At 51.3% G+C, this 218,268-nt stretch overlaps 4 protein-coding genes and 1 long non-coding RNA gene across 8 annotated transcripts; 4 read left to right on the plus strand and 1 right to left on the minus strand.

The window, feature by feature from the left end:
- Nucleotides 1–894: 894 nt before the first annotated feature.
- Nucleotides 895–117,126, plus strand: LOC112981583 (uncharacterized). Its single transcript, XM_064524070.1, has 6 exons — nt 895–1,094; nt 3,434–3,562; nt 64,448–64,603; nt 71,185–71,357; nt 111,897–113,897; nt 114,312–117,126. The coding sequence occupies exons 1-5, from the start codon at nt 895–897 to the stop codon at nt 111,989–111,991; spliced, it is 753 nt and encodes a 250-aa protein (XP_064380140.1). The 3' UTR covers nt 111,992–113,897; nt 114,312–117,126.
- Nucleotides 117,127–117,220: 94 nt separating this feature from the next.
- ADAMTS15 (ADAM metallopeptidase with thrombospondin type 1 motif 15) lies at nt 117,221–133,747 on the minus strand. Its single transcript, XM_026097291.2, has 8 exons — nt 132,623–133,747; nt 125,133–125,265; nt 124,641–124,808; nt 123,621–123,904; nt 123,139–123,316; nt 122,195–122,376; nt 121,243–121,418; nt 117,221–120,599 (listed from the first exon to the last, which is right to left on the minus strand). Exons 1-8 carry the CDS (start codon nt 133,565–133,567, stop codon nt 119,819–119,821), a joined length of 2,847 nt encoding a protein of 948 aa, XP_025953076.2. The 5' UTR covers nt 133,568–133,747; the 3' UTR covers nt 117,221–119,818.
- Nucleotides 133,748–143,116: 9,369 nt separating this feature from the next.
- On the plus strand, nt 143,117–156,446 carry ADAMTS8 (ADAM metallopeptidase with thrombospondin type 1 motif 8). The gene is made up of 9 exons (XM_064524310.1): nt 143,117–143,765; nt 148,723–148,962; nt 149,347–149,479; nt 149,904–150,071; nt 150,235–150,533; nt 150,767–150,950; nt 151,152–151,324; nt 151,428–151,603; nt 153,135–156,446. Exons 1-9 carry the CDS (start codon nt 143,160–143,162, stop codon nt 153,865–153,867), a joined length of 2,712 nt encoding a protein of 903 aa, XP_064380380.1. The 5' UTR covers nt 143,117–143,159; the 3' UTR covers nt 153,868–156,446.
- A 1,455-nt stretch (nt 156,447–157,901) lies between these two features.
- On the plus strand, nt 157,902–200,986 carry ZBTB44 (zinc finger and BTB domain containing 44). Of its 4 annotated transcripts, none has more exons than XM_064524311.1 (6): nt 157,902–158,298; nt 178,298–179,367; nt 183,809–183,893; nt 189,742–189,905; nt 192,237–192,537; nt 194,709–200,986. In XM_064524311.1, exons 2-6 carry the CDS (start codon nt 178,317–178,319, stop codon nt 194,989–194,991), a joined length of 1,884 nt encoding a protein of 627 aa, XP_064380381.1. In that variant the 5' UTR covers nt 157,902–158,298; nt 178,298–178,316; the 3' UTR covers nt 194,992–200,986. The 4 variants fall into 4 exon arrangements, with proteins under 4 accessions (XP_064380381.1, XP_064380382.1, XP_064380383.1 ...); XM_064524312.1 differs by having other exon boundaries at nt 189,793–189,905; XM_064524313.1 differs by having other exon boundaries at nt 189,796–189,905.
- Nucleotides 165,966–171,537, plus strand: LOC135330502 (uncharacterized). Its single transcript, XR_010392512.1, has 2 exons — nt 165,966–169,516; nt 170,427–171,537. It is a non-coding gene; the product is annotated as an uncharacterized LOC135330502 (long non-coding RNA).
- Nucleotides 200,987–218,268: the final 17,282 nt, after the last annotated feature.

Raw genomic sequence — 218,268 nt, forward strand, 5'->3', positions numbered from 1 at the left:
GTTATTTGATTAAGGTTATGACTGCTAATAAACACTGAGTCTATTCTCCTTCCCCACCACTTTTAATTCAGGATAACTCTGTTGCCGGCGTGGGATTACACCTTTTTATACAGGTGCAAGGGACTGGAGTGCCGATTGTACTCCGCTTTCATCAGTTTATCAGTGTGCTGCTCGTTTCAGGAAAGTTTGTTCTGACGTATTCCAGCTTTATAATGTAAGAGAAAAGAGAAATGGGAGGAGTGCCAGGGGTGATTCTGGCACAATAACCGCTTTACTTCCCTTTCCTTCACTCTGCCGTTTACAATCGCAAATTCTTCTATAAAACAGCTATGAGAAGAGCAGATATTGCATAGGAGTAAGAAAACTCCAGGCTGCAGAATCGAACCAGCCAACAAACAAAACCCTGTTTGCAGTGTAGGAGAGAGAAGCAGGTTCTGTTCAGAAAGATGGGAGGAAGGAAGGAGAGAGGTGAAAATAGGACGGACCAAAGAGCAATAATGTCAGGCTGGGACCGCAGAGGACTCTGCTCTACCTGTCATCTAGAGAACGAGTGTGTTTCTCAGAATGATTAGTCTTTTCCTGTGTAAGAAACTATTATTTTAAAATATTCATAACTTTTCAGGAAGCAAAACAGAAGAAGTGATATAGACATGCCACCTACGCAGCATCACTACAGTTGCAGCACGGCATCTTAGCCAGTACTCAGAGAAGGCTGGTAAGTGAATCATAGTTAAAAGCAGTGACCCGTGGATTAAGGAAAGAGGTGGACAGGCTGATCCAGGGATGTATAGATTATCTGGAGAAAAAGAAGCAGAGACTTAGAGACTCCCTGTGGTCATCAATGTCTAAAAAATGATAAATATGCAAAGTGTAATGAAGGGCAAATCTGCTTGCATGTACCCAGAATCCAAACTCCATGCAAATGAAAACTCAGTTGCACTGAAAAAGCACACGGAAAAGTACATGTCAGTTGGCCTAAGAACAGCATTTAGCCCTCCCTACAGCCATGGCATACCTGAACGCACAACAGAATACGGCTTCGCGGGTGCATATATCCATCTGCACACACTGCACATCCACCTCCGAGAGCTCAGGTACCACCGTACCGGTGACGGAGTCTCTGATGCACTTGTCTCTTATGGCCATTAAGGATTCATAAGAGCACAGGGAGCTCCCTATCTGCACCAAGTGCTTCTGTGGCCCTTGGGGGCCTTGATGCTGTTTTCCCGGACGGAAAGCGCAGTCTCTCCACAACAGTCATCATAAGTCTTTTGCTGTGTGGTGCACTAATGAAAAGCTGTGTGGGCCAGTCCCTAATTATGACCATCAATTAAGCTGTCAGAGGGAGCTCCCAGCCTTAGTTGTTTCATTATTAGACTTTGGGCCTTGATGAGCTGCAATCAGGCATGACAAGTGCGACCTGAGCAGAGCCAGGGAGGTCTCCACTCCCCTGCCGAGCTCTGGGGCTTTTGTACTAGACCTTGCTTCTCAGGTCCGGGGCTTTACCTCCTGCACTGCAGGGAGGGAGTTGGGAGCACAGAGGAAAAGGAGGAGGAGGAGGAGAGCGCCACGTGGCATGGTGCCACGATCGCCTTGGACACAACTGGCCATCTTTGCACACTCCTACGTTTGCTGGTTCTTCTGGGTTTGTTGGCTTTGTTGTTTTGAAGGCAAGAGGCTGTTGTTGTAACTCAGCACCTTTAACTTAGGCTTCCTGTGTAAGAGCTATAGGACATTAAGCCATATGTGTTTATTTTCAATACAAATGTTAGACAGGGATGCATCCAAGTCACAGTGTCTTTTAGCCACGTCTGTCTTTTGAAGTGCTGCGAAGGATGGTGCTTGGGGACTGTTCTTCCACTCAGTGGTCCCTTTAAAATTCACACTGGGTCCAGTGGAAAAGAGACACGCAGATGGTGGGGTCTGATGACAACAGCACTACCAGTTTATTTGAACTAGGGCCTTTATGGGGAGATGTGTTTGTTTTCTCAGACCGCACATTATTAACTAATCCCTAGACTTTATTTTTATAGTAGCATTGTGAGCAACTTCCTACTTTTCCCCCCTTTCCTCTGTCAGAACGTCTTTGGCTCTGCGGTTGCGTCCTAGGCTGCTGCTGCTTGGGCCGGGTTTCCATTCGCGGTCCCGCCGCAGCTGCCGCTCTCCTTTCGAGCTGAGAAAGAAACCGTTCTTCCAGTCAGAGCCCTGGACTGGGAATTTCTTTGTGCTCTTTGGAAGTCGTCAGCTGTGACCACTATGCATCCCCTGTTCCCTGATAGTACGAGGGGGTGATAATCCTTCTTTTGTCGTCCTGGAGTATCCGTACCATTCTTGTCCCAGTACCTTTGTCCATCTCCTTTCCCCAGCTTCTCCTCTTTCAGGAATACTGTCATTTGCCACATGTCTGTACTAAGTGGAGGAGAGCCCATTTCCAAAAGGCCTGAGGTTTGTTTGAAAAAGGACCCCAAATCCAAACACTTGCAAGAGCCTTTTCTGAAATAAAGCATAAATGCCGTAAGAACAGGCTTTACTGTAAGCTTTTTGATATGGCCTATTTCTTCGTGGACTCAAGAAACCTTGAGATAAGCCATGTCATTTCTGCAGCTGTGGAACAACGGGGAAGGGACAGGCTTTTGGGCAGTGGCTTCTCCTAGCCAAGTTTCCCACCTGTGACTTCTGCAAAGAGTCTCTTCCGATCACTTCCAGCCTCTGCCTGACAAACAGAAATCTGAAATGAAACAGCCTGTTCTGGAGGGATCATGGGTGCGGGGGTCTCCGTTGCATAGCCCCACACAGCTGTTAATCACCAAAATATCTCTGGCTCCCAGCAGCTGTCTGGTGTTTATCTTAGCCTGGATATCTACTGGGCCAAGCCCAGAGAGAGCAGGCTGTTCAGCCAAGCCAAATACAAGAGGAAGATAGATAATTTGCACACAGTGGTGTGCACGTGTATTTTGTGTTTGTGTGCGTTTGTATACATGGGTGTATGCATGCAGGCTGTGTTTGTATCCTACTGCTGTGCCTGGAAGTGCACGTCAGTGATTTTTGTTTGAAATAAATGCGTGATTTTGTGAATGTGTCGGTGCATACAAGAACTGGCATTCTGTGGACCCAGTGTAGGTGCGTTGTGCATATGGGTTAGCTGTATGTCCCGGTTTGTGTTTCCAGGTGTGTGACTGGGAGTCAGGTACGATTTCTTATGCAATAGTTGCCTGTGCTTTCTCTAAGCTTTATGAAGCGTTTAAAACAAAGAGTCGACACACAGGGCTTCCTACTGTCTTCCAGTATCAGTCAGCCCAGTGACATCAGTTCGTCTGAAAGACAGTTCCCTGGGACATCTGTGTCTCTTCTGGAAACAAGGAGGAGGGAGAGGGTTAAGCAAGTGAACTCTCCTGTATGGGGAAGAGAAGGTCAACCTTGTGACTCCAATTAGCGAGTCCTCTCAGGGCTGTGGGGGAGATGGAGTTGATATAACCAGGCTCAGCTGGGGCTCAGGCCTCAGACTCTGGAAGGTGTGGGTGAACGAAGGGACTCTTCTGGGGTGTCTGGAGTCCTCTTTGCGGTAAGAGGCTTGTGGGGGCGGAGGGGAATAAGAGATTTGAGGAGCAGTAAGGTGGATGTGAGCATGTTTTGCCCTGACTTTTTTTTCTGGGTTGATTTAAAACTTTATTTCTCCCTGTTTCCCAGGTTGTTTCAGTAATGGTCAGATCATCCTAAGCTACAAAGACCTGGGTTTCTGTTTGTATGCTTGTGTGACGGGGTAGGATTTGGTGAACCTGTTGGATGGTAAGAACAGATCCAACTTCTTTCATAATAAAGAAGTGAGTTTATTTAAGTTTTTGAGCTCTTCCTAACACGGCTGTGTATGAAGCAGTTTAACCATGGTAGTGTTGTTTTAATGCATGATGTTATCAATGCCAAGTGTCTAGCTAGCCATGAGCTTGGGTCATCTAATGCTGTGAAGCTTCAAACTAACAGGCTTATAGTTCTAACAACTTACCTAGCAGTTGGTTGTGTTTTTAGATCTTGTTCTGGAGGGAATGCTGGGTCCTTATGGTAACTGAGCCTCCCCTGAGTTTTAAAGGCCACCAAGGACTGCATGAGTTAAGAGCTGGTTTTCCAGGCTGTTATATGCCTTTGACCTTTCTAAGTCTTGGGGAAAGCTGAAGTCTTGCCTCTTAAACGGAGTTCTCCAGTGGTACTTGCATAGAAAAAGCTGCAGTGTTGGCTTTGGGAGGCTGGGATTTTTGGTAGATGGGAGGCTGAAGGCCTCTGCGGAGCCGTGTTTTGGGCTGAATGGTGCCGAGTGAGGGGGCGTGTTCCCTTGTCCTCTGTTTACCTCTTGCTGTCGGAGTACAGCGAGTGTCTTGCCTAGAGATTGTGCAACGAACGCCAGGGCTTCTTCCAAAGCAGTTAGGCTTTTTTGGCTGTGAATGCCTGGATTTCTTTTAGGCCCAACTCTGGTATTTATCAATTAGTTTGCTCTAAATCACAGGAACAGCCACAGCTGTCCTTCCCCTGCAGCTTGGAGCACCCATTTCTTTCTGCCTTAGCTCATCCAGCAATTAGTGACCCACAGGGCATCCTGGGCTGCAGCAGCCTCTACATCTGTCCTGTCTTCTGTGCACACAGCAAAGCCTGAGAGGATAAGAGAAGAGAAAGAAACTGTTGCCCAGGAGGCCTGTTTAGGGAGAAATATGCCTGCACTGTGCACCTGCAAACAGTGAGGCCGAGCCTGTGGTTTGGGAGGGAGTAAGAGGTAGAGGGGAACTGGGGTTTGAATTATGCCAGTGGGCTTTTGAGGACAAGTCTGAAGGTTTGGTGGTGATGAAGAGTGACAATGTCAGCAGAGTATTTGTTAAGACTCCCGTTCTCACCAAAAATGACAATCCTTTGTGCTCTCTAACCTAAGCTTTCTGCGGTAGGTGAGAGACCTGCCTGTGCAGAGGAAGAGACTGGTTTTCTGGAGGGTGGGAAGAAGGGGGAAGGCAGGAATTCATCTGGACCAGACTTTCTCACAGCTGGTCGGCTGTTTCTTAATCTGCTAAAAGCATGCTGGAACCCATGGGGTTGCTGAAATACCTGTAGAATGAATGTTATCTTTGAAGAACTGAGAGTCCTCTAAATGGCAGAGGTGAAGATCCTCTCCTCTGTGAAACTTAACTTGGAGCTGGGAGGGCATTTTTGGATGGACATGTGGGATAGGAATAGTAATGTCCTGAAGAGGAGAGTAAAAGCAGTCTCTCCTTTCAGTGAGGAGTTCAGTGCTGGAGAGGCTCTGCGTGGAGCTTGCCACTGTGCATTAGGGAGATGATGGTGGAAACAGCTCAGGAGGCATATTGGTGACAGGCACATCCCAGAACTGTCTGCTCTGTTTCTTCTTTTGCAGCCTTGTTTCTAGCCTTGTAATGGGGAGTGTAACCTCTGGCTTTGCTTCATTGGAGGTGCCTGCAGCAAAGCTAAGTGGAGCTGATAGGTTGGGGCTCCTTTTCTGGAGCTAGTCCAGCTCAAAGGTGGTCTGGGGACAAGTCTAAGAGTCCTGGTGCTCAGGATGTGCCTGGGCAGCTGTAGGGCTGGAGATGGTGGTGCAGACTGAGTGGCATGCTCTCCTGGACCCCCCCTCACTACCAGAGGCAAAGAAGCACCTCAAGTCTTGAGGGAAATCCCCAAACTCTTCCTTTTTGGTTTGGGGCCCCAGCAGGCAGTGGGATGTTGAGGGAGAGTGGCCCAGCACTGCCACTGAAGCAGCCCCTGCCAGCCAGGAAGCAGAGGGCAGGTGGAGCAATCACATCAGCCCCCTGTGATGGCTTTAAATTGAAGTCAGCTGCAAGGCCCCATCTTGCCTGGGGCATTCAGCTGAAAACAGAGCGGGTGGAAGGACCTGCCTTGAAGGCTGTGGAGAAAGGTGATATGCTGAGAAAAGTAAGTTTGGAACTGGCTGAGTGTTGCTTTTTGCACATTTTTGGTTGGCTACCCCCTTGGTTTTGAGACTGAGAACAAGCCAGAGTTGCGCTGCAGCAGCCCAAGCTGGTAGCAGCAGGGTTCCTGTGGGTATTTGCAGCTTGAGATGCCATCTGTGTGGGGATGCAAGGCAATGAGGAAAGGCCACCCTGAGCAGTAAGCCAAAGGACCTATAATGCAGCTAGTGCACCCGGCGTGGCAGGCAGGGATCTTGGCTTGTAACCACAACCTCTTGCGCAAGGGCTCTGTTTGAATTCCTCTCCTTCCCTTCCTGTGTTCCTCCCTTTATGCTCTTGCTGGCACTGGTAGCAGCCAGCATTGCCCCTTGCCTGCCTGTTTCCTGATGTGCCTGGCACGCGTGTCTCCTGTCTCCGTGCTGGATGCTGGGAAATGCAGAGAGGGGAAGGAGGAAGCCTAGCATAGGTGTGATCTTCCTGTTTTTCTAGGTGTCCTGTGAACCTGTTGTGCTCAGCTGGGTTGGGGAAGGAGTTGTTTGGCGAGCTCTCTTCTGCTGTGCCTGGCGTTGTCACTGATGTTTGCTTTAATTAGAAGTTTTGTTCGTTAAGTTCTGATCTAGTGCTCTCACTGTTGTATGGGGCATACGTAGGGGGCTTAGTAAACGTATGGGTGATGGGACACGTGCTTTATTTGTTAAATGGAAGGGTGCAAATACCTGAAAGCATAAAACCAGTAATCTAGGTGTTTGGGTTGTGATATTAAAATTGGCCATGACAAATGATATTGGAGTTGATGTCCCCTCACAAAGCGATGGGAGAAATGCCTCTGTGCCTGGAAGGCCTGTGCGTAGGGTATGGAAGAGCAGAAGATGTATGGGGTAGAGTTCTGCATGCTTCCTCATCTCTGCATAGCTCGTGAGCAGCCACCCTGCTCCGTTCTTCAGGTTCTCAATATCTCTTAACTGATGCTTAGTGTCAGTTAAAGGCATTTGGTGGCCCACTGTGCAAGTCACCATGGGGAAAATGACGTGCTTGCACAGAGATGTGGACATTGTTGCTTGCTTTCATGTGCTCCAATTTAAACAAAATGATGTTTTCAAATGAATCCTGTGGTTCTTGTTGGGGGTTGGCGGGAACCAGTGTCTGCCTGAATAGTCAAAAGAAGGTTTTTTGCATGGAGAAGATTGTGGTTTTGAGTTAAGCTAGCAAGACTTCTGCGGCTCGCTTAGTGACGCAACTCTTGCATGCGGAGACCATCTAGAAGTGTGTTTGAGCCCTACTGCATGAGCTGCTTCAGTGGCCAGGCTGTCTTTGCAGGCAGACAGGTCACCTTCGAGCAGTGCCATGAACTTCAGCGAGGCTCTGCCGATGAGTGGGGGGGGGGGGGGGGGGGACTTTGCCCCGGAGCTTGGCACCAGGCCCAGGCAGGATTGAGGTCACTTCTATTGACCTGAGCTGCCTTGAAAACAATCGTCTAGGTGTGAAAAAATCCACTGCCTAGTCCCTGGTCCCTCGGCTCTGTAGTCCCCACCCATTGTATTTTTTAAATATTCTTAACGATCTGTCATTTTGGCCAAGGCTTACTTGGCGATTTAAGGATCCTTGTAACAATGAGACTGCAATGGCCAGACAGAGGAAAAGGAGCAGGGGGGCTTTCTGCTGTGTGGGGGGTGTGTGTGTCTTTTTTTTTTTTCTTTTTTCTAACCCCCTTAGCCTTTGCTTTAGTTGTTTTCAGCCCTGCAGTGATTTCTAACAGCTGGCCCAGCTATCATCCCGATCATGTTGCTCTGTGCTGCGGTGCAGAGTGAGCTGGGGGGACTTGGCAACCAGGCAGCTGTCCTGGAGTCTGAGCCACGAATGAGCTCAGAGGGGGAAGGAGAGAGGCTTGGATGGGAGAAGCTGTATTTTGTTTTTTAAGTGAGAGGCTGCCAGTGCTGACTAGGTCCAGGCACTGAGCAAGCAGGTGCTGCGTGTGCTTTGCCCTTCCCCGCGTGTCCTCCCCTGAGCATGGGGGTGCATGGACCCTCCTTCCCCGCTGCAGCCCTCGGGGTGAAGGAAGGCCATGAAAAACACTTCAGACTCAACCTGTGCCTTATTTCTGCAGTGCTGGGCTGTGGGGGTGGCTCACACCTGACCTCCAGCTCTGCCGGTGTACCTGAGGGCTGGCTCGTGACAGGTCTCAGCTCTTTCCACCCTGAGGCCCTGCACACAGGTGTGGGGGGGTTTTTAGCTGTATTTTCACACAGACCTCAGTTCTGAGCAGCAGTGCAACCTGCTGACTGTCTGCCCTACCAGCTAGACTCTGGATCCTAAATGATAAGGTTGCATCTAAACATGTTCATTTCCACCTAGATCCGCAGCAGCTCTTGCGGCTTCCCTCTCTGTGCCGAGTGCAGCTCTGTCTGTTGGCATCAGGCAGTGTCTAATGCCTGCAGCATCTGGAGGACTCTTGAGCCAGTGTGGTGTGTGGTATTACGAGGGTATATGATGCTGTACCTGAGGCAGGGGTGGGCCCGTATTGCATGCCAGTGTCCTTCAGCGTGCATCCCAAGCTGGTGTGCTGTGCAGGGTGAGCGTTGCCAAGATTTGCTTAAAGTAATGCAGGTAGGCACAGTGCAAGGGCATGATTCTTGTCTTGCAGAGCCGAACACACTCAATAGACATAAGACCCCCCAGTAATGCAGGGTCTGCGAAACAAAACCTCCTGGCCTGTGGAAGCTGCCCGAGTGTTGCTTCTGAAGCAATGTGTTGTGAACTGGGGGCAAACCAGAGAAATGTTGCAGTGTTTTCCTCAAGTGCAAAGAATTTGGCTAAGTACCACAGCCTCCTGCTTTTAAATAGGTTGCTCTTGCTTTCCTAGAGGGTACTGGCAGCTTCACTTTAAATGTGGTCACCGTGGGATTCTTCGGAGATGTTGATGATGTGTTGCAGGATGATCTCCAGTACACGGTGTACAAATGGTAGAAAAGGCTGAAACTGAAACTCTTGTGAGACTTTGAATACTGTAAGTTTTAATACTCACGAAAATGAGGGGCTGTTATTTCCTCTAGATGTGGGCCCTGTCAATGTTGTCCACATAGCTCTGCTCTTCCCCTTTGCTAGCAGGCTTTGACTCCTCCAACTCCTGATCTGAGCTCCTTGCAGTGCTCTGCAGCCCTGGGTGGACGCAGGAGCTGGCTGCTCCACCTCTGTCCTGGCCATCTGTACCCGCAGAATTCCAGGTGGGCCTGGGTGGTACTGGCCAGAGTGACTGGCTCCTGGCCTGCAGCCTTGCCTGTGCTTTCTATGGTGGCACTGTGCTGCTTAGTCTCTTGCTTGCCTGGACCCCCGACTCTGACCTTCTCCTGGACCCCCTCAGTGCTGGTGTGTGCTGGTTGCTGTGGGTTTCTTCTGGGATGATGCTCTCTGCGTCCTCCACTCTGGACCTGGGGCACTTGCTACTCTTTCCCCACAACTGTGCTATAGCACATCTGGCCTGATGTGCTGCACCAGTGCCATATAGTCATGAAAGATCAAGGTTTTGTCTTGCTCTGAACAGGCTGCTTTGCTTTTGGTGGAGGGTAAGATAAAAAGGCCTGGACTAATGCTGTGGTGAAGGGGTGCTGAAGGGGTGGTAGTTTTTGAGCTTCTTGGGGTGGGGGGTTCTTCTGAGCTCTCCCCTCTGGGACAGCTAGATGGCAAACCTCAGTGGGGCAGTGGCAAGCAGCGGGCTGTGGCAGAGCTCAGCCATGTGTTATGAACGAGCGGTCTGCAGCCCTGTGAACAAACAACGCTTTATACGTTAATAGTTATTGCAGATGCCAGGTCTCTACTCATGTCTTTCCAGGCAGCTGCCTAGGCAAATGCTGTGCTCTGGCAAGGAGCAGGGCAGGAACTAGCTCTAGTGCTGGCAAGCAGGCCAATAATAGTATGTGGAAATAACATTTTTCTCCTGGGCTTGTCAAGCTGCAATGCCCTGGTGCTCTCCCGAGTGTGTGTGTGCTACCAAGCAGTTGTTAGAGTAAAGATTTTTTGTTGTCCACCTGCAACTGCCTTCCCCTGCTGCTTGCTTTGGGAGTTGGCAAGACTGGCAGAGGAGAGGCATGTGGTGATTGTATAAGTGCAGTGAATGCGAAGGGGCTGGGGGAAGTGGTCTTAATTCTTCTACATGCTGCAGAATTGCAGTGGTGAGTTGCACACTTAAATTAAGACAGATGAGTGCAGTGTTTGCAATAGAGCCAGGTCTGTGGTCTCTTCTTGGTTGGTGCTATAAATGCCACAGATGCCTTAAGCTGTCTGGCATGCAGCTATTCTTCCTAAGATAAAGAATAGGAATTTTAATGTATGACATTGAACTTTGAAGAAGGCTTTGGCACTGTCACAACTTTCTCCCGCAGTCTAGCGGAAGTAGCTCCGAGCCTCCATGCTTCTCCTCCTAAAAATAAAGCGTGCTTTGCGGTGTACAGCAAAAGAGCACTAAGAAAGCTGAACTCCCTGCAAGCTATTTCCTTTGAGCTCTTGATTACACTACGGTATGATTCAGGATGGATGATGTTCTAGCTGTTCCTTTTGAATACCTCATGGATGTCAGTAACAGCTGTGAGCAATTTATTTTGGGTATAGTCAGTTAATATTTTGGTGAAGTGCTTTGAAGATGTACAGCATCCTCAGATGCTGAGTATTGTTTCATTATTATTACTATTTAACATCTCTAGCTGAACTACTGTCAGACATCCTCACTTAATAACCTATTTGGTGTCTGGATCTCTTCTGTAAAGGCAGATTTTTGGCAAGGAGAATGGTAGAATGATATAATAGAGCTTGCAGTTATATAGTACCTGTCATCTGAGTCTCTCAACATGCTTTACAGGCACTTGTGAATTCTCACCAGTTGGTAAAGCTGTCTGGCTTTCTGTGTCTGTGCAGATGAGGAGAAAAGGAATGACCTTTCTGAGGTCATGCGGGGAAGGCCTGCTCTGAGCCGGAGTCTGGTGTCCCTGCTCTGGTGGCACGGCACCCTTTGGCTGCAGTCGCACTGCTGGCCTCGTAGCAACTTCTCCTGCCCCTTACAAAGGGATCTGGCTAATACCATCTTCTGTGTGCTTATTTTTGTATCGGGAAGCTTCAGACTGGGCTTTTTTTGCCACGCACAGGGCTAGTTTCTGCACAATGCAGGCTGGAGGGATGCAAGACGTACCAGGCAGATGGGAAAGCAGAGAGGGAATGACTTTGGAAATCACAAGTTTAGCGTGAGCTTCCTGTCCCCTGGGTGCCCAAGGTGTGCCTTATAGGCTTTGCTTTTTGTATTTTTGTGTTGCCACCTAAAGAATAGTCCTTGAGTACTTTAAATTGTTTTCTGGCCAGCCGGAGTGTTAGCAGATCTCTCCTAAGAGCTATTTGGGATCGTGTGCGAAACCAGTCTGACCAGAGGCCGCCCATCAATATAAAACACTCCTTAGCAGGAGTGGATTGCCAGGTAGCGTTGGCAATCTGAGCTGGTCCCTCTGTGCCAGGGCAGAGCAGCTTTTCCTCTCCTGTGGCTCTTCAGACAGACTGCTGTCAGTCCTCTGCCCTTCATCAGTAATGAAAGCACTTAAAAATTGGTATCAGGAGTTATAATTGTGTGACTAGCAGGCAGTCCATCATGTCTTGGACGTTAAGATCAAGTATGGAAGACTTGGAAAGCAGTTCATCCCCCAACCTGTCCCAGAGACAACATATAGCATGAAAACAAAAAAATGAACTGGCACTGCTATTCTGACAGATAGAGAGCAACTCTTCATAAAGGACCTCTGTGTTTTTCTTCCTGCCAAGAATCATTTAAACAGCGGTCATTAGTGACTTATCTTTCTGAAAACACTAGCGAAAGCTGACATCTCAGTGAGAGACTCCATCAGTCAATGTGCGCTGGTGGAGAGCAGCTGTCTCCAGCTACAGCTGTTTGCACCGTATGCACATGAATCCTCCTCCCTTAGCCACATGCTGGGGCATGGTATTTACAACTTGATCTTAGGCTTATGTATGTCTAGTACCAAAGCTAGGGGTGACTGACAGTCCAAACAGTGCTCGCAGGGAAAATCTCCTGCTTGCTCAGAGCTTTTGTCCCTGGGCTGCAGAAGGGTTTTCTTCAAGCCCTATTTCAAGCAGTGAGAACTCGGCCTGATAACCAGGCGTTAGGACCAGCCATCAGCTAGGTGAAAGCTTCCCTAAATGGCCATCAGTTGGATTGGGGATTAGGCTGCGTATACTGAGAGCTATAGATGCCACCGTTGGCAGCATATTTATCCTCTGAATGTGCTTGTTGAGGTGGGGATAACGCTGTTTCCTTAAAGGTAAGGAAGAAAGAGCCTGAAGGCTGCTAGCTGCCCTAAAGTCTCTTTGGTCCCTTTGTCTCCCATTAGTGCTTTCCTGGGATCTCTGAATTGCTCTTAAGTGCCCATTTCTCTCCCTTTTACTAGGTGCAGGGACTTGAATGGTGTTTTAGCTGGCTCAATATGGCCCTTAACTTGCCCAGCATGAGAGGGGAGTGCCTGGCAGCAGTGCAGAAATGTAAACCCAGAGTTTCAGATCTTGGCTCCCTAGAAAAGTCTGTGGAAAAGCCAGGCAGGGTTGAATCTACAGATGTGCCAGCCAGGGGTTTTGGAGTTCCTCATCTGTACCAGGGTTGTGCGTTGAGACACCCACTGAGGGTGATGCTCTGCAATCGTGTCTTCTGGTCAGTAAGCTAGAGTTAGAGCACGCAACCTGGTAACTCAAACCATCCTGTCGTTTCTGTGGAACTTTAAAGTCCAATTTATGACTGTTAAGGCCAAACTTGAAACCAGTCTACTCTCTGAACTGTGCTTTTCTTGCCTGTTCAAATCCTGGGAGGTAAGCCAGCTCTGGAAGTGAAGTCACTTTTGAAGATGGCTGCTCTCCCCAGAAGGAGGCTCTGAAAATTCCCATTGTAATTAAAACTGATCACTTTTTTCAAAAAAACATCTTATGAACTTGGCCCTGACTCAGTCCTTCCCAGCTGTCCTCAGATTAAAAAGAAAAAAAGACACTGGCACTGCAAGAACTCTTTTTATGACACAGATTTTATTGCTTAGGATTCAGCACATTGACAGGCTATAAAAGTTTATTGGAAACAGATACAGCCTGTCAATGGGTTGACCAATGCCCCTGGCTGGGATGCGTCCTCGGGCTTCTGGTGGAGGGATGCTGGTTTCCTTTCTCTGCGTTGTTTCTGTATCATCGCTGCGGAGAATTTTGCGTTGTTTCTGTATCATCGCTGCGGAGAATTTCCCGAAGGGGGAATGCCCACGGTGAACCGCCAGCGTTGGCAGATGGAGACGATTCATTCCTGTGCAGAGAGGACGTGGCGCTGACGAGCTTTGTGGGGAACTTCTTGGGACAAAACACATGCCTGGAGTTACACGTGTGAGTAGGTCTGTCTTTGGTGGCCAGCTAGCACTTACATTAAACATATTCCTATTAATTTAAGGATAGCTTCTGCTACCCCCTTGGCATCCTGTATGAAGGGTACAAGCTCCTCTGCACAGGGGAGCATCCATAGCACAAAACCCACCAGATGGGGAGAGAACCTCCCCCTTTCCTAGGACCTTAGAGCAGAATTTGTAGTGTGCTAATTGAAGGAAAGCCTCGCAGTGCCTCCCCCTTGTGCCTTCACAGGGAAATTCCAGCAAAATGCCGTAGCTGGACAATCCTGTTCCAGGATAAGGGTCTGGGACACGTGTTTGAACCACTTTATTCCACGTGTTACTCCACGTAGATAAATAAGGTGAAAGTCTGCCAAGGCTGTTGCTCCTGCCCCTCTCCCAGGTGGTAGGACCTCATGCAGCTTTTAAAAGAAAGCTGTGTATTCTCCTTGAGCTTGGTATGAAGTGAAATAAGCCCCTGACCCTTACTGAATAGATGCATTGTTTTCTCAATGAGAGACCATCTAGAACAACAGAAAAGACTGGCTTGGAAAAGACTGCTAGTAGTCATCTGGTCCAGCCTTCTCTTTGCTACTTGTGTGCTGGTGGTGGTGGGGACATCCCAGGGATCTAGACTCTAATTACCCTGCAGCTGGTTGTCCACTAGAGCCCAAATTTCACAGCCTTGGTGTGCAAGTTTCCTAGGCCCCTGCTCTGGCAGTAGCTAAGCCAAGTTACAAGGCCTGGGCACCCCTTGGACTTAGAGTGAGGTGGTTTGGCCATGGTGGGGAAAGTGCAAGTAAGGACCTCTCTTGGATGTGTTTTGTGGCTGTCTGCGACACAAATGCTGAAGCATGGATGAGTGGCCACTGTCAAAATGGCATGCCAGGGGTCTCATTTTGGTGGTCCAAAAGCAGCATTAATTGGCTTGGAGGCTTTGGTTTCACTGGAAGCCAAGCTGAAGATAATGTGTTTAGTTTCAAGACTTTTTTCATGTTTTCACCTATATTGAAGTATGCAGACTTGATTCTGCTTAGAGTACAATATTGTTTGTACTTGTATGAGCTCATGATACTTGCAAAATCCTTGTCTTGTCCTATGTGGTTTGAATGTAGAGAGGGCAGAGCTAAGGTGATAGGAGCAAACTGAAGGTTGCCTCTTTTAATTCTTGACTTTTTGCTTCTGCAAACTACCTGGTACACCTTTAGCATGTGTTCTTCCTGAACATGTTCAGTAAGTCAAGAAAGGGTTTGAGGGCACCAGGAATTGCCCCAGAAAATGGTGCTAGCCCATTCCTATGGGGCTTTGTAGTTTACCCTGCAAGCAGCTCTTGCTGATGATTTCGGTCAATGTGCCATATTGTGAACAGCAAGGAGGGATGGCTTACATCAACATCTGCTGCCCCTGTTAAAAAGGCAGCTTCATGTTGAACTCCTTCAACTAACTCTGTTTGAGTCTGAGCCTTGAAAGTGATACGGTGTTCGCAGATCTGTGAGCTTGAATAACTCTATGCATTTGAATTGTTTAGGAGACGCTAGCCAAAAAGCTCCGTATCCAGTCACCAGACCCCTCACCTGGTTGGCCCATGCCAACGTAGATGGGCTGTCAGAAGTGGTTTGCTAGTGGAGTAGCATTAGGTAAGAACCCTGTTTTTTGTATCCACAACAGTGCTGGATCAAGGTTGCCGCGTGTCATTTCATCACTCTGGCAAACTGAGGGCTGGCAGTATGGAACCTTATTTTTAATAAAGGAAAAATCTTTGCACTTCCATTCTGCATCTGTCAGCGATCTCACTTGGCTGAGCCCTGGAGGAGTTCATCTGGCCCTCGTGTTAAGGAAAACCAACAAATTAGTACAGATGTTTTTCTGAGAGCTATGGGGATCAGGGATCAGTGATTTAATACTGCCTGATATTTGATAGGGGACGCCCAGGGAATATGTGCTGGAAACCAGGAAGTAATATTACATGAAATCAAAATATAAATATGTTCCTAAAGGTTTAGGTAATTTTTTGCAATTTCCCCTTGTATAATCTTAAATGAGGTCCCTCCTCTTCTCCTGTTCTTCATGCACTTGCTTCTGTAGGAGGCTTAGTCCTTTTGAGCTGCCTTCAGAATCCACTGGAGTAAAATGGAGGCTTTTCATGTGTTTTTGTGGGCTTTGGCTCAGCTGAGGAGCCTGCTGAGGAAACCCAAGAAGGTTTTTGAAAAGAGGAAGGAAGAAACTCGGAGGTGAGGGAGGAAGTAGCCATAACCATGGGTGCCGGTTTGCCTTTGGGAAGGGTTCAGGCTCTGGGGTACTTCATTCGCTGTGCCCTCCCTGTGTTTTCCGACCCCGAGAATTCACGAGGATTTGCATTGGTGAAAATACGTGCAGCTAGAATGGCAGATGTGAGGATGAGTTGAATGAAACCTGAGACCAAAGCCAGCTTTGTTTCCTAGTGCTCTGGTTAGTGTGGCCTAACATGCAGTACTAGCTTTTAGCTGCTTTACAGTCCAAGCAGGCAACCTGAGCAACATCAGTGAAATAAGGCTCTGAGGGCCTAGCTGTAAGTCCTTCTGAGCTGTGCTCAACTTTCAGTGACCATTTGACCAAATGATGCTTAAATTTAAAAACCCTGCTGGGTTTTCCTTTGGAAAGGAGGCAGCATGGAAATCACTGTGACCTAGCTTTTCTTACTCATATACCAACAAGCTGCTTATCTAAAGGTTTCTGGCGATTACTAGATTCTTGGTGGTCTGAAAGGGCCCGAGTCTGTCTTCTCTGGGTTTTTGGTGTTTTGTACTTGTTCAGGTGTATGAGATATGAAACCAAACTTAGGAAAGGAAAGTAAGTTCATGTTTCAGAAGTTCTGGATTTTAGACATGTCTGAGTAGTCCTGTGATGAACATGAGAGCTCTCTGCAGTTCTTGACTGTTCTGGCTTGACATTTGAGACCTCAAGATGCCTCATAACTGAATCTTTGCCTGCCACATCTCCACTGTGGCCCTTCTCCATTGCTCAATGGCTTCACCACTGCAGGGCTGGGTTTACTGATACCTAAATAAGTCACAGCAAGAGAATTCATTCACACCCTCCAAAAACCACAAGATATGGAAAGTTGATGTTATTCTTGACTCTCAAAACATAGCAGTAACAGAGATGAAGTCATATAGGCTCAGCAATGACTGTCGAGGGGATTTTGAAATTGTTCACAGACCCTCTGCCTGTCCATCGCAGAGATGCCCAGGGTAGGCCAGCTGTTTGGCAGAATGGGGGTGATATCTGATGCATTTAGCTGTGTGCTAATGACTCTTACAGTGAAGAATGACTTTCCTCCCACGCCTGCCACTGTTCCACCTGGAACTGGTGGGGACTCCCCAAAGCAGGCATAAATCAAGAAGGTGGCAGGGTTGTGGTTAAAAACTCCTGAGTCCAGTATTACAGAACTGGCCTTTTAGTAAAGGTTGCACCATGGCTGACCTCCCAGGAAGGGGCAAGGGAGGAGGGCTGCTGTTAAGCCTCAGGCAGGGCAGAGATGCAGCTGGAGAGGAAATGCATCCTTTGTGTAATATAGGACTCGAAAGCATTAGGTGGTCTGGCTGTTGGTTACCCATTGCTTCATACCGGAAAATCACGTGGACGGCAACATTTTGGCCACTTCAACTCGCCCTCCTCCCCATTTCTTTTTCTTACCCTTGGGCGAGGGCCCAAAGACATCACAACATGTAATGTACTTACTAGTCCCTTACCATCCATATAGGATAACGGTTTGTTCTGGCTGTCGTTGCCACTTCTGCGTGTCGGAGGCACCTCTTTGGTGTGTACTTGGAGGTGTTGTCGGTATTCTTGCTTGGACTTAAGTTTGCGCGGGTTGGAGTTTTAACTAAATGAAGCTTTTGTCAATGTCATGTAGATGTTGCACTGAAGATGAAACTAATTAGAGGGAAACATGCTTCTCGGTTGTGGAAGTGTTGAGCCAAGGAAATCCAGAGCAGGGAGTGAGAATGTTCTGCACTTAACACGGGGGAAATTCCAGGGATGGCTGCTCCTTTTCCTTTGCTCATTCTGTTGTGGCTTTCCACAGCATGTGGTGACTCAGGGATCGCTTGCCCATCTTACCCCAGAGTTTCCTGGCTTGCGTCAGGGCTTTTGTAACTGTTTTGATAGACCTTCCGCAGGGATAGGAAGGTTGAGATTTTTGTAAGGCCTCGGTTGGCTTTAAACTGTGAAAACTTTGTACTCTTTTTACATCTAGCCTGCAAGTTTAAGGAACTTATTCAACTCTGAAAAAAATTTCTCAGCTTAGTTTGACAAATCTGCTTCCTGTAAACCCAAGCTGTTGGCATTTGCTGTTACCCTCCTTTAATGCTTTATTAATGAAGTTCTTTTACAGCTGTTCCATTATTTCACCTGGGATGGGAGTCAGGGTCACAGGTGGATAATTATGTGGGTCATCCTGTTTCTATCCTCTTAAAACTCTGGCATAGCATTAGCTTTCATCCAGCCCTCAGTGTTCCAAAGACTTATTAAAAACCAACATTAATGATCCGGAGCACTCTTTGGCCAGGCCTTTTAAATCTCCGATGCAAGTTCTCTGGTAATGCTGATTTCAAAATACCTCATTTACTAGCTGTGGTTTGACATCTTTCTTAGTTACTGTTGGATTAGAAACTATTTCATCATCACATGATACAAAAAAATTCCCATGGCTTTCTTCCAAACAGAGAATGGCTGCTGTTATTGTTGCAAGACCTTGGAGCTGTGGACATAGCCCTCTTCTGCTTGGCTAATTGCAGCTGTATGTATTGCAATGAGCCGATACTCCTAGGGGGGTTTGTCCCTTTGAGTTACTTGATGTGCCTGTCCCAAAGAGAAAAATGCAGGAGCTGCCCTGTTTCTGGGCTGGTAGACCCTCACCATGTAATGAGGTACACAGCCCAGAGCGTGGGTCTGGGGTCTGGGAGGTCTTGCTGCAGTGGCAGTGCCCCTTAGCTAACTCATCCTGCAGATCTGCAACTGCAGCAGGGCTCACGTATCCTTTTTCTGTTCATTCTAGCTGTCCTGGTCTACGCAGCTGAGCAGGAAGGACAAAAATATCATTTAGGGCAGGTCTAGCTAGGTGTGGTGCTGCCTGCGTACCATAACAGAGCAGGCAGCATCTCCTGCAGCCCTGTATGATGCAGTGAAGTCTCTCTCCTGCAATGGAAAGGAAAAGGGGGAGGAAGCCTTTTTGCAGTGACGACTACTGCCGAGTGAGAGGGTGGAGAGCCTTCTCCTCACCAGACTCAGGGAATCTCCTTGCAGTTTTAGATGTGGGTCCTGGCTGCCTGAATGGGACTGTTGGTTCATAACACGACAACGATCAGGTGGTGGTATTATGTGGCAGGAGGCCTGTTAGAGGAGTAGGAGATGCATTATGTGCACCACGTTCAGAAAAGGCTAACTGGGATGCCACTGAGACGAAAAGCATGCATTACTGGCAGAAGATGTGTTTTCACATGGAAGGGGAGCCAAGGAGCTGGCCAGTCTAACCAAGAATACTCCAGGAATTTTAATGGAAGGAAGGTGGTCTGTGGAGAGACGATGCTAACACTGAAACATGAGGGTAAAAAGGGGAACAAAGGAACAGTGAGTTAGCAGAACGCAAGGAAGCAACAGCAAACCTGACAAAGGCAGAAGAGAAGACATCCTTTAATTGCTAGCACAGGAATGTGAAGCGCTTGGCTAATGCATGGAGGAACTGGCACTGCACATCTGAGTATGGACTTGACCTAACTGTTACTGAAGTGTGGTGGGAAGAAGTGGAATACAGAACACTGTTGGCCACAGGCAGGGTGTGGGAGTGAGTGGGCAAAATGGTACTACGTGGGTGTTCACGGCTCTCCAGTCACAGGAAACTTAGTGAATCCTATGTGAAATTGCGGGTGGGATATTAGCGTGGTGGCGTCTGATACCACCAGACTGTTCCAACTGGCGAGCAGGGTGACTGCTCTGTACGTACTCTAGATGCTGGTTTAAAGACAAACATTGCTTTGGAAAACTCACTTAGAGAAACATCTGCTGGATCACTTCTGTTGCTAGTTCTTATGCTTTGATTTAGCTCAGTTATTTCTGATTCACTTTAAATTGAGTGTTGTATCCAGCGTGGGAACCTTCCTGCCTGTCTTGGTAGGTGAAAAGCAACCGTGTAGAGAATGAGAGCTCAATAATTGCTCAGATAAAAGTGATGGTGACAGTTAGTCCCTTAGTAACGTATGCTTTATCAGGCTTTTCACCCAGCTGTGTTGCAGTATATTCACATGTGCACATTTGGATCTGTAGGAGCTCACTTGACCAAAGTGAAGGCAGCAAAGCCAAGTATGCTGGAAGAGGAAGTTCAGATGAAGATGTGAGAATAGAGAGTTTATAGCTGTTCTAGTGCTGCCTCTCAAAAGCCAGGTCCCCCAGCTGACAGTTGAGCAGAACCTGCTGCGATGGTGGCTGCATCTGCTGACCTGGTGGCAGAGTGAGAGCTAGCTCATGTCCCAGCAGTTAGGGCTCAGCCTTGGGTAACCACCTGGGCAGGAAGTGTAGGGGGATCCCAGGTTGCCATAATGGGTTTTTTCTGCTTCAGGCAATAGGTTTAAAAATAGCCTGAGTGCAAATTGCTTTCCTCTTAGTGCAGACCTACCCGGAGACTGAGCTTCACAGTGGGACAGTTGAACTGCTTGTGTCTGGGAGCAGTGAAGGGACCTTAGCTTCCATGCGTGCTTCTATGTTAGTTTTTGCACCTCCGTGTTAACTGAATGCCCACTGCCCTGGGTTTCAGCCCCTTTACCGGATCCAGAATTGGAGATATTTGAGAAGCTAAACACAAACCGAGTGCAATTCAGATAAACTCACCCTGTGACCATCCTGCAAATAAACACGCAGCAGTATGATACAAAGGAGCTCTACGCCTGTGGTTTGCTCGCGATGACTCCAGACGTCCTTCTGAAATGGCATGTTTGAATTATGCAGTTGTTTGCCTGATATTTACTTGAATAACTACTTGCTGTGACCTGGAAGAAAACAAGTAAATGTCAAGGAATAATAGCTATTACTCATGACTGATTCTCAACAAATTAATTGCCTTTCCTGATTGGGTAATCAGATACGGGGCTAGGGAAGAGGTCAACTTGTGCATCTCTAAGATTGTTGGCATTGTATTGTGGACCTTTAACTTGGGAAACATGGTCTAGAGGCTGCTGCTAAAAGGTAGATGTAAGCAGGAGAAAACCAGACATGGAACAGTTGTTAACGGTTTGCTGCCAAAACACAAAGCTTTATTAAGTGAGATTTTGCCAGGCCTGAAAAAAATGCTGAGACCCGAAGTGTTTCATAATCCCTGAGGTTCTGGATGATGGAACGGGGAATATGCGTGTCAGTGCTGCCAGCTGGGGAGGTACCGCGAGCGCACTCGAAGACGAGATCAGCATTTGAAGTGAGTGAGGTGAGGAGAAACACCCACCCTTCTGGGTGGGGAACAGACCCCGGATATAATGTGTCATGGGCAAGGCTTATGTTTGCTAAATCACCAGGTGCCTAAATAGAGAATGGAGAATAACTGGCTAGCTAACAGCTGTGCAGGGGAGGATTTGGAGTTGACCTAGGCCTGACCATGAGCTGTTTGTGGTCTTCTATTTTTTTTTAAAAAAAAGTGCCAAGTGTTGTGCTGGGATTTATGGAAATAGCTGCAATCCTTCTTCAAACTGAGCATTTGCATGCTCTCAGCTGTCACTCATAGGAGCTGTGATTTTAGGCTGGGATGGCGAGGTGGGGGGAGGCATGTCTTAGTTACAGTATATGTACACGTATACCTACTTCCTTCTGTTAGGTGCTGAAGTGAGGAGCATGTTCATCTTAGGTTCCCTGTAGACTTGGAAGCCCCTTCAGGGAGTGATAGGGAGGATTGAAGGTGTGCAGTGCCTGGTGGCAATGTACCCCTCTCCGTTGACCCCCTTTAGGGAGCTTTTAACTGGTGAAGTTTCTGCATTTGGATCTAGTCATCAGGCTTTTGAATAAAAGCCACCCACATGTAGCAAACTTGTTTTCACTGCTTTAAGCCCTGGAGCAGCTCTAACAGTTTAATAGGGAACAACCTTCACTGGAAACCACCCTCTGTTTAAGACCACCAGGAGAAAATGATTCTGCTTAACAGTAAGAGCAGCTTTTAAGTGAAGGTATGGTTGTGTGGGATTTGAACTTGGACAAGCCCCTAGCAATGAAGGTACCCGGTATCACCCAAAGCATCGGGACTAGCACGTACCAGTTCCCTCCATACCTTGTTGGAGAGCGGACGACTTCTACTGCATGGTGGAGGTGGGATCTAACCCACCTCCCTCGCTTTGCAGATCTGGTGCCTGTGGCAGGTCTCAAACCACTGATAGATGGAAAGCTAGAATACGCATCTCCTCCGTGCCACCTAGTCAGCATTACTCATGTAGAGAGAATTTGGCAATAGATCCACAGTGGGAATATAATACCCAAACATTGTGGAATAGGTCACTTTATGTTGCAGAGGATTTGCTATGTATGTCTAAGGAAAACATCTTTAAGATTTCCTGGAAGGCATTAGGTCTCTCAGTTTCAGTGTGATGGTTTTAGGATTCCCATGGGATTTTAACGATGTGCTACAGGAGAATTTGCAGTATCCCATGTGCGGAAGTTAATAGATGTGAGCTGGGAGTCGTAAACCAGGTTTGGATGTCAAGTTTGTTTCGGGTATTTATGAAACTCTTTGGAGGATTTGATAGTAACTTAAGTGGCAGCAGGACTCTTCCTTGTAAAAGATAGCTTTAGTCTCCGAAACTAGCTGGTCCTGCTAGAGGGGAAGGTGGATGCTCTGGAAGGATGGATGTGGGAATGAGGATGCAGAGTTCATTCCCGGCACTGCTGTAGTCTGTGTGCGACTTCTGGGCAAGTCGATCTGAGTCACAGAAACTAGTGATAATGATAATCCTTCTCTCCAGTCGTCTGGCTGGCTGTTAAGGCTGTGGACTTTCTGGGAGGGAACGTGCTCTTTTTATTAGGGCTGTTAGCATAATTGTGGTGCCATCTAGGGGGCCCAGTCTAAGCCCTGAGCACATACTCATGTGTTTTGCTGAACCGCAGTGAAGCGGCCCAGTTCTCGGTGATGTGCAGCTCTAATGAGGATGGTTGGGAGCTCAGCCTTGCTGGAAACGAGACGCAGGCGTTTGTTGTGCTTGGAGACAACCGGTCCCTGGCTCTTCCCAAGCATTTCTACGAGCGTCTGACTGCAAAACTTGACAGAGTATGCCTGTTTGCCTGCAAGTCTGGATGGGTGAAAACTGGCAGTGCCCAGGGAATCGGCAGGGATCTAGGCACTGCTTTAAGGGCTGAAGTGTGGCTTGTGCAAGCTCCACGAACCTGACTTTGTCACCGCTCTCTGGCCCTAAATCTGCGATCAAGCTTATCCATAGGTGTTCCCAAATGTTTTGGAAGGACATGAATGCCCGGTGGTGGTCTGAGGCGGGAATGCAAGCGGGAAGTGACTCAGCATGCTCTAAAGCACACAAAAGAAATGTTTCCCTGAAGTGAGGGGGATCAGTTAATGTCGCTGCGTGGAAATGAGAATAAATGAAAAGCTCACCAAGGAGAGAGCTTGCTTTGCAGGGTGCCAAGATCTCTCTGTTCGTTATCAAAAAATGTAAGCAAACAACAAATTAAAACAAATTACATTTGCTTCCCAGGCCTCTGTCTATACAGGGGATTAAGTCTGGCTTTGCTGTCGATGACTGGCAAGCAGGGCTGCTGTATCACTGCAGCCCTCTGCAAAGTGCGGTTCTCACCAGAATTAAAGATCTGCTCCGCAGCAGGGCTGGCACTGCTGGCTGGAGGAGGATCAATGTCAACTGGTGTGCTGCAGAAAGAGCTAGTGAAGTAGGAGCTGTGCAGGAGTGTGCGGGGGTGTCTGCATGCTCTTGGCTCATTTGAAAACTGGGGTTCGTGTACTACCAGTCACTTAGAGCTAGGCAGGCAGTCGAGGCCAAAGAGGCCTCCTGGCATCGCTGGCTGCTGGCAGCTAATGAGCCTCCCAAGCGGTGAGGGAGACCTTGACCCTCGTGGTCAGGTAGCGGGTAGGACCATGCAGGAGGTACAACTGTCCTCCTGGGCTGTGCTAGACTTCCAGGCCTATTTGCTATCTAGGATGCCAGCAAAATTTTGGTATGCTGAAAAGGTCACGTCTAAGATCTGAACGGTAAAGGTGGGCTTTGCAAATGTCAGTGCTGTCTACTGAGATAAAGCATGAAATTTCCAAACCACCCCTCTTAATTGCAAGACTGACTTCAAGCACGAAATGCTGTTTCAAATGCTAGAATTATTTTCTTGCTTAGGAAAGGAAAAAAAGCTCCTTGGTGAAATACGTATTTTCCTGATAACTTCCCCAAAGTAAGAATTTCCCACGGTAGCAGCATGATGCGAGGGGAGGGGAAACACACTGGAAAATCACTAGAAACGGAAATTTTGGGCCAAGAGGGAGCAAAGGGAAGGGGACATACTGTGATTTTCTGCAAGAGTTAAATCTATTTGCCTTAAATGCACTTGCTTGAAAACAAAAAAATCTCAAGAAATACTGCCTTTAAAAACAAGCTAGTCAACCTGGGAAATGCTTTTTGGAGGCTGATATTGAAGCAAATGCCAAGTTTCCCTCAGTGCTGTCAGTCCAAATGCCTTGTTTAATTTAACAGATCTTCCTAAGCACTGGGGAGAAGAGGAGGGAGCTGTTGCGAGCATCTTCTCCCGAGCGCCCGGATGGCGTGTTCCTAAAAGTAGCTGGCATGCTAATGCTGAGCTATATATTACTATCCCAGGCAATCAAGAGCTTTTTATCTCTTAGTGCTGAATTATGTAAGCAGCACCAGCTCACAGCATGTAGTTACAAAAATATTTGCAAATTGCTGTTCTATTTGGATCGTTTGTAGTCGAAGCCAATCTGTTAGTCCAGTGTGCTGATCAGAGAAATGGTCTTTCTGTGGTAGGACCCACTGGAGGGATCCAGCTAGCAGTGTTGCCTGTTGCGAGAGGATGTGCTAGCAGGAGGTGGGTTTTGGGGGGGTACCATAAGCTTGGTTCAGGGCCCGTGCCTTCTTCCTTTATAGCTAGGCCTAAATGGAGATGCTGTTGGATGTGGAGATAATACAGCATCAAGCTGGCATCATGCTCTGAAACGTGCTACCTGACTTTGTTGCCGGTGGGACCTTTCTGGTTACCTGGCTCATATCAGGCTGCTTTGCCTGCTGAGTGCTGCTCCCATTTTTTTGCATCAGTGCGTTGGTCTGTTTAGTCCTCTTGCCCTCTCCTGCATCTTTGTCATGTTGTCAGAAACATAAACCCATTTTCCAGCAAAAGGATTTGTTGGTGCGGAGAAAGGGATCCCATGGCCTCTTGGGGAGCTGGGGTTAAGCTGTTATGTCCTCGAACCACCTGTACTTCAACGCTGGGGCTTTGCTGAAGGAATCGCCTGCTGTTTTGCTGCTTCTCCTTGTCCCCCTCCTCCTCCCATGCATTGGTCGCGGCATTTAATTCCCCTTTATTACCTTTGGCTCCGCTGCAATGGGCGGTGCAGTATTTTTGTTCTTCACTTAATAATCTTTTGGCGGCTGTTGGACATCATTTCTCATTGTATTGGTGGAGGATTAGCTGAGATGATGGGAGATATTTCCTGTCTTAGCCAGAGGGACAGGCTTTGCAGGGCTTGTGCCTTCTTTTCACATAGTGTAATGCTTTGTTTGGGAATGTGCAGAGGCAGCTAATCTATGGGAAGAGAGTGCAGCCCTGAAGCACGATCACTTTTACTTGTGGTGAGAAGCCACGGGGAAGGCAAGATGACTGGTATTCCCAGACGAGATGGACCGCTGGGCTAGGAGTTGGGGTCCCTGTTGCTAACCTGCATTGCAGCATGGGGGGAAGTAGCTTCCCTCTGTTCACCCCAGCTTTGCATTCAGTCATGGTCTTGCCTTGCTGTGTTTTGGTAAACCTTCCTGGCACTTGCACTCGTGGTGGTTAGAGAAGCAAAATGATGCTGCAGGATTGTGTTCCGGATGCCCCTAAATGGCTGTGACTGGCAAAGGAGCGGAGAGCGTACAGACTGCCGGTGCGGAGACCCAGCTGTATTGCCCCAAGCTAGCTGCAGGGCCCTGGTAAGCAAGCTCTTCTGCAGAAAATAAGCAGTGCCCAGAAAAGGGGAGAGGTTCATCTTCAGGGGAAGCAATTGGTGAGGGCAAGGTCTAACTCCTGGTGACAGTATAGGGCTGTTATCTAGCAGAGTTAATAACTACAGCCCCTCTTGAGTTACTCTTTATTGGCCCAGGTGGTATCTCCAAGGGGAAGAGATGGATTTGCTTGCAATAGCTCTTCAGCGCTAACCACGGAGCCTGGTTTGCGCTCTCATCCAGCTGTAAGTTTTCACTGACTCATGAAAATCCCTAAGGCACTTTCTTCCTTCTGCTGTGTCTTATCACAGCGCAAGGTAGCCTCCCTGCCCCGCGGAGCCCAAGTCTGGATCCCGTATTCCTGTCTGCAGACGCTTCCGCGGCCCTGGCGGGACGCTTCTCCAGCGCTCGGCTGCCGCGGCCGGCTCGTGAGCTCAGCCGCCCGGCGGGGCTAGCGTTACCGGAGACGGAGGTTTAACGTTACGCTGCAGATTGTAAGCGGAGACAATCTTAAGATGAAAAAAATGGCTTTGCTGGTTCCAAGGCGATTCAGTTTTCTTGTAATAATAACTGATAGGTGGGGGGGGGATTAGCTGTGACATGATCCCTTTGCAATGCTTCACGAAGACATGAGCTACAGACTTTAGTATCCCTGCCAATTTGGAGTATGGGATATGGTACCAAATACCGAAAATCCAGACAGTCCAAGGGTAGAGGAAGGAAGTTAATGGTTGCTGGAAGAAGTTGAAGATAAAAATGTGCCGCATTCCTGGTTGTGTGTCTTTGTGCTGATCTGCTCCCTGCAGAGTAACTGTCTGAGATCAATTGCTGTAGAAATATGTGCTGGGGCTTTGCTGAAGCACAGTGCTTTGGAGTTGGCATCAGAACTGTACCGATAACAAGAAAAGCAAGGTTTTGACTGTTGAGCAACAAACGCCACTAATTGTATCTTGTAAGCAGCTTTGTTTTTCCTCTGCCTGTACCTTGTTTGCTTTCTCCAGTGAATAAATAAAGGGAGGAGGAGCCCCCTGCCAAGTTAGTCTGGGAAAAAATCCCAGCAGACATGGGAATTTTTGTTCCTTAAATTGTGAGACTAGTTAACGCTTGTCAACAACCTTTTCTTATACCTGTCACTTAAACTGAGAAATGTTACAGCACTTAATGAGGCAGACCTCTGGTCTGGTAGTGTGCTGCTCGTTTTCAGAGGGATTGGGTGGAGGATCTCCTAATGCCTGCAGTGTGAACACCTCATCCCTTCCTAACTGCCTTAAATACTTAAAATCCCAGAAAAATGTGACTTGCTGGCTCGTTAGGAGTGACCTGGTGGAAGAGGGAGGCCTGGAAAAGGTAATTCCTGCTGCGGAAGGGGCAGGGTCTGCTGGGCGTTGCACGAGTCGGCTTTGAAGGGGTCAGCAGCAGACCTCTCCCGGCCCGCCCCGGAGTTGATGGGGTCTTTTGTAGCCCTGCAGCAAAACCAAAAGAGGGAAAGAAACAGGGGGATGGTTTAAGGAGACGAGTTGCTGCTGCCAGCCAGACTGCAGCGGGCAGCCCCCACTGCTTCCCTTAGGAGAGGACTCGGATGTCCGTCGGGTTTTGGACACAGCACAGCTGAGCGGTTTGGAGTCGGTGTTTATAGCTGAGCAAAGGCAGCGATGCTGAGGAGAAGGTAGCTGAGGAAGCAAAGTGGTCAAGCCAGAGTCCACTGCAAAGTTGGGTAGATCAGGCTTAAAGCATACAGCGAACTGCAGAGGCAGACACCTACAAGAGCTTTCTCATCTGAGCAGGACTAGTCTCCCCGCTCCACTGAGAATGATGGTAAAGGAGGTAGCGTGGGGAGGAGAACGGGAGCTAAACCAGACTCCAAAGCTCCTACTGACATGTTTCATCTGTGCTGCTGTGTCTCTCTCTCTCATTGACAGTTTTCTGCAGCTACTAATCACTGTTCATGCTGGTCCTAAAATCAGCTATATTAGAAGCTAGATTTACCAGCACTCTTCCAGAAGAAGCTTGCTTTTATTATATTCCCAGCCTAATACTGGAAACCAAAGAGATTCAGAATAGACCTGGCTAGAACTCCAGCATTTCCCCCGAAAGCAAGTTAGTTATGGGAAAAATCCCTTTTTTGACAGCCTTCCACAAAAAAAATTCTAGTTTTCCCACAGGAAACTTGCAAGTTGTGGGTAAGTGGGTTTTTCCTCACTTCCACGCTGTCTCTAACTTTTTCCAGCTCTAGCCTGACATTTCCAAGTGTTAAGCTCGTTCTGAGCTGGCAGAAGTTGGACAACAGCACTGATGGGTGAGTCTTTTCCTCCCTGGCGCAGAGAACCATCCGGACGTAGGCAGCAGTCCACCGCTGGAAAGTACGTGTTTGCAAAACAGTGTTTTCTGCAGTGATTACTTTCCTGAGGTTTGAAGGTGAGACTTTGCCCCTCGAAGGGTGGGACAGCCCGCCCTTAGGCTGCTGGCACTGGCTGTGCGGGTGCCTGCAGGGACCCTTGGTTTGCTCGGTTAGGTCTGCTCTGTAGCGCAGTTGCTGCAGCAACCCTGTGCATGAGGTTTCTGGGGAATGGGGGCTGTTGTATGGCCTGCATCTGTGATGGGAGCTTGCAGGTGCCCCAAAAGCAAAAGCAATAGTGCTGGCAGTCAGCTTGGCTTTGCTGTTGAGCTGAGTTTAAGCTCTGAGGGAACTATGGCTCCATCTGCATGCTGGCATCAGGCGCTCTTCCAGCAGAAAGGACGCATCCACAAAGATAAGGTGCTACCAGGGAGACCTAACCCTCTGTGCTGCTCCTGCAGGCATTTGACTTTGCAGGCTGTCTTGTTTGTTTGGGTAGGAGTACTGAAGCAAATAAAGCTGCTCTGTTATGTACGAAGTCTCACTATTAGATGAAGAAAAGACAATAAAGAACAGGGGTCCCAATATCACTCAGTGGCAGACAAAAGAATTGAGGATTCCTTGCATATATAATGTTAACAATGTTTTAATTTATGTGGGTTTTTTACTATTGTTATTTTAGCTGCCAAGATTTCCTTGCCAGCTTTCTCTATTTGGGTTATTTTTAATCCTTGCTTATTTGCTCTCTTTATCCCGGCCTTTTCAAGCTTTTATGGCTGTAATGCTAACCCCTCATGCCCTGCAAACACATGCTCGATAACTTTGCTCACGTGAGTTGTCTTTGATGTTGAAACCAAGTTAAGTATGTGCTTTAGTGTTTATAAGATTGGGTCCTTAGTTTCTTAACCCTTGCCCAATAAGTTTAGTTTACCATAGTTTTGGCAATAAATCCTTGTCTGGTTCATTTTGGAGAACAGCTATATGTTTTCTCCCCCCGTCTGTCGAGAGACGCTGCAGATGTGTGATACTTGGCACTCTGGTCTCTTTTGCCCTTTGTTTGTGCTTATGACTCTGTCTCTAGTATCATGTTTTCCCTCCTATATGGCTCTGAATAATCAATTTGGAAAGCCAGGAAATAAATCAAAGCATCAGATAGTAATGTAGAAAGAACGAAGGGAAAAGCAGACATATGGATTTCATCACCAATGGAGAATAACATGTATAACAATAACAGTGTAAATGAGCATATGTACTCACTGGGGGCTCTTCCAAAATAATTGTTTTTGTACATGACTGGGGAAGTTATTTTGTGGTTTGAGCTCTTTGGAACGATTGCATCCTGGCACCACCTAAGCTGTTTTCCAGCAGTGTTATTTGCAACGCAGCTTTTGCTGGGTGATGCTCAAGCTTCGGTGCAGCTGGCTGCATGCTGGAGAAGGGTTCAGCAGTTCTGGGGAATTTGCTGAAGACTAATTCCTAGCAGCATTCGCGTGCTCGGCAATGACAGTTTCCATCCACGTGTCCTGTCAAGGCGCGATGGCCTGGATTTCTCTGCTGCTTCCCTAAACAAAATTAATCAAAAGCGCAAGTTCTTTACTGGCCAAGATAAATGATGGAGAGAACATTGTCTGACGGTGTAAACCAACCCCGGCTTTGTGTTTTTGCTTTGAAACCATAGCTCCCTGGCACTTGGTGTGTGCCCGTGTGTTGACAAACACGATGGGTGTTGAAGAACAGACCGCAGAGCCCCTGCAGCAGGGATGCTTTCCCGACTTGCAGAACTTGTGAAAGCCCCAAAGGACATATCTGTTTTCTTTCCCATAGAGCAGGATTCCTTTTTATGTGCTCTTTTGCATCCCTAATGGAAAAGTGGGTTAAAACTTACTTGTGTATACTCTTCTTAGAAAAGAGCTCTTAGCTGAAGCTGCTGTTGCAGCCTCTTAGGCTGAAGTCAGATATGCTTTAGCTAAAGGGCAGGTGGGTTGGATCATCGCCTTCCCTGCCGCTGTCGATGCAGAAGTGCTTGCTCCCTCTTTCCCGTTTCACCTAGATGATTTACCTGAGGTGATGCCCTTTTACTAGTAGGGTGGTGGGGGTGGCTAAATCCAGAGCATTTTGACTTAGCAGCTTATAGGACAGTGCCACAAGCAATTACACTATCAGAGGTGAGAAGACAACCTAAGTCAAGGGTTGGTACCCCCTACACAGTGGTTTTATCTCCAGATATAAAATGAAGATGTTCCCCCTGAGGCTAGCTTACTGGGCTGGTTTCTAGCCTCCTTCAGAAAGCTCTTGGCTGAATACTTCTGAGAAACATCCCCAAAACTTCCTGTAGATAGAAATGAGAAATTTTCTGCTCAGTGCTGGGGGAAAAGTATGAACACAGTCAGCCCATCCTGGTGGTCTTTACATCAGATATTCCAGTTTTCAGTCAGAAGTTGATTTTTAGTTTTGGTATTAAAGCTCAATGTAAAATCCTTTAAAGAGGAATAAGCAAACTGTGAATTCTGGTTCCTGTGCTGTGGATGTTAAGAAATTCTGGATCCTGGAAAATGTTGTCAGATAGGAAAACAGGTTCTCTGCAGTTCATTTCACAATAGTGCGCTTCCTTTGCAAGTGCAAATCCAGCACCTTTCACCAGCAATAGAAGTCGCACGTTTTTCTGGTTTGGTTTTGTGTTTTTAAAAAAAAAAAACTTCTTCCTAGCAGAATCCAACAGTTGTCCTGTAATTGCATTTCATTGTGAAACAGCTTTTCCTAATCAGAGCTTGTGCCCTGCATGCCACTGTTGGCTGCAGCTGACTGCGTAGGTGCCAAAGCGTGATCTCGGATGGGCTCTGGACAGAATCAAAGCTCTGGGATTGTATGAGCACTGTCCATGGCAGAAGGAGGGGGGCACCAAATTAAGAAGGGTCAAAATGAGAAACACATGACAAAGTGAAGGTGGCAAGAACCTCCTGAATTTGGACTACAGTCCTGTTCAGCTGGAGAAGCTGCCTTGTTTTGGCTCGTGTTTGGTCTGGAGTGATGCAACTGGAAGGCTGGAGCTATGCTGGGGCCTTCATTTGGCATTTAGCTGTTTCAGGGGACCGTGGGGTGGACTGTGGTTAGCGTCCAGCAGATAACTAATGGCTGAACTGAAGATGATAAAATAACGCAGTGACGTTGCTGTAGCAAATGTGACTGGAGAGCCTGCTTCAGTAGAGCATTTGAGGATGTACTCATTGCCCACTGAGCAGGTGCTTGTTTTGTGAAGGTCTTAGAGTATTATGTTGAAACAAAGACTCTATTTCTCACTTTTTTTTTTCCCCCCTAGGATGCTGATATTCCAGGCACTGTAAGGGAAACTGGCTTAAGAGTGAAGCAGAAGCTTTGGCTACCTTTTAGCGATGGACAATCTTATATTACTTAGACCCAAGCAGCAGGTATCTCTTCTGCTTGATCGTAATGCTGTGATGTGAATAATATCAGGAAGCAATTGCAGAGGCAGCTCTGTGAAGTAGGCCCAACCTGTCGTACTTAAATCTCCCCAGGTCTCTGTCCAGCCCTCAAGGTTTTGAGCGTGATGCTGAGGTTTTGAAACAGCGTGGAGTCATCTATTCATAATTTGAGTGCCCGTTTTTTCCCTTGCAGATCCTCCAGCTTCCCCAAAGGCAGTGAGTGTGCTGCCAAGTCTGCTCTCCGTGGCCTGTCCAGGGTGTAGATGAAGTTTGCAATAGGTAATCTGGTTTTTAAAGAAACAACCCTCTGGGCTATGCTGCTCTCTTGTAGCCACAGTCTCTTCCTGAAGTTGCGGAGGTTCCAGGGGTGCGAGCAGAGAGCGGGGTTTGCTGTCTGATACTGTTAATCATAAGCTTCTCCCACTTGGGGAAGAGTCTTAAGAAGGTGTTGGATTACAGGCCAGTGCCAGAAAGCATGTTTTGTTAGACAGTTTGGGTTAGGAGACTCCTTGTGCTTCTGATACACCTGAATTAAGAAGGGTGCATCTTCAGCTTAAGCAGAAGCAGCTGTGTTTAGGTTCAGTTTTGTGTTTAAACACCAGTCAACACTTCTGTTTGCACTGAGCTCTGAACTCGCTTGCCATAAATCACAGTGGGGCTCTGTGGGGGTCATGGGCTCATGCCTCCGTTTCCCCACTTATTGAATGGCAATAATAGGTGCTCAAAGCTAATTAATCAGAGCTGAGTATGACGATTGTCATAGCAAGGGCATCTTAAGTTTTGTAACCGCTTTTGCTGCAGGCATCACCAGTTGAATATTGCCAGAAGCTCTTCTATCAATCTGTTCTCGATCTTCAGGAAATCCTCTCGGACCTCTGTGCCTCCCTTTTCCCACCTGTAAATGAAATAAAGGCATTTGTTTGAGCAAAGGGTGTTGTGTGAGGCAGGCGGCTGTTGTTCTGTTACCGTGCGGACCGTGGAGCCGATGGTTTCGTGGTGACGGCGCCAGGCAGCCGAGACCCTCGTGGGCTTTTCCCAAGTTGCGCTGGTGTGATGCTGCTCGCAGGAGTAAAAACATGTGTTTGTGTTTCTGCTCGGTGAGTGGAGTGGATGTGACTCACCAGAAACATGTGGGGCAGATGTCGGTGGTGATGAGGTGTCACTTTTATACAGTTACTTTTCTGAATCCAGCCATCTTTTTAAGGCTACTTTGCATACCTGAGGAGTAGTTGTGCTGAGGCTGGGAGACGTTCTCGGACTGTAGTACCCTGGAGCAAAGCTTTCGGAAACGCTGTGTGCCTTGGGAGCTCATATCTTCATTTCAGCAGAGCTTTAGGAACTGAGCAGCAGATGCTTTGACGGCAGGCGGTGGCTGTTAGGTTACAGATACTCAGGTATTTTGAAGATGATACCTCTGGTTCCATGTGATCTATTTAGATATGCAAAGTACTTATATAAGTTATTTAATATCCTAGAGCTTATGCACATATCTCAATAACGAAGCACTGAAAAAGTTTTAAAAAACCACCCTTTAAGGAGTTCAGAGCCCAAGTTCCAGAGGTGCTTCTGACTGTCTTGCCAATGCAATGTGTTTCATGGTCCTTCTAAAATGTGGGTAGCATAACTGAGGTCTGTATGTTTTTGTTAGGAATACGGCTAGTGAATTCACCGTTACAGCAAGGTCTGTGTCAACCTTTCCCTGTGAATGATGTGTCTAAAGTGTCTGTCACCTTCCTGTGCTCCTTTGAGATTCCCATGAGCAGTCTGTGAGTAACACTCCTTGTCTAGGGCCCAGATCAGACCCTTCTGAAAACCCCTGCTGTGACTTAATCGTGGCTCCAGGTGATGGCTTGGGAGTGTGGCTGTGGTTCTCCTTTAAACTCCTTTAAGCCCCCTTGGCGAGGGGAGAGAGAGCAAACGATATCCTCGAGTGGTGGAAGTGGGCAGCACAGTTCTATCTTCCATTTCTGTAGACAGGTTTGGGGGAAAGACCAAAAATCTTTTCATCTCCACAGCAGATCCAGTTATTCGCTAAAGCACGAAGACCGAAAAGCCACGTTATGTTTCTGCTAGCTAGCATAGTAATGCTGAAATAACGCATATATACCCAAGCTTGGCAAATTACAAATCCTGGGTTCTAGTCTTAATTCTGATGTTTCTTATACATCCTTATTTTACAAAGTGGCCACCGCAATGTGGTGTGTGAGCTCTTAGTGGCTTTTTTCCCCCTCCCTCCACCCCAAACTGGTTTTGGAGGACACTGATCACTGCAGTCTGAGCTGTCACCTCTGTGAAATGCCAGGCGCTTAATCCAGCGGGGAGGTCGGGCCTCCTATGACTTCACTTTTTTAGCATCCAAACACCAAGGCCTCCAAATGTGCAGGGTGACTTTTGAAAATCTGGACTGGAAAAACACCTCTCTCTCTGCCTTGGCCTCTCCTGTAGAGAAGGAGGGAGTCATACCTACCTCGTAGAAGAGCTGTGGTCGATAATGTTCACAAAGTGCTTTTTAATCCCCTGCTGAAAGGTTCTGTGCAAGTGTGAGTTATAATTATTACGTAAACCTGTCTCATATTTTCCCCCACAAGCCTTTGGCTTGCCGCAGAGATGTTTTCCCAGTCTTTATGGGGATGCTGTTGGTTTTGTAGCCTCCCGGCTTGTCCTAAGCAGCTGTAGTAAGGCACAGATCTCAGAGAGAGAGAGAGAGAGAGAGAGAGAGAGAGAATTAGTCTTTTCATCAGTTTTGGAAGCCAAACCAAACCCAAAACCACTTTCAGGAAATCTTTCTCAGAGGAAAATTGATTATAGATCAACAGGGAAGAGATGCAACTTCATTAAGGATGTGAGCGTGGCTCTGACTCCTGCACACAGGTGTCCATCTCGGGACCAGAGGTTTAGACCACAGATCAGTCTGGTCTCCTGGAGGGGCCGTGGACAGCTGAGAAAACATGTGCTCTTCATCACATCAGATCATCTGGCTAAAGTAAACCATGAGGTCATGCTGGCATGGCTGTGTCACCCTGCAATAATTAAGACCACTGCCTGGTTACTTTGCAGCCCCCAGCCCCAGCTTGCATACAGGTGTGTTGTTATTGAGCAGCTGGTATAACAAGTCTGTGCCAGTGCAAAGTATGAAGCAGCTCAGGACCTGTCCAAGACTAACACAGCCGGGCCTCGAAATGTCGTCCGGGGGGTGCAGTTCTCCCTCTTGGAGATGAAAACAAATCGTAAAGGTTAAAAGGCAGGAATCGGGCCTGCTGCCTTCTGCAAACGAAGAGGAATCTCTGCGCATCGTCCCGGGAGAAAAAGGAGTTAATAGGTAGCCAAGGCCAAGGTTTAAAAATAGAGCTCTACACATAGCTCTTTGGTGATGTCTGTCACATTGGCTGGTGTTTGGTGCTACAAATCCCAGTGTGTTCCCAGCAGGTTTTTAATGTTGGGTGTTTGCCTTTTTTTATGGTAGGGTGGTGAATGGGGAAAAAGGGCTTTGGAAAAACTGACTTTGGAGGTGTTGGGATCCAGGTAACGGGCTGAATTTTGTCCTCGGTCTCGTTGGCACGGTCCCATTGGAATTAACAAGGTGGTTTTGAAACTGGGAAAATAGTTCATGGAGCCCAAGGTATCCTGAGAAAGTGATGTGTGTCCCAAGAAGTTCTCCTTCCCTTAGTGCATGAGCAATGAGAGACTGGCAAAGGGCTAGGAATGCTATTAGAGGAGGACATGGCTCACACAGTCAAGATGCATGTGATTTTTATTTATTTATCTTTTTTTCCGATCGTTCGAGACGTGCTGACTGATGGCTTCCAAGATGTGGCCGCAGAGTCACTGCCAGGAACCGAGGTCCCCAGAAGAGCCTGTTGCTCTGAAACAAAGTTCTCTTAAGGGTGTGGACAGTCGAGATGAGCCGTTCCTGCAATTATGTCACTGCACTGATAGGAATTACTGCGTCTTAAACAGAGGTTCAGGCAGAGGGTTAGGGTCGCCAGTAAATGAGAAAGCTGAAATTTAGTTTGTTAGTCTTCTCACATATCTGTAGGTGCTGTGGTTTTCATTAGTATATGCCTCCCTATTTCGTAGTGCCCAAATGTGGCAAATTGCCTGTCTTTGCCAATTTGAGGATGCACTGGATAAGTCTTAAAACATCATGTTTTCTTATATGTAAGATGCTCCAACAAAATGCCAAACCCCTCACTTCCAAGGAAGCTTTGCTGTATCACTTTTCAGACACATTTGCTAAAGGATTGCTATAAACGTTTTATAATGTCTTTTTATTTACTTAGAGCGCATCTCTTTCTATGAGAGCCTGTTAGAAGATGCACTAGGGAGATACAGGATTAGATAGGAAACTGGATTAGCCCCTTAGGATTTCAACAATGTGCTTTTGGTTTAATAGGGAAGATTTTGTTCAATATGCTCTTAGAAAAATGCAACGTTGCATAGCTGAGGTCTCATTTTCCCACTCTATTTTCTCCACAGTCCCATTGCCTTGACATTTTCCCAGTACAGTGATCTATAAATACAGAGCAGGTGCAGCGAGCTCTCCAGGTTCACAGCCTGATGCTGAGCTGACAGTTCCTCCCTCCCAAAGGGAGAGTCGTTTGCACGCGGAGCCTCCTCCAGCTGTGGGAAGAGCTAGATTTCAGCTCCCACTTCCCAGAGGTCTGTGGTGTCCCTTTGCCAGAGTGGCTGTGTTGTACACAAGTCTCGGTTTGCTGCTGTGAGCTTTACTAACCGGACCACAGGGCTGATGTGACTTTTTTTTCTTCCCCTTCTCCTCCATTGGAAAACATGAAGCTTTCCTTGCTTCCCCTCTCCCCACCCCCAGTGAAATTTTAAACTAGAGATTTGCTCTCTAAATGCAACTCTTCCTTGATGTGTTCTGTTCTGTTTTATTTTGGGGAGAGGCTGTTTTCTGTGCCAGCTGTGTTGCTGCTGACACCAAGCCACCATCTTCCTGAGAGCATGTCTTTGAGGTGAGTTTTGGTAGTTGAGCTGTCAACACACAGATTGGTTATAGGAGCATGAGGAAAACTCAGCGTCCAACCTTTCTCTTCCCATAAAGAAAACTACTCAGTTGAAAGTCCTCTGTGGAGCAGCACCGTCTTTCTGCTGTCTTCCTCGATAGGCAGGTGTCCAAATTCAAATCAGGACTCTGACTCTCAGCCCCCTTCAGACTCTCTGCAGCTTGGTCCTAATCCCATCAGAGGAAGGATCTGCTAGAAAGAGGGCACTCTGTTACCTGAGACAAGATCTCATGCTGAATTAACGCTCTCCTTGTGCATCCTGCTGTCTGACATTGCATAAAGGAGGCAAAGGTCTTGGCCTGTTTGTAGAGAAATGCTTAATACTACTAAACTGGAGCTGTCAATCTGAGAGGGGTGATGGGGCAATGCTAGATGACAGTGTAGACTCCAGGCTTGTCAAGGGGAATTAAGATCCTCGCACGCAGGAGTTTGTTACCATTAAGCTAATAAGGCCCAGAAGGATTCAGATGGCTATTCCTTCGTGTCCCTCTGTCAATGAGCCCTTATTAGATGTTGGACACGATCCTAGAAGCACAACTTGTGCAACGGGGGCAAGCGACACGGTGATGGTCGCAGTGCCAGTGGAAAAGAAACAGCTTCCACGTGCAGTGAGAAAGAGGCTTCAAGCACAAGATGGGCCAGTGGCCCCTCCAGTTCTGCCAAGCTGCTGCTTTGCTACAGCTGCCCGTAATCCAGGCTGTGCTTGACAGCGAAGATGGTGCTGGGCTGAGATGAGAACCAGCTGTTCTCCACGATCCCGTACCGAGACAGCACATTCGGAGGCTGGATGCATCAGGCGAGTGAGGAGGCTCTCCCCTAGCTGACATGATTTATGGTGGTACCAGCAGCCTTCCATAGCCTTGCTGCTCTGTGTAGTACAGTTGAGTGTCATTTATTTTGATCTGCATAATATGTGGCTCTTTGTTTTCATCTCCTGTCTGGCCAGCAGGGAAGAGTGTTTCATAATTCATGGCTGTGATGTCACCTGTCTGCAATGAAATTATGAGGCACAGAGCAGCAAGAGTGGAAACGAGTGAGTGCCTTTAAAAGGCAGGAAGAGACCAGGCTGAGCTAGGAGTTTTGTCAGCTGACTTTCCCCCTGGCAGCCAAGACTCGGCTGCCAAAAAAATGTCGCCACGGATGAGGAGAGGGAGATGTGTATGCAGCGACTGGAGACCAGGGATGGGGGTTCGGTGGAAAAGAACAGGGAGCATGAACCATCCTGCAAAATGGCTTTTTTGTTATGCTCATAAATTGGATGCGATTTGGAATTTGGCAGGCTTTTGACTCTGTACCCAGGATTAGAAGGTCTAAATTCCCTCAAAACCCAAATTTGGGGTTGGAGAGGGTCAGGCCAGGTACTAAGAATTTCCCAAGCTGTTGGCTGTTCAGATCCAGCAGTTTGGGTTGGGGTTCTCTGTACAACTAGCTAAAATTCAGATCCCTCCATTACAGAATCAGTACTGATGTGAGGATATGGCTCGGGACACAATGTAGGTGTGTATTGCGGAATTGCCTCGTTATCAGTGAATAGGGTGGGACGAGTTAACCATACGTGCCAAAACTGCAGTATCATTTCAGATAGGCAGCGTTGAAAAACTTTCTCCACTGAAAGAAAGAGAAGGGATTTTGGGCAGCCAGAGCACTGTGGTTACGTTTGGAAAAGAAAGATCCAATTTACATTATCCTGCTATTTTGAATGGCTGCAGGTGGTCGGGGCATGGGGATTGTATGTGGGCAGTGTGCTATAGACAGGCTGTAGGTTAAGAGGAGATAAAGGTTCTTGATGCCTCTGAAGTCCAAGGTGGACAGTGATTATTCAAGTCAGCACAAAAGTTGAAGTATAACAGAGCAAAGAAAGATGTAGCTTTTGGGGGAAAAGCCCTACTAGGAAGGTCTCCCAAACAGTGATGTAGTTTCCCGTGATGCTCCCTGAGCCTCTGTCACTTGACAGTTAAACCAGGAGCTGGTGGAGCAGAAATTGGGCAAGAGCAAGGTGAACACAGAGGATCAGTTTTCTTCACGTGGCACCAGAGAAGCTTCAGGCCCTGGGGCTCTTGGGGAGATGCTGGTTTCTCCTACCGGAGCCAAGTTCGGCTTCTGCTATTTGGCTTCCTCAACAGGATTTTTCTACAACAGAACTACAAGTGTCACCTGTGCTTTCCAGAAATCCTGCTCTGAGGGTGCTTTCTTGAGCCCCTCCAGCTTCAAACTACTTGGGCCTGGTTTTCTTCTCCCTGATGATTCCCCTAATAGGAGTGCCCTGAAACTAGCACCGGACAGACTAACGGTCTCCTGACTTTTGGGCCCCGTGCATTGCCTTGGAGGAAGGTGCTCTCTTCAAAACTGAGATAAATGGCTTGCAATGTAAATGGAGTTTGTGCTGCAAACACCAAAACTCTTGCTTTGGGACAAGAGTTTGGCATGCTTCCTGCTGACTGTCGGGTGGGACTGTATTCCTTGCCCCACCAATTTGGGGTCTGGTCTTTCTAGGTTGGATTTATTGTTGGTGCCTGGCCTTTGCTGTTGACTGGATGATTTCTGCTCTGATCTCGGAGGATAACTCTCTTCTAGACTGGTCTCTGAGGGAACTTGCATTCCTTTCTTATCTCCCACCAGCATGAGTTATACTCTCAAAAATTAGTCCTTATTTATTAGGGCAGCCCAGCCAAAAGCAGTCTCTGTATTTTCAGTTAAATTTGTAAAAAATTGCACCTCCCTTTTCTTGCTTCCCTGGAGAGCTTCATTAGGAATAACCTCGCCTTCCTGGGAATCAGATGTTGCCTCAAGGATGTTGACTTCTATGAGGGTTTGGAGACAGTTTCCCAAAGAAACACGGAGCATAGTTTATTCAGCTCATCTCTGTTTTCACTTAATGTAGCACTGTAAGAGCCCCTGGAGAGCTGTGAAATAAACACAAGGGCCCTTATTTCTCCCCGAAGGTCTAAACTGAGGCACGGAAGCTGGGATCCCAGTTACTCTGCTCTTTTTCTTCGGATGGAAAACAATCTGGAGAAATTTATAACCTGGTCCCGTTTGCGGTGCTGCTTGAGGGGAGGCGCGTGGAGCCTGACCGCAGCCCCATGGCAAAGCATCTGCCTCATCCACGGGAGCAAGACGGATGTGGAACTATAATAAAACTAATGGAAGACCCAGCTGGACAAGGACAATTTTGGCTTTGGTTTAAAGTCAGCGGAGGCCTCAGCGCTGCCGATGCACAGAGGTAAAGAATTACAAAGGCGATGGGAGGGACCGCAGTCGGCAGGAAAAGGATGGAAAGGCACCGAGGAGAGTCAGATACATCATGCTATCAAATAGCCTGGGAGAGACGGAGTATCAGCAGCTCCAGAAGCTGCCGGAGACCAAGAAATTGCCAGAAAGAGAAACATCAGTGTGGAGCAGTTACTGCAATTAGTAAAACCTGACAAAGCCCAGTTTGTTGCTGAGGTGCAAGCAAGCAAAGCTCAGCTCTGGCAGAGCTAACTTAGAGGATCAGCAGCAATATCTGAAGATATGGCAAAACAGTGGCGGCTGGAAAATCGATCCCGGGGCAGGTGTGGGTATCCTCACCTGTGGCTTCTGCTGCATCCGAGGGGGGCTCGGGGCCCGGAGGTGGTGGGCAACATCGGGGTGTCTACCGGGGGGCTCAGCTTACTTGAGAGGAGAGAGAAAGCAATCAACGTCTCTGCCCTTAGTTAAGGGAGAAAGCAACTGCAAAGGGAAAGAAAAAACAAACTCTGTGTTGCCAACAACTGTAAAATACAGATTATTTGACCTGCGCTTCACAGACGAGACATTTTTGACTCCGGTGCAAAGAAATATGGGCAAGACATCAAGTTACAAGCCAGAAATATCATGTAAGCAGTAATGGCCCTTTATTGACATAGGAAGTGGGATGGTTTTGATAAAAATGAGAGCCCACACAAATGATTTTCTGTGCATATAATTCATAAGGCAACTCTTTGAGGATTTTTTTGAAGGAATGTGGTTATTTTTTTTCCCCCGTGTTCCTTTTGCCTGTTCTGATTTTAGACAGACAAGTTGATGGCAGGAGGAGATGGAGCACTCCCCTTCAGCTAGGGAGGCCATCCGTTGCCTGTGCCCCACTGGTTTCCCCTTAAACTGTCCGGTGGGAGCCTGGGAGAGCGGTCAATGATCTAGCTTATTGTACAGCAGAAATCTCCTGCTCAAACCTAAGGGGAAGAACAGGAATGGGAATTTTAGTGTTGCAGGAGCGTTTGAAGACTCATCGTGCGTTTTGTCTCTGAGGCCAGAAATGGCACAGGTGGCCGTGTTTTGCCTTGGGTATGTAGCTCTGGAGAAGGCGTTTTCTGAAAGGAGGAGCCTAAGTTTGGGTGTTCACTTCCCTCCTGCATTCACGCATCTCAAAGCAAGCTGGTGTCTCTCCCCAAAAGGCCCTTGTGCCGTTGGGAAGTGAGGGAAAGCTCCTTCAGCCTCGCTGACCGCTTGCTGACGCGCCGGCGTCTTCTGTGTATCTTTAACTCCTTTGCAAGAGCACCTAGAAGCCATGATGTGAATAGTGTAAATGCAGTGTTATTGCTTGCCTTCTGCCTTCGGGTCACTTTCGAGGGGAGATTGGGGTTTGGATTTGGATCTAGAGTCTTTTGGGATCTCTGCAGTTTTCAGCCCAGGCTTCTCTCCAGCAAAAAAGAAATCCCACTTGTCATTAAATGAGCCTTCAGCACAGCACAGTGTCTTCAGGCCTTTTCTGTCCATGTGAGAGTGGAAACTTGGTCCTGAACAACCTTCCTCACCTCACTGCTTCCTCTTCCTTTCTCAGGTCTTTGCTTTTGCACCACACCTTTCCCTCTCCTTTCTGTTTAGTAGTTGCTAGAGATTTCTTCCATCTCAAACCCATGTCCCCTCAGGCTGCCAGTGTTCTGCACCACGTGAGGAAATATCAACCTGACATCCATCGTCCGTAGGTTTACACTGGACACAGTAGTCCCATTTTTGTGGTGTATTCATTGTTGCCAGTTTTCTTCACCCATTTTGAAATCAAATGGTTCACGAAGACCTAAATTAATTTTTCTGGGAAAGTAAAGTATCATTGAATATGATTAATCTCTTGCTGTTTCTAGTCCCACAGTGATTTCTGGAGTGTTATGGCTGGATTGGTAGGTTGAATCCCAGAATTTCCTGCAGTCTGCAGCCAGACCAGCATCTTGCTAACAACATGGTTTGTGCTCTGTTTCTTTGGTTTGCTTTTTTGTTCTTGCTTTTGAGAAGGAGGACGCTCAAGTAAGAGAAATACGGGGGGGAAGGTAAAAGCTCTGTACTACTTTGTGCTTCCTGATTGTTTGGATGTGTGATGTTAGGAAGAAGTAAACTTTGGGAGTATCTTTATCTTAGTTTACAAATACAAATAAAAGTCCTACATAGAAGCTTAGTGCGTGATGAAAGATTCAAGTATACATAAGGAGAGTGTTTATTTGAATGGTCTCTCGGTTTCTCTCTTCGTGTTTTGCAGTGGCTGTTTCATTGTAGGAGGTCCAAAAAGTTAATTCACCAAAAGAAGTGCAGTTTTGGAAACAGCAGGGAAGGGACTGAGACTATTTGTGCATCTGTTTTTTTGGTTTCTTTATTAATTTTTGGAAAAAGTTTATTTTGGCTTGAGCTAAACCAAGCTTTTCCCGAGATCTTCACTTACCCAGCTCTGATGCAAACCATAAACCAGGCCAAGCTCAGTGATCTTCTGAGACTTTCTTTCCAGAGCCATTTTCCTTTCTGCAGAGCTCCTGATGTGCCTGTGCCGCAGAGCGGGGTCTGAGCCGCGGACAGGTTTCCCTGCAACTCTGCTGGGTTTGCAGACTGTGTCTTCAGGTCTCCTGTATCTGCTGGAAACCCTTCTCCCTTGCTTAAACCTCTGCTGTGTGTAAGGGCAGAGGCCTTAAAGATTATGGTGAGCTTTCACAGATGGACTAGGAAGAGCTGATGCCTGAAAGTTAAATCCAAAACAATTAAAATTAGGAATAGTTGTCTCCAGGTCTGAATGGTAAAACATTATGGAAGCTGTATATGATAAGTTATATACCAGTAAGCATCCTGGCCCGAATGCCTTCATGGGGCAGCGCGTGGTGGGCAGGAGCGCTAGCAACGTTGCTGTTAGCATTGGGCTGCCAACCAAGGCTGAGGAAAGGTCCCAAGATGCCCCCCACCCTGCCCTGGCCCCAGCGCTGCCGCCCGGCTGTCCCGTCTCCTCCGCTCCCTGTCTGCACGGGTCCCCCGCTGCCGGGGAGCGTGACGCTTCCCGTTTCGGTTGCTCTTGGCTGCCTCGAGCATGGCATCTCTTGCACTGATGTTCAAGACAGGCTGCCTGCAGCCTGTAAATTGCCAGGGCTGCTACCTTCTTGACAAGCTAATACTTCTACTGCTTTCCCTTGCTTGGTTCTTTGCCCTCAAAGCTTTTCACACCCCAAAAGCATCAGGATTTAAGACCAGCTTCAGGAGACACCTTTAGTTTTTCTTCCTTTGGCCCTAGAGATGGTTTTGTCTGGGGAGAGCAGAGGACTGGGGTGTGCGTGTGACCCTGCAAGGCACCTGTGGGGGAGAGCACCGGAGGCTATAGACTGCTATAGACCCGTAGATGAAAGGCAGTGAGGGACGAGTGCCAAACTGGTTGTGTCACTTCTGCAAGAGCCGGGGCCAGGAGCGGGGCTTAGCGGCCCAAGTCTTTCCATTGCTGGTGACTCACTTGCTGACACGCTTTGGCCGCCCTCCTGGGCTGGAAGGGCTGCTCCTGGCCCGGAGGGGACGGGGCTGGGGAGAGGGGCGTTGCGCGGGAACTGCCCTTCGCTGCCCGGCTGGAAGGTCTCGAGCCGGGACTAGGGCTCCTGCCTGCTCTCGTTACTGGCTGTCTTAACTTTGGATCTGGGAAAAAGATGAAAGCTTAGTTGCTTGTTCCTTATGAGAAACAGGGAATGGTCAAAGCGATGTGTTCTCTAGGAAAAAATTGAAAGGTATTTCAAAACATCAAGTAGCTCATGAAATTGGAAGTTTCTGCAGTAATTTCCATTTTAAGTATTACAATGCCTCTTTCCTATCTATTTCTCAAGTTGCCGTGAATGACGGCTGTCTGTGTTTTCCCTTTTCTCCATCGCAGCTGCTGTGCTATCTCAGACTTCACTGGCATAGCATTGAGTACGGCACGCAAAAATTGGCTTTTAACTCCCAGTGCTGATTGCGTTTGCATATGCAGAAAGGGAAATCGTTTCCGCTAGCCAGATTCCAGCGGAATTTATTTAAGACCATCTGAGATGGTTAAATGCAGCTTTACGCAAAGTGCTTTTTACCACTGGGCCGGTCCGCCTGACTCCTGAGATGGTATCTTCGCATCGGGGGGGTCCCTGGTTTTATATGTTCTGCCTTTGGTACCTGCAGAGCATCGTTATCAGAGGGTAACGAAATAGGGAGCGTTTTCTGGGTCACTCTTAAAATGTACTATAAAAGTTTATCTTCATTTTGGTTTGGCTGTTCAGATTTGGGAGTGAGGAGTCGAATGAGCTGAACTAAACCACTGCTTGTGTTTTGGTGCAAAATACCAGATTGTGTTTTTCAGCAGATGCATTTTTAGGTTTGGTTTTGCTGAAGGGAAGGAATTTTCCCTTTTTAAAAGTGTTTTTCCAACTTGTTTTCCACTCAGGAAAGTAGGAGAAAAGTAGGAAAAAGCAATTCAGTGAAACTTGCAGAAGTACTATTTCTGTAGGGGGAAAAAACACAGAATTGTGACTGAACTGAAAAAATAGAAGGGGGAGCTCTTCAGCAGCCTCTGGCAAGGCAGCAGTGCTGTGCTCTTCAGGTCATGGCTCCCAGTAACTGCTCCCTGTACCATCTCGCATCATTTTCCCTGCTGACATCTGGTCCCCAGCCTCTGAACTCAACAGAAGTCTTGCCATTAATTTTTGAGGGTTTCAAATACTGTTCTGTGTGCATGCGAACGAATGTGCTCGTTATAGATCCTGTTAAGTTTGCTTTGCTTTTCCCATCAAATGTGTTATTTAAATACCGTAATTAGAAGAAGTCCTTTCATTTTAGATGATGTTTAGATGAGGCATATAATTGCCTGGAGAGCACAGCCAGCCAGCTGGCAGAGAGATTATGAAAGATGTAAAAGCCTTTAATAAAAACAAGACCCTCCTCGGATCTGGACTCGGAAGTGGAGGTGGAAGGTCAGTGAGCTGCGGCATTGCGTGTGGTTAGAAACAGCCACGGGCCTCGTGGAGCTGTCGGGGATGCTCGGGTGGCAGAAATCCGTCTCGGAGCTCTTCTGCCTCCACTCCCGGCTTGTTGCGTTGCCTGAAGCGTGGGCTAGCGAGATGCGGGGGGCTGCTCTTGCTTTAGGAGGGCACCTTGGTGCAGGGTGACCTGGGGATGGGCGTGATGGGAAGGCTTGGAGAAAGGGAGGGGTTCATGGGGAGATGGGTTTGCAAGCAGCTGGGCGAGGGTCCCCTTTGCTCTGCCAGGCTTCCTGCTGCCTCTGCCCAGCTGCCGGTGGGGTGGCTGCCCGCAGGTGCCTGTCCCACTGCCCTGCTCTCTTGGCCTGCGGCGGCTCCTTCTCACCTCCGTCCCCTCCAACGTGTTCCTCTGCGGAGCAGCGGGCGCGAGGAGCGGCTCCCGCTGTCAGGCAGGAGTGTCCCTGGGCAGGGGCCAGCTCCGTGTGTGTAAATATTTCCATTAACTCAAGGAGCGAAACGCCTGGGCCGGGGCCCGGGCCGCTCGGCAGAGGCAGCGTAGCTGCGGTGCCGGTGCTCGTACGTCACCCAGCTTGGCGAGCGGCCGGGCGGTGGCGAGACCCCAACGCCGCGGCTCACACCCGCTCCCATAGCCGTGGTGTCCCCGGGCTGCGTCCGGAGCTCATCGGGGCCGCGGGCGTTACGAAATGTGCTCTGAGTAATGCTGAGCAGTGCCAGCTTCCTGGCACGGCGGGGACAGGCACCTGCCACCATGGGCGTCCCTTCCTCGTGCCGCTTCGCGCCGAGGGCTGCTGAGGGTAGGCAAGGCAGGGAGGCGACCTCAGCTCGCTGCGTGGCTCGAATGAGCTGAGACTTCTTCCTGGCGTACGGAGAGGCCACATCTGCTCAGCAGGGACATGCGTTTTGGAGACCCTTTTCGGCACAGTGAGGCCATCCCGAATCCTTCTCCCTGGAGACTTTTGGCCAGAGCGGATGTGTCGGCGCAGCAACAGAACAAATCCTCCCTTTTTATCCTGGTCCAAGCCAGAAAGCACTTGGTGTTTCCAATGAGATTTTTTTCGAAGGGTTCGGGCCAGGATCTGCGGGGACTGTGGCCGTCTCCCCACCTCCGCTGCACACTGGGCACCCTGGGGAGCGGTGGGAGCTCTCACTGGGGACCAGGGACAAGTGCCAGCCAGAGCAAGTGGGATCCCACCCATTAACCCCACTGAGGCCTGCCCCACTCCCGTGGATAAGTCAGATCCCCCCGACCCGGCACGGGACTCCCTTTGCGTGCTCCTGCCCCATCCCAGGACCCGGAGCACCCACGGAGGGCTGCTCCTTTTGTACATCTTGACCTTGCAGATGCGGGCGATTTTTGGACCCCCACCCCGGTGCACATGCTCTACGAAAATGATCCGAGTATAACCCCCCCGCGCTGTCACTTCCACTTACAGCTCTTGAGCGTGACGTCGCCGTGGTGGCAAGCGGCGGGTTTTTGGCTGTGGCTGGGCTCCGCTCTGGGCAATTTTCATCCAGAAGAGGGACTTCTCCTGTTGCAGGAGAGCATGGTGGAGCCCGCTGGGCAAAGGACTGCGGAGATGACATTGCTCCCTCGCTGCCTTTGCGCAGGCCTGGGTGGTTTTATTTTCCTCCTGCCCTGTCTCTCCTGCAGCACAAAAGGACATTCTTGTACCAAAGTATTTTTTCTGCATACTTGCAGCGTGAGCAAAGCAGGAGGAGTGGGGGGCAAGGTTTGGGAAAAAATCTCATGCTGGGCTTAGTTTACAAGGGACAGCTGAGTGTATAAACCCAGGCTCCAGAGAGGGTTGTTAGGAGCTTTTCTGGCAGCGTTTCCCCTGCTCATGGCCCCCCCGCCTCTGGCTAAGCCCCCTTGAAGGAAAACAGAAAGAAGAAAAGAGAGGGGAGCGTATCTGCGTGCTCCAAAAATTGGATCTCTGAAATTCTTTTGACTTCCCCAGCTCTGAAAGATGCAAGCGGCCCCATTAAGCTGAGCAAATAAATGTGGGCTGAGTGGGCTGCACGGCTCTGGGGAGATGGACAGAGTGTTATGGATGATGGTCACCCCCTTGGCTCTCTGAGGTGGTGTTATTTGGCAGGGCTGCAGTTGAATGAGGTGATGGTCCTGAAGATAGACAAATGTCTTTTTCCCACGGTGAGCTGGAGGGTGGCCTGGGCGGTAGGATCCCAAGGTGTTCAGCAGGCTCTTGTGCACAAAATACCTGTAAAAATGCAGTGTTTAACCCCATCCCAAGATGTTCTCTGGTGTTGTGGAGCGAATCCCTTTGGTGGTTCAAGACGCAACCCTTGCATGGTGCTTCAGCTATGTTAGAGGAGCAGCGCAGGTGCCAACATAAGGTGCTGTTCCCTGCAGGTTGGTTAAAACCCCAGTTCCCTCCTCTTCTTCATGTACTACTTGGAGTTATGTCCAAGAATCTTGATATTGAAATAACTGGCGTTATAGTACTGAATTCTGCTGCCCTAGTAGCAAATATAGGGCAAAAGGTGACTTGATAGGTGTAACGCTGTAGCATGTTTTCATCCTGTTGCAAAGCAACTGCTAGTGCTGTCGAAGCAAAGTGTAAGTCTGCGTTTCATTTCCATCTCACTGTGCGCGTATGCCCATATGCACAGGTATGCGTGCACTACCTCAGCTGAGAAACAAGTGCTTATTAGAAACATATTTGCTGCCAATTAACAGCCCCATACACATGTATCTCCCATTAACTGCTGTGGGGTGGAGGTAGGGATTGTAGCCTCAGGCTCTCTGTGAGATCTCTCAGCACCATATGCAATAAATATGTTTTTAATAAGCAGCCATTAATGACCGGACAATAACAGCTTTATTAAGCTTAAATTAAATGCATACTTGGGAACCTTAATCTGAGACTATATTGTGTAATGGAATATACTGGAATTTAGGGTTTTCTGTTGTTGCTGGGGTTTTTTGACTTCTTCCAGGCCAGGATTTGTAAGCCACTGTGGGAAAAGGATGCATTCCCCGAAGGCCAGATCCTGTTCTGTGATCCCTTCACGTTTGTCTGTGTGGAGCTTATTTCAGGCTGGGGTACTTGAGCTTGCTTTGGTGGAGGGATGCAATGGAAATACAGCAGCTCTTTTATAGTAACCATAGCTGATGCAGCAAGAAAACTGGCTGAGATTGCTCTGACTTTGTCTGGGGCTTGTTTGCTCCAAGGCGATGCATCTTGGAGCGGGGGAAAGGATGCTGTAGGCTACTCCTGCCCTCCAAATGAAGCGCTCGTAGCCTGTTTCCCTCTATTCCCCCCACGGCTTCCGAAGGGGAGAGGTTTCCTCTGCTCTGCCTGCCAGTAACAGTCGTGCAGCATCGTGCTGTGATGTCCGGCCCTGGCCCCGCAGTCGCACCTCCGTGGGTGGCCCTCGCGCTCCCGCAGCCGCCCTCTTCCCTGCTGCCCAAATTCACCGTAGGGGCTGCAGCTTGAATACTCGGCTAAAGGCCGTAGCAATTAGAGGGTGGTTCTGCTTAACCCATCTGCTGAAGCGCCCGGGGTGGCTGGTGTGCCTGAAATTTTCCTTTTTTTTTTTTTTTTTTTTTTTTGCGGGATTGGGCTCTGGCTCTGCTTTTGGATGCCCTGAGGCCATCCGTCCTTCCAGCAAGCGCCGGGTGTGGAAAGCGGGCCAGGGAGCACGTGTTGCTTGGGGACTGAGGCGAGCAGGCGGGAGCGAAGGATGCCAAAAAGGAATCCCACTCTTTATTAAATGATGATAAAACCATGGTAAAATAACAATAACACCTGGGCACAAATATCCGAAGTACATTAAGTTTAAGGGTTTGCCTGGAAAAATCTCAGGACAACTTACAACAAAATCCCAAGCCATTGGAAAGCTATTACTGCAGCCCTTCCCACCACTGTTTTACCACTGCTGCATCCCCCAGCTGCCCGGTTACTGCTGAGCTCTGCAGTTTGCCTTCTTAAATGGGGTAATTTCCATTTTGTGATGTCTTCCTGAAATGGCTTTCTCTTGCTAAATGGCTTTCAAGCCCATGACAGTCAGCTCCAGCCCTTTTGGGTGTTTTCTGTCTGTAAATGCCATGGGTTTCACCCCTCTTGCTGGGCAGGGCTTTGGTTGTGTCTCTAGGTTGTGTTTACACTGTTGAGGTTGACTTTGGAGATGGTTTCAGGTAGGTTAGCTCCATCCTCTCCTGTATCTGGATTGTACGTGGTGTCCCTGCACTACAGCTATTCTCAGGGTGCTGCTTATTTGCTTCCCTTTGCAGAACAGAGCCTTTCCAGGGATTATCCCACCAGCCATCTGCCTCTGTGGGCTTTTCTCTACTTATAGCAGGCAAGTGAGAAGAGGGAGGCACGCCAACACCAACAGTTGGGAAAGGGGCGTCATGGGATCGCTGCTGAGCGGCCTCTTGTTTCCCCTGTCCACCACCATGCCTTTCTCTTCAGCTTGGTTTTGAGGACCTTAGGTTGACCTGAGGAGTGACTCAATGTCGGTATGAATCAGACCTTCCTCCAGGCCTGAGGCACGGGAGTTGCATCAGCTCTTTTCCCCTAAATCGCCTCATGTGTCCCCTCTGACCCGGACCGTTTGGACTCCCCGTGCTTCTCTCCCAGGGCCTTGCAATCCTCTCGGCCCAGCTGCATCCCCCCGCTGCCACTCCTACCAGCCTCTCCTGCCATCTGGAGTGGCCTGGCCACGTCTTGTTGCTACGTCGGCTCTCCAGCTATTTTCAAATTTACTTTCGAGAACTAACATCATTCCCAGTTCTCCCTTCTTCCACTCTCACAGGGTGGATGACTGTATCTCTCCGATGTCTGAAGCACAGATTGCACTTTAGGATGTAATCCTTAGGAAACACTTTGAGCTGAGTCAGTGTGACATGTTGCATGCAAGTGTGGGGTGCCCTGAGTCTAATCCTGGTTTTGCTGCCTTGGTACTAGCCCAGAGGACTCTTTGAAATCGGAGAAAAGATGCTGTGAGATTCAAAAAGCTGTCTGCGTGCCTTGCCATGTTCTGTCCCATGCTGGACAAGATGAGCCAGAATCCTCCCCGAATTCAGCGATGCTTTGCCAGGGATGAACACGGTCCAGCAGTAAGGATTTTGCTCTGGAACTGGCTCCCTGAATATTCCACTCACGATGAAACGGCTTGTGTACATCTTAACGTCGACTTTTGCTCTGAATTGGCAGGAAAATGTGAGATGTTTCTGCAGAATATTTCAGTGTTCAGTGGAAAAAAATCAGCTGTGACTGTTGTTGTTTTTTTAGGCCTGTGAAAACAAAAAAAATAATAATTTTTGGCTGAAACTATTTGCGTTGCTCCTTTGGAGTGGCCTTTTAGGATATTTTTACTCTTATAGGGAGGTGGAGCTCATCTGCATGACTTCCCCTGAGTGAAATGGGGATAAATTATGCTGCGGTAGTCTAAGGTGTGTTGAGTCTGCATGTTTGCAAATATGCCCCTTCAGCATCAGCTAAAACACAAGTGTTTCTTAAATCCTGCTGTAACCACTAAGGCAGCGTACCTCTGCCCTGGCCTTGTAGACTGCTGTGTACGCTGCGTGCAGAAGGCATTCTGCTTCAAAGCTTTTTCAGCAAGCTAAACAAATTTACCACCTCTGCGTTTTACAAGCTAGGCACTTCAAACACCATAAATATTTGGCTCCGGCAGAAAAGCAGAGCGTGGAATGGCAAGGCAGCTCGAAATAGCAAGCTTAACAGCGTTGCTAAGTAGACGTGGTATTAGCCTCTGATCTCACTACTGCTTTTCTGAGCCATGCATTTCTCCAGAAAAGCAAAGAGATAACAAAATGAATACTTTGTAGAAGAGAATATCCTGATGGGTGGGTTTTTTCCCTTTTGCCTTTATTCTGGGTCAATTACAGTTGTTCAGTGAGGCTCTAAGTTATCAAAGCAAAGCCCCTTGTGCAGGGTGCTGTACAAATACAACAGGTTATCCCTGTACTGGAGAAGGTAAGAGAAAGGGAGGGATTTATAGGCACTTTCTAATTCCACCCCAGGCTGGTTCCCACTGCCCTGGGGTTTGCTCACAGCAGTTTCTCTGAAAATGGCATTTGGCAGCTGGTTTTTCTGAACAGGCCTCCTCCCTGACTGTGTCACCTTCAAACTGAGCAGCTTTCTGCATTTCTGGAGATTTAACCTGATCCGATATGAGACAATTAGAATGGGAGAATGTGTTTATTGGAATAGATGGTAGAAAACTAAAACTTCTAGTCTAAATGCTCCCAAACTGTGGGGATATAAAATCTGAGCTAGGACAGAACCAAACTTTACTGATGAGCCCTGGAAAAAATTTTGGTCTGACCTGCACTGAGGCCAACCAGGAAGGATTTCGGAGAACAAGGCAAGAGGCTGATGGGACTGTGAGGCAGAGAAGCAATGGCATTAGGCTGAAATCAGGAGACTTATCAAATCCTGGCTCTGCAAAACAGGAAGTCTGCTACTTAGCAGGAATCCTTTATAATCCATAAACCAGCCATGGACCGCTTGTCCATGTGAACAACCAGTAGTTTGGAGACTAGGAGCAGAGACTGGAGACATCACCAATTGAATCTGTCTTTAAATACTGTCTGTAGCTGTAGAGTCCTGATTTATATACCGATTCAAGCATGAACAGCCATGTAAAACAACTGCCAAAAGGCAGTACCTCTTACGCTGGGCGGTAGACCTGTAGATCTCATTACAGCTTAATGTAATTGTAGAGAAGAGCTGCTTTTATGTAGTTAGCTGTTTGTCCATATCATAAAGGCAGCTATGCTTAAGAAGCCCAGGAAGAGTTTTGAGAGATGAAAACCCTTGTGACTCCAGAGACATAAACCAACCTCAGATTTGTGCAGCTACAGAAATCTCTGCTTTCCTCCATTGACAAGGTTATTCCATAATTGTCCTTTTCCTAACTGAGATGCCTCAATTCCCATTGCATGTCCTAACTTCCATGTAATTCACAGTGCAGCCCTTGGCTCGGCGGCTGGGACTGCTCGGGGCGCGTCACCGGCTGGCGTTTATCGGAAGCGTTACGCGCTGGAAGCTCGTACGCCTCTGTTTCGCTCCTTTGGATCCGGGCAGCTCTCGCTCGTGTGATTATGACCAGAACAGATGGGGCTGCTGGCCTGAAACCCAGCTGCTCTTGAGCTTCTGGATCGCGTTGGTTGGAAATGAAAGCACACAAACGAAAGCCGGGAAGGAAGTGTTGTGCGTGCGTATAGGGACCGAAGTATATATAGGACAAGGTATAAGGGTGTGTTGTTTATATATGTGTGGGTATATAGGACACAAGTAATGCAAAGGGAGGGTGACTGCTTTGCAAGTGTCTGTGTGTGCACATCTATGCATGCTTGTGTACCTGTGCCTGTAGTGCCATGCTGTCAAGAAAGAAGACTGCTTCTGCTTTAAACATGCTAAATTCACTTGGGTTTTGTTAGTACAGTTGTAAACAGAAATTAATGCATAACACGCACAGAGCAGGTCATGGATAAGGGCTCACTGGTAGAGGGCGGTTAACTGGTAGTTAATTGAGAGCTAGCAAAAAATAGCTCAGCTAATCTCTTTAAAACTCAGCCTTTCTCCTGAGCACAATTATCTTCTTGTAGCAGTTTGCAAAAGCATTTTGCTTGGTATTAATCACTCCATTTCCTCCAGATCTGGGAGTGTTGTGCAAGCCATTGAATCAGCGCTGAGGGCATGGGATATTGGGGTCGGGGCCTACAGAAATACGAAATTAGCAGCCTCTTCCCTGCTGCGGCCCCATTTTAGCAAAGCACATGTAAACATGCTCAAGTGCTTTGCAGAATCTGGACCTGGAGCATAAGGACATCTGTTGGGCAGAAGATGAAGATTATAGACCTCAAAGCCTCGAAACAGTGCAGGGAGAGAGACAATTTGGGGCCAGGCTGCAATTACTTACCTGTCTGTTTGCTCTTATGAAACGTACCCCTGGTGCAGAGCAGAGCTGAAGCTGAAAGCTCGCATCAAAAGGGAACCTCCTAAAGCAAAACAACGTCGTGCTGGATCCTGGTGGGACTCAAACCTTTGGCTCCAGTGTGTCTAGGGACTGCGAAGCTGATGATTAGATAACTGTAAACCATCCTTACTTTACAGCTCATGCTCGCTTTGTTCCGAAGGGGAATGAAGCACACCAGGCTCCTGGGGCGGAGAGCAAAGTGGTTTTGTGATTAAGTCTTGGATTACTGCGGCTGAAGTGCTGGCCCTGCCGCAGGCTGCTTCTCGCCCTGGGCAAGTCTCTGACTTTCTTGGTGCCTCAGTTTCCCCAGCACTGTTTGTTTGCTGATGTAGCTGTTAAACTGTTCCTGGCAAGGCCTGACTCATGCCATGTGTGTGCACAATGCCGGGAATGCTGATCTTGAGCCCAGCTGCGGTATGTGGGTGCCAAGGTAACTTTAAGAGCATCTCACTTAGACCTTGCTCTGGTGGAGTCAGCCAGGACTGGGAGCCTTCAGCGCTTCTGAAACCACCCTCCTCTTGTTCAGATTTTGCATCTGTGCCTGCAAAGGGTTTAGAGAGCTTGCAACCTGCTGTCTCTTGGCTTATATTGCCCAGGAGCGCAGCTGTTTGCGTTGCATGTTGTCAGACCTCCTCGGATGTCATACGATGTTTTGCAGCGCACTGGCCTGGTCGGTTGATGCCTGGCAGGGTGTGGGGTGGCCTTGGTGGACCAGAGAGCATCGCCGCCTGGCAGGGAGGCGGCCGGGGCCTCGGGAGCAGAAACCCGAGCCCGCCGCAGCAGCGGGAGGCAGGGTGGTCCGATGGGCTCAGCCCAGCCGTGGGCGCCAGCAACTCCTAAATCCTAATCCTGGCTCTGGTACTGACTCACTCTGTGGCCGTGGGCCTAAACCTCCATGTGTCTCAGTTTCCCCATCTGCAAACACTTACCCCCCTCTTAGGGCTGCGGGGTGGATTAGGTAGCTCCTGGGATCGCTAGCAGTGAAATAGGATGGTCCTGCGCCTGGAGGTCCGGGCTCCAGCCTTCCTCCTGTCTCGACTGCCCTTTCTGCTAATGCAAAGATTTCAGGTGCTGCCACCCTGCCAGATACGGCCCTTGTGCAGGAATGGGATGGGGTCGGGGGCAGCGGGCGCTGGGCTAGCGAGGGGCCGTGGCTCTGCGCCCGTCGGGGTCCCCAGGACGGTGGCACAGGCCTCGGGCATGCCATGGCTTGCCGCTGAGGCACTGCCGGCTTACGCAGCCCCCGGCGAGGAGAGGCGGGGGGACCGTGGCCTGCGGTGACGGGGCAGGCAATAGTTGGTCAGGAGATGTTGCTTGTCTTCTCTGAGAAAGTCTTCACTTTTCGCAGAAAAATCTGGAGCCGCCAAACCTTTCTCTTTTACCGATTGCAACAGCAGAAGTTAGTGTTTAGCCTGAAAAGCAGAATTGTTTTCTTTTGTGCTATTTTTAGTTTTGGTTCTGGGCTTCAGTAAGAAGCAAAAAATGTAGACTTTTTGAAGTTGGTCAAAAATTCCTCAATCCCATTGGTGTCGGGTATAAATTGTTCATGCGTTTATGCATCAGAGCTGTTTACTGAATTGTTCATGCTTTTCCTCAATACTCAGATCAGTGCTTAGAAATTTCTGCTAATTGACTATAAATGAAGTAGTGGGAGTGAAATCCCCTAGTGCTACGCATGGAGCGCCCATCTGATCCGAGCCTCTTTGATCTCTCCTGGTGCTGATGTCCTTATCGCTAAGAAAGATATTTTTGTTTCCTTGCTAAATATTCAGAAACTCCGTCGTTGTTTGAGGTGCTCTCCAGCCTGGGCTGCTGTGTTTTCTCTGGTTGCTAAGCTTGTCTCATGCATGGTTAATGCCTGATGAGATCATGGTGCCATTTAGCATTTCATGGATAATTCAGGATTATTCATTAACAAAATCAAGAACAAGCAGGTGTATTCATAGGCTGCCTTCATGGGAAAAAGAAAAACAACCACCCTGGGAAACGACATGAATTATTCAGGGGAGACCAAAGTGCTAGTTGAGCTGCAGAGCTTCAGGGGCTGTGGGAGAAATGGAAATTTATTTTCAGAGAACAGCTGACTCTAAAGCTTTATATTCCATTAACCCTGCAAATGTGTTTTTTAATCAATCTTAGTGAAGATAGAGTCCTGGCCTGCAACAGCAGAGTACGAGGAAGGATTTGGAGAAGGACCACGTGTTGATGTTAGGCAGCACAGGGCAGGCTAGTCAATCTGAAAGCCAGGGAGCTGGAGAGTAGCACAGGGTCTGTTGGTGTCCACAGCATCTCTGTGCTTACGGGAGTCGTCATCTCCTTTCCAAGATGCTGCTCTGTTTTCTGTCTGATCTTCTGATAGGAAACATGGAGTAGGCCCAAGAGAGAGCTTCAAAGAAAGCTTAGAGCTGCCTCTTTTGGGGTGGAAGTCTATGCTGTAGTGCTGACACTGGTGGCCACGAACCGGCATCGGACTACGTGTGGTCCCTCCGATTATTATCAGGAAAGGAGATCTCCCCTGCAAAGTGCAGAACCAGAAGTGTGTTCTTACAGGACCGGTTGCATCTCGGTCATGAGAAACGCTATCCTTGTAACGTGCCCTAGTTGGCTTGTAAATATGGCCATGCTCAAGTATTGCATTTTTATTCTGTTTGAAGGCAGTTGAAGACCACAGCCTTTGTCCAGGGAGGCTGTGCGGCCTGGCTCTGGGCTGACGTAGATGCCTGAATGCAAAATTAAGATCCATGTGCTGCCTGTACAGGGAGAACATTAATTTGTGATGTGCTTATGGATGATACAAAATTCAAACCAGTCAGAAAAAACGAAAATGCAGACTGTTGTTGGAACAAAAGTCAGATATTAGTGACCAAAACTTAAGGACGTTCTGCTCAAAATGGGGTTCCTCAGTTTTCAGGTTTTAGCCTTCTCATTTTCCAATAAAACAAGTCAAATGCTCTTGAGGAAATCAGATGCTTTCTGTGAACTTTTTTATTTAATTGAAAACACCATCTTCTGCTAGGAAAAAATGATTTAATGGACATCTTTTAGGCAGACCTACCAGGGAGTTTTGAAGGAGTACTTTAGCCTGCAGCCCCTGGAGGGAGGAAGGTCCATGGGAGAAAGAGAAGGGAAGATGCCTCTTCGCACTCGCTTGTCCAAGGCGCACGCTCTGAGGACGTGCACCAAGAAAGGGAGAGGCTCGTCCGTCCGGCTCAGTGGGTAGCTTGTGGTCAGTGGGACAGACAGAAGATAAATTAATAAAAATTAAGATAAAAGAAATTACTAACTGTGGGGGAGGATTGGTGTTGTCACGCAGGCGCTCCAGGGTGATAGTGGAGCTGTATCCTGCTCAGGCACCTTGGCAAGTCACTTTGGCCTCGCTTCAGCCAGACTAAATCCCATAATCCGAATATTTCCTATAGGCTGGGTACCTCTGAAGGGCTTAACCTGGCCAAGAGGGAAACTTTAGACATGGGGACTTGAAAGGAATGTAGACTGTCTGAATCGTGGTGTTTCTTTGTGTCTCAGGTTGCCTCTGTGGTCAGTGAGGACCCTACGTCGTCCATCCTGGTGAGGGGCTTGCTGCTCCCCTTGTGCCTCCGGCCTCGAGCTCCTTCGCTGCTGCGGTGGGGAGAGGGGCTCGATGGCTGGAGCGAGTGCTGGGCTCGTTCCTCACAGCTGCCCTGAGTTATTTTGACATGACAAGTGCGCAAACGTGTGGTTTATTAACTCTGAAGGCTGGAGATGCTTTGCTTCTCATGCTGTTGGGTGGACCCCTTGCTGTTTTTCACCATTTCCCCCCCCCCCCCCCTTAGTCAGAAGCAAAGACTTTAAAAAACCCTTGTTGCTCCAGTAGCAGGGGCTGTGATTTAGCATTGGACACCTCACGTGCTGGGATGCACCATTTCTTCTTCTAATTTAGCCCGTTGGAAGGTTTTATTTCAGCCAGTTTCTCAAAAATCTGAGTGAGGAGGAAGTCTCTCTAAAGTAGTAGGGTTGCTTGAGGGTGGTGGTGCAGGAAGGGAGGAAAAATATATATCAAGACTCTGCTAACAGCCAGACTGTCTCGCCTTCGAAAGAGGGATCCCAGCACTAGCGTGTTACCGGTGACTTTGTCCCTGAAAAATTGCATTTGCTGTACCACACTGAGGTTGAAGTAAACCTAAAAGCATATCTGCTGGAATACGTTATGGGAATAGCTTTGCTCCATGAGACTCGCTTGCGTTTCTTGACGCCTTGCTGTAGAAAGGCGTATAGCAAGGGAGGGCTCTGGGTTTCTGCTGCATTTTATCTCTGTGCCGCTGTGTTTTGCAGCCAGTTTGTGCAGGGACCGGTGCTGAAAAGAGCAAAGTGGAAGGTGAGGCCCCTCTTCCTAATACCTTTTTTTTTTTTCCTCCAAGTATGTTTACGTGAACTGAATGTGTATTTGTTCTCATTAGAGTCACGTTGACTTTTTTTTTGACGAATAGTAAATTCACTAAAAAATGTGGTGGAGAAATGACTCACAAATACCAGTCTAATTTGGCAAGTAGGTTTTGGCCAGAAAGAGGTCATTTTTTTAATGTAGAAATGTTTTGCTTTGGCATTTTTCAAAATAAGCCCCTTTGACCCTTCTTTCTGTATAGGAATTTTTAAAAAATTGACAGACTAAAAGAATAAAATGTTCTACTAAACTAAAAGAATAAACTACCAAGTCAAAAGAATGAAACAGTGAAATAGATTAGTTTTAAATTGGAAACAATACTCAGCTGGCCCAAAGCAGTTGTTTGCTTTACATCTGTCTTTTTCTGCAAACTCTCCAAAAAGTCGGTGACTTTTGACCCACATGGAAAGTTTCTGCCCCCCCCCCCCCATTTTGACCATGGAGGCTGCAAATCTACTGTATGCTCAGCAATAAGCCCTACTTAAATTATAGGCGTGAGCTCTGTGTTTGCTGCCCTGTTTGTGCAGGGGAAGCCAGCTTGCTCGCACCTATATGCTGTGGTTTCTTTTCTGGTTGGGCAAATGCACTCTGAGGGCAGTAATGGTTTTTAAAAATAAAATAAAATCCCTCCTGGTTAAAGGCACTACCTTTAAGTTAGACGACTGAGAGCTTTGCAGAGCTGGATGCTCCCCAGATATATTGGGGACGAATAGGGAGCCTCGTGGAGCTCACTGCCTGGAGCCAACTGGCTTTTTTGGCTTGCTCTGGGGCTGTTTTGGGAGGCTGCTCTGGTTTTTCAGCTCTGAACTGCTGGGTTGTCATCTCAGGTGGGTTTCCTCAAGGCTATAGCTACTGCATTGGTGCCCAGGCCAGTAGGTCATGGGGATGCCAGTCCTTCAGTGGGTGCCCGTTTGCAGCAAGGGCCACCCAAATTTCCCCATCAGCACCCAGCTGCTCGGGACCAATGCGAGTCAATCTTAGAGCAAACCTTGGCCTGCGCTGTACAGGTTTGTGGCTGTAAGGGAACCACGTCTGCATCTGCAGCTCTTCAGGTTGAGGTTAAAACTGTTGAAAAGTGCCTGGTGACTGTGAGGACCCCATCTGAAAAACCTCGCTTTGACATAGTTTTCAGGAAGTCTTAAATCCTGCGTTCCGCGAGGTTTCCCGGGTCAGGTACACAAAGCCTGACCTGTGTGAATAACTATTTCTGTGGTCTGCTGGCAGTTCCTAAAAGCTTAATAATTGAAGGAGAGTGTTTCTGGTTCAGCCCAAATCATTCTGTTGGTTTTTCTCAGCTAGACCCCCCCCCCCCCCCCCCGCCCCTTATTTCCCCTGGTTTTCAAGTCTCCAAATTGGAGGTGTTTTGCCTGCAACCCAGCCTGGCTACACGGCAAACCCCGTGCGTGCTGGTGCAGAGTGGCTGCACACGGGAATGCCCTATGCGAAACCTTTCTCGGGAGATTTTTGTGGCTTTTCCTGTTTTTTCTGGCTGGCCTGGCAGAAGGACAGTGTTCTGCTGCCGTGGCTGGGAGCTACTGGGAAGATGAAAACAAGGGAAACTTTTACTGGTGGCTCAGAACATCCTGCAAAATATCATTTGTGTAGGGATTTGGAGCCATAGACAGGTTTAGTAACCGGCCTTTCAGTAGTGCCAAGTCCAAAGCGCTTCGCGGCTGAGAGCTTCTCCTTTCCCGATGGCGAAGCGGAGGCACAGAGCGGTGACGTGGCCGAGGAGCAGGGCCGGGACCCTCTTGCCTGGTCTCACTCATCGCTTCCTCTCCTTTCAGCTGTGCTGCTGAAACGGCCTGGAAATGGGTAAATTGGGCCAGATTCCGCTTTGGTCTACGGTGCCGATGCTATGCTGAGGCGTAATAATGTTTATGGTAATAACTGTAATTATTAACATATTGCACAATTAGGTACTGCCCTGCCTTTCTGCTCCAGCTGGGGAGAGGAGGAGAGGACAAGCACGCAACAGATGTCGGCCACGTCGCTTAGTGCTCCTGACGGGCAGCGCGTGGGATCATACGGAGCGTCGAAAGAGAACAGGGAAACCCCAGCGGGTCCCAGATAAATTCCCCAAATACATTTGACCCCCCCCCCTTCTTACAAAGATCCTGATATGCTGCCTTGTATTTAATGGCTCTGGGTCCAGAAGTGCCCACGCAGATGGGAAATCTCCTGCTACCACAGGGAAGGACTGTGATTTACAGGTAGGAGAAGGCTGTTGTGGAGCAAGGCAGGGATTAGCCAGAGTGCAACGAGGAAAGAGCAGGAGGTGTGTGGCTGCGTGTTGCAGGGTAGAAAACAAAATGAAGAGACCCTTGAGAAAGAACTGCCCTCCCCGTGCCTGTTTTCCTTTTGCATGTTGTGGTGCAGACGGCTGCGTGATGTATTTAGTGGTTGCGCCCAGGTGGCTGCAGAAACCTCGGCAGTCGCAGCTGAGCGTGCAGGATTGGTGACCCCGGGTTGAGAAGGTGTCTGTGAAGTGGGCAGAGCTCTTCGGCAGGCAAGTCCCTGCCTAAAAGGAAAGCAGCACAAGCCCAAACCTTGACCGATTCAATGAACCGGAGCCATTATTGCATCTCTCTGGACCTGCTTTTTGGGTTTTTAGCCCCCAAAGGCAGTGCAGTAGTAAAGCCAGGGCTTGACTGGGGACAATAGAGGCCAAGGCACCATTTAGTTGTTTGCACATAGTGGAAAAACTCCAGAAAAGCAGCTGGCGAGAGCTCCTGTGTGGAACAGCTCCTGGGCAGAGTGTTCACCTGCGGGGCGCGAGCCCATGTTCAGGTCTCTGGTCAGGGTGAAGGTCTGAAGCAGGTGACTTCAGCCAACCTTCTGACTTTAGCAACCACTTCATTTTAGCCAAAATTTTAACTGTTATGAATTAGCATCCCTCAACCAGATCATGTAAAATCAACATCCCTGCTAGCCCCACACACAACACTCTAGAAGTCCATTGCGTTCTCCCAGTCAGGATCCTGGCCCTATTTACGGCTTCTGGGATCTACCACCATCAGTTAATAATTACCCTGTCCCTTTGCCAGACACGCAGAGAAGTCCAGGCTGCTGCGTGCCTAGTTTCTGCAGTGGTTACAGAAGGGACTAGAAATAGGGGGACAACGTGGTAGATCTGTGAGTTGGCGCGGATCAATACTCAGCGCGGGATGAGAGTAGCCAAGTGCCTCGAACGAGTGACCTGTGTTGTCATCTTGGTCTGGATCCACTGAAACTAAATCTGCGCCTGGCACAAATGAGGGAATTAATCTGGACTGAGCATACGCTAATCTGGAGGTGGAAACGATTTGCCATTGAAGCAGAGGGAGGGGAAGACGAGGCGAGAGGGGTCCTAGGGAGAAAAAAATGTATTTTCAAATAAAAGTTTTTTTAGAAACGTCCAAACTGGATATTTCTCCTGTTACAGGCTTCTGGCAGATTCTTTTCAAAGGAAACCTGAAAACTTTTAAAGCGAAATATCAAAGGAAACATTTTCTTTTTCACTGACATTTTTCACAGAAACAAAATACATTTCTTGACAGACCAAGCAGTGACCCAGATCGTCAATCCAAATGCAAATTGGCGTTTAGGAGAGCTTATAAACACATCAAAGAGCTCTAAGCCGGGCTTTTTGCTGCTGTTGCTGTTGAGACATGTGAAAATACAGCAGGGAAACTGCATCGCGGTGGGTGTTTCTGGTGTGAAGGTCTCAGAAGATTGGGCTCCTGGTGCTCGTTTGTCCCAATCCCTGTTGCTGGGCCTGAGTATTTGCTGGCTGAAACGAAAGGGCTGCTGGTGGTTCATTCTCTGGCTGGGACTTGTGTTGTTTCTCTTAGGTTCCTTTGAAAAATCGTCTTCCATACAGGTCGTTGTAGAGGATTGACTTATCAGTAGCAAGACTGGGGAAGAAAGGATGTGGGTTTTGCCAGCAGCTCTCCGCAGCATCCCCTGGATCATGGAGCATGTCCTTTCTCCTCTCCAGGCCTCAGTTTTCCAGGACATCAGCAATAACACTGATCTGTCCTGCGTTTGCTGACCAAGGCTGACCGTGGGCATGTGTGTTAGGGATGCAGAAAGGGTTTTTGCGCTGTGCTGAGACCTGAGCACTTGCGGTGGTTGCATCGTGCCACCAAGAGCCATTTCCCCAGCCTGGCGCTGGCCTGGTGAGACCGGAGCAGCACCGGGGCATCCCGGCCCGCGGAGCCGGACGCTGCTGCCGCGTGGCCGGGGAGGTGCCTGCAAGCAGCTGTGGGAGGTTTTGCCGATTTGTGCGAACATCTGTAAAGCGCCAGAGGGGAAATGGGAAGGTGGGGACACTGGAGGAGACCCGTCCATGTGCATAACGCGCTCGTGCGTTTGGTGCCGATTGGAAACATGTGCGGCATCGGGGCAGGCGAGAAACCAATGGGCAGCACGTGAAACCGCGGTGCTCTCAGGAAGGGGGTTTTTCCTTTCCCCCTGGCCTGTTAGCGGGTTCCCCCCGCCCCGCGTTGGTCAGGGGATCCTGTGACTCGTAAATACCCGGAGCAGAGGCTCAGAGCACAGTACGCGCCTTTATTTTCCGAGTCGCTCCGAGCGCACCTGAAGCCGTAACTGGCAGGGTTTATGGCCAATGCTGAGCATAACCGAAAATACAAAGCTCGGCTTTTAGTACCTGGAGTTGGGTTTTCTCCCCCCTCTCTCACTTTCCTTCCCTCTATTTATTTGCTTTTGAGCTGAGTTTCAGATGTGCAATGGCAAGAGGGCGGCGGTAAGCGCGGAGCGAGAGCAGCCAAACCCAGCTAGAAGGGCCCAAAGCCCCTTCGCTTGGCGAGCGCCGTCTGCCCAGGTCCCTGCAGCAGGCCCTGCAGTCCTCCTCCGGGAAGCACGATGGAAAAGCAGGATTGCTGTGCGTGTTGTCGCTAAGAAAAACAAGCCCTTACGCTGCAGCTGGTAGCCTTGCAAGGAGGACATTGGAAGAGATGTGACGTGTGACGGGGCCTGGTTCTTCCAGGGCCTCCTTGCAGGGATGCTGTGAGCATCTCCCTCTGCATTTTAGCTCCCTGCCTGCAAATGAGGAGGGTTAATGTCTATATTTACACCTTTGGGACAGGAGCTGTCCTTTAATGTGCTTATTTGGAGCATCTAACAGAGCAAATTCTTATCTCAGCACAGCTATAGAGAAACCATCAGCATGAAAACAGCCCCATCACCTTGCCGGGTGGTTGACTTCTGCAGTGCCTTAATCTTGGCCATGCTGGTGCCGTTGCAGCCCCGGTGAGAAGCTGGCACCATCGGGAGCGCGGGGCTGCTCGTGCCTCTGCCTCGTACCCCGTGCGCGCAGCCACGTCTAGCTGCACGCGCAGAGATTGAGCAGAGGCTACTTCTCTGTAAACCGTGGAGACAGAGGTTTCAGAGTGCCCCTTTTTATCGGCTTGTTTTTTTATTTTTTTTTCCTCTTCACACCACTGAGGTTACAAAAACCAGAAGGGGGATCTCCCCACGGAAAAAATGCATTGTTAGAAATTTCTGCAAAGCCTTATTTGTTATAATTTGCCTAATCCTTATACTTGATGTTTTTAGGAATTGCTTGAAGGGGAAATGGGTTTAGTGAGCACTTTTTCCAGGAATATAATATCTCCTTCTTTCTGTTTTTTATATATATACATATCTGTAGAGAGAGATGTGCAGGTGGTAGTATGGATATACATAAATTTTATAGTATTGAGTGCAGCATGAGACATCAAACCATGTCATCTGTTTCCCTGCTGACAACGTACCTCTGGAGACCTGAGTGCTTGAGCTCTTCCAGAAATGTAGATGATGTCTGTGCTCTGAATAGATGGATGGAAAGCTTGTTGTTGCCATAGTCTTTCCAGCTCTTTGTTATCCGTAGTGGTGACATTATAGTAGCAATTAGCAACTCACATCAAAGACAGGGGCCTCATAGCGCTGGGACCATCTAGCAAAAGACCGGATCCCTGTTCCCTACAAGGATCAGTGTGCAATAATACTTGGAGGGGAGGGAGAGATGGTCGGTGTTGTCCCTCCTCACTTAAATTGAAGCCAGTTCATGCGCGCACCCTTGCACTGACATGATGTGAGAATCAGTCCCGGGACACGTTTCCAAATTGCTTAAGCAACTAAGCCTCAAATCCCATTAGGATTAAGGGCTCCTATGGCCCTTTGGCACTTAGGAAAGCATTGCGCACTGGCAGCCAGAAAACCCCGGTGTCAGTCTGCATCCTCGAACCTCAGCAAAGGGTTCCCGTTGTAATCGCCGCAGCCGAGCCCCGTCTGCTCCGTACCACGGAGGACATTCCAGTGCTCGGTCTGCCTGTTGCATTTTCTGTATCTAAAGCTGTATCTCCCAGCAATGAGATCCATTACGTGGGAATTAGCCTCCCAAGAGAAGTTCTGGTGCCAGAAAACAAATGTTTTTGGCTTTTCTGTGTTCATTTTTTTTCAACAAAGGTCTGAGGAACTTAAAAGAAGGGGGAAAAAATGTTAATCAAACTTTGCCACAGGAAGAAGACATAATTTCCTGAACAGGCTGGAGTCGGCGTTGGGTCCAGACCTGCCCTTGGACTTTCCCAGATTTCCATGGTGTTCAGAACCGAGATAATAGTTAGGTCCAATCTTACTAATTCTCTTAAATCACTCTGAGCCTTCCTGGATGTTGCAGAGATCTAGCTGGGAATGTTCTTTGGTCTGTGATACCGTTTCAAGCTGACAAATTAGTTTTCACCCCTAACGCATTCCTGCACGTCCTGGTTGAGCCCCCTTCTCCCGTCTCACTCTGCGCCAAGGAAAAGCACCGCTGCTGCTCTGCTGCTTGCCGAGGGGGGGGATTTTCTTTCTTGGGACGGGGTTTGCTTTGCTGGCGTCTTGTTTTGCACGGACGCCCCGTGTGTTTGCATGGGACACGGTCTCGGCACCAAATCCGATCACCACGGCTGCCTCGAGGCCAGTTCTCAGGCTCGGGCTCCCCGGGGAGCGTTCGCTGGAAGTCGGCGCTCCACGTGTCACCTCGGTGGCAGGACGGGGAGATGTGGCTGCGTAAAAAAAAAAAACCTGCCCGGGCTACGCTGAGACGTCGGAGACATGACCAGCAGTCTCCGGGGAGCCTCTTTTCCCAGCCTTGCTGAGCTCTGATGATAACAAGGAGGCTGCTTTTATCTCTGTGGGTATTAGCGCTGCTATAAACTTGATAACGCTGGAGTTCCCATAAAAATTCAAGAGGTGGGACTCCCAGGGAACGGACACTTCTCAGTGTCGGTGCCACATATGGAAATAGTGCAGAGGCTGCATTTTTAGCCGCCACGACTGCAATTTGAAGAGAAAAAGAGAGGTATTCCAACTATTTTGTCTTTAAAAGGAAATAGTGCATAGCTTATGGATAAGACATTAACCCAGGCCTAGACCACTCGTGGTCGTTAAAGAGCCCTCGGCACTATTTGCAGGAGCGGAGGCAGGGGGTGGGGGGTGTTAGTCTTGGACTCCTGCCCAAATTCCAGTTTGAGGAAATACATCCCAACTACCTAAAATTCCACCTGCGCCTTAACTCCCAGGGATCGATCCAGAGATGGAAAGCCTTGGAGACCTCTGCCCATCATCAGCGTTGCCTGCGAGAGCAAGAAGAAAGCTCCTGCTTCAGCGCAGCACCTGGTTCTGCTCTCGGGCTCTGGCGTCGATCCACTTCGGGAAAACGAAGCCCGCACTTTGGGGTAGGATTTACAGGTTTGATCTTAAGCCTTTATCAGTTCATCCTTCACGGGAAAGGCTCGCTCGGGCAGGACAGGACGCCACATTGCACATCTCGTGGTGGAAACCCAGGACTCTGGGTTATCAGAAACGCGGAGAACCAAGGGATGGTGGAGCCGGACCGGATCCGGCACGCGTCTGCTGCGGCATCCCCTTTCCGCCCATGGCAAGTGCTGATTTTCCCAGAAGCCAAGGCCAAGTGCCTGGAGCAAGGGGGCAGGCGGCACGGCCCCCGCGTCAGGCCTCCCCGATCTCTGCCAGTTGGAGCTGGCTTATGGCCTGAACCGCAGGGCTCAGTGTCCCTTCCAGGCGCTTTATGGCCAATAGCTGCTGCACCTCTGGCTCATCGTTTTAGTGGGGCGAATGTCCCATCCCCTTAGCAGGGGCCTGCGCTGCGCAGCCGCTGCTGCATCCCAGCCCAACGGTGGCCATGCTGCAGCCCTAGCAGAAGCGATTGCTGCAAATCCCATTTAAAAAAAAAAAAAAATTCTTCTGGATGAAAGGTGGTGATATTTGGAGTCAGTTATTTTATCTTTTCTTTAACTGTTGTTGGCCTTAAAGTTAACATGTGACCCGCCTGTGAAAGAGGGCATCATTTTTCTTTCTTGGGAGTTATTTATGATCTTAATCCTGCTCCACCCTACAGATTATAGTTTGTGGGGCTTTTCAGTGGAAGTGTTACTGCTTAAAAAGCAGATCAAATCATGTACTCCCCACCCTTTTTTTCACTTCATCTTCTCTGTGCCCCAGAACTGGCACATTTTAACGGCAGAAATCAGCTTGTTCTAGCAACCATTTCCACAAATGCAGTTTGGGGTCCTGAGTGCACAGGGAATTGCAAATTAAAGAGGGAAGGAGAGGCATTTTGTATTTATATATAAATATTTTTCACACTTTGGCAAAACATATATCACCTTGTCTTCATGAGTGACGATGCTCCGTCCTCAGCTCTCCCGGTTTTGCATTTCAAAGTTGTTCCTGAAGGAAGTTTCTCAGGACGCCTCAGCGCTGCCATCCCAGCTCTGCAAACCGCACTTGCGCTGCAAGACTCGGTTATTTAGGTGCAGACAACATGTAGATGGAGGAGCCTGAGAGCGGTGCTGGTTATGGCCCTGACACAGCAGAGCAGGTTTTGGTTGCAAGAACATCCTTTGCTTGATAGGAGCAAGTCTCCAAGGTGGAACTTGAGAGAAAAAGGTGCCGGTGGGCCTGGAACTGAGGGGCAAATTCTTGTCTCCACAGAGGCCTGTGGCAAAACTCGCACTGATTTTAAGGAAGCCAGAACTTCAATTAAAGCTTTTTATGGCATTCCAGGTGAAGGGCTTGGTGGCCGAGCTAAAGGAGTTGCCCCCCAAGAGCCTCCATCTCGGTTCACGCTCTCCCATGTTAGGGTAGCTAAGGGAGGTTTGTCCTTCTTGCTGCTCCATCAGGGCAGCAGCTGCCCCGGACCAAAAGCCCCTTTGTGCCTTGTTTTATTACCAGAACGTCAGCAGTGCCTGCCCAGATTTTCCCAAAACACAGTTATCCCTGAACCCTGCCCACGAAGGGTGTACGGCTGGGCAGGGAGAAACGGTGCTGCCCGGGCCCCACGCAGGATACTGGCTCTGGGGAGGAGGCCAGGGACGGCTGGAGGAAAACCAGCCGTGTCCATGACCCAGACGAGTGGTCCCCTTGGCCCTGGGGTTTTCCCCGTTTTGGAGACGTCCTTACAGCGACTGGATTTTGTACGCAGTTATTCGTGCTTTAATCAATCAGGCGCATGCCGCGGGTTTAGGGGGCCGATGAAGCGATTGACTCCAGATGGGAAGCGTCTGAGTCGGGAGGGCTCCGATGGCCCCGGTGCACGGCAGAGCTCGCAGGGAAGTCCGGGCTGGTGCCGAGGTGGAGCGGGGGGAGTCGATCTTTTCATCGTGTCTTTTTGCAGCCAAGACATCACCCGGCGTTCACGAGACCTCGTGTTTTAATTGCTCGCAGGTCGGGCAGGTCCTTAGGTGTGCGCTCGGGGAGGAAAGCTGCGGATAACGCAGGCGAAACGCGCAGGGTTGGGATTCGCCCTGAGCAAAGCTAAGGGGTGGAATGGCCGGGAATGCGGGTGCTCCTCCAAAGCGCGCCTAAGGGGGGGTTTAAGGAAAGGTAGGACTCGTGATGATTGCTGCAGGAGATGTCCATCCGGGTCCATCCGTGCCCCTGCGCGGTTGCAGGACAGCCCGGTCCCAGCCGGCTGCGCTGCCGTTCAAGGGAGTGGTGGGCTGCGAAGCATTCCCACCTCTGGGAAGGATTGCACCGCATGGAGCAGCGCCGAGCCGGGCCCTGCAAGAGCGGGATGTAACGGTGGCGTAAGGATGGGACAGCTACGGACACGTCAGGCTCTGGACTAGATACCTGGCTTTGAACTCCCAGCGTGTTTAATTCCTGTGTGTTTTGCATGTCCAGATGAGCCGGGAGACATGGGGACTTTTCGGCGACCGAGTGTAGTGTAGACAGGACGCCGTTGGATGGTGTCCGTGCGTTAGCTCGGCTGCGCAGCGTCGGGTCTGGGCCGGAGCACAAAAGCCAGCTTATTTCTAAACTGGGGATTTGCAAACGACCGGCGGCTCCTGGGAGACGGGGGAATAAGCAGTGCGCCTCTGTGCACGCAGCACGTTGGGATTTTGCCCCAATCTCCTGATTTCTCAGTGCGAGAGGGCAGTGCATGGGGTGGGGTGCGTGGGAACGCCCTGCGCATCCTCCCTCGGGCAGGTGCCCGTGGGAGCAGGGGGACGCGCTCACGCGGGACCCGGAGCCGGCGCGCGTCGGGCGGGCAGGGCCGCGGGGACGTCCGGGTGCGGGCTGGCGTTGCTTGAAGAGCAGACTAGATTTACGTTTTCCACCTTCCCGGCGATGACCGAGCAAGGAGATTGTCTCGCTTTTTCATATACATATATCTCGTCTCAGGGTTGCCACGGCAACACTGTATATGTTTGCAGCCTGGAAGGAGCTGGGGATGGAAAATGAAGCCGGGGAGTGGACCGAGGAGAGAAGTCCAGCAGGAATTTTCCTCTGGTCTTTTGCGGCCGATTGCTTAGCACTAATTTAAGCCGGTCTCCTGGGATTAGTCATCAAATCTGAGATTTCCATTTTTATTATTTTAAATCAACCGCAGTTGCTCTTGGGAGGCCGTTCTTCATGTTAGAAATTAACCTCGCCGGGGAGGGGGGGCTGCGGGAGGGGAGCCAGCAGGCAGGGTGATACCATAGAAACACAAACAAGGTACAACATCCCGCGCCGCGGGCCGGGGGAAAGCCGAGCCCCGGGAGAGCAGCAGCGATGTGAGCTTGGTGCAGGGTGCCCGGAGCCGCTCCGTGGTGCCCCAGGGCTGGGTTTTAGGGTGCTCTCCCTCTTCTCCTTCCATTAGCGCGACGGCGAGGAGGTGGCAGGGGCGGCTCCTGGTTGCAAGCGACCGCCCGGGGCGGCACGTGGCAAAGGTGGAGGTTTCTCCGAAACTGCCCAGCCGCCTGGCCCCTGCTCCCCGCGAGCCGCGGCGGGGTGAAAAGGCCCCTTGAGCCCTCGGGAGCCTCTTGGGGGGTTTCCTCGAGAACAAGCGACCTTCTCTCTACCTCTCCTCTCCCCGGCAGGAGCGTTCTCAGCTGCTGGGAAAAAGGCTATAAAATGCGATTCCCACCGCCAGCGGGCCAGGGGGGCTGGGGTAGATCAAATCGGGTATTTTGCCTCTGGCAGCAACCAAAACCTGATGCATCGGAGGATGGTTAAGTCCTCAACTAATCCCCGTGATGGTTGGAAAGCACAGCCAGCGAGGAAATATCTTTCTGATCCCCTTAATCGTTGTTGTGAAGAAAAAGCTTTCGTAACCGTGTCGCGAGCTAGCGGAGCCCCCCCGTCGTTCCCATGATTTGCGGCTCCAGCCCTTCGGCAGCCGCCACTCGCCCCGTCCCCGTCGCACGTGGGAACGGCAGCAGGTCGCTGCCAGGGAACCCGCGGTTGCGGCAGCGTGGGATGCAGGGAGCTGCGGTCCAGCCCGGGCAGGGATGCGGGGCATCGCCGCGCGCTGCTCTGGCATCGGCTGTTGCAGCACCTGGGCGGGGAGGCTTTCGCACCACCTGCCCCTGCCAGGGTTTATCATCCCCGGCGCTTTCCTAAGCAGCGCGTTCGGACGAAGGAAAGGAGGGACGGGCTGTGCAGGAGGGAGGGTGCTGGTGTTGCTGGTGCGGCGCGGCGGCGCGAGGCTGGTGCTCTCGGCAGCTGACGGCGTAAATGCGTTTGCTGGCAGGCAGCGCGCTCGGTATTAAAATTCTTGATGACGATTATTAAAGTGTGTTTATGAAAAGCCTGCGAGCGCTGCTGGGACTCCAACCTGCCTGCTCCAAATGAGATGTTTGGGTGCGGGCTGAGTGCTCGGGGGTTATTAAAACCAGGCTGTTCACCCCTGCCCCCCCCCCCACGCTGCCCTGGCGAAGTGTGCTGCCCCCCCCGCAGCCGGGGACCCCCTCCACGCGGGTCTGGGCCGGGGGGCACCGAGCCAGCGCACAGTCAGCATGGGGCAAGCACAGCCCATGCAGCCCCTAGCCCTTACTGCAAATGCATTTGGGTACGTTGCAGGATTTAGGGAAATACTGACCTCAAGTCACGCTCGGGGCTGGAGCAGGCTGCCGAGGGAAGAGCAGGGTGCTGGTCCCGCGTTGGAGCCCGGCTCTCGGCCCCTCCAGGGGCTACGGGAAGGAAACAGGGATCGAGGCGTAAAACAGCACGCTGTTTGTACTGGCAAAGCTTTTGGGAGACGTTGCTGCACTGAACGTGGAGCCCTCGGATGCCACCCACAGCCAAACATCCCGCCCACGACGCCGGCGTGGAGATAGCTGTGTACCCCCATGCACGCGTTGCATGCATGCATTGCATGCACGGGTTGCATGCACGCCCGGCCCGCACCCGCCGCGCACCAGCACGTGCCCCCCATCCCACGTGCCCCCCATCCCACGTGCCCCTCTGGCCTGGCTCCCTTCTGCACGTGCTTCCTCCCTTCCAGCCTGCGGTAGGATTTTTAAAATGGAAGACCAGGTTGTATATCTAAATATATGTCCTTTACAAAAAAAAAAAAAAAAAAAAAAAAAGCGTTTCCAAGAACAATGGTGGAAGCAGCCCAAAAATGTGCTGAGAAGAAGGACGAATGCAGGAGGGTTGGAGTCCAAGCAAAATATCAGAAGGATGAATCAGAAGGAAAGGCCGAAAAAAAAATATAAACGTATGGAGTTCTGAAAAGTTATTTTTTCCTTTTTTCATGTTAATGGCAGGTTTTCAATTTGAGCTTGAAGCGCTGGGGAAACGTGTCAACTGCGGCTGCCTCCAGCCGCGCTCGGGGGCACCTGGCAGCGCTGTTCGGGTGACACGTGCAGGATGGATTCAGTCCGGCCCCGTTCTGCCCTCGCAGAGCTGCATGTTTGCTGCCGTCGTTATCGTTCGGGCTCGTTTATTGATGCTCTGCCCTTCCTCGGGGCTCGCCTGTGCTTGCGCGGCAGGATCCCCCGGCGGTGCTTGATTAGCTGGGGAATTGGGTGCAGTGCCCGGGGCTGGCTCGCTGCCCGCGCGCCGGCTGCGGCAGGGATGCAACGGGGCCGCGAGGACGCTAGGGATGCTCAACCCGCCTCCCCTTCGGCTCGCTCGTCCGTCCGTCGTGTCCTCTGTCCCTTTGCCTTCTCCGAGCTAGCCGCGGTGCAGATCCCGCTCGCGCGTTATCAGAGATCCCGGATTGGGGAGGGGAACCGGGAAAGCCCATGCAAAAAAGAGTAATGATAAATCTTGGTTTTGATTGCATGGAGCAGGGAGAAAATCCGTTCGCCGGGCCAATCGGGATGGCGCGGCGGCTGCAAGCGGAGGTGGGATGGGAAAGGGGGATCAGGCCCAAATTCCTGCTTACCCCTGGTGCCTGCAACATCCGCCGGGGGAAAGGCAATCTGTATTTCATTAATCATCTGCTATAAACAGAGGGAGACTCGCTGGAACGGAGCGGTGTCGCTGGATGGATGGCCTGGAGCTGGAAAATAAACATTTCAGGCTCTGCCTCAGCGTTTATTTTTGCCGAATACCTTTGCTTCGCCGCAGCGCGTTGCTGGCAGCGGGGTGCCCGTCGCCCCGGGGCCCCGTGCACGGCACCGAGGTCTCTGCCTTCCCGAGCCGCCGGGCTTCCCCGAGCAGCAGGCGTTTTTGCTTCGAGCAGGACTTGTCCGTAGCCGCTCTCTTCCTCTTAGGCCTGTTTTTCCCCCTGTTCCCTTCCACGGAAACCCGCCAGGTGCAGCCTGGAATCCGCACGCACTCAAATATGCCTTTAATTCAGATTTATTAAGATAGTTACTGTATAGATGATTAGAAACATGCTCCTGGAGATTTAACGGCCTCGGAGCAGACAGGCAGCCATTGCGGAGCTGTTAATCCTCTATAAATATGTTTTTAATCATGCCAGTATTTAACATACAATAACTGTCCTATTAAACATAATGTATAGTTGGCAGCCTTGATATAAAAAATTATAAGCTTTTCTTTTTTTTTCTTACAGGCTTATTAACTTCTACGGCTCAGGAGACGTTGCCAAAGCCATGAGCGGACTACCCTCGACTCATCTCGCATGTCCAACCCTTGCACGTCCCACGGGATCCCAGCTGGTGCTGGCACTTGCTGTAGGAGGACCGTCGCCGGGAGGGCGGTCACGGCCCGGTGGGGCCACCGCAGGTGAGTGCCTTCTGCTCGTGCCACGGGCCTGCGACCGGCTGGAGTTTTAGCATCAGTCTGTCCACGTTGTCCCCGTCCCGCCTTTGCCTGTGCTGACTGTGAGAGCCGCGATTCGCTCGGGTTGTGGCAGCATCCAGATTCCTTAGCGTGGCCAGGCTGTTCTCCCTCCCTTCTCTTATTTCTCTGTCCGAACCTCTTCCCTGGCATCTCTCCAACGTTTCCGCTGAGCGGGCCAGCACCGGGACGTGGGGCAGTGGGGACAAAGAATCAAACCCTACAACACCTGGGAACGGCAGCGTTTTGTTTCTACTGAGAATTCACATTCAACCCGTTCTATGGAAAACATTCGTAGTGTTTTTAGCTGAATTTGGGTCAGATCTTTATTTGAGGATGCTTCTCTGTTATTTACTTCTTCTGGTTTAAAGTACTGATGCAAGAGCTGCATCCTGCTGTGGGGAGGACAGAAGATGACTTCTAGCAGGCCTGTCTGCAGGTCCCGTCGGAGAGGTGTACGCGTGCAGAGGCTGCCAGGCTCTTTGCAGACCGCTCTGTGCGCGTTGTCGATGCATGCGTGCTTTGTGCGCACGCGTACGTAGATAGGTGCAAAGCCCTGGGCAGTCCAAAGCTGTGTCACTGCTCACAGCCTCTGTAGCTGGGCGAACTTTGTAGAAATGGAGCCTCTCTAGCTCACAGTGAAACCAGTGTTTCTGTTTGCAAACCAGGAGCGTTGCAGGAGCGCACAAAACGCGTGCACGCTTACTGGCAAATAAGCGCGCTAGCTCGTAACGCAGCACACACCCCCCGCCCGTGTGTCTGCTCTGACATCAGGAAGAGTGAATTCCACCAGCAGCAATATTTTGGGCCTTGCATTTTTGGTGGAGAGAATACAAGAAGCACCCCCCAGCTACGCTCAGTTGGAAAATAAATGACATAACCTGGGCTCGCTTTTCACGCGCCTTCAGACCCGATGTTCCATCAAGCTTGGTTCCCCTCCAGAGGACCAGCCCTTCCCCGAGACCGGCTGGTTACGGGGGAAGGAAGGTTGAGGAGGGAAAGAATTTCCACTAAATTAAATTATTGTAGCTGGAAAAATAAACCCTTGTGACAGCTTGAAGCGAACGCCTGCCCGATGCCCCCCCGGCGGCAGCGAACCCGGGCGCGTGCCCCGAGGGGAGGCAGAGGATGGAGGCGGGAGGCCGCTCCGCTCCCCGGCTGGGCCGTGAGGGTGCCGGGGCCGAGGCAGCCCTGCCCGACCCGCTCCGGCGGGTCCTTTGTCCGCGGGGGTCCGAGGCGGCACTGCCGTCCCCGCCGGGGAGGTGCCCGGGCTGCGGCCGGGGCAGGGACAACGGGGCTATTCACGGAGAACAGCGAGGGGTCTCATAACGTGGGGCCCTGACCCGCCGCCGGTCCCCCGCACCTTCTCGGTCACGTCTGGGCTGTGACATTTGTCGGGACTCGGCTGCTTGGAGGATCCCCAGGGAGCTGCTCTCGCGGGGGGGCGGCGGGGACGGTCGGCGCTCGGTGACGGGGGTGGGCAGCCGGGGAGGTGGCCTCGCCGCTCGCGGAAAGGTCCCGAGCTCTGAGCTCGAGCACAGGACGGTGCACGAGGTGGACGTGGAGGCTCCAGCGCTTCTCCTGGTCCTGGGTCACCAGCATGTTTCTACGGGAGCAGCCTGACTGCAAACCCGGGACAAGATAGGGAGGGCCAAATCCAGCACCATCTGAGATACGCAGCGTCCACAGTGTTATAGTGCTGCCCCAGCTCTTCTTTCGTTGTACCAGATGCTTTTTAGTGCCGTGTGTGTCCATGTCCCTGTCCTGGGATGACCCAGGACTATTGCTGGGGGGAGACTTGGACACGTTCTCCTCTCATTGGGTTCTTCCCATGGAGACATGAGAAGAACATGTCCAAGTCCATGGAGCCCAGGGCTGGGGAGGGAGGGGAGCGCGGTTGGGGGGTTGTAGGGGGAGATATCGCGTGCTGGTCTTCCCCCTGCCCCTTTCCCCGAGCGATGCTGTGTTTGGCAGGTTTTGGGGAAGGGGCTTGGTGGCTGGCAGGGCTGCTGCGGCAGGAGCCACGCGTCGGGCAGGCCCTCGGGGCGTCCCCGGCCCGGCTCCTCCGCCCTGGCTCTCCCTCTCTGCAGGAGCCCTGCGACCAGGAGAAGCCGGAGCAGCGAGGGTTAAGGGACAGAGCGTTTCCAGTCCCCTCTTCCAGCTGCTTTTACTCCTCCGTTTGCAGCATCCGCCTCGCGTGCCGCCGTGCCTCGGTGGCAGCCGCGTGTTTGCTTTGGAAGGAGGCAGGCGTTGTCTGCGGAGCCGCCAGCCGGTTTTCCGCAGCCCACCTTGCAAGCTTTCCCAGCCGCGCCGCGCTCCGGCCCGGCCGTCTCCCTGGGAAAAGCTCCTATCTTCGGAGAGATGATGCTTTGCGTGGAAGTAGCCTTAGCAAAACTGCTCTTTTTCTTCTTTCCCGTTAGAAAAAGCTCTTTTAGGGAGGTTTTCCTGCCGGTCGACTTTTGCACTACAGGAAGGTGCGAGAGGGCTGCTTGTGCTCGGGGGGCCGTCGTCTACGTGCGATGCTCCAGCGCTCAGTTTCCTCTTAAATTCAGAAGTTCAGAATCCCTCTTAAAAGCAAATACTCACAGGAGGAAATATTTCCTTCTGACTTTACAAATAAGACGGGATCTGCGGGGAGAGAAAAGGCACGGTGAAAGGTGCTAACCTTCCCGCAGCGCGCTGCTTTCCTGATCACAAATAGATTTTTTCATCAAATTGAAACAGGCCTGCAAAACACTGGCAAAACTGTATTCAGCTGGAAAAACATTGTCTCGCGCTCACTTCAAGTTATCTCTATAGGCCTCATACAAAGTTTTATTTATTCACTCCCTTTACGGATGAAGGATACTCTCTCCATCTCTAGGCGTTCACAAATCACGAGTCGCCTCTTTAGCATCGGGGCTGGCCGGCAATCATGAAACGCTTTCTCTTTACATCTGCTTTTGTTGCTCCTGTTCCTTCTGGGTTGTGATTCATTCTTGGATCTCTGTGAGCTTTTCACTAAGTCTGAGAGCTAGAAACATGTTTTTTTTCTTTGATGGCTAAGAGGCTAATGGCGTTATTTAGCCCTAGCATGTGAAATCAAAGCAAACGGCATTATTAAGCTCCCAGTGAATTTGTCAGCGCTGCAGCAGGGCTCTCTAAGGGTGGAAGGGTTGTAGGACAGCAACAAGTTGTTACACCAGGACCACGCAGCATGGGAGCTCAGGGCCTGTTGTGGCAGTCTCCTGTACTGTCCTTGGGGCTCTGTGTGCACTGGGAGAGTTTGCATTTCCTTGCGGCTGAGGACTCCCTGATGGCCCATCAGGCTGCGATAGCCGCGGGCACTCTTGTCCCAGCAGGGCTGGGGTGCCAAAAGCCATGGAGCAGCCCCCGAAGCGAAGCTCAGCAGTGGCGCGGTGGGGATTTTGGTGCCTGATCCGTACAGCTCACTGCATCCCACTTGTGGTGCGGGGTGGGAACGGCTCCCGCTCGTATCTGCACCGTCCCACTGCCAAGTCCGTGCTCGAGCAGATCCTGTGCCTCGGATGGATGCGTGGCTATCAAGGCGGGGAGGACAGATGACCTCTCTAGCATCAGACATGGACCACAGAGACCGCAGGAGCTGCTCCTGCTTTTAGCATTAGCCTGAGTTCCCAAGGAAAAATATTCGAAAAATCGGATCATTTCTTTTCCAGAGCTCTGTTTCTGATGGCCAGGGTCACTGCCGCGCTCCCAGTTCAAGGTCCCTCCTGGAAGCTTGGAAAGGGATCGTACAGTCGCAGTGCAGGAGAGCTGCTGTCCCCCTCCAGGCCCTGGGCGACGGGAGGGTCAGTGTGGGACTTCTCTGGTTCGGTCCTTGTCCCCTGTGCTATTTCTGTCCTGCCTGGTGCCGAGGAAAGCAGGGGTCAGGAAAAGCCGTGTCCCCTGCCAGTGGTCCCAGGGGACTTGCCTAGGGATGGAGGCGTGTCTGAGCTTTGCCGGGCTCATCCGAAGCTCCAGGCTGACTTTCTCACGGGAAGGGCTGACTTGGCCCCTCTGGACAGGCCCAGGCCTCCAAACTACCCGTGTTTGTGCATTTGCAACCACCTGGTCATCTCTTGGTTGTGAAGGGAGGCTGCTTGTTGTAGCATTTTAGGTACCGCAGTGAAGGGGTGGCGAGTACCCCAGGGCAGATGCTTAGGCGGGGACGTTACCGTAGTGGGCTGGAGGTTGTATGATCGCGTGTTCCCTTTTCAAGCCTGAGGACAGGCTTCCTTCTCCCCTTTCCTTCTTAAGGATATTTTCCTGGAGAAATGTGCTGAGGCCAGGACCCAGGGCAGATTCCCCTTATGGAGTTGGTTTTCTTTGCAGTTTTGTGCTGGGATAAGCCAAAGTTCAATCCTCCAAAGACCACAGAGCATCGTCACCCATGGGGGCATCAATGTACCGAGAAAGGCCACTGGCAGAGATACTGGGCTCCTTGTGGGGATTTCAGGGAACGAGAAATAATCCAGCCAAGCTGGAAACCCTAGAGCTGTTTTTGATTTACTTAGTGTTTTCCCTACTGACTGAGTCCCCTGCAGTCGCTGAGGAAAGAGGAATATTTCCCATCCAAGCTCAAGTATCTCAGAGCCCACATCTAGGAGATGCTGCAAGCCCTCGACCACCTCCGCCATCCAAGAGGGGCCTTGGTCCCTGCAGCAGGAGACCATTTCCCTCCTCACATTCACTGATTTTGGGGACCAGCTAATGGTTATTTAGAGAATGGGGAAGGATTTCTGTTCAGATCCTAACCCCAGCTTCAAATTGCAGCCTGGAATTGAATCAACGGTCCGGTGAACCCAGCAAACCCCAAGACCAGCCAACAGCTCAGTTGGAAATAGATACGCTTGCCTGCCCTCCCCTGTGTTGTTGTTGGCGGGAGGGCGCGGGAGGCCTCCAGGTTGGGCCTGTCAAGAGCAAAAGGGAATGAAAATTGCTCTCATCTGAATAAACACAATCGACTGTTGCCAGCAGCTCTCATGCCCCAGCTGAGGATCCGTGTGGCCAGCCCTTATCCCTGTCTGGGTATCTGGTTTGACTGGCAGGTCAGGACGGCCTGTCTCTGTTCAGTGGACATCTGCAGAAGGTGTTGTCTGGCTCATCCTTCCTCCAGCTCCTTCCCCCAGCTCCCGGCCAGGTGATGGAGTTTGGCCGCTGCTGGCAGCCGGGGGCATTGCCCTTCCCCAGGGACCACCGCCTGCCTCGGATGCAGCGAAAGTTTCTACAGACTTGGTTGCACGTGGCCAAACGGTGGGAGAAGAGAAACTGAGAGCAGGAGCAGATGGTGGGTGAAAACGCTGCAGCCCGCGAACCCTTTGCCGGTTCAGACTAATTCGCAGCAGTTTGCTGGGCTAACGTCGTGCAGGCAGGTTTGGCGTTGATCGGATTAACCGGGGTCGTCTAACTCTCTGCGGTGGGAGACGTGAGGTTTGTTTGGAGAGGAGAACATCTCGCTGTCTCGGCTGGAAAGCTGCGTGGTGCTCAGCCCACCGGGCCAGCGTCTCCCGCTTAACCGCGGAGGTTTAACCCCCCTCTTCTTGCTGCCGTCTCCCCTAAGACGTTTCCAGTGTCCCACAGAGCTGTTCCAAAGCCCCCCGGCGCGGGAGTCCCGGAGCAGGCACTGGAGGTGTGAAGGGCGTCTGCCCCTTGCCGATGTCTCCGCCACCCTCCTGGTGCCTCCGGGTGCCGGGAGCCGGCGGGGCTGCGCTGATGGAAGCGATGCCCCGCTCCGGAGTGCTTTTTCCTCCTTTTCCCTCCTCCAACAGCAGTGCCCCGCGCCGAAACGGCGTCCGCGTTCCCGTTTCACTGCTCGCTCGCTGTTTGGTGGTTGAGCGGAGGAGGGAGCCGGGGCCACGCCGCGCTGACCCCGGGGGGAGCAGGGGGCTTGTAAAAACTCCAAGTGCTGCAGGAATTACGAGGCAATTAAAGCGCAGGCCAGCGCTGGGACCGCGTCGGGAAAACCGAGAGGAACTGATGTCAGATCCACGCGGGAGGCGAGCTCCGGCGGCCTCTCGCCTCGCCCGCGATTTTGGGCCGCCGAAGCCTTGCACTCCCGCCGGGAACGCCGGGACACGTTTGGTCCCGGGCGGAAACGCGGCTCCTCCTGCCCGGGGAAGAAGAGGTCCCTGCCGCGGGACTGGGGCGCGAGCGATGCCCTGCCCGGGGGTGTTTTGTGAGCGTGAAAAGCAGAGCAGGGGAACGCCGTTCCCGGCCGCGAGAGTCCTGGCACCGAAGCACGAGCCTCCTTGGCTTGCCGCTGCGTCGTAAGGATTAAACGCAGGGAAGCCGCTGTTAATTTAGCTCAAAGCTTAGCTGGAGCTCAGCTTGCGTTTCCTGGCCTGGCAGGAAGGAAAGACCGACCCGTGTGTCGGTGGGAATTAAGATGCAGTGGGTCTCTGTTTCTAACGGGGATGCTGATTTCTTGCGAGCCGGGCTCCTTCCGAGGGCAGGAGCTGTGTCCTCGGCGAGGACGTGGTTCGGGACTGTCAGCTCAGCGCTTGAGTGTTTCCGCGGGGGGTACGTGATTCCTTACGCGACGGGGTGGAAGGCTCTTCCCTGCTCCCTCCTAGCAAAGGCCCGGAGAAATCTCGCCCGGCTCTTGTTGAAAACCTTTGCCGTGTACTCTGGCTGGTTTTAAAGCAGAAGGCGACAAAAAGGGAGAACGTTTTTCGTTTTACTTTCGTTCAGCTCCCGTTCAGCAGGTTTATTTAGCTTTGGCCGTTATGTACTAGCCTGCGCAGCATCGCTGCTGCTGCGGACTGGGCTGTCTGCGATGTGAAATGCCTTCGGTTCCCACTAGTGCGATGAAAGCCGTCAGTGCTCAGCAGCCGAGAGCGGAGCCTTGGTGTTTAAAAGCAGAGCATCCAAAACCAGAGGCAGACTGAGATTTGGACCTGTGAAAGGCTAACAGCTATCACAGTGGGTTATATCGGCTTTTGTAGAGCTTTGTCCGTCGTATACACTATGAAAATACATTTCAATCTGCACTGATTGAAGTTCTGGTCTTCTGCACCTCTCGCCTGGGGTTTGAGACGGGCGGCAAGACAGCTGTATTTCAGGAGAATTTCATGTTTAGATAAAAGTCTTCCCGGGACTCCGCTCAGGCCAGCACAGACTGCCCTCCCGGCAAGAGATCCGCGTCCTCGGGTGATGGATCAGGCAGAGGTCGGGCACGGCTCCAGCTCAGGCAGCTGCACCACGGCCGGGCTGGGAGCCGACCCCGGTTTCCCAGCTCCCGCGGCAGCACCCGAGCCGGCAGCCCACGCCGCCGCTGCCTGTTCCTCGCTTCCCCAGGCTGTCCCGTGGCCTTGCCACTCGCGTTGGAGAAGCAAACCTTTCCCTCCGCTCGTCGGCTCGGCGCGGGTGCAGGGGGCCCTCCTGGGAGCCGGGGTCCCGGCAAGGAGGGGGCCAAGCGCTGAGCTTTATCTGCCCGCCCCGTCTGTCCATCCCGGTGCCGGTCCCGGATCAAACGGGAGGAAGCGAAGGGTCTGGGCTATCGCCGCTCCCCTGGGCAGCCGATAACGAGCTGTGCATCTGCCAACGTTGGCAGCTCGAAAGGCCGCGGATCGGGCGGTAGGAAGGCGCCTGCTTCCCGGGGACAGGCTGGGGACAACGTCCCGGGAGGAGGCAGGTGCCCCCCTTCCCCCTTGAACGCTGGCCTCGGTGGTAGCTCGCGCTGCGGTCTGTCCCCAAGGTAGGACCTCTGTGAGAGCATCCTCTGCTCCCCTGGCTTTGGGAAGAAGCACCGGAAAAGATAGCGGCCTCGCAGATAACCGCACTTGGCTGCCAAAAACGACGAAAGCAGCCCTACCGAGCACGTTCACGCGTCCGCATCACCCTCTCGCAGCACAGCACCCTTTGGGCAGTGGCCGTGCGCAGGTGGCAGGCGGCTGGCGGGGAGGGAAGGGAAGGTTTCCCCCGGTGTCCGTTGCCGTAATGGTTTCTGGCTCGGGGAGGACAGATTACCTGGCTGTTCTCCGCTGAAAGCCCATATGTGATTTTGCCCTTGAGGGAACCTCAGCTTTTTGCCTGTTTCCAAGGACTATATTAAAATAAGACTTTAATGAGTGTCATATATCTGAAGCAAGGAAAACCAGCCGCCCTCCCTTGTTTCGTGAGTGATTTTCATCAGCTGATGGTGTCAGATTGGCCTGTTTTTTTGTGAATGAATGTAAGCCTTTAGCTGGAAGGGAGGTGTCTGCTTGGATGCTTTGGTCCCCGCGTCTTAGCGGTCATTAATAACGCTTGTAGTGCTTTCTGGAAGTGCGAGCCAAAGGTTTTGGATGCGATGGTTTCCTCGCGGAAAAAACGAGCTTCTTCCAAATCAAAAGGTTCTGCAGAAATGACACCTTGTTTCTGATATCTTCTTTTCACTTTACCTCAAATACTTCGTTTTGCTCTGGTAAAAAGCCTGCGAGTGCGTTGTTTCAAGTCATTTGCCTTTGCCTTATTTTAGGTTGGTGTATTGATTTTATAATCAAATACGTATTCATGATCCAAGAGATTCCCACTTTTAGCAAATTGTAGATATCAAAAAGTAGTATTTCTGTCTCGTTAAAAGGAAACAACTGGATACTGCCCAAATGGGACGCTTCAGCTGTTTGTAACTGAAATTTGGGGAATTTTTGCTCTGAGGAAGCGGTGAAATTTCAGATTCTAGTTCTTAACCTGAAGAAGAAAAAAAGGCAAAGGAATTTGCCGTGGTGCAGAACAGCATTTCCAGCTGCAGAGCCCTGTGGCTGGGATGCCAGAGCGGGGCTGTGCCCGCGCGGAGATGGTGCTCCTGGGGCGCTGGGGGTGCCAGGAGAGGGCCCAGGCGACCGAGAGCGACGAGCTCCCCCCGCCTGCTGCACGCACAAGCAGCGGTCCTGCACGTGAACCCCGTGCAGCTGCTTGTCTCTACCTCGTGATGAATCCCAGATGATTTCCCAGCCGGAGCAGTACAGTCACTCTCGTTAGATTATAAACTGGAACTTTTACAGGCTGTATGTGGGGTTTGTGGCTTCCTTTCCCTCTCTCTGTCTCCGAAGTCCATGTTTCTTAATAAATCATCCTCTAGCCTGAGCTGAATCTTGCTGTTTTAAGTTTAACTAGCTTATTTTTTTGCTGATAAGCTGGACTTTGAATTCTTCCCAAGATCACGGGTTGGGGCCAGTAATATCACAAAGGAGAGACTGTTAATCATGATATATCACATGCCAATGGGAACAGCGCACAGCCCTCGCTGCAAGCCGCCTGTTTCCCTTGTATCAGCATTTACAGGCAGAGCACTTGTATCTCGCATGGTTGGTGGGAGGGAGGAGTCAGCTCTCCCACCAGATATAAATTAGGTTGATTATTGGAGCCGACTCAACAGTATCGCCGGGCAGATCTCTAAGTTATGTGCAAAAACTGGACACCGATGGCAGGAAAATGTTGAAGTATGCACCTATTTCTTCACACTGTACTAGTGTTTTTTTAGGTTTTTTAAGGGTTTGATCCTGACCTCTCACCAGATTTCTACTCTGGCGACATCCTCTGTCCAAAGAGACTCAAATCTACCTAACGCTGGACTGAAGGGTGGAACGAAGTGTGCAGAGAAATTACATCTGCTACACCCTCTTGCTGCTTTTTCTCTTATTCTTCTTTGCCACCACGCTGTTAGCAAATAAATTACTTTTCCATGACAGCTCCAGCCAAAGACATTACGCTTTCTGGTCCATCACATTCTGCTCCCTCCTCCTCCCAGCCTGCGACTGAGTTCCTCTCCTGGCATCACCGTTGACTTTGGCCGACTGCTCCCGAGACGGTGCTGCTGCGGGGATGTGTCCATCTGTTCAACCCTCCGCAGCCTCAGAGCCCGGGCCAAATCCCATCGTGTCCCGTGCAGAGACAGAGGTCCCAAAGTCACGTTCCTGTAGAACCTCCTGCAGAGGTAACACGCAGCACAGGTTGTCCTTATCTGAACAAGGACCAACCTAGCTTGAGATAGGGCAGCTCCCTGGGGGATTTGCACCCAGCTAGCTTTACTGGTATGAAGTGGGAGGTGGAGGACTCCTCCTCGAAGCAAGTCTCAGGCGCTAACAGCTTATGGAAAGAATAGATTCGTCAAGATTAAAAGTGGTCTTGACGTGTGCAGCCGGGAGGGCCGGTCTTTCCTCGGCCTCCAGATCGCGGGCACGGCCAGGAGCTGAGATGTGCGCAGGGGTTGTGGTTCCCCGCTCTTGCTCTGCTAATGCCTGGTACTGGGCAGGTCCACCCACATCTGCCTTTGGGATGGCTTTGACCCCGCAGCCTGACTCATCCTCCCAGCCTGGCCAAAAAAAACCCTCTCCCAGTCCCAGCGTCTCTCAGAGATATTTCAAAGCCCCTCGGTGCCTCCGTGTCGGATGGCGACAGCCCGTCTTTTACCTTGTTTGGCCCAGCGGGGCCAAATTCCCGCTGCTTTGCGAAGGGGGCAGGCGAGGCGGGGAGCCAGCCTGGGCCTTGCTTCCCCGCGGCGGGAGCGCCTTGCTCGGTGCCCTTCCGCTCGGGAGGCAGGCGGATCGGCCACTTGGTCACGCCGGAAACTTTTCCTGCTCGCCCGGCTGGGGTCTGGAGCCCAGCCAGGGCCCAGGCAGGCCTCCGTGGGAAGGCGAGATGTGAGGGCAGGGTGAAGATGCGCTCAGGGCCTTGCTCGCCCCGTGGGCATTTGTATCACTTTCCGTTTCCCGTTCTGCGTTTTGGAGGCTGTTTGAAACCAAAAGGACACCTTTTTTGCTTGTCCGAAGTTTTAAAAGGTCAATAGCGATAGTATGGTTGAACATCTAACTTCACCCCTCAGGATAACAGCCAGCAGTAGCCCCTGAGGCTCTGCCACGGGGCCTGGTCGTTAGGGGAGAGGTGCTCAGCAGACACATGCCTGGAGAACGGCCTGTCCGTGTGACTACAAGGCAGCTTGCTCAGGTCTCCGGGGAAAGGGCTCTCCTTGCAGCTCCAGGGCAGTCCCGGCCTGTCTCTCGGTCAGTGGCTGGGAGCTGAGGGCATCTGTCCAGCCCCGGCTGCTTCACTGCAAAAGCTACTAGTACACGGGGCACGAACACCCTCCCCCCGGCAATTTTTACATGGAAAATCGGCGTGGCGGGCGGACGCCTGGACCACCTCGGAGGTGGGCTGTGCGGCTCTGCAATGAATCACGACGGAGGGAAGCTGGCAGCGTGCTCCGCGGCTAGGTGAGGATTTGCAAGGCTGACAGCCGGATCTGGTGGGCGAGCGCTGGCTCCTTTCCTGCCCTATCTCGCTAGAGCCCTTGCTTTGCAATCAGACTCCCAGGGCGCAGGGCTTGAAGAGGGGGAGAGCTTCATCATGTATCTGCTGATGGATGGATGCATATTTACCTTGGCCTCCCCTGCCTTGTGGCTGCGGATAGTTATCTGAGTGATGAATTCATCTGCGCGGGGACCCTTGAATCGCGGGGGCAGAGGGGAAGCATCTATTACAACGGTTTGGCACAGGGGAGAAGTAAAAACAGAGAGGAGCTGGGTGGTGGTTGCACATCAAAGCTGGGGTGCTCACGTCCTGGTCTATCTGCTGGCTCTCATCTGGTCGTGGCAAAGCGGCGGGCGCGAGCGAGGGTCTCTGACTGCGGGCCAGCGGGGAGAGAAGTGAATTTCTGAATTTCAGCCCTTCTGGATGCGTTAGCTTCCTCCTCGCCTGTGCTGCCAGGGCCAGGGTGGAGAGCCCCGCCGAGGTCTCCGAGCGTGCTTCGGCTGCAGGCCGCCGTGCCGCCCTCGGGGCTGCTCGGCACGACGCGAAGGCAGCTTTGCTCAGACTTGCGCAAGTCCGGGCCCGACTCTGCAGGGTCGGAAGCAGCGCCCAGGGAGGGGTGTAGAGCGAGGGCATCCCCGGCGTCCGGAGCCGGCTGCTTTCGGCCCTGGCTCGCCGCGTGGTGCTGCTGAGCTAGCAAAGTCCGGCTGCGGGGAGAGGGGAAGAGCCGCCGAGACCCGCGTTCTCGCCCGCAGCATCGCCTTGGCCCCAGAGTGTGGGGCTGTGCGAGGTGGTCTTGGGGGGCTCGCTCAGCTTCACGAAAGCGGAGGGGCAGGACGCGCAAAGCCTGCGTGCGCAGGTGTCCCCTCCTGCTTCTGCAGGAAGCGCTAAGTGGAAGCGAGCTTCCTGCGAAGGTGCCAGATGTGCACCACAGCCGAGCAAGCGGGGCCCTGATGTACGCTTCCCCTCGACTCGGCAGGTGAACGCGGCTTCCCTCTCTGCCCCACCTCTGATCCAGCGGTTCGAGGGCGGTTTAGGTCCCCAAAATGCAGCTAGAGACGTAGAGCTGCTTGCAAAGGTGTCCAAGAATGAAATGAGCCCCTTTCTGCGTCTGCAAGCCAGAAACCCCAAAGCAGGGACATCCTCGGTGGCCCGGCGGAGGACGCACGGGGGACAACGCGCCTCTTGCCTTGCCCTGCTGCCGCGTGGCGTGATGGGAGAAGAAAGCTAAAAAATGGGTCGCATTTCTTCCTCGCCACATCCTCAGAGCCCTCCAAGGGTTCTCCATGAAAGGGAACTTTGCACCAGCGTTGTGCAATGCTGGCCCTTGTTTTCCTTGAACTTTAGTCATACTTTAATCTGTTCTCTATGCCACAGTAACCTCCGGGGGAAAGAGCATTGCTGAGTCCTGATTTAAGCGAGTATCAAAGCCTTTCGGCTTCGCCTCAGGCCATGCGTCCGGTCAACCCCGCTGCCCCGGGGACGAGGGCAGCCGCATACGCGGGGCGCCTGGTCCTCCGCTCGAGGCAACGCTCGCGGCCAGTCCCAGCAGGCGCTCGGCTGCCAGCAAAGTTATCTCGCAGATGGGCTGTAAAATTAGCATCGTCCCCATCACTTCTCGTCACAGAAAAAGCCATGCTGAGCTTTTAGATATTTGTTTGTTTGCTTATTTTGGCAAGAGGAAAAAGGCCAAATTTAAGATCGGGTACACGCATCCTGCGTCCTTCATCTTTCACTGTGGCTCCAACTGGAAAAGCTGTTCCCCGCTTCCTTCCCTTATCAGTAAATTAGGTGGTTAATCCGAGAAAGACAGTTGGACAGCAAAAGGCAGTCCACGTGTTAAGTATTATTGCTGTTGTTATTAATAGCCTAACTCTTGGGCAATGTTTCTGGGCAACGTTGGATCCAGCAACTGCATTTTTTCGGATTGCATATCTGCTGGCTCTGCTCTTTCTGGGCTGCCGGGCTCGGCGCAGGGGGTCGGACGGTGTAAGGTGGCTTCCACAGGGCTCCCTCTGCTCCTGGCTCTTCGCCGTTTCGTCTCCAGCTCTGTCATTTCAGACGGATGGTATTTAGGGTAGTGACTCCGTTCATATGGGGTGTAAAACCCGAATCGGGGAAGCAGCATGTCGAGCCCTGCTGAGAGGCTGTTTTGTGCATTATATCGGGCTCAGGTGGGACCCTGCCACCCTTCTGGGAGCAGGGGGAGAAAACCGGGGGGGTCCCCGCCGGCAGCGGGGCGTGCAGCCTGCAGGCCGCCAGCTCCCCTCTTTCCAGGAGACCCTTCTCTTGCCCGCGCCCCAGCTTCCCCAGGCTGGATATTACAAGAAACTGTGTAATAAGCTCAGCTGCTGTTTCCTGGAACGGGCCCTCGCCGTCCCTCCCTCGCGCTGCCCTTCCCACCCGGCCGCGCTCCTGCCAGGATCTCCTCCGGCCCCGCCAGCTCTTCCGAGGATCATCTGTTTCGCATGAGGTCTGTCGCTTGGAGCCCAGCGACCGGGTCCACCTCAGCTGGAGCCGGCCGGTTGCTTTAATAGAAGAGGGTGCCATACTGGGCACTGGCACTAGGGTCTGGTTTTTTCTTAATTCCTTTTGCCCTGACCCGGATTTATTAACCGTACGAGGTCAAGCTGTCACTGCACACTCGTGGGTGGCAGCTGCTCCATGTTACACTCTGGGAGCGGTTGAGCCGTGTTTGCATTAGAGTTTGGGAGCTTGGAAGGGGACTTGCAAGACAAGTGCTGTACTGGGAACCTAGATTTAACTGCAGGGGCAGTTGTGGGCGTGGATACAGGATCCCGACCCTGAGAGCAGCCTTGAAGGGGCATTTTCCTGCTCTGTCTCCAAAGCTTGGTCTGGTGGCAGCTGGCACCTGAAATTTTTAAGCTTCTTTAAGCCATCTGCAGACTAGGCAAAGACATCTAAATTAGGCAAAGACATCTAAATTAGGCAAAGCCACTTCCCAAACTTGCCCACGGTTGGTGTCTGAGGCAGATGAGAAGTTGAGAATGGAGAAACCTGGGTTCGTATTACTGGTCTTCAACCTTATAGGCACCCTGGAAGAAATTGGAAGAGAAATTTGATATAAGTCCGTAACGACTAGGTTTTGGTGGACTGACTTATCCGGATTCTGTGTTAACGTGTTACACGTCAACCCAGGGTGTCCATGTCCTGCGGAGACGAGTAGAGGGAATTCCTCCTCCAGCCCGGAGGAAACGCGGCACGCCTGGGAGTGGGAATTACAGGCTGCCACAAAACCCCCTCTGTGTCATCTGCATTAAGGCACATGTCCCCTTCCTCCCTGGCCCGGGAACGACCACACTGCCTCTGTTGTCTGCAAGCGCTCTAGCCGGCGAGGCTCGAGGCACCACGGCCACCCTTGCAGGGCTGGACGCCCACCAGCGCTTGGTACCACTGTCCGGCCTCGCCAGGGGCCCGGCGCGTCCGTTGTGCTGGAGACAACGGGGCAGAGCTCCGGGATGGAAAAGGACCTCTTTTGTTCGCTGCATAATAGTCTCCCTGTGCCTGCAAAAGTTCACAGCTCCTGGGTGAAGGGAGCGCTCCCACCCCAGGCTGTCCTGGCTTTGATCTGCCTGCTTGCTGCCTCGTTTGGCCTTACTGCTCCTGAATTATGTAATGCATTAGAAAAAAGAAAAAAAAAGAGGACGGGGCGGGGGGGAATATTCTTTTACAGCCTCCGTTAGTGGTTGCTCCTCAGGAGTCCCTCATGCCTGCCTGCTTATCAGAGCACAGCACGCAGCGAGGGGAAAGCTCTCTGCTATGGTCAGGCTGTCAGACGAGGCTTGTGCAGCACCGTGCTCGCCCGAAACCGTCTCAGCCCTCGGTTACAACCGCGGGAGCACAAATTCCCCCTGCATGTGTAGACCACAGTGCGTTTTCATGTGCCGCCTTTTGCATTTCGTCAAGAAGCAGAGGATTAATTGGGGAATGCGCATGCATGCGGGGTTCAGTCCTGCCGAACCGAGCGTTACTGTGTGTTGGCCGGAGGTGGTGGCATCCCGGCTTGTGCTATCCCAAAATCAGTGTAGTCTCGCCCCTTCTTGCCCAGCCTGCAAGCGCCGCGTCTGCCTGCGCTGTCTATCACGTTATTCCAGCTGACCCGTGCTGGGGGGAGATACCTGCAGCCCCCAGTTGCTTACTGGGTGCAGTCCGGCTGGCCGGATCGGGCCGCGGAAAGATTTGGAGAAAGTGGGGTGGGGAGGACAAGATTTTTGCATGGCAAAATGTATGAAGTGTCGGACCCCTTTTCTCAGTCTTTCTATTTTTTTTTTCTAAATGCACTTTTGAGGAATGTCCAAAAATGGAAAACTTTAGCCCAAAAGGAATTTTATCCAAAAAATTTATGAGCAACTTAAAAAGAGAAGGCAGTGCGAAGAAACTGAAAGCCAGATGTAACTACAGCATGAGATGGCTTTTTAGTTTAGTTTCAAATTTTGTAGGGGCTGTAATTGGGAACCTTAGGCTTTCTGCAATGTCTGTAATTGGGTATTGAGGCAACCGTGAACTTTTGATCGCGTATTTTGTATTTCCTGGTCTTCTGCCCGTCTCCAGAAGGGAGTGTCTCACCATCTCATTAAACTCCTGCCATTAGAGGCTGGTAGGAGCAAGAGGGCGGGAGTGGTTGGCAGGAACGCGATGAAATCCTGGGCTCAGAAGCTGCAAAACAGCTGCTCCAGGGCAGAGCCCCCCTCCTCCCGAAGGCACACCCCAGGGATGGACTCTGGAAAAAACCTGATTCAAACCAAACAGGTAAAGCGGTGCCTCAGGTGTTGTATTTCAGTGCATAGTCATACTCGGGGCATGAACCCGTCTGGAACACAAGGAAACGTTTGCCTCGCTAAGGGGAGGAAAACCGAGGTAGCTGTGGTTCGGGGGGAGGAAAGGTGCAATGCTCGTAGTGGGGCTAAACCTCGTTTTGCTGTTTCTCTTTATATTGTGAAGGATTTGCCCACTCTAGGTAAAAAAAGAAAGGAAAAAAAAGTGATTTCCAGCATTATATGCCGTTCCCCCAGAGCCCAGCTGCTAGGAGGTGATGCCCCAGAAGGGGCCGACCCCTTTGGAGAAAGCCCGTACCAAAACCAGCTCCCTGAGATTTAGCTTTTTGCTCGTTGTCCCGTTGTTCTGACAACGGAGCCGTAAATCAGGACGGCGGGTAAGGGATCGGACTGCGAGATGCCCAAGGCGTGAGATTTCCCCCTGCAAATAAGGGCTCAGATCTCCTTAAATATTGGGTGCAGTTTCAGGGGTTCAGTGTCGGAGAAGTAGCAGCGCTGCAGTACGGCGCGAGCGGTGGCCGTATCTAGCAAACCTGGGCTAGGTCCGGACGGCAGCTTCCCTGTGAAATGATACGGGATAATTAGGACCAGGAAAGTCATTAGCACCTCCTTGACTTAGCATCTTGGGCTGCCCCGTCGCTTTTGCTTTCAAAGAGCAATAAATAGGAGGCCCCGGCAGCATCGCTGGCTGGTGGGGGGTGTGATGCAGATTTGGGGGGAGAGCAGCCTCTTTCCCTCTCCCTGCCCTGTGCCCCACGCAGCATCGGGGCCTGGGGCTCTGCAGCGCGTTTAACTCTGCTCGGTGTTTTGCCAGAGACTGTTATTAAGAAATAAGGCTCTGCCTTTTTATCATTCCTCTGAGCGTCTGTCTGATGTCATTCTGTCTGGCAACCGAGCGATCAAAAGACGCTCCCTTGGGAGAAATTTCTCAAGCAAACAGCCAGCAAGAAAAAAATAATACCCCATTAAATATAATAAAATGCGAAAACCACAGCGTCTCCCTGGTAAATGAAAAGGCAGCGCAACCTGGGCTCCGCGCAGGAACTTGCCTCGGCCCGTTCCTCGAGGGCCAGCTCACCTCGAGCAGGGATGCAGCGGGCCCTGCGCTCACCTGGGTGGTTACCCTTAAATGAAGGTATTTTGCAGTCCGAGATCACGGGGCTTGAGCCCAGGAGCTCACGGCAGCGCGGTTTGGCTGCCGAGGAAGGTTGGTGCCATCTGATGCAAGATGGGGGATGGAGTCCCCTAAATGCCGAAACGGGTCACGTCATCGTTTGCAAAATGAACGTGACAGCACGGTGGCTTGCGCCTGGCTTTGGCCCGGTTGGACAACAAAAGATAGGAGGTTTTTTAAGAACGTCAGCAAGCAGCGTTTGAAGAGGAGCTGTCGGGGAACGGTGCGTCTGCGCTGCCGAAATCCACCCGTTTGAGCTGGATCCCCGCTGAGTTACCTCGGACCCGTCCTTCACCCCTCGGTGGCCGTGCTCCTCTTCTCCGGGCTGCTTCTCTGTGCAGCACTTTGCAGAGGTCGCTGCTCGCGGGCCGGGGTGGCACGAGGGGATCGCAGCGGTCGGGGGGGCTGAGCACAGCAGCACGCAGGCAGCGCTTCTGTTGTTTCCCGAGGTGGGAAAACTCTGAGGAATCCCTGGGAAATTCCTCTTTTTCCTGCCATTTGAGGGCGGTTTCCTTCCTGGCAGATTGTAGGATCCCCCCTCCCACCCCAGGCAGCAGAAACGGCAACTTTCCAGCGACGGTGCCAAGCTGCCCGTCCTCCGCTTCGCACCTTCTCACGGCAGCTTCGCGCGTGTCCTGCCGCCAGCCGTTCCCTTTGCAAGGAGGGGGAAACTGAGGCACAGAGCGGACCTTTCTCGAGGAACTGCGGTGGAGGCAGAATTTAACAGTTAGGGCCATAAGCAAAACCACTAAATGCTGCTCCAGAGCTGCAGGGTTTGGAGTTTGCAGCACTCCCATTTCATCTAATCCGGTGCGACTTCCCCACCAGCTCGCCTTTGCAAGCCCAACCTGGGCTGCTTTCCCTGGCCGCGCTTCTCGTCGGCAGCGTAGCCGTGCAAGTGCTGGAGGAAGGACCCTGGGAGAAGGAGACCTTCTCTGGACCTCTGCCGGGTCTGTAGAGCTGGGGCAAATGCCCCCACGTGCCACGCGTGGATTTTGCTTCATTTGCATGGTCAGGATCAGGGCAGACTGGTTGCAATCAGAGCAATGAAGAGGTAAATCCTGGAGCTCGAGCCAGACCAGTCCATGCATTTACATGTTCCTTGTGGGAGCAGCGAGTCTGGATAAACGGCAGTCTGGCCACGCTGCTGTTCTGTTTCTAGCCGCTTGTTGTCTGACCCCGTGGGCCAGCTGCTTGCTTTCTCTGTGCCTCAGTTTCCCCTTAAATATCTTGTCTGTCTTCTTCTCCACCATGAGATCCCACACAAAACTCCATTTCCAATCATCTTACAAATGACTTTGACCCCCAAGTCCCACAGCCAAAGCCTTTCGGATCGGGAAGCTCCCTGGCTCTTCCCCACCTCGCTGCCCCTGCGGCATTTGAGGATCCCGTCCTAAAGGGCTGGTATCGCTCACGTTTGGCTCGGCGACCTGCAAGGTTTTTCAATCATCCCCTAATGATAGGAAAGCAACTTTTATTCCTTCTCTCCCCCGGTTTTGGCAGGAAAGGTGGAATGCGGATTGCTCGAGGAGCAGCCACCTTTCAGGCCAACAGCTGCTTTGGGGGAAGGGTTGGATAAATGTGCAGGGTTTCCAATCAGCCCTACACAGCCCGGCCGGAGGACTGTGCCGGCGCGCGGACGCGTAGGGATGGCTGCCTCCGACAGTGCCGCGTTCGTCTCGGCGATCCCAAGGAGCGGGACTAGAGGACTCGGCCTTGCCCGCGCCTCCGGAGGGGACCGCAGCTGGGGCCGTGACGGAGATGGCAGCGAGCAAGCCGGGTCGGCTCGCTTTGGGAAGAGCAGCGACGCCGAGGCAGAGGGATCTGCTCCGAGACATCCCTGCCGCGTCCGGATGCGCGGAGCCGCCGTCGTCGGAGGGCTGTGCCCGCCGGAGGGAGCAGCCCTGGCCGGAGCAGCCGCCGGCCGGCCGAGACCGAGGTGTGTTTTCCTCCCTGCCTTGCAAGGGGGAGCAGCACGGCCGCGCGACGCCGGAGGTGCGTTCGCGGAGCGGAGATGCCGCCGGGGCTCGGGAGGCGCAGCGGTGGGCTCGCTGCGGCCGGCGGCACGCGAGCCGCCTCTCCGGACCGAGGGCTCTGCTCGGCAGCACCGAGCCACCTCCGCGAGCCGTGTCACCGAGTCATCGCTGCTCCCGTCCCCGCGTGGGACGCGGTGTCACCGCTCGGCGGGTGGAAAACCTCCCACGCAGGGATGAGATCCCGCGGAAAGCTCTGAGCTCTTCTCCCTCTCTCCTCTGCCGTCCGCGCCGCTTCCTCCCCGCCACCCACCCGCCGTCGCGTGCAGCGAGGAAGGATCCAGCCCCGACGAAACCTGCCCGGCTGAATTTCCACCTGGGCACGGTGTGACGCGGCCCCAGGCATGGCCAGGCACGCTGGGATCTCCCGCTCGCCAAACCAAAGCAAGGCAAACGCTCGCTCTCCTTTTTCTCTGTTGCCAAGGGCTAGAAAGCCCATCAAGATCCAAAGTGTGTCATTCCAGTGGGAGATTTATACTGGGGGAAGGGGCAGAACTGGTTACTTGATGACTGGGTTTTTTTTAAAGTCCTTAATATCTCCCCTCCTTCACTGTACAGCACAAATCCCCTTTCCAACACATGCACGAGAGCAGAGCTGAACCGTTCGCACAGAAAACAGGTGATAAATCACGGGGCAATTGATTCAAACCATTCCAGGGAATGGGAAACACATGGACGGTCTTTCTAATTAACTGTTTGATATGGCTGCGGTGAGTTTGGGTGTAGTTTCCAATGTTTTGCATTTGGCTTGTCTCAGCCCTCTCCATGGTAACTGCAGTTTACCGGAAAGTGAGAAAATCCTGCATTCGAGAGAGCTGAAGTGACTCGTTACAGTTCAGCTCAACCACAATAAAAAAGCGAAAAAAAGTAAATACGGTGTTTCCTCTGCGGGAACGTTCTCTTCTCTTTCTCTTTCCAGCTGGAAAAACAAAACAAAATAAAAGGTCCTTCTGCTTTATCTGTAAATCTCCAGTACTTATTCTCTGCTGGGTTGCGGAGAACTTGGACCCGTTGCCCTCCAAGACGCACGCTGAGATTTATGGGCGAGTCCAAGGGCCGGCTGAGCGGAGGAAGGAGGCTGGCTCACCTCGCCAGCCCGGCACCCCGGCCCTCCCTTCGCAGCCCCCCGCTCGCTCTCCGTCCCTGCGCAGCTGCCCGCCGAGGTACCCACGCGCCCCCCCCTACACCTCCAAGCCGCCAGGCAAAAAACCCGGCAAGCGTTGGACTGTGGATGTGCTGAGACCTCTTCCCACCCAAAACGCCCAGAACGTCAGTTTGTTTGAGGCTGCGCCTCTCATCCGAAACGCGTCTCCAGGTTTCCCTCGATTTGCAGCCTGGCATTTCGTGCAAAGGTGTCGCCTTCTGCGTCTGGGGCTGCCACGTGCCACCGCGGGCGGGACGCGGGGGCTCTCAGCGCGGTGCCCTGCGCGTGGCCGCCCGATGAGGGCTGCTTCTGCCGCCGGCACCCGCACGCCTTGGGAGGAACCTGAGGCAGGTGCCTCCTGCGATCTGGGGGGGTTTAGCCCCAAGGACTGTCGTGCTGTCGCGTAATCTAGCCCGTTAGTTCGTAGCGAACTCAGGAATCGGGACGGGGACGGGGAGGACAAGGCCACCTGAGTCCGCCTGGACTGGGTTAGCACGATAACCCGGGGACACTCACCCCAAACCTGCTGCTTTCGAGTCCAGCATGTGCTGCCTGCCTCTCCCATTTCCATCAGCTGAGAGTAGCCAGCACATTAAAATGTAATTTTAAAAGGAATAAAGGTTTAATCCATCTGTGTTTGAACACGGTCTTTTCCCATATCCTGCTTTTGGCACGTTCTCCCGGCCGGGGCATTGCACCTCGCTCCATAACCCGGGCACAGCTGCCGCAGCCGGGAGGGAGGCGAGAAGCAGCCCCCGCAACGGGTAACCTGCACGCAAATGAGGCACCAAGCGGCAAATCAAGTTGGGACGTTAATATTTTATTTTTATTGGCTTTTTTTCCCCCCCCCTCCGTTTTACCCTTTCTGCACCGTGACTCCCCGGGGGCCTGGTGTAACATCTGGCCAAGCCACTTCTGGTTCCATTTATTGGCGGATAATTTATGTGCGGATCGGCAGGGAAAAGTGACCCGACCATTTACTGGAGGTATATTGGTTGACCCCTTGGTGATACTGCTCGTGTAAGGGTTAGTTAGGTGTTTAGGGCCTGATCCAGCTCCAAGGAAGTCAAATGGAGCTCTTCCCTTTAAGATCCAGGGCTGTTAGATCTTTGTCCAGAAACACTGGGGGAAATTAGTCAAATAAATGCTGTGTGAAAATTATTGCATATTATTCATACTCTGGGAATATTTTTAAGCATTATTCACTCCTTGTGCATATTATTAAAGCAGCTCCCACTCAAAGAAGGAAATTAAAGTGTTTAAACCAGCCTTGCTCTCTTTTCTGCCCTTTTATCTTTTCTGCTCTCTTTCGCCTTTCCATCCCTCTCTTCAAACCTTTGCTCTCTTTTCACTGCCCTTGGCATCCCTGACTGCGTCTCGGCAGCCCGCAAGCTCCCCGGCCAGGCAGACGGCAGCGGGTCTGGGTCTGGGCTCCTACGGCGCCCGTCGCCGCAAGGGCTGCCCGCGCCGCCGGTCGTGGTCTCCCGCTCGCTCGCTTGTCTTGCAGCAGTGAGCTCAACTCGTTGCCTTTGAAAGGTGTCAACAGGCTAATGCTCGCTTGTCAGCAGACTCTTCTGAGCTCTCTCAAGCCCTTCCAACGGTGATGGAGCCCGTTCAAATTCCGTTCCCCACGTTTGGCAAAAATTACCCAGCTTTCAAAAATATAAATGATTTTTTTCCTTGCACAATCAAAAGCGTGGGCTTATTTTTCTTCAAATCAAAATCCATAGGCATTTTCCGAGGAGGCATTTTGGAAAAAATAATGAAAATTTCACAAATTTTGCAGCCAAAAGCAATTGACCCTTCTCCCCAGAGGGGAATTTCGTTTACTTCTGGCATTGCCACACATACCAGTGGTCAACCCCATTGTACACGTGGCGAATAACAGCGTAGGAAATGTAATAGGATTCTTTGCATTGGCTTGTGGGAACCACAGCTCGGTTCCCGGCTCGCGCGAGCCTGTGCAGCAAGGGCAGCGCGGCATGGCGCGGCACGTGCCCCGCTCGGCGGCCGGGCCCCGGCGTGCCGGGGAGGGGGCAGCGGAAAGGCGACGGTGCGGGAATGCCACCGCTAAGGGGGTGCCGCGGAGGGAGAGGGGGAAAGCAGGAGCGAGTCGGGGAACTAGCGTGGCGCAGGCAGGCTCCACCTTCCCTCTTTAGTTAACTCCTTCGCTCGCCGCGGTCCCCGCTGGGTCAGGATGCTCAGCATCCCCGGGGACCTCGGATGCGAAGAGCCTCTCCGCGCTGGAATTTGCGTCCTCAGGAACCGCACGTCCCTTGGGGGTGGTGGTGGAACTGTTTAGCTATTCCCAGGTCCTTTTTCTCCCAGCTGGAGCATATCCCACTCCTAGGAGCTGTGCTGGATCGGTGGTGGAAGCGCTCTTTCCGAACGTGCCCCGTGCAGATGGGACCTCTCCCAGGGTCTGACTCACGAGGAACAAGTTGAGGGTGAGGGCTTCACGTTCCCCATCTCCCCTGGAGATGCAGGGGGTGGTCATGGGATGTTGGGGCACAGCTGAGCTGTTTGAGACCCTCCTATGAAAGCCGCTGCATGATTTTAGACTGCCTTGGCTGGCTTTCAGCACATGGTGCTAAGGACTTTGGCCTGTGCTCGCTAGATGCTCAAGGACAGCGTGAACTGGCCACCCATTCGGGCTCTGCGGGGGAGATTTTCATCCCACCAGCACAGGCTGAGCGTGACGTCAGATCCATCCCAGCTCTGGGTCTCGTGGGGGATTTTCAGGCATAGTGAGATCAGCCTTTCCTGCCTGTGACCAAATCCAAACAATAAAAAAAAAGAAAGAAATCCAAGCCAAGAACGAAATCACTAAATGCTTTCATAGCTTGGTAGGGCCTCGGGCTGGGTTTCAGCCTTGGTGTCATTTGCCTCTCACTTTCTACAGCGGAGGAACCAGTGGGACCGTGCACTACATAGACTGTTTATGCAAACAAACCGGTTTATCAGACATCCAGCCTCACTGATGGATATTTGTTTGGAAAAGGGGTAGCTCTCAATGATGGCGGATGTTGACTTCTCCAGTTCCTTTGAACTTACTAGCTTGTTGGCCCCATTAAGGACTTACCCGCTTAGAGTTAACATAGTTGGGATATCTGGGCAACCCTGCAGGCCCCGTGGGTTCCTTCCCGGTGGATGCTCTGTGCTGCCTTTCCTGCAAAGAATAGCAGGCACCTGACACAGATTTATAGCTCAGAGATAAAGAAGCTTCTCAGGCTTGGAGGTATTTGCCAAGCAGAGACGGGATTCAGATGGGATGCTTGGCTTCTGCTTTCCACCACTGACTTACCATGCAACCTTGCTCCGGTCATTTCATCTCCCTCATCTTCTCCTTGGCCTGTGAAACACGGGCTGTGATGCTGACGGAGATGCTGAGATCTCCAGCACGACGGCCCTGCAGAAAGCCAAGGGTCAGCGTTATTAAAGACAGTAGCTGCGATGATGTTTTCTTCGCAGAATCTTTCTGGGTTCCCGCAATACTAACTCCTTTGCCCTTTTAGTTTCTTGGGAAAGCATCTGGTTTTCAGCTCCGTGTCTCTCCAGTCTGTCATTTTACACAAATATACAAATATCCTTTTTTGGATGATGGATTGGGGCTGCACTTTGGCTTGGATCACACAGCTGAGACTGGAAGAGGGGCTTTGAAGTAGTGAAAATTTAACATTCCCATATCGCCGGCAGAACAGTGCATGGGAGAGAAATACACGCTGGGAAACACAGACCCTGGCTCATTTACTGGTCCAGCGTCACCCTATATAACGTTACACACTTAGTTAATTCACCCAAAGGGCATCGTTACCCTCAGCTTCCTCTGCAGCGGGAGGGAGCAGGTCGGCTCTCAGGTGGATTTACACGTCCTCCGGAGGACACGCTGCTGGCCTTGGAGGGAGCCCAGGTGACTGCCCCTAATGCAGACACCTTGCTTAAATGCCTATGATGAAAGGATTCACTGCCACTGTGGCTCCACGTGCTGCCAGAGCAATATAATGCAAATTTAAGGCAGGTACAGCAAAAAACACTCCTGCATTCATTTCCTAACATCCCCCACCGCAGGGATTTGTTTTCGGAGACACCGGGGCAGCAAGAGCATCGCCGGCAGGACCTGGGACACGGGGCAGTGAGGACCGGGCAAGACCAGCCTGCGGTTTGCCTGCTGCAGCGAGCGCTAGGGCTGTCTCGTTGCGTCCCAGGGCCTCTCCCCTTGCATGGGAGAGCTCTCCGTTTGCAAAAACGTTAGCAAGGACTCTGATGATTTTCTGCTGATTTACTAGCTGAAGCTGTAAATCAGCACTTGTCAGAGGCTTGAGTTACATGTCTCTGCCGGAGATTGATGGAGCCAGCTGCCAGGACGAATTACCGAGCAGCAAGCCCGAGTCCGAAATCATTGTTTTAGGCCTCAGAGCAAGCTAAAACCATTCAGGTGATTTATACAGGAGGAAATGGCTTTATGTCCTTTTCAACCCGAGTCCTGCATCCTGCCAGCAGAGACTCGCAAGATCTCCTGTTCTAAGCCCTGTTTTTAATCTCGCGCTCGGGAAGGACACAGCCAATTGATGAAAAGCGGCTTTGAAGTCTCACCGTTCGGATTACATTTACGGGGGACACGCTGGCCTCGGGGGAGCCGGTGGGAGTTTGCCCATGTCTTCTGCAGAGCGAGGCTTTACCCCCGCGTAACGCCCCTGGGAGCCGCTTGGCTGCCGGCCGCGGGGCCGGGGGCTGCGGGAGAGAGCAGAGCCCGATGGACCGGGACTACGTGGCGGTTCAGTAAAACCACGCTCGGCCGGCTAGAGGAAGGACATCCCTTGCCGCAGCTACGGCCACGTAGGAGTAAATAGCAAGTTAATAAATGAGGTGCCAGCAGATGGTGCTCAATAATTTGCAGCATCGTCCCTGGGTTTTATAAGCGCAGCAAAAAGCAGTCCATGCCTGGCAACGGGCTCCCTTGGTCCGGTTGTGATGGCTTCTTGGTGTTGCTCAGGAAGAGAATTAAACAGCGGTGGTTGCACCAAAAATGCTGTTGTAAACACAGCAAGCATGGGTAGCGCTTACTGTGCTGGGCTTACTTTATTTCAGACACAGCACAGCATTAATAAGAAAAGCACCTTTTTATTGCAGTGGGGTGCAAGCACTGCTTCTGCAGCTTTTTTGCATCCTTGGAGTTGTGTTTGTTCAGAAAACATAGCGGGGGAAAACTAACGTGAAAAAAGACATTGCGGTTGGATTTCAAAGGCATGTCTCACTGCCCCGGGAAGATAAAATGTCTAATCGTATCGTTTGCTTTATCTCACTTGGACGTTCCACTTCCATCGCTAAACCGCTGTAGCCGTTGCTTCATTCTTTCTCATGCACAAATGGAAAAGTATTAAACACGGTGGCTTTTCTGATGAAGTGGTCTCGGAGGCTGGACGTGGGTTTTTTCTCTTCTGTATGCATTTTTACTGCAGTAACCCATGCTTTGCCAAAATTCGCCTTATCCTCGGGGGAGGGCTTTACTTTGCTGCAGTGCTAGGGTGTCTCTCTGCTCCCAGAAAGGATGCTGGCAGTGGAACGGACTTTGCTCAGGCTGAGAAAATGTGCTTTTTTGGCATTTTTTGCAAGCATCCTGTGAACTCCGGCACATCCTCTGCTGTGCAGACTGTCTGCATCTCACAGCTGCCCCGGGCAGCTTGCAGGTTCGGGCGCTTCCCTGGTTGTCGGCTTTGCTTGGGACAACCGTGCTGCCGTCCCCTGCTCCGCTCGCCTGCCCCCGCCTCGCCTTGAGCCCCGTGACTCGCCGCCCCGTGACTCCTGCAACCCTCTCCTTGCCCACGTGCGCCGAGATTGCCCCAAAACCATGCGGTACCGCCTGTGACATTCGGTTTCTTCACTGCTCTGGCCTCGAGCTGGGGTTTCACAACCCTCGGAGGCTGCGGGAAGGGACCAGCGATAGCAAATTCCTGCGCTTTAGGCTTCCACCAGCCTCTTACGGGCACCATGGAGGAGAGGCTTCTCCTCTCCAGGGTGTCATTGCCACCTCCGGCTGGGGAGGGGTGGCTTGGTTTGGGGACGGGGCGGCAGGAGACCCTCGCACGTACTATGGGGGCTCGGGGCGACACGTAGCAGCTTGCAACAAGCAGTCAAATGATTTTTTTTCTCTTGACTTCAAAGCAAGGCAGCAGCATCCAGACTGTAAGATATCGCCGGTTCAGGCGCTTGGTTCGGATCCCACATCCGCGAGGCCTGCACTGGGCTTGGGTCTCTGCACAGCCCCTCGTCCCGCGCCCTGTGTCCGTGCCGGGTGCTCCCCGCGGTGGCTGTCCACAGCTTTTAAGAGGACGCCACCTCCAAAGGAACCGAAAAGCCGAAACCCCTGAGGTTCGTGGGCAGACAGGGGTTTGTGCAAAGGAGAAGACCCACGTATCTCGCAGGTGGAAGTGAGTTTGGTGGCAGGGTGACTCGGAGCGGTGGAGGAGGTCTCCCGGCGGTGGGACATCGCAGGTGGGGGCACAGCGACCGGAGACCGAGCACGTGGGCGCGCAGCCCTCAAAAGACGCTCCAGCCTGGCGAGGAACCACGAGATAAAAAACTGTGCAAACAGCTCGAGGCAGGAACGCGCTCTTGGCCAGGGCTGGTGCCCGGCCTGCCAGGAAAAACGACATTGTCCCCGGGGAAAAGCCGCGATTCGTGTAATTAGCTCATTTCCCCGCGGGCGCGCGGAGCGGCCAGTTTCGGCGCAAATGAAGTGTGCGGAGCGGGAGCTGCCAAGCAGCCCTGGGCGACACGGTGCCCCGCTCGGCGCAGCCCCCCCGGGGCATCCCGTCACCCCGCGGGCTCCCCGGCGTCCCCCGCTCTCGTGGCCGGCCCGCGGCGCTCGGCACGGCACCGGCGAGCAGGTGCAGGGATGGAGGCAGGAAGCTCTTTCCAGGGCTTAGGAAAAGCTGAGGTTTCTGGCAGAGTCTTGAGACGTTAGGTTTGGCCCTGGGCTCAGCTGTATAAATTGTGGGATTAGAGTCAAACATGAAACCGGAGCAATAGTCCAAGGCAGAGCTGGCAGCTGGCTGGAGGTATTTTTTTCTCCGTGCAAGTATGTCCAAGCCAGGCCCTTGGAAGAGAGGAAGGTGAGGAAGAGGGAAAAGAAAAGAAGGGGAGCCCAGCAAAATGGTGTGGAAATATCAGCGCCCTCTGTCCGAGGGGAGCTCGTCTGCCAGCTCTCCTGGGTTAGAAAGCAGAGCTAGGTCTTGGAATTAGCTCCGGCTCAAGGTCTCAAAGCCACCACCATCCCTCAGCTTGTTTCCCCACCAGCACCGAAGCCCCACGGTGCCAAGCTGTCACCGATGGCGCACAGACCCCCTGGTCTCCTGGACCTTCTTAGGCAGGAGACTGCAAACGGGAAGCGTCCACCGAGCCGGGCGGCCAGGAGGGGCCTCGTGGTGGAGGCGTGCAGAAACCAAAGCCTCCCCGGGGACCGGGCACCTCGTGCCACCAGCTCTGCCGTCCCGGCACCACGTCCCCCGTGAGATCAGGCGCTGACCCGCGGCCCCAGCTCCGCCGCCTCGCGCCCGGGGGATGCTTCTCCGCCGGGGACCGACGGGCGCGGGGATTGTCGCTGCTGTTGTTCGAGAGGCGTTTTTGCTTTTCAAGATCGCGGGCTTGCACTGGGTTGACCTCCTGCGTTTTATTGCCGTTTGGTTTGGATTAGCTGACTCACTGTTTGTGGCGGAGTTTCAGGGCCATTTGGTGGGGCTGAGACAAAAAAATCATCCATGCTGGACACGCAGGGAGATTTTGTCCGTAGAGCATCGATGCACTGTAAGATAGGCAAAAAAGCAGTATTTTACTGGGAGTCTTGGAGAAACCTGTAATTTTTCACAGAGAATTTCCTCCTGGCTGCAGATAGCCCTCAAGACCGAGTGATGAATAGTTTTCCAGTATCAGAAATCTTATTTCCGTCCTCACAAACTTTGTTTTCTCTAACCAGCCCTACCGACGTGCGAGGGATAAAAGTCAGATGTGGTCTGAATAGAAGCATTCGAGCAGGGCAAGTCATGCTCATGTATACAAAGCATGAATTTGGGAGCAGAGCCACTTAATACCAATATTGCATCCGTATTTTTGTGGTTATTAGTAGCAACACCATCCTTCGGTCCAGCGCTCACTGAGCTCGGTGATGAGGGTCTGCTCCGCTATCCCGTAAGGAGAGGCATAAACCTCCGATCTGCTTTTCCGCATCAGGTCGCCCATTTTGCCGTCATCCGTCAGGCAGCTGGGGAAGGGGACCGGGATCTCACCGCCTTCGAAATACAACTGGCAAATGGTGATGAAAGGTCTCGCAGCTTTAGCTGTCGCCTTCCATTTCCCTGGATAATGTTACAGCTGGGATGAGAGGGTGGGGGAAGGCGCTGGGTCACTTGTCGTGACCCTGGAGGGAAGGGAATTAAATTCATTAATTCCGTCGTTTCCTCCGGAGGCTCTCTGCGGGCAAAGCGAAGCGTCAAGCCTCGCTTTTGGTGATGCTGTTGCTTTGGTCAGCTCAGTTTATATCGTCCAGGCTCCTCGTGGTTGCGCCTGCAACGGCAAATGCTCTTCTGGTGCCGTCACGCCCTGGGATCGGGGAGGTTTTCCGTGAAGGAGCCGTGCAGCTCATCCCGCTCCTCGGCTGCTGCCACCGGGACAGCCATGGCTGCGAGAACATTTGGGGCTGGCTTGTCCCTCGCAGAGTACGTGATCGCAGCGGTGGCTACTTAGCGGGGAGGAGATCAGCTCCGTGCTGAGATGTCCGCAGAGATGTCCTCCCTGCAGATTCCTCCCGGTCCCAATCCCAGCCCTGCTGGAGTTAGGGGGAGGTTTTCCATCGGCTTCGCTGTGCTCCAGGTCCCGCTCAGAGAAGACCAGGGCCCCGGCTCCCCCGGGACCTGGGGTTTCTAGCAAATCCTACCCGCGCAGGCCAGGAGGCGTCCGTAAAGGCAGCCGTGGCTTCAGGCTGCAGCAAACCTGCCGCGTCCGGCTCTTCGGCTCCGAGCCGTCGCACCGCTCCCTGGCACCTCGCCACCCCCCCGGCGCAGAGGGATTTTGCAAAGCGCCCAAAAATTCAACAAATGCCGCTGCTGTCACCAGTCACCCTGCAACGGAGCAGCGCGAGGCTCATAAATAACGGAGGCTGTCACCACGCGCGTGCCACCAGGGCTGGGACGTGTTTCGAGGCAGGAGGCTGCTCGGTGGGGAGGCAGAGGATGGACAGGAAAATGGGAGGACAGGGACGCTGGTGGGACCCGAACGGCGATGATGGACTTCCCTGGGGCACGGGGCAAATCCGTGGTCGCAGCCACCATCCTGGGCTGACGTTTCCCACCTCCTTTGCGCTGCTACTCTGCAGTCCTGCTCCCAGGGCTGCCTGGCCACCAGTCTGGGGCTGCTGGTCCAGCCTGGGGCCTTCCTCATCTTCCCCATCCCTTGCAAGGACCTCCATCCTCTCATCCTCCTCCTACGCTAAGCAGAGCTGCTGGTTTTGCCCAAAATCTTGGGGATCCTCCCTAAAAATGCAACCCAAGCAGAGCTGTCCCCAGCTTTCCAGGCCCCAAGGCGGGTTCCAGCCCCTCGGCCGCCCACCCCCGGCTCCCCCTCCTCTGCGTCTACCCGTGCGCGAGCCCGCAACAACAACTGCTAGTGTTCTCCCTGCATGAATACCGACATTTAGCGAGTGCCAGCGCTCGGCGCCGGGGCTGCCGGAGCCCGGACAGCTAGCGAAGGCTCGCGCTGGCGTTTCCATGATCAAACCCACTTTGCAGGGACGGGGTGTAGCTCGCTCAGATACACTTTCGCCTGGCTGAGATTTGGCTTCGGGGGGGTGGGGGGGGGACTTCAGCAGTGCTTTCTCCTTCTGGTCCTGCCTGTGGTTTGACTCCAAAGAGCTGGCAGTAAAAATGGCATCCGTGCGTACCCCTTGGCCGAGATGAAAACTCGCTCCCTTTACAAGCGGGGAGGTTGTTTTTCTAACCTCCCCGGCCTGCAGACTCGGCCCGAGAGCTGGCAGCAGAGCTGGGCTCTTTCGTCCTCTTTCATCACCAGCAACAGCGATTCTGCAAGAGACTTGTAAGGGCTGGGTGTGAGCTGTAAATGTCAGGCGCAAATACCAGGCCAGGCTGCGAAGCTCTCCTAGCTCTGGGGCTGTCTCCCTCCAGGGTTTGGGTTCAGGTCGTGACAGAAACAAGGGCAAAGTGAGAAAATTTGGATCGGACGCATGTTTGGGGGGAACCGCAATGTGTGCTCCGTGTGCTCAGCTACCGCGTGAGGTCTGGCGAGGCTTTGCTGGTCCAGCCGTGCACCCGGCAGCGTGTCGATGCAAGGTGCGCTGGAATTTAAGCGTAACGCAGAGCATCAATAAGCGCGAGCGAAAGCCACTTGGGTCACCTCTACGTCCGTGACCTCGGTGTCCCCGCTGCACGCGCCTGCAAGCCGCCAGACAATACCCCATTGACCGTGCCGGCCGCGGAGGCAGGGGGACGGGGCGGCAGTGACGCTCCGCAGCGTCTCCGCGTGCCGATGCGCCGTGGGAAATGTCTCGCACAATGCGCGGGCTGTGTGCGTCGGCGCGTCGCAGCACCGATCCCGTGTCGCTGGCGGCTGGTGGTCGGCAGCACAAAAAGGGTCTTATGGTGCAGGGCCACAGACGCTCCTTTCTCGGGGCGGTGAATGTCAGTGATTTATGCCCCTCTTTTTTTTTTTTCCACTGGAAACAAAATGTCCTTTAAAAATAAGTCAAAAGGGCCGAGCCGGCCATGCCTTCGGTCTGGATGCTGCTGATCCCCCCACCGCCCCGCTCACCCGGTTGCAGACCCGGAGCGCAGCGTGGCGCGGCTGGAAGGTGCCCGCTCTGCAGACGGTTACGGGGTTACGGGGCAGAGGTTCATCACGGCCGGACGGGGGGAGCGGAGCAGCAGCCCGGCCGCGGTCGGAGGGGCTGCGGGGCGGCACGGCGAGCCCTCGCGCTGCCCGTGGGAGGGAGCCGGGCGATGGGAGCCGAGGAAGGGGCGATTCCAGCACGGGGCAGCCCAGCAGCACCCCATGCGCGTCCCTCTCCGGACGGTGCTCTGCCTTCCCGCATAGGCAGCTTATCCGTGGCATTCTTCATGCTTCAAAATGCACTTAACAAAATCAGTGGCTGACCCGCCTGCTCCCGCTGTGGTATATGCTGTGTCGTGTTGGTTACGCTTACTGGAGGGGAAGGGTCTATCCAAGGACGCCGTCGTTGGTCCGTGGTGGGATTTGCTCTGCGCTCCTTGCACTGATGTAAAAGAAAATAGCAGACACCTTGATCCTGGTTGCAGGATCATGTGGGCAAAGCATCCGTCTCGGCCGTCCTGCCCCTGCCGGCTCCCGGCCCCCTTTGAGGAGGGCGTCAAAGAGAAGAAAACGCTTGGATTTGGCAAACAAGCGTTCCCCTGCCGGCGCGGGCCCCCGGGGCGAGGGGAAGTCGCACTTCATATTTCCAACATGAAAGCCCGGAGCAGGCCCCGGCCGGCCAGCAGCCAGGCCGCTTGTCCGGCTTTGCGGCCTCGCGGCCCCAGGCCCGGCTCTGCCCTTGCCCAAATTCCTCGCTCGGTGCCCGCCGCGCCCCGTGCACCGCGGAGCTCAGGACCCCTTTGCACAGGGAGTCTCCGCACGGTGCTGTTTTGCAGTCGGGCCAGGAGGAAAAGCCCGAAGCCGAAAGCTCCTGGCCGGCGGCACTCGTTGCACGGCGGGGTGGGGACGAGGCCCTGTGAAAGGCGCGGTGAAACGCCGAGGAGAGCTCAAGCAACGACACAAACTCTCCCGGCCACGAAACGCGCGCGGTGGCTCCAAGGACCTGGCTCCTGCCGGGTTCTCCACCGTCCAGCACCATCCCCGGGGTCACGGAGAGGCCTGGTTCTTCCCAGCTGCCTGCGCTCGGAGCAGAGCCGCCTTCCCATCAGGCTCGTGGGGTTTTTTTGGGTTTTTCCTTTAAATCTTTAATACCACGTTATTTTTATGTAAGCCTCGTTCCAAGACAGGACCTATAAAATGTTTGAGCGATAACAAAGCAAACAGACCTCCTGTCCCCTCGGCCTGCCCCTTCTTCCCCGAGTAAATATTTTTAGCTCTCGTAAACACAAGCTATTAAGCACTTGAGAGCGAAACCCAGCGCTCTGCACCGAGGGGGAGGCACCGCTGCGGGGGCCGCGGGGAGGCAGCCCGCGTCGCTCGCTTGCCGGAGCAAAATCCAAAATTGCACCCTCATTTTCTCGCCACCACGTCCGGCTGCATCCCACGGTGGGGGTTCAGCCCCTGCCCTGCCTCCTGCCCGCTGCCCAGCGCCTCGGCCTCCATCGGGGCCGAGAGGGGCCGAAAACGGGGCGTCCGTGCCTCGACGGAGAGAAGAAGATCTCTTCCCCTACCCCGGAGGGCAGGGAGTCGGGACTCCGCATTTGGACCTTCTCAGGCTTTACGCTGAGGACTTTCTCTAACGGGGAACGTCCGGCCTGACCGCTCTCTCCTTCACCGGGAGCCGCGAGGAGGCAAAGCTCTGCAAAGCAGGTGCTAAACTGGGATTTTCAGAGTAAACTGAGGGAACAGGCTGTCCAGATCTCAACGAGCTGGAGTTGGCTATCCCCAAATGTCACATACCTTCGAAAGCCCTCCCCTCCCTCGTTAACGCTCCCAAGCCCTTGGCAAATATTGCGCAGGAGATGCTGTGTGCGGCGATGCTCGTTGCCTCACTGCCTCTTGGATCTCGCAGCGCCCGGGTTATACGCTGATGAAGTGCTGCGTTTCAGTTTAGATAGCAGAGGAAGGACAGAAAAAAGATTTGTAAATCCTCCGTTTCTGCCTGCTCAGCTCCTGCTCTGCAAGGACGAGGGCTCAGCTCGCGGCTCTGCAAAGCCCCCCGCGGAGGAGCACGCGGCTGGGCGGAGGAATCAGCAGCTGGAAACGGAGACCCCGTCGAAGCAGGGTCTCAACCTGGCCGGTGACAAAAATCGACATCCATCGTGTGGACACGCTCGATCCGACGCCCAGCCCTGGAGGACCGCGGTTTCGGCGCACGCATGAGCACCCAGGTGACGCGGGGCGCAGCGAGCCCCCAGTGCCAGCCCCCGAGCTCGAGTGCAAGCAGAGCAGAGGCAGCGTTTGCATCGAAGACAGAAAAACTTCTGCTGCAGCTTGGACCGAGGTCAGAGCAGGCTGGGCAAAACGCTGGCTGCCCTCGGTGCCCAGCTCGCCCAGGCCTCGAGAGCCGGCTGAGCTGTGACGTTGGCTTCAGCACGGGCAACACCAAGCTGCCCGGGTACTTCGCCGGGTGCTTTGCCTGCTCAGGCAGTTATCCCGAGCAAAGTAACATTTCTCCACTGCGTAAGCCTTGCTTTGATCTCACAATGTAACTGGGGTCTTCAGCAAATTTTCCCCAAATTCATGGAAAAATCCATCCTTCTTTCTTCTCTTCCTTTTTCTTTCCTAGTCAAAATATTGACGTTCAGGGAAGGCTGAGCAGCTGCAGCGCTTCTCTGTTCTTTGCTGGAGGCTAGGGCAATGTTTTTATACAAATTACACAACGGACCACAAAGAAGATAAATAACTTGCCCACAAAGATTATCCAGACAACTGAGTAGTGAGGCAAGAAATGCAGTCCAGGAAATGCGAGGTCCCAGGGCTGAACCCAGCTCGCTAGCGGTTAGTGCGAGGGGTGGTATTTAACCCGGCGAAGCCCTGGTGCCTGCCTCCTGCATCTGTGCTGACCCGTGCAAGATGTCCCCGGCAAGGGGACATCCAGAAGTGGCTGGAGAAGGCCACTAGTGCCAGGGAAGGAAATTGGGAAAGGCTTTGATGAGAGCAGATAGGGCATTCGTTGGAGTGCAACAGCCCTTTGAAGAACCAAGGGACCGAGCGCCCGGGCGGAAAGCAGCTTTCTCTGGCCGGCCCAGGCTGCGGGTCTCCGGGGTTGCCGAGCGTCCTCCCGTCCCTCGCGGGAGTCACCCGAGGGACATCTAGAGCTTTCGGCCTGGGGAAGGGGCTTAGTGGCACAGCTTACGCGCAGCAAGCCCGGAGCTGGGCACACGTCCAAAGTTCAGGGCCAGGCATGCCGCCGGCTGCGTTTCCCAAGCTACCCGAGCCCCCTGGGCTCGCGAGCTGTGCGGAGTCTCCTGGGAGCAGATTCCCATGTTGGATTCCCAGCTCTGGAAGCTAGAAAGCTTCCCGAAGGGGCCAGAATACCATCTGCCGAACAGCCTGGTTCTCAGGCTTTTTGGGGTATTTTTATTTCCGAACAAAGAGCAAAACATGGAGGAATTTTTCCCTACTTTGAGGGTCCTATTCTCCTTCCTCCGGGGAGCTCCCTTCCCGCTGCCGTCCCTCCTGCGGTGCTGCAAGTCAGAGGCCACCTCCTCTAACCGCCCCGGCCGGTGCCTCTTCCCACCATTCCCCCTTCCCCAAAAAGCCTCCTGCCCAGTTCAGCTCTGAAAAAATCCCACTGCCATGGGGCACAGTCAGGCGGAAACCCAGTCCCTGCAACCTTTGGTTTCCAGCTGATCCCTTGCGTTGAGATGTCCGGGGACAAGCGGTAGTCGAGGCGCCCGCGCTGTCCGTAGGGATGTGCAGCCTTTGCCGGGCGCCGTCCGGCAGCTGGGCAGGGTTTGCCGGCCTGGGCCCTCGAGGAGCCGCGCGAGCTGCAGCCGCGTAGGCGAGGAGCCGCCGTCCTGCAGTGACGTTATCTTAGCAAAGCGTTTTGTTATGGTGGCCGGATTCCTCGAGGAGCGTTGCTTAATCCAGAAAAGCAACGGTTCCCAAAGCAGCGGAAAGCTCTTCATTATCAGCTTGGAGGAGCTCAGAGATGAGAGATTAGTGGGAAAGGCCCACAAATCCACTTCCTCGCGGAAGAAAAATACGGGATCGCTCTCCAGTAACGCGTGCAAATGCCCTGGAAATGCGCCCTGCGCCCAGACGTGAGCGCGGCTATCGCCTGGTGTCGGCAGGTGAACGGATCGGGGTGCTGAGCAACCGTCTAGCTGACAAAATGTAATGCAGAATACAGCGGGGAATATAACCCTGCACTTTGCATCACTGCAAAATGGAGAAAGGAGGAGCTCCCCACCTGTGACGACGTGGATTCTCTTCATTTCCTCATTTTGCTGCAGTCTTTCCCTTGTTTTTCACAATATTCTGATCAAACCCCAAATATTTCTACTCGGAGAGGCACAGCATTGGCTCACGGGACGCACAGGTGACATGTTGGGTGCTGCAGGTGGCCGGGAGCCCCCAGCCTCCTCCCCGACCGGACGCTGTCTCGCAGTCTGCTCAGAGGCTGTGATCTCCAGGGTGAAAGGCACCGGTTTGGCTTTTTTCTATGACTGTACATTTTCTATGACTATTCCTAACTTTTTTATGTACTGGGATCTTTTTTTTTTTTAAGAGGCATCCACAGAAACTGAAGCTGGCCGGGGAGAAGAGGCAGAGCACAGGCTGGAGGACTAAAGCAGCGAACACGAGAGGTACATGTGTTCCCTGCCGTTTGCAGTCGCTCTTGGCTAGACGCTGATCCAGCAAAGCGCTGTGATTTCTCCCCCTCGCACGCTTGGCTTGTACCGAGACTCGAGAACGCTCCTTTCTACAGTGCAAAATGCCTTGCATATCTCTCGCTGGCTCTTGGCTCACCATCCAGACCAGAGCCCTAAAACCGCCCGGCCGGCCTGGCGTCAGGCCTGCTGCTGCCTGCTGCTAGTCGCTGCTGCAGGGGCACCGAAGGCTCCCGTGCGGGAATCGGGTTGAATTTTGTCCTGCTGCCGCCTCCGCAGCCTGGGTTTGAGCAAGAGCTGCCCATTGCCTCCAGCCTCAGAGGTCACTTGGCACAGCACCACGCAGCACACAGGAGAAAAGGCATATGTGTGGGCGAGCGGCTTTCAAAGTGCAGCATAAACAGAAATAAAAGAGCCGTCCAGGAGACACGGAAAGGTGCCCGGCATAACAGCGTGGAGGAATCGAAATAGCGGCGTGTGGGGAGCTAGGTCCCTTGCGAGGGCTTGTAAGTCACTGAACAGCCCCCCAGAGCAAGGCTGTTTTGCAAGGCAAGGCGGTTTCTCCCCATTACACAGATATGTGCACTGAGGGCATTTTCCCCCCTGGCCGCACGCTCTTGTGATACCTGTGGTAACGTTGCTGCAGGTCCAGTGCCTGTTTTTTCCAATGGAAAAGCAGCAACGACCACTTTAAAGAAGTTCCCCATTACTCCCAGTACTTCCATTGCAAAACCAGTGAGGGAGACACCAAAGCAAGGCCGCAAACCCTGCTCCGACTGCGTGCTGCACACATCCAGAATTTGAAAAAAAAAGCTCCAAGCTCAAAGGAGTAGTTTAATCTCAAAGTGAGCAAACGGAGGCATCACCTCCCGGGCTCGCCACCCTCAGCTCCCTCCAGAGTCAGCGCTTAGACACTTTTTGAAAAGGTCTCCCCAAAATACGTGCCTCCAGGGGGATGGATGGACAGTGGCCTCGGAGCTCCTTTGCTCTCCATGGACTCTGGAAGGAGCCAAGAGCTTGCGTTAGAGTTGGGTTTAGGGTTGGGGTTAGGGTTGAGGTTGGGGTTAGGGTAGGGGTTGGGGCTGGGGTTGGGATTAGGTTTGGGGTTGGGGTTAGGGTTGGGGTTAGGGTTGGGGTTGGGGTTGAGGTTGGGGTTGGGGTTGGGGTTGGGGTTGGGATTGGGGTTGGGGTTGGGATTAGGGTTGGGGTTGGGATTAGGGTTGGGGTTGGAGTTAGGACCAGAGGAAGCAGCAGGATGGAAACAGCAGAGCAGGGGGAACAGTGGGGGAAGAGCTGTGTCCCAGGCCCCAGAATGTCTCACCATCACCCTGTTAAAGATTTATCCCAGAGCAGTCCGGCCCGCTGTCCCAAATGAGTAGGATTTGAGGCCTTTTCCTAGACAGCTGGCGTGCTTGTGTCTCTCCCAGCAACTGTCAGCGAAGCCCCCGGACCCGTCCGTCCCCCCCGTCGTGTTGTTTGGTTTATCGGCCTTTTTGGCCTCTGCGCTCTCTGCCGCGAGGGGAATGTTGTCGGGTTTTTATCTCCTTTCCGCTCCAGGTTTATCAGTTATTTATTTATTTAGGTTTATTGTTTTCCTTGTTCGCTTTGTCGTTCGATTTGCTCAGTCCCCACGGCTGCTGAAACAAGGCACCAAAAAGAAAAAAAAAAGTACAAATTATTGTTATTTGTATGTTCCCTGGAACAAGCCAAGAAAGAGCGTCTCTGGGGAAAGGGTGGGATTCGCCTCTGTTTGTTTCTTCGGAGACAGTATTAAAAAGAAATGTGGAAAGGCTGGTGGAATAGTTAACCCTTGCCAGAGCTGCGTCTTCGACCCGTCGGCGGGAGCGCGTTCCCTTTGGATGGCGCCGGACAAAATTCTGGATTCCCTTTGTTCTGCGACAGCTCGTTGGCGTTGCAACAGAGCTGATTTTGTGCTTTTTCGGCTAAAAGGAAACCAAAACCCTGCCTCGCCCCGAACGTGTGCACGCGACGCAGGGGCTGATGAGCACAGACATTGCTTTTTTGGGGTCTGAATAGGCAGCTCTCCTGCCACGACCTCCACCACGGAAAGCCGCCTCAGCTGTACGTCTTCCAGCAACTTTTCTGCGGCTCCACCATCTCCCCGCCTGAACGAAAAAAGGGCCGGGCTAGCAAACATCCTCTTAGGTTTTTTCCTTCCCCAGACACCTGATGCGGATCGCTGAGGTTCACTGCATCCCAGAGCCGAGGTTTTCCGAAGTGTGCTGGGATGCAGGGCTCCCCTCCTGCCCGCAGCCCAGCCCGAGGTGCTGAGCTGCTTCTCACCGTTACTCCGAAAAGGTGCCCCGGCTTCCAAAAATGCCTGAAAATGTGACCTGGATGCAACCTGGTGCTCGGAGCCCAAGAGGCAAATAAAAAGAAGCCCATGTTTATTATTTGTAAAGAAAACTCATTATTTTTAAGGCCGACCTCAGCATTTTTGGCACCCAGTTTGTGGTTTTAAGTGTTTTGGGCTGGCAATACAGTGGTCTCCCTAGCGAGAAGTACCTGGCTCCGGCACGGCGTTAACCTGCCCCGCTCAGCCAGCCCCGCCGCCGGGGGATTTGGGGGCAAATCACGTCCCGGTGCCCGTTTCCACCCCGAGCAGCAAAGCAAATCGCTGGCGTGACCCCTGCCATGCTGTGGGGACAGCCAGCCCCGCTCCCTGCAAACCCATCGGCAGCGAAAAAGCGACTGGAACAGGTGAAGCAATATCCACTGAGCCCGATAAAGTGCAGGAGACACCGTTAAAAAATCCGTAAAGCCTTTATGGTTGCCTTGGCACTGGAAAGGGGAGGAAGGAAAGGTGCATGGAACGATGCAGTAGCATTTATACGGGAGGTTGTCTTTTTTGTATATATAAAAAAAGGGCTTCAGACAACAACGCCTTAAGATTTTGTGCTTCACGTCTTCATCAGGATTTCAGATCCTTGTTCTTGAGGATCTAGCGATAGTCCTAAGAGCCAGGAGGAGAATTCATCCCTTCTCTTACCTCTTCCCTTTTCCTCCTCACAAGCAGAAAAGTAAGTTCAAAGGGAATGAGCCCAAGATTCCCTTTCCAAAAAGACACATTTCAGGCAGTTTCAGACAACCAAACAAAGAAAAAAGCCAAGGTGCAAGCGACATAAAAGTGTTTTTCCTTGCCTCCCCCGTCCCTTCTTGACAAGCTCTCACGCAGACGTGTTTTGCCCGCACCCCTGGGGACTGTGTCCACAGCAGGCCACAAGCGCAGAGGGTCTCCGGCTGCTCTGCGATGCCCTGGAGACACGGAGAAGCCAAAAATTGGGATTCAGGTGGGATAACAGCTGCTTTGCATTAGCAGCGCTGGGCAGCAGGAGTCCACGAGTGCGTCTCCCTCTCGACGGTTCCCTTTCTTCACTCTTTCACCGTGTTTCCTTTTCCCTCCCCGCACTCCCTTTTTCCTGCCTTTGTGATAGAAAACACAGCCCAGGTTCTCTCGGTCTTTCAGTGCCCGTTTTCCTTTGTGTTTGTTTTTCTGCCTAACATATCCTCACCCGGAGGTAAGGAAACGCTGGAGCCAGGGGGTTAATGGGAAACTTGGGAAAACTGCGATCAAGCCCATCCCTTGCCACGGCCATCCTGCGTGACCTTGAGCAAGAGCCAGCTCTCGTTCCCCCTTAAGTACTTAAGTTAGCTAAAGAGGGAGGAAGATGTGGCCTTTAGTCTCTCTAAGCTCGGTTAATGTGTAGCGTGGGGGTATCGGCACTTCCCGAACTCCCCAGCATACTGCAAGACGCCCAGATGCTCCGACAGACAAGGCCATAGAGGTAGCTTAGGTAGGCTCCTTTCCGTCTGCCCTTTTCGCATCGTCTCGCTCCACCTTTCCCTCCATCCTCGGTCCAGATGTCCTTCCCGTACCTCTCATGCCTGTGTTTGTAAAGCATATGGGGCTGTCTCTGGACAACACATGTCATCGAGAACGTGGAGAGCCTTAATTAGCTCTGTCATGATGATGTGGTCCCTGTAGCGACTCTAATTTTGTTAACATGTGTTTCTGCTATTCAGATCCTGCGTGTTGCACTTTGAAAATATTGCAAACGATATATAGTTGACTAAAGACTGAAGCAGTATATTAACAAGGAAAAAGGTCTGCTGGGTGACGTGGGGAGGGATATATTTAGTATATTCCCAGAGTTCTGCGTACTGCAAAGGCTTTGATTCAAACTCCGTGCAAACTTCAAGCATGTGCTAAGTTGCTTTGCTTAAAGGCTGTGCTGAGCCAGGAGGTGCTGAAGTGCCTGCTCAAAATTAAGAACGTGCTTAAGGGCGAGGAAAAAATGTGCGGCATTTCAGAATTAACAGCAATTAAGCATCAAAACATATCACTAAGTGCCACGGCGGCGAAGGGAGAGAATGTATCGGTGGGCGAAATTTGGGACTAAACAGCTGTGCTGGAGATCAGAGGCTTCGTGTCCAGCCAGTGCCGCCCGGGCCAGCGTTGGCTTTTGCACCTTCTGCTGCGACGCTCGGTCGGACGCGTTAGGGGTGCGCTCCCCCCTCGACTGCTTTATTATCACTTCATAATCCCAATGTGTTTTATTCTCACCCCTCTCCCTTGCAGGAAAGAGACCCGACCCCACCTCGCCGAAGGAGAAGCCCAAGCAATATTGCTCGTGTCCAAAGGCAGAACCAGAAGGGGAACGCGACCTGGCTTAAAATCCCATCTACAGCCAAGCACACCCGTTTCTAAACAGCGCGACCTGGACCCGATGCTCACAGCCACCTGAAAGGATGCAAAATTCTCTGTCTAAACCCTGCAGTCTCTGAGCAATATCTATTTTTTTAATTTAGAGCAAAAAAGCAGCTGTTACTGTCACTGCGGCTTCGCTGCTGCAAATAATTGCCTTTATGCATGGATTACATATATTGTTGTTACCTACAGGACTCGAAAACACTTTTCCTTGAGGGCTTATATTTCCTGAGCTGTCAATCCAGCACCTTTCACCAGTGCTAAAATCATTTACAAGGAAGAAAAAAAAAGGCTTTCAAAAATAAATAATCAAGCCACATTAAATAACCATTTGGGAGACCATCAGCGTCCCAGACTCGCTTGGCTGAACTTGATATTAATTATGCTAAATCCAAAAGCAGCACCTTCCCCAGGAGTCTGCTGGAAAGCTCTCGCTGTTCCCCCCGTGGCGGCAGCTTCCCAGGGCTTTGCCTAATTGGGGGTTATAATCTTTAGCAGCTGCCAGATCCGCTCGGCTTGTTCCCTCACCTTCAGCAGAGATGCCGACGCAGTGGTCGGCGGCGGAGCGCGGTCGCTCTGCTCCTGCCATCGCTCCTTGGAGGAGCAGCCGGCGATGAAGGGCGCGGGCTGCTCCAGAGCCGCGCTGGCGGCTGCCACCGGCGAGCCGGGGCTGAGAGGCCGCTCGCCGAAAATCCAACTCCAGATTGGAGTTGGCCGGATGGTTTTGGCACCGGCTTTGTTGTATAATCGGGCGTCTCTTAAAAAGAAAAAAAAAGAAAAAGAAAGGAAAGAGCTTGTGGGAACGTGTCAGCGCGCTGGCTGGGGCGGATGATGGATCCCCGGGGAAGTTTAGTCTGCGGTGCTCCCCAGCTGACCGCTGCCCGTTTCGGTGGGCTCCCAGCACCGAGTCTCCTGCAGACGCGGGGCTCGGGGTCGCCGTGGGTGGAGCATCGCCAAAGCTGCCTTAGCCGGGAAAAGGTCTGTCCCGGGAATTCAGCGCCGCGGCACTTCTCAGCCCGGCCTGGCCAGGAGACGCGATCGCCCGGAGGGCAGGGGTGCGCGGGGCCGGTGCCGGCCGGGAGAGCCGAAATCGCCCCCGTCCCGCGCTCCCCGACACCTGCGCGCTTCGGCGAGGGGCCGCGGCGGAGCCCGAGCTTGGGGGTCCCTCCTCCAGCGGGGACCAGCTGCCTCTTCCCGGGGTTTTGCAGCCGTTTCCCGCGCCAGCGGGCGATGCCGGGCGCCCGGACACCCACCGCCGCCGGCGGACGCAGCGGCCTCGGCGTCTGCGGAGCTGAGCACTGCTCTGGAGCCACCTAGTGACACCGCGCGCCTTGGTCCTTCCCCGCGCGGGGTGGTGGGCATCCCGCGCCCCCGGGCCACCTCCGCCACCGGCTGCGCCCCCCAACCAGCCCGGCACGCTCGGCGTAGGGAGAAATCGGTTATCCCGCCAGGCAGAGTCCAAGTCTGGGATTTTGTCTCCTCCCCAGCGCCCTGCTCCGCGTTGCCGTTTGGTTGCACGTCGCTGACCTCGCCTGAACATCCGTGTTTTCTTTCTGGGATGCGAGGCAAGGCCAGCGCTCTGCCTTGCCCTTCGCAGTGTGTTCCCCCCGGGAGCCCTGTTCTGCACGGCATGTGTTACCAATTAGGCCCGTTTGTTCAGCCTACGTCTGGTTTTGCTTTTGTCTCCTGGCAAAAAAAATAATAATAATAATAATAACAATAGCAATAATAATGAAAAGGCAGGATCCCAACGTCGGAGACCTGAGCTGCAGCCACTTCTCGCTTGGAACAGGGAACTTGACCAAAGAGAAACCCGAGGTGCGATTCGTGACCTTGCCGGCGCTGGGGTTTCTCCCTGACGTTACACTTCAGGTAACCCCCCCCCCCCTTTTTTTTTTCAAGCTTCTCGCGTTTCAGCTTAGAACAAATTAAAACAAGCAGAATTCCAGGCAGTCCCAGATGCAGGATCAGATTTTAATTTCCAAAAGGCATTTAGTGTGCACTGACCAAGCCATCTTCGATGCTTGGACTCGGCTAGAGATACACCAGGGATATGTTTGGAGCAAAACACTCAGGGGTTTGGCTAGTGAGCACCAGAGGACCCTCATTCTCAGCAAATCCCTTTGCGTGTTAAATCATTTAGAGAGTTCAGCGCTTGTTATGTGTGTCACTGTAAGAGCTTAAGAGGCTAAAGGTCTCTGCGTGCCACATCGTGCATACCAGCCGTGCCTCGTGCTGCTGTGCCATGGGGGTAGCTTCCATTTTCGTGCCATTTTTTCTCCTTAGAAACAGCAGAACGGCTGCGCTGGATCAGCCCCGCGGCCTGGCTAATCCGGCGTCCTTTCTCCAGGAAAGGCCACAGGCAGATGCCAAGGGAAGCAGCTGAGAACAGGGCAAACGTGCGGTGCAAAGAGAGTGGATGGGAGCCTGAAATAACCAGGGGAGCCACGGTGCGCTCGCTCAGGCGAAGGGCTTTGGTGGGTCCTCAGAAGTCACTGTCCTCACCAGATGGGCTTGTTGGGTTCAGGTTTCTTCATCGTCCTTTGTTTTTCCACTCAAAACCCCGCAGCATCCTCCATGTGCCCAAGCCGGAGGACAGAAAATAAAATGCTAACAGGAGCGTTTTAGAAATACGCTCCGTGTGCAAGGCTGGCCCAGCAACCCGTGGTCAGCGCCTGCTTAGGGCGTGTGAACACGGCGCCTGCGGTGTACAGGACTCCCGGCACGATGCAGTGGGCTGCTTTTTTTTTTTTTAATATATATATTTGAACACGCGTCCTGTCCCGCGCTTCGCCGCCCGCTCGCGATGCCGCCGCTATTCCTGCCCGCGGCTCCCCCGGGATCCTTTTCCCAGCCGCCCCCGAGGAGGCGGCAGCCGCACCCATGGCAATTTTTAGCCTCCTTCCCTACGGAAATGAGTCTTACGGCTGTCAATCTGTCAGCCCGTCTGCTTCTCCTCCCTACCGGTAACCTCTGAATCGCTGGCCAGTTTTAACCAAATTTGACAGCAAGGCTAAGGTTTCAGAGTTATGGATTTCCTTCACCATTTGCAGAGCTGGAGGAAGAAGGTGAAGATGTATTTGGGTCCCCCGAAGGGAAAAGTAGCCAGCTCAGCCCTGTATTAGACATCAGGGAATCCACACCCGAGCCAGCACGCGGATGCCAGGCGTCGCCAGCTGTGTGAGGGCTTGTTTTGCTCCCTTGCTCCCGGGCGAGATCGAACGCCCGCCGGGTTCGGTCGAAGCCCAGGAGCCGGCAGGTCGGCTGGAGGCGGCAGGCAGGGAATGACTAACACGGGCTGGAAACGGCCGCACCGTCCTCCGGCCGGGAAGCCGGGAAGCCGGCCCGGCCCTGCCGGGACACCCCGGGACACTGAGTGTGCCCTGGCCACCGCCGTCCCCCAGGGCAGCAGCTCGGGGGGGTTCAGTGTGGATGGGCCGTTGATGAACAGCTGGATGAGCTGGGTTTCAGCATGGATGCACAGCTGGAAACCAGCCGGGGAGCCAGGTCGGCACGGGGTTCCTGCTGGGAAAAGCTGCTCCGTCCCCTGCCTGGGCGTATCATTGCTTTCCCGGTATCATTTAGCCTTTGCCAGGCTCCCATTCTTGCACTTACACCCTGCCACGGTTGTGGCGTGTCACCTGCGTCACTCGCCTCGTGCCAGGTGTCAGCGTTTGTCCCCGACGCATTCGGTCAGTGCTGGCTTTGCCCTGCCAATATTCCCTGAGCAAACAGACCGCGACTTGCCTAAACACGAACCTCCCCTTGAGCAGCCGTCTCTGGCATCGGTGCCCCGTTTCTTCCCGTCTTGCCAAGCAAATTGTTTATTTTACCTGAGTTTTTGTCTCTCTCTGGTTTTCAAGGGTGCACGGTTGAAAGTGGTGGTATCACAGCACTCAAACGACTGTAGTGAGGAGCCCTCAGCTCCTCCGGCTCTGCAAATAAACGTCTCCGCTTTTCCCTGGGTGTCTCTGGGCGCCCGAGGCACGTGGCCCGTGCAGACAGCCCGGCCGGACCTCCGGCCCTGCAAACGCGCACCGGCTCCTCGCTGTCGGGAAAGCTGCCCTTGCACCGGGTGAAATCTCGCTGCCTGTTCCTAATAAAGCCGTGTGCAGCTGGAGCCTTTGCAGCCCGCGGTACATTTGTGCTGCAACTTGGCTTTCTTGCGGGGAGAGGACCGAGCGATCAATCATTTCCCCGTAGGAGCTGGCGAGGGGGAAGGTGGCGGGGCCTGTTCTGCTTGTTTCGTTAGGGGAACGAAAAAGGTGCTGTGCCTTGTGCGGAACGAGCTCGCCGCCCTCCAAACGCTTGGGCCGGCCTTCGGCTTGCCAGCGCGGTACAGCACAGCGATGGAGAAAACCGCGTCTGCCGGCGGAAAGAAAAGAGCAGGCAGCCTGTCCCCGCGGAGGACGGAGGCAGTGACATCAGGCACCTCCGGGCAGACGTGTGCCAGGCGAAGGAAGGGCCTTATCTCGCAGCCGGCCCCGGCGGGGCCGCGGGAGCGGGCTCTGACTCACGAGGGCTGTGCTGGGAATCTTTGCCGGCAGCGCCGGGAACGCACGCTGTTTTCGCGGCACCTAGCAACGTGGCGAGCGTGCCAGAGCGGCTCCCGCTGAAACCACCGTAAAGCTCAAGCCGCTTTTCCTGGACCGTCTGGAGGTGATGTGTAAAGCGCTCCGAACTCTGGGTTTGTCCACATATGGAATGAATGACTCCGGAATAGCGGCTCAGGAGCGGAGCGTCCCGAACAATGGTATGTGCGGACACGGTTGTTCCAGGATGTGCGAGCACCGTTCCAGCTTACGTTCATCCGTTTAACTCTATCCGAGCAGGCGTCGCTGCTGCTCGGACAAAGCGGCATCCATCTCCCACGCGAAAGCGAGCGAGCCTCGTGCCCCGTCGTCGCTGCGGTTAACTTGCAGGTGCAGACAAGCCCTCGGGCTTGCATAAACTCATCCAGCGCCAGGCTCCGTCACGCTGCTTTTGCCGATAACAAATCTTAGAGCAGAAGCGAGGCAAATTGTTGTCGTGTTCAGAATAAACCTGTTAGGCCTGCATAGTTTTTTTTCTTGACCAATTAAGGAGTTAAGGCTTCAAAGGAGCTGCGAACGCAGTCTCTGAGAAACGATGGGCCGTGCTCCGAAGCCACCAACCCGACCGCATAGGCACAAACTCGTATCCCCCAGGGAACCGGGTGGAACTTTAAATACAGTTTTATTTCAGGTTTGCTATTGATGCACAAACAGCAGAGATCGATGTTTAGTATACATGGTATACACAAAGCAGCCAGTACGATCGGCATTTCCGTCCTTCTGCTGGACACTTTGCAAAAGAACCACTCACCAGAAATCCCTCCCACCCCGTCCTTCCCCCCGAACAGGGATGGCAGTTCCTCGGTGGCTTGGAAACCATGTGTTTGACAGAAAGACACAAAACAGGCAGCTCCTCCGAACTCTGTCCCCAAACAAAATCCCCGTAGGCTCAGCAGAAAATAGATGATACGTTCATGGGAACGTAGACCTGGAAGGGATTTCCTAGAACACGAAATCCAGTCCCGGGCTGTGCAAAGCAACCACAACATCTGCTCCTGGCCATATCAAGCATTGTGGAGACCAAAAGCATTACTGCGTTCAGAAAGGCATTGCATAAATTCATGGAGGATGGGTCCACAGACATTATCATCAGGAATTCACTAAGCTAGTGGAAGGGTCTATCAAGAGAAGGGTTGTGCTTCAGCTGTCTGGTTTCCTGAAATCTTTCCCACCGTACTCACTGCTGACCACTGCCAGAGACAGGATAGGGTGCTTGATAAACCTTTGGTCTGAGCCAGCGTGATAGTTCCTCTGTTACTATCTTAAAACTAGGAATGTTGTTGGTTGTTGCTATTTGCATTGGAAAGCGGCCCCGGATCCTGCCAGGGCCCTTTCCCCCACGCATGCACCCCATGCAGCAACGGGGACGTTGGAGGAGAGAAAGAGGGTCAGATTGATGTGACGCTGCATAGTCCAGTGTAGCCACCCCCCGGCTGTGACACACGGGCAACGTGCTGAGTGAGAGACCTTTCGGTGCTGGTTAAAGGGCACAAGGAGTTTCCAGTGACCTTCATCTTTATACACTGGAAGAGCAAAGAGTGGAAGGATCCCTGATGATATGATCTGAACCAGAGACCAGGGGGGAAAAGAACTGTTAAGGGGTCACTGTGCGGGTGTTGCATGAGGTAAGACACAGCCTCTGAACAGAACAGGCACGATGCTACATAACCATTAGAGGTCTGTAATAAACCCTTGCACAAAAGCACCTGGACAGGACCCTGAGGGGAAAAGGCTGGTCATAGATGCTGTGCAGCAGCAACAGGTTCATCCCATGCACCTAAACGCTTCTGGTCCCGTTTCCCCCCCCAGAAGAGGCCAAGGTCCTGAATTCCTCTTCCACTCTTGCCGTTCAAAAGCAATGCCTTGAAAGTTGCCACAGCTCAGGGCAGGGAAGTAGTGGGAGAATTTGCACCCACCTCCGCTAGATTTCAGCTCAGAACGTCTCTAGGGGGTTAATGCAGGGGGAAAAAATAACAACCTGACCCAAAGTTTGGAGGGAAGAGGGCAGCAGGATGCCTGGGCACAGACTCTTGGTCCTCTTGGGCAGCAAGCACCATTTCTAGAGCAAAGTCAAGTAGCAGCAACTTGCCGGGCTATTTCTGGTCCCGTATGCTGGAGCACCATGCTGCGATACTACAGTACAGTTGCTTGTTGCCGTTTGGAATTAAAGCCCAAGTCTCACTTCCATAATGATCCCCTTAAGCCCCAAAGGGCCTTAGGTGGGCAGTTTACACCCTGCCCTGTACTGGGGTGTAAATGAGCATCCGGCTGTGAACTGCGTGCCCAGTTAGCCAAGATAGGTGGTCAGCCCCCAGGCTCCCTACACCCTCTTCCCGAAGCACCGTAGGACAACCCTGGGCTTCTGAGAGGGCCCACCGGGAATAACGCCCTCCCCGCTGCACAAGGTTTACATCCCGGAGGAGCGAGGAGGTCAGAAATACAGAGTTAAGCACCATAAAATCTACATGGTTCAGATCATAAACATGAGGAGAGAACAAAAATAAAGCCACCACCTTGCAGCCCGGTACCGAGATGCTGCTGAGACTCTGGATAGCAGCAACGGTGTGTCCAGGCTGTGAAGTCGCTGCCAGCAAGCCCCGAAGGCGTCAGTTCCCGCGAGCCCCAGCACCTCGTTGCACTGGTAGTTCGACGGTACAGGTTGCCATCATTGCATTGTAGTTCCTTTTGGTCCCATTTAGCGCGAGTGTTCGGGGGGTCGGGGAAGGGAGGAGGAGGAGGGAGGTAGCCTTAGCCCTGGGAAGACCAGCGGGAGGCTTGATCTGTGCAATACAGGGACATCCTCTGCGTGTCCTTGGATCGATCCCGGGCAACGATCTCCAGAGACCGCTCTGGCCCATGTATCCATCTGTCCCCCCGACTCTCCGTGTCCCCTGGTCGGTGGCAGGTTTCCACATAGTTCAGCAGCTTCGAGGTAGATGTTTATTCCCGCTCTGTCTCCGAGCAACCTGGTCTATAAAAACCGCGCCAAGGCCCTCTCACGTGGGCGCGCCGGGTTGCCGTCGCGTGGGCGCGCGCTCTTCCCACGCACAGGCCCCTTGTCCGGTTGATATGTGCTATGTAACAGACCCCTCGCCCTCGGACATCTCCCCCTCTCCCAACCCCTGGCTGCTGTTCCACCTTCAGCCACGCATCTCCGGCCGGAGAGACACCATGCCTCCTTCGGCAACGCTCCCGGCCCGCTCAGCACGGCCGCAAGGTGCAGAAGTCCAGCTCCTGAGGCTTCCTCCTGAAATTGCAACTATCCCGGGGCAGGAGCTGCCCGGCCGGGGCCGTGCATTTCAGCATGCGCCTCTTGAAGCCCCGGCCGCACGTCTTGGAGCAGGGAGCCCAGGGCCCCGCTTCCCACGCGGGGCAGGGGTCTCCGCACAGCCTGACGTCGGCGGGCCGCTGGGCCGCGTCGCACTCGGAGGCCAGCTGGCCGTAGGAGTCGCGGCAGGCCACGGCGCGCTTCTGCAGCCCGTTGCCGCAGGTGACGGAGCAAGCCTCCCAGCCTCCCGCCGCCCACTTGTAGGAGGGACGCTTGTAATTCGGCCTGCCCACGTCCAAGCGGTTGGAGAGGCTCAGGACGCTGTTGTTGAGGTCCGGAGGGCTCTTCCCCTCTTTCTTGTACGAGGACTTGTCCTCCTTGCTCTCCTTGGGCAGGTAGAAAGAGTAACGCACCCGGGGAGGAGTCATCTTCCCCACAGACAGCACCTCCAAAGTCAGGGGCTCCTGGATGGGCTTGAAGGCCTGGAGGCTCTCGACGGCGGTGCCGGTGCCGCTGTACCGCAGCACGCTGCCCTTCACCATGAGGTCCCTCTCCACGGCCGAGACGATGAAGTGCCCGTTGAGCAGGTACTTGCCCTGTCCGTTCTTCAGCGCCAGGTAGTTGTCATCGCTGATGAGCCCCTTGTAGCCCCGCTGCCTGATGTCGATGTTGGAGGCTCCCGCTGGGATGACCACCACGAAGTTATAGCCGTGCCTGGAAGAGAAGAGCAGGCAAGCGGTCAGGCAGGGAGCTGGCGGGACACCCCGTCCCGCTGGGAACGGGCCTTGCAAGCCCTGGCCGCTAGTGCTTGTGGAGCAGAGCTTGTTGCCTTCTCCCCCACACCTCTGCCCCTTGCCACCCCCTTCCAGGCCATGCTGTTTTGCAAAGCACTTCCTTGCACACCTGATATCCCAGCTCTTACCTCACTATAACATCGCCTCAGCCTGAAGCTGTGTAGCTACCGACCTGGGATTTTTCCCACCCCCAAAGCTGTCTCTTTTTTCCAATAAGGGGTGCCGGAAGATCATTTTAAATCTCTTCTCTACGATGAGTTTCATCTAAAGTGACACCTAGGTCACCTAGATATGAGAAGAGACTTCAGCTCCTCTGGCTCAGTAATATAGTTGTACCCAAGATAACTCAGGTGGCAGAAGCAGTACAACCCCTTTAGCACATTAAAGGTATCCTGCTGCTCCTTTGCAGCTAGCTCAGGTCTCTACACAGTGACGGAGGCTGGAGCCTGGATAGTTTGCTCAGGATGGGCTTAGCCCCGTCGCCAGCTCCACAGCCTTCCTTGTGCCATCCCAAAAGGCAGAGCTAGGAGACAGGAAAGCACAGGAGGTCGCCTCACACTTACATGGGTTTGGTGAATAAGCCTGAGACCTTCTTGCAGCTCTTGTTGTCTCCTCCGCACACACTGCATTTGTCGAATTTCTTCTTGGAGCCCAGCTTCCCGTCGCACCCCGCTTTGATGCATTTGCCCTGGACGCACACTGAGGTGGAGTCTGGGGAACAAGGGGTGCCGTCCACAACCTGCATGAGGTACCCCAGGACGAGAGGGTGAGCAAAACAGGGCACTGCATTCCCCTGCGCTCGCCCCGCAGATCCCCAGCACTTGGCCGTCCGCAGCTCAAGCTGAGGCTCCCCAGTTCCAGCACGCTGGTCCTGAGGGGGCATTAGCAGGCACCATAGCACGTTTCCCTCATGCTCCGCTTTGTGGTCAGCCCTTTTTGGGTCTCTGAAAAGATCTATATGGTACTACATCCCTTATCTGCTGCACCTACATCATCTTCTGTCCTTCCTTTGCACTGGTGTGGGGGGAACCCAGGGAACTGGCCTTGAGAAACTGGCTGCTTTGGAAAGGCAGCTCATGCTAGTGCACTCAGGCTGGCCGCCTGCCCGGGCTGGCACGCGAGCGTCACTTCCTCTAGCGCACTGCCTAATTATCCTCCTTTCTTCCAGCTTCTCAGCGGGGGACGTATCCTAGACACTGCTCAACAACCCGGAGTAAGACCAAATCCATCCCTGTAGTAAATAAGCCAATACGAACACATTGATTTATACCAACCCAGGATGTGCTTGGTGGATCCTCCCCAAACCTCCTGTACACTTCCCACTCCAAATACCCAAGCAACGGCCGGTATTTTCCAGGTGCGATAGTGACAGCTTCCTGGACAGAAAATCCAAAATACCAGCTGCCCACCACACAAGGAAAATGTTGCCTCATTCATTTCCAGGTGCACTGGAGTCCTCCAATGGCTCTGATGCTGACCCTGGCTATATGGTCATGGTCTCCCACTCTCACAAACCTTGGGTGCCAGCACGTAGAAGTAGCCCGTGCCGTTGGCCCGGCAGATGAGCTTGCATTTGTCCCGAGGCGAGACTCCAGAGTACTTGGGGACCCAGGAGATGGAGGCGGTGAGGCGGTTGGTGCTGTGGCCGTAGCCGTTGAAAGCCTCACATTGCTCTTCTCGGAAGCTCTTCCCCGGCACTGGAAGAAACAAGGCACGCGGGGGATCAGGAGCAGGGCAGACGCTTCAAGCCAGCACACGCTGCCATGCACGGTGGTACCAGGGGACAGCCTGGCTCTCCAGCATGGATTTATTGGGTTATTGCAGGGTAGCACACGCTGCAGCGGCTGTGCAATCCCCTCTGCCGAGGGTCAGCGCCGGCAGCCTCAGCACAGCGAGGGCAGTAAGTCTGGGGCTTTTTACACCTCGTTGTGCAGCGTGGTTACCCACGGACCCAGAGTGCAATAGTAGTGCAGGTGGCAGGGTCACCTTTGGCATTTTGGGGCATACTTTTGGGCATGTTTCCACCAGCGCACTCTGAAACAGTCAAAGAGTTCGACATTTTGAGAACGGCTTTCCTCCCATCCCACCCGAAAAGGCCGCTGCATTTTTTTGACTTGTCCAAGCTCAGCTCCACTGCGGGGAAATTCAGCTGTCAAATTCAGCCACTCGCTCTGGAGGTGTGAGTGGTGCCTCTGCTCCTAGACTGCTTCCCCGGCTGCTTCTCGCCGTGTCTCAGGGTTGACGTTCACCTCACATTGGCTCTACGGGGCCTCCTGCCTGGCTTCTTGCTGCTTCCCAGAAGTACGCTATCTCCCTCCTAGATAGCTCAGGCAGTTGACGAGCACCCAAAATGCCTTCCCTGAGACCACGCAGGACATTCAGTGCAGGTGACCTGCCCCGTCTTTCAACACTTGCCCTTACAAAGCTGCCCTGGAGCAGGCTGGCCTCCCGCCCCTTACCTGCAGCAGAACAGGGCTCCAGGTTGCAGGAGCGGTACTTGACACGGACGCCCTCGCAGTACTTCCCCCCGTTGGCAGGCACCGGGTCGTTGCACTCCCGCTTGGCCAGCTGAACCCCACCACCGCACGTCCGCGAGCATTGGCCGTAGGGCGCCCACTTCCCCCAGCTGCCGTCCACCTGCGGGGAGACAGCACGGTGAGAAGCAACATCTCCCTCGGCTCTCTCCCAGTAGAGACGCTTCCCCTCCTCCGTTTGTTTTTTCCCCCTCTATCTGCTTTTGCACAGAGCTTGCCGTGTCCCCCATGGGGATGCGACTCGGAGGTCCCTAACGGGAGGAGGCCGGGCACTGCTCAGCTGCCATCCGGGCAAAAGCCGCCGCGAGCTCGGGGCAACGCACGGGGTGTTTCCAGGCTTCCCGGCAGCGCCGTCTTCCCCAGCGCCTGGGACACGGTGGCACGGAGGTGGCACCGCAGGTACTCACCCTGTACTTGCTGACGTTGTGCCTCTCCACGCAGGCGCCCTTCAGGCAGAACCTGCCCTCGCCGCAGCTCGTGCCGTCCGCCCAGGGGAAGTGGCGGGTCTGGCAGACGACCTGGCCGCGGGCCTTGCCCGTGCACCACAGCTTGGCGCAGTACTGCATGTAGGGGCAGGGCTTGGAGCCGACGCCGAAGGCCAGCTCGCACTGCTGGTTCAGGCTGTAGCTGGCTCCCGGCAGGTCCTCGGGCAGCGAGATGGGCTTGGCGGGCTGGTCCAGCAAGCAGTCTCCTGCGGGAGCGGGGAGAGGGATCGCTAAGGAAGGGGGCCTCACGCGGCGGCGAGGATCGTCACGGGGAAACAGGAGCTCGTCTCCCCTTGCACGCCCACACATACAGGCTGCTGGAGACCCAGGACAGGGAGACAAGTCAGCCCAGCGCTCCCCCCTTGCCCTGCCGCCAGGACCTGCTCCCACCCTGCTTGGGGCCTCCCTGCCAGCCTGCTTGTTACGGGTACAAGATTTGTCCAAAAACGACAAAAGAAGAGAGTTCCCGAATGACTCCTCCTCTTGGTGATGCCAGGTAGAGCTGGGCTGGCCGTCACGGAGCAGACGTCACCGCTGGTGACACCCTGGCACGGAGCAAGCCTGGCTGAAGCTGAAACGCTGCCAGAGTCACTGCTCCCTTCAGGTTTTGTTTGGAGAGGAGGAAGAAAAGTTGCCCTGCAGCCCGTGATGGTGACAGCCGTGCTCTGCCAGCAGCCCTGGGACTCCCCCACGTGCGGGAGCAGATCTTGCTCTCCCCGCCCTGCGCCCTAAGCCACGGGGCCAGGGAGGGAGGGGGACGAAGGCAGAAATGGGACAGGCTGTCCCCAGGCAGAGGGTCTCCGGCCTCCCTCGCCACCTTCCTCCCTGCGGGGAAACGCTGCCCCGCGTCTCCTTCGCCTCCCCCTCTGCCCCAGCGGCACCCGCGCGGGGCATGCGGAGCTCCTGCGCGTCCCTTGCCGCCGGGTGCCACCGTGGCCTCACCGTGGCCGCTGTCGAGGAAGTCGGTGATGATGGCAGCGCTGCAGGCAGACCAGGGGTTGGCGCGGTCGATCTGGATGAGGGTGGGCGACATCATGTGGTTGGTCTTCAGCTGGCCGAAGACCTCCTCGCAGGCCTTCACGTTGTCGTGGGGCATGTTGAAGACGTGGCCTAGGGGAGGACGGTGGCATGAGCGACGCGGGCCTGGCACCAGGGCGGGCAGGGCAAGCCCCCGTGGTTTGCAAAGGGGGAAACTGAGGCACAGAGCGGGGGAGTCTCCTGCAGGGATTCATCTTGGAGACCAAGATGCATTTTTCCTCCAAAGAGGGAGCCAGGATGAGGGCTGTTGGCTTGCTTTGACGTGATACATCATAGCTATGTCGTGCCGGTGTACCCGTGCCTCAGTTTCCCCTTTGTGCAGGGGACAGGGCTGCCCAGAGGCACCGGGGACAGACGCGAGGTCCGAGGGAGCCCCAGCCTCCGCCAGCGCCTTACCCAGCTCGTGGGCCGTGGTGAAAGCAGACGGCAGCCCGTCATCCTCGATGACGGAGCAGCTGCGCTTCGGGTCGCACATGGTGCCCACGTCGGCCATGCCCAGCGTGTCGCACGTGGTGGCACCGCACAGGTCCTGCAAGGCAGAGAGGCAAGGACTTAGCACCGGGGTCGGATGTCCCAGCCCCCGTCCCCCCTCGGCCCCGTTCCCCTGGGAAAAAGCTGGAGGAGGCAGAGGGATGGGGAGCGCACGGCCCCGCGGCCAGGCTGCGCCGGCAGGAAACCTCACCCCGGCCCGGCCCCGGCTGAAATGGCACGGTTGCATTTAACTCTGGCACGGGGCTGCTTTTTAAATATAGCATCCTCCAGCGGCCTCGGGGACAGTAACTCCGCTCCGAAGGCTCCTCCGGCCAGGGCGGAGCCCGGTTTGAGCACGGAGGAGTCAGCCTGGCTCCGGTCTTCAGCAAGCTCAAGGGCCAGACCTGGAGCTCTCCAAATTTGATGGAAAGACACCTGGCTTTGGCTCGCAGCTGACTCATTTCTCAACTTCTTCCTCGGAATAAGAAGCCCCTGGACCAAGTCCAGAGGTTATCAAGGTCATGGGAAAGGTTCCTGTGTCTCCAACATGCTTTTCAAGCCCAGCTGAGTTAACTAGGCATTAGCCCAGCCTTTTAGCCCAAGCTCAGCAGAGCCCAGCTTCTCCAGGGCCTGGAGAAGGCATCAGAAGACTTCTCCTGCCTCATCTCCTGCACCATCTGAGCCTCAGAGGCAGCAGGAAATGTCAGATGACAGCAGGCTGCCAAAACCCTTGGGAGAAACCCCACAGTACTGGAATTCTGCCCGAGGAAAACACGGATTATCTGAAGCAGAGCTCGAAGTTTGCAACGGTTCGCTTCCAAAACCAAAGCAAGGACAGTCACAGTCACAAGCCTCTGAGACTGTTACCCCCAAGGCAAACCCAGCATGGAGGCAGACACGCCGTGTGTGAAGAGCAAGGGCCAGAAGAGTCGTGAGTGGGCCTGAAGGGCTTTGGCACGCATGCAGGGAGGCTGAAGACCCTGGGACTACAGGACCCCGAGCAGAGAGGGCAGGAGGGGCTGGGGACGTGGTGTTGGGATGGCTGCAGAGCTGTGGGTAGGCTCTTTGCTTGGGAAACACGTTTGAGCCTGGCACCTGCGTACAGTGGAGCTGCTGAGATGGAGAGACCGCAGGAATGACCAAGCAGGTCAGCATGAGCACGTTTATCCCCAGTGCTGAGGAGAGCAATAAGGTGGTCTCTCTAAACCCACATCAGCCTGTCCCAGGGGAGTCTCCTGGCTTGATGAAGGGCAGCTGAAAGACCCCCAGGTTTCTGTGGGAGGCTAGTGTGGAAACTGTGTGCATGACACGGCTTGGATGCCCCGCTGGCACCTCACAGGAGACTTTTGTCTCCCTGCTAGGAACGTCAGGGGTAACTAATTGCTCTTCATCGGAGCTTCTTCCCCTTCTGCCACCTGCCTGGAGGCATGGACCCAGGCAGACTTCTGGCCCTGTCTTTCCCTCTTGTTCCCCAGGGACTGAACGACTCCCATGAAAGCAGCAATACGACCAGCACCCGGGTCGCAAGGAAGGTCTGCGTCACAGGTCAGGAGAGATGCTTCTGCACAGAGCTATAGAGTCCAGCGGAGCAAGCCCACCAGAGCCCACAGGGGTTTTCCTAGCAGTTTAAGAGGGGACAGGGTCACAGTGGCTGTAAAGCTCCCGAGGATTAAGAGTCTTTGGACTTTTGGGATCAGTTTCTCGGTTTGCACCAGCATGGTTGGTTTCTCTGCATGGCTTTGGGCTTTGGGCAACTCTCCGTAGCCTGACACGGTTTCTTATCTCTAGAGCTGGTCTTTTCTTTCTCTCCTCTCGCCTGTCCTGTCCTTCTTGTCTGGGAGCCCGTCAAAGCCAGGACTTTCTGGCGTATATCTGTGCATATGCCCTTCTCTCCAGATCCAAAGGTGCTGGTGCAAAGGATAAGGGCAGAGGAAAATCACTGCTGGAAGACACGCTGCTGTGGCAGCCTGGGAGCAGCAGCCTTGTCCTCAGATGCCCCCTTCCTTCCGCTCTCCTGAGGACAACACGCCAGCTCTGCTGGCAGCCCTCCCTGCGCTGGGCTCGGTCAGAGCCTGCCCTCGGCCTCCTTTTCTCCCAAGCAAACACCGCTGCACTTGCTTCTCCCTTTGCAATCGCCTCCCTTGCAGATCTCCCCCGGCTCCGCAGGAGCGCGGCGAGATGAAGAGCTCCCCCAGTTTTCCTGCTGGCCTTTCATGGTGGACGGAGCGTCGGTCCCCGTCCCTCACCGCCGTCTCCGGCCAGGCCGCGAGCTGCGTGGGGGGCCGTCCGTGGGGCAGGGAGCCGCCGCGGCTTTCCACATGAAAAGAAACGTATGGGACTCGCCGGGGCGCTCCCCTACTATAAATAAGAGTGATTCATGCTCAGCTCCGGTCCAGCCAAAGCGCCGGGGTTGCTAGAAACCTCACATGAGCCGCTCTGCCAACATTTCCAGCGAGGTTTCCAAGCTGAAGACATTCCCGAGCGCTCAGGTTCGGCTATCGGTAAATAACAGTCCCGACAATCTCGGAGAGCCCTGGCCCGGGCTGAGATGGCTTTAGCAGGAGACCTGTGGCTACAGAGCCAGGAGGCACGGCGGAGACCTTCGCCTACGGAGAGGCAGAGCAAAGAAGCGCCCGGCTCCGGGCTGGGACCAGCCCAGGCTGCTCTCCAGACCCGGCAGCCTCGCAGGCTGCCCCGGGGCGATTCCCCTGCTCTGGTTTGCGGGCTGGCGCGTCTCCCCCCAGCTCCAGGCAGCCCTGGGCTAATCCGCCAAGCCCCGGCGAGCCTGCCCATCTCTGTGCACACCTGCAAGGAGCTGGCTGCTTGTGCAAGCAGTGTTTGCACCCTCTGCCCTCCGAGGAGAGCCAGCCATGCGGCAACGTCTGGAGAGGTTTCAAAGAGCAGATGGTGTCACGAGCCAAGACACCGCCTCCGCTAGCCGCGGTGTCTGCCCTGGTGGAAAACCCTGTGCGTAATTGGGTTCAATTCTCTGCTCTGCAACAAGTTTCCCTTAAAACCGGGGCCTGCCTGTCCCTGCCACTGCGTCCTCGCACTCAGACCCCGTCACGGTGTGCGACAGCCCGACCCACTGCACAAGGAGGGTGGCAGGACCTCAGGTATTAAAGCACAAGGGGCCAAGGGAGAGCCCCGGGGAAACACGGGCTGGGCTGGGTTTGGGAGTCCAGCTGTGGGACTCCGCGTGGGAGCAAGCGCATCGCAGCCCCGTATCCCTGCCCGCGCTGCTGTCACCGGCGGGCGCAGGGCAACTCGGAGTGGGGCAGGTACCTCCAAGCAATGGGCCCTGCTCCGAAATACCCGCAAGAGCCATTGCCAGCTGCACGCAGCAACGCCGAGCTAAGCCCAGGCCCCTCGTGCCCAGGTCCTGTTCGCGGGGGCACCCGCCTGAGCCCACCCACGGCTGTGGGGCTGGGGTGGGAAGCGAGGGGGAAAGCAGCGCCGGGATGCAGGCGAGAGGCCGGCCGCTCGCTGCTCCCTGCTCATTGCTCTTTTAAGAGTTCCCGTTTCCTAGCTGGCGCCGCGAGCTCTTGGCTCGCAGCCCAACACCTGCACTGACACACTGACCCACTTCTTGCTCTGAACCTTGTCTGCTGGCTGCGGGGATGGATTAACGAGCGGCTCCTAATGGGCCCTCGCTAACCCCCGGGCCTGGGTTCAAATCCCGACTGCGGCCTCCCAAGGGCAGCCCGCTTTGAAAGGCCGGGCCGCAGCTCCCCCCTCTAACGAGGGGGCCCTGACCCCCCAAGAACGGCTCTTTCAGCCTTGCCGGCAGTCCAGCCCGCTCGGGGAGGCCGGCGGAGCACGGCGACTGCGCCAGGCGCTGCGGAGAGCAGCCAGGGAAAGCAGAGAGGAGGCTGGGCAGGAGCACGCCGAGGAACGATGCCCAGGAGCGGGGAGAGGGACTGGAGGAACAGAGGGAAGGAGAGAGGAACGCGAGAGGGCTGAGGCGGCAAGGGCAGGGACTGCCTTGCAAAGGGCCCTCTCTGTGCCCTGTGTTCACCGTCACGGATATCCGCTGCTGCCAGCGCAAGTAAGGGGAATAAGGGCTGTCCCTGCTCTGAGCCCTTCTGCAAACTCCCTGACACCCCGGGCCAGGGATGCTCAAGCCCGGGGCCTGGATGCAAAGCACAGTGTGAAGCCCAGGAGAGGTTGCTTAAGAGTCTGTCATTCATGAACATCCAACATTTGGACTCCAGCCGTTTCGCAGACAGGACCTCTGAAGCACGGAGAGGCGAAGGGAGCAGAGAGCCCGACTCCAGGACCGAGCAAGGCCGGGAACCAGGTATCCAGGCACTAACAGCTAACCCGTCCCCTGAGAGGGGATGGCCAAAAATGAAGCCAGAACGAAGATGGAGACACAACTCACAAGGCAACAGCAGAGGCAGTCCCTTTGCCAGCAGGCTCCGTCATCCCTACGACACTCCGCTCTTTCCCTAGCATCGCGCCGCAGGGCTGGAAGCATTGGAGATTTCCTGCGTTGGAGATTTCTCCTGCAAATAGGAGTTTTCTCCTGCCAGGCTTAGCTTCATTATTGGGCACTTTCCAAATGTTTTTCTTCATTGCCTTGCAAACATCTCTCTGTCAGCCGTGGGGAACCTTACATTAGTTTACATATTCAGAGGACAGGTCATCTCTTCTGCACAAACACTCCCACAACTGTTGAGGCTTCCCACTAGCAGCCACGTGCGTCCAAAGCGGCCCCCAAAATCTGAGCTCCCCAGCCTCAAATTACAGAGCGTGGGTTTCCAACCTCCCTCCTGACATCTGCGGCATGGGAGGCCAGAGCAACGTGCTCCTTGGTGCGATGTTCCTTCAGGCTTACGGCAGTCCAAAGGCATTCAGGAGACCTTTGTGTTTATGGCTAGCAGACATGGAGCCAGACAAAGCCACGGAGCATCAGGTTCAGGACGGGGGGGGAAGCACAGCCAAGACGTTAGCCGCAGCCTGGGAAGCTCTTTCCACGCTGCGCAGGTGCTGCACGAGAGGCAAAGGGCTCTGCGCTCCTCCAGCAAGCGCCGGCTGAGGCGGGAAGGTGAAGGTCCCTCGTCCACCGTTGCTGGCAGATCCACGCTGACGAGCTGAGCGGGACCGAGCTCCCCGAAGACAAATCCGCGGTCCAGCAGAACTGACATCACCGGGAGCAGGAGCACCCAGCGCCAGAGCGGGAGGACAGCCCCATTCATCAGCAAGCTGTTGACATAACTGGAAACTGCCTATCAATTGGACTTGAAATGAAATTAAAGTTGGGGGCTTATGTAACAGCTTTTTGGCAGGGAGATAAACTCTGGGGTATCAGGAGACCACAGATGGATGCATTCATGGAAGGCAGATGTCTCCTTGACTGTATGCCTCTGCACTGAGCTTGCCTTGGGATTTCAGGAATGGACGGTTTAGCAATCTGTAAAAAATGTAGCCTAGCCATGATCTGCACTTCAGGATAGAGCGGCTTTCACATCCCTGGGACCAGATTTGTCCCACGTGTAACTCCGGTGACCTCACCAGGTTTCCACCAGAGATGGAGCTGGCTCGTCCCAGCAGTGGTGTCAACAGACTTCCTCTTTTTTGCAAACACCCAACCCAGACAGGACCTGCTCCAGCAGGCCGGGATTCAATCCCTGCCTGTGCTCCAGCAAGATTTATACCCAGCCAGAGGACACAGCCCCTGCCTGCGGTGGGACGGGGAGAGCGGCGGGGCTGAGCTCTCACACATCTTGCGCAGCATCGTTACTGCTCCGGGACCGCGTGCTGAGCAGAAGAACAGAGCTGAACAGAGCTGGAATCAATATCTTCCCCTCCCGTGAGCGCTCAGCTTGGAAAGAAGTTTTGGGAATGGCCTCACCGCTTTCAAAAAGGGAGTTCCCGTCTTGTCCCTAGTCCACCGAGCAAGGACACCTGGGCAGCGACGGCAGAAGGAGAGGATGCAAGTCGTCATTGCTGGCAAAACCTGCTGTGCTTCCTTCTCTGCTCCCATCACTGGTTTCCAGGATAAAGTGTGACCTCTCCCCTTCAAACTGGGCTCTTTCTTCTTCCGTCCCATTCGCAGTTTGTGGATCCAAGTCTGCAATATCCCAGCTCAGCACTACATGGATGTCAGCCCTGAGACAGAACCGGTTCTCCTTCCCAGGGAAAACCCTCCTGATCGGAAGAGGAAAAATACTTCATCTGACCCAGGTGGATGTTGAGGGGAGTGGCAAAAACGCAATCCAAGCTGCTCTGCTTTGGTGTTGCCCAATTATCCTTATCCCGCTGTAGCGATCACACTGTGCCGGACATAACCTGGAGAAGGCTCCAGGGCCCTTGCGAACACACCAGCCAGCAGCAAAAAATGCAAAGGCCACTGCAAAGACCCCAGGTGATGCCTGCTGCCTGACACAGGGTGCGGGGACTGAACCTGCCGGGTGCAGGGCAGAGCGGTATTTCTAGCAAGAAATAGGGAACAGGTTCTCCATGGATTTCTCATCCATCCATGAGGAGCCTGGGTGGGCGCTGAGCAGAAGTCACTCCCCAGGGCTGTGTATGTCCCCAAGAGGAAACGCGTGGGAATGGGTGACAGCTCCCTCAGCCCAGCCTCCTCTGCTCAGCACCCCTTTGCGCTGACGCCTGCACCCCTGCAGGGACGCAGCCAGCCCCGAGCAGTGGGGGATGCTGCTCCCCGGGGCTGCGAGTGCTGGAAAAGCCTCCCCAGCCTTCTTCCAGCACCGACTTCGGTCCACGCGACGCGGCCAGCGCGGATGGGAGCGCTCCAGGTTCCCAGGAGGACCCCGCGCGTGAGTCAGAGGAAGCGGGGAGAGGCTCTTGGCCGGTGGCACTGCAAGCTGCGCTGGGCGAGCTCGTCCCGGCCAAGGGGGAAGCGGGGCCGTGCTCGGCTGGCCACACTCCTCCTCTTCTGGGCTCAGACCCCGCGTTTCTGGGTGGCTGCTGCTTTGTGCCAGAGCTGCTGCCAGCAGGGCGGAGGTGTCTCCCTGCTCCCTGGGGACGCATGGGCTGGTTCCCGCGCGTGGTGACGACCTGGCTCTGCCCACCTCCTGGCCTCACTAAGCCCCCAGCAGGGATTTCTCCGGGCTGCCGGTCAAAGCCTGCCTGGAGAACAGCACTGTGCTGGCTCAGCAGCTCGGTCCGCACCTTGGCTCCCTCCCGCAGCCCGCATCCAAGCCCTCGAGGAGGTCGGACCTGGACAGCACGGGTGGAGGGATCGCTATTCCTTGGGAAACGGGGATCGGGCCAGCGGAGACACACGTCGTGGCACCTCCCCCCGCCACAACATGCACCGGGGATGGGATGCCAGGGGCTGCAGCCAGCGGGACCGGGGCAGCCGGGAGGTACAGCGTGACGCTGGGCTATTGGAGTCGGGGCAGCCCTGCCGGGTCATCCCCCCCCACCCCAGGGTCTGCACCCACCTGCTTGGTGAAGAGGATGGCAGTGTCCCAGTACTCGGGGTGCTTGTCGCTGACTTTGTTCCACTTCTTCTGCCAGGCGCAGAAGTTGCGCAGGGTGAGGGCAGCGTTGCCGCTGACTTTGGGCCCCTTGTCGTCTTGCCCGATGATGAGGAACTTGACGACGGCGATGTTGATGGGGTTGCGGATGCTGGGGTGCTTGTAGAGCCGGGCGGCCGTGGCCATGAGGGTGAGCAGGTAGTGCTGGAGGTCGTCGCCGTGGAACTTCACCATGGACTCGTCGGCCACCACCAAGGTCTCCACGTAGCGGGGCACGGAGACGAAGCGCTTGGCCCGGCCGCCCTTCCCGGGGGGCCTGGCCTCCTCGGGCGGCTCGCGGGCCCGGTACTTGTCCAGCGCCTGGAGGATGCCGGGGTTGAGGCCGGAGCCCACGGCGCAGCGCGACGCGGCGGCCCCGGCGCGGCGACGCTGGAGGCGGTGGGCGCCGTCGGGGCCGCCGCTCGCCAGCGGGCTGATCACGTACTCGGCGCCGCGGTAGCCGAAGGCGCCCCGCAGCCCCCCGCAGAGGCTGAGCGCGGCGAAGGAGTCGCGGTCGCCGTTGACGGCCCCGGAGTAGAAGCAGTGGCGGAGGCCCGGGCGGCGCAGGCGGGCGGCGGGCGCGGCGCCCAGGTGGTGGGCGGCGAAGGCGGGCGCGATGAAGTGGGCGTCGGGGGCGAGGTGCAGGTACAAGTCCTCGCCGAAAGCCGAGAGCTGGAAAACCACGGCCTGGCCGCGGCGCGGCTCGGCGGGGCCGCGCCTGAAGTAGGGCGGCCCGTTGATGTCGGGGTCCAGGCGCCGCGGGGTCACCAGCGCCGTGTCCGCGGGGGCCGGCGGCGGCGGCAGGCTCCGCGCCGAGCCCGGCAGCAGCAGCAGCAGCAGCGGCAGCAGCAGCGGCAGCGGCAGCGGCATGGCCCCGGCAGGCTCAGAGCGGCGGCCGGGCGGGCGCGGGCATGGGGAGAAAGCAGAAGGAAGAGCCCCCCCGCCGCCGCCGCCGCCGCCCCCCGCTCCTCCCTTCCCCAGATCGCTCGGGAGACCGAGAGGGAGCCGAGCGGTGCGAGCGCGCAGCGAGCCGCCTGCCCCGCCGCTACCTGCCTTGTGGGGCGCATCGGGGTTATATACGGCGGGGCCGGCGGGGAGCGGGGCGCGGCTTGGCCCCGCCGCAGCCACTCCGGTGCGGGGGGCCGGGAGCGCCGGGAGCTCCCGGAGCGGGGCCGGAGCAGCGCCGGCAGCGGGGCCGGAGCAAAGCCGGGAGCTCCGGGAGCGGGGCCGGGATCAGGAGCGGGAGCTCTGGGATCAGGGCCGGGAGCTCCGGCAGCGGGGCCGGGATCAGGACCGGGAGCTCTGGGATCAGGGCCGGGAGCTCCGGGAGCGGGACCGGGATCAGGAGCGGGAGCTCCGGGATCAGGACCGGGAGCTCCGGGAGCGGGACCGGCCCCGCCGCGCTCCCCGCTCCGCCCGCCGCCGGCTGCCTCCTCCGCGGCGCTGCGGGGCCGCTGCGCGGGGGATGGAGCAGGGCAGCACGTCGGGGGCCTCCCCCGAGAAGAAAAACCTTCTCCCCTGCTAAAAACCGCCGCAGCAGCAGGGTTGGGAGTCCTCAGCCCCCTCCTGCCCCGCTCCCGGGAGCACGGCCCGGCAGCCCCCGGGGATGCCCCGGTGCCCCCAGCCCCTCGCCCTGACATCCCCCCGGCTGGATCCTGCCCTAAACCCAGGGGCAAGGACGAGGCTCCGTGGCCCCGGGGTGAATCCAGTCTTGCCCACAGAGCTGCTGGTGGTGCCTGGCTCTGGCTGAGGCGGGGGTGCGCAGTGGAGGGGGGGGAAGGGGTCCTCTGCTCTGTGCTGGTACTTGGGCCAGGTCATGTTCGGCACGGTGGGAGCCTGCGGGCTACTCGCTGCCTGAGGACTGTGCTCTTGCACTTGTTCAGGGGGATGTTGGTCTGATTTACACAGCCCAGGTGAGCCTGGCACAGAGGTCCGGACCGTGTCCCACGCCCTGGCAGAGACGTGCCCTCAGACCTGCCTGCCAGCCAGGCGAAACGCTGCCCTGATGGCCCTGGCTTTGTGCCTCCCACTCTCCTCTCCCCAGGGGACCGACTTCTGGCTGCATCGCATCCCTCACCCCCCTTCCCCAGGCCCGTCCGGCTGCTCTCACCAGCGAGCAAAGGGGAGATTTCTGCTCCTCAGAGACAGCTCAGCCTTCACCCCACGGCCACCAAAGGGAGGGCTCGATGTGCCCGGTGTAAAGATCCATCTCGTCCTCTCCCCTGGGACCCCAGGACACGCGGAGGAGCGGATGGGCACAGGGTGTCTCCCCCTCCAGCCCTGTGCCCACCAAACACACCGATCATCAGGGCAGGATTCGGGGCCAGGAGGAGCTGATGCTGCTGGGAGGTAGAAAGAGCACGTCCCGGGCAGGACAGCTCAAAGGCGAAAAATGAAGAGGCCTCAGCAACCGCCTGTGACTAAGGGATGGATCTGTTGGCTGTGATAAGCACACAGGCATCCCAGGCAGCCGCGCTGGAGGCACAGACCAGCCCCGGGTGATTCACGGTGCGCGTGGCAGCGGGTCCCCGGTATGAATTTGTGCATATATGAAATATAAACCGAAAGTGCTGCTTAAGACGCAGAGCCTGCAGCCTGGCCTGTGTCAGTGGCAGCCTGCTCGGTGGCTTGCCACCAGGTTGCTTGATGGTGTGCCTTGAAGCTGAAATCGTGACCCAAGAATTACCCGACTTTACCGGGCTCAGTGAATCAGGGTGGGTTGTCTGCTGGCCAAAATGCAGCATCTCCAGGGCTCTGCGTGGCCTACTGGTAAGACCGCAAAGGTAAAGCTGGCAGCACGGTGAATGGATTCACAAGGGGCTGGACGCGAGTTTCAGCAGCTCAAGCTACCAGAAGGGACGTGTCCTCGGCCCAGCAGTGCAGCTCCCGGAGCCCTGAGGACCCAGGCGCCGCGCTGCCCTCCGGGACACCTCGGGTGGATGCTGGACGCGGCAGAAGCAGCCTGAGCCCCAAATACCAGTGGCTCAGCCAGCACTCGGGGCCCAGGGGAAGGGATGGAGGGAGGCAGCAGTCCATGCGTAACCTTTTCATTAGCTTGGCCTCGTCCCTCTGCTCTGCTTTCCCGCTGCCTGGTCTTGGCTGGCTCCCAAACGCACTTCTCCAGGCAGGGACCGAGGTGCCGGCGACCCTGCAGGCAGAAAGCCCTGCCCGAGCACCTTGGTCCCAAGCGGAGCAAAGCTTTTTTTTTTCTCTTGGACGCGTGCTGGGTTCCTGGGGGGGGGGACGGGGAGGCTGTTTCGCTTCCCCTTCCCTCTGCCTCTGCTCTGTTTGTTCTTTGTGGCTGCATGTTTAAAGACAACCCAACGTCTTTGCCCTCCCACGCGACGCGCAGGCAGCAGTGGTTTCGTGACGGCTCGCTGGGGGCCGGGCAGCGCCTGGCGTGCGGCGCAGGGGGAAGGTCGCGGCACGGCCCCCGCGACCTGGCACGGGCAGCAACCTGCAAGGAGCTCAGGTGGGAAGGAGAATAAAAACATCCCTGCGTGCCCCAGGAGAGCACCTTCCTTCCAGGTATCCGAGCCCGGCAGTCATCGAGCCAGGGTTAATCATCGCTGCCCCCTCCGCCTGTAGATCTTCTCCAGCCGTGGAGAGTGAGTCAAGCCGAACTGGCAGGCCTTTATCTGCAGCTTGGAGAACATCTGATTGCATCCTGATGGGGAGAGACATGCAGACAAGCCGCGTGTTTCAGATCCGCCTGAGCTGAGAGCAGCTGGGTCCCACGGGACGCTGGGCTCGCTCCATCCCGTGAGCTTCACCGTGTAACGGCATCTTTGGGGCAGATCGGTCCCCCGCTCTCTCGCAGCCTCTCCCGTCCTCGCTCCCTCTCCGACGCGGGAGAGCCGCCTGCCCACCGAAGCGAGGGCTTGCTCTGCAAGGCACAGTGCTTGCTGCCTCCTCCTGCCTGCTGCCTGCAGCGAGCTGCAAAGCTGTCAAGCGCACGGAGTATACGGAGCGTGTATTGCCTCCAGGGCTCGGTGCTCGTCCTTCACACAGCTCCGGGGGCTGCTGGCGTGTCTCGGAGCGCTCGAGACAAGAAGGGAGGCGTTACGGAGTCGTATTTTTTTTCCTAGTTGAAGGACATAACGTGATTTTCTCTCACACCCGAGGTGACCCTGACAAAACCCTTGTGCAGTGCCGCTGGGCAGCAGGGCCTGCTCAGGGAGCCTCTCCAGGGCACGCTCCTCTCCAGCCCACAGCGGTCAGAGGGGAAATATCTCTGTTATGTCTCCTCCCGACACGCAGGGCCAGATTACAGAAATCAGCCCAGAAAGAACGGGGCCAAGGCTGAAGGAGCGCGGGCAGGTCCCGGCTTTCCATCCACAGCACGGGACCTCCTCGCAGCTGCAGGTACACCACGGCCCTCTGCGAAGGCATTGCCACCAGATAACAGCTTGGTCCCACTCCCAGGCATTATCTGGTTGCTTTTCACTTCCTGTAGCTTGTCTGGATTTAATGGAAATGGGCTGGATGTAGCTGGCCTCAGGGAGAGCTCCTGGTAATGAAGGAGCAGAGACGGAAGATGCCTTTCGACCCCACGTTGCCTCAGGAACAGCTACTGATACACGGCATCGTTATCACATCTGGATCTGACTCTGGATTTTCCCTAGAACCCACTTTAACGCAAATCCCATCTCAGCCAGGCCTAATCCGTAGCCCACCCTCGTGTGGAAACGTCAGTGTGAGCTGGCTTGTGGTCTGGAGCCAAGGTTGCCTCCTTCTCCACCTTCCTCTCGCATCCTGCCAAGTGCCTCGGGAGCCAATGACAAGTTTGTTGTTGTTGGGGTTTTTTTTTCATCATCTTTCCAATGCCAATTTTGCGAAGTTTGAAACAAAAGGAAGAGCAAAAACCTCACGTATCTCCTGGATGTTCCAGTTCACAAAAGAAATAGTTTAAAATAGACCATCAGAGAGCTCCAAGCCAAAGATAGAGTGGAAAGGTTTTAGCCAGGGAAAAGCTGGCTTTGCTAGCAGTTCACTTGTCTTCAGCTGAAAGGTTGGCAGATCCGAGGCCTGGGCTCTCACCCAAAAGTTCAGGCTGTGCTCTCCCAGCTCCCCACCACATGAGCAGGAAGGAGGATCCTCTCCGGGGATTGAAGATGAGTCAAAGCGAGTTGTTAGGCGACTTTCCAGGAAAGAAAGACTTGGAGAAAATCTGGCTGTGTCTAGATAGGGTCAGTGAGGGAAAGACACTCGAGAAACCTGAGCACGTGGAGGTCTTTGTAACCTAAACCCAGCTCCATCCTCGGTCCAGGAAGACACTGGATTTAACTAGATTTACTCTGGCCCAGATAGTGGTGACTCAGGAGGGGCAGGATGCTTTGCCGTGGGTTTCCCATGCAGCCCTTTCAGTGCTTCTATGAAACAAGGATGACGGCAGCACTTCACCTGCGATGGGGGAGGAGAGGGTCTGTGCTTTAAACATCTTCGGGCACACTAACATTGCACACCACGAGCTTTGCTGCTGGGGCAAGACTGCAGGTGGGTGCAGAGACGGGTTTGGAGAGCAATCCAGTGCACACAGACCAGAAGGGGAAGGTGGGTGTGAATGTCGCAGGCCTGGCATCAGTCCTTTCCCCTCATTAAAACCACGAGCTGATCTGACACTGGAGCGGGATCACCTATTCCCTGTTTCCTTGCGCCAGCTCCTGCCGTGGTCCTGGAGCAGGGAGGCTCATGCCTACAGGCTTGTCATGCGGGCCAGGCACATACGTGTCACCTCTGGCATCTGGCAGAGGCTGGGTATGGAAATACCAAGGAATATTAACAAATCAGCACGCTTGTTTCTGCCGGATTTCCAGCCAGTATTGCAGGTCCAGGGGTTGCTGATAGTTCATTCATCAGATATAAGCATCCAAACTTCCCCTCTGTATTCCCACCCCCTGGGATTCAAGGCTCGCTCCTGTTTAAAGGAAGGGAGATGCTTTCACTGACCATGGAAGAAGCAAGTTTTTCCAGGATGCTGTAAAATAGTAAGGAGAAATTCAGAGGAGATAGAAAATGCTGCAGTTCAGAGGTTTTTTAACTGTATTTGACTTTTGACCTCCCAACAATGCCAGCAGAGTGGGAAACCACTCCTGGGCAAAGCGAAGCCTTATTGCTAATGGACTCGGCTTTCTCAGTCAGGAGTTTTCTCGCTCCTCAGATGTAGTCCCTCAAAGACATTCCCACGTGCCCCCCCAAAACCAGTGTCCCACGTTTATTATCATTCATACACACACCTGACGGGCCTGAGGATTTATGGCCCAGGACTGTGCAGCCCTATATGGCACACACCTGTCCGAGATGGGGTCAATTCCCGATTAACTAGCCGTATGCGAGGTTGCCTCTTGCAGATACACGGGCAGAGCGATGCTCGTGCTATAAATACATAAACCGTATACACATAAACACACCAGGCTCACAAAATTGCCAAGCTACAGATCTGGGAAAGTCCGAAGGGTTGTCTAAATTTCGCACATCTGGAATAAGGCTGGGGTGGTGGTGATGCACAATCCAGCTGCTGAGGATGCTCATCACTCAGGCAAACGATTATGAAGTTCGTTCATTTTCGTCAGCCCATAAACCATGCAGGAGTGGAGTAGGGAGGAGAAGGGCTTCACTGGCTTTTTTTTCTGGAGAAGGATCTTTTCGTTATAACTTGCCATATTTATTTAGCACTAAGGCTGGGCTTCTTTCGTCTGGTTAAAGCGTGGGAGAAGACTGAATACGCTTCTCCATTTTAGAGCTGGGGAGTGGAAATGTGACTTTGAGCGGCTGTGGTTGCCACACGGAGCCAGGAATGGAGACAAGGTCTCCTCTGGGACCTTCACCACCTTTTCTCCCTGCTGCACATCGGTTATTCCACGCCCTTGACCACTACTGCCCTGTTCCCACTGGCGCAGTCGGCCGTGATGGGCTGGTTCAGAGCAAGAGCAGCGCTGGGGCGGGCTTGGAGGTGGCCGCAGCTGCTGGACTCTTTCACCCATCACGACTATGGGGCTCCAGAAGGCTGTGAAATTTGGGGGGTTTTAACCCCAGGTTAGACAGACACCTGTCAAAAACAGCTTTGCAAGACCAGGGGAAGGACCAGGACTCCTCTTGCGGCTGCCCCGGTCTCTGGGGACTTTGCAAGCCAGGACGCGGGGCGCCAGCTCTGCAAGGAGCGCGGGGCTCGGGATGAGGTTGGAGCGCTGCAGATAGGATTTAGCCCTCGGTTTTGGAAAGCCGCAAACCTGTTTCCCCTATAGCACAGCCACCACACCTGCGTGCAAGGGAGGCTTCAGAAACACGCTGCAGCAAGGCTGCCCTCTGGTGACACGGGGTTTTTTTGCTCTGGAAATCAGTGCAACTGTGTGCAAGAAATGAAAATGCAACTGCTCACGAAAAATAAAAATGCAATAAAAATAGAGGTGCCATAAATTGGCTCAGAAATCTGAGGCTGAATCCTTTCCCAGATACCAGCTGCATCGCAGCCATGGCCCGTTTCTCCCCGTGTGCACACCCTATGCTGTGCCTGGAGCACCGCGAGCTTCGGGAGGTGTTGCCAGCCGATAGACCGAGGCCCAGCCTGGCAGGGCTTATATTTGTCATCTGGATACTTAACTCTGGCCTTGGCACACTGAGATGCCGGGTAGCAATTACAGTTCTCCCCGGTGCAGCTCTCACAGCCGCTGGAGCCAACAACCCTTCTCGCACCATCGGGGCACCGTCCCCGGGGAAGGGCTGCTGCAAAGGGGGGGTCAGACACCCCACTAAGGGGACGGGAAAACAGCTTTTTACACTGTCTTGCAGGTTTTGAGGTATTAAACACTAACCGATTAACATCTACAAGCCACGGGAGCCCTCTCGTGGCTGAGTCCATGCAGCTGGGTTTTCCGTAGCGCAGTTAGGAGTTTATATAAGGACAATGTATTTTGCTGCTCAATTCACTCACTCGTTTGCCAAGGCAGCCCTGAACCCTGCTCCAGCTCAAGCCCAGAGCTTTTTCTCATGCAAATTTGCAGCAAGCTAAACACAACACCAAGTTGCAAGCATTTCCCTGAATCTGAGTTTGCAACCTTCGCAGCTAGGCCATTTTCGCTGAACACCCTAGGAGACGGTTTGGCAGGCCACAAGCCCGCTGCCCTGATGCAGAGCCCAGGTGCTTTTCTGGGAGACATTTGTTGCTGCCTGCTGGGCTTGGCTTAAAAGGAAAACTAATCAAACTGAAATACTCGTATACCCAGCCCTGGCTGAGCTTTGCAGCGGGAGGAGGAAACCGGTCCCCGGCGGCATCCGCGGAGCTCGGTTGGGACCTCGTGAACGTTTCCAGCGCCCTTGCGGGAGCAATACCTGCTCCGCAGGAGCGAACCCACGGGGACCCACTTCTTGAGTCGCGCGGCCCAGCGTGAGGCAGCACTGACATCTAGTGGCTATTTTCTTGCTGCTATTTTGTTTGTATCTCAGATATTTCGCTCAAATATTTGCTCTAGGCAGGAGACGGACCGAGGGCAAAGCGAGCAGCACGGTAACAGGATAAACCACGAGCGCGGCCCAGCAGTGCGAGCCCCTCTCCAAAGCGAGCAGGGCACGCCAAAGCACCCCGGAGACGCCCCAAAAATCAAGCAGTCTCAGGGGACTGGCAAATGCAATGCGGGTCTCATCGTGGCGGCCAAAGCTCCCCGGGGAGATGGGTGCTCACGCGCAGGGCTCGGCCCCGGGAGGGCTGGGGCAAGGGGCTGTGCAGCTTTGCAGGAAGGAAGAGGGGAAGAAGTTTGCAAACCGGTTGATCAAAGGGCCTTTAAATCGCAGTGACTGCCGAGCTAATGGCTTTCACATGCTCGGGGAGCCCCGCGGGCGCAGTCAAGGTGAGCTTTGGCATTGCCGTGAAAGCCCCCGGTGTCCCGTGCTGCGGTCCTCTAAGGGGTTAAGAAGCAGATAGAAAAGTCTCCAGTGTGTCCTGTCCTCTGCTGCTTTGCCTGGGGAAAGCCGGTCCCGGTGTGTGTTTTGGGGGGGGGGGGCAGGTGGGGTTTTGCTGTCTCCAACGTGCCTCCGAGCCGGTCGCAATGAGCCCGGCGAGGCTCGTATCAGCTGCCCGAAATTCCAGCTACCGTTTGCAGAGAGCCATTAATGAAAACCAGCGCTGCCTCGGAGCTAGGACGCAGGCACGTCCTCTGAGATCAAAGGCGCAGCTCTGGAAACGGAGAGCCGGGAATAAATTGCATCCCGTTGGAGAGCCGCACGCGGCGGCCCCGCAGCGTTACCTGCCCCGGTTCAGCGCGGGGGCAACGCACGGGCCTGCCCACCCTCTGCACTGCTCCTGCCTCACATCGGCCACGTTCAGGACGGAGAAGAGGGGCAGAGTCGGGGCTCGGGGCTGCTCTCAGGTCCCAGCCCCGATCTGTGGGCTCCCTTTTGCTTTTCTACCCTGCAGATGTGAATACAGCCCCACGTAAAGGGAGAACAGCGTTTAACCCTCCACCTCGCCGCTCGGCCTTGGCCGGGACACTGATTTCCCGGGAAAGCAGGCATCTCCGGACACGAGCTGCCGCTTTATCCGTCCGAGCCTGTGTGCTATTCCCTTGCTCCGCTGCAGCCCCTGTTCCCTGGTGCTAGGCAGCTTCCCAGCGGGGACAGCGAGTTTCTGCCCGCCGCTTCGATGAAGTCGCACCCCACGCTGCCCCCAAAAACGGACAGGAGAAGCTGGCAGGATCGCTTTATTTGCATAGATACTTTCCAGAAGTCTGATGTAGCTCGTGAAGCCCACTGCCTTGTTTCGGCACCAGGAAACCCCCCGCGGACCCAGCCGTTCGCGGAAACCTCCTTGTCTTTGGCCCTGCCGGAGTTTCCCGGGGGCCCAGCGCGCTCCGTGCCCGGCTCGCCAAGGCCGTGGGAACCGCGGGGCAAAGCGTCCCCGGGCACCTCCCGCCCTGCCCGCCGAGATGCCCAGACGGCTTCCCGAGCAGCGGTGAAGTGACACCAGGCTAAATAAGAGCCGCACCGGACCGTGCTGGCGACCCCCGGGGGCATTTCCCGCGGTGTCGGGGCGGGGGGGGAGCGGGCGGAGGCGGGACCCCCCCAGCCCCCCGGCAGGATCGGGCCCGCCCGGGCGGAAGGGGTTAATGCCGGGGGAGTAGCAGGCTGCAGTTGACACTCGGAGGCAGGCGGGGCGCCCGGCTCCTGATTGGCCTCAAATCCCATCCAAAAGTGGGTTTTTTTCTCTCTCTCTCTCTCCTTCTTTTTTTTCTCTCTCTCTCTCTCTTTCACTTCTCCTCCTCCCCCAGCCTCTGGCTGGCAGGGGAGGGGAGTGGGGACCAGCGAGAGATCAAAAATAAACCTCTTATGTCAAAGCCGGGGGAGAAAGTATAAATACAGCGGGCTCCGCAGCCGGCGCCGGCTTCTGCAGCCTCGGGGGCCGCCGCTCCGCGCAGCGCCCCGGCCGGCGCCGAGGCCGAGGCGGAGGCGGAGGCGGAGGCGGGCGGCGGCGATGCCGCTGCCGGTGCCGGTGCCGGGGCGGCGGGCGCCGCTCCACCTGCTGCTGCTGTGCCACGCCTGGGCGCTGCCGCCGCCGCCGCGGGAGGCGCAGCCGCTGCTGCCCGCCCGCCTGCCCGCGCCGCCGGGGCACCTGGCGCTGCGGCTCGCCGCCTTCGGCCGCGCCGTCGTGCTGCGCCTGCGGCCCGACGCCGCCTTCCTGGCCCCCCGCCTCCGCCTCCAGCGCCTGGGCGGCCGCCCGCGCCCGCCGCGCCGCCCCTGCGGCTTCTACGCGGGCGCCGTCGAGGGGCGACCCGACGCGCCCGCCGCCCTCAGCCTCTGCGCCGGCGGCCTGCGCGGCTCCTTCCTCCTCGACGGCCAGGCCTACGCGCTGCAGCCGCTGCGGCCCCCCGCGCCCGGCCCGCCCTGGCGCCGCCCGCACCGCCTCCGGCGCCGCGCCGCCCCGCCGCCGCCGCCGCCGTCGAGCCCCGGCCCCGCGGAGGAGCCGCCGCCGCCCGCCGCGCCCCGCCGCGCCAAGCGCTTCGTGTCCGCGGCGCGCTACGTGGAGACGCTGCTGGTGGCCGACGCCTCCATGGTGCGCTTCTACGGGGAGGACGTGGAGGTAAGGGGCTGCCCCGCCCGGCCCCGCCGCTGCCCCCCTGCCCCCTGCCCTCCGTTTCTCCGCTCCCTCGCTTCTCCGTGCCCTCCGTTTCTCCGCTCCCTCGCTTCTCCGTGCTCCCGGTGCCCTCCGTTTCTCCGCTCCCTCGCTTCTCCGTGCTCCCGGTGCCCTCCGTTTCTCCGCTCCCTCGCTTCTCCGTGCTCCCGGTTCCCTCCGTTTCTCTGCTCCCTCGCTTCTCCGTGCCCTCCGTTTCTCCGCTCCCTCTCTTCTCCGTGCCCTCCGTTTCTCCGCTCCCTCTCTTCTCCGTGCACCCGGCGCCCTCCGTTTCTCCGCTCCCTCGCTTCTCCGTGCCCTCCATTTCTCTGCTCCCTCGCTTCTCCGTGCCCTCGAGCCCTCTGTTCCTCCATCCCTCGCTCCTTCGTGTCCTCATGCCCTGTTCCTCCATCCCTCACTTTCAGTGACCCCCACGCCCTCTGCTCCTCCATCCCTCTCTTCTCCCTGCCTCCGTCCCCCATTCCCTCTTTCTCTGTTCCTTCCTTTCTCCATGCCCCCATTCCCTCTTTCTCCATCCCTTCCATGTCCCCCATCTGTCCGCTCCCCCTGTTTTCTCTATTTCTCCCCCCCCCGATCTCCCCCATTTCCCCCCCACACCCCGGCTCCGTGCCCCCAGCCCGCCCGCCCCTCTGCACGCTGGCACCTCGGCTCCCGGCTGTCCCCAGCGTCCCCGCCGGGTCCGGTGCCCTCTGCCCATCCCGGCCCCGCTGCCGTCCATCCCCGCCTCGTGCCTTGCCCGGGGGCGGCACAGTGGAGCAGCAGAGCCCCGTGTCCCCCCCGCCACACGCACCCCGAGGGCTTCGCGCAGGGCTCGGGGATGCAGCGGGAGCCGAGGAGGGCACCGGGACCGCCTGGGCCGAGCCGGAGGGCTGGGGACGGGGACCCTGGCAGCGTCCCCCCTCCCTGGCCGTGTCGGAGCCGCCAGGCTCTGCGCGGAGGCTGCGAGGTTGCCCCGCGGGTGCAGTCGGTGCCCGGGCAGCCTGGTAGGGAGCCCAGGAGCCTGCGTCGGGGAGGACCGCGATGGCCCGTGCCCCCCTGCCGCAGAGGGGGTTAAGGTCGGTGCGGCGGCGATGGGCTCAGCTCCCCTCCGGGTAGGAGGCCCAGCCGGCACGGGAGGAGCAGCCGGGGCGTCCGTCCCGTCCCGTCCGCAGCCACCTGCCAGCAGCCGAGCGGTGGCTGGTGCTCTCCCTCCTCGCGTGGGTGTTTGGATGCCTCCTCATCCCTCCGTCCGGGGATGCGCTTTTTGCCCGATGCCGCAGCTGGGGAAGGCGGTGGCGCGTGCCTGCCCGGCAGGGATGCTCCTCAGCCCAGTCCCGCACCCTTCCCGCTTGCCCAGGCTGCCGGGCGCTGCGCCGGTGCCGCGGGTCCCCTCTGGGTATGGGCTCGCTGGAGACGCGCTTGCAGGGCTCAGCACGGAGCAGCCGGCAGGCTCAACCCGGGGGCTGCGGCTTGGCAGGGCGGACTCGCCGCTTTTGCCTGCCTTGTCCTTCCCCGGGGGCTCCATCATGCTTCCCGGGGGGGGGGGGAACGGCCGAGGGGAGCTGTGCCGGCGCTGGAGGAGACCCACTGTCCCCCGTGACCGGTGTGCTGGCGGTACGGGACCTCGGGCAGCAGCTAGGAAAGCCCTGGGACAAGCAGGCTGCCAGGAAAGCCGTGCATCCATAGCAGAGGGCTTCCCCATTAGTTTCCAGAGTTTCCAGTCTCCTTCACTCATCTCCCCTCTTACCGACACCTTCTCTGTGTCTCAAAGAGAAATATTTGTGTGTCGCCTCTCAGGGTGCTTCTGGATGGGAAGGAGCAGAAGAGCTCTCCGGGTGAACAGCGCAGCAGCATGTTTAAGTGCTTGGGGGAAAATCTCCAGCAGCTCTAGCAGCTTCTCCAGCTCAGGGTGGTTTTTTTCCAAGAGCAGCAGTATAAAAACACCTGCTCTGTTTCTGCATCTTTTATTCTCAGCAAAAAAAAGACACGGGCAGAATCGCAGTTGTGGGCAGCTCCAGACACCAGATACTCTTCCCACTCCCCCCATGGTAATTAAGCTTGGTGGGCCAAAACCGAGTGATGGCTCACTTATGTTGGTGAGATCCGCGGATCTGGCGGGGAGATGCGCAGGGAGCAGAAACGTTGAGTCAGAAGAAACCGTATTTATATAGTGACTTTTCCTGTAACCACACTCTAATTACCCAGTATTTATTAAAGGTCACAGGCATTGTTTATTGTCCAAGTTATCTTCTTGCATAAGCTGTAGCAGATCAAGCGAAAGATCATCGCCATCCGATGCATTCGAGCATCGCAAATTATAACCAATTTCACGCTGTTATTAGGGAAACTATCAGTGATTTATTTTTAATCGATCCAGGCCATGGATTGAGCCGTTACAGCTCAGCTGTTAACCTGATTTAGGTAACAAGAGCTTCATTCTGCTTCCATTAACTCTCGTGTAAATGAGGAGAAATTAGGGAGTTGGTGAGGGAAGGGAGAGCAGAGCCAGGACTGAAATTTTGGGGGGTTTCGTCGTTTTTTGGGGGCATTAGCAGGGCCGTGTTGAGCGATACAACCTGTGAGAGCCCAGCAGGTCGGGGAGGACTCTGCGGGATGCGACCTGCAGTGACTGCAAAGTGCCCCCGTGCGTAGTGATGGGTGCGAAGCAGATATGCAAGAGTTATTCTTTGTGTTTTTCCTGCAAAGGACCCAAAACACGTCAGAAAGGAGGGTGAGCATCCCTGATACAGCAGAGTGGGTTTCTTGAGCGTGGGAAAGCGAGGCAGGGGGCAATGCTGATTCTCCTGACGTCCCGAAGCACGTGCGTTTGGGCTGAGCACCCGCAGTCCAAGCTGCACTCGAAGAGATTCCCAAAATGCTGAGGGTATATTCAACGAGACGCCTAAAGCAACGGGCGGGTGTAAAAGCTGGCCGTGGCATCCTCTGCCAGCTGGCAGCAGGACCAGATTCCTGCGGTGGCCTTTCCTTTGGGATTTCTCTGGTCTTTTGATAAATAAGGTTTCAAGCCTTCCTCTGCAGGCGATGGCTAGGAGCCCGCCTTTCCCTTCCCCTCCGGGTAATCCCGGACTGCAAGGCCTGGCCTGCGAAGCGGATGCCTGAGACCGCAGCAAACACAGCTCAGGCCGCTAAGCTGGGATTCCTCCCGGGCTGCCGCGGCTTTTCCAGGGAGATGTGTGAGGTTTCGGGAGCGCCGTTGCGAGCCAGTCCCTGTAAAGCCCGCGGGTGGCTACGGCACGGGGCCGAGCTCCAGAAATCTCAGCGCTTGTTTTCCCCCTGCAGAAGTGCTGGCTTCGCGGGAGAAAGCAAAATAATTAATAAGAATAAAAAAAACACAGCAAAGAAGCCCAGCTAGCAAACCTGCAGTCCTAGGGCTGGTGGAGCCAAGCAGCTCCCCAGTCGCTAACCTCTGCGGGCGTTTTCCCGCTGCCCCTCCGCGAGCGCGGGGAGAGCCGGTCGCTCCGGGTGCTGCGCAGCTCCCTGCCACCCTTCTGCCGTGGGTGGATCCCGAGGACCAGCCCGACGACATAAGGTCACTGTCTGCATACCACAATAATAATTAGTGTCTGTCGTTGCAATTTCTCTCTCGTTGCGAAAAAGAAAGGGAAAAAACCCAACAGCTTGGGGCTCTGTGCTGAGTTCAGCTTCCAAGCGCTTCCCATGAAGAAGAATGCAAGCGGAGATTTTGCAAGAGTCTTTAGCAGACGGTGAAGTCCTTCAACACTGTCGCGTTGAAGGTTATCCCTGTAGTTCTCCGTGCTCCGTCCCTGCCCTTGCAAACCCTCCTTGCCGTGTGCTGTTTGCTACCCGCGGTCTCGCGAGCATCAGGCCGCTGCGTGGTTGGAGGAGGTGGTGTCTCCCCCAGGAATAAGTCCCGGAGCAGATGAAGATAAAGAGTTTTCTCCTCGCAAAGCCCCAGAGCAGGGCTTCCTCCTCCTCCTCCCCAAGCAGAGGGCTAGGAGCAGGGCTGGCGATACCTGGATATTTGTGGCACGCCTCACTTAGGGACCTCCCCGGTGCTTGGTAAGGACCCGGGATGCCATGGTAGGAGAGAAGTTTGGGGGCTGTGCAACGAGGGATCCGAGCTGCTGTGAAGACAGGGGTCTCGGGGCAGAAGGCATCCTGTATCCTGGGTGTGGAAACCTTGGAGGCTGCTGCGGAGCCAGCGACCTCTCGGACGAGGTTGACTTCGACTTTGTGGCAGTTCTTTCAGGGAGAAGGACGCGCGGGGGGCATCAGGGCCCGTGCAGTCACGGGCCAGCGGAGCCCCCTCGGCCTCCCCCGATCCCGGGGGATGCCGGTTCTGGACCCGGCTCGCAACCGTGGCCGGGCCAGCGCGGCGCAGGTGGCTCGCGTCCCCCCGGGGCCGCCGGGCTGCTGCAGGGATGCAGCTGAGCCCCCGCGGCCCGGGGACGGGTAGAAATAGCCACCAGATGGTGGAACGAGTGAATTCGACCTTTGCATCTGCACTAAATAGCCGCCAGGTTCGTTCGGAGCCGGAGCAGCCCCGCGAGCGCGGCCAAGCCCAGGCGTCCGCGAGGGCAGCGTCCGGCCCCCCCCGGCCTGGCGTCGCCTCCTCCCCGCTTCGTTCGATAACGGCACTAAAGCCACTCGAGCGGGACCGCGACGCGCGGGTCGTCCGGGGCGAGAGCAGCCGCTTTCCCTTCGCCAGCCCCGGCGCGGTTGCGTAACATCTGCATTGCTTTCTCGTGACGCCGAGTCCGTGAGCCGAGCCAGAAAGGCATCTCGGTGCTCCGATAAGATGTTTACATCAGCCTCAGCATTGCCGGAGCGTCGGACGTGTTGAGTCATCGCCGGTTCTCCGCGTCGCGGCCGAGGCCGCCGGGTTCGAGCCCTGCCGATGGGGCACCCGCCGGCGAGTCGCCCACCCGTGCCCGTCTCCCCGCAGAGCCACGTGCTGACGCTGATGTCGGTGGCGGCCCGGCTCTACCGGCACCCCAGCCTGCAGAACGCCGTCAGCCTGGCCGTGGTGAAGGTGCTCGTGGTGGAGGACGAGGCGGCGGGGCCCGAGGTCTCCGACAACGGCGGCCTCACCCTGCGCAACTTCTGCAGCTGGCAGCAGCGGTTCAACCCGCCCAGCGACCGGCACCCCGAGCACTACGACACCGCCGTCCTGCTCACCAGACAGGTCCGCGGGGCCCCTCGCCGTGGCCGGGGGGGGCAGGGGGCGTGGGGGGCAGAAGCACCAGAGATGTCCCCTGCACGCCCTTCATCCTGAGCGGAGGAAGAGGAGGGATCCCCGCGGCTCGTTCGGTGAAGGATGGTGCTTGCAGCTGGTGTAGGCTGGGGCGGAGAGAGGCAGTGACTTGTGCAGGGAGCGCGGTGAGCGTGCGACCTGGTGGGACCCCGATGTCCTCCTCCCCCATGAAACGTTTTCTGTCTGGTCCGGCGAGCTGCAGGCAGGCCAGAAAGCGGGGGACGCTAGGAAACGCGAGGCTGGGACCACCAGCCGCGGCCCCCGGGGGTGTCTTCCCCCCCCGCCTCAGCCCCCCTTGGCCCTGCTTCCCAACAGGACTTCTGCGGGCACCAGAGCTGCGACACGCTGGGGGTGGCCGACATCGGCACCATGTGCGACCGCAACAAGAGCTGCTCGGTGATCGAAGACGAGGGCCTGCAGGCAGCCTACACGCTGGCCCACGAGCTGGGTAATGCCCTGGCGGCGGGGGCTCTGCCCCGGGGGGGGCAGCTGGGCATCGCCTGCAAAGTCCGTGACGGCCCTGGGGGGCCAACAAGCTGGTGGATGCAGGCGGGGGGTGATGAGCTTGGAAGTGCCTCAGTTAGTGTAAATCGATGCATTTATCTGGTGCGACTAAGCTGTGATGAGCGAAGGCGTGCGACCAAGAACATCTCGCCCCCTTTTTGCTGCTCATAGTGATCTGGCACCTGATTTGGGCCACTTTGTCCCGCATAACAGGCCGTACCATTAATATACAGTGCGCAAGCACCTTTTTTTTTATTGCTTCTGATTTGGCAAAGCAACTAGTGTTTGCAGCGGGGGGGGAAGCGTCTGATAAATCCTCGGGACCCCCCCGGCACAGCTCGCTGACGCCCCCCCCCCTCCCCTGCCAGGCCACGTGCTCAGCATGCCCCACGACGACTCCAAGACGTGCGAGCGGCTCTTCGGGCCCCTCGGCAAGCACCACGTGATGGCCCCGCTCTTCGTGCAGCTCGACAGGACGCAGCCGTGGTCGCCCTGCAGCGCCATGTACCTCACCGAGTTCCTGGACGGCGGGCACGGTAAGGAGCCTTGGCCTTCGCCTTGGTTGCCTGGGCTCTTTGCAAGCCCTGGAGTCATCTGGGGGGTAAGCAGGACCGCTGGGCTTTTGGGTTCCCCACGCCCCAGCGTCCGGCCCCGACGCGTTTCCAGCCTAATCCTTGCGTTTTTCCGCCCGCGGCGCAGGGGACTGCTTGCTCGATGCGCCGGCCCAAGCCCTGGCCCTGCCGGCCGAGCTGCCCGGCCGCGGGCCCCTCTACAGCCTGGACGGGCAGTGCCAGCAGCTCTTCGGCAAGGGCTTCCAGCACTGCCCCAACACCACGGCCGAGGACGTCTGCGCGCAGCTGTGGTGCCGGACGGGCGCCGGCGAGCCGCTGTGCCACACCAAGAACGGCAGCCTGCCCTGGGCCGACGGCACCCCCTGCGCCGGCGGCGGGCTCTGCTGGGACGGCCGCTGCCTGCCGCCGGGAGCCCTGCAGCCCCAGGTGACGCCGCCGGGGCCCCGCCGGGGAGCCGGGGGAGCCGGGGGAGCCGGGGGAGCCGGGGGCGGGCGGTGGGTCGGGAGCCCGACGTCCCGGAGCCCGTTTTGCGCCCGGACGGTAGCGCGCCTGGGCTCGTGGGCCGCATCTGCGGATGGGTTTCGCGCGGCTCCGTTTGCTGGCGGTGGGGTGGGCGGGCTCCGCGCCGCCTCTCCCAGCGCCCCGGGGGCCTCTTGCAGGCGGCGGTGGACGGGGCCTGGGGCCCCTGGAGCCCCTGGGGCAGCTGCTCGCGGACGTGCGGCGGCGGCGTGCAGTTCTCCCACCGCCACTGCGACAGCCCCGAGCCCCGGCACGGCGGCCGCTACTGCGAGGGCCAGCGCGCCAGGTACCAGTCGTGCCGCACCGAGGAGTGCCCCGCCGACGGTAAGCGCGGGGTGCAAACCCGCCCCGTTCCTCCCAGACCGGAGGGGGTTGGCGATAGGGGTTGCAATCGCCTCGAACGTGCACCGAGCGCGCCCGTCGCGCCGGGCTCCCTCCCGCACCTCTGGGCGCGCGGAGGCAACGGCGGCGATGCCCGCGGCACCCTCGGGCGCCCGTGGGGTCACGTTTTGCCTTTGTGCCCAGGCAAGAGCTTCAGGGAGCAGCAGTGCGAGAAGTACAACAGCTACAACTTTACGGACCTGGATGGCAATCGCCTCGAGTGGGTTCCCAAGTACGCCGGCGTGTCGCCCCGAGATCGGTGCAAGCTCTTCTGCCGAGCCCGGGGCCGGAGCGAGTTCAAAGTCTTTGAGGCCAAAGTAAGCATCCCGTGACGACGGCCACTGATGCCCTTCCTCACCGCGTTAAAACGCCCGCGCCGAGCCGTAGCGCGATCGCTCCTCCTCGCGTGCTCTTTCCCAGGTGATCGACGGGACGCTGTGCGGGCCGGAGACCCTCTCCATCTGCGTGCACGGCCAGTGCATCAAGGCCGGTTGCGATCACGTCGTCGGGTCCTCCAAGAAGCTGGACAAGTGCGGGGTGTGCGGCGGCAACGGCTCCACGTGCAGGAAAATATCCGGCTCGCTCAACCGATCCAAGTAAGGCCCCGGGGGGAGCGGGTCCGCGGAGACGGGGTGGAGGGGCAGGGCAGAGAGAGGGACGGCATCGGGCTGTGGGGAGGAAGCAAAGAGACGAATTTGTTCCCCTCGCGGATGTGGTTGGAAAAGCTGCTTTAACTACCCAGAGATCCTGACCCAGCAACATCTGGCGGGGGGAGCGCTGGCTCGCGCGGTCCCCTGCAGCCAGCCCAGGAATGCCGGACAGATGTTCACCAAAGCCCGGCTTCTGCGTAAGCGTCTCCTACGCTGGCTGCCGAGGAAACACGGTCAAGCCCGGGCTTATCGAAGAGCAGGGACGGTGTTTGCACATCTGGCTGGTTGAGTCCCCGGACCTTCCCCGGCACCGGTTTCCAGCAGGCGCCCCGCTTCCCTGGATGGGGTGTATAGCTTTTCCCGGGCCCCGGGCTCGGGGATGTGCCCCCCGCGGCCTTCGAGGCAGCCCTCGCCGGAGATCGCCGCGGCTTTGTCGAGGAGCTGGAGTTAAAGCGTCCCGCGGCGGCTTTTGTTGAAAAGATCCTAACAAAAGCCCGACACATCCAATTCCATGCGGCGAGGTGACTCACGCAGTCAAATTAGATTTCCTAAATGGTTTCCGTCCAGGGAGCCAGATGAATGGAGCTTCCATTCTCCTATGAATTGTTTGTGGTTGACTAAAGAGAGATTAACGTGGTAACTACAGCCAAGAAGAGATCCCATTAAGATCAGGGTTAGGGAGGCCAGGGCGACTGAGAGCAGGGTTTGACCCTAGGGCTTTGTTCCAAAATACTCCAAACACAATTACCAACCGCAGCACCGGCCTTGGAGACGCGTGCAAAGCCCTCCGGCCGCCGCCGCTCCTGATTCACGCGAGGGTGTGGGATGCCAGGGTGGCATTTTAGAGCAGTTGGGAGGAATTATGAGACGTCCAGGGCCGACGGCGCGCCCCACGCTGTGCGAGGCACGGAGAAGCGCAGCCCCCGAGCCGTCCCGGGGCAGGGGCACCCCGGGATCCGGCCGTCGCTCCGCCGAGGGCCCCCCTCCGGCACGGGAGCGGTGCTCTGCGCCCTCGGCAGCAGCTCTCCAGCGATGCTCTTGCTGCCTCCGTTCTTGAGTTGCTGCCGAGTTGGCAGAGCAGGTGGCAGGGCTGTTAACTCCTTCAGCACCGATCCGTTTCCAGCAGCAACATCCAGCCAACGCACTTTTCCTCCCCGCCTACGGTGCCAGCCGTCCCCCGGCTCCCTCGCGTCTGGCTGTTTGAGCCTTTGGCATCATCAGTGGCAGAGCTAGGCTTTTCGTACAAAACCCTTCAGCCTTTTCAAAAGAAAAAGGAGTAAGGGCAGCAGGAGAGCAGCTGCAGTTTCCTACCGAGGGCAGTAACCGTGGGGCTGCTGGTTTCATTGCAATGCTCATTGCCGTGTGTAATTCAGGGAAGTCTCCCAATTTAACACAGCCCCGGGCAACGTGTTGTCCCGTGCATGAGTCTCTCCTTAGTAATTCCCGGGAAACAGCCCTGTCTCTTTGCCCCACGCAGGTACGGCTACAACGACATCGTCACCATCCCCGCTGGAGCGACCAACATCGACGTCAAGCAGCGCAGCCACCGCGGGGTCCGTCACGACGGGAACTACCTGGCCCTGCGGACTCTGGAGGGCAGGTACCTGCTGAACGGGGACTTTGCCATTTCGGCCATGGAGCAGGACATCCTCATAAAGGGAACCATCCTGAAGTACAGCGGCTCCATGACGACCCTGGAGAGGCTCCAGAGCTTCCGGCAGCTCCCTGAACCCCTCACGGTCCAGCTGCTGACCATCGCCAGCGAGGTCTTCCCCCCGAAAGTCAAGTACACCTTCTTCATCCCCAAGGACGTCCCCTTCAGCAAGCAGAAGGACAAAGAGAAGAAGTCGGCCAACGTCATCCGGCCGATGCTGACCTCGCAGTGGGTCCTGGGCGACTGGTCCGAGTGCTCCAAGACGTGCGGCTCCGGCTGGCAGAGGCGGACGGTGGACTGCCGGGACGTCGAGGGCCAGGCCTCCTCCGCCTGCGACAGGGCCCTGAAGCCCGAGGACATCAAGCCCTGCGGAGACTTGCCCTGCCCGCTGTGGCGCCCGGGCCCGTGGTCCCCCTGCTCCCAAAGCTGCGGCGAGGGCGTGCGGACGCGCGGCTCCTCCTGCGTCGACTACGCGGGGACCGTGGTGGCCCCGGAGAAGTGCGGCCGCCCGCCGCCGCCGCCGGCCACCGCGGCCTGCTCCCCGCGGCAGTGCTGAGCCGCGGCGGGACGCAGGCGTGGACGGACGGCCGGGAGGACGAAGGGACGTGAGAGAAGGGCCGCTCCCCGCCGGCGGAGCGTCCCCGCCCGCCCGACGTCTACCTCAGAGCGGGGAGCGACAGCGTCCCGGCGGGGAGGAACCACCCTTCCTCGTCCTTTCTCTCTTTCCGACTGGCGGACAGCAGGCAGATTTTAATTTAAGGGGGAAAGAAGCGTATCTCGAGGCCGTTTCCGAAGCGGGTGACCCGCGTTTCCCCCCTGCAGACGCTCGAGGCGGTCAAGGGTGCGGGTCGAGGTGCTGCTGATCCCCAGCGCTGGACCGAGGCCCGAGCCTGCAGCCGCCGTTTGGGTGGTTCTGTAGGAGCTCCATCTCCGACGGAGACTAAATTTGTCCGGTTCAGTGGGGTGGGTTCGCGGGGAGGGGGCTCGTGCCGCAAACTGTGGAGCTGGCTTTCCCCATCCCTCCGTCCCAGCTGCAGGTCGAGGTCCGGGCTGGGGGAGCCGGTTCAGGAGGTGACAAAACCTGGATGTCTTTGCGAAGAGGGGGGAGCTCGGCTCAGCTCGCGGTCCCCTCGGCGCAGCAGCGTGGGTGTCTTGGAGGGCGAGGCGCGCTTTATCGGCCGCGGTTTTAGTCTCCGAGATAAGTCGGGAACGAGCCCAGGGCGGCTGCTGGCCGGCGTGGGGCAGGAAGTCGGGCTCGATGACCCTAGTGGCTCCTGCCCGATTTATACTCTACGATGCTGCAAATCGCCGCCTCCAAACGCCCCCAGATGCTGAAATGCAGGGAGCTGCTTAGGGCGGTCCCTCTTCTCCCTGCGCCAGGCAGGTTCATTGGAAACTCAGGTCAGTCCGGGGAGTTCACACCAGCCTTGCGGGTACCTGCCCGTCTTCCTCGCTGCCCTCCTCCTCCTCGGCCGCGAGGAAAACCAAGAAATCCTCTCCTAAGACGGCGGGTCAGAGCATGGGACTGCAAAGCAGTTATTGCTCGAGTTGCAATCCCACCAGGAACGCCTGCTCCCCACGCCTCGATTTCCCCAGCTATAAAACCGAGGCTAGTTAAACCCGGTCTGGTTTGCAGGGCTGCCGTGGGGATTAATCCAAGCGTCTGCAGTGCTTTGACCGTGAAACGCTTGTGGCCTTGGAGAAGCGGTACCCCTGGGGTGGACGCTCGGGTGTGCGAGCATTTCCTTTCCCATACCGTCCTCCTTGGCCTCCAGTCCACCGCCTATTTATTTTATCAGCTGTGGTTTTAGTTTTTCAGATAATTTGCTAATTTGGCTTGCAGGGCCGGCTCTTGGCCCGCGCTAGGCAGGAAGCTGGGCTCGATGATCGTCGCGGTTCCTGCTGGATTCATCATCTACGACGATGCAAAACCTCTGACCATCTCCAGAACTCGCAGATGCCGGCGCGGCCTCTCCTCGGCCCGCGACGCGGCCAGGTGCCGTCGCTCCGGTCCTCTTTCCAGCCCCGGCGTACGCGGAGACGCTCCGGGCTGGGCTTTGGCTCCAGCCCTGCTTGAGCAATTCTGGGCTGGAAGCCGCGTTTCGTTCCCCCTGCCCTTTTCTTTTCCTTTTCGCCCCAGAGTCGAGCTAAACCTGAGATGTTCAGCCTTCATCGTCCCTACGTAATTCCTATCGCAACCCAGGGGGGTTTATTCCCACCTGGGGTTAAGCCTTTTCCCCATCCGGAGGGCTCAGGCTGCAGGATTTGGACTTGGCTCTTTTGGAAAAAATAAAAAACGAAGGCCAGCTGCAGCGTTTGGATCCGGCGCTGTTTGGGCTTTGGTTCAGACCTACCTTCAGGCCAGGTTCTGCGTCTGCTAATTAATCTGCAGGAATTTGAACCCTCTCGCTCGCACCAATAGCTGCGTGCTCGAGCCGTGCAGCCTCGCTGGGCTGTTTTCTTCTCCCCTTCGGGTCGAGGAGGGTTTTAAGGCGGAGGCGAGCGTGTGTTTCCTCTCCAGCCTCGTAACTAGCCCCCACGTAGGATGGGTCACAAATTTCAGCTGGAGACATCCCCGAGACGGCGCCAAGGAAAACGGCGAGCGGCGTTTTACGGGATTCCCGACCCTCCTTAGCACCGTGTAGCCGTGACGCTGGTGTCAGTCCACGAGGTTATATATTAGGATATATACGTGTATATATATGTTTCCCTTCAGTGAAGGATTGTAGCAACGTACTGAGCCTCTTGTGTTAGGTATTTATTATAAATTTCTGTTTCGTTTTGTACAGTAGCTGTCTGGAAAGGAGGGGGAAAAAGAAAAACCTGTGTTTGAACATGCTGCTCTCACCCCACGTCCCCCTCAGCCTGCAGCGGGGCGGAGAGGGGAGGTTGTGCTCGTCCTTTAACCACTTCGTTATCTCCCTCCTCTTCGGGGTGTGCAAATCGGGGCGCGATTTGCACCGTAATGGCATAACGAATCTGGCAGGAGGGAGCTTTGGACATGCATTTTGGGAGGGGGAAGTTTTCCTATTTTATCCTTTTCTTTGTATTTCGGTGTTTTGTTTTGCCTTTGAAAACGGATAGTCTGTTTGTGGCTCTGCCTTTACCCCTTCAATAAAGGCTCCCTGCCTATTACCCTGCTTCATGTTTGCTTCCGTTTGCACTTTTCTCCAGGTGTTTTTCCGTTTCCATCCTGAGAACGATATTTTGGAGTCTCCTTTTTTTTTTTTTCCTCTCTCTCTCTCTTCTTTTTTGGAGTTTCCCTTTTTTTCCCCCGCGGTGGTTTGGCCGCGATGGCTCGGCACCCGGCGCAGCCCCGTCCCGACCCGTGCGCGCTCCCGTCCCAGCCTCGCTGAGCAGCGACAGGCTGCGGGGACGATGCCGCCGGGCTGCAGACGGCCTCGGGTCCAACGGAGGGACCGGCCTCTTTCCTCTCCTACCTCTTCTGCTCCCCCCCGACCTTCCTTGCTTTTTTATTTCGCCGCTGCCGTCGCGTTGGGTTTCCAGTTGAACATTTGTCGGTTTGGTGCTGGGGAATTGCAAACAAGGCCCAAGGTTTCGGGATGCGAGCGGGTAGGAAAAAGCCACCAACTAATCATAGCGGAGCACCACGGCCGTGCGACTTGTCAAAGGGAGGAAAAAACCCCAACAAGCGGCGTCAGAAAATGAACCTTACTAGCACTTTTCTGCCGCCCGGGCGCTGCCGCTCTCCCCGGCTTTGCAAACAGCCGCGGCCCCGGGGTTTCGCTGCAGCGCTGGGAGCGCGACGCTTTTTTTGCCTGCCGAGCAGGGAGCGCTGTGCCGTTTCCCAGGGGCCGATGTGAATTTTTTGCTGCTGAATAACGTTTTTGGACTGGGGCCTTTCAGTCTGTTGCCTGCTGCAATTTACTGAGCGCTCACTGCAAAAAAATAAAAATAAATGAGCAAGCAGTGGCGCTGATCGAGTAAAATTAAGCTGTGCGTACCCTGAATTAGCGCAGATTTGGGCCAGATTATAGGGGTTGATTAACTCTAGACTCATTCGGCCCCAGCCCGGGGGCCCGGGTGCACCGTCCGGGGGGGCACATGCATGGGACGGCCCTGGGGGAGCTGGGGGGGGGGGGCAGGCACAGGCGCATGCTCTCCCCGGCCCTGGGGGCATGCAGCGCTGCAGCACCCCGGGCGCCGGGGGGGTCCTGCAGCAGTGCCCCATGCACCCTGTCCCGGGGGCACCGATGCACCCCATGCGCCCCGGATTCAGCGGGCATGCATGCACCGGAGCCCCCCAAGGGTGCTGCCCCCGGCCCCGGGGGGATGCGTGCACCGGAGCCCCCCATGCACACCGCTCCAGGGGGGATGCACGCACCGAGGAGCCCCGTGTGCACTGCCCCGGGCCCCGGGGGGGGGGGGGGAATGCATGCACCGGAGCGCCCCGCGTGCACCGCCCCGGGGGGGCCGCGCGCCCCGCACCGCCCGCCCGGGCCGCGGCGGTGCCCGCCGAGACTCCCCGCCGCGCGCCGCGGCCCCCCCCCCCTCGCGGCGGCGCCGCCGCTACTGCGCCTGCGTGCGCCGCGGCGGCCCCGCCCTCCCCGCCGCCCGCCCCGCGCCGCCGCCGCCGCGGTGCATTGTGGGACACAAACAAAGTGCCCGGCCGGGCGGCGCGGAGTGCGGGAGCTCGCGGCGCCGGGATCCCCCCCCCCTTTCCTCCTCCCGCCCCTCCCCCGCCCCCGCCGGCGCGTGCACGCCGACGCCGACGCCCCCCCCACACACGCACCGCGCGCGCGCGCGGGGGGGCTCGCGCCGCGCCCCCCCCACCTCCGCCGCCAGCCCCGTGTCGTGTCCCCCCCCCTCTCCTCCTCCCCCCGCCGCTCCGTCCGCGCCGCCCGAGGGGGAGGCGGCCTCCTCCTCCGCCTCCTCCTCCCGGCCCGCCGTCATGGCCCAGCGCGGCCCGAGATAGGGGGGCTCGGCCTCCCCGCGCGCCGGGCCCAGCCGGCCCCACCGACCGCAGGTAACCGGGCCCGGGCCTGAGCGGGGCGGGGAGGGCGGGGGGAGGGGGGCGGCGCGCGGCGGCCGTTGGCGCGGCGGCCGTTGGGCCGGCGGCCGTTGGCTCCCCTCAGGGGCGGGCGCGCGCGACGGCGGGAGGGGGGGGGCGGCGTTGCCCGCGCAGACGGGCACCCCCGGGGGGGGGGGGTTGACTGCTCTCCTCCCCCTCTGCCAGCCGCGGGCTGATCCCGCGTGTGCGTGTTTTTGTGTGCGGGTCGCGTGGCCTGGTGCGCCCCGTCCGCCCGCACGTGCGTCCCGGGGGGGGGGGGGGGGTTGGTGGTGGCGGCATTGCGTGTGCCCCCCCCCCCCCCCCCGGACCGTGTCACCCGCTGCCCCCCAAGGAGCAGTGCCCGCCGGGGCATCGCCTTCTCCGCTGCCACCTCCCCGCCGTGGATGCCCCCCCCCTCCCCGCGGGGGGGGGATCGTGTTGCCTGTTGCATTCCCGAGGGGATTGCACGGCCCGTTGAACCCCGTGCCCGCCCCCCTGGAGACACCCTGCTGCACACCCCTGTGCGCGAAGAGGGTTTTTTTGGTGGGGGGGAGGGAAGTTGTATTGTCTGCTGCATCCCAGAGGACTTCCCGCTGTCTCCTTTCTCCAACACAGGCTTATGGAGGGAAGAGAGGGAATCCCACTAGCTGTTAGGCCAAGCTTGCTGCACCTTGTTTGTTCTTCTCTTCTGCACCCGCCCCCCCCCCCCCCGCATTTTCTCTGCTGCCCATCTGCCAAGGTCTGCTGCGTTGCCTCCACCTGTGCCCATGTCCATGCATGCTGAGGATATTGCAGTGCTCATCTGCCAAGATCTGTTGCATGTTCCCCTCCTCCCCTCCGTGTATTCAGGGTTATTTTGCTTCCAGTCTGCTCTATACAAACATAAACATTGGCACATGCAGGCGCTGGGGGGTATATTCTGCTTCTTGCTTGCCAAAGCCCATAGCCTCTTTCCATATATACAAGCACGTAGAGCACGGGTCCCACTGCCTTCCACAATTTGCTGTACTCGTGTCCGTACGCAGGTGTGCAGGGGAATACCTCCTTGCTTGACCACCGCAGCTTGTTGTTTACATACACACGAGGAGGCTTCTTCCTGTCTGCAAAAAGCTGCTAAGTTTTTCCACCCAGATAGGCACGCACGTATCTTCCACTAACGTCTAATAGACGACTCTTCCAGCCCACCTTCTGTTTTGCGCTACGAAGCTTGTTATACTTACTGGAGGGAGAGGATATCCCACTGTCTCCAGAACCCCCTGTGCATATACACCAGGGTTATCGTGTTGACTGCCAAAAGCTGGTACGTCCTGCGTTGTACTTGTTTGCACACATCGGACTGGAAGGCAGCAGCAGGCGTTTCACTGATAACCTTTGCGAGGCAGGTATTTCTGCTGCGCACTTCCAGGGAGACAGTTTCCGCTGTTTGTCCTTCTGTATCTTGTCTGTTCTCTGCAGGTGCGTGGTGGTAGATACTGTGTTGCCTCCCCCCAGACCCCAGTCATTCCTTGCTACCTGTGCCAAAGAGCCCGTCCATTGTGACTCCCTTCTCCCAGCAGTCACCCTTCTGCCTTGCATATATTGAAAATGACTGTTCTCATCTCTTCTTGGCTGTACTTCATGGCTGCCTTTTACGTCTTTTGTGATTGAGACTTTCAACCCTTTTTTCTTGATATGCTCTGGATGATATGTCAGTGAAGTACGCTGAGGTTAGGCCCACCTTGACATTTAGCTTTGACTTTTGTTTGTGGTTTGTGTTTTTCTTTTACTCTGGCAGACTGCTCAATAGTAGTGCTCTCTGGACTCGCTAGGTATCTGCAGATCCCAAGTTGGAAACCGTGGGTCTAAAATCCATTTGATTTCTTTTTTCCAAACATATATTATTTGAAAGTCTCCTCATTTTGTCAGCCCCTTGTTCCTGTGCAGCCCCCAAATCCATTTTGCATGTTTTTAGCAGCCTCCTGCTTTTATTATTTTCCTCACATGTGAGGTCCTGGGTTTTCCCTACCCACATGGGAAATTTCTCTGCTTTCCAACTTATATGTTTGTCCCCATTCTTTATCTGTGCTCCTCCTGCCTGATGTGAGGCTCTTCTTTTTTTTTTTCTTTTTCTTTTTTTAAACCTTGGTGTATCTACTACTCTTAGCCTCTAGTTAGGTGGAGATCATCTAGTTCACCCCCTGAGCTGATCCCCAGCTTCTAGGTGCAGGTTTCTGTGGAGTAGGAAACGTGCTGTTTATCATGTGCTGGCATGCCTGTGGCACTGCTTCGTGGAGCCTGTGAAGTGACACTGAGCAGCAGTGGCTTCGGTGCAGGCAGGTCACGGACTGCGCGTCCAGGAGCCTTTTGGGGTATTTCAGAGGTGATGTGCTTTCCTTCTGAAATCGAGCTCTCTTGTCCCTGCTTGACGTCTACGCGTAATGCAGATCCAGGATGTGATGTACCTAGAGACCTTGCCTGTGTTTAGACGCATCTATTTAAGAAGATAGAGCTGAACAAGTGTTAACCTGCTACCTTAGATATAGCTCTACCGATATAAATACCTCATTGATGTAAAGCTGTTTATACCAGAAACCAGTTATAATGCTATAAGTGTGTCTCCCTAGGGGCTACTTCTATTTAAACAGCTGTTTTTAATTTTAGACTTTAATTGGTGCAAAAACTCCAAGCAGTCCCTTTACCGGGGCAGGGAATTTCCAGCCTCACTTTTGTCTGTCTGGATGGATGTTGCATGGATGATAACTTGTGTCCAGGGAGTATCGCGCTTTCTTTCCCACGCTGGAGGTTTCTCACTGGTTTTGTTTACAGGGTGAGAGAATTTCTCTTTCTGTGACCATGAGGTTGACGGTGGGGGGAGTGTCCTTAGGTCTTTCTCCTGTGCTATGTAAGAGAAGTAGTCAGTAAGTGAAACTGAATCCATGCCATGTTTGTTGCAACAGGAGGTTAATCATAAGCTCTGGCAAGTTTTAAAAGGGCTGGTTTCGTTCTGTGGTGTCTGTAGCAAAGTGTGTGCTGTTACGAGGGTCTGGTCAGCTGTTCGCTAAGAGGATCAAAAGCAAATACGGCTTTCCCTGTGTGTGCAGTTGAACAAGTGTCCAAACGTTACTTTTGGTTATATCCTGTGACCCATTTGAAGGAGGCTTTTTCCTTTTTGTTTGCTTCTTGTGAGCAGATGTGCGATATCTGTGCTATAAGGTGAACGGTGACTTCACATGTCACTGATAAAGAGGTCTTGGGCACTTTGCGCCTGTGTCGGTTAGTTCATATCTAGCAGTTCACTAACATTATCGGTTACGTTTGACAAACTACAGTATTTTTCAGTGATCTTTCGAGAATGTTTGAGTTTACTTCTATCTGGTGATTTGTGTAACTTCAATTTTTTTTTTTAGGCATTATAATTTCTGAGTTCTCTTCAGAAGCTGCCAGGTGTGTGAGGAATCGTTCGTATTGTCTGTCATTGCCGATGTGTTTTGATTTTTCATCCCTCGTTTGTTCTGCCGAGGAGTGACGATGTATTTGTTAAAAGCATTTACGCTGCACTCCTCCTCTTCTTGGGCTGGCAGAAAAGGCAAAAGGTGTTCTTTGAAAAAGCAGGTATTATTTGCACAGCAGCCATATATACAGCCATGGAAAAAAGTTGCTTGCTAACAGCTTCTTTCGCTGCTAAGAGGGGCAACGTAAACCGCTAGCTCGAACAAGAAAACCGCGCTGTGACAAGGCAGCGCTGCTTTTGCTGGTATGCGACGAGGAAGGGAACGTGTCTTGACGTACAGGGGGATGTCTGTTGACATACGTCTGTCTTGCCCGGTTGTAAGTAGGTTATCCCTGTTCAAATTATGCAACTGTGCAGACAGCCAGACTTCAGGAATTCTGAATACTTTAACGTGTCAAGTGCTGACTTCTAAATTAAATGCTATGGTTGCAGAGTGCATTCACAGTCTGTCACTTTAAATATGACATCAATCTCGGATTCGTGTGTGGCTGAAAAGGGGTTTAATTACTTGTTTCTTTGAAAAAGTATTGTGTAAGATTGCCGGGACAAAACTGGGTGGGAGATGTGCCTTTACCTGTGTTAGCATATCACTATAGAAGTGTCTAGTTGATCCGTACTGCAGCAGTTATAAGCAGAAAGAATAATGAAAACATTGATTTGTTTAAATATACTTTCCGAGTAGAAACTGAAATGCCTCACTGTCTCCATGCTTGCTTCTTGCCTTGAAAGATGCAGTTTTTAGCAAATAGATATAATTAAATAGTTGTATACCTATTACTAAGTAAACACAGGAGTCCATTACTCTTAACTTGCCTAGGATTTCAAATTGATTCTTCTAATGGTTTCGCTGGATGAAAACAAATGTTTAGCACTACTTTGTAGAAGGTACATAAATGAAATGGTGGGGAACAAACCGCAAACCTGGTAAAATGACATTTACAGGTGTGGGTGGGAAGAGAGGGATTTTACAGGTTTGACATATTCTTTCCATCCCATTTAATCAGTTTAAGGAAGCAACTTAAATTATGAATTACTTGTAGATAAGTTTATTTTTAATTTATTCAGAGTTAGAGCTGGAGAAATAGTATTTTCAGATGAAGAGGTTTATCAGAATATGTGAATGACAGGGTAATAAGGACTGCAAAGCGTGTGTTGAGCTCAGTATGTGCTCTGTGACAGTGACCCGAAGGAAGTCTTTAGGGTAAAAGTAAAAGAGCATACACAGACAAGGTAGTAATTATTCCTCGGTGTATCTACCCACAGCAAATGGTTTAGGGATGTCCTGAGCTAGAGGATGTGTGCGGTCATGTTTAATAGCGCCTATTGGACTTGTCATCTGTGGAGTTTTCTAGCCCTTTTGAACTGTGTGAACCTTCAGCTTCTGCAATATCCCGTGTGATGAATTCCACAACCTGCGCAAAAATATTCCCCGGTTTTGTTTGCGTTAAACCTGATGCCTGGTAATTTCATTGAGTGCCTCCTGCTTCGTGTAGTATGAGAAAGAATAAAGAATCTTTTTCCAGTCACCACCTCATTTGCAATTTTATGGATCTTTGGGTTCTCAGTTTTCTCTGTTCTTCCAAGCTGAATTGTCCCAGTCTATTTAGTACATCTGTCTACAGAGGCTGTTCTATATCTCCTTTTTTTCCTTTGAGCTCTGCTATATGCTTTTGAGTTGATTTGACCAGAATGTTCATTTCCTTGCTTTGCCCGAGAAGGCTGAATAAAGGCAGTTTTTTCAGAGCGTGAAGCGATGTGTTGTAAATGGACACTTTGTAGCTCATCTGTGATGATAATGTCAGCTTTTAGTGTGTGTAATGTTTTACATTCAAAAGTGCAAATGAACATATTAATTGCGAAAGCCATTTTACTGGAAATACAGATACTCAATATCTTAGTTTATGAATTTGGCTACAGATGGTAGTTTATATGGCATATTGTGCCTGGGTATTACAGAGAGAGTGCTTTATGGAAAAACAGCAGATATAGTGGGTACTGGCCAGGATTAAATCTTTTGATTGGTTTAGGCAGCATTAAGATGTCATGGCCTACAGAGACCCAAGGGCCCTAGAAGTTGCTATGGGTTAAGGTGCGAGTTGGTCCTGTGTCAGAGACAGGTGGTTAACTGTTAAGATATTTATGTAGTGTTAGGAGCTTCTGCAGTTTCTTTTCCTTCAGTGGCTTTGTCTGTTTTTTAGTGGATAAATATCCATGTTAAGACCTACTCTGAGATGTTTCTGGGAAATGTTTAGTAAAGAGGCCAGAAGTTCAGAAAGGAAAAGAAAGAAAAACCTTCTTATTCCCAGTCTGAACCATGGACAGGGTTCTTCCAGTCCAGGGTTTAGTCATACGCGGGAGGCAAGTCAGAAAGCTTGCTTTGTTACTGTTCATCTGATACCTGATTTGTGGGTAAATAAAAGGATCTTCAGTTTTCAGGGCTAGGAAGAACTCCTTTTTGGGAATTTAATTTTACCTACATAATTGAGTCATTAGGAAAATAAAGGGTAAAAGGGTGATGACACAACCACATTCCTGCCTTGCTTAAACTTGTTCAGGATTCTTTATAGCCACTTCCGTTTCAAAGGTGGCTGTTTGTTTATAAGTCTGTGACACGCTGACTAGCTGGCCATGGTCCATGCTGTCTGGATTAGCAATTCCTTTTGCCTCTTGAGATTGTACATGATCAGCGACTTTGCCTCGTTCTCTCCCCTTCGCTCTTTACGCAGGTTTTCTGTGGTGTTACTTGTCAGTGCAGGCTTCTTGTACTTCTGGCATTAGTGTGGCTAGATTTAAGATGTGCATTGTGCTTCAGAAAAATTCGTGTATTTTAGCTAACATGCATTTCATTAATCAAGCTGTAACACTTGCTTGCTAATCTGGAATAAAAGAAAAGGAAAGGTGTCATTTATTGTAATAAAACTTCAAGCAACAAATCAGTTGACAGGTAAGCTTTGTGTTGAACTAGTAAAACCCAGCACTTAGCCAAATTTGGCTGTCACAAACCTAACGATTGTGGTATGCAGTTGCAGTCATTTGTTTCTGTAAAATGAGGAGACAGGTTTGTCATTTTCAAGTGACAAAAGTTAAAGCCTCGCGTACAATACGGTGGGAGGCACTGCTTGGGGTGCTGAGGGGGTGACAGCGAGGGGGCGGCGAGAGGAGGTGTTCTTCAGATGCTGGAGTTGTGTTGCTCCTGGCAGCTCTTAGGGCGTAAGACGCCCAATTAGGCCCTGTTCTCGCCTTGGAGGAAATGAGGAAACAGTTTATTTTCCAAGCACTGTTTTCCCTGTGCCATCAGTTAAAATGGTCTCTGAAATTGACCCTCTTCTGTCTGAAAACATGAGGCATGTGCCCTTTTCTTCCTTCAAAGGCACGTAGTAATACTTGGCGCTGCTCTGGAAAAGGCATACGCGTGTGTGAGGAAGCACAGAGGTTTCTGTTTTCTTTTGTTTTCTTCGTGGGTCTTGTGCAGTAGTGCTACTAAAGAAATCTTGAGTTATACTCAAATATTTTGGCATGCAGATACACAAAGCATGCCATTTTTCTTCAGATTTCTTTCACATGGTACTTCCAAAAAAAGGACTTGGGGATTTTTGTTTTCGTTAGCAGCTTGGGAGGGAGATTGGCTTGAGTACTCTTTTTCTTACGTATTTTTGTCACAAGTTTGAATTTATGGATATGCTTGAAGAGCTTCTGAAAGTGATGACTGAAATGCTACTGGTAGCCATGGTAGTAAAACCAGAAAAAATAGCGTTCTGGAGTTAGTTTAAAATAGGAGGCTGCTTCCATGTGACAAAAGTGCTTTATGGATGTTTTTCGGCAATTCATAGTACTTAGACGAATTTAATGTTTAACTTGTATTTTTTCAGCTTTTGCATTTGCACATATTATTCTTGCAGGATGGAAGAATTATTTAAACTGGTACTTCCTACCCAACATACTCAAAAGCGTTTGAGATATTTGCTACAGAAGTGTGAGGTATGTGGGAAGGGAGGGAGTTGTGAGGATACCTAAACTGTCACAACTATAGTACTGGTGGCGGTGACTCGGCCAGTCATCTCTGTGGCGGTGATTAGCATGAGCTGATGCTTGTACAGAATATAAACACGTGCCGGTTTGGTCTGTGATTCCACAGGAAACTGAACTGACCAAATGACCTATTGCTGCCAGAAGAGAACAGCAGAGGTATTTCCCTTTCGTTTGCTTTCTCTGAGCAGTCGGGTCCTGTTGAGTCCCACCTCACCCAATTATATGTGTTGGCTCTGGCACTTTTGGGGCCTTCATGTGAGCCTCTTCCTTTCACTGAGGTGACAAGTAGCTCATGAGTGTTGTGTTGCTAATTTGTACTGCTATTAAAAACCATGGACAATAAATGTAAGCCTCGCTGGTAATTACCCAGACTGGGAAAAGGTCATGTAATGGTTTGTCTACATTGAGAAATTTGGGGAAAAAATAATCCAAATTCACACAGAACAAGTATTTAGATCACATTAAAATCATGCATAAACACCATCATCTGGAAATAGTGGGTAAGTCTGAATATGTGCCTCAGGGATGTAACATGTTAGTCCATTCAGTGTACTCTTATTTATGTTCTATGGGGCTTCCCTATAAAAGGGTACTGAGAGGAATATGAATTCATTTGTTGCTCTTAACTGCTAAAAAAACAGAAATACACACTTGCTCATATGCTGACGGTGCAAACATATCTAACGTGCACTTTCAGGGCAAACTCGCAATCTAATAGTTTGGCCATGTGCTTTTTCAGAGTACTGGTGGAAAAGAGGAATTGCAGGGCCATGAGTCTGATTTGAAATATCACAATATGTTCTATCTAGTGATATTTGCACATTATTTTTTATTATGAAAATAAATATAATTCCCTATATAACGAGATCTTTTAGCAGTTACCGCTCATGTTGTTAAGTGAACCTCAGTTTTAAGTACTGTCTGAAAATGTACTTTTATGGGTTATATGGAATACTGCTGTGAGATTTCTACAATGAAAAGTTCAAAGTGCTAGAGGCAGGGAAAAATGGCATTTATCTAGTTTGCTTCTTCAACCATGTGGAAGCTATATTAGGCACGTAAACTTTATACTTTACGCAGCAGTTTCAAAAAGGCAACAAGTTAAATCTGGGATCTTTGAAGTAGTGAATGGTAACATTCTGTTCTGTGAAAGAGCTGACTTCAAATAATCAGACCGAAAGTCGGAAAAAACTGTCATAGCTAGAGAAAACAAGACATAAAAAAAAAAAAAAAAAGTGGCAGGGTGTGGAAATGTAGCCAGAATATTGTCCTTGGTTACCTTCCTGAAGCTTTTTACACATTCTGCACCAGAATGGTGCAAAGCTACTCTCTTTAAACTCTCCCCAGATAAAGCTTTCTGAGCCTTCAGCTGGTGTATCACGCGTGGCATTTGTTGGAACCAGCAAACTTTGGTTATGTAGAAAGGCTCCGGGTCTGCTAAGAAAATGACACCTATCTTTGACTTTATGCATCTGTAAATGTTTTCAGGAAACATCAGGTCTTCCAGGTCTTGCTTAAAACTATTCGGTAGGATAAGCTCAGCAATTTATGTATGGCACGTGCCACTGTACTGTCCTGATTATTGTAATCTTTTCATTTAATTAGATTTTGGGATTAAGAACTACCTTGCTGACCAGTGCACCTAATGTATGCCGTATGGGTTCTAGCTGCTACATGTTTTTATCTGAAATTCATCTGGTAAAGTCAAAATGATCTGAAAAGATTTAAGCATAATGTATCTCTGCCTTACAGGCAAGTTAAGTGGTAGACACGTGGAGCAGGAAAAAAAACCCACACCAAAAATCCCCCATGGGACCTTTTGGGAGGTTAAAATGGATAATGACAAACACCTGACAAAAAATTAGATATTAAAATAGTCTTGTTAGTCTTTGGGTCTTGCAGTGAGCTATTCAGTCAGCATACAATCATTTAATGCTTTGAGATCTCTCTCCATAGTGGCTTTTAACTGATTATCTTCCAGAACATAGCGGAAGTCTGTTATTAACTCCCTGGTATATAATCTTGGGTTTTTAATTTCGTACTATTGGATTTCCAGTGAATTTTATTCTGTTCTCAGGACTCCAGTTCATAAAGTCATTTGTTTTTATCCTTTGTGCTGATGATAAATCTAACCTTTTCATCAGCGTATTTTGAGCCAGTGTCTTTACGGAAACGCTTGAAGATTATTGCTCGAACAAGTCCTTATGGAACTTCACTGGTAAATTCTTTAACCTGTTACTTCAAGTACATGAATTAACTCCTCTCGCTTTCTTTTCAACCAGTTCCTTAGCTAACTTGCCGTTCTCTATTCATCTGCTTATTTTCACTAATAACTTTGTATGTCAAGTTCTCATCATACATGGCTTTTCCTTTTTTCTGAAAAAAAGAAGATTATCAAGCTAGTTTGACATACTTTAACTTCAGTAAACACAGGTGGTGTCCCGTTTTCTGTTTGTTTTTTTTTCTTTTAATTCTTCATTCTTCCTTTTCTTCAGATTGTTTTCATTTGGCCAGATTCCTGCGGTTATATACAAACACCTCATCATATATCACTGCTGATCTTTGAGAGATGAAAACATCTTTATATTTGTAAATAATCAGAGCTTTGACACTAAATGTTTGAGGGAGGAAATTAACACAGTGTTAATGTTGCCAAGCTTTCTGGCAGGTGTGTACCACAAAATGAGACAATCTTTGAACAGTCTTGCCTCTTTTCCTAGTAAGCTAGCACCTTTTCCTTGGGAATTAAAATACCTGTTTGCATGTTTATAATCACAGCGATTTCTAGTGGAAACATTCTTTGATTGATTGACTGACAGGAGTGGTAACATGTTTCACACACCTATAGCGTGATCTTTAATCTTCAGGTTTTATCTAGCCTAGGAGTTGTAGCTATGCTTTAATCTTCTGGCTGTATTAATCTAGCACACTCAGTGCCCACGTACAGAGCTCTCAGTTATCTGTCAGGGGTTTCCAAGCTTTTCCAGTTACCAACTGTTGTCAGCTCTCAGTTTTTCTCTGCTGTTGGCCTGGGCCACTTGCAGTGCTGTGCAGACTGATTTTCACTGCCCAGGAGCCAACAGGACCAAAACCACTAGTAACTTAAATTTCACTACTTCACTATGAATGCTTTGAATTCTGGCTCTGTAGTGCTTCCACAGTAGCCATTTTCTGATTCTTTTGTGACTTATGTGCTGTAGCATTGCCTCGCGATAGACTTGGTTTGTCAGCTGCAAATACCAAAGCTCTCATTTGTCTCTCTACCTGAGACATAAGTGGTGTGCAGTTCCTAAAATAGAAACAACAGTAAAGGTTTACAAGAAGATTAAATTCTCTTGCGAACTTGACATCGTTCAGAAGAAAGTCTTGTATACCATTTCCTGTAGGCCATATGTAAGGGATGATAAGGGACAAGAATAAATCCAGAAGTGTCACTTTCATGAGGAAATAACAAGACAGAGCTGCACAAGAGTCTGTTGCTGGTATGTGGCTCCTAGTAGGCTTTGTGGATGTGGCCTTGGCATCTGTAATCTTTTACGTTCAGGCAGATGACTTCATAGTTTTGCCAGATGCAGGGGTTGGAAGAGCTCCTTTCTGAGTTCCAGCACATGTGTGGGGCTTTCGGACAGATACAGTCTGCAAAGGATACACTGGAAGATGTGTCAGCCCACACTGGTAAGTTCTGTATCTTGTTTTGTTCCATCACGGGTGAGTTTTCAGAGATTTGTGGAGGCACCGTTACCAGCAGAGGTAGCTTGATTTGGGTGCACACGTGTCCATCTCCTCTGCTGGGCTCTAATGTAGACTCCTGTTTAGATTCTAGTATTTGCTTCTGTAAGCCTGTACCTAGACTCCATCTGATATCTCCTGTCATGTTCCTGGAGCGTGGCTATGAATTTTTACATCTGACTTAATGGAAATAAACTTACCATGAGGAGGCGGGGGAAACAGCCACACTGTACTAAACAATTATGTGTGAAAACAGCCACTCCTGAAAAATAATAGTTTATCACCTTTTCTTTGCTATGACCTCATGTCACAAGAACAACAACTCTGTGATATGTTTTATGTTATTTTTAATATTCTAAATTACTCTGGATTAAAGTAGTAGACACTTTCCGCTGTTTTTCATGACAGTCAACGTTGCGTTTTTTGCATATCAAACAAACATCCTGTCTTTATATGCTGAGGCAACTTTGTAGCATGAGGAAGACTTTGGTCCTCTCTAACTCTGGAATCTGTACATTTTATATAGAGAGCTATGTAGTTTAGAACTAGTACAACCTAGGTGTTTAGAAAGGAGCAGATATTTCTGATTTATTCTTAATCTGTATTGCTTTAGCAGCAGGTATGGTGCTGTTTGTGTTTAACATCCACGATGTAAAATAGTTCTGCAGAACTGAGGAAGGAAGAGAAAAACCTTGCTAATATATTGCCCATCTTTTGGTGAACAAGGTCGAAATTGGGCAACGGAAATATGTAAAGGAGTAAACAGAAAAAAAGCTTTGCCCCTTCCTGCCTTGCAGAGGAGATTTGGTAGTATGTTACCAAGGTCTCTAACAAGATACTTTGGCTTCTCTCACAGGCCCCTTCAGTTCTGTCCAGCTCTGAATCCCGACACCTTTGCTAAGTGGACATGTTTCTCAGTCTTCGTGCCAGGAGAGCTGTAGCAGTTAAGGGACGGGCTGCTGGAGTTTTGAAAGATTGCTGGCCAGAAGCATGCTCTGTGCAGTCAGAACTTTGGAAACCGCTTCAAGCTGATGGAGGAGGATGACAAACGATTGTGATGAACAGGCCCTAGGCTCATCTCAATAAAAACTGAAGAGAGGGCTGAGGTCCTTTTAGATTTGGGGTTTTTTTTGTTTTTTGTAAGTATTTTTAGGATAAATGATAAATAGATATGTAGGGTTTTATCCTAAAAATATTTTTATTAGTACTACGTTTTTTAAATTTAATAAATTTCATAAATAACTTTTAGGATAAATAAGACCTTTTAAGGAAAATTTTTACAGAAAGGTGAGCACTCCCATTTGCCACGTTCACTGTGTATCAGTCTCCTCATCACTGAGTAAATGACGTGTTCCTGGATGTGGAGGGCTTGAGTGGAGTGTTTGTAGCAGCAATGTTAGCTTCTGATTAGAGCTTATGTGCTTGACCCTAGTAATATGAGCAGTTGAAATTAAAGTCCTGAATAAGTGAGTTTTGCTCATCTCTTTTATGGGAATATACCTCAAAAGTTAGTTAGGCAGATTGAAACATGGACTAAAAACAACATCAGCAATTAAGGCGCGGTTGTCAAAGGCAGTACATGGGTTTTAACTGATAAATTGCAGGGTTGATTAAATGGCTGGGAGCTATGACATCTTGAAGAGAAGGAATATCAGCTTCTTCTAAATTCAAGACCCAGCAGGAGCTGGGAGACATCACCTTGCACAGAGGTAATGGCAAACACGGAAACAGTTTTAAGGTTCATGCAAACTTGACTAGATAGTCTGGACTCCGCTATCACAGATGAGGGGAGAGAAGGCTTTTGTTGTTACTGCAAAAATTGCACTCTCGACCTTCCTTTAAAATGTATATGTAGAACATCGTAAATGTTTTGTAATTTCATCCTTTCAGAATTATTCTGTTGCAGCTGACCTACCGTCTCAATTTACAATAAAACTGTTTTGTAGAATAAAATGCTGTTTTTGGCACCCCGCTAATTGTCTCAATGCTTTCACCAGCTCTGGGAATTAAAATGCATCTACCAGATTTGCATTGTGCAGAGCTCGCTTTTCCATCATCAGGGCAATTCTTTTCCTGTCCACGTTAAAGGTTAATGCTTTCGATAGCAATATCAGTGCGAGTCAGAGCGCCGTAACTGCGATCTAGGACTTCGCCATGCCCGCACACATCTTTTTGCTCTCTTCTCATGGCATGTTACAGTTGTGGCTTTGCCCCTCTATTATTATAGTATTTAATTTTAGTGAAACTCAGATGTGTTAGGAATACGAAATATCTATTTCATGGACCTTCTGGGCCGTTCTTATTCCTGTGGAATTGGTTTTGGAAGAGGAGCTATCAAATGCTTTTTCCTCCATGTCCTTTACAGACTACTATTAATTTGTGAATAGTCCTTGTCTGTCAAAGCACGGACGATACAGAAATAGCGTGTCCTTTTGCACCCGCCTCTCTGTATCTGGTACTGCAGAGGTTTACCTTGGCTGGTACCAAGCAAGTAGAGTTATCGTGGGTCCTGGCATGGCGCAGGATTTCCAGATGTGAAAATCTTTTCAGTCATTTTTTGTGAAGAGTAGCAGCCTTGGTACTTAGGCCTTGTAAACCTCAGCTGTTGTAGCACTCATGAGGGACTTGCCGAAATCTTTACAAATTGATTTAAGAGCAGTATGGGGGTTCACTGCTGCAGCGTGGCTTTCATAAGTGTTAAACAGCTAGGGTCCGGGGAGCTTTGAGTTTCTCTTTCACTGAAAAATTCTCTGGGCTGTTTTCATCCAGGTCTGGGCGTATGTAGCATTGTTTTTGTGCACTTATGCATTTGAACCGTAGCTGTTGCCTAATAGTGTTTTAGTCCACCTCTAGGAAGCTTCATTCTGGTTCTGGAATACTTCCAGCCACCCCTCTGCACTGGCTTCTGGTGGTGCATGGTACGTGACTGAAATTCAGGAAAATCTTCTTTTTGAAGGCCTCTTTGCCAGGAATTTGTGAGATGAAGAGGTGGCTGCTTGGGAAGCAATATGCCACTGGAGCGTCCTCAAAATGTACTCTCACAAAAATGATTAAATGGGGAGTGTAGGTACAAACCATACATATATGTAAAGAAGCTAACAAATGCTTTTTGTGAACAACAGTAATAGTAGATGGAGTCAATGGCTTCAAAAGCTCTGGTACATGAACTTGTCAAAAACTGGTGTGCTAAGAACAGGTTTTTACAAAACAAATGGCATTATCTTATCAAATGCAGTACTTCTGGAGAATGTATGAAAAGCAAAACCCACTCTTTATCTGCCTTCCACTGTGAAAGGGAATATTACTGTTAACAGTACATAGATGGATCGCAGTGCTTCTTGTCTGCAGCTTGCTACTTGAAATTGCTGCGCCATTAAAGCTCCTGGGGAGAGTTCTCCCGAGTTTCTTATCTCGCCATCACTGACTCTTTCCTATGAAAATGGGATCTGCATGCAGCGCTCTTCCGCGAGGGCTGTCAAAGCTGCGATTTGAGAGCCCCGTCCGGGAACAAAAGCCCCGCACAAAGCGAACCCTTTAGAACAGAAAACCCCTGCAGCTTGCCCTCCTGTGAAGCTGTGAGGAAAAGGATGCAGGATACAGATTTCCATGTCTCGGGGTAGTTAAGTGAGAGTAGTTTGGAGAATCAGAGTCTGGTTCCAGAACTGAGAAGTGGCCAAGGATCAGGTCAGCCCCGTTATTGAATGCTGTTGTGTTTTTTGCAGGACATACTATCACCGCAGCCTTAGTTTATAGACTGCAGCTCAGCGTTTATTTCAGGTTTTAACGTAATTGGTGTTTATTAAGTAGCTAACTTCACACTAGATCCTTTGTGCCCTGATAAGTATGCTATTCTAGAGGAAATTGAACTTCTAAAACACTGCATACTTATCTTGATGGTTCATTTCCCTGGTCCTTTCACCCACTGCAGCTAAAGGTTACAGGTTTGCATTCCAAAGATTCCAGTATGCCAGAGCCAATACTGCACTTTGACGTAATACTGAGCAAAGAAACCTTGTTGTGTTTGCCTTTCCTGTTCAAAAATACCGGCAGGCTTGGCCGTGATGGGATGAGTTCACGCTAGGTTTACTGAACTGACTTAAAATACTGTTTTAAACAAAGCCTAGCAAGTACCGTTGATTTATTTTAAATGAGAACAGTTTGTCAGTTCCAGCTAACAGTTTTGTCAAATGAAGCAAGGCAAAATTTATAGGGGGAGATGGTACCTTTTATTAGGCCAACTGATGAGCAAAGAGTGATGGGATGTTGACAGAGATGTAATGTTCTCTCTCTCTCTTTCCTTCTCTCTCTCTCTCTTTTTCCCAGAGTAGCTAGTTGCAATCTGTGGAAGGAATAGTTACAGACAAGGTGTGTGGTCAAAGCTATGTTAGCGGACTAATATTCCTATGTAGAGTGTAGTTGCACATTGCTTCTAAGTTAGCAGTTTGAGGACTTTCCAGTTCATGTATTTATCCCCACAGAAAATTTCTCTGTCCCTGTGCTACTACCGCTGTTTACGGGATGGTGCTGTAAACCGTGTCCAAGAAGAGATCGGGGTTAAAAATAAATTTCCCAAAAGGTAACTGCAGTGATACCTTCTACAACATGGCCTCACAGTTGGATGAATGCACTTGTAGGATTAGTGAGCATGAGCATTTCCTATGCTTTTGGGGCGCTAAAGCCAGCACGGGATTTACATATCTGAAATCTGTTTTTTAAGTGTTCAGAAGAGTTAGTGTTTTTGTGATACTTTGTAGGTAACCATGGGTCGGGACACAGAGTTTAAAGATAGGGTGATACTTTTGTGATGCTGAAGAATGATTCGATTCTGTTGTCAAATGATGTGGCTAAGTCAGGATTTGAACCCAAACAGCCATATGAGTTTGGTCCACTGACTTTTCTAAAGAGAAACCAAGATCCTTATAAGTACCATCTTTCAAAAACAATGATTTGAGCCTTAATGTAAGACAGGAGGTGAAAAAGATGCTAGGTTTTGGGTATATGGAAATAGACAGGTCACATAAGCAAAAATTTCCAATTCTGGTGTAGTTTCTTTTCCATTTACACAGCCTAGTATACATTTTCATACATTTATCATTTCTAAGCACAGAAACTTGGCATAAGTGTTTAATCATCGTTGCAAAACAAGATTAACTCTAGTATATATGAACTGATAACTGTTGCTAAAACTTGTTTTTAATAGCCTCGAAACAGTAAGCATGAGCTGAGTTATTTGAAACTACTTAAAGGTCAGGTCTATATTAGTGCTTTTAGGATTAAAAAAAAAAAACGAACTAGTTTTCCATATAATTTTAAGAACTCTTTGGTACTGTAACATTTACGTTCAGACTGCTTTCAGCTAATAGTCAGAAAATTCTCCGCACTAAGGTTCTCAAGTGCTCTTGTTTAAGTTTTCGCCTTGGTCTGGGATCAGCCCTTTGGCAGGGTGGTGAATTCCCACACATTTCCAGTGTGGGAATGCACGCTGGAAAAACCATTCTCTCCAACTGTAAGACAACTGTCTGAGGCGAAGTTTGAAGCACAGCCCTGATGCTTGTTTAAGCGTTCTACTGAGGATAGTTTTAAAACTTGAAAATAACTGTTTAAATTTCACTGTGTTTTACTTGAACTTTGAAATACTGTAATGTAGCATGGGCCAGGGCAAGGGTATAAGTGTATGTGGGGGGATTGTACGTGGAGAGAAGGGGATACGGTGTCAGTAGCTGGGAAGGGAAAGCAAGCCACCGTTTCTTTGATGCCAGCCCTAGTCCAGGCTCAGGGAATCTGCCATTGATAGTCTGTGGCTAGAAGATAGCCAGTAACATTTCCAGCTCCAACCCGCTTATCGCTGTTCATGTGCTCACCTTGATCCTTTCCTCTTCCCCTGCACCACGCAAATGCTCCCAGGGTACCGTGTATATTTAGTTCTAATTTCTGTTTTTTTAACCTGACTGTAGTACCCTATATGGGTACCATTATAATGGAACTGTTTAAAAACCTGAGTGGCTTTAGAATGCCCCCCTTTTCATATGGCAGATATCTTCATTCTGTTTAAATTACCTTTTAAAAAATATTTGAAGTTTTTACTGCCTTCCTAAATGTAAGTAATTGATACTATTTCCCCCTCCCTCTGCCAACTTGTCTGAAAACAACGTGCGGATGCATGCATCCCCTGCGCTGAAGGCTGCTTAGGAGCCGCTTGTTTGAGTGGTGGTGTCAGTGGAATGAGGGGGAAAGTCATTTTATAGAAGTGACTTAATGGAGCAACATCCCACGTTTGTGGCAGGCACTCCGCTTCTGTAACAAATTTAAGTGAATGTAGTGCACATCACTGGCTTCTGTTACTTTATTTTAAATTCTGTAACCAGATCAAGGTCAAGGAAGTAAAAGATGAAAGGGAAAGGGGAAAGGAAGCCAGAAGAGGGGAGAGGCGGGCGGGAAGGGGGAAATGGGACAAGGAACGGTTCAGAACAGAGTTTGGAGGAGGTGAGCAGAACAGAGCTCTCTTCCTTTGAGATGGGAGGGATGAGGATTACTCATTCAGATGAATGTAGAAGGAAAGTAATGGCTCGTCTCCTGGGCTTTCCAAAGAATTGGGAATATTGCTTGCTTAGATTTTTCTTCTTGTTTATACTTGTGTATCAGTACTGTTTCTAAATATGGTGTATATATTCTATATTAAGGCTATTGGCAGTCCTTGCATATGTATTAATATTTTTGCATCCATTTACTGAAGAAAAGTACTTCTAGACTTCTGATATACCAAGGAATTGCTGTAGTTAATGGGAATTCAGAAGGAAGGTTGTCCTGAGGCCATTTTAGCATGTGCTGCTATGAGATTTTACTGCAGTGTTTTGGTCTGACATCAATTAAATTCGCTTTTTGTTTGATTCATGCTGGAGAACAAACAGTCTGGATCTTCAGATGCCTCTTGAGGTCGATATGTTTTCTTTCACTGAAGATGAGGGTTTTGCCTCTGCTTAACTTCTTCCTCTATAGTGGTGTGAAATTTTATTTTAAATCCAAATGGCCATCATAGTTTGACTCAGACTTTTCACATATTGTTAGATGTTAAGTTACTCCACTCTCCAGAATAGATTTTTTTTCCTGTGTCTGAAAGAGTTTGCAGTATGAAAAGTGAAATCATAGGAACAAGAAAATGCCCAGTATAAACATCTGTAGAACAGGGTAGGCTCTGACAGCTGTCATTTAAATACGTACTAAGACTTGCGGGATTTGTTGTAAGTTGTTCCAGACTTGCGGTGCGCCTTGTATCTGCAAAGCTCCACGTGAGCAATTTGCAGGAGTGGTACGTTTGTGCGTACATGGAAAGGAAAGGAGAAGGGTGATGTGAAGAAGCTGGCTGACTGCAGGCAGCAATCAGATCCATTTCTATTGCTGGTGTTTAATCACAAGGTGATGGTATTTCTGTATCTTGTAAATTGTGTGAAGCATATAAAACACCGAAGTCTTCACATTGAAGCCTGAGAATCTTAAAAAGGTATAAAATTGTAGCTTGTTTTTGCTTAACAGTGAAATAATTCAGAAATAATGTGAGCAGTCTCATAAGCTACGCTTCCTTGTTTGGAGATGCTGTGCCCGCCTCTGCTAGTAGAGAGGGTTTGGTGGCAGCAGAAGCGTTAGGGCTCCGTTGCAGGGGATTTCTAGGCATATGGCTGATCGTCTTTCCTCAGTGTATTGCACAGGGATTGAATCATGGATCAGCTTACTCCTCCGTCAAATCAAAAGCATTCAGTTTTCAGCTACTGCTGCAGCCTTAAAGCTGCCAGACGGCGTAGGGCATCCTGTCCCTCGTAGTCCTTCAGGACCTCGCACGAAACCCACGCGTTTGCACCTACCGCACAGAAGAGAATTGGTCCCCAAGGAGATCGTTTGTACTTTTTACGTGAAGAAAGAAGTTATGCTCCTGCTACTCTTTATCACATATATAAAATCAATTTATGTCTGTTTGATTTAGATCAGAACTTTACTTTGAGGTTTATAATCCATTGTGTTTTTGACAGAATTAGCAATAACCCCTCATCCTAGTCCAAAATTATTTATCGAAAGCAGCTTCAGGCGATCGGTACCTGCATTATAGCAGCAGAGCGGAGCTATTGCCAACTGTTATTTTATGCTTACTAGCTTGAACTCTGTCCTCTGAAAATTCATGCTGTAATTTCTCTGAAGCTCTTCTGGTGTTAAAAACCTTCTCTGAGAGGTTTGCTTGCTCCTGCACATTTGTAAGGAGACCCAAGCAAATGTCTTCTTCACTCAGAAGAATCATTCAACAAAGTCCCTAGTGGTTAAGAACCACGAGCAGCAGATTCCCGAGCCCAGAAAATAAAAGAAACAGGTTTCTTACACAGATGATATTTTCAAAAATGCTTTTTTTTTTTAGTGTTATAGACATTTGTTTTTCCCAAAACTGTGTTGGGAATTTGTTTTGAGTTCACAATAGCAGAAACGTAGAGGATTATATTAATGATGGATTGCAAATAATTTGTTTTGCATTTTTGCAAATTACAAGTAAGTCGGTGCATTGCTGTAGAGTTAATGCATGATGTCACAGTCTGGATCCTAAAAGAATGAGAAAACGTGACCCCAGAGTATTCTGCTGTAGTGGAAGAATTTTCTTCCCACAGAGCCTTATAATCATGAATTCACTTACCTTTTCAGAGATGAAATGTACTTTCATGTAAGTGACAGAGTTTTTTCTTTTTGTTTTAGGATACCTGTGATCTCTTGCATGTGGAAAGAACGCTGGCAGAAAGGTGAAAAGATGGGTGTAAAAACATTTACTCATAATTCCCCTGCTCATAGCCAGGAGATGCTCGGAAAGCTAAACATGCTTCGCAACGATGGACATTTCTGTGACATCACCATTCGGGTCCAGGACAAAATCTTCAGGGCGCACAAGGTGGTTTTGGCAGCCTGCAGTGACTTCTTCCGTTCCAAACTCGTTGGCCAAGCAGAAGATGAGAGCAAGAGCGTGTTAGACTTGCACCATGTGACAGTGACTGGCTTTATACCTCTTCTGGAATATGCCTACACAGCAACACTATCTATTAATACAGAAAATATTATCGATGTGTTGGCTGCAGCCAGCTATATGCAAATGTTCAGTGTTGCTAGCACATGCTCAGAATTCATGAAGTCGAGCATTTTGTGGAATACGCCCAACAGCCAGCAAGAGAAGGTGCTAGATGCAGGACAGGAGAACAGTGCAAACTGCAATTTTACTTCTCGAGACGGCAGCCTTTCTCCGGTTTCTTCTGAATGCAGCGTGGTGGAAAGAACCATTCCTGTTTGCCGAGAGTCACGAAGAAAGCGCAAAAGCTACATAGTTATGTCTCCTGAGAGCCCTCTTAAGTGTAACACACAAACGAGTTCCCCCCAAGTGCTGAATCCTTCGACTTCTTACCCAGAGTCCAGAAATCAGCCTGTAGACTCCTCCTTAGCTTTCCCCTGGACTTTTCCTTTCGGAATTGATCGAAGGCTTCAGTCTGAGAAGGTGAAGCAGGTGGAGAATTCTAGGACTTTGGAAATGCCTGGCCCCTCCGAGTCGAACAGAAGAATCACTGATTATGTGACTTGCGAGAGCACAAAAGCCAGTTCACCCCTTGTGATTGAAGAAGACGTGCGTGTCAAAGTGGAAAGGCTAAGTGATGAGGAAGTTCATGAGGAAGTATCGCAGCCTGTTAGCGCGTCCCAGAGTTCTCTGAGCGATCAACAGACGGTCCCCGGCAGCGAGCAAGTTCAGGAAGATCTCCTGATCAGCCCACAATCTTCCTCTATCGGTATGACCATTTCTGGAGTTAGATATATGTACAAATAGATACGTTTGCGCTTGTGATTTTATTGGAAGAAATCTGTTTAATTTTTTTTTAATATTTATATAGCTTTAGTTTCATGAAATTGCTTTTTTTCCCTGTTTTATGAAATGTTACATGGAGACTGTGCTGGAGGGATGGGACTTAGAGCTCTTTAAAGAAGTTTGCAAAAGTCAGCTAAGAAAAGTAAGCCCGTTAGTAGGCCTCCCTGCTCAGATGAGGTCGATAACCACTGTTTACCTCTGGTTGCTTAACTGGGTGATATAATTTTGTTTTCGGTAGTGTTAAAAGCATGATCTGACTTCAGTCATAACACCAAATTTGAAAGACTTGTGGCTGTAGCCACAGAGGGGTGGAATGGTGCTTTGCATCAGACATAAAACCTTGTATAATCATGACATAAAGCCTTTGTAGTAGTAAGATTTGCAAAATAAATGGTGGAACGCTGTCATCTTAATGTCCCAGACAAAAACAAAACCACCCAGTCATAATATTGAGAATCTTTCCATTTCTGTGGGATTGCTTCTCAAGTTGCTTCTCAAATACTGCCAAATGCTCAGAGAAACCTTTTTTCCATGAAAGACTATTTGAAGCCAGTTTTGGGTTCTTCTAGCAGCCTGTTGTTTATTAATAGCTAATATTTAAAGACTGTTGCTGTAACAATCCATTTGTTCTCCTTGCTCGGAGTGCACTGAATGGCTTTTAGTAAGTCAGAAGACAGGCATTTTACAGTATTTGTAGTTTAATTACCAAAATGTCGCATAGGTCAGCTATTTTGCTTTGAATGGAGTGGCTTGACCTGTGCTCAGTAGAGGGTTTGTTTACCGAAGGATTTTTAATAAAGCCTGTTTTACTTGAGATCCATAAGAATGGAGAATGCACTGGTCTGCCTCATTCGAATAATGTGTATGTGAAATGCTGCTTCAGTTAATAAAATAAATAGAATAAAATAAAATAAATAATTGTAGCATTGTAGGCTACATTACTATTTATGTCTGGTCAGCGTAACGCTGCGCCTTCTCTGCAGAAAGTGAATGTTCAGTCAATCTGGCCATGCTGGGAATGCAGTATATAACCAATGTTGTTAAACTATCTCAGGTAAAACTCACTAAAAAGAAATGAAAATATTGTGTTTTTACCCCATCCCTGAAGACTTTCTATACTGTTGTTTTTGTTCATCAATTTGTATAGCTCCTGTGTTGATATTTTATATCAGTAATGTTTTATTTACTGGTGACAATGATATTTGCCTTTTTGGAGAAGCAGTTTTAATATCTATTTAAGCATCTCTAAATCTTTAGGTGTAGTTTTTCAAAATAGTGCATGGATTAAAAACTAAAAGAAAGAGTTTGCTGGGTAGTCTCCAGGAAAAAAGAGGCTGGTTCAAGAACAGGTAGTTTAACTCAGCTTTTAACTCGTTACGGTAGGAACTTACAAAAGACATTGTCAGGGCCATGCAATCAGAGACGCAAATCATTGCATCAGCAGACATTACTGTCACAGACAAAATAGAGCAAGTAGAAGTAACAATTAGGGAAAGCTAAAATAGCATATCCAGTGAAAGGAGGGAGTTTTACCAACTGAAAACATCATATCCAAGCAGGCTAAAAGAACAAACTTGGTTTAAACTCTGGATTACAAAGTGGTGCATCGCGATCTGTGAAAGTTCTCAGAGGGCATCGTTTGGAGTTAGCCGTATCAGAAAAATAGCATAGTCATAAGCGGCTTGAATGAATAGGGACGTAAGAATATGAGACTAGGAGTGAACTGCAGAAGGAGAGGTGTCACTGAGTGCTCTAAAGGCTCCTTTTCTAAGAGAGTTGTAGCGTTATTGTTAAACAAAAAATCCTTTGAAATATACTCTGCTAGCCAGGCACCTTACCGAATCCTGCTCTTGCGATAAAGCTTGCTTGAGCCAATTTCCCCGTCTGCGCAATGGTTTCTGTTGACAAGCAGCTTTGCACATCCTGCTTCGGACGGTGTCTGCTGAAGTTCTGAAGCCGCATGACATTTGCTAGAAAGTTTTCCGTTCTCTGTTTCCTGTTCTAGGTTTTGCACCGCTAAGGTTATGTGCCTGACCATTGGTACAGCACTGAGCAGTACATCTCAGGCCTTAGTAATCATAAAACGTAAATGCCTCTTATTGAGGATACAGCATGTTCTTCCTTAAAAAGGCTACGGAGAGAAAAAAGTGTGCGAGCCCAAAATATTCAAAGTCCTAGTCTATTCTTTGTCTTTGAATAAGTTCAAGTTATTATTTAGCGGTCTTTGCATAGCGTTATTAACTACCGTGATAATAGCTTTTATTCACATTTTGCCATAAAGGGAGATAAAGCTCTTGTTTTTTAGTACAGTTGACATGTACCAAATATACGATAAGGCACACTTCGCAGCTCAGAAAGCACTTTTTACCTCCTAAAGATATATTTCCTCATAGAGTAATGTAAGAACAGTAAACGGAGCCAGAGAGAGATGTTGAAGTATGGCTTTCTCTTCCCTGAATATATTTTCTTTGTATAATTGCATATATTTATCTCAGTGTTTTACAGTGCATTTATGAAAGTGTTCCTGCCTCTCTTTTTGATATTACAGAGAGCTCTCCTTCAGTCTTCGGGCAATTTCAAGAATTGTTCATTTGCAGTTTATTATATTTGGAAGCACTTTATAACATGGAGGGAGACATGAAGCAGAGCCTTCATAAATAAGTCATTCTGGTAACAGCAATAACTATGTTTGAGGATATTTTCATAACTCATTAACAGTGATTCCATTTGAGAGGTGAAGCCTTAGAAATAAAATTAAAAGCAATTGGGTTTATTTTTTAGCAGACTTTCAGTTAAATATTTCAAGAGAAAGAAGGATGAATCCAAATGGGATTAACTTTTGTAATTTTACAGATTGCACAGTTGCTGAGTTTCCCAACTGTAGTTTATCAGTCAGCTCATATCAAAATTATAAATTTTGGTGCTGCTAGAGTAATTTTCAAATACTTGCTAGAGATAAAAGTTCCCTCCCATCGCTGGCCCCATAACATGGGGTCATGTTAAGACCAGTAATCTTATACTTCAGTTGGGTTTTGTAGAACGCTCTGTTCCTTATAGGGACCGCCTTTTTTGGAGGCAGTACTCTTTAATTGTGCCTGCTTTTGATAAAATAAGCATGTTTTCCCCCGCCCTCTTTCCATGTCTTTGTTCCTTCTCTCGGGTTTTCCGTTTTATCTGGTATTTGTCATCTTAGACCTAAGGATACTTTATTTTCCTAGTGTGTTTTAGAGAAAGTTTCCCAAATTGAGACTGCTCGTGTACCACCGTCTTACAAAGCAGGAACGTGACTTACCATAGCAGCAAGAGCAGCTCGTGACACTGTCCCAAGCTGTGCTCATTCTCAGGATGTAGGTGTAGGGAGAGAAATCTCATTTTCCCCGTCTGTTGCTGTCTCACGTGGATTCAGCGGCAGAGACTCGAGGGCTGCTCGACTGTTCCAAAAAGTCGAAGCAGTGCTCACTATTCCGCCTCAACAGAGGGAAAAGGAGGCAAGATGGATTTTCTTGTGCACCACTTCCAAGTGGCTTGCAAGTTCTTTCACAAGTTCTGCTAGGAGTTACTTCAGTACTGTACTGCGGACTTCCCTCTCTGTTATGGTGACATCAGCCCAAAATATTCTTGCTTAGTACGCCTGAGCAAGGCTTGAGTCCTGAACTCCCAAGTGGTGATGAGGAAGGCCCATGTGAACAGCAGTCAGACGCATCGGGTGTTGTAAAGGTTTGATTTAGTGCTGAATTTAACCTTAGATTCTGTTTCCAGAATCTGCTTGGGCTAGTTTGCTTGAATGTTTGTGCACTGAACAGAACTCTTGAATGGTTTTGTGTACACACTGCTCTTGCGAACAACCGACTTGCCTCCTTTGGGTTGCATCTTTAATTTTTCATAGGACTGTTCCTCTTTCAGCATTTTATGAATAAATGGAGGTATTATCAACAAGTGTTAATATATATGGAAGGTACGGGACAGGAAGGCAATAGACAGTAGCAAGGTTGAACTCTTTATGGCTCATGAAATAGTGCCCTTTAAGTGAAAGTAACATTTCTGCTTTATAGTGTTAATATTGGATGTGTTTTGAAAGCTCTAGCTGTATTTAACATAGATGCTTTTCATTTTCTAGGTGTGCCAAACATTTGCCATATATTGACTTATCCATTTACTAAATAGTCTGTGTAGAGGAGAGGTTGAGTTGGAACGTAATTGCTTCTTGTTTTCTAAAGGATTTTCTGAAGAAAAGCTTAGTATCTCATCATTCAGGAAGCAGGGTTTGTCGGAGATTTGGAGAACAAGCTTTGTGTGTATTTACCTACCCCCAAGCGTTTTTGAACACTTATTTTGCATTAAATTGCCCTTTTCTCTTTGCCTAGGCTCAATAGATGAGGGGGTTACGGAGGGACTGCCCACACTCCAGAGTACCTCCGGCACTAACGCTCATGCAGATGACGATGATCGGTATGTACCAATGAAGTGTTCAAACCGTTCTGCAGGAAGTGGTGTGCTGTAACTCACCTGCCCAACCTTAATCTCTGATTGTTTAGCTGTTGGTACATATAATTCTCTGTGTTCATCAAAGTACAATCAGTGCCCGAAGGATCAGATGCTTCAGAAAAATGTAGGTGATGAAAGTCGGCATTTGCTTACTTGTTATTTTTCATTTCCTGTGTATTTCCAGGCTACACTGGTGAAGAAAGGTATTCATGTTTTTGCCATTTCTTCATCACTGCTCTTTATTAATAAACAAAAAGTCTTTATTGTGAAACAGGTGTGGTTATTGCATGCATACTACAGCTGACATAAAGCCAGAAAAGCAGCAGAATGAAAACACATACCTGGTCTTGGCTTCTCCAGACATTACTATTGCCATAAACCACAGAGCAGGCAGCGCAGCCTTAAATCTTTTCTCCCAAACTTTTTGCATGCAGCCTTTTAGCAGCCTTTTACCAACGTACTCTGTCATCCTATGTAAATATTTAGCAGTCTTTTGCTGTGCTGCGATGAGTGATTTATTAGCGGGATAAGAGAAGGCTGGCAGAGAAGGTGGAACTAAGATTGTTCTGCTTGGTCGAAGATGTATGGTAATTCTGTCAGAGTGAAGTTGTGTACCTACAAGTACATACAAGGGTACACACAATTGGTTTGACTTGTATTTCTTTGCTTTTGTGGTACGTATCAAGTATGTTGTATAGATAGTTATTGTGTTTCATAGCAAAACTTCTGAAGTATTGACAAGCTAGCTTTTGTGTTGTTTTTTGTTAGGCAGGTGGGTCTGAGTAGGAAGCGTGAACCTCTGGGAGTTACTCCAGAAACTGTGTGAAGTGAAACTCCCTATAGAGATAACTATCAAGAGCTGCATTTTTATTGCTCGTAAAATCTTTCCTGCCATTTCTGTTTGAAACCTGCCCCATTGCAGGATTAAATCTGAAGGGAAAATAACTGCCTAGAAAAGATTTTGTATAAGACAAAGAAGATCTTATCCGTCTGCTACCTTCTATTGTGCAAACCTCAATATAAAAATATTATCCAGCACTTAAAGTTTTGATTGATAATAGAAGCACTTGTTGCATTGGAAGTAATGCCAGTTTTTTAAAGCTATAACTCTAAAGTCAAGTTGCATATGTATTTTCAGCAGTGAGTAATTTCAGAAATTTCCCATAAAATTACGGAACTTGAACAAAAACTGCATAGAAAATTCAAAATATATGAAATCCTTTTAATGCACTGTGAAACTTCCCACTAAAAGGTCTCTTCTGTGTAGAGAGGAAAATACTTGCTCTGGCTTATGCACAAGTTTGAAAATAATTAGTTTTCGAATAAAAGAAACATCAGCAAAATGAACTAGCATTTGTGCATTGCTTGTATAATACGAAGGGAACTAATAGCTGTGTGCACTGATAAAAATTTTGCACTCCAGAACTAAGACTTTCTACCAAGTGATGTATTTTATAAATTCAAATGAAAGTTGCAAGACAGTGCGTATTCCATAAATCAGTTAAATATGTAAAATGGCTCTTTCAAGTCATAAGAAGCTGTCTTTCACCTGCTGCGTGTGTGCCTCTCGGGATGGGACAGCGCGTTCTGATATGCTGTGACAGCCTTTCGAGCGCTGGACTTTTCAGTTCCCATTTCAAGCAGAGGATAGGGGCATCAGCAGATAAATATGGCCAGTCATTCCCCCTGCAACATTTTAGATGTGTATATAAAAATGAGATTATACAGGATGCTGAACACAGTCACATATTGAACTCCAGCTGCATTGAATTAAGAGACAATCAACATATCATACAGATGCAGAATATTTTCCTCACTTTTTTTGGTTGTTTTTAAATGCATCTTTGGTTTAAGTCCAAGTTGTACATTACTGTAGATTCTCAAAATGTCAAAATTGGTTCTGGGTGGACAGTGCAAATTTATATTGGTAACTACATATTTGAATATGTATATACTCTATATCTATGTAGAGTATAAAGCAAAAGAGTAGTCCATCCAAAAGCCTTTCAATAGGACACTCTTTTCACCGTGGAAACAAATGTAAATATTTTAAAAGCTAGGATGTTTTCTCTCTTCACTTTCTTTGTTAAATAATTAACAAAATTAATTGGTCCTCCTCCCTAATCGATTAGTTTCAAAGAGCAGGTCACGTGCACATTGTTTTCAGTTTAATAGACACACAGGAAACTGTTTATTAAAGCTACTCTTACACAGTAATGCCTGTTATATCCTTTCCCTAATTTTTCACATTTGGACTGTAATACACTTCTGTAATACAGATACGTAATTCAGTCTTGGCTGGCTTAACAGATAGTCTCTGTATCAGTTTGTGGCTGCATTTAAAGGGGAATTGCAAAGGCTAAAATCTAAAAGATTTGTAAGGTCTAATATAGTGAGAACCTCCATGTTTTAAAATACGTGTCATTTACAAATAGAGGACATTTTTAGACTCAGTGAGCATTCTGGCGTTCATATTTGCCAGTGTTTAGTTCTACAGAGTTGGATATGCATATAACCTGTGAAAAGAAAAAATTGCAAGTAGAATGTTTTAATACTATGATTAAAATATTTAAAACATCTTTTCATATAGCTGTTACAGAAATTCTGTTAGAAATTAAACAAATTAAAATGTTAAATCCCACATTTATCACAAATTTAAAGTCATGAAAAGTTAAGTGAGTATATGGGGAAAAAGAAGCCGGGGAGAGAAAATATGATTGTGTTTTAAATGTAATTTCTTCATTGTCCTAAGGTCCTCAGATATGTCACCAATAGGTATTTCAGCCTGCTTGCAATGTAAGGATGGAAAAAGGCTTGTCAGTCACTGGTAGCAGGAGAGCCTCATGTGTCCCATTTTATTTCCTTTCAACATTCTTTCTCATCATAGTATTTTTTAACAGAAAACCCAAACTTTGTTTTAAATTTCTTCTGTCCCCGTAGTGCTTCTTCCCCTTCTCATTCATTTGCAGAAGCTGGCACCAGTACAGACTTCTGAGGATGAGCTGGCTCTAAAGGGCTAGAAACAAAAGGAGAGCTGTGGCTCCTAATTTCTGCCCTGGTTTGAGTGTCTCACTGGAAAACCCTAGGTGCAGGATGCCCTTTGGCTTTTCCACAGTCAGCTAGTTCAGGAATGAAGGAAGAGGTATCTGAGAAATGTTTTACCAGAAGGTGAAGTTCTTTATAAAGATGCTAGGTGTTGTCACAAAAACCAAAATGTAATTCTTATTTGAGAACACTACATATATATACATATATGTGTGTATGTGTATATTCGCATATATATGTGTGTATGTACATCTACAAGCGATAGTTCTTGCTGCCCATCCAGTCATCCTTTTATCACCCCTGCATTGCACCTGTCACTTCTGTTGGCACATAGCTGTGAAAATCTTTATTATAAATTCCCTCTCCAGTCAGTTAAGGGCAAGGGAACCTTTTCTGAAGGGATTCACCCCTTAGCTAAACTGCATGATGTTTGTCAAATACCAGATGAGGGGAAAGGTGTCTCTCTTGGGCCCCAATCAATTTGGCAGGTATAGTGGAAAGCACGTGGTCACACCAACTCCAGAACGAAAACCAGCATTTCCACATCTCAGTAGAGTAACATTTGTTCTTTATCTGGTGATCTGCTCACAAAGAGGAAGAGGAATGCCAGAGCTTGTGGCAGAAGGCTGGTTGTGGCAGAAGGCTGGTTAGACAAATCAGAACCTACACTTAGAAATATCCTCATTCATTTCGGGTGAGCCATCGGTTGACCTTTTTGCGCCCATAAGTGGCAGTGACTTTCTGTCAGGCCCAGGATATGAGCTGATAACTTCCCTCTTGAAAAATCTCTCCTCATACAAAGATCAACAAGTTTGTCAGCATCTGTCTTTTTCCCAGCTCTCTAGGACCCTACTGAGTATAAAAAAGTGAAAACGAGTGAAATTGCTTGTCCAGCTCTCCCAAAATGATACAGCTCTGAGCAAGTTTGTAATAATTAGATTGAGCAGTCTCTGTTTCTCACGGCAGAAATCTGCTGCGTACGTACAGTTCAGGCCTGCCCAGACAGCACTTTGGGACTCAGTTTGGTCCAGCTTGGCCCATTAGTAGTGTCTGCTCAGCACTAACCGTGCAACATGTGTGCTGGCTCCGTGCAGGGGTGTTCTCGTGTATCTGGTTTGTGTTCCCTGCTACCAGCTTTTCCATTACCGCAAATATTGGACGCTGATTGGATAATATTATCAGCATGGGGGGAAAATTCTGTACAAATCCCGGCATAAAGTTTCCTTAGAACAAATATTATTCCAGCTCTCTGGAAGGCGAGAGATCCTCCTTGGTTTTAAAGAGTAACTGTAATTCCTGCAAGGAACTCTGTTACCTTGCATCCATCGGGAGGTACTTTCTGGTAACTGCTTTCTCTTACCAGACAAGTTTTACAGCTGTAACTTTTGCAGCTGACACTCATCATTGTACTCAGAATTCAAATACCCGGTCCTCACGGTTGCCTGAACAGTCGTTTCCAGAGTAAACCAAGACAGTTAAGGCATTGATTTTAAAGAGATGATCCTGCTTCTCGTCCTCTTGTGCAGATCTGGTCTGTGGATTTTTGCATGGTGCACAGGAGAATGTATTTGTGCTTAAGTGCACATTTCATTCCTGTAAGTGTTAAAAGTCCACAAACTCAGCCTAGCTTAGAAACCAACAGTCTAGGCTGGAGACGGAAGTGGGAGTGCAAAGCTCTGGATTTGTTCAGTTAGGGAGAATTTCTGACTATCTGCAACAGGAGACATTGTTGCCCTTTTTTTCACAATACATATATAATACATTAGAATTTAGGAAAGTAAAATTGTGTTGTTCTGGCCATGGTAGCGATCCCTCGCAGGGAGTTTTCATGGTCAAAGCAGTTCCCTGCTGCCAGTGACGTGTGATCTGCCATGAGGCTGTGAGCAAGCTGAAATGTCTATTTCAACAAAAATATAGACCATAACGCTGAAGGAAGGGAAGTCCCAGGTAAGTTCAAACTCCTGTTGTTTTTATGTTTGTACCAGCAGGTTGATTTTCATTTGACTGTGCCCTTTAGTGAAGGAAATACCTTGCCAGAGGGCTTGGATTATAATACTGTAGTTCCATTAAACAGTTTACAGCTAGAGGGTATGCAGGAGCAATTAGTCACTTTTAAGTAACTTCTTTGAAAGTTAAATTGTTCCTTTATTACAGTCTCTGTGCTGTTTTTTAAATACAGCACTTGTGCTATTCTCACAGAGTTGATTGAATCAGACAAGGAGCAAGTATCAGTTAATTAGATTAATATTTTAAACTTAGAAATATGTAATTGTAGATACTAGTGATTCCTCATTGAGCCTGAATTGAAATTAAAATGAATCTGTTTTAATTTCCTTCGTAAATATCACTGAAACTGCAAAATATTCCCTTCCTTTCCAGTTTGCTTAGTTCTTTAAATTCTGCCTCTGGGACTATTTGCTGACTGTAGATCATCGATATACTTGAAAAAATACCTACACCTGAAAGAAAGCTCATGCCTAAAAAATGAAGTTCAGTTTGCAGCTGATATTCAGACCTTTTGCCCAAAGAAACAGAAGTTAGAGATCATTCTCTGTTTCTAATCAGATGTACAAAGTCAGCGAGTATAAGACTTCAGATGTAGGTCAGACCTGTAGTTATAAAGGAAGAGATTTCCGGTGTAAACAGAAAACAGAAATTGTAAAGGCCTTTCTTTTTTTTCTTGCACAAATATGTTCAATGTTCCATGGGCAAGGCTTCTTATTTTTTCTCTAGCTTGCTTGTAAATCAGTGAATTTTTTCTTTGTAGTTTGGAGAACGTTCAGTATCCCTACCAACTCTACATTGCTCCTTCTACCAGCAGCACAGAGAGACCCAGCCCAAATGGCCCAGATAGACCTTTTCAGTGTCCAACCTGCGGGGTCCGCTTCACTCGCATTCAGAACTTAAAACAACACATGCTTATCCACTCAGGTAAGAAACATTTCTGTTCCCAAGAAGTAACTAATTTATAGACCCACAGAGGTTTGCTTGCTGTGCAGCAGACATAGTAATGCAATTCTTTTTTAATCGCCTGTCAAGTGCTTGAGAATTGATTTTAGAAAGATTGGGTAGAGGTATGCCTCATTGAATGCATGTTTTGATACGTCAAATCTGACTGATAGTGGCACTTATGGATGATTAACGTTTGTGTGGACTGAAAATTTTCTGATTGCCTGAAAGCCGTCTGAATAAATCACTCTCATGATAAAATTTGAGATGAGATGAAGTATAATTGGCTTTTTTATTATATTAAGTAAGTGGTGTAGATTGATTCTTCTTAGAAATTGTAATTGTCTGCTGTGCTGTGGAGGAGACTCACAGCCATAAAAAAAATTGTTTATCTTACATGCTTGTGTTGAAGAATGTCATATGCTTCTGAATCTCGCAATTTTGGGGGGACTTAAGAACAATTTAATTGGTTTGATAATCAATTTAGCTACTATAGATGGTACAGGTAGCAAAAGTTTTGTGTCCGTGCTTCTGAGTCAGTCTTGATCAGCAAATTTCATTGTATTCATTTTGATTTCTAACCTAACTGCGAACTGTTAATATCTTTGCTATTAGTATTTTTCAAGACTTGTCAGCTCTATCTGATAATAGCATTGACATTTTAGTGCATGTAAGGGGAATTTAAGGGATTATTGCAGTTGAGCAAAAAACTAACGGTTTAGTATCTCCTGGTTTTAGCATGACTCTTACCCGCACAAAGATGCAATGCTGTTTTTGCACAGAGCAACTGCAATTCTCCAGGCATAATTTTTTCAGCGTCAGCAGTTATTTGTCAAATCCCTTCAAGAAAAATGACCATATTCTGTTTAGGCGAGCAGTAATAAAGTGCATTTCGTATTTAACAAAGCAAAGTGGTTGGGCATGTCAGTTATCCCAAATAGGTTGCTGAAATCTTAATTGATAGCAGACCAGCTTCAGCAAAGCATCTTTGGCTGACCTGTCCACTGGCAGCCCCTGGGCAAAGTTGAGAGAGATCTGAATACATGTTTTAGAGTAAACAGTGTGCAAAAGAATTTCTTAAACGTTGTAAAAGTTGAAAGTGTTTTCACATAAGCATAATGGCTGAGGAGATTTTCCTCAAACTTTATGAGGAAATAGATGCCCTTGGACAGTAAGCAAGCCCGAAAAGTTTTAGATCCACAAGAGAATATTTTAGAATATTAACTTGTTTTCACATGCTTAACAAGGAGTTTCAGTGTAACCTTAACTACAGCTTTCACTGTATAGAAGCCCCAATTAAAGGTTCAGCTCCTACTTTGAACATAAGGAAAGCAGAGTGAAAAACAAGCGGAATTAACAGCCTGCAGGGACTGATGCACATTCAGCCCTTTGAAAAAACCTTTCTTCCTCCTCGACATCTCTAGTATGAATTGAGTTCCTGATTCCAGATTCTTGCCTCGTGTTTGGATTTCTGCACTTTCTGGGGTTCAGACTTTTTATTGAATCTTACCTTTTCAGTGACTCAGTCTTTTGTGTCGAAGTAGTTCTGTTTGGGTGTGATTGCTTACTGTCAGCCACTGCAACATGCTGCAAAGCCCATATGTTTTGGGGTTTTATTGGTGTGCATAATAAACAAAAAATGAACCACTAACAGGATTTCTAAATTAATATGAGAAAAAATGAGAGGCGTGAACTTAAACGGCCTTAGAGAGTTGTCTGTCATGCAAAGCTGCTGAAAATGTTTGTATAGAAGGGTTCCCACACAGTATAAAGGCTGTTACTTCACCCTTTTATCACCATTCCTGCTGCATTACAGGGGCATCCTTGTGCACAGGCAGTCCTGCCAAAACACTTCGCTGAGGCCAAAGGCAGCCAGAAAAAGACATTGCAATTAAGAGTAGCCTGATAATTGCATTGTTGGGAACCAGTCTGGCACAAGAATCTTCCGAGATCAAAAGCGTTCAAAGATGGTTTGAGATGCCGGCTGCGTCAGATGTTTTTTAGCCGTGGCTCAGGATCTTAACCTTAGTCTAATCCATGGAAGCTTATGTTCATTTTAAACTGGGAAGAAGAAGTGTAAGAGTTAAAGATGGATCACATTGTTACGAAATTTATTGGCTGTTGGTTCTGAGTAATCATAGGTCTGTGCTAATTGTTTCTGCCATTTTAAAATTAAACAGACTGTTTCTTCTTAAATCAGCACTTCATTTTGACTGACCACAGCTGGTGTCCTTTTGTTGTTAGAAATCTGGAGGGATTTTGCCAATGACCTCTGATTACAAAAGGTGAACATTTTTGCTCTCTCTTCTACAGGCATTAAACCATTTCAGTGTGACCGCTGTGGGAAAAAGTTCACCCGAGCTTACTCGCTAAAGATGCATCGCCTGAAGCACGAAGGTAAACGCTGTTTCCGGTGCCAGATATGTAGTGCCACTTTCACTTCCTTCGGGGAATATAAACACCACATGCGGGTTTCCCGGCATATTATCCGCAAGCCTCGGATTTACGAGTGCAAAACATGTGGCGCCATGTTCACCAACTCTGGAAATTTAATCGTTCACCTGAGGAGCTTGAACCATGAAGCGTCAGAGCTAGCAAACTACTTCCAGAGCAGGTGAGGTGCACAGCAAAAACCTAACAGGGAAACTTGCTTTTTTTTTTTTTTTTTTTTTTCCTAAATCATCTTTTCCTGCTTTCAGGGCAGCCTGCTGTGCCTCTCATCAGGTTGCCAGCTAATTCCAGTCAAATTCATTCTTGCACCGCTACCTGTTGTATCTGATCTGCTTTACAGTGTATAGACTGTTTACAAGGGCACTGAAGAATCCAGTGATATGCAGAAGCTGCTTCTGGGCTACTTGTTTCTCTTTTCATTAGTATCTATGAACAGGTTAATGCTGTTAAGCCATATCGTTCTGTACTGTAGTATTTGTTTAAGATCCAAACTCTTGTACGTTCCCTGTTCATTTACATAGGGAATAGACTTGTGACTTAATTTTTAGTACTTATTTGATAGGTGAATATTGCGGAAAGATCGCATGACTCCGTACTTTCTCTTTTTTTAATTTTCTAGGATAACACGTTGCTAAATGTTCAGACTAATAAGGTTTGATATCTTAAAATAATATAAGGCCAATTGAATATTTCTTGTTTATCAGGGTGTGAAAGAATTGGCCTGTCTCACAAATGCACTTCACGGAAGGCTGTTAAAAGGCATCTGCATGGGTTGTGAGTGTCAGATTAGCGCTATATTCTCATATTGAAATAAATGTTTGTAACCATTTGATTTTTAGATAGAAAGTATGAAAGTAGATGAGGGAAATGTGGAGGAAGATAGATCTCACAGCTCTTAAATCTATTGAGAAGGTACAGCTTGCTGTATATAAGTTGTCAGTCTTCAGAATTGCAGAAGAAATCTATTGCAAATATTATTGCATCTACAATACAATCACACATGATTTCTAGACATTATGTTTTTCTCCCTACAAACCATTTCAGAATTTTTTTTTATTTGGTTATCTTAGAAGTGGTACAGAATGAAAGAATTGCAAAACAAACTAGGAAAGCCAGTCACTGTTTTTCCAGGAGAATATTGTTTAAAAGTACAAGTGCTCCGTATCTGTGGGTTTACGTAGTTCTTGTTCTTAGCACTTGTGCCAAAGCTAAGAGTCAAAACTCTGCTAAGAAATGATGCCATGACTGTGGTAAGCACTTTATTGTTGTCGTCAGATTAAAGTGCATGATTTTTAGTTGTTTTAATTTGAGTTTCCAAACATTAGGTTAGCATAGCCAATTGTTACTTTGGATTTGAAGAGGTGAATGCTTTTCTGCAGAGTGAACCTCAACTGTCGCTGAAGAAAACTTACTGCTTTTAAATGGACTACAAGGAGGAACTAAAGCATGCAAATCTGTGTGTTTATGTATGTGTGTGTCTGTGTATATGTATATATATGTGTGTGTGTATATACATGTATATATGTTTGCCTCTAGGACAAACTTAAAACATGGGTATGTCTGGTGCTGAATATTTGCAAAGAAATTTAATTTTCCTCCTGTGCTCAATTTCTGGAAATGTTACTAGAGAGTTCAATAGATTTTCTTTAGATATGCTTAGCCGCCACTGAAAAGAGTAAGTTATAGAACTGTTGTGCTTAAAGGGCTGAAACTGCATGGCTCAGAGAAGGAAGTGAAGTTCAGTTCTTTTCCTGGTGGTATGATACGTGCCAGCATTAGGAAGACACCATCATGGTTGGTAGCCTCCTTATGCTTTAAGCAGAACCTTTGCTTCCTCTCAAACTTCTGTTTGCAGCCTGTGTTCTCTGAGAGGAGTGGTGCTGCTGTTTCTCGGGTGGCTCTTCCCTCCATGTTGAAAAAGGCCCGCTTCTTTGCCAGTGCTGAACTCGTTTTTTGTTTCTGTTTTCCAAAGGTTGAGCGCTCCCTTATTTCTAATGAGATTTTCAGTGCCACGTGATGTTCCAGACATTAACTTTCATTCTCATCAAGGTGATCCAATCTAGCTAAGAAGTTACTGTGTAGGAAATACAGATGCACAACAACGCAAAACAGATATCTTTCAATAAATTCTCCTTGTATATAAATGAGAATCAGGTTATAATGCTTAGTGAAGTATGTTGCTGTGATGATCGTAGAACAATGTGCAATGATTATCGTTGTTATCTGTGCAATGCAGTACATATCTTGTGCGGTGTAACTGATACAAAGAAACTGATATATGTAATGTTTGTTTGAGAAATGACATTTCTCTTCTGTCCTTTGCCCCTCTTCTAGTGACTTCCTAGTACCGGACTACTTAAACCAGGAACAAGAAGAGACCCTCGGGCAGTATGAGCTAGGGGAGCATGGCTTTGAAAGCAACTCTTCTGTCCAAATGCCTGTCATTTCACAGGTCTCGTCGACTCAGAATTGTGAAAGCACTTTCCCCTTGGGGTCTCTGGGTGGGTTGGCAGAGAAGGAAGAGGATGTGCCCGAGCAGCCAAAGACTAACGCCACTGCTGAGGCAACCGCAGGTGACCCTCCGAAACCGGAGCTGTCATCTATTACTATTGAATAATTCATGGTTTGTTTTCATTTTTGTTCTTTGGAAAGTGCCTGTGTTTGGTCCTGTACATTTTAATTTAATTTTTTTAACAAAAGTGGGGAGATTTTCCCTTTTTACTTTGTAAGCTACGCTTTAAACAGAAAACTGCAACAGATGTTACATTATTTTTCATGACTGAATGATCACTTCTGTGAAAATATTTAAGACTGAATGCACAAAAAGATCTTGTCAGAACATCATGGAAGCTGTGATACACTTCTAAAGAAGAACCAACCGATTCAGATCACTTTAACTATTTCTTCTTCCACAGTTAGAACAGCTCATTAAGTTTCTCTTGCTTCTGCAGACCCTCTGGTTAAGGGAAAGAAATCAGAGGAAACCTTTTCAAAATGACAAACAAAAGGATGCATCGGAAACTATTATTGAACAGTTTTGACTAGTTTTGAGTGGATTGCTTTAATCTTCTGCTTATAAAATGACACTTCCTATCTCTGTGCCTGCTGATTTTCAAAGCGCTTACTGTAACCCTTTTCTTGGAAATGGTAAGCATTTTTGAAAGTAACAGTCGCACACTTTTTAAAACACGTTGTCCCTTTTCATCTCAGATGAATCAGTTTTGGCATACCAAGTGATGTCATGCCAGGTATTCCTACTTCTTATATTCCAGTCCTTTTAGAAACTGTTTGATCAAATAGCCTGTCCGGATTTGCCTATTTAAGGTTAGGCATGGAAATAATATGGTCACGAAAAGTCTGATGGTGCATAATGAGCTGAGGAGGAAAGAAAAGTATATATACTTTGCATATCCATGCAAGCCTGACAAATATCTCACGACTGTATCTTTCTGTAAATGGAAACCACATATGAAAATGAAGGTTTTCTCGAACTGAAATTCTTAAACCTTGGCCAGATTGTTCGCAGTTCTGGTCACTTCCCCTTATCATGTATACTGTATTTTTACTAATCTCCAAAAGCTAGCTAGAGGGAGTTTACAGATGGGAAAAAAATGAGCTCTTTTGTGTATTATTGCACACTTTTTTGTTTATACATATGCATGTATAGTTTCTGAGATTTTTATTAGTCTGTTTTGGACAAAACACGCAATTTATTCTCTTTAGAGGCCAACTTTCTAACCCAACAGGGGGTTGTTTACAAAAAGCCTATATAGCAATGATAAATTGTTCCTGTTTCAAAACATTTTAAATCCTTGCCAGCTCAGTTTATTAAAGGCCATTACTCTGGCTACATACACAGCTCAAGTAAGCAATAAATTGAAAGATTTGCAATTTCATTTTTCCATATTTAGAAAAAGCTGCAAATTTAGGGTGTGGGATTTTCAGAGCAGTGATTCTTGTTTTGTCGAAGCTGTTTGGGCTATAGTACTGCTTTGAAAATAAAGTTAGGAGTTACACGAGGAGGTTTGTAGGGTTTTATTGCTGATCGAGTTAACTCAGTGTTTGATGCCAAATGGCTATCGCCTACATACGACACACTGAGAGAGTAGGTTTTACTTGATCTTAGTATTCCAAAGGCATGATATAATCCCTTAGTTTAGAATCTGCTTTTTGAATTGTTGTTTTCTGTCCAGATTTGTTTTACACAAACGTGAGGAGGAAATGAAACCAATAGAGAAGGGATTCTTCTGAAGAAACAGAAGACACAAAAGTCAAATTATATTGCAAGATCAATTTGTATTCGGTTAGCTGAGGCAGCTCTGATACTCTGTAGATCTGAGGCGTTTCTACTCATAGCAGACTTTTGTAAGGAAGAAAGCTTATTGCTCTTTGGAAAGAGCTTAAAGGGTTTCAGTGGCTTTTAAGTATTTAACAGTTTTTCTCCACTGTGTTTTAGGTAAAAAACCCACACATTTTAGTTAAATAGAATGAAAACAGTTGGGATTTCAGTCCTTTGCAAGTTACTGGAGTGAAGTTTCTCTGCCAGATCCGAAACGTTTTTTAGAAACATGCTGCAAAGAAGTTCTCTGCTACAATTCAGTCTTGTATGTCTGCGCTTGGAAGTCTTCTTAAAAGGGCTTGGAGGAGAAATTCCTTTTTGGGGATGTTGCACTGTGAATTAGTCCAGTGTCTGTTGATGGGCAGAATTGAAAGACCAGTTCTCTTCCACTTCTGATTTCTATAACTGAGAAGCCAGTGAGACAAGCAAATGCCTTTTGCTGAGTTTTATCCTGAATTATAGAGCTATGACACTGAACTCAAATATATGGTTTTCTTTTTCGAGCCAAGTGCTATACGTGTTTCCAGGTATATTAGAATCCTTTCTGAATCTTGTAGTAAAAAGTACTTACACAAAAGACACAGTCCCAGAATGTATAGATATAATAGTCAAAGGTCAGATATAGATAGACGTAGTATTTTGTTAGAATCTGGTAATTTTCTCCCATTAGATATTTTGCTAAACGGTTTACTTGTCATGAGATACACAAGTACAGAATAAACGTATCTGGATATTGGGTTTTTAGAAGACTTTAAAATTTGTGTCAGAAGGTAGACTACTTTCTGAATACCAAAGAGAAAATAAAAACTAGTTACAAGGACCTTGTAGCTGTAATCTGTTCTTCCTTGAAAAGAAATGAATATCATTAACTGTTAACACCTTGGTACCAGGCGAGTCATGAGTTTCATTGTTCATTGCAATGTGTTACACATTATCTTTTCAACCCCTTAATCTCTGTGTAACATCTTAATTCTTCTCACTTTTCAATCTGGTTCAACTGCAGGAACAATAGAGTTCTTACTCACAGGATATATATATTTTTTTGGTTTTAGGGTTGAGATTTTTTTGGTAATTTTCCTGTTTGTAATCTTGTTTGTTTCTTGTTAATGTGTCTTTTCTCCATAGAAGTGAATGCAAATTAAATTCAAGTGTCATTTTGTTTCTCCTCCCAAACTTTTCAGAAGTATTCGGTGCTTTGGAATGCTAATGTTCTTCACAGGAGAGATGTAAAATATTAGAACATCTTAAAACAAGCTCTGTTGCTAGTATTTGGATTCCAAACTGAATGAGATAGATATCTAACTGAGCTAAATGAAACTTGCCTTAAATTATGCTTGGGATTAAACCTAAAGTATAATTTCTCTCAACAGATTATTAAAGGATTTTGATCCCTGCAGCGCATTTTTCTTTTCCCCAAAAAGGTTTTTTGGTATACATTTACATTTCCACTTGACGAGGATCACAGGTTCACAGAAATAGTTGAGGCTGGAAGGGAATTCTGGAGATCGTCTAAATCCAATCCCCCTGCTCAGAGCAGGGTCAACTAGAGCAGGTTGCTCAGGGCATTGTCCGGTTGGGTTTTGGATATCTCCAAAGATGGAGACTCCACAACCTCTCTGGGCAACCTGTTCCAGTGTTTGACCACCCTTTCTATAAAAAAAAAATTGTTCTTAGGTTTAAATGCGTTTCTTGTGTTTCAGTTTGTGCCCATTGAGACTCTGTCGTCTTTGCACTCTCCCATCAGGTATTTATACACATTGATAAGATCCCCCCTGAGCCTTCCCTTCTCCAGGCTAAACAATCCCAGCTCTCTCAGCCTCTTTCCCCATGACAGACGCTCAATCCCTTAATCATCTGCATGGCCCTTCTAAGTTGTTTAGAATTTCTTCCAAATAGCCACGTGTAGGACCCATTGCAGCAGTTCCCGCAGCGTTGAGTAGTCTCCAGTTCATTCACAAAGTGGTTTGAGTGTATTTTCCTTTTGCATATCCTTCTCCCGTGTGGCACTGTTCTTTGCACTTGGTGGAAAATCCTTTCCTCCCCCCTTTATTTTGCAAGTAGAGTGCCTTCACTGCCACAGAACTAGCGAGGTTCTGCCCTGTGCTGGGGACCTGGGTCCTCGGAGCCTGCGCTTGGTCTGTACCCGTCGCGTATTGTGTAGAGCAGTATCTCTGGCGGGAGCAGTGGGAATGCAGGGGAAAGGTTTTTCTCTGGCTGTGCGTAGGATAGCGTTTTGGGAAAAGGGGACAAAGTGAAAAGCCTCCTGGTTCTCCACAAAGAGTGGAAGAAAAAGAAGTGATGTCTTTAGCTGTGTGGGGGATTTGGCCAAGTTGTAAGGGTTCATTTTGTTGTGTGTTTTGATGCAGACACTTAGCTCAGCTCCCCTTAAAATCCATTGGGATGCTTTCACAGTCAGCAAATTAAGCTCCCCAAAAGAACTACGCGTCAGTTCTCGTACACAACGTTAACAAAGGTGGTGTTCCTGGTGGTTTGTCTGTCTTACTACAGTTTGAGTTCAGTTGTCAGGCTCGCAGATACTGTGGTCAAGTCTCTCATACTGAGAGATTAGTAGACTAGGTTTTTGAAAATGGTTCTGGGTTCACGTGTATCTTGAGTCTAAAAGGTGTGAATTTAAACTTTTTTAAAAAGTAATAGCTGCCAATGCAGTAAAATATATTTTATAAAACAATGATCCCTATATGTCCCTTACGGGATGGAATTTTATTGTTTTTAAGCTATGGTTTAAAGTTTTTATATGAGGGCTTCGGTCGCTTCTTGGTTGCTGGCATTCCCCTCCAGCCCCAGGATGTAAGAGCACTGAGACTATTGCCGGTCTCTCTCTAAGACGAACCATGAAGCATTTTATATGCAAACAGAAGGGGAGCTTTGTGCACCCTGCGGGGATGGAGCAAATGCAGAGGTAGGAGCACCTGTTGTTCCTAGATCCCTTGCGACTTCCACACCATCAGAATATGGAAAATAGCTAATGTTCATTCAGATTGATTAAGTTCGAGTTTTGCTTACAAGGTGAAACCCAGTTTTGGAGGGTTCTCATCTCCAGTTTTGGACATAATAAATTCCATAGCATTGTGATGACAGATAAGAGGGTTCAAGGCCAGACTGTGCCTCAGCCACATCAGAGGTCCCTAGTACCTAGAGTTGGTTCAAAGTATTTGAGGAAATGTACCATAAAAGAAATGTGAATTTTTTTAATGCAGCAGTACTTATTGCTCTGGGTTTTTGTTAACTCAATGTGTGCTATCGCAGTAATTCAGTGTCCCACAGGTCTCACCTGCAAATCTGGTTGCACTAAACAAAGAGCTGAATCAGTTTCTGGTGCTGCCAGCCTGTGTGGCAACTGTACCTACAGTCTTCCCGAGGGTTGCTGAAGTCCCCAGAGGAGTGATTTTGTTTAACCATTCGTTTAGCTGATGCATGCTTTTGATATTCTGACTTATAGACCTGGCTACACAAAGTTCTTGGACAGCTTCCTTGCCCTGTTCCTGCAGTGCCTTCACTCTAGGCACTGCCCTATGGTGAAACCCCGAAGAGGGAAAGAGTAAAGCTGGAGCAAAAATGTGAATTAAATTATTGTTGGGCTTCTTTGTGCATTTTAGTAACAGTGAAACCCCCTTAACTGTGCCAGTCTCCGGTCACCAGCCGTATATCCAGTCGTCATCTCATCCACAGTACAGCTTCTCTTGTTGATGCTGGCCACAGCTAGATTACTTGGCATGTTTATTGACTTAACAGAATTGTTTTTTGGTTTGGGTTTTGTTTTTTAATGTATACGATGTTTAAATACACTTCACATTTTATATAATACTATCTGGCTATTAGTATTTTTCAGGAACCATAGTTCTTGGTGGCTATATATATTTTTGTGACTTTTTTTGTAAACTAAGTGCCGTTTCAACGTTACAATCATTTTTAGAGTTATTGTAATCAATGTGAATATCATGTTTTTTCAAATCTGTTCTGAGCCTGTAGTGTTTGCTTTGTGATCATATGTGTAATGTATATATTCTGTATAGTTACATTGTATTGAAATACTAGCTTGTTTGATATAAGAAAAGTATGTATTGGGTACCTTTTTGCTAGCCTGGTTGTTTAATCTTTAAAAAAAAATGTTCTAAAATACAAAAAAAAAAAATCTCCAAACTGGTCCCGTTATAGGTCAAAATTAAGGGGGGAGAAAAACTAGTTTTGAGTGTCTTTGGATAGAAACATGAAGCTAAGATTTTTCATTAAAATATTAATGTTTTATGGAGTATATCCGTGCCTTGTGTCATTATTTAACCACACCAGAGTTTGTCTTACAGTACAAAAGACTGGATTTGACCTTCTGTAAGCTCTGTTAGTAGAGCTACGTTCTCTTACAACTTTTGCTTATAATTAGGCTCAAAATAGTTGGATATGGTGAGAACTCACTGTTGCCGAAGCTGTTTCTGGAAGGAAGGTAGTTTAAAACAAAATAAGTATTAACAAATGATTGAAGAGACTACATGAGTAAAGAGCATTAAGAATAAAGTACACGTTGCTGTTTAATTTTCCATTGTATATTACATTTCCTTTTGTTAATGTTCTCTTTTAGGCTGTATTCTGCAAAAGCAGAGGGGCCATCTTTTGAACGGGGTTTTATTGATGGAAAGCCAGCCAAGAACAAGCCTAATCAAATTAGTCAAAGCAGAAGATGTTTAAAAAGGACAATAGACAGAGTCGTCATGATCGCAGCTGTGGGCTTCAAAATAGTCGTGAAACAGCCTAGAGTCATGGGACTTAAAATACACGTCTGCTGGTTTCTGGCAACCCTTGCACTTAAATTAATTTGCCTCCTGCAGATCCACCTGTCTGACCGAGCTGGGATGCTGGCTGGATCAACACATAGCTAGGGCACAGGTAGGAAAAGGGAAGTGTTGTAACTGCTTGGCTGAAATGATTATAGCTGTGCCCAGTAACCTATATGAATAACAAACAGACTGACATGATTAATACACAAGCAGCCAAATTGTGTTTAGCATCTGACATGGGAATGAAAAAGAAATGGAAAAGCATTCCACTGTGCAGCTTAAGCAGCCACAATGAACCTTGGAGAGAGGTGGTTAAGAGTTTAAAGGTTCCAGGTTCTCACTTGCTTGAGGACCTTGCTTAGGGACAGAAATATTTTATCAAAGCATAACTGGAAGAGGGAATGTATCTGGTGAAGGCTTTGGAGAGAATTAAAGTTTGAGATGTGGAGGCTTTGACTCTCTCTATTGGTCTCTCCCAAAAGCAGGAATTTAGCTTCTTTGAAGGCAGACTGAAATTAGGAGTATGCAGTGATGTTTAGCAGACCATTACAAATCTAAAGCCTGTGTGGAGTGTATATGAACATATACTGCCATAAAGCTAAGGCAAGACTGTTAAAAATAAATGGATGTCAAAATTCAAGCTTGTGGCCAGAGTGGATTTCTGCAAAACACATCCATATGTTAAAGTTTACTATGAAGTGTCTTTCAAAGGTCCTTAACAAAGTGAGTGTACACTATCAAAGTTTTTCTGTGGCTTCCTTATAGCACTTGAGCATTTTATTCCTGACAGTAATGAAGTACCATTTCTTTTGCACGGAGGAGATCAGCTGAGATGAGATTGAACTCATAGCTACCAAGAATATAGTAGAGCAGGGATCAGGGTTCTCCCAGGGCTTACTGCACCATTCCTACTCATGTGATATCCTGGTGAAAATGAAGCTGCTAAAAGAAACCTGGCTTGGGTCGTGTATAAAATGCTTTTCACAAGCTGCTTGTGTATGCTGCATCTCCCGAGTACTGAGCATAACTCTGTCATCACCCTTCTCGGAGCACAGATTGCTGTGAGACCGTGAGCAAGCGGAGCAGTGGTAAGTGTGCACGTGTTGGAGCTTCAGTTACAGTGCAGAGCTCTTCCAAGACCCGTGGTTTTCAGTTGTTCTGATTTTTGGATCCTTTAACATTTTCGTTTCAGAGGAGACACTTGTATAATAGGTTTACACTTGCTGCTAGTAGGCCTGCTTTTCTTAGTTGCCTGTCACAAATCCCTTAGAAATAGGCCACGGGCTCCCAGAGTAAAAACCGTGTGTCTGAAACCACTCTAAAGGCTGGAGTTGGCTGCTTTTAATCTGCTTTTTGTCTCAGGCACAAGGTCTCCTGGAGACAGAGAGCAGCTCATGGGGCATCTATTTGTGTATCTCACGTGAACCTGCATCTCTGACTGAGGACATTTGAATCCTTCCATCAGAATTTTGAAGTTAGTGGCCTCGGTGCAAGGTGTGCTTTGCTTAGCTGTATGGCAGTTTGTATGGCGGTGCTAGTACCACTGACTCTTACACCCCCCCTGTTTTGAATACAGCTGTTTTTTCTTACAGTTCTGGCTGGATCTATGTGGGAGTATCTTTGAGCATACATCCACTGCGTCTGGCTACGCTGCCTTCCCCGGCTTTCGTATGCTTGCGTAAAGCTAGACGCTTAGGTCCTGTGTTTGGTAATACCTCCATCGTTTAGAAGATAACAGCTTTTCCTCACAAAGCACTGCTTGTTGCGCTGTACATGCACGTGCACACATGCACACACGATCCTTTTAGAGACAGCTGGTGTTGCTATGCTTTTCTTGGCTAGTCCTCAACAGGACGAAACAGGTTACTCGCCTAAGACTCCAGCAAGAGTCTTACTTCTCCTGAGTTTGGAGTGAAAAGCAGAGGCACGGCTTCCCGTGACCCTGTCTAAGCAAGCCTCTCTTCCACAGAGAGGAAGGGCTCGAGAACAAGATGTGCATCATAACCAAACAGCCATATTTCGTAGCCTTGAGAGGTTCTTTTGGGGCAGAAAAGAAGTGTGGAGGGTACTTCAGCATATTTTTCTCTTTAGCCTTTCTTCACATAGGACTCTGACATTTGCCAGACCGTTTCTAAGAAAAAACAATGTCAACTACAGAGCACTGTCAAGTTTTGAACAGTGCTGAATAAATATGGGCAGTATTCATTTACAGGAAAAGAAAATACAGTCCTTAATTATTTGTTGGTTTAAAGCATTTATGTCTGCAGTGCAGTATAGCTTTCAAGCTACCTTGGACACAAGATAGCTGTGAGGATGCTCCTGGCATTTAGAAAGGCAAAAAACTAATGGTAAACGTGGATGATTTTAATTCCCTGCAGTCAGGGGAGAAGTCTCCTGGGTAAGTACCCGTCTGAGTCAAAAGGGAATAAACAGAAATGTTGGGAGAGAAGCAAGGAAAGCAGGATGTGTTTCAGGGAGGGCAGAGATGACTCGATTCCAGGATCATATTTGTGTGCAAAAGTGAAAAAGACACTTTGACACACAAAAGGAGAAATTATCCCTCCGGGTTTGGTACTATATCACTGCAGGACAACAGTCCACTGGCTTCAGAAGAGCAGGGTAAATGACAGTGCCAGTCCACCTAAGCACTTAAGCACATAGTCTGCCTTTCCAGAAGTGTGTTTAAATTGCTCTTTAAGAGCTTATCCATTTTACTCCTTCACTATCCACTTTTACTTCTTAGGTCTGCCAGTTGCACCCACGACTCAGCACAGGGTGTTTTATAGCTCGTGTATTAATGGGGTGCACAGAACTGCTCGCGGAGGGTTTACGTGCGTAAACAGACCCATGCACTCGCAAATAAAGCGGGAAAGAAGAGACACCAAAGCACAGCATAACAGACAACGGAGCTTAGAAAACCAAAACATCTCTCTGGGGCTGGACTTCATCTTCCCACGATTTCAACGAGGAAAATAATAAAAGCTTTTATATAACTTGAGCGTTGCAGTGATCAGTTTCAGGGCTGACGTGACAGCAATTATAAATAGCAGTTATGCAACTGCCTCCTTGATTGCATTGAAATTAATACAGAGAAAGAAAAAGCCAAACAAAAAGAAGTGGCTTTGGGGTGACTTGTTATGCTTTAAATAAATTTAAAAAGTGCACTCAGGCCAGCTCCTTTTTCAAAAGCGAACATGAGCCCTGGATGAAAAATCTACTGGAAGAGCAGAGAAGGTGAATCGCTCTTAAAAACTCCATTTGTGTTGGAGACAGGATTTTGTTTATCTTCTAAGACTTACAGTTCTTTTTTTTTTTAATCTGGCAGTGAAGCAATTCCATCTTTTTCTCATTTATTTGAATTTCTTCTACTTTTGAAAATCTCTTTAAAAACTACTTAACACATTGTATGGTTGGGTGGTGTGATGCCAGTGTCACAGTACCGCGTCGCGCCGTCTGAGGTTAGGGCCCACGTGTATGTATTTGTATACACGTTATTTCTTTCGTTCACCATCTAGGGTATTGCAGTGTTTCGGAGCGGAGCTCAAGGCGGTGTGGCTGCCACGCGTTGCGTGGTCAGCATTTGGTATTTCCAAGAGGAAATTTTCCGTAGAGTGAATACCTGTTTGGTAGCGTGTGAATTCATACGACGAAAACACAAGGAAGCTGGTAGTCCAGCTGCCTGTACAAGGCAAAGCCCAAGTCCTGACTGTATCGCGCAGGAGCTGTATCTGGCTCCAGTACTCTGTGGTCTGTCTGATAGAGATGCAATTACAGGTCAGTACCATGACAGGGTTTGTGTGGACATGAGGCAGAGGAGACTCCACCTTGTTGCTGCCACTGGAAGCGGAAGACGCAGGTTTTGGCGGCTCCAACGCAGAACGGGTTTGCTGCGTGCCACCCATCCTGCTTGCGTGCGTGCCAGTGAGTCATCCAGCGAGTTCATTACCCTGCGCACAACAGGTTCAGTGAGCAAATGGCCAAAGAAAACCTGCAGAATACAGCACTCCGGCTATTCTTGCATGTTCGGTCAGCTCTGATGAGCCTCCGCACTGGATTCCCTACCAGGATGGCTGCAAGTTGACACTGGACAAGCAGCTTCAGCCCCCATAGCCTTGTTGTTGAAGAAAGCTGATCTCAAAGCAGCCTACCTTAGCGATCGAGTTTCCCAGTGCCACTTGTGTACGCTGAAAGATGGTCCTCGTCTTGCTCCAGTAGCTCAGTGCTGCACGTGAGCCTTGGTGTGCTGTTAGGTGACATGAGGAGCCTGGTTTACGCTGCCGTCTCGTTGTCTTTGCTTCCCTTTCCTGCCGCCTTCCTTTCATCTGTTGCTGTGGATGCGGAGGGAGCAAGGAAAAAGTGAAAGCTCCTGCGGCCTTTGACATCTTTCCAGGCCAGAAATAAAGCACTGGGAGGTTAAATTTTATGTTTTGCCTAGTCTTCCCCTCTGGAGACATGAAAAGAATTACAGGAGTTTGATCTATAGTGTGGCTAGGCAACTGTGATGGGTGCTTTATTAAAGTCTATAGCAATCAAGTTAACACAAACCAGAACCTTTCCCTGTAGCTTTCTGTAACCCTTTAAAAAGTGATGGATGCTTTGCAGCAGGAGTAGGGGGAAATCAGCAGGTTAGGTCAAACTGCATAACACGATAACCAGAACAATTAATGGCACTTAATGTGGAATAGCAAGCTCTGGGCTCCTTGGATATGTATGGTTTATAAGCCAGGACAGATTTCCTTTAAAGCAGGACTTGTATCAAAAGCGCGTCTATGGATGCCTCAGGACAGTAAAGCTGTTTGATGGATCATCCTTTGCCCTTTCTGTGGTGTCTTAAGTAGGTTTTTGCTACTGTTTTTGCCCCTTTTTGTCTCAGCACTATAGAAGCAAGGCACCTTTGCGGGAGGCAACCGGATTCTGCTCTTTCAGGACGCGGCAGCAGAGCCCCGGGCCAAGGGCGCCTTTTCCCCCAGCAGCTCTGTTTGTGCAAACTCACGGAATCAGCTGCAGAGCTGCAACTGCACAAGATCTGTTTTTGTCTCTGTTCCTAGCGGTGGTGCCAGAAAGCCTCCAGCCTGAATTCCGCATCTCCAAGTGGGTTTCCAGCACCCGTGCTCTGAAAAAGCCTTTTTCTCGTTGTTTGCTTTTTAACAAAGAGACTCTGAGCCGGATGCTGTGAGACACAACGAACCCAACAGCACAGACCGCCGCTTGCTTGACAAACCAGTGCATATTTCCCTCTCCTCCAGCACCCTGGCTATTTTGGCCCCTTCCTTAACTTGGGGCATCCCGTTTTCTAGGTATTTGCTAGTCGACCCAGCAGCTACTTGTCTCTCTTCTTTCCTAAAGCCGGAGAAGGAAGAATCAAACCACGCCAGGAAGAACCAAAGGGAAAAAGGCGATTCCTGCTGAACAAACATCGCTCTTACCAGGATATGAAAAAAAACAGTCTCCAGGACCTCCTTGCCCTCCCAATCTATGCAGGGACTTTAGGCGTAAGTCTATACTCCAGCTCATCAGGCAGTAACTTTGTGTTTCACGTAGAGCTGTGCGCTAGTATGGCTTTCTCCTACACAGGGCACAGCCAGCTCATTTCAGGGATTTCTTGCACTGTGAGACTGTCACAGAAGCATTTTAGTGCACTTCAAGCCTGAAGGCCTCATGCATTTAACATTGTTTATACAGCTGCATAAAACTGCATGAAATTCATTGTCGTGGCTTTTATTTTTTTCAGTCTGGAGTGTCAAGTGCCTCCTCTTTTCTTGTTAAAACTGACTCCGTTCTTAAATTCCTGGGGGCAGAAGTGGGGGGAAACAAGTCGATTCAAGTTTTTCTGTAAGTGTCTTGGAAAGAGAATTACTGGACTGTTGTAATTATCCCCAAGGAAAGACTATGAACCCCCCCAAGTTGGGAACTAATTTTCATCACAATTTTTTATTTTAGAAAGTAGCATTCATTCTGACTTAGTAGTTCATTCTGAAAAGTCAGACAGCTTTTGACAAAATACTTCTGCGACTTTGAAATGTTTTCCTGCAAATGCCTCAGACTTTTTCTGTCTATGAAATACCTTGGTATTACGGGGCTTTTTTCCGAGTTGGGAGGCAAGGTGATTGCAGATCGTTAGCATTTTTCACGAGGAGGCTGCAGCTCCCTGCAGAGCTCCGGCTCAGCCGTGGGGCAGACTTGGGAAGGCAGAACTCCCTCGCTTGCATTCTAGGCATGTTTGGTGGGCTGGATTTGGGGCAGACGGGTTTTGTCACAGTTTTGAAGACGAGAAAACAGTGCTTTTAATCCTCTTAGGAAAACTGAGATGGAACATGGCAGCCCACCATAAAATGCATCGAGCAGGCCAGGTATTTGCAGCCCTCTTTCAGCTAAGCCACATGTAGCTTCATCGCCAGAACGATGAAGCATACCACTTGCCCCCTCTCTTCTATTTTTAAAAAACAAATAATATCATTGGGGCAGCAGAGAGGCTGGACTTAGTAAATTGCATTACCACAGTGGCAGAGTTTTAATTCCTACCCTGTAAGAGTGTCCTTAACAAAACAATCTGCTTAATTACCCCAGGGTCCAACAGCCTTAAGTGAGAAAAAGCAGATTTTTTTCAAAGTAAAACCAGTTCGGCTTCTAGCTTTCCAGCTCACTGTGCTTAAACAAAGCAGTTGCATCTCTGCGTAACCTTGTAGTGAATGAACTTCTCTAAGCCAAGTCTGAATTTAGCTCGTGTTTTTTTATCTCCAGAGGTGTTTCATTAGCTCAATTACAAGTGACATGTTCTGCTATGTGCTGCTGATTGAAAAAACTCAGCCAGCCTGAATCCCTCTCCAAATAGCATCCAATTAACCTCTTACTCCCCCTTCCTTTAATCCCCCAGCCCCAGGAACTGTTCACAACCACACCTTTTAAAGAAGACCAGAGCGAACTGCTTGAGGTAACCATGCACTTAGCAACTGAGGTGCCGGTACTCGGTTTTTGGGTCGGTCGTGCCTGGGTGGCTGCTGTTACTGGTCAAATGCTAAGGGCCTATATTTTTTGTGGCGGCTTCCAGCGACGGTTCGCTGCTGTATAACTCACCATTCGGGCAGGGTCCCGTCCCTGCGTTTGCCATGCAGGCGTTTTCGATGCCTTAGTGCTCCCATGTGTGCAAGATGGGCAGTGATTCTCACGCACGTTTAGAGAGGGTCGAACCCTGGATGCAGACTGCTGCGTTAACCGCAAAGACCGCGCCGAGACATACCCGTTGTCACCACCGCGCTTGCTAATGACTCCGCTTGCTTATATGCACTTCAGATCCTGCTTAAGCGTGGTTGTGAGCATGGTTAAGGTGCCTGAGCCTTATACCGGCTTCCAGCTCGGGGCTGTTTTGCCCCAGATCCCCTGATGTTCTGGCAGCGATGCTGCCCCGCCGGTGTCGTCAAGACAGTTAGATGCTGAGGTCACCAGGGAGGCACGTAACCCTGAACGGATGGGTTGGATCAGCGACCTGCTTTGGCACTCGAGTCTTAGACAAGCCTGACCTCCTCCCCACGGGCTGCTGCCAGCTCAGCAGCACAAGCGCTTTTAAAGCACCCCGAGCTTTGCTCTGGCCGTGCGTTGAAGCCTCGCTAGCAAGGCGGCGAGCCCATCGGCTAGGGCCAGGAGCCGTGATTTGGAAACCTGGAGCGCCTGATTTGGCTACAGGCTTGCTTTGCAAAGCCACACGCACATCTCATTTTCTCGGTTTCTTTTTTTTCGTCATATCCATGGTCCGTACTCTCTGTGAATTAGTGGTAGGATTATTACTGGCATTTTGTCTGCTTGCGTGCTCAAAGGAGATCTCAGTCTGGATTGAGATTTAGGCTGCGGGGGTTGTTGGGGAGCTTTTTTGTTCTGTTGCAGAAAGTTATTTTTCAAATCGTTCTGTTTCCATCTCCTCATAAGCATTTTCCTCCAAATTTGACTACAACAGATAAGCAATAAAATTCAGAGGGACAGCGGTATAAATGTGCTGTTGAGGATGAATCGGCCCTGGGGACTGATCCTCCTTTGCAGAAGAGGTTGCAGAAGAGGTGGCAGAGGTTCTCAGTAGCGGGGCTGAGGCCCTGCAAACTTGCCACGTCCTGTAAGTTTAGGAATACCGTGCAAGACGTACAGAATGAGTCAGTCTCTTCCAGTAATGATGCTCCATGCCTTTTGTGGATCTTGGGTCAGCATGATCAAAGCCTGTTTTCCAAGCTAAGCTAGTTTTGGAAGTATTGCTACAAGATGCAACGTAAAGTTTCATATTTTTGTTGCATTTTACTTTCTATCCCTGTAAGTTTGAATAGCCTAACAAGTATGTTTTCCAAAAAAATTGGCGTGGGGACTTATGCTGTAAATGTCATATTGCTGCCTAAAATGAGCGAGTGTGTTGTGTGGGATAGTCTAGAAAAGCAGGCATCTGTCTTGGGAGGTTGACGGCTTCTGGATGGTGGTGAGGATGCGTCCCAGGAACTGCTCGCTGTCGTCGCGGTGTTTTGGAGGGGTAACACCAGCGGACAGCCCAGACTGGTGCCTGTACGGTACGTGTGCGTGCATTTGTGCAGCTCGCTGGGTGATAAAGCCGGATGAGTGCTCTGCAACGTGGGAAGGCAGCGATGGGGATGTGCTTAACTGCAAAGTCAATACGGAGAGAACTGGTCTGGTCAGGTTTTCCTCAGACAGTTGTCTACTCAGATGACATCTCTCTAAAGCCTTTTTTGGCTTTTCTGCTTTTAATTCCCTTTCCTCTCCTAAGCTGAGCATCCATCCTCCCTCGCTCTTGCCTGTCTAAAGCCCATTCATACCAGTGACCGCTGGTGATGGGCCCGATCCCAACCCTGATCTAAGCCTGCCTGGAGGTGGTTTACCCGTTCCCTGAATCAGGCTCAGACAGTCGCAGGTGTCCGTCCCGTTCAAGGCAGGGGTGAACCACATCCCTCCGTGCTCTGGGCTGTTGGAAACGCGCACAGCATTTCTGTGGCTTGAGCCTGTTTCTTCGTTTAATGCTCTCCGTTCTCGAAGATGTTTTGTTTCTGCCCATCCCCTTAAGGGGTCAAGTGCTTCCACAGGGAGGTTAGCCTGTAGTTTTCCATGCACTCAGGCTACTCCATGCACCAGTGGATTTGTTCTGTGATAATACAGCCGAGCAGGCAAAACCAGAAGTAAATCAGACTGTTTTTTTTTTCTACTTTTAATAACAGTTTACTATTCTGTAAGTGCATGTAAAGCACATGCCCTATTTCCCCAGCCAAGGAGCTTGACAGCTTGTCAGCAAGAACTACCATAGGTCTAGAGTGACGGATTTATACAAGTAAAAGTACACGTGCCAAGACCTGGCAGCAGCTTGCTTCTTCTTCTTTTTCTTTTCTTTTCTTTTTCTTTTTTTTTTTTTTTTGCCTTTTTTTTTTTTTTTGTAACAACTTGGCAAACCTCTCACTTCTCCTTCATCCAAACTTTTGCCTTTTATAGTCTTTGAATAACGCCTTTTTTTTTTTTTTTTAATATATGTAGCAGTTTTCCCTCCCTTCTCTTCCAGCCATTTGCTCTTCTTATCTGAGTTGGCCACGGGACAGGGGATCTTGGCTTCCCGACAAGCAGTTCTTGACTGAGTACGCGCAATCACAAACCTGATTGCACAAAGACTCCTGTTTTCGTGCCCAGGACTGGGCGCATCAGCAGGGCTTCAAAATACTTCCTTACCTGCGCTCAGACAGTCACGTACTTGTGCGTTGTACTTGCTTGTGCACAAACTCGCCTTCCTGCACAGAAGAATGTGCTTCAACCCACTTAGGTGCAATTATGAGGCGTTTATTGATTCTTCTGCGCTCTGCGTGGACGCTCAAGCAAGGAATTGCACAAATTTGCCTGCGTATCCAAGTGAGAGCTGCTACACGCATGCATACACAAACCCGTATAAGCCACCCTGCCTACTGATACGGCCTCAAACGTAAATTCAGACTGGGTTATACACGAGGGTTTACCGATTTGCTCTTTCTCACTCAAGGACACATTCAGGTATGGGCTCATACACAGCTGTGCAGCCACACGGCTTCTCAGGCACCGGCGTTCCCAGGCACAGACGGTCTCTCACACATGAGCTTATAGATTTATGATTTGTTGTGAGAGTGGAAAACAGCTGCTGCAGGCTAATCAAATACAGCAGAAGATTTAATGCAAAAATATTGGAAAACAGTGTCTGGTAGGAGGGTGAAATTCTTAAAAACATGCTGGTCTCATGGCTCTAGGCCAGCACAAGAAGATTTGCACCTGGCCGTGATAAACGTCAGCAACGGGTCTGGAGGAGGCTGCTTCGCCCTCAGACGGCTGTCAGACACACGTGGTAAAATTCACATCGGGTTTGTCCCCGTGAATAAGCCGCATCGGCTGGAGGCACTGGTATTTCAGGGGCACGCACGCGCAGCTGCTTAGCGCGGACTGGTAGCAAAGAAGAGCAGGCCAAGCCGAGCTTTGCAGCACGTTGGCAGAGCAGGTTGAAGTTCTCGCTTCTAGCTCCTGCCTGCCTCCGTGGACAAATGGAAAGCCCATTTCTGCAGAGCTGTCAATTCGGCACCTTTCACCAGTCCTGTAAGGCTGCAAAGGCTTGGAAATAATTAACTGCAAAGGAAAAAATTCCATCTCAGGTTTCTGCTGACTGACGACACAGGCAATTTATGATGCCACAAGAAGCTCAGGCTGGGATTATTTTTGTGTAACTCCCCATGCTGCTGCTTGGCAGCTTAGTGGCTGTGTTGGAAATGACTGAGCTAGATTAATACCTCGTGGATTTGAACTATAAACTTTGACGAGTTTGGAGTTCTGGGGCTTAGCTTAGCTGCGTACAGACCAGCACTGCGGCTCCTACGAGGTTCTCGTCCCCTTCCTTGTTGTCGGTAGATGGGACTTTCCCAAAGGTCTCCCGCCTCCTCACCTGGCAGCTATGATCTCCCTTGTCCATCTCTAAAGGTTAAACCACAAAGTCTGACTTAAGTTTATCTGGCGCTTGGCAGAAGAGACACGCAGGCTGGGCACGGGATCAGTCTTCAGAGCGTCCCTCCTGCAGAACCTTGGCTTAGCGGCCTCAGCTAGTCTGTGCTGCTGCTCTGTCTCTGGAAAATAAAGCGAGTATCTCCCGCTTCCTTGGGTGCTAGACCGAGAAAACTTGGTATCTGAGCAAGGCACTCAGATGTCATGGCTAAAGGACAGGTCTCTGCTCTTGGCCTGCAAGAGGAGAAGACAGGCTCCGGCCCCACTGGTGGTTTCAGCTGCAAACCCAGAGATCTGTTTTGCAGTTGATGGTCTGGAGTTTAGTCCCTGTTATTTACGTGCAGACATGTATCAGTGATTGCAGACAGACTTCACAGCCTGAACCGGCAAGTCATTCTTCACGTGAACCCTGCCGTGAGTTAAGGGAGAGTATTTTCTAAAGAATAGGGCCATGGGGCAATTGGGCCTAACCCACAGATTTTGTATATGCTTGTCTGCACAGTCTTCAACCAGTTGCTTACTCTTGATTATCCCTGGTTTTAGTCTATCCAAATCTGGGGAGGATACTTCTCTATCGTTGCTGTGCATTTTGAGATCATCCGCTGAATAACACTGCACAGCCTGGAACTGTCCTTTGCAATGAGACGTCAACTGCATGTCTTATGTATTAAAGACCCAGCAGCTCTCTGACTCATGGCCGATGGGCACCGCTCTGCCAAGCAACCCAGATTCCCTTTCTTCGTGGGTAGACAGCTCTGGCTGGCATAAAGTACACATTGAAATGCACTGTCCAGGGATATGAGAAGCATCTGTTCCTTCCAGATGTTCAGTCATCTTCTTGTTTGTTAGGTTTGAGGACTGGAACCTCCTTCAGTTATGTGAAGCACTCACTGTTCTCAGATGTCCGGGAGAGTGTGCGGGGTCGGGGCGGGGATTAGCTTTGCGTGACGTCAGCACGGGCTGGAAGCAGAGGTTTCGTGCTCTTTGGAAAACACTTGAAAGGCCTCTGAGCTCTGGCTAATCTCCCTCGTTCGTGTGTTTTCCGGCAGCAGAATGAGGGAGCAAGCATGGAAAGAGGCAAGAAAGCAGAGCTGAGATTTAGAAGTGAAAGCCTTTCCCGTGCTCAGACTAGCTTGGCAATACGCATCGCGGCAAATGGAACTGGATGCAACAGAATCCAGGCTTAAGCTTGGCTCAGATCTTAGGCCCAGCAGAGCCTGCTTAGATCCACAGGAGCTTTGTGAGTAGATTAATGCATTTCGGCCAGCCTCACTGAAGCAGGCCCGAATACAGCTGTTGAATTCAGCTGTGCAATGGGGCAGAAGGCAGCATTGCCCAGTTTTGAGGACTTTCTTCCCGTGACCAATTTACGTCTTTGATGTTTTCGGCGGCATTATTTTTTCTCTTGCAGATCATAAAGCTCTGTAAGAACTACAGAAGCACTGCAAGCTTTGACCCATTAGTATAGGTAAGCTAAGGCACAAAGCAGCATGGTGGCTTGCAAAATTGCCAGCGTAGGTTTAGCAGAGCTGGGTATTGTACCTGAAACACGCTGAATTCTGTGTTAATCCTTCCTCTCCCAGCATGCTGCATTTTAGCACGGTATGTGCCAGTTGCAGAATGCAATTCTGATCTTTTGCCATCATTATAACCTAGCTTACGGCGGGTTGTTTTAGATACAGGGTTCCCATCTTAGTTTCATCTCAGATGAGGACACCTCTAAGTGCAGCGATAGCCGAAACAGATGTGACTTGAGAAGCAGAGATACTTTGGCTTTTTATTTTTCTGTGTGGGTTCAACCAGGCATGGACCAGAGCAAGGCCAGAGTAGGACACCTGGCACTGGATATTGCAGGGCCAGAAAGTACTGTTCCTTCAGTATGTCATTCCCACTTCTATCACTGAGGGAAAACACCATGCAACCCCCAGACTTTCCCACTCGATACTTGTTCCCTTTCCTCTGCACCAGCAGAAAAGCTTGGTTAGAAAGAGTCATTTTCAATTCAAGGTCTTAAATGTTTTGTTCCTGATGGTGAGTCAGTGATTTTTCCAGTCCCTCCCCCACAATAAACAAGTGCAGGCTGAGTGTGGTCCAGAGGAAAATGTGAGTTACACATGTCCTGGCCACATGCTTCTCCCGTATCAATGATAACCATATGGTGGCTTTCAGACCCCATCTCTGCAGTGAGGAGAACTATTAGCAAGAATTAGCACAAGCCCCTGCAGAGTGGACGCTTAACCCAGCCTTGCCCGTAGCTGTTTGCACGTGCCAAGCGAACACCTTCACCACCTGCCACTGCCATAGCGCCTTGTTTTGTGGTTCAGCCTCGCCTAAGCTAAGGAGGGTTGGGCGGACGCGCTTGGTTGAGAGACTGCCTACGAACGAGTAGTGCGGTGGCAGGCGTATTGCCACCCCTTTCCGCTGAGACCAGACCACGGAGTAAGCAGGCAATTCACTCTGCCTCTGCTTAGTAATTCCATGGAGAGATAGGCTGTTGTTGAGTTTGGGGTGTTTTTTTTAAGACCAGTTTCTCCTGTGACCCTCAATGTGACAGCCAGAAATGTGTAGAGTATAGCCAGGAATCCAGAAGGATATTGCTATATCATTAAGGTATCAGTGGAGTTTGGAGGAAACATCTCTCTCTCTCCCTCACTCAGTCTGTCCCTCTTCTTTTTCCACACCTCATCGATCAGCTGCTCTTCAGCCATTTCGTTTCACCGTAGTGTTGGGACCTCTTCCAGATGGCCTTCATGTGCCTTCATCGAGGTGGGCTATGCTGGAGGAACCGAGTCCTTCGTCTTCCAAGCCCGCTAGAGCACAGAAACCCTAACGTAACAAACTCCCTCACGGATCCCGAAGCTCCTACGGACCCTGCCTGCACTGCTCTGCTCCTCCTTGCTGGGGAGAAGGGAGAGCATCGCCCATCTCCAGCCCTTTCCCCGGGAGCAGAGAAACTCTGCAGCCAGCTCTGGGGAAGGCAGAGACATTCATGCCTTATATCCATTAAGCATACGGCCTTCGCAGGATAACTGCTCACACACCATCCTCGCAGAGTTCTCAGGTCCCCATAAATTACCATCGTTGTTGCCATTTTCTGCGGAGTAAAGGCAAAGCTAAAGCCCAGAGATCCCCAACGAGCTAATTCCCATCAGGTACCTGAGTATCTTCGAAGATTTGGTCGTGGAAGAAGTCAAGGGGAAAGAAGGAAATATTTCAGAACCTCTTCAGTTTGAGGCTGGAGTCCCAGTTTTCCTCTCTCTGAGCTTGTCCCGGCCTTTGCGTGCACGGCGTGTGAGATTTCCCCATGCACGGTTTCCCATTCCTCTTTGGAAAAAGCCAGTTCCGATAAGCCCTCTTTTTCTCAGTCACCGGTATTTCTACGTCCTTATTTTGAGCTCCTGGGGGAGCAAACAGGAGGAGGTTCGTTTATTATTTTTTAGCATAAAATCTTAGCTAGGTCACCTTTATGGAGAGCAAGCTAAATGCACAGCAAACATAAGCTTTACTCAGGCAGCAGCTCACAGGAACTTGGCAGGGGCCCGCTTGTGTTTCAGAATCCTTGTCCTTTTTCTAGATGAAAGCCCTGCAGAAGGATTTGTTTTTCAGACAGAAGGCAAGCCAAGTTGGTGATTTCATCCCAAGGCAGGCTGTGTCAAGCTGGTCCTATTCAAGCACGCAGGAAATCAACCTTGGAGCGGGTTCAGCAATGAGGACGGGGAGTGGGGGCAGAGAGGGGGGCCGCGAGGAGGACGGGATCTTGGATTCTGAAGCTGAGCTCCAAACAAGCGGGGAAGATGCCTGCTGTCGGGGTGGTGCTCCGGGGACTGGTCCCTGGCACTTTGAAGGATTAGCTGGCACCGTTTCAAGCAACATTTCCTAATTCCCGGCTTTTCCAAAAAGCAATCTGATCTCGGTCCTCCCGGAGCCATGCGAGGGCCATGCGCAGCAGCTCTCTGATAAGAGGTCAGGTGGCTACCACGGGCTCAGGCAGCTTTTCCCAGCGTGCCATCATTGCAGTGCATTTTTTGCTGCTTAAAGCAATCATTGTCTAATTAAAACAGTTGCTTTCCCAGCTTCAAGGCGGATTTCTGGGGACGGAGAATAGGAAAACCAGAGCTTCCTTTGGGCAAGGGAATAAGGAGAGGGAAGAAGGAGGTGAAAGAGGAATTCTTGTGAAGTAGTTCTTTACAAGCTGTAATAACGATCCCCACTCAGACACTTCGTCTAGCAACTGCGTAACACCAATGGTAGAGGGGAAGGAAAGGACGGCAAAATTTAAGACATGTATTCCTGGGTCTGCCACAAAATCTCTGTGATCTTGGGTCAGTCACTTAATCCCGTTTTGCACTCATTTGTTAGCAAAGAAAATTTCTCTTCCTTGTACGGAGGAGTATGGCTACCCCTCAGCTCTCATCCACAGGTACTTGAGTAAGGAAGAGCCTAAGTACGGAGGGGCCGCGACCGCCGTCATCCCCCCTGCTTGCCCACGGGAGCCACTTCTGGGAATGAGGGCAGGAATTCTGCTCCGAGGCTCCCTGCGGCTTTAGTGGCCTCCAGGTTTGCAGACCAGTGTGAATACCCCAAGCAGGGCTTTGCCTCGCTTTAACTGCACTGGTTTAAGGGAAAGAAGTAGCCCCTTCACCTTTTTTTTTCTAATGGCGAGTGTAAACCAGGTCCCTACAAAGACCCTTATTAGAAGTGTGGCCAAAGCAGCATTTTCCACCTTCTCTCCCCAAACTGCATCTGTTCCGGCAGGGCCCGGTTTCTCGCTTTGCTTGGCCTTGCACCGCAAAGGGCAAAGATCAAAAGCGCCTGCAAGACTTTTGTCGTGCGCCCCTCGATTAACCGCGGCCCGAAGCAACGCGGGAGGCACAGCGGGGAAAAGCTGAGCACAACTTGCTTGGCTGCTTTGCTGCAGCAGCGGCAGCAGACTTGCCTGTTGGTCAGCAAAGATGTCACTCCAAGAGCCTGCATAACCAGGCAGTATTTTAAATACACCTAATCACTCGGGAAATTAGTGAGAGAAACCTGTTCAGCGTACGCACGTGCGTGTGTGCCTCTCTGTGCGTAATTCCGCACCCCTAAATAAAACCTGCAGGGCCTTCCCAGCAAAGCAGGCAGAGTTTGCTCTTGCTGTTCGAAAAAGCTTTGCGTCTACTCCGTCTACAGATGAACTTCAAGGGCTCCAGTCTCTTCTTTCTAGTAATTGCTTTCATGGATCCAGATTTTTGTCTTTTTTTTAAAAAAAAACCAAGCACTTTCTGATGTGAATAATACCAACAAAATGTTTGTAACTTGGCCTGGAAGATGGGAAAAATGCAGAGCCCAGAAGCCAGGACAGTTTCTCTCTGTGGACGCTCGTTAGATACTTCTTAACCTCAGTGGCTGGTGCTGGAATCTGCCTACGTAGGCTGGAGGCTGAGGAAACCTTATTCGAACACATCTGCTCCAGGAGATACTGTCAGACTTGGGGAGCATCTTGTGGTAATTAGGGGAATTCATTCCCGTATTAAATCCAGCAGAGCTTTTTCTGGTTGATTTTTGGCTTGTGGAATCTTTTAAAGTTTTCCATTCTACGTTTTTATGTTCAACAAGTGAAAGGTTCCTAGGCGATATTAAGACCCTGTCTTCATGTAGGACCTTCTCTCCTGTGAACTGCAAAGCAGCTGGCAAAGCTGGGTAAGGAGTGTTTTGGAAGTAGACGGAGAGAAGCTTACAGTCATGGGCTAGAAATACACCACAAAGTCTGTAATTCCTAACTGCCTTTCCACTTTCCTCTCCC

The sequence above is a fragment of the Dromaius novaehollandiae genome, chromosome 21 (genome assembly GCF_036370855.1).
Source record: "Dromaius novaehollandiae isolate bDroNov1 chromosome 21, bDroNov1.hap1, whole genome shotgun sequence".
NCBI classification, from domain to species: domain Eukaryota; kingdom Metazoa; phylum Chordata; class Aves; order Casuariiformes; family Dromaiidae; genus Dromaius; species Dromaius novaehollandiae.

What these genes read in the sequence shown, in the direction of transcription:
- LOC112981583 (XM_064524070.1), top strand. Translation starts at nt 895, where the DNA reads ATGTACCCAGAATCCAAACTCCATGCAAATGAAAACTCAGTTGCACTG. An exon ending in TGTCTGGAGTCCTCTTTGCG is followed by an intron (nt 3,563 to 64,447) that starts GTAAGAGGCTTG and finishes CTTAACTCCCAG; the next exon opens with GGATCGATCCAGAGATGGAA. An exon ending in GCCCGGTGGGGCCACCGCAG is followed by an intron (nt 71,358 to 111,896) that starts GTGAGTGCCTTC and finishes TCTCCCTTGCAG; the next exon opens with GAAAGAGACCCGACCCCACC.
- ADAMTS15 (XM_026097291.2), bottom strand. Translation starts at nt 133,567, where the DNA reads ATGCCGCTGCCGCTGCCGCTGCTGCTGCCGCTGCTGCTGCTGCTGCTG. An exon ending in CACCACGGCCCACGAGCTGG is followed by an intron (nt 124,809 to 125,132) that starts GTAAGGCGCTGG and finishes GTCCTCCCCTAG; the next exon opens with GCCACGTCTTCAACATGCCC. An exon ending in CTTCCTCGACAGCGGCCACG is followed by an intron (nt 123,905 to 124,640) that starts GTGAGGCCACGG and finishes CCGCTCCCGCAG; the next exon opens with GAGACTGCTTGCTGGACCAG.
- ADAMTS8 (XM_064524310.1), top strand. Translation starts at nt 143,160, where the DNA reads ATGCCGCTGCCGGTGCCGGTGCCGGGGCGGCGGGCGCCGCTCCACCTG. An exon ending in TCTACGGGGAGGACGTGGAG is followed by an intron (nt 143,766 to 148,722) that starts GTAAGGGGCTGC and finishes GTCTCCCCGCAG; the next exon opens with AGCCACGTGCTGACGCTGAT. An exon ending in CCGTCCTGCTCACCAGACAG is followed by an intron (nt 148,963 to 149,346) that starts GTCCGCGGGGCC and finishes GCTTCCCAACAG; the next exon opens with GACTTCTGCGGGCACCAGAG.
- ZBTB44 (XM_064524311.1), top strand. Translation starts at nt 178,317, where the DNA reads ATGTGGAAAGAACGCTGGCAGAAAGGTGAAAAGATGGGTGTAAAAACA. An exon ending in CCCACAATCTTCCTCTATCG is followed by an intron (nt 179,368 to 183,808) that starts GTATGACCATTT and finishes CTCTTTGCCTAG; the next exon opens with GCTCAATAGATGAGGGGGTT. An exon ending in GCAAACTACTTCCAGAGCAG is followed by an intron (nt 192,538 to 194,708) that starts GTGAGGTGCACA and finishes CCCCTCTTCTAG; the next exon opens with TGACTTCCTAGTACCGGACT.